Source organism: Diorhabda carinulata, chromosome 5, assembly GCF_026250575.1.
Source record: "Diorhabda carinulata isolate Delta chromosome 5, icDioCari1.1, whole genome shotgun sequence".
NCBI classification, from domain to species: domain Eukaryota; kingdom Metazoa; phylum Arthropoda; class Insecta; order Coleoptera; family Chrysomelidae; genus Diorhabda; species Diorhabda carinulata.
The window spans coordinates 29874639-30093629 of record NC_079464.1 but is presented as its reverse complement, the minus strand read 5'-3'; the positions used below and the strand labels follow the sequence as shown (position 1 = coordinate 30093629).

The 218991-nt window shown below is 33.0% G+C and overlaps 15 protein-coding genes across 28 annotated transcripts; 6 read left to right on the top strand and 9 right to left on the bottom strand.

Moving 5' to 3' along the window:
• Window positions 1-19125: 19125 nt before the first annotated feature.
• Window positions 19126-19984, bottom strand: LOC130894341 (guanine nucleotide exchange factor MSS4 homolog). 2 transcript variants are annotated; one of them, XM_057801087.1, is made up of 2 exons: window positions 19803-19984; window positions 19126-19747 (listed from the first exon to the last, which is right to left on the bottom strand). In XM_057801087.1, exons 1-2 carry the CDS (start codon window positions 19926-19928, stop codon window positions 19511-19513), a joined length of 363 nt encoding a protein of 120 aa, XP_057657070.1. In that variant the 5' UTR covers window positions 19929-19984; the 3' UTR covers window positions 19126-19510. The 2 variants fall into 2 exon arrangements, with proteins under 2 accessions (XP_057657070.1, XP_057657071.1); XM_057801088.1 differs by having other exon boundaries at window positions 19126-19741.
• A 124-nt stretch (window positions 19985-20108) lies between these two features.
• On the top strand, window positions 20109-22212 carry LOC130894334 (40S ribosomal protein S7). Of its 4 annotated transcripts, none has more exons than XM_057801079.1 (4): window positions 20109-20172; window positions 20476-20637; window positions 20699-21031; window positions 22106-22212. In XM_057801079.1, the coding sequence occupies exons 2-4, from the start codon at window positions 20476-20478 to the stop codon at window positions 22181-22183; spliced, it is 573 nt and encodes a 190-aa protein (XP_057657062.1). In that variant the 5' UTR covers window positions 20109-20172; the 3' UTR covers window positions 22184-22212. The 4 variants fall into 4 exon arrangements, with proteins under 4 accessions (XP_057657062.1, XP_057657060.1, XP_057657064.1 ...); XM_057801077.1 differs by having other exon boundaries at window positions 20152-20255; XM_057801081.1 differs by having other exon boundaries at window positions 20166-20400.
• A 331-nt stretch (window positions 22213-22543) lies between these two features.
• Window positions 22544-23384, top strand: LOC130894339 (cytochrome c oxidase subunit 5B, mitochondrial-like). Its single transcript, XM_057801086.1, has 2 exons — window positions 22544-22834; window positions 23050-23384. The coding sequence occupies exons 1-2, from the start codon at window positions 22753-22755 to the stop codon at window positions 23331-23333; spliced, it is 366 nt and encodes a 121-aa protein (XP_057657069.1). The 5' UTR covers window positions 22544-22752; the 3' UTR covers window positions 23334-23384.
• Window positions 23385-25002: 1618 nt separating this feature from the next.
• Window positions 25003-31984, bottom strand: LOC130894321 (peroxisomal membrane protein PEX13). The gene is made up of 4 exons (XM_057801053.1): window positions 31483-31984; window positions 29531-30103; window positions 25758-26083; window positions 25003-25417 (listed from the first exon to the last, which is right to left on the bottom strand). The coding sequence occupies exons 1-4, from the start codon at window positions 31664-31666 to the stop codon at window positions 25301-25303; spliced, it is 1200 nt and encodes a 399-aa protein (XP_057657036.1). The 5' UTR covers window positions 31667-31984; the 3' UTR covers window positions 25003-25300.
• Window positions 31985-32183: 199 nt separating this feature from the next.
• Window positions 32184-33120, bottom strand: LOC130894330 (ATP synthase mitochondrial F1 complex assembly factor 2). The gene has a single exon (XM_057801074.1). It carries the CDS (start codon window positions 33054-33056, stop codon window positions 32199-32201), a length of 858 nt encoding a protein of 285 aa, XP_057657057.1. The 5' UTR covers window positions 33057-33120; the 3' UTR covers window positions 32184-32198.
• A 2084-nt stretch (window positions 33121-35204) lies between these two features.
• Window positions 35205-90344, bottom strand: LOC130894324 (transcription factor kayak). Of its 6 annotated transcripts, none has more exons than XM_057801061.1 (5): window positions 89969-90344; window positions 43456-43621; window positions 40846-41150; window positions 39761-40237; window positions 35205-36006 (listed from the first exon to the last, which is right to left on the bottom strand). In XM_057801061.1, exons 1-5 carry the CDS (start codon window positions 90092-90094, stop codon window positions 35935-35937), a joined length of 1146 nt encoding a protein of 381 aa, XP_057657044.1. In that variant the 5' UTR covers window positions 90095-90344; the 3' UTR covers window positions 35205-35934. The 6 variants fall into 6 exon arrangements, with proteins under 6 accessions (XP_057657044.1, XP_057657047.1, XP_057657048.1 ...); XM_057801064.1 differs by having other exon boundaries at window positions 35205-37936; window positions 89969-90336; XM_057801065.1 differs by lacking the exon at window positions 89969-90344 and adding an exon at window positions 81032-81264 and having other exon boundaries at window positions 35205-37936.
• A 1684-nt stretch (window positions 90345-92028) lies between these two features.
• On the top strand, window positions 92029-101044 carry LOC130894314 (uncharacterized). Its single transcript, XM_057801042.1, has 9 exons — window positions 92029-92313; window positions 92367-92455; window positions 92706-92907; window positions 92966-93286; window positions 93342-93494; window positions 96691-97893; window positions 98133-98228; window positions 98923-99024; window positions 100433-101044. Exons 1-9 carry the CDS (start codon window positions 92290-92292, stop codon window positions 100457-100459), a joined length of 2217 nt encoding a protein of 738 aa, XP_057657025.1. The 5' UTR covers window positions 92029-92289; the 3' UTR covers window positions 100460-101044.
• A 1232-nt stretch (window positions 101045-102276) lies between these two features.
• Window positions 102277-113864, bottom strand: LOC130894315 (adipocyte plasma membrane-associated protein Hemomucin-like). Of its 3 annotated transcripts, none has more exons than XM_057801044.1 (7): window positions 113717-113864; window positions 108937-109060; window positions 108495-108817; window positions 107928-108096; window positions 104366-104559; window positions 104095-104309; window positions 102277-103907 (listed from the first exon to the last, which is right to left on the bottom strand). In XM_057801044.1, exons 1-7 carry the CDS (start codon window positions 113736-113738, stop codon window positions 103224-103226), a joined length of 1731 nt encoding a protein of 576 aa, XP_057657027.1. In that variant the 5' UTR covers window positions 113739-113864; the 3' UTR covers window positions 102277-103223. The 3 variants fall into 3 exon arrangements, with proteins under 3 accessions (XP_057657027.1, XP_057657026.1, XP_057657028.1); XM_057801043.1 differs by lacking the exon at window positions 113717-113864 and adding an exon at window positions 111044-111086; XM_057801045.1 differs by lacking the exon at window positions 113717-113864 and adding an exon at window positions 109449-109549.
• On the top strand, window positions 109516-118484 carry LOC130894310 (uncharacterized). Its single transcript, XM_057801036.1, has 4 exons — window positions 109516-109949; window positions 110381-110815; window positions 111995-112819; window positions 115894-118484. The coding sequence occupies exons 2-4, from the start codon at window positions 110382-110384 to the stop codon at window positions 118166-118168; spliced, it is 3534 nt and encodes a 1177-aa protein (XP_057657019.1). The 5' UTR covers window positions 109516-109949; window position 110381; the 3' UTR covers window positions 118169-118484.
• A 1149-nt stretch (window positions 118485-119633) lies between these two features.
• On the bottom strand, window positions 119634-124944 carry LOC130894318 (zinc finger protein OZF-like). 2 transcript variants are annotated; one of them, XM_057801050.1, is made up of 3 exons: window positions 124449-124944; window positions 122041-122363; window positions 119634-120946 (listed from the first exon to the last, which is right to left on the bottom strand). In XM_057801050.1, the coding sequence occupies exons 1-3, from the start codon at window positions 124790-124792 to the stop codon at window positions 120345-120347; spliced, it is 1269 nt and encodes a 422-aa protein (XP_057657033.1). In that variant the 5' UTR covers window positions 124793-124944; the 3' UTR covers window positions 119634-120344. The 2 variants fall into 2 exon arrangements, with proteins under 2 accessions (XP_057657033.1, XP_057657032.1); XM_057801049.1 differs by lacking the exons at window positions 119634-120946; window positions 122041-122363 and adding an exon at window positions 122461-123952.
• An 879-nt stretch (window positions 124945-125823) lies between these two features.
• Window positions 125824-127639, bottom strand: LOC130894319 (28S ribosomal protein S5, mitochondrial). The gene is made up of 4 exons (XM_057801051.1): window positions 127430-127639; window positions 127023-127376; window positions 126583-126813; window positions 125824-126520 (listed from the first exon to the last, which is right to left on the bottom strand). The coding sequence occupies exons 1-4, from the start codon at window positions 127584-127586 to the stop codon at window positions 125931-125933; spliced, it is 1332 nt and encodes a 443-aa protein (XP_057657034.1). The 5' UTR covers window positions 127587-127639; the 3' UTR covers window positions 125824-125930.
• An 18-nt stretch (window positions 127640-127657) lies between these two features.
• LOC130894335 (NADH dehydrogenase [ubiquinone] iron-sulfur protein 4, mitochondrial-like) lies at window positions 127658-128533 on the top strand. Its single transcript, XM_057801082.1, has 4 exons — window positions 127658-127813; window positions 127873-128005; window positions 128059-128234; window positions 128291-128533. Exons 1-4 carry the CDS (start codon window positions 127767-127769, stop codon window positions 128469-128471), a joined length of 537 nt encoding a protein of 178 aa, XP_057657065.1. The 5' UTR covers window positions 127658-127766; the 3' UTR covers window positions 128472-128533.
• Window positions 128534-129415: 882 nt separating this feature from the next.
• Window positions 129416-152767, bottom strand: LOC130894309 (baculoviral IAP repeat-containing protein 6). 2 transcript variants are annotated; one of them, XM_057801034.1, is made up of 35 exons: window positions 152473-152767; window positions 152227-152408; window positions 150621-150746; window positions 149954-150189; window positions 149265-149713; window positions 148590-149155; window positions 148070-148526; window positions 146106-147345; window positions 144617-145389; window positions 143761-144164; window positions 142656-143702; window positions 142309-142596; window positions 142029-142251; window positions 140943-141850; window positions 139657-139921; window positions 139363-139583; window positions 139024-139233; window positions 138750-138963; window positions 138423-138691; window positions 137383-137562; window positions 136825-137074; window positions 136418-136767; window positions 135427-136358; window positions 134975-135364; window positions 134499-134680; window positions 134183-134389; window positions 133911-134126; window positions 133545-133802; window positions 133169-133408; window positions 132175-132358; window positions 131881-132119; window positions 131386-131616; window positions 130661-130945; window positions 130365-130564; window positions 129416-130238 (listed from the first exon to the last, which is right to left on the bottom strand). In XM_057801034.1, the coding sequence occupies exons 1-35, from the start codon at window positions 152669-152671 to the stop codon at window positions 129981-129983; spliced, it is 12879 nt and encodes a 4292-aa protein (XP_057657017.1). In that variant the 5' UTR covers window positions 152672-152767; the 3' UTR covers window positions 129416-129980. The 2 variants fall into 2 exon arrangements, with proteins under 2 accessions (XP_057657017.1, XP_057657018.1); XM_057801035.1 differs by having other exon boundaries at window positions 143761-144125; window positions 152473-152760.
• An 806-nt stretch (window positions 152768-153573) lies between these two features.
• LOC130894325 (replication factor C subunit 3) lies at window positions 153574-154768 on the top strand. Its single transcript, XM_057801068.1, has one exon. It carries the CDS (start codon window positions 153662-153664, stop codon window positions 154727-154729), a length of 1068 nt encoding a protein of 355 aa, XP_057657051.1. The 5' UTR covers window positions 153574-153661; the 3' UTR covers window positions 154730-154768.
• A 500-nt stretch (window positions 154769-155268) lies between these two features.
• On the bottom strand, window positions 155269-218053 carry LOC130894312 (cGMP-specific 3',5'-cyclic phosphodiesterase). Its single transcript, XM_057801038.1, has 14 exons — window positions 217690-218053; window positions 207448-207643; window positions 201844-202152; window positions 191195-191443; window positions 185337-185480; window positions 173981-174165; window positions 171606-171793; window positions 170619-170977; window positions 167570-167694; window positions 166731-166929; window positions 159164-159317; window positions 158914-159059; window positions 158008-158242; window positions 155269-157733 (listed from the first exon to the last, which is right to left on the bottom strand). The coding sequence occupies exons 1-14, from the start codon at window positions 217779-217781 to the stop codon at window positions 157618-157620; spliced, it is 2697 nt and encodes an 898-aa protein (XP_057657021.1). The 5' UTR covers window positions 217782-218053; the 3' UTR covers window positions 155269-157617.
• Between the last annotated feature and the right edge of the window lie 938 nt (window positions 218054-218991).

Below are 218991 nucleotides of genomic sequence, written 5' to 3'. Positions count from 1 at the left end.
TCGAACGAAGAGTGTGTCCTCCACTTTTTTTTTGTAATTTATTGGACTGTATGATTGGGAAATAGATTTAGGATTGATAAACGTGCTTTTGGAGTCGTTTAGTTTGTTTACAGTGCTCCATTTTGCGAATGCCTCGCAACAAATTCGCGATTTTTATTATAAATCGAACGAAGAGTGTGTCCTCCACTTTTTTTTTGTAATTTATTGGACTGTATGATTGGGAAATAGATTTAGAATTGATAAACGTGCTTTTGGAGTCGTTTAGTTTGTTTACAGTGCTCCATTTTGCGAATGCCTCGCAACAAATTCGCGATTTTTATTATAAATCGAACGAAGAGTGTGTCCTCCACTTTTTTTTTGTAATTTATTGGACTGTATGATTGGGAAATAGATTTAGAATTGATAAACGTGCTTTTGGAGTCGTTTAGTTTGTTTACAGTGCTCCATTTTGCGAATGCCTCGCAACAAATTCGCGATTTTTATTATAAATCGAACGAAGAGTGTGTCCTCCACTTTTTTTTTGTAATTTATTGGACTGTATGATTGGGAAATAGATTTAGAATTGATAAACGTGCTTTTGGAGTCGTTTAGTTTGTTTACAGTGCTCCATTTTGCGAATGCCTCGCAACAAATTCGCGATTTTTATTATAAATCGAACGAAGAGTGTGTCCTCCACTTTTTTTTTGTAATTTATTGGACTGTATGATTGGGAAATAGATTTAGGATTGATAAACGTGCTTTTAGAGTCGTTTAGTTTGTTTACAGTGCTCCATTTTGCGAATGCCTCGCAACAAATTCGCGATTTTTATTATAAATCGAACGAAGAGTGTGTCCTCCACTTTTTTTTGTAATTTATTGGACTGTATGATTGGGAAATAGATTTAGGATTGATAAACGTGCTTTTGGAGTCGTTTAGTTTGTTTACAGTGCTCCATTTTGCGAATGCCTCGCAACAAATTCGCGATTTTTATTATAAATCGAACGAAGAGTGTGTCCTCCACTTTTTTTTTGTAATTTATTGGACTGTATGATTGGGAAATAGATTTAGGATTGATAAACGTGCTTTTAGAGTCGTTTAGTTTGTTTACAGTGCTCCATTTTGCGAATGCCTCGCAACAAATTCGCGATTTTTATTATAAATCGAACGAAGAGTGTGTCCTCCACTTTTTTTTGTAATTTATTGGACTGTATGATTGGGAAATAGATTTAGGATTGATAAACGTGCTTTTGGAGTCGTTTAGTTTGTTTACAGTGCTCCATTTTGCGAATGCCTCGCAACAAATTCGCGATTTTTATTATAAATCGAACGAAGAGTGTGTCCTCCACTTTTTTTTGTAATTTATTGGACTGTATGATTGGGAAATAGATTTAGGATTGATAAACGTGCTTTTGGAGTCGTTTAGTTTGTTTACAGTGCTCCATTTTGCGAATGCCTCGCAACAAATTCGCGATTTTTATTATAAATCGAACGAAGAGTGTGTCCTCCACTTTTTTTTGTAATTTATTGGACTGTATGATTGGGAAATAGATTTAGGATTGATAAACGTGCTTTTGGAGTCGTTTAGTTTGTTTACAGTGCTCCATTTTGCGAATGCCTCGCAACAAATTCGCGATTTTTATTATAAATCGAACGAAGAGTGTGTCCTCCACTTTTTTTTGTAATTTATTGGACTGTATGATTGGGAAATAGATTTAGGATTGATAAACGTGCTTTTGGAGTCGTTTAGTTTGTTTACAGTGCTCCATTTTGCGAATGCCTCGCAACAAATTCGCGATTTTTATTATAAATCGAACGAAGAGTGTGTCCTCCACTTTTTTTTGTAATTTATTGGACTGTATGATTGGGAAATAGATTTAGGATTGATAAACGTGCTTTTGGAGTCGTTTAGTTTGTTTACAGTGCTCCATTTTGCGAATGCCTCGCAACAAATTCGCGATTTTTATTATAAATCGAACGAAGAGTGTGTCCTCCACTTTTTTTTGTAATTTATTGGACTGTATGATTGGGAAATAGATTTAGGATTGATAAACGTGCTTTTGGAGTCGTTTAGTTTGTTTACAGTGCTCCATTTTGCGAATGCCTCGCAACAAATTCGCGATTTTTATTATAAATCGAACGAAGAGTGTGTCCTCCACTTTTTTTTGTAATTTATTGGACTGTATGATTGGGAAATAGATTTAGGATTGATAAACGTGCTTTTAGAGTCGTTTAGTTTGTTTACAGTGCTCCATTTTGCGAATGCCTCGCAACAAATTCGCGATTTTTATTATAAATCGAACGAAGAGTGTGTCCTCCACTTTTTTTTGTAATTTATTGGACTGTATGATTGGGAAATAGATTTAGGATTGATAAACGTGCTTTTGGAGTCGTTTAGTTTGTTTACAGTGCTCCATTTTGCGAATGCCTCGCAACAAATTCGCGATTTTTATTATAAATCGAACGAAGAGTGTGTCCTCCACTTTTTTTTGTAATTTATTGGACTGTATGATTGGGAAATAGATTTAGGATTGATAAACGTGCTTTTGGAGTCGTTTAGTTTGTTTACAGTGCTCCATTTTGCGAATGCCTCGCAACAAATTCGCGATTTTTATTATAAATCGAACGAAGAGTGTGTCCTCCACTTTTTTTTGTAATTTATTGGACTGTATGATTGGGAAATAGATTTAGGATTGATAAACGTGCTTTTGGAGTCGTTTAGTTTGTTTACAGTGCTCCATTTTGCGAATGCCTCGCAACAAATTCGCGATTTTTATTATAAATCGAACGAAGAGTGTGTCCTCCACTTTTTTTTGTAATTTATTGGACTGTATGATTGGGAAATAGATTTAGGATTGATAAACGTGCTTTTGGAGTCGTTTAGTTTGTTTACAGTGCTCCATTTTGCGAATGCCTCGCAACAAATTCGCGATTTTTATTATAAATCGAACGAAGAGTGTGTCCTCCACTTTTTTTTGTAATTTATTGGACTGTATGATTGGGAAATAGATTTAGGATTGATAAACGTGCTTTTAGAGTCGTTTAGTTTGTTTACAGTGCTCCATTTTGCGAATGCCTCGCAACAAATTCGCGATTTTTATTATAAATCGAACGAAGAGTGTGTCCTCCACTTTTTTTTGTAATTTATTGGACTGTATGATTGGGAAATAGATTTAGGATTGATAAACGTGCTTTTGGAGTCGTTTAGTTTGTTTACAGTGCTCCATTTTGCGAATGCCTCGCAACAAATTCGCGATTTTTATAATAAATCGAACGAAGAGTGTGTCCTCCACTTTTTTTTGTAATTTATTGGACTGTATGATTGGGAAATAGATTTAGGATTGATAAACGTGCTTTTGGAGTCGTTTAGTTTGTTTACAGTGCTCCATTTTGCGAATGCCTCGCAACAAATTCGCGATTTTTATTATAAATCGAACGAAGAGTGTGTCCTCCACTTTTTTTGTAATTTATTGGACTGTATGATTGGGAAATAGATTTAGAATTGATAAACGTGCTTTCCATTATCAGAAACCTTCACAACCATTCACTTATAAGTATGACAAACAGAAACTAAGCGTGTAAAATGACTGAATATATTCCTCAATTTGAGAAGTTTTCATGCAACCCTCGTATAAGGAGCTGTAACATATTTACTCGTTTCTAGAATCGATACGATAGAGAACTTTTTAAGCTGCTATGTGTAATATAAAAATGAGATTCTACTTAAAGTGTTCAATATATTTCATCGTCAGAATTAATTTTTTATATTAAAACATTTTTGTAAAAGTAATCAATATAATTGTGTAATATTTGTTTGAATTTTTTTATAACTTGGAAAAAAACCTTCTTTCAATGATTAATTAAATTTTATGATCTTTTATTCAATTTACAGCTGCATTAAAAATCTATTGCGTGATGATTATATCGATATTTTAGTTTTATTTAATGTTTATTACTAATATCTATTATTTTATCCGAAAATAAATGCAAATAAATTGACTAAAATAGTCAGATGAACATGCATCATATAGAGGTCAGTACAGTTGATATACCGAATTAAAATTTTTACGATAACCGTAACCAAATGACATGGTCGGACGTATTTTTTTTAGGAAAAATTTTAAGTAAATAAAATGGTATTTCACACTAAATGGCGACATTATATATAACGATAGCAATGAATAATATGTTTATGAAGTATTTAATCTTCTTATTATGATTATTATTGCACATAAATGTGTTTTTGTGCAGTATTAGACGCCATTTTATCATATTTTATGCAGATCTCTCCCCGTGTTTACATTATTATGTAATGCGATATGATTTTTCGTTAGCGCGATAGATGGCGCCACCATAAATGCATTCAAATGTTCGTATGACCTAAAATCCGGATCCAATCCCTTTTTAGCGATTCCGTATTTACGATGTTGAACGTTATTTTATTTTTCTTGCTTCGAGGATTTTTTTTTAAATAAAAATCCAAGGATTTTGACGTTGTGTATATTGATTGGCGGTTGGATTTTAATACCCAAACTCATTGTACGTAATTAATTAATTAATTATCATTTTAAAATCTATTAAACTTGTTATTAAAATTAATAACCCCATAACTACGCCGCTGATTGTGTAGATATCGATGTTTAAAACCTTGATGATAGTTCATCCATGAAAATTTATTTTTGCTCTTCGCCGAACGGAAAAAGTAAGAGGATCGTTGAAAAAAAATTGTTTGAAACAAGAGTGAAAAAAGACGATAAAAACTATTGAAAAAAAAACTAAACAATCTCGATTATTCATTGTGATGAATTGATTTACACCGACTAATAGTTGTTATATATTTTTTTGTCATATTAAAACCTTTATATTCCTCCGAAAGTTATTTTTGAATGATTTAACTGCGGAAAAAATTCTCCCAACCTCCAATAGGTCAATATATTATGAAACGTCGTTATCCGGTTTCTTCTAGTTTGGTACTGTGGACTCGACTAATATGTTACGAAGCTCCCTAACGTCTCAAGGCATTCATGTTCTGCTTTACGATTAATACTAATGTTCATAAGTTGAATATTGTTAATAAAATTATCAGATTCTTTTGTAATATTTTTAATAAACTTCCACCTAAACTATCATTTTTAACAATGTTGGCTGTTATTAAAAGTGTTACTTTTAATTGTAGTTGTACAAAGATCCGTTGTCAACTTATCATCATAACTGTCAATGTCACATTTTTCTATGGTTGATTTAGAGATAATCAAGAAACCTAAACCGATTAATGTAATGATGTTTAAGTTCACTTAAAAATTTGATTAATAACACTGGTAAATACAGCTTTTGTCACACAAACTTTGTGATGATTTTTATTTGTTTTGATGTATATTTTGTTTCAGTCACATCCAGTTTTTTGTGACGTCGAGTACGTGTTTTTATTACAAAATCATTATAAAAATAGAAACAGCATTTTTCACCATAGAGAAACGTCTTAGGTTATCTCTTAATTAATAAAGTTGAAAGTTTATATACGGGGTGTGTGGATTTTCTTGCACGTATGTGTACTGGTAGTAAAAAAATAATTGTTTTTACTGTATTCAAAAGTTATGCTCAAGAACTCATCACGCTATACGTTGCTACGTAAGTTTTGATAGGGAAAAAAACAAATATTTAGAATTTGATTCGACTTTATTGTTTCCCAAAATATTCATTTATTTAAAATGTCAAACTTTATGGTAGCCACGTCAGATTTGACATATCTCAAAAATTAAGTGACAACCCTCGTATTAGTTGATATAAACTGTAATAAACGATAAAAACATCGTTTTATCAGTAAAATCGTGAAGAAATGCCGAACAAATGAACTGAATGTAATAATAAAATAAAATTACACTTTCTACAACCGCGATGACTATTGTACGGTACTTGAAAAAAAGCTGTTGCCTAATTTTGTCAGATTCACACTCAAACCACGCATGTGGAAAACAAGATTATCGTTTAAAGATTGAAAGGAGAGAATGCCTTTATTATTCTTATTATATAATTAGATATACAGAACACGATGCATCAGAATTTAAGTTGTAAACATAACTACTCTATCATTTTATATTGTTTAATGAAAGACTTACAGCGAATATTATCGAATGATCGATAACATCGGTAATAAATTACTTTTAATGTGTGGAAATATTTACGAAACTTGATTTTAGTTCATAGTTAACAATAAATTTAGTGAATTTAGATTATTTTTTTTTAAATAATGGTGTATTATTGAACGAAAGGTGGAAATTAATTTGACACAGAACCATTACGTCAGGAGTAGAACACAAAGTTTATTTGGATGTGTCTACTCACCGATCTCAAGTTAACATAAGTAACCATTGATTAGTTTTACTTATTATTATCACATTATCTTCCTAAATTAACCTCATAGATGTAATGTAATGTAATTTTAATGAAATAATAAAAAAAATAAATAAAATAATCTAAAAAATTTGTAGTGTCTGTAGAACAAACGAATAAATATTACATTTATAGATGCGTATATACGAGGATACATAATAATATTTGTGTTAATATGAGTATGAAGAGTTCTATGAGCAAATTTGTAGTGTTGGATTATTTATGGCTTAATATAGTAATAGTATATATGCCAAATATTGATAGATTGACTTATTGGAATAAGAAATTTAACAGCTACTAATTAAAATAAGTGTCCCAATACTATAGTAGTACCTGAATAGTTCTATTTTATATTCAGTATTAGTTTATTGTTATAAAACAAGAGCTGCAAATTTTGGACGGATCATTAGTCACTCCGTTTCACGACATGTCAATCCATAACATTAATTTTTGTTTTGATTTGTTAATAAATATTGTTTTATGGAAATCACGATGAAAATTGCTTGGATAATTCAATTGATTTATTAGGTAGGTGGATTTGACCATTAAATAAGTAAATAAAAATATGTTTCCAAAGTAAAGTAATAAAAGTTTTTTGTAAAAATGTTTTAAACTTGATATTTCAATAGACAACGGAACGCGAAGTTCGGAATCTGATAAAAATCTCGTTCTAAGTTATAAACTGATAACTGATCGGAAACAATTATTCATGATATCCCTCTATCCACAAAACATACCTTAGATTAAATTCTGTGTCTCTATCACCGGATACAAATATCGACATTACAGTGTTGCCACAGTTATTTTTCATCCATATAAGCTTCTATTTTTATATATGAGTTAATAAATTATTCACCACGACAGCAATAAAATTGTTTTAGTTAACCCGCTATTGTTTACTTGATTATTATTAATATAGTCACTTTTTTATTACTTTACTGTGTTAAAATTAGAGGCGATTAAACAATTTACTCCATTAGTAATAATAGTATTTATCAGATGTTAAGTTAAACTTAAGGATACGATTACGATGAATGTAATTAGAAAATGTTAAAGTAATTTATCGACTAATTACCTTTTAATTTAATCATTGTATGTATTAATCCTTGAGGAGATGAATGAAATGTGTATATAGAATGTCCGTATTGAAATTATACTTCAATATTAGTGATTTCGTTTTCGGAAAAAAATTACATTGAAGAAATGTTAACTTGACAACAGCGCTGGCATTTATCTACCGAGCGAGCATCCTGTTGAGGTCTGAGAACAGGAATAAGTCACTGGGGGACAGATCCGGATAATATGGTGGATACGGAAGCAATTCAAAACCCAAATCATAAAATTTTACCGTGGATTTCATTGATTTAAGACGCGGTGCATTGTCCTGATGGAACAGCACTTTCTTCCCCTTCAAATGAGGCGATTTCATCCCTCAAACACTTCAATAACACAATATAACAGTTGTTGTCGGTCAGAATCATCAATTCACTGGCGTTTTTTGGGTCTCAGATTTACTTTACGGTTATCTGAAATTATTTTTTGAAATTTTAAGATATCTTCGTCTTTGACAACTTCTTCGGTGCGTCCACTGCGTGTTTCGTCCTCGGTGCTCTTAGTTTTGCTCCAATATAGTCACACTGAAACAATTTGATTAGAAAAATCTTGTTTTCAGAACGAAATCTTCTGATATTTATTAGTCACGAATTCATGACGATGTCGCCTGTAAAAGAAAAGTTACATCCGTTATCGATGATTGAATACGATGATGAAACTAAGTAAACAGAATATTTACAAGTTTAAAAATAAACTTTTGAATTTTCATGAAACGGAATAATGATCGTTTATATCCGCAGTCTTACCTTTCTTATTATATCAAATAATATCCGCAACTAGAATCTGTATAACTGTCACTCTACTCGTACGAGTAAAACTATGAAATCGTATTATTATTACGTCACTCGATAAGTCGTATGACTGCCACACAGATGGCGTTGCCATTGTCAAATCCGTATGACGTTTATCAAGTACCAACTTTCGAAAAATTGATGTGTAAAAGTCACAGTCGATCAAAAACAACGAATTGATGATTCCGAGCACTGTTTGACCATGTTTACACGTAATAAATCAGATTTTTTGCGTCAATATATGAAACAAGGATCCATCACTTCACTCCGGAATCAAAATGATCATCAACTGAGTGGATTGCAGCCGGGGAACCGCGTCCAAAGGTACAACAGTCAACTGGAAAAGTTTCGGCTTCAATATTTTGGGATGCGCGTAGAATATTGTTTATTGATTATCTTCAAAAGGTAGAGACAATTAATAACGAATACTACATAGAGTTTTTGGGTCATTTGAATGCAAAAATCACCAAGAAAATGCACCGAATCACAAGTCGATAGCAACGATGGTTAAATCGAACGACTTACACTTCTAATCGCTTCCTCAACCACCGTATAGTCCAGATCTGGCCCCCAGTGACTACTGGCTATTCTCGCCGATAAGAAATTTACCTCAAATGAAGAAGAAATTACTGAAACTGAAGCCTATTTTGAGGCAGAAGACAAATCCTTCTCCAAGCACGGAATCTTGATGTTAGAGAAGCATTGGATTGGTTGTATTGCTCTTGATTGATGAATAAAATAGATTTTTGGGAAAAAAATGAAGAGCTAATGATTAAACCAAGGAAAACCGAGCTCTTTTTACCAGGAGGCATGCAGAAAAGCCTTCGATTGTACATGGGGTCTTTCACATAAGATTCTCCACTAGATTTTTACCTCAATGGGTAAACCCCTTCTCGCAAAGCAAAAACAAGCGTGCGACTGGACTGGGTCCGTAAACTGTGATTAAATGGGGGTTGAAAAATGACTATTGGTTGATTTTTGGGCATCAAGGATGATCCAAAAAAGCTGCTGTTACATGGAAAAGCATGAAACTTCGGACTACGTCATATGGATTCACATAAGCGCGGTTCAAACATTTAGGCAACCTCCACAGTTTACCTAATAACAGCCTAATCGGTTTCTCAAAAGATGTCGGTCAAGTGGGACACGACGGGCCGTCAGATGTACGACTAATACGCTCTGTTACGTAATACCATAAGTTGACCACAATTCAGGCTTCTTACTACTGTTTGAGTACTTGTTTCTCCCGTCATGTTTATATTTTAGGTTAGGGTAAACAAGGGGTGATGGAAAGCGGGAATTTTGTTGTAAAAAAAACGCTATCAGCCTCTCATTAATTAGTTTACTTATTATGAGTACGCTAATTATATAACTGTTGTATTGGTAAGTGCTGACATCTTCAGGTTGAGTTCGGTGACACTTTTTCACTCAAAAGAAATCGACTGGCATTGACAGTGATGGCGTCCTCGAAAAAAAATGGACAAATGGTAACGCCAATCCAAAATCCGCGCGTCACTTTTCCGTTATACCCCGTATAATTAAATTTTTTAAAATTATTGACTCGGTTCGACATATTTCGTATTATGAAAGTGTGGAATCCCAAATATTGCATGTTCTCACTGTAGCATAATTTAAATAATATTTGAATGTGGTGGAGAACAAAAAGTTTTGTTAATCTATTCTTGCGTCCGTGTGCGGTAAAGAAGAATATTAATAATATTTCTGATTACGTAACTAAACTCAACAAAGACCATTAAAAGTTTAAGTGAAATTTCTTATTTGCTAACAGAACAATTAGTTTGTTTAAAAAATAACGAATATATGTGAAGATGGCGTTCTGTACGAAAGTGTTTTCGTTTCGGTCGTGACTAATTTTTAATCTAAATCACATGACAGATAAGAAAACACCAGACCGAATTCTAATGAGGTTATTTTATGGTTGTATGGTTATTTTTAGGTATCCGATTATATCACAACATTTTTCAAAAAAATTGGGAAGATTAGGAAGATTTCTGATCATCTTAACGTCCATATCTCCAATTCTCTCCTATTTCTTGATATTCTCTCCACTTTTTTTTATTATATATTCGTTTATATACCGAAAGTTGCGTTTTAAGTGTTCCATGTAGTGACAGTTGACAGTTCTCTATTGCAAAACACTTTCGGAACGCTCTGGAGTAGATAACATTAGCAGTTGACAGTTGACAGTTTCACTTCGCTAAATTCTGTTAGCTCTCTTTTTCTTTTTAGCCTCGTAGAAAGATTTTGGAGCCTCTTGTATCGATATTTTCAATTTCTTGTTATTCCTTTCACTTCTGTATTCGTTTACATACCGAAAGTTGCGTTTCAAGTGTTCCATGTAGTGACAGTTGACAGTTCCGTACTGCAAAACAGTTTCGGAACGCTCTGGAGTAACAACTTTAGCAGTTGACAGTTGACAGTTTCACTTCACTAAATTCTGTTAGTTCTCTTTTTCTTTTTAGCCTCGTAGAAAGATTTTGGAGCCTCTTGTATCCATATTTTCAATTTCTTGTTATTCCTTTCACTTCTGTATTCGTTTACATACCGAAAGTTGCGTTTTAAGTGTTCCATGTAGTGACAGTTGACAGTTCCGTACTGCAAAACACTTTCGGGACGCTCTGGAGTAGACAACTTTAGCAGTTGACAGTTTCACTTCACTAAATTCTGTTAGTTCTCTTTTTCTTTTTAGCCTCGTAGAAAGATTTTGGAGCCTCTTGTATCGATATTTTCAATTTCTTGTTATTCCTTTCACTTCTGTATTCGTTTACATACCGAAAGTTGCGTTTTAAGTGTTCCATGTAGTGACAGTTGACAGTTCCGTACTGCAAAACAATTTCGGAACGCTCTGGAGTAAACAACTTTAGCAGTTGACAGTTGACAGTTTCACTTCACTAAATTCTGTTAGTTCTCTTTTTCTTTTTAGCCTCGTAGAAAGATTTTGGAGCCTCTTGTATCCATATTTTCAATTTCTTGTTATTCCTTTCATTTCTGTATTCGTTTACATACCGAAAGTTGCGTTTTAAGTGTTCCATGTAGTGACAGTTGACAGTTCCGTACTGCAAAACACTTCCGGAACGCTCTGGAGTAAACAACTTTAGCAGTTCACAGTTGACAGTTTCACGTCGATGATTTTGCATGACCTTAAATGTTTAATTTTTTAAAATTATTTGTTTTGTCCGAAGTTTTATCTAAATTAAAGAATGATGATGAAAAAGGAAACATCAGCGATGAAGAGTTACTCGAATCCACGCCACCTTATGTTTATAATTCACTTTTTTTTCTTTTTTCATGTTCCAGAAAGATTTTGGATGTTGTAGTACCCATATCCTCAATTCTATTCTATTCCTTGACATCCTTTTCAATTTCTACTCAAACTTTCTTTTCTTTTGGTCGATTTTCTTCATTTGATTCATGATGAAGCAGCTCAAAGTGTCATCATACATCATTCATTTCATTTTTGAATGTTTTAGAAATATTTTGGACCCTCTTGTACCCCTATCTTCATGTTTCTTCTTTCTTTAAGTATTTTTTTCTTCATTCGTCCAATCTACTCTCGTTAGTTTTAATTTCGGCTCCATTTTGAACCCGACTGTCTTAATTTTATTTTTCTTATTATCATTTTCTGTTTTGTTAATCTTTGTATTGTTTTTTTATCCATCCTGTCTACGCTCTACAGCCTGGCCTATTTCGTGTGATTGTTGTCTATTCGATGGAGTGACATTTAAATTCATTAAAATTTTTTAAAGGTACCTCAATTAAATATGTAAGTTAATAAACCGAAATTTGAAAGTGCCAAGGTGAACTAATACAGATACATTTTAATAATAGCCCATGGTGATTTTATAATCTTTCTTTTACAAAATCAAAATCGACCTTCTGAATTATTCCAAATGGTTATTTTATAAATTGATTCACTAAAATAAGGGGATTATCTGTTTTATTGAATAAAGTATTTGTGTCATCATCGTAATCGTTATCATCAATCATAAATTCGTGTACAAATCAACTTATTAAAACTGTTGGCACATTAAGAAATATAAAAGGAATTTTTTTATAAAAATGTATGCAGTCACGATATAAATTAAGTTATCGAGAATTTTCGATCATTTACTTTTTGAAATATTCATAATTAAAAAGTAATTTACATGCAAAATAACTCTTGAAATACCTTTTATTAAAATTATATTAATAAAAAAAAATTATTTTAGATTCGTATAGTGAAACTTGGCAACGTTTTAACTTATTCAAACAAAATAAATAATAATCATTTATAGAAAAAACTCATAGAAGTTTACTATCTTTCCAAGTTTGGCAACACCGGACAAGAAGTTTAATAGCAAAATACACCGATATTCAATTGGTTTCTCCATACCACGTGATTCAATATGGCGTAAACTGTACATAAAAATACGAGATGTTTATATGTCGTTTTGAAGCATTTTCCAGTCAATCCGATTTAATTTTTATAATATTCACACGGGAAAATCGGGGTATAAACGAAAGGTATGCTTAAAAAATTCCTATATGCTAAATATCAGTTTCAATCTTGTAAACTTCTTGTTAAAATTGATTTCACAACATCAGCTGATTGCACATCATAACCTAGAAGAGATTTTAATTATATTTCCGGTTTAATTGTTATTGACAAAGATTTACCCCTAGGAATTTTACATTGAATTTCAATACTTATAAGGTATTTTTATGTTTAAAAAGCCCAAAAAATATAAAAATTTCCAACCTCAGTAACCTATCTTTAACCGATTATTGCATTTTCCAAGGGTAATGAACTAATTTTATTCTCAGCTGTTTAATGGTCTCTATAAGACAAATATTATAACGATCGCTATTTTTATTTCAAAATTTCGAAATTATTTAACCTCGTATTTGTGTTGACGAGGAAGAAGTTTTTCTATGACCTTCAACGTTAAATCAAAATCAACGTTGATTTATCGACAAAAAGAGCGAAAAATAAATTGCATCTCTAGTTTACTTTAGAATAAATTAAATATTCTTGTTTGTATTTGCCTAAACACTTTATTCAAATTTGAATTAATTGATAAAATTATGTATCGAAATGCGCGTCAGACAGTTTAATTGTAAGTGTTGGTATAGTGATAGTAAACATTGTATAAATTACATAATGTGCCTAAATGATTGATTTTGTCTGATGTAAGTGTTAATTGACAAAATTGTATGCACTTTAAATGAAAAAGTGAAGTTAGTAAAAAAATTTTATTTATACATCATAAACAAACGATGATTCGACAAATAAATACTACATACCCTATTCAACCCCCATAGATAACCTTTATAATATAAGAATTATAATAACACAGCAGGATAACGGCCATATTGAATTCAATCAGCTGTTTCCGTGACTTCGGGTAAAGTCATTGACATCATGGCTGCCAAAAATATATTGAAATAAAAATTGTAATGTTTATTTATTGTGAAATTCCCCAGAAGGAAATCCTGGCTACGAGAAAGCAAAGCATTTTTATGCAGTAACTTAATTATCAATTAAACAATTTCAATTTATTGCTATAGAGTTTTTTTGAATATGATTTTATTAAATTTGTGCATAATTTTCACCTTTAATAATATGGTATTAAAATAATTTGATTAAATTCATGATACGTATTGTTAACCAGACTGTTTAACCTAAATAAATATGATTAATTAATCCGAAAAAATTTCTATCATAATATAAACGAATTACAAAAAAATTTACCACAATGTAAATATCGCCTTGCAAACCGGACTTTATAAACCATTTCCGATATTATTTAGATTATCTAAATATGTATTTATACTGCAATATTTGAAACTAATGTATACTTTCTTATCGGATATCAAAGAAGATACTTAAATTTTGGAAATGTTCGGCATTGAAATGTAAATTTGTAAATAACTTAATCATAACCTCAATTTTACAATTTAACCGCAGTTTCTCTAATTCACAAACTGAACAATAGGCGATTACAGTTTATCAAAAGTATATCTGATGGTAAGTATAATGAATACGAGATCATATAATATAACAATGGTAACACCAATCGCTCGCATTTGAACTAAAAAGTGAATGGTATTGGATTCATTTTGCACGTAATTATTATTCTTATAAGATATGCACTGTAATACAGAGTCGGTTTAGAATAATTTACGAACAATATTTGCAATCGAGCGTAATTCATATATTTCCAAAAAAATATAAAATCATTTACAAGGTCAAGTCGAATGTTACGTCACCATATGTGCTTGGCAGAGAGCGCGCCATGCCTTATATTGTATTTCTTTAAATTTCAAAGCAATTTTGTTTATGCAAATTTGCAAATATATTATTTTACTTATATTATTAATAAGCAATCCTATGTGTCCATAATCGTTGGATACTGTGGAGATAATAGATAAGATAAAGTATATAGGATAATTGAATGAATAGTATAACATAACCTCAAATTTAAAATAAACAAGCATCGCTTTACTTGACATACAACATGCTTCGCCAATTTTAACCCAATCTTTGAATATTACATTAAAAGTAAATACCAAATACACCTATTACATTACTTAATACCCTCGTATTCCATAAATTTATTGATACACAAATGTGTGGTTTCGGAATATCCATTTCAAGTAGGGAACGGGAAAAAACATGTATTCATTCAATCAATACAGAGTACCAGTGTTCGAACGCCGTAGTCGTGACATAAGGTCAAATAATTATGGCCTTAGATGGCCATCTTTACTTTCTCTTAACAGAATCGAAGTCGCAAAAATACACAGTACTGATGTCATACGGATTTGTTTAAATTAAATTGATGCTCAAAAAGATTTACTCTAAATATGTGAATATTTTTTTCAATTTGAATGTATTTGACATTAGAGAAATCTATATTTTTTGCAATTTACATAATACACGAGAAGTTTTTGCAATTCCCTTTCTACTTCAAAGATCAAAACAATTATACTCGAAAAACTAGTCTATATCTAGAGCACATGCCTGGTCAAGGTCACGTTTCAAAGACGAGAGAATTCGATAAATTTAACTTCACGAAACGTACGTATTCGAAATATTTATCCATCTTGAAGTATTTGCTAGTAATTTTTGTTTTTCAATGCAGCTGGTTCGTTATAATGCTGATTTTGTCAAAGAATAAATTAATTTAACAATAGATTGACATTCGCATTCTACCCACAAGTACAAGAATTTCTAAATGATATAGTTCTATTGTTCTAAATCAATTTTTTACCATTTTTGGTACATTTTAGTGTCAAAGTAATGTCGTGTAAAATTGTGTTCTGTATTATAATAGAAAAACAAAATCATTGAAGAGCACGTCGTTAATGCTTACCATTTTCAGTAAATTTCTTTATTAAGACCACCTTGCGACTTGCCCTACAATTACAGTTTATTTTATTGCTAATAAAAATTACTTAAATCCAGCGGCGTTCCTACTACAAACAAAACATAACTGGTAATTCGAGTATATAATATTTGTGATAATTCATATAAATAAAAAGACATGACGCTTCTTCTTTTTATACCAAGTTTGGCCTCTTTCCATTATTCCACATAAAGTTTTATCTATCTGCAGCTGATCCAATTTCCATTTCGTTCTTCTTGCACGGGGATGATAGATTCTTCTTTTTATTAAAATTTCTTCTTTTTTGTGTGAAGATGTTGACATTATTGGATCTATACATTACTGGAGATTTGTAATCTTGTGATAGTTTTGAGAAAAAATTAGGTAAGAAAAGTATTTCAATGGAAGACTTAAGTCAATGCATTTCAAAATTTTTTCATGGGTAACGGCTTTTAAGTTCAATTCAATAACAACGTGCTGCATCCAAATCTTCTTCACTTCAGTTTGAACATAAACATAAACGTAAGATGTCAACTTAAAGCATAACCTTTTTTTATTTTTAATAACCCTAATGATAAAATTTATAATATTAGCTCTTTTTTCTCTATGTCCTGCTTTTTTTCGGGAATATGAAATGACCCTCGTACATCATGTGTCGTGACGCTACTGTATTTATCCTTGAAAACGAAACCCATAAGGAACTAATTAATATGCAAGATTAAATCCAGTGCAGGTCTTGCAGTGCACAAACTCTATAAAAAATTACATATTTTAGTACCTAACACATACCTTTCTAGTCACCTCATCCTCACTTTCCCTATAGGGTGCTAATTAATTTTTAATTTTGTGTAGATAACGACCGTTTGGTATTTAGCATTGGTCTGTAAGGTGAATAAGGTGATCTTACTAAATAAAGAGCCTATTTCAAAGAAGGTAACTTAAAGTAAATGTATATGAAGTATTTAATATTTAAATTTTATTGTTTTTTTTTACAAGTAATACATTTTTATAGAATTTCTTTACTATTTTATAAAAGAATACAATGAGAGTAATATTGGCGGGCATAAAAAGTGATTATCGCAGACATACCTACTAGCCCTGGTAGGTTAATTTGTTGCTCAATTTTAGCATTTGTTACTTTCAAATTGCATGATTTGTGCCCCCAATCGAGCACATGCGCGCATAATGCTTCCTTGCCTCTCAAAAACTATATTAATATGAAAATTGTGCTTTAAACACGAATTGTAAGATTGAGGTTATGTAGGCATATATTTCGATTTGAATTTGGTTTTTCAAAATGCAATCAAGACCAGACAGTTCCAAACAATATTCTTATGCAGAAACAAATTCATTATTACTCAGTGGAAAAGGTTATAAAAAAACTCAATCTGTAGTAACAAGTATAGTTACAAAAAAGTACTTCCTTAGTTTTCCTATTTCAAATTCATTAGAAGTTTTTTCTTTATCGTCTTTTTATAGTTTTTATTAAATTTTTTTTTACCTAGCCACTGGATAACTGGTAATTGAGATTTTTTTTTCTGGTGTTTTGACATCTTTCGTTAATTTTCGTATTTTTTTACTGTTCTGAAATTTTAATAAAAACGGGGTTATGTACAGGGTGGACAACTAAAAATGGCCCTCAGCCATATCTCAAAAACGGATTATATCACATCTTCAGGGAAAAAAAACTCAAAAGTAGCCCCAGGAAATATGTGGAAGTTATTTTTAGAATTTGAAAACGCGTATTCGAAAAACAAAGACATTTTGAAATTTACCCAATTGCATCGAATTCTTTAACAAATTCTGTGCAGTCTTCATTTCTCAAGGTTGAATCTATCTCCTCGGTAAGAGGTAGGGGAGAGTGTGAACTTGTTACGAAATAATGCTTGTTGTTTCATTTATTTTAGATAGCTTCTCAGATGTCCTGTAGTTTGCTTTATCGATTCTTGTTTGCAAAGTTCATGACGTCGAACTCATCGGTTTTGTACAACAAATTGGAAAAAAATTATTACCTTAAATGAAAATTTCGAATAATATGCATAAAATCCACTAGAACAAAAAATTGAATAATGATAGATGACTATACACTTAACCTAAATTAATACGATAATTGAGGTTAGGGTATATCATATTAGAAAATACAGGATACTTTGCCAGTTTAAGCAATAAAACTTTTTTGGGATCAAGCAGTCAATAACCTCAAAAAATAAATGGAATATCAGAAGGCAACAGATGTTAATTAGATAACAAAACATCAATAAATTTCTAACAATTCACACTATATATCATTAATAAAGTATATTTGTTTTCGAAGTAAAAGTGAAAGTTTTTTAATTTCATATTTTTTTTAATAATGTATTCATAGATTTATGTATGCTATGTACATGTGACACTCACTATACAGAGTTGTGATAAAAGTAATGCACAAAAGCTATAATATATAATACGAGGGCCGCTTAAATTTTGAGATATGGCAACACTAATGTTAATATAACGTAATGTTTTGTAGTTTCAATGTAGATCTACACAATTATCGTTATCGTCAGGAATTTAACAGCTAAGCAATATTTGAAGCATCTTCATATGGCAGTGCTTCCAGAGCTGAAGGCCAATTTTACTAACTAGTATTTGTTTTGAATGTTGAATTTTTCAAAAAAGTTGTACTTTTGGTTAACATTGTGAAGAAATACAAAGAAACAATCAAATCCAAAAAAAGTCTAATATGGTAACTTGTAAAGAGATGGAAAAAAATTGTAAGAAGTTGGCAAGGGAATTTAATAATGAAAATAACATAAACGACCACGTTTTCGATAGAACCACAAATTTAAAAAATAAGTGGGACAATTCAAAGATTCGCTCTACAGCAACAACTTTTCTGTTTTCTCGCTGCATCGACAAAGTTGATAATTTCTTCATCATCGTCGAGTTCATAAAATAGAAAGTACAAATCTTCAATCATTTACGAAAACCCTTTATAATATTGTAAAAATGAAAACAATTCGAAAAAGTTAGGTTCGGAATCCCCATTTTATGTTAAACTGGAGTTTAAACTACCCCAGATATTAGCTGATTTTGGTAATTTGTTAGCTAGCTCAATACTATACATGGTGCATTCCACTAGGAACTCACAACCACAGTCTTTCCTGTTCCACTTTGTTCCGAGCCTTATAATTGTAAACATTTATGTTAAAATTTGTAGCCCATTGAATTTTCTTGAATTTCTTATAATATTCCTTACTGTATCAAATAATGCAAACGCTCAAAAGAGTGTTTGAAATACTGTAAATGCTTAGTGGAATGCACCAAAAATTATAGAGTATAAAAATTTACAATGCACATGGTCAATACGTCATATTGACACATTTAATTGAATAGTCTAGTTGTCAAATAACCTGACAAAAGTATCCCTAGTATCTCTGGTTCTAAACTTATTTTGAATACTAAATAAATGAAACTACAAGAAATATTTTTCCTTTAATATGTTTAATAAATAATAATAAATGATATGAAATAATAAGTGGTTTTATGTATCTTCTATAGTTTTTTTCAATACTACAGTTCTTTTATAAAAATACACGTCAGGGAATAATTTTCAATATTAAAAATATTAATTATCACTTGATATATATAGTAAAGTGTGAAATAAGTAAAGGAATGTCAATATCTGAAATACAATCATTATACATACAATTGATTCATCAGACGTCCAAACTAATTATTGGTTGCTTCGTATAATACCACTTCAGCTCATACATCAATCAAGTATCTTCTCTGTATTTAAAATTTTATAATTTCTATTATACACAAAACATAAAACTATAATTAGGGATATTTTTGAATTTATATTGTATTCAACTATGCAACACTCTACTGAGAGCTACAAAACTCTTTTTGTTGGATAGATCGTGATATCCTATGGGTCCTGCTTCACAGTCTGCACAAGTAAGATATTTAATAATTCCTACAGTATTTGAAAAGCCAACATTTTGGAAAGTGAACATGTCATTTACTGACCAAAAAAGTGACACTGGTTCTGTTTCTGGATCTCTTTCGGTATTTTTAGATTGCTTCATTAATGGTAACTGAAACTGTAAACAATGATAAAACGATAATAATAAATTGCGATATGTGTGCTATTCTAACCTCAAAACTTGAAAAATTAGCGGATTGTGGTGTTAAAATAACTGAATTACAATATTTGCATCTGATGTTTCTAATATTTTTGCCATCAGAAATTTCTTTTTCAAAGTTTTCACTGCAATCCGGCATTATGTATTTATAAAATAATTTTAGATATTAACCTAGAATTTGACAAATCGACGTTTAGTAAGTACTCTTCTTTTTTTTATTTTTATATTGGACGCTTTACTTGTAAAATAGATGGTATTTGAATTTGATAAATAAAACAGAAGAAGTTCCATTTGTATTGTATAACCTATAAACCAAGTCCACTTGAGTAGAAGACAAATGTCGTATGTCTAACTTTTCTCCTTTTTAAAATTTTGTAGACAAGGTACACGTTTCTTTCCTATAATCGTAGTTATTTACGTTGTTTTTATATTAAGTAGAATATTAAAACCGTTTATTTGTATTAAGGTATTATCTTTCAAAATCGTAGTTTTCAAATATCAACTGTTTTTAAGTCGATGAGTAAAACTTTTCGAAGATATTTGAAGATTTCTAAAAAATGTCCGGATGTAAACACTAAAAGTTCCATAAAATTACATACGTGTGTATTGAAGTAATTTACATTTCGAGTATTCACAAAAAAATTTCCGACGTTCTAAGTAGTTGAAATATAATATTTTATTTTTAGATGGCTACGAAAATTATCAAATCCGGAGGGGCTGAGCCCGATGTATTTGAAACACAAGTCGCCCAAGCTCTGCTCGAGCTTGAAATGAATTCCGATTTAAAAGCCCAGCTAAGGGAATTGCATATTACAAAGGCAAGAGAGATAGATTTAAATAACAAAAAAGTAAGTATATATACCTTTAACAAATTCTCACATTTTATTCATTTGTTTAAATTTGTTTCAGAGTGTTATTATTTACGTCCCTATGCCTAAATTGAAACAATTCCAGAAGATACAAACTAGATTAGTGAGAGAATTAGAAAAAAAATTCAGTGGAAAACATGTTGTATTTGTTGGAGAACGTAAAATTCTACCCAAACCTACAAGGAAAACTCGCGCTGCTAATAAACAAAAGAGACCAAGATCTCGTACTCTCACTTCTGTATATGATGCTATACTAGAAGATCTTGTATTCCCTGCTGAAATTGTAGGTAAAAGAATCCGTGTTAAATTAGATGGGTCGCAACTGACTAAGGTTCATTTGGACAAGAACCAACAAACTACAATTGAGCATAAGGTAATTATTACTTATTTTAAATTTCATTATTACACATCAATAATCTAGATAATTTTTTTGGTTTTGTGGTTTCATAGCTACATTTTAAATAACTCAATTATATATTTTAAATTTATGGTTTCTTAAATGCTCTTCAGTGGCTTCTTCGCATTTTGGAAATTGTTTCTATTAATTTTCTTTTGTTCTTATCTTTTACTTTTTTATCATTCAAGTTTTTTGTTTACAATTTTTTTCTTTCTGTGCCTTGCCTGTCTTCAAATGTGGGGTATTTCTATGACAATTTGGTTTAATTGCTACTCTTAAATAGTTGTTACTCCTAGTCCTGTCTGATTTTTAATATATAATAGCAACCTTTCCAATCAATGTTCAGTGATGCTTTTGATATTTGGTACCTTCTATTATATTCCAGAAATATACAAATATTTTAATATCTTATTATATTTCAATATAATTATTTTCTGTGTCCAATGTTTTTGTTTTATTTCCTCCAGTTTGCACTACCAAAACATCCTTTGTAACCATCATAGGGGAAAATTGAATTTTTCTATCATATCTACATCCTTTGGGAGTAACTGACTGAAATATGAGCTATATTTTGCTTCATATGACTTTTTTGCAGTTGCTTTCGTTTTGTTTCCTTCAAGGGTTGCAAGAATGGAACCCTAAAGTGTATCTTATTCCATGTATTGAAAAGTTGTTTGTCTAGTTCTAGAACACAGTGAGTACTAAGTTGCCTCTGAATGATCTAGCCAAAAGGTGCCCCTTGGAGCTGGTAAGCTTTGATAATGCTATTAGCTTTAAAATGGTTAGTATGTACCATTATAGCATAACATTAGCAAAGAGAAATCTATTTTAAATTGATCTCCAATGCAAGTGAAGTTTTTTTAGTCAGTCAGACTGTTTGAGCAAGATCTTTTTTTAAATGTAACATTGTTTGTTTTTTAAAATCATATTTAGGATAAATTTCAAACTATTATTCTCCAGCTCTAGCTATAGGTTCAATATGCCCACAACAGAGCTAGTCGCTAATTATTACTAAAAATAAGATCATTGAATTTATATTTTTTGTTTCAGGTCGACACTTTTGCTTCAGTTTACAAGAAACTTACTGGCAGAGAAGTAACTTTCGAATTTCCAGAACCATATTTGTAAAATGTCAGTTTATTAAATAATTGAAAATTCTAATGACTTTTATTTCTATTAAATTGATTAATTTTCCAAAATGTTCAAACAATTGGGGACGAATATTTAAGGGGTTTTTTAACCTAAATAGTGTAGTTTTTTCAAATTATACTGATTGATCTTTTTACATTAAAAAGTACTATATTCGAAAAATCTGCGTATAGCTGATTATTTGACACATTCTTCTTTTTCAAAAAAACAGATCGAACGAACTACTGGAAGAAACCACAGATAATTAATATATATGGAAAAACATTTGAATCACAACTTTCTTTGGCTTCCTAGAAGATGCCAAAAAACAACAAAGCCTACTAGGATTTAATAAATAATCAAAATTCCTACGCTTATTTTCGTAAAATCTCAATTTTTTGATGTTCCATGACGCTAAACGTCTATATCGTTACATCTCTAGAAACTGCCTGGTTAAAATTATATATTGACAGATGGTAAAGTCGTCCTCTGTCGGTGATATTCCGAAAGTAGTATCGAAACGAAAAGCTCTTTTGGCATATTTTCTCATATATAAAAGTTAGCCGAAAATGGCTTCGTTGTGTACAAGAATTGTTACGTCTTCAGCCAGAAAGCATGTTCTTTCAAGTAGTTACAGATTCGCTTCTAAAGGCAAGTCAATATTTAATATTTTGGTTCATAAAATTCGATCTTGCCAGACCCTTCAAAGATTGACATTACGTAATTATTGAAAAAATACCAAGAAAACTGACTTTTTTTTTTTATAAATCATATTTATGTAATTGATTTAAGGATTGAACTATGTATCCAGTTTTGTTTTATTTAATTTCACACCCCAAGTAACATAACCTCTATTTTTTTAATAGTTACCATGGGAGATCCTCTTGAACATGCAACTGGGTTAGAAAAACGAGAATTATTAGCGAAAGTAGCGGGTAATGACAATCCTTTCGATATTAAAGTAATCAAAAGAGGCCCAGGTACCAAAGCTCAACCAAACGAAATTCCATCAGCTTTCGACGCCCGTTTAGTAGGCTGCGTTTGTGAAGAAGAATCCACAAGTATAAATTGGATGTGGCTGCACAAGGGCGAACCTAAAAGATGCGAATGTGGACATTGGTTTAATTTAGTACACAAAGCACCTGTATAAAATTTTCATTTGTCCTAGAGCATTGAGAGTAAACTAGTTCATTATAATAAATTTTATTTCATTCTTTATTGTATCTGTATTGTTTAATGTAAATAAGTTGGTGTTATTAAACCTAGGCTATTGTGTAGCCTCATGAAAATTAACATTTATTTTGACCTATTTAATTGAAAATCATTTCTTTTAGCATAATTTTAACAATGCCATCTTATTACGAGACTGAATGAGTACAAAAAGGGAAGTTATGGGAAACAACTGATAAAATTAAATAATTATAATATGATTATATAAATTATTGGTTCTTTAATTCTGTTGAATCTGATCAGAACATTTAACTTCGGACAATTTCTAATCAAGCTCTCAAAATAATTTTTTTTTTTAAATGAAAGTAGAAGTACTTATTAATGATAGCAGATTTATTTTAGCCTATCAGAATCGAAGGCAACAATTTGCAGTTGTCAATTTAGTATTGTCACTATTTACTTCTAGGAGGGCTGTAAGAATATTTGAAATGTTATTTGAATATTTAATTTTTTGAAAGAAATATATAAAATATAGTTGTGTTGTGTTATAGTTTATCATAAAAAACACAAAGTTAATTTGTAAAAATACAACTAAACTTCCAGAGGAATATTAAAATATTTGCTTTGGTGCAATTCTTTTATAAGATTGCGATCTTCTCAAGCAAATTGAATCAGATAATTGTAATTTTGTTACAATAATTTATTTACTAGTAGGGAATATGTTAATGGTTTCATGCAGTATGTGGTTCAATTCGTTTTCAGTCGCAACCAAAAGGTGTGTAACGATGCTTGGGTCTCTGCTTGGTACTCAATAGAAACAATACAATACCGAATAATACCTCGACACGAACAGGTTTCGTCTGGGTAAGAAAAAGTCAACTGGAACGTTAACACATGCAGATTTGTTTGGTTTATTACTATCACTACACTGTACCTCGATGGTACGTGGGTATTTTGGAAGCAGAACAATGAGAGGGAGAATCTTGTACAAAATATCTTTTAGGTATATTTTCTTGAATCAATTAATGATTTATTATTTTTTGCACTATATTTACTATCTATTACAAATATGTCATAAGCCAAAATTAATTCCATGTAAACTGCATGGAAGAAAAGGAAAAGTAGGGAAAATTCGTGAATTATTTATTGCAATTGGAAACAAGGAATTGTGGAAAAAGTAGAGAGGCCAAATAAGCTTTACAATTTTGGGACACGAGACAATCAAAATCAATTAGCCTATATAAATGCAATGGAAATGAGTTTCCTTAGGAAAATAGAAAAATCAAAATAAGAAATGAAACATATAGAGAAATACTAAACTTAAAACCAGTTAGAGATAAAATACACAATTGAGATGGTGAGACCCATATGTCGAAAAAGAATACCAAAATCGACGTTCGAATCCAAAATAGGAAAAAATTATAACGAAATACCAAGAAAAATAGGAAATTAAAATAAAGAATAATTTAGCTTAGGATTACATTGAAATGAAAACTGAATGGAGATCACTGAATAGTGTGATTTATTTTTTGACAAACCTCATCCTATCACTACACCAACACTCGCAATTACACTGTCTTCGACTGATCCAGAAATTTAGATAGATAATCAGTTACTGATGGTTAACTGGAAAAAATAGAAAAGCAAAATTGAAGCAACAAACTGTTTATTTTAAAAAATCTTCCCATTGAAAAATAGTAAAAAATTTACAATACATATTTATTTTTACATACAACATTGATCACAATGCATAAATAACTAGTTAAATAAATAACAGTTGCAGAATTAAATAACATCTAGACTGTTCTCTTCGACATAATAAATTTAAAATAAAAAACAGTATAACATAGCCTTTACCTTCCAAATAATAGCTCCTAAATCACCATTATGAAAAAGTGCTTAAATATGATCATAATTTTTGCAAATACACTAATTTAATCAGTTTTTCTAAGTTTTTTCATTTTCTTCTTTTTTCGTATCTTCCAATTTGATTTCTTGACTAGGTTGCTTTGTTTCACTATCATTTTTAATCATATAATCATCTAAATCCACGTTTTCGTATATCTGTAAATATGAAATTTATATCATTTTTTGTAGCTATAACCAAACATTTTTAATTTACAACAAATCTCAATTCCTACTCATACCTAAAAATTAAACATTGAATTTACTTTTTTTTCCTTTTCAGCCTATAATTAATAAACTATGTTACTATGCTTCACCAACTTTTGAAATAGTTAATCACTTTTTTATGACTTGTTGATTTCTCGAACACCTGTTACATCCCCTCATAGATCAAATAGACTTCTTTTATAACTTCTATTAGCTCTATAATATCTAATAATAAGACTAAACATTTCTTTCGCATTTAAATTACTTAAAATACATAAAAAGTCATATTTACCTGATTTTCTCCGAAACTAACCCTCTTCTGGTGAGTTTTTGGGAATACCTTAGGTACTGGCGGTTCAGCTGTCTTGTTGGTTTGTAATATCGGTCTACTTTTGCTTATAACAAGATAATTTAATGGCACTACTCCCGATTTGCCTTTACAAACCGCAAATGCCCAACCGGAATTTTTCAGGTTCATTTCTTCCTGGATATAAGTCGGTGCTAATAAAACTAGATCGTTAGTTTGAATAGTCAGTTCGTTTGGAGCTGTTCCTATGAAATCAAAAATAGCTTTTGCTCGAACACCTGGATGTTTCCAATTTGTAGGATCACCTTTATCTAAATAAAGAGAGTAATAAATGAATGAATTTATAAACATATTTGAAGTGGTTTTGAAATCTCATTTTATCTATTTATTTGGAGAAAATTATATCAAATCATATTTACTATATTATGCAATGCAAAAAGTCTGTTCCAGAGCAAAAATTATAATGGAAATACAGAAACAGATTAGAAAAACTTTCTGACTGTAGTATTATGTTTCAATTTTAATAAAAACTATTAATAGATTACGTGAATTTCGCTCTGAATTTTATCGAAGATACAATATACAGAATTTTTTTATTCGTAGGTGAGAAAATTTACGAAAAACGTATTGCTATAATAACAGCACTTGATACTCTCACATTTCAATCCACTTAACTGAAAACGTTCACTAGATTTGCAAAATCTGAACCGACTCACAATCGTTTAAATTTTACAATTAACTTTAGAAAATTAAACTAAATGAAACGTAACAATATTCTAGATTAGTCTTTTGGCGTCTACAATTTTGTTTATATTTTCGCTCTCGATACGTACAGGTTATATTAAGGCAAGGTTGCAACAAATCATTCAATAGCAATGGTAAACGAGTAACGCAAATGAATTTGACATACAGAGTTTAAGTACTTTCGCCGCAAATGAATTTGACATACAGAGTTTAAGTACTTTCGCGGACTAATCACATATACGTAGTTAATAGCTTTGTTCGGGGATCAATAGAATCGATTCCAAATCAATTGGTAACCAATTTAAATGAATGTAATGCGCATGCTTAATGACGAATCCACTGAGTATACTGATTTAACGTAAACGTGATGAATAACGGTATCGATGTGACTGAATATGAATCTTGAACGACAATTTTTATAATGATATTGGTGCTTAAACAGATTCGAAGTTTCAAAATTGGTAAATTAACATGCTGCATGGTTTTGATTTGATACAGAATCGATTCTAAATTGAACCGCGAATAAAGTTAATCTTTTCGATCATACAAACATCAAATTATGAAACATTCGAATAATATATTGTTTTAGCAGAAATCATCTCCCAAACCTAAGAAAGGATATAATAATCTGAATGAAATGTGCATTTTTTCTTCAAATGTGTATGAATCGTAAAAAATAAAACGAATATTTTATTACATATGTTTTCAAAATAAAATTTTGAAGTTTATTTCATAAATGTCAGTTGACAAGTGAATTGAAATATTAAAAATAACATATCGATTTAAGATCATTGGTATTTATTATCAACTTCGATTCATAAACTAAAATGGCTGATTCATTATAACTAGGAGGAACTTCAGAGAATAAAATTAAAGCGAAATATGTTATGACGAATAATATGGATCATAGAAGCTGCAGGTTATCACTTTATTTTTATACATTAATATATTTTTTTTACTGATTACTCTCATTAGAAATAAATTGGAAGGATTTATAAAAATCAAACTTTTGCATTTATAAATGTCCTTTTACTGATGTTTGAAGGGAAAATTTAATTTAAATATTAATTAGACGTAACTAATATACCTTCACAAATCGAAATTTTTCATAACTCAAATATTTTGAGAAATATTTAGGCATTGGGAATTTTTTTTTAGTTGAATATATTTTTAATTGGATTTTCTACCTTGTTTTAATTTATACTTGTTTATATCGTTTATATCGAAACAAACATCTGACAAAATTAGTTCTGTTCACCTTTGATCCCAAACATAATGATCGTTTAAATGAAAGGTTAAATAAAATATGATACAAGTAGTACTAGATTGACATTGGTCAATATCAAATTTTTGTACAACATAAGTTTTTTTTGGAGTGTATTTATTTGTTTTTTTTTAACTGTACCTAATGTAACAATTTTGTTTATTCTAATAGATACTCCATTGATTTAGAAATTTAACTTTCTATATTGATAATACTGAAAGGTCAAACTATTTAATAAATTCCTTGAAAGCTTTTGTAATTTATTTCGTAATTACATAGATAAATGTAACATAATGTTATTATTTCATAGTGTCAGTTATTAAATTAATATTTTAGAAAAAAAATCAGATTTTTGTAGAAAACTCGCCTAGGTTTTAGTAGACTTTCCTAGGTTTTTATTTCCGAATGTTTATATATTTATACAACTATTTATACATGAGCATTATTTAATTAAGTTTTTTTTTCTAAAACATTCTCATTTCTATAGTTTTTTTGTTTAAATCATTGCAATGGAAATGAAATAACTGATAGAAAAAGCATTGGAAAAGGAGGTAGATACGAGCAAAACCAATTATTTGGACAACCTACAGGGGCTGAGAGAGTCAAAGACTCTACAGGGAAACCTAAGCAAGAATTATTAATTAATCTAAAACTGAATATATGAAGGTGGAGATGAAATATAAATAACCAAAACAAACCAAGCACTGCCATACAAGAAAGTATAAAAAATGGCAATAGAGCTTGTTTTAGGAACCTGAAGCTCCTTAAAAACAAAATCCAGTCCATATTTATTGTGTCATTTTCTTAGGCTTGTATCAGATATCTTTCATTAATTCATTTTCAACAGCTAAACTACATGTTGTTTTAAAATCAACTCAAGAATGAACAATTACGTTTCAGATTTTTAAAATTATTTTGGTCTTATCAATTTCATATTATGAGCGACATCAATTTTCTTATCAGTGTAATGTTGAAAAAAAAATCAGATACATTCATAATAACAATAATATCATTCTATATTACAACGATTGAACTTTTTATTGATAATACCCATCATATCATTTGATTATTTTGAATTAATTTAGTTAAAATTCAATAATACACCTAGATAAGGGACACAATGGAATGGAGGGAAAAGAAACGCTAAATTAGGGGCAGACAAGCCCTTCATATGACCTGAACAGTATCAGATACAAAACAATAAGAAATAATTGCAAAAGAAGGTAGTTAGGGATAAAACCAATTATTGGGACAATCTAAAAGGGCTGAGGTAGCAAAAAGAAAGTAAAAACAACCTACGAATACTAATAGAAGTTCTGTAGGGGCACTGTAGCCTCAATGGACACTCCGAAACTCCATAGCACTACACCTGGGAGCGTATGAAATAGAATACGAAGATCATTAGCAACTACAGCCATACCAACACTGGGTTTCTCCAGTATCGTAGCAAGAAAAGGGGGCACAATTGATCCTTTGGGTTGTGGTGTACATGGTATCCCATAGCTCGAATCTACCTCAAAGGATTAAGTCAAATAAAAATTAGAAATACTACAGATTCATATATATATATATATATATATATATATATATATATATATATATATATATATATATATATATATATATATATATATATATATATATATATAAACAATTTTGACCAGTTTTGTTGTCGTTGGATAATCTTTTGTTATCATTAACACCAAATACATTTTAGTTATTTAGAATTAACACCAATTAAATGACTTACCTTCATACTTCGGTAGAAATTTACTGATGATATAAGGTGCAGACACCAACACACCCAAAAATGCGATGGTGGGCCAACTGGATCCGGCACCACCAGGTAATCCTCCTCCTATAGCAGCTCCGTTTTTAGCTTGAGACCACGCCATGGAAACATTGCTGTTCGCTTTTTTAAATCCCAACATTATCAAAAATTTTCTATATAACCAATTGAAAAACCTAAATATATTAACGGAATACCAAATGTTGCCGAACATAGTCCTCAATCTACCGAAATTTTCAGCGACACTCAATACGGCTCTAAAACTACTGGTCATCGCAAAAAATGTATTGTCCAACATCATAGCTAAGCTATTGAATGCTCTGACGATGCTTTCCACGCTAGCGAAAGTGTTTCTCGAACTCTCTTCTGCATATTGAATGAATCTTCGTTCATGATCGTTTAAAGCATTAATGGGATATCCTCCACTTAAAGAATTGTAACTGTCGTATGATCCGTAAGATCCGTATGAACCATAAGGAGAATTACGGTACGGTAAATAAGAATTATTGTAAGAACTGTAGCTGCTATACGGATCTGAAAATGAAAACTGGGATTCAAAATGTGTCGCCCAATGTTGTTTAATATATGTATGTACTTCATCATCAACACTCAATGATACGAGGTTCTATTAATTTTCTCTCAAAAAGTTAAAACCATTTGATATTTCAAACAAACACTCGATAATTCTTAACATTTTAATAGTCCCTCGAATTTCGAATTAACTGTGCATGGTTGTTCGCATATTTTTTTAACAGACTTTTAATGAAAACTAATAATTATGAAAGTATTCTATTAGAAATTTGAATTAATGTCTTCCAAAGCTCTAGACAAGCTTACAAATAAATTGTATATAATAGGCAGTTTTTTTACCTGTATCTATTTGTACAAAAATTTGGGATTAGGCTCTTTTCACCCTCCAGTTCATTTTCTATATTGTGCCGTTGAACGCTTCATGTTTTTAAAGGGTGAAAACTATCCCTAATCGTAATATATTATAAAATAACATTTCAAGCCTTATCATTCGTAAAATTTGGTTTGGATTAGTTGAAAAAGGATTATTTTATGTTGTTGGATACAATTTCATAATATTTCAACCCTTAAAAACCACCCTCAATAACAGCAATTTTTTTAATATAATTTAATTAATCTAAATAGAAAAAAAAGTACAATTCCATAGAAAAAAACACATACATTAACATACGAGGTCTGGTTATTAAATAACGAGAATTGTGTACCTGTTTAAATATTTACAAATGCGAGGGCACAGCGACTGGTTGTCACACATTTGTCGCCAGTTTATTTGAGAAAAAAAATTGTTTTTCACATATAAAACTGTCAACTTTTCTTCAATAGAGAAAATGTATTATCATTATTGAATTCTAGAATAAAAATATTTAAAAACCATACTAATAGTACACAGCATTTATTGGTTTCGGTACAGACTACTAATTTACAATTTTAACTTCATTTTTCACACTAAAGGTGTAGCTGCAGTCTTTAAGTTTTAAAACAAATGAAATGCAAAAATACTCAGCAAAATATGACATAATAGTATTGGAAAAGGTAAAATCTTTGTTCAAAGCTAAAATTTATATCATAGGTCAACGTTTTATTTTGTTTAATTCAGTTTTGTTGGAAGCAATTGTAAACAGTTTTTGTCATTGTACATTTGACTCGATTACATACATTATTCAGATCCCAATGAAACAAATTTACTATAAAATAAATACTTTGGTATAATGTTTGAAATGAAATGTACGAAATAGCCCCACTCCTACAACGAAACTAATTATTAAAAATAATGGTCCAAATTATTGTACAAGTTAATTACTCATGGCGCAACTACCGTAATTATATACAAATAATAAAATGAGTTACTGTTTCTCAATCAAATCAATAAATGAGATACTTACTAGAATATGGTAAACAGGAGTTAAATGAATTATAGGCTGTATTTCCTGGTAAAGAATGTGAAGGTCTTGGTGGCAATAAGGGCGCACTCCTGCTAGTAGACACAACTGGTAAATTGATAGAATTTCTTATATACTGAGAGGAATTTTGCAAATTATTATCCTCAAACGGTTTTGAAGCAGACATAGTTGAGAATATCTATTATTTTTATAAAGTTCAACTTTCACATCACTGAACAAAGGTAGGAGACTTTTTGAATTCAGAAATATACGTCAAATTCAAATTATTTGAAGAAAAATCACTTAATTTCAATAAATGCATAAATTAAAATTTCGTACATTGGAACAATACTCAAAGTCTATAACACTTGTACACCACTATGCTAGTAATTGGACTGACGTGTTATACATTACTTTATCAAAACAAGTAGACATTTTCGTAATTGCGTTCTTTTAGTTTGCTTCGTTCAGACACAGGCACCATATTGTATTAGACAAACCAACCTTAATAGAAACGTTCAACAGCTTATATTGTCACATATACTAAACAGCTAACTTACAAAATATAGAAGATTCACGTATTTCTCTCTAATTAAACATATAATTTTAGTAGCTTTAAAAGGAAACCGATTTTAATTGAAACAAGCGAATTTACAAATATGACTTTCAGATGGCCAATAAAAATTATTGAAATAAAAAAAGAAGAAGAAAAAACTACTTTACTGATTTTTTTGCTTAGATTGTACATTTGTACTTTGAGAATTAAAATAAACAAATAATATCACTGCTGAAAGTCTAGCTTGTAGATCTTGCTGGTTGAGATCGTGAGCCCATTCTACTCTGCCCCAAAGACCAGTTTGATATTCTTCTTCCAAGCGTGAAAGTAATACAGCTTTCTGAGGAATAATATACTTTTCAACACAGGCCAAAGTTAGTATCACTGACTTTAATGTATCTACTCCATACATTAATCCAAATAAACACTCGAAGTTGTAAGACAACAAATGTTTGGTTAGAAGATTCTTATCTTGATCACTTATTGCAGGGACGTCCATATGAATACACTTTTTCAAATTTAGTCCGTGCAGTTTATTAAACCAATCAATAATTGGATCCCATTCCTGAGTTTGTAATTTAAATAGTTCTTCTTCATTATCAGATTGATATAATATTGTATCGGTGTCTAAATAATTCACAATATAAGATATAACATCATACTTTGTTAGGTTATTCGGATTATCTAAAGCGCTGTTACACAGCATAGTCAAATGCATTGAACTCTGAATAATCTTATCTTTCTGAGCATTCCATTCTGCTGCAACAGCCAAAGCTAACGGCTCACTTTCTACTGTAAAAATATTCCCATTTGGAGTCTTCAGCCTTCTTTCGTCCAAACAAACTTCAAATTTATTCTCTGTTCGTAATATTCCAGTGTTTTTGTAGAATCTCTTTGGCGGAGAGGCATAATTTCTAATTTGTAATTTTCCTACATTTGAAGTCAATTGCGAAATACTTATGAACGATTTCAATTTTGGCAATTCTTTATATATTGTTTCTGCAATTTTAAATGTGAACATTTCATATATTTATATTAATGATTATAAAATAAAATAGCCAATTAAAGTTTGAGGTTATGTTATCGGTTAGGAACGGAAATTTCGTGACTGTTTATTATAAGTTATACAGTTAATATACTATGAATTAATCCCCAATACGGAAGCATAGTTTTTGTTCAAACAATAAAATAATGAATAAGGATTTACTCTATAAAAGTACGGTTATAATTAATATAGAGAATTTGGTCTTGTTTGTTTTGCAGCTACTTTCATAATTTCGAATGTTGACAATAGGTTTGTTCCAACCGCTCTTGAAACGGTTATTGGTAAGATGTGGTTCATCTATGATTGTAAGCGTTTAAATGATATTTTCTGCGCAATCTCCGGCTATGCAACATTACTTGCTATCAACCAAGTATTGAAAAGACACTCCCAAGAACAGTTTACAAACGATACCGAAATCGGTTGGAACCGAAACAAAATCGTTTGTACAATGGTAAATGCCCGGTCGGAACACGCAATCTCTATTGCGCAGAATCGTCACCGTACCTAGGACGCTTTTTTAATGGACTGGAACAATCTATATTCTATAATCTATGGGTGAAACGAACCTAATGTAAACAATCTCCAATATTGAAGTGTAAATAATTTTATTAGTGAATTTGTGACAAATAAAATGTCTAGAGAACACACCTAAACTGTAACGTTTTCTGTAATTAATCGATTATGTTTTGCGATGTAACAGGCAATGCTGTAAAACTGAAAAGAACATGACTTTTTATGAATATTTACAACATACAACTTGTTAAATATTGTTTGAATTTCTTGACTTACCTCAGTAAAAATATATTATCCCTTATATTAATTGAAGTTTATATGAAATTTTGTAAAAAATGCTAACAAATTGTCAAAATTTCAGTACCATTTGTCACCTTTATCATTTACCATAATTATGACATCACATTTACGCAGCAATATTCAACAATCCAAAAGAAATTATTAATTTATATTATACTATTTATTTTATAGTATAACCGAAGTCAGTTGAAGATATACTATTTAACCCTTCCTTGGTGAAACACTCAAATTTGAAGAGTTAAACTATTAGTTGTTGTGTCTTTTTCACAATTTAACAACAATGTGTAGTTTTAGTTCTACAAAAATGTATAAATATAAGTTTGAAAGTAAAAAATTTTGTTGAGATATGAAGGGAAGCTAATTTATGGGGCGCTCAATTCATTTTTATTAATGGTTAATCTGCATATGATCTGAAAGTAATTTGTATCACACTCCTCATTGCCCGGTATACCCTGGTAGGTTTCTAGAGTTTGTTAAGACTCAATAGCTTTCAGGACCTTCATGGCTGCTTGGATATCTTTTTAGAAATGTTTATATCCTAAGGTAGTAACCTTATCTGAAAAATGGCTAGTGATTTGGAGAGCTTGCATTTTGGTTCACAAATATCATTCAGCATCTCACGCCAAACAACTGGACTGTGTCTTCTGTGAGTGCCCAGCACTCACATGAGCGCGGTTTAAACAGCTAATTACATCAAAGCGCCTGATTGGCTTCTCAAAGGACATCAGTTTTTGGTAACATCAAGTGAGACACGAAGGCAATTGTTTCTTGGTATACTAGAGAGGTACATTTCGAGCCTGCGGAAGATCTTTATTGACCCATAACTTGTGGTTATCCATAACCATTTCAAATTGAAGTCAATGCTGTGCATTTGGTTTATTGATTTGTTACTGCTTTCTACATTTATCAATTCTAGAATTCGTGACCTGTCAGATATTCTGATTTTAATTTTTCTGTCTGGATTAGTCAGTGAGTAGATAGGGTAGAGATATTTTACTTACTTTGGAAAGTAGCAGTTAAGGTGTAAATTCTTTTTGTATATGAAACTAGTGTTTATTGGGGTTGATCAGGGTTTGTTTCTCATCAGCCTAGTTTTTAATTGTATTTAGTGACCGTTTGGATCCTAGAAGAAATTATGCGTCTTATTACCACTTTCAGAGCATCGATATCAACCTAGAACTGTGAATACAGCACCACACAGCAAGTTTAATGAGAATTATGTCCACAATGAATAACTGCATAGGTTGTAACTTAAATTTGGAAAACATCGAGATTAAATTTTGGGAAAGGTGAGTAAAATAAGAAAATCGGTTTAGAAAATAGTAAGTGTATTTCTTATAATTAGCATTACAGCAAATAAATACAAAACTTTGACAAAAACTACTTTTATAAAATTGACTGATTACAAAAAATGTAATCTTAAATATTGCTATTTATACTGAAAATATAGTATCAATATATTAAATTTTATATAATTTTATTTAGAAAATAAGTACGAGGCTATTTGAGAAGCGCTTTATTGCAAAAAAAGTATGTTTAGAAAAATTCTAATGGTAAACGAACAGGGCATCTCAAATAGCCTCATAGTTCACGATTAACGTTATTATAACAAGTTATAAAAAGTCCCCTTAACATCATATATAATAATAATAATAATAAATTCACTCGAATGTTAAGTAGGCTTTCTGCAACTCAACGTTAAAATTCCTATAATTAATAACACAAACTTGCTTTTATTTGAGAAGCACTCCTATATCAAAAAATATATATTATATATCCTTAAATTCATTTGAAAAATTTAAATGGAGGGAATATTTTTGCTAATTGAAAATATATATTATGAATCTTTTATATATATATTTATGTGTGTATATATATATATAAAAAAAAGGCATTTCATGGTTTCGTAGCAAAATATATATATTACATTCTCGAAACAAATACATCACTTTGTATTACTATCACAAAATATATATTATGTATAAAGTTATTGAAAATCACCAAGTTTTATAAATTTTCATCGCTAGGGATTTTTCAATTATTAAAAATCGAAGTTAAAGAAACAATTACGATCAGGAAGGATGATTTCTCTATTGGACGTTGAAAGTCCTATCTAAAACCAAAAAAGAAAAAATTAATTACTGCCATTTTTATCGGTAAATACCATTTTTAAAAATGGTAAATTATACTGAAAGTATCAAAAATACTACATCCGATAAATAATTACTTTCTTATAGTTAAAATTGGATCAAAATTAGTATAACTATAATAGACATTACAAATAAATCCCTTATTTAGTCAGTACTTATTATTTAATAGTTTGTTTATCACTGTGTTAGTCAAAAAAGCCCCTACTACTAATTTAGGTCTATAAGGTGGAAAAAGCATTTGATTCAAACTGATGTTAATTCATAAAACAAATCAAAGAAATTTTATACAGCTAGGTGACTGAAAGAGGATCCCAAAAAGGAAACTGGTATCGGATATCATAAAATTGGTAATAACAAGTAAAACGAATTGATGAGGAATACTACGGAACCTAATATAAGGTCGGTTTACATATATACAAAACTAAAAACAAATAGAAATTCAATTTATTTTCTTTAGTTTCCATCAACAGTTTTTTGGTAACATCTGAACAAATCAGTGTCAGCCATTTGAGAAAGTTGAATTGAGGATATATGTAATCAACTGGAATTGAATATCTATTCGAATAAATAAAATCAGATTCTAAGATTGTATCACTTCTATGATGAAAAAAGAAACTATTACTGGTGTGAGTGATTTTGAACCAATAAAGCAAATAACAGGAAGTTCCTTCACAATAAAAGGTATAATTTGCTTGAAATAAATCAAAAGTTCAAATTTGTAAAGTAAGATATAGTTTTATGGAAGAAACATGGAAACTGGATTTATTATTAGAGGGAGCAACGTTTTTCAATGATTTCTAATCACATAAATAATAAATGCTAAATCATTATCACATTAGAGCAGACAAAGTTAACCGGATCATGTTTTTTTACAAGAAAATTCCTAGAGGAAATTTTATTTTTATGGAAGGAGCAGTGGAACTACAGTTGCTAGATTAAATCAAATTCTAAAGTCTTTTGAGGTTAAAACTGGGGATAGTTTCATACCATTCCGATGGTATGAATTTGTATTTTCAAACAATTGATTTTCAAAGACAATACCATGGAGTAAAATTAGCTAAGATGACCATTTAGAGTGGAATTACCAAGCACAAGTTAAAAATAATAATGTTGGTGTTTATAATTAATCATTCCTCTTTTCAATAGTTGTTTTACGTAAACATGGAGGCAAAGGAGTTGAAAAATTTATTTAAATTTGTATTCGATTATTATTTAGTTTAGTTCAAAGTTGGATAGCGATGAATTTAATGTTTGGTGATTTTCATATAGTGATAGAAATGACAATTTTATAAAGAATGTGGGTTGGAGCGTAATAAAAGTATGGGTTTCTTTGAGCACTTAGTAATATTGGTCCATGTTTAGCACTTATATACAAAAAATTGAGGTTAAAACCTGTGAAACTCAACAAATATTATAAAATAACATTTCTTTTATACCAGAGGACAGGATGTGTAAACTAATTTATCAAATTTCATACATATATGCCTCGAGGAATGTCTATAAAAAAATTCTTTTCGTCTTATTTATATTTTCGTTGTATTTAGACATTATTTAAATTTCCCGCCCTCTTCTAATTTATACAAACAAAAACTTTGACCATTCGGTCTTTTTTTGTTTGTATCCGCGCGAATTTGTCCACAGAGAAAAACCTAACAAAAAAATTAACTGTTTAAAAATAAATTAATGTACAGACTTAAAAATTGTCACTAATCTTAGCAATAAATATTTTTTGGTTTAAGTTCGGATACGACTAAACATGGTAATTGGATCGGACGCTAAAAACATTTTTTTCCACAGGTCGTTCAAATTTTTGATTTACTTATTTATTTATTTTTGAATAAACCGTCCAACTTTGACTGTTTTCATCTAAGCTTTTCGTAAGTATTATGATTCCTAAAATAACAAATATTTTCGTAAATATACAACTCAAAATATTAATTTTAATCAAGAGAAAAACTAATTCGCGAAAAGGATAATCAACCATATTGCAGGAGGAGAACAATTTACTCTCAAATTATCCTTCTAACTATAACTAGGGATTGTTTCTATTTGTTTCCGATGAATATTTAGTTTTAAGACCAACTAACAAAACTAGAATCTCAAAATAAGTTATTGTGGACCCAAAAAAAGTAGTTACCAGTCTATAATTGTGTGAATAGGACATATTAACAGATTTTAAGGAAGATACATGCAAAAATAAAAGAACCTGGTCCTTTATAACCAAGAATACATATCATCCTTAAAACTTTCCATTTCATTTTGATACTAATAGAGTCTAAACTCAAAAGAACATTAGATGGTACAAAAATAAATTAAAAACCATCACAGTAACTAATGCAGGAATATTTTGCGCCCGTACCTTTTAATTAAATATCCATCAATCAGAAATGTGACATAGAGGATCATTGTGATACTAATAGAGCTCTAACTCAATCTAAATTATCATCAGATGGTACAAAAATGGTTCAAAAACAATCACAGTGACCAATTGCTGGGGTATTTGGTACCAGTACCTCCTAATTATATGTCCAACTATCACAAATATGACATAAAGGATCATCTCATAAGTTAGATAGTTACAAAGGCTTTGAACTCCTATGTAATAGAGGATAACAGGTTTGGTAACATGAGTAAATGAAGAGAACGAGCCTCTTAGAAGCACAAACGCCCTTTTCCAGCTGTAAAGTCTAAAAGAATTTGTACTCTAATACTAATAGAGCCTAAACTCAATCTAAAATACCATCAGATGGTACAAAAATGGTTCAAAAACAATCACAGTGACTAATTGCTGGGGTATTTTATACCAGTACCTCCCAATTATATGTCCAACTATCAGAAATGTGATATAGATAATCATTTTGTAAAGTTAAATAGTCATAAAGGCTTTGAGCCCCTATGTAATAGACTCAAAGTTGATAATAGAATGGTTTGGTGACATAGGTATGAGTAAACGAAGGGAACGGATCTCTAAAATGATCTATTTTGATAGTTGCAAAAAAAAGTGAGCTACATAATTTATTCTGGTTTCCCCTGTACGATTAAGTAGTTACTGAATATTCTGGAGTGTTTTAAAATGTACTGGAAAACATTATATTCCTTATATTGGCTATAAAGTGTGAAGAAGTTGACTAAAATTTAGAAAAAAGTAATAAAATTTGATTTCTGTTAAATCTAAACTGTTATATTGATAACTAATGTAAAACCCCCTGATGTGTTCCTATATTACAATCCCTAATTGCAATTAAAACGAGAATATTAAAAAAATAGCTCACTAATTAGCTTTCAAGCTATTTAACGGGTACTTATCACTTCTGAAATTTGTTCTCGGAGAGTAAATATCATAAAAATTTATTCGTTTTAGTAAGAATTTCATTAAACATCAAAGTTGTTACGTATAACACAAAATACACATCCAGCTATCCCCTTTCAACACGCAGGACAAATAAGCATAACGAGTAACAACTTTAATGTAATAAAGTTATAATAAACTGTGGTATGTTTATAAAATAACAAATTTAAAGGAAACTGTTGTACAATTGGAAGTTAAACGGTACTGGTTATGGTAAAGATCCTTTATCATGATAGTTTTTCTCAAAAAAAAAAAAAATAGAAAGACTGAACAAGACATTACACAACAAAAATGTCACACTCCGGCCCTCAGAGACTGACGAGCTTGGGTGGCCCGCAGTCGGGAGAAGCCATATCAGCCATACTAACCGGAATATTTCTCTGCTGCGTACTACAAGATGGCACTAAAGGTGTAGCTACTGAAACGGGTGTTAGTCCAGTACCCCCGCCCATTAGAGATTCAAAATTGAACAATAAACCAGAGGAAGGTGTGGATATCGGTCCACCGAGTATATCTGAAACTGTTTTAGGTGCTGTGGCTCCTACATTGAGGGTATTGGGTCTAGTAGGTTTCGATATTGGCACTGTTGAAAACATTATTTTTTTCGTAGGGCTAGGAAGTAAGAATATGTCGTTCATTGGTTCTATGTATTCAGTTTTAACGCGTTCGGGGGTGTAGTGATTGTTGTTGTATGGTTTGATGTCCGGGGGGCTCTGCGTATTCAAACGACACTGCGACGACACTTTGTGGGTATCGAGGAGAAATTCTAGGTGTTCTTTTATTTGTTGTAATTCTAGCATTTCGTCTTGGAGTTTTTGTTTTTTTTGTTCGAGATCTTCAGTTTCCTAAAAAAAAAACCATTACATTAGTGTTAATAAAAACCGTCTAAATTATCTCAAGATAATAAGTATACAAGGGCTAGTTGAAAGATTTTACTACTATACCAGGAATTCTGAAAAAACTCTCCAAATAAATAGCATTCAATGGTATTCGGATGATTCGAAAACCAGTATAAGGGCCGGAACTGGATTATTTAATAACAAATACTTATCGTTGCTTGGTGTAAGCATCTTATAGCAGAAGTAATCGAAAGACCAACAGAAATAATCCTAGAAAGAAGAATAATTGACACAAAAGTGGTTATGGGAACACAGAAAGAAATTAGCTGGAATAGGAAATAATAATAGAGACTCTTTAATCTGAATTCCTTGGTATACACACTCCAGAAAAGGTGCATGAAGTTCTTTTATGGTTCAGAGGCATTTCTAGCTCCAGGAAGGACTAAATAAGGTCAGGACTAGTGAAAACTGTAGATTCTGTTATGAAAAAGAAGAATCTCTTCAAGCCAACACCAACCAAAACTCTGCAACTGGAAGGTTGCATAAACAATTCTACATAAATTAGAAAAAACTTCTTCAGAAATTACAAAATGTAATATTCAAATTAAACTTACTGATATCAATGAATTTGTATGATCGACTCTTCTTTTCCTGCACCTAGCGGCTGCTGCTTTATTCCTTTCTCTTCGAATTCTTCTCCTTTCTTCTTCTTCGGGGCTACAGTTGAGATCTTTGGTGGGTTTTCTTCCTCCCATATTTCTACGGGATTGTCCGCTGCTAGTAGAGTTTTTCTGACACAATGGTGGAGTTAAACGAGTGTCACAATCCGAGCTAGATTGAGATAAGTTGCTGTGCCAAGTCGGCTGGGATTTCGATGAAAAGCTGTCGGCGTCTGAAGCTGAGATGTACTGGTTGTGCCCTAGAATGAAAAATATACATACAAATATAGTTTGGGTTTTAAATTTTGTTTTTTTTTTCAATATCTGTTGTGTACTTTGATCGCTTTGGAATTTATCAACATTAACTATTCAGTTTTAACTATTATTTTTGTTGCCTCTAAAGTTACAAAGCTTAGTCTTTCGTTTTTGGCACCACATCCTGCATTTGATTATCTTACACAGCTAAATCGCCCACTAAATAATTTCCACCAAAATGAAACAAAAGTATAATTAATAATTGAATAAATATTTTCAAAACTCCGGATGCGTCTTAATAGTATTAATTAAAAGTAAAACTGATCGGATATTAAAATGTAATAAAAAATAAATGAAGCTGTTAATGCTAAGTAATGATCAAATTAATGAATAAGTTTTTCAAAACAATATTGATGGTATCTTTATTGATGTTGTGCGGAAGTTATAGTACTGAAACACACCTAATGTGTTAAAAATATTATTGGTCTATAGATAAACATATACGCAATTTGGTTTTATCTTTAAGGTCATAAGATGTAAACACTAGCAATGCTACAATAAACTGTTGAAGATGTTTCTGAAATTATTTAATTTTATTTGTAATAACCAACAGGGAGAGAAATAGACTGATCATAACAATTTTATTAACAAATCGTGTTAAGATGTTCTGAAAAATAACTTGACATGATTTAGTCTTATAATCTTGGAAACATTACACACCTAGATATGATTACACTTCTCACCTGTTCTCGCTTTACCAGAGCAAACCATTTTTTAGATTCTTACTCTCTTATCTTTAAGGGCAAACGATAAAGTATACACAGAAAATAATAAATTACTTATAACTAAAGCTATTATATTATTTACACATAAAGGTCTGTAATAGGCACTTTTCACTTTCAATAATAAATCCTGGATTATTTGTCGAGGCGCTTATAACGTCCAGAAATTAATGTAAGCTTACACTCTGATTCATTTTAATGCTTAAAACAACAACAGTCACTAACATTTCTAAATTATTATAGTTCAGATACAAATCTGTGTTCTAAACATCTTTTTTGCTGTTTGTTTACATTTTGTTCAAGTTTCAAATATAACCGCGAGGGCGCTGGCATCTAAGCAGAAGTGTCCGACGATTCACTCAGTGATTCCAAGGTCAAATTAATATTTTTGTTTTTCATTTACAATCCTAGATAACATTGTCAACATAAATATAAATTAAGTTAGCAAAAGTCGCAAAAGTTAATTTTTATTGTAATAATTTCCCATAATTGTGACAAAAATGTTGACATATTAGACAGAATAAATAACGTCGTGCCCCATCTATAATCGGTAGTTTGTATCAGACAGTAGACAAAAATGTCACTAACTTTTATTGAATTATGCTACATTAGAGATTTAAATTGGAATTTCAATATAACTTTTCGGAAACTATAATCCGAGATCAGATAGATCACCCATTTCAAATTTAAGACATTTACGGGAAAAAAGGTATAAAAACCGAAAACTTCATTAACCTATCAATAAGCTGCTCATGGGAATTAATAGTAAACAGCCATAGACAAATGAATCAATCTGTCAGATGTAACAATGTAAAATTAGTAAATTGTCGAGGTTTACACTAGTCATCGTCAATTTAGACAGAACTAATAGTTGCACCATCTATGAACGACAGGTTGTGTTAGGAAAAGACAAATGTCATTAACGTTTATTAAATGTACATTTGAGATAAGAATTTTTATGAGTAACGTATCCTTTATTATATTATAACCTAAAAAATAATAGTAAATGTGTCTCCTTGGCGTATTTTTTATTCTATTGTAACAATGGTAGATTTTATTATAGGAGAATTTGAAAAAATATATCTCCGTATTAGGCTAATGTTCATTCAAGTTTAACGATACAATCGACCTTGATAAGGAATAACAATTTCTTTGTTTAAATCTTTATCCTCCGCAGTATTTTCCCATAGTTATTTTAAATGTTAGTTTCCTAACGTGCGTCAAACGATTACGGAACGAATTTTTATTTTTTTTTATGATCGCCATAGAAGCCGAGCTGTTACGAAATTTATTAGATGGAAATAGCAATAAAAAAAAAAGAAAAAAAAAACAGAAAGATTTTTATTTATAAATAGTTTATAGCTTCATAAGTTTAATACGTTTTTCTTTATGCCAAGACATATTTATGACACAAATAATTTAATAAGGTACTTTATTTTCATTCGTGTTATACGAGGGTTGTTTGAAAAGTTTTCGAACAAAAAAACAAGACATATAGACGTTTACATATGCTGAAAAAACCACTTACCAATAGAATGCACTAAAGGTGGTACGAATCCCGCTTCATTTTCGTGACTTTCTGGTTTTGATTGAAGTTCGATAAATGTTTGTTCTATGTTTCGTAACGTGGTCGGAGTCAATGTAGGCGTAGTTCGGGTCGGGACTCCGGAATTGAGACCTTCGAGAGATATAAACTGCAACAAAAATTAAATTGTCAACTATTTTCGATTGAGTTTAGCTTTTAAACAAAAAAATTTCATTCGAGATAAATTGGACACAGTTATCGCGAGTTTGTTCCCGAAGAGACTGATATACGAGGGTCGTCCAATACTTACAACCGTCCGCACACTCGATCGCCAGAAAAATACGTTTGCTCGGGGTCCGCAAAGAAGCGGCGATGGTCTCCTCATTCGAGACACAGAGAAGGCACCTCACGGTCTGCCATTTTGTGATAATATCAGTAGGAAACGGACTTAAATATTAACAGATAACAGATGCGATGGTACAAATTCGAAACTATGATCGAAGAAGGCATCTCCGAGTCTGTAGTTTCCATTCTTTTTCTGATTTAAACATCTCAACGCCATTCTGTAGATACGTTCTCTTCTGTCGCTATAACGCAGACACGCTCTGCTTTCGTTAAAGAAGAGAACGGAGCCCCATTGTTCGTCAATTCAATTAACGTGTTCCCTGGCTGAGCTGGGGTTAATTTGGGGCCGATAGCCGGCCGTTTGGTTCAAGGTTAGCAGCCCTAAATCTTCTTCTCATTGTCCAACCACTCCTCGTAATACTGGGGGCTCTTGGACTGCTCGGAAAGAAGAATAATCTACATAACCTCTAATATAGCGGTTGATAATTTATCAAATCAAGATTCAAAATATACCATTTATAATATTTGTAGAACGTGTTAATTTAGATTAATAATTTTGTTTTTGTCGCACACAAGTGCATAATCTATTTAAGTTTGAAGTAAAAATGATTTCGCGAACTTTTATTTCCTATTTAATGTTCTATTTATAACCGTGAATAATGTTGCCACTAACGTGTTTCTAATTTTGAAGTACATTCGAACTACGGCGACGTCGCCAGAAACACACTTTTTCTTATTTGTGTATCATCATCATTTTTTTTTTGTTTGTTTTCAGTACGAAGAAGTATAAGTATCGTCGTCAAATGAACCATTAAATATTTTAGCGCCTCGTTCGAAACTATTTTTAATTTATTACAAAATAATCGATATAAAATATTTATTTTGTTGAAGTTGGAAATAAAATTGATTTTACAAAAAGAAACGGCAACTTTATCAGTGGTTTGCACAGAGGAACCAACATATGGGTTTACAGATTTATGTTGACCTCGCTCTCAAGATATTTCACTTTATTTCCATTTTCCTCTGTTTTTTTCCTCATTTTTCCAGTCCTTCAACGTCTTTCTGGCTCTTGGTTCTAGACCTTCAACAATTTCTTTTCATTTCTTGCTGGTTTTTGCCTCATTTTGATAGTCTCTTAACAGCCTTTTTTTGAAACCTTCCTCGTGATCTATCTGGCCATCATTCCTTCTTTTTAACCTCCTCCAAAGACTTTCTGGCACTTGGTTCTACATCTTTCCATCTCTCTCTGTTTTTTGCCTCATTTTACCAGTTTTTCCGCTCCACTTTATGAAATATTTATTTTTCACCTTCTTCAAGGTCTATCTGAACATCGTCTTCGAGTTTTTTTGCCAATCCTTCAGTCCAATAAACATCGATCTTTAATATCTAATAAAACGAAGTCGCGTACATTTATCGTGTTTCATTTGGAAACACCCAACGAAATGCAAGCAAAGACAAAAAATCCAATTAAATACAGTTCACTCAAAGAACTAATCATACAAAAACTGCACCCGCTAAACAGTTTTAGATACAACACAATTTGGGTTAGGTTAGGTTGGACGTGTTGTGGATTGATCGGTGTTAGACCTCACCGCGGTGTCGAAGGCTTTGTTTATGTCAAAAAAAAAAGACATATACGCAATTTTGATTGTATACTAAAGTCTCATGAAAGGTTCTAACCTAACAAATTTGGGTACTATCATACGATTGTTGCTTTTTGTATTTATTTTGGGTTCCGATATAAAAACTCGCCGGCCAATTTACCTATTTGGTAAAGACGTGAGAGTGAGAAGATGGTACCACCTCCCCCAACACGAAAATTAGTTCCATACACTTTTCCCGGCAAGTTCGATACACTTTTTATAATAAAAATCTTCGAGGTCGTCTTCATCGTTAATATTTGACTACCGATCCGTTTTTTTTTATGTCTGGGAGCAGTAAATAATCCGAGGGGACTAAATCTGGTGCACGAGGTAGCAATTCAAACTTTGATTCATTAATTTTGGTCATTGCAACGACAGATTTTTGAAACGTTAGTCAATAAAAATTATCACAAGTCGCCACTGGTCGATAAAAATAGATAATAGAGTTAGTACAAAGCATATTATTTTCTATTTACCTGTTGATATAATAATTCCTGCGCCAAGAAATGCGCGATTTCTTTCTGATCCAAAAACGCCATTTCGGTTAAAATCGTCGAAAAAAAAATCACAGAAAAATAAATAAATAAATTGAACTAAAAAAACGCTTGTGCGTGTCAAGGTATTCGTTGAAAATCGATACTACCGATCGATAGCGATTTCGTTCGTTCGATTAAAAAAATAAAAAAAGTTACAAAAGTCGAGCGCGACTTATCCGAGGCTCGGCTTGTCGAAAAATGAAAATGGCCAAGTGGAAATTTTCATCTGTCGCCCACCGCGCTTTATTTAGATCCAGAGGTGGCGCGGATCGCGCAATTATTTTTAGCAATACTTACATAAAGTAAAAAACAAAAACTGTAATGGTGAATTAACCCGAGACGCGTCACAATCTAACGTTACTATTAATATAAACGATTGTTTGTATTACACATTAGACGGTGTCTTATATTATCGCATTCACCAAAATTTTTCTATTCGAATAATCCAAAGTGCGGTCAGAAGTTTTATGTTATTATTATATATTTTACAGGGAATACCCGACGTTACCAGCACTTCCGAAACTCATTAATCGATCTTAAAAATGTGCGACAGTCATTAAACAAGCTGTAATACAAAAAATTTACGAATGTAGCTCCACCTAACCATATAGCCCTGATCTGGTTCCGTTCGACTAGTTTATGTTTTCCAATTGAAGAGATAAAGTCAGAATCTAGTAACCAAACCTCAAGGCAGATCACCAATATGAGATCTGGAGTTTAACGCATCAAGAATAGCTCAAAACGAGGACAAATAATCGTAATAAAACTTTCTATTAAGCGAAAAAGAAGAAGAAAATTTATAATTTGTAATAAAGATTTGAAAGGGGACTTTCTAAAGGCTGACAAAGTTTTTGGTACGGTGTTATTATGTATGAAAGGTTATCGATATGTGCTTAATGCTGATCAAAAGCTCGATCGCACTCAAAACTGAACAATCAAACCTCCTCTGGATTAAATATCAAGTTAAAAGGACAAAAAATTAACTCGAGAGAGACTTTTGAGAACTGCGACTACGTTACTTGGCTTACTGTACACGAATGTAGCTCCACCTAACCGTATAGCCCTGATCTGGTTCCGTTCGACTAGTTTTTATTTTCCAATTGAAGAGATAAAGTCGGAATCTAGTAACCAAACCTCAAGGCAGATCACCAATATGAGATCTGGAGTTTAACGCATCAAGAATAGCTCAAAATGAGCCCAAATAATCGTAATAAAACATTCTATTAAGCGAAAAAGAAGAAGAAAATTTATAATTTGTAATAAAGATTTGAAAGGGGACTTTCTAAAGACTGACAAAGTTTTTGGTACGGTGTTATTATGTATGAAAGGTTATCGACGTGTGCTTAATGCTGATCAAAAGCTCGATCGCACTCAAAACTGAACAATCGAACCTCCTCTGGAGTAAATATCAAGTTAAAAGGACAAAAAATTAACTCGATAGAGACTTTTGAGGACTGCGACTACGTTACTTGGCTTACTGTACACGAATGTAGCTCCACCTAACCGTATAGCCCTGATCTGGTTCCGTTCGACTAGTTTTTGTTTTCCAATTGAAGAGATAAAGTCAGAATCTAGTAACCAAACCTCAAGGCAGATCACCAATATGAGATCTGGAGTTTAACGACTCAAGAATAGCTCAAAATGAGCCCAAATAATCGTAATAAAACATTCTATTAAGCGAAAAAGAAGAAGAAAATTTATAATTTGCAATAAAGATTTGAAAGGGGACTTTCTAAAGACTGACAAAGTTTTTGGTACGGTGTTATTATGTATGAAAGGTTATCGACGTGTGCTTAATGCTGATCAAAAGCTCGATCGCACTCAAAACTGAACAATCGAACCTCCTCTGGAGTAAATATCAAGTTAAAAGGACAAAAAATTAACTCGATAGAGACTTTTGAGGACTGCGACTACGTTACTTGGCTTACTGTACACGAATGTAGCTCCACCTAACCGTATAGCCCTGATCTGGTTCCGTTCGACTAGTTTTTGTTTTCCAATTGAAGAGATAAAGTCAGAATCTAGTAACCAAACCTCAAGGCAGATCACCAATATGAGATCTGGAGTTTAACGCATCAAGAATAGCTCAAAATGAGCCCAAATAATTGTAATAAAACTTTCTATTAAGCGAAAAAGAAGAAGAAAATTTATAATTTGTAATAAAGATTTGAAAGGGGACTTTCTAAAGGCTGACAAAGTTTTTGGTACGGTGTTATTATGTATGAAAGGTTATCGATGTGTGCTTAATGCTGATCAAAAGCTCGATCGCACTCAAAACTGAACAATCGAACCTCCTCTGGAGTAAATATCAAGTTAAAAGGACAAAAAATTAACTCGATAGAGACTTTTGAGGACTGCGACTACGTTACTTGGCTTACTGTACACGAATGTAGCTCCACCTAACCGTATAGCCCTGATCTGGTTCCGTTCGACTAGTTTTTATTTTCCAATTGAAGAGATAAAGTCGGAATCTAGTAACCAAACCTCAAGGCAGATCACCAATATGAGATCTGGAGTTTAACGCATCAAGAATAGCTCAAAATGAGCCCAAATAATCGTAATAAAACATTCTATTAAGCGAAAAAGAAGAAGAAAATTTATAATTTGTAATAAAGATTTGAAAGGGGACTTTCTAAAGACTGACAAAGTTTTTGGTACGGTGTTATTATGTATGAAAGGTTATCGACGTGTGCTTAATGCTGATCAAAAGCTCGATCGCACTCAAAACTGAACAATCGAACCTCCTCTGGAGTAAATATCAAGTTAAAAGGACAAAAAATTAACTCGATAGAGACTTTTGAGGACTGCGACTACGTTACTTGGCTTACTGTACACGAATGTAGCTCCACCTAACCGTATAGCCCTGATCTGGTTCCGTTCGACTAGTTTTTGTTTTCCAATTGAAGAGATAAAGTCAGAATCTAGTAACCAAACCTCAAGGCAGATCACCAATATGAGATCTGGAGTTTAACGACTCAAGAATAGCTCAAAATGAGCCCAAATAATCGTAATAAAACATTCTATTAAGCGAAAAAGAAGAAGAAAATTTATAATTTGCAATAAAGATTTGAAAGGGGACTTTCTAAAGACTGACAAAGTTTTTGGTACGGTGTTATTATGTATGAAAGGTTATCGACGTGTGCTTAATGCTGATCAAAAGCTCGATCGCACTCAAAACTGAACAATCGAACCTCCTCTGGAGTAAATATCAAGTTAAAAGGACAAAAAATTAACTCGATAGAGACTTTTGAGGACTGCGACTACGTTACTTGGCTTACTGTACACGAATGTAGCTCCACCTAACCGTATAGCCCTGATCTGGTTCCGTTCGACTAGTTTTTGTTTTCCAATTGAAGAGATAAAGTCAGAATCTAGTAACCAAACCTCAAGGCAGATCACCAATATGAGATCTGGAGTTTAACGCATCAAGAATAGCTCAAAATGAGCCCAAATAATTGTAATAAAACTTTCTATTAAGCGAAAAAGAAGAAGAAAATTTATAATTTGTAATAAAGATTTGAAAGGGGACTTTCTAAAGACTGACAAAGTTTTTGGTACGGTGTTATTATGTATGAAAGGTTATCGATGTGTGCTTAATGCTGATCAAAAGCTCGATCGCACTCAAAACTGAACAATCGAACCTCCTCTGGAGTAAATATCAAGTTAAAAGGACAAAAAATTAACTCGATAGAGACTTTTGAGGACTGCGACTACGTTACTTGGCTTACTGTACACGAATGTAGCTCCACCTAACCGTATAGCCCTGATCTGGTTCCGTTCGACTAGTTTTTGTTTTCCAATTGAAGAGATAAAGTCAGAATCTAGTAACCAAACCTCAAGGCAGATCACCAATATGAGATCTGGAGTTTAACGCATCAAGAATAGCTCAAAATGAGCCCAAATAATTGTAATAAAACTTTCTATTAAGCGAAAAAGAAGAAGAAAATTTATAATTTGTAATAAAGATTTGAAAGGGGACTTTCTAAAGACTGACAAAGTTTTTGGTACGGTGTTATTATGTATGAAAGGTTATCGATGTGTGCTTAATGCTGATCAAAAGCTCGATCGCACTCAAAACTGAACAATCGAACCTCCTCTGGAGTAAATATCAAGTTAAAAGGACAAAAAATTAACTCGATAGAGACTTTTGAGGACTGCGACTACGTTACTTGGCTTACTGTACACGAATGTAGCTCCACCTAACCGTATAGCCCTGATCTGGTTGCGTTCGACTAGTTTTTGTTTTCCAATTGAAGAGATAAAGTCAGAATCTAGTAACCAAACCTCAAGGCAGATCACCAATATGAGATCTGGAGTTTAACGCATCAAGAATAGCTCAAAACGAGCCCAAATAATCGTAATAAAACTTTCTATTAAGCGAAAAAGAAGAAGAAAATTTATAATTTGCAATAAAGATTTGAAAGGGGACTTTCTAAAGACTGACAAAGTTTTTGGTACGGTGTTATTATGTATGAAAGGTTATCGACGTGTGCTTAATGCTGATCAAAAGCTCGATCGCACTCAAAACTGAACAATCGAACCTCCTCTGGAGTAAATATCAAGTTAAAAGGACAAAAAATTAACTCGATAGAGACTTTTGAGGACTGCGACTACGTTACTTGGCTTACTGTACACGAATGTAGCTCCACCTAACCGTATAGCCCTGATCTGGTTCCGTTCGACTAGTTTTTGTTTTCCAATTGAAGAGATAAAGTCAGAATCTAGTAACCAAACCTCAAGGCAGATCACCAATATGAGATCTGGAGTTTAACGACTCAAGAATAGCTCAAAATGAGCCCAAATAATCGTAATAAAACATTCTATTAAGCGAAAAAGAAGAAGAAAATTTGAAATTTGTAATAAAGATTTGAAAGGGGACTTTCTAAAGACTGACAAAGTTTTTGGTACGGTGTTATTATGTATGAAAGGTTATCGATGTGTGCTTAATGCTGATCAAAAGCTCGATCGCACTCAAAACTGAACAATCAAAACGTTAAAAGGAGATTATGGGGGAAAATAAAACAGTTTTTCGTTTAGAAGTCACTCTCGATTTAAAATATAACAGATATTTCGTAAAACAATTTATTTTCATAAGAAACGGCAACATTGCGGATCGTAGCGAAGTTGATACACGTACGGAATGCTCGATAAGGTAATAAAGCAAGCATGTAATTGAATAATTTCAAGGTGTTGAGCGTTGAAAGATTAAAAAATATGTAATTTAATATGAAATTACTACGATTAGGTATATGGATATCAAAGCACTCGGAAGGGTTGGAATTTTGATAATGAAAGGGTATTAAGAGACAGATAACTTTTCGACATTACACATTGTATCAGGATTCTGGTGAACCCGTTCACCAACAAAACGGCCGCTAATTGGGAACAATACGACGGTAGCCGTACAACAAGAAACAAAATTGATTTCAACCCCGAAAATCTGTCGTTTTTGCTACCGTTATTTCAGTCGATACCATTCAACCCCTTCTAGAATCCAACCAGCTCTGCAGAGGAACTTTTTCCTATATCAGGGCCATTTTTCATATTGTATAAAATTCTTGTAATGTCAGGGTAGTTGTAAAGACTTCAGAAACAGAAAATAGTCACTGGTGGTCGAATCTGGTGGAGTTTTGGCATAATTCGGGACTAGAGAATAAACAATAAAAAGTTTTTGTCACGTCTGGTTTTACACAATTAGTTTTTTTTTGGTAAATCGTGATTTACCGAATCAATACAACCTAAATTGCCAGAGAAAAAGTGTTTTTACGAATTTTCCAAATTTTAGTATTCCTTCTGAAATATTTTTGCAAGAGATGCATCACCATTGATAGATTGACGGCTAGAACCTTGAGAACCGGGACTAATTTTTGATATGCCGAGATAGTTAACTCGGCTTAAGAGAAAAAAAATCTTTGACCCGGAGTTTTTTAAAGTCTTCAAGGTATAAATCCACATTGTTAACACCATAACAAACAGACGACTTTGAAATCGAAAATTTCGTACATTGAGTAAAATTTGTTACGGATTTTATGAAAAAAGTTAAAATTTGCGAAAAATTGGGCATAAGCCGCCTCTGGCCCTCAGATAACTATTTATTCCGCGGAACACACCACGTTGACATACGTAATCATCTGAAACGGGGCGTCGTACGACTGTATAGTGAAAAAAATTATAAAAATATGAACGTATCGTTGAATATTCGTTAAAATTTGTAAAAGTGACTTAAACCGGGTCTCCGATATGTTAAGATAGATGTGAAACAAGTTAAGTAGTGATCGGAGATGGCAGACGCTGGTACAATTCAGTCGATGAGTCATCTTCGGAACGCACGTCGGGTTCATATAAATCGGAAATACTTTACATACTCCGGCAAAAGGTGGATTTTATACAGGGTGTAGCGAGAGATACACAAGACATTATTGAACATTTATGTTTAATTTTCATTGCCAGGTAAATAGAATTATCGTTTTTTATAAATAATATGTATTTTATGAGGAGAAAAAAAATTGATTTTTATGATTCTTGGGGATTTTATTTAGGATATGGAAGTGAAATTCTGGTACAATTCGGGTGTTTTATGAAAAAATCAAACAATTTTTTGAAAATTCGATCATTTTTTAGGTCTTTCTGGAAAATTTTTTAGAAATTAATTCAGTTTCTTGCAAATTATCGATATTTTCATGAAATACCAACTATATCTCGCAAAATTTGGATCTTTTTAGAAGAAATCAGCAATTTTTCCAAAGTTCTCCATCTTCTTTCTAAGAAATGAGAGCAATTTTTCCAAAATTGCAGATCTTTTTTGGGAATGTAAGCAACGTCAGGCAAATTTGGAATCTTTCCAGGATCTCGCAAATTCAGGATCTGTTTAAAAAAAATCAGTAGTTTTTCCAAAATTCTTGATCTCTTTCCAAGGACATAAGAGCAATTTTTGGAAAAATATGAACCTTTCATCGATGAAATGCTCGGAGGCCAAATAAACTCAATGACTCATACTTGAAAATTCAAAAACTTCGGGCATACTAAGCAAATATGCAATTTCACGAAAGTTCTCGATCTTTCTATGAAATTCAAGTAAATTTACGAATGTTCTGGATCTTTCTACGAAATACAAGCAATTTCAATAATATTCTTGATCTTTCTATGAAATTCAAGCAAATTTACGAATGTTCTGGATTTTTCTATGAAATTCAAGCAAATTTACGAATGTTCTAGATCTTTATAAGAAATTCAAGCAATTTCAATAATATTCTTGATCTTTCTATGAAATTCAAGCAAATTTACGAATGTTCTGGATCTTTCTACGAAATTCAAGCAAATTTACGAATGTTCTAGATCTTTATAAGAAATACAAGCAATTTCAATAATATTCTTGATCTTTCTATGAAATTCAAGCAAATTTACGAATGTTCTGGATTTTTCTATGAAATTCAAGCAAATTTTCGAATGTTTTGGATCTTTCTATGAAATTCAAGCAAATTTACGAATGTTCTAGATCTTTATAAGAAATTCAAGCAATTTCAATAATATTCTTGATCTTTCCATGAAGTTCAAGTAAATTTATGAATGTTCTAGATCTTTATAAGAAATACAAGCAATTTCAATAATATTCTTGATCTTTCTATGAAATTCAAGCAAATTTACGAATGTTCTGGATTTTTCTATGAAATTCAAGCAAATTTTCGAATGTTTTGGATCTTTCTATGAAATTCAAGCAAATTTACGAATGTTCTAGATCTTTATAAGAAATTCAAGCAATTTCAATAATATTCTTGATCTTTCTATGAAATTCAAGCAAATTTACGAATGTTCTGGATCTTTATAAGAAATACAAGCAATTTCAATAATATTCTTGATCTTTCTATGAAATTCAAGCAAATTTACGAATGTTCTGGATTTTTCTATGAAATTCAAGCAAATTTTCGAATGTTTTGGATCTTTCTATGAAATTCAAGCAAATTTACGAATGTTCTAGATCTTTATAAGAAATTCAAGCAATTTCAATAATATTCTTGATCTTTCTATGAAATTCAAGCAAATTTACGAATGTTCTGGATCTTTATAAGAAATACAAGCAATTTCAATAATATTCTTGATCTTTCTATGAAATTCAAGCAAATTTACGAATGTTCTGGATTTTTCTATGAAATTCAAGCAAATTTTCGAATGTTTTGGATCTTTCTATGAAATTCAAGCAAATTTACGAATGTTCTAGATCTTTATAAGAAATTCAAGCAATTTCAATAATATTCTTGATCTTTCCATGAAGTTCAAGTAAATTTATGAATGTTCTAGATCTTTATAAGAAATACAAGCAATTTCAATAATATTCTTGATCTTTCTATGAAATTCAAGCAAATTTACGAATGTTCTGGACTTTTCTATGAAATTCAAGCAAATTTTCGAATGTTTTGGATCTTTCTATGAAATTCAAGCAAATTTACGAATGTTCTAGATCTTTATAAGAAATTCAAGCAATTTCAATAATATTCTTGATCTTTCCATGAAGTTCAAGTAAATTTATGAATGTTCTAGATCTTTATAAGAAATACAAGCAATTTCAATAATATTCTTGATCTTTCTATGAAATTCAAGCAAATTTACGAATGTTCTGGATTTTTCTATGAAATTCAAGCAAATTTTCGAATGTTTTGGATCTTTCTATGAAATTCAAGCAAATTTACGAATGTTCTAGATCTTTATAAGAAATTCAAGCAAATTTACGAATGTTCTGGATCTTTATAAGAAATACAAGCAATTTCAATAATATTCTTGATCTTTCTATGAAATTCAAGCAAATTTACGAATGTTCTGGATTTTTCTATGGAATTCAAGCAAATTTTCGAATGTTTTGGATCTTTCTATGAAATTCAAGCAAATTTACGAATGTTCTAGATCTTTATAAGAAATTCAAGCAATTTCAATAATATTCTTGATCTTTCCATGAAGTTCAAGTAAATTTATGAATGTTCTAGATCTTTATAAGAAATTCAAGCAAATTTACGAATGTTCTGGATTTTTCTATGAAATTCAAGCAAATTTTCGAATGTTTTGGATCTTTCTATGAAATTCAAGCAAATTTACGAATGTTCTAGATCTTTATAAGAAATTCAAGCAATTTCAATAATATTCTTGATCTTTCCATGAAGTTCAAGTAAATTTATGAATGTTCTAGATCTTTATAAGAAATTCAAGCAATTTCAATAATATTCTTGATCTTTCTATGAAATTCAAGTAAATTTACGAATGTTCTGGATCTTTCTACGAAATTCAAGCAAATTTACGAATGTTTTGGATCTTTCTATGAAATTCAAGCAAATTTACTAATGTTCTGGATCTTTCTATGAAATTCAAGCAAATTTACGAATGTTCTAGATCTTTATAAGAAATTCAAGCAATTTCAATAATATTCTTGACCTTTCTATGAAATTCAAGCAAATTTACGAATGTTCTGGATCTTTCTATGAAATTCGAGCAAAATTACGAATGTTCACATATCTTTCTATGGAATTCAAGCAAATTTACGAATGTTCCGGATCTTTCTATGAAATTCGAGCAAATTTACAAAGGTTCACATATCTTTCTATGGAATTCAAGCAATTTCACAAATATTCTTGATCTTTCTATGAAATTCAAGCAAATTTACGAATGTTCACATATCTTTCTATGAAATTCGAGCAAAATTACGAATGTTCACATATCTTTCTATGGAATTCAAGCAAATTTACGAATGTTCCGGATCTTTCTATGAAATTCGAGCAAATTTACGAATGTTCACATATCTTTCTATGAAATTCAAGCAAATTTACGAATGTTCACATATCTTTCTATGAAATTCAAGCAAATTTACGAATGTTCTTGATCTTTCTATGAAATTCAAGCAATTTCACACATTTTCACGTATCTTTCTACGATATTCAAGTAATTTCACGAATGGTCTGGATTTTTCTACGAAATTATAGAAATTTTTTCGGATGTTATGGATCTTTCTATGCGCAATTGCTCGAAAACTTAAAAACAAATCCCAGAAAATGGAAAAAATTCCTTGGATATCTGGTAAAAACACCAAAACATCTAAGAAATCTCGGCGGAACTTTTAAACATCGTTTCCCGAAACCCTTATATAGACATATTAACGTCTTTTATATGTAAACTATACAGTTCGGACCACAAAAACTTTGTTGATCACAATTCTTGTAATAACTTCGATCCCCGATGCCTCGTTTACACGCTTGACGACACTTAACAAACATACACGAGCTCCAAATATTTACGAACGCAAATTTGATCCACCAGGTCTTGATCACCAAATCAAGATTATTCATTCAAAAGTTTCCACATTTGATTTATTTAAATCGATTTCGTCGTTTGAAAAAAGCGATGGAAATAACTGGACTTAAAAACACTATTCTCGCTTTTCAATAGTTATCTTTATAAAGGGCAGGTATTAATGTTTCGAAATATTAGATAATGGTTTTAAAAGATTAACTTCCAACATCGCATAACGATTCAATCGAACACTCAAGCTTATCTTTATTTCAGGTATTTTCTACTAACGATAACATTTATTACGAAACTGAAAAGCTTTCATAAAGTGGAATATTAGTTCTCGCATTTTTTCAATTTTAAATGGAACTAAAAGGTGCGGAGGTTTCTATTGCTTAATACATTTTTTCTACGTCCGTAGAATACGAACTTTATCGGTACGTTGAATATTAAAATACACTCGTGACCAAAAAAAAAAAAAACGATTCAGTCGAAATCCCTGCAATCACTGTCATTACAATTATTTTCCCAGTCGAAAACAGTACCTGCTTGGCGGCTTTGGAAGAGGACGAGTTTACAGAAGACCTGGAGAAAGATTCGCGCTTTTAGAGGAGGATGGTTCGGAAGGGCATTTCCATGGAATGAAAAACCGAGTTTGTTTTCATTAAAACCGGCGACGGATCGTGGCGATTGACGGCGAACCGATACATATCATGCGTTTTTGGATTGAGCAGCGCGTACCCCGGATTCAAATCCTATCGAGCTTCGATTAGTCGTTGTAAAGCTAAGAATAATGGTTTGAGATGCTAAAATCACGAAAATGCCGTGCTGATCACGAACGTCTTGACACGGCGCGCTAAGGGCCCTTTCACACCAAACGAATCCGAATGAAGTGAAGGGACTCTTTTCCCGCCTTTAGACCGGACGAATCTGGTTCGATCAGGTTTGATTCGAGATCGCAACCTGTCAGATTCCTCGTCCGGTCAGTCTTGAATCAACAACCATACGAGATGGACGTGGAGTTATTAATTTTCATAGGGGCGTAGAATTAAACTTTCCAGGTAAGAATTATTCAGATTATTCGGATTCGTTTGGTGTGAAAGGGGCCTAAGAAGAAGATGAATTGAAAAGATTCACGCGGACTGTTTCCGTCAAGTCAAAGTTCACATATTCGCGTTGTATCATTTTTTTTATGTGTTATAAAAAATGATTAGGGAAAAAACGATTCAAATGTCTGTGCGGACACTAAACCGCCGATAAACTTTTGTAAACGACGCCACATCGTAGACCACAATTTCCGGCGTGTGATACGCAAATGTCGAAATTGTTTAAACATGTGGTATATGGAACGAGGTAGATCTTTTTAATTAGACCAATAAAATTAATAGTTGAACATCCTGAAATTTTTAAATCACTAACATAAATCAGATATACATTGATATGCATTACAAACCTTATAATAAGGACTTTTTCGTTTTTTTATTGAGAAAATGTGGAAAATAACTCGATAAACAAGTTTAAAACTATAGCTTAGCAACTATTTCACCCCAAAAATATATTATCTTAAGAAAAATACATTATTTTACGTTAGTATTGCGAGTTTTTAGAAATAAATTTGAATTTGACCGCGAAAAAGGCCGAGACTGTCATGGCGTCTTGAATGACGTCACGCCTCGCGAAACAGCCATGTTTGTTTATGACAGTCAATTGTGTTTTTTAATAAATAATGAATTCCTCGTGAAATACGAAGAAAATGCTTAAAAATGGCAACATGCAACAATCTACTATAATTTAAAAATAATAGGCCAGTCGACAAAGTTGGTATTTTGAGTTTTTATAAATAAATTTGAAATTGACCGCGAAAAAGGCCGAGACTGTCATGACGTCTTGAATGACGTCACGCCTCGCGAAACAGCCATGTTTGTTTATGACAGTCAATTGTATTTTTTAATAAATAATGAATTCCTCGTGAAATACGAAGAAAATGCTTAAAAATGGCAACGTGCAACAACCTACTATAATTTGAAAATAATAGGCCAGTCGACAAAGTTGGTATTTTGAGTTTTTAGAAATAAATTTGAAATTGACCGCGAAAAAGGTCGAGACTGTCATGGCGTCTTGAATGACGTCACGCCTCGCGAAACAGTCATGTTTGTTTATGACAGTCAATTGTGTTTTTTAATAAATAATGAATTCCTCGTGAAATACGAAGAAAATGCTTTAAAATGGCAACGTGCAACAACCTACTATAATTTGAAAATAATAGGCCAGTCGACGAAGTTAGTATTTTGAGTTTTTAGAAATAAATTTGAATTTGACCGCGAAAAAGGCCGAGACTGTCATGGCGTCTTGAGTGACGTCACACCTCGCGAAACAGCCATGTTTGTTTATGACAGTCAATTGTGTTTTTTAATAAATAATGAATTCCTCGTATTATGAAATCATTTTGATGTAAGTATCAAACAAAACTCGATGTATCTATTCATAAATTTATAGGAAAAGGAATGAATTTTGCAAAATCTACTATAAAATGTTATGACTTATGAATGAAGTTAAAGTTATTGAAACCTTGGTATTCGCTAACCTCAAAATCAGTCAAGAATTTTCACTGATTCCACGAACTTTATTAATTTAATAATAATTGGTGAAAACTGGTCAATTTATACGAAAATGACAGCTACAACATGGCGTTTCGCGAGGTGTGACGTCACGCTTTTCTGATTGACGTTTAATGTCACTTTAGCCAGTCAAACGCTTTCCTATGCGATCGGCGCTGATGACGTAATACAAATTTGGAAAGGATCTTCGCCTGCAGATGGAAAGGTCTAAATAATCTAAAATATTTCGTTTGTTTTCGACTGCTGTGGGCAGTGGCGTTCCTTAGTGGTGTATTCAATTATTTTGAATTGTTTTTCGAACATTTGCGTTTGATTTTCGTTGTCGTTTTCATTAAGGGAGATCCTTTTTTATTTTTTGTTCTTGAACTTTCCGCGACAGACCCAAAATAGCTGACAACTTAGAACCATCAAAAATCCAGCGGTACCTGTTGGATAACGGTTCCAAACAACGAGGATCGCCTCGTGAACGAACTTAATTTTAAAATAAACAAATTGTTCATCTATTAATTTGAGGGATGACTCATCGAAACTAATTACATAAATTTTTCGCGACACCTCATAACATATAAATATCTTCGGTCCGTTTTGAAACTATTTCGAATTGGAAATTCATTCATAACAACGAGTACTGACTCGGTGACTAACATTTCTCGGTAATATGTTACTTTACTATGCACTATTCGACGTTTCGACCTTGGTTGGCATTTGGATCGCCTCGACGAACAAGGCAAACGAAGAAACGACAAAAAAAAACACGCTGTCGATGATTCTTCATATGATTGTATACAGGTGGATTCTAGACGAGATTTTAAAACGAAATTTTATAAATCGAAAGTGAATTTGATAATATTATGATCGGAAAAAGGCCTTTGCACGCGAATTTCGTACAATATTTTTGCCACTAGCCAAATTTTTATCAAAATACACAAGTTTTATTGAAGGTGCACTTTGTGCGTTAATTAAATGTGTCAAATGTGTCAAAAATTACAAATGGCACGAGCGCGACTTAAACCTGGGACCTCCCGCATGTAAGCAAGGACCTTAATAATACGTTTTTTACTCACAAACGCTTAAAGCAGGTTTCTTTATGTATTAGTGCGTGTAGTGAAGTTTTACGCTTTCAAAAGTGTGTCTAAAGTACGTACTTTTTGAAAAAAAAAGTTTTTATGATGTCTAAAACAAGATAAATAGTTTTTTTAGAAATTTACAGATGGTTCACACTGCCACGGTACAAGATATGGATGATATATGGAAATAACCAGTAAATACGTACCAAACTGTGGGTGAAGAAAATAAATTCGCCACACTAGTAAAGGGGGTAAAAAATAAAATAAAAACCACGCCGAAATACGATTTTTAGTTCATATTTCGAGGATTTTAAAAAAGGGTTTTAAATAAAAAGTTGTGGGGCATAAAATTTTAGACCTAGACTATTTTCTTCCTAAAACGCACCCTTTCATCCTTAGAACGGTTCAGGGTACCAAAAAAATTGAAAATTCAATATAAAATATGAATTTGACGCAAAAATTTGATGAAAAAACTGTATTTAGAGCAAATTTTTTTAAAATAATCCGTTTTCAACCCTTGCTTTCTAAAAAGGACGAAAAAAATTTTTTTTCTGCGATTGTTTTTCAAAATTTTCATATTTTTTATTGAATTTTCGTTCTTTTAGAACTCTGAATCGTCCCACCGGAAAGGTCAGTAATTAATCTTTACTTAAGGGTTAAATTTTTTCAAGGTCATCGAAAAATTTTAGCACCTCATTCACGAAAATGACAACTTATTCAATTTTTTTTGAATTTCAAATTAAACTGACCAATTTTTTATATAAGCTAACCAATTATCAGCGAACGGGGCGCTAAATTTTCTCAATGACCTTGAAAAACTCAAACCCTCAATCAAAAATTGACCAACTGACCTTTTATGACCAATTTCTCACGGGGTGCTTGAGGTTGGGATATAATTTCATGCTCTACAACTTTTCCGGAAATATTTCGGGTAATTTTAATTTTTTTTAAACCCTCTTCCCGTGGGTTACGAACTTCTTCTCTTCATCCGTAGTTTTGTACGAATTTTTTCGATTATTATCAAAAATTTTCAGCCGTATCTGCCCAGTATTTTTGACTGGGACTCGTATTATATTTGCTATCGGCTTTTTCCAAACGTCATTCTCCATGCGAAGACGTTTTAGGCATAATTATACAGAAAATAAGGTCTAAACATAAAAAATTGGACCTACATCTTCTTCTTTTCCATTTAAATACCACACAGTGTCGAAAATAAGAACGAGAAAAAGAGAAATCGATACTGGAAGTGTATAGTTATTTAAATTTAATATTTTTAATAAAATAATGAGGTATTTTCATGGTCTAGTTAGTCGAATCACTTTTAATTTCGGTAACAAAAGTTAAGATTAATATTTTCGATAGACCCCCGGTATACTTGACCGTACGTTTTAAATTCGCTTACTACTAATAAGATATATTAACGAAAGGTCAATCACCGAAAGGTAATTGTACTTTTAACTGATTAAAACCGTACTAATTATTTACACAGAAAAGGTACCAGCCATTAAAATATACAAACAATGGTTATCGCGAAACAAAACGTCTCTCTCTCCCGTATTTCTCGGAAATCATCATTCAAATAATTCGTACAACGACAAGAACCGACAAGTACAAAACGCCATGTGGACCGACCTTTCCGCCGTCAAGGTCAATAAAAATTTCGGAGACATCGAACTGAAAATTATGCCCAGATACGAACCAATACATAAAACTAATTGATAGAAAGTAATTATAACATCACAAAAATTGTGAAATTAAAAAAACAAAAGAATTGTTTGTGTGAGTTCAAATTTAAATGCTGTTGTAGTTCAACTAGTTTTAAAGTAGAAGAAGAATCGTAAACAGATTATTATGAAATGTAAGTTTTTAATTATTATACATAATAACTATTCATTTGCGCATGATTGAGGCCCCATCTCGGGGGCATAAATAATACTCATCACGTCTGCCAATAGTCTATATTAATTATAAACAATATCCCATAATTATCGAAAAAAAAGTTTCATTTTTTCATAATAAATATTTCAAATTAATATCTCAGAAACATCTTGTATAGTATTTATTGCAGGTTTTAAGATATTTTATAATTATTGATTATAGAGATACTACTTATTGTATTTACATTCAGATTAGATTCTAATAATTCTACGTCTGTACGTTTACCGAAGTTTGCACATTGTACCAACTTTGTTTAAACTATAGAAAAAACGGAAATTCCAAACCATCTAGACAGGAAAAGGCGTGTTTAGAGTAAACACTGATAAACAAATGAAACCCAAACTACATATATATACATATAATTTTTCATAGCAACCCTCTTAAAAATAAATAAATAATACGTATTAATAATTGAAGTATGATTAACTAACCTTTGGAATTAAACTTATATCCACAACGCACGTGTCGAAGAACAACAAAACGCCTCTAAAAACAAAAGACGTACACACTGAGATAACTTCACGGTACACAGACAATAGAACACTGACATATCGACGGAATACTTGAAATTATTTTCCCGGTGTCAGTTTGTGATAATTCATGTGACGTTGACGTCACAAAGCGAAGTGTGCTATGGACGCGATGTTGTCGGGTGTACGTACAAATGCAATAAAAGAGATTTTGTTTAAACAATTGCAAAAACGCACCTGGGTTGCGTTATATTAAACAAAGGAGTTTGTTGTCGGTATTATTAAGGATAGGGACTAGATTATGAAAGCGAAAGTATTTATGGAATTATCTAGTTCTGTAGACATTGTCGAGAATATTAGAAAAATTTCGTATATTTATTAGGTTTTTTGGAAAATATCGAAATGAAATTTTGGAAAACAAAACGTTAGTAAAAATAATACTCACGTTTTATTTCATATAGCAAAATTTGCAAAAGCTTCGCATTATTTTCATATTTAAAACTTTAATAATTTCTTCTATTTTCTTTATCTTGTACCAACTTTGTTTAAACTATAGAAAAAATATATTTATAGTGATAATTTGAAATTTTTTTGCAAAATTATGAATTTCAACAGTTCCTTAAAATTGTTTTATAACTGAGTAAAATTTAGATTCAAATAAAGTATACCAAATTTGCTTCTAGTCGAATATTTTATTCAAATTAAATATCAAATATCCTCTAACAGTTATATTTCAATAAAATACTTTTTTGTTGGAACTATCGGCAACTCCGCTCTAATCGCTTCCCACCATATATACAAAGATGGCAAAACCACTTCTCATTATCCCATCCGATACACATCTTTTTTTACCCTTGGACCATTAATTTTCTTTTATTATTATAATTGATACATTCATCTGTTCAATAATATTATGTGTTTTTTACGTAATTAACTATTATAAACTCTGTAATTTGCCAAATAGTTTATATATTTGCTCCAATCATTTTAGCATTTATTTTACTTCTTTTTGTAATATTCTACATGTCTCAGCCACCGGGGCTATTCGGCTTTGTTTTTACATCTCCCCATTCAATATGTTATGATTCTTGATCTAAATTATATTCTTCTTATATTGTTGGCCTTTTACTTTCAAGCATTCAGCCATTTCTAAATATTTGTTATGGTGCTAATATACTTATTTTATTATTAGTTTTTTGCTTCAAAACATACAACCAATTATTTATTACTGTTGGCCTTTAGCCATCCAATGTTTAATAATTTTCGAATTTTACATATTCTATAATGAAAATTGACAATATGACAGATGTCAATTGAACTTAATTGTCGTGAAACTTACGTTATACCTATAAATTGATGCAATGTTTCGTAATGTTGGAAAATATTCACTATATTTATACGTATATTATTTCAAACTATATATATGATAATATCAATAACCTTCAATAATAACATTGTCGTCGTTGAGTCCCGCTTATAATTTGCAAAATTCTCTCTCAGCATTCGGAGTGGTGCTGGTTTTTCTTACGGTTGTTCCACAAAGAAAAAACATTGACCTACTTTTTGCGTACCAAAAGCGGTATGAAATAATACCAATAAAAAAACCTCGCGTTATACACGGTGATTAGATAACGAAACAGGAAATTTTAACGAAAAGGCATTGCGTAAATTGAGTTTTAAAAATAACGTTTCTTGTATCATTCAAATGTTGATTTATACAAAATACTCAAAAATTAACGTTATCTGCTCAGGCTATATCTCAAGTAATTAACAGATTTTTATATCCTATAAACACTTTAGGTAACAGCGTTGTTGTCAGATTTCTTAAAGGCTGATGCGACTTCAAATTAGAAATAGAAAATTAAGTATTTACAATTACTTGTAAATACTCTTTTGCAGCAATTTATTAAACTTTGTGTTTTACATTTTACAATTAACCTGAAAATTAGGTACCTACCCTACCTACTGTTTAAATCAGATAAAAGATAGTGACCACATCCGAAACGCTTCCGTTCCATCACCCTGTCTCTACAGACTATCGAAATAAAAGAAAGTTATACCCATAGGCGTACCCATTATTAATGTTTAGGGTATTACCAACAATTGTAGTAATAAAAATGTACAGGGTGGGCAATTGAGACCGGAAGTCGTCCATATCTCAAGGACAGATTATATTACGGCTTCCGAGAGTTTTTTAAGCCCACTACTCTTTGGAAAAAGTATACAAATGCATTACAAATGAAAATTTAGTAATTTTTGTAAAGCTAGGTTAGGTTAGGGATTGAAATAAAGGTAAACAATAATAATATTCGTCAATCAAATATTTTAATTGGCCTCAGATCTAAAACTTTTACATTGTGTCTATTTTTGGTTCAGATTTACGACATTCTCGTCGCCGTGTATATATTCTATGATTCTGTTCTCCTAATATTCTGAACGTACATTCCTATCGCGGAATAATGCACTGGCAGGTCTCCACTGAAACTATCCTGCGCATGCGTCAATTATAATGACTTTTGACATACACACACACAGATAGATCTTAATGAGATCAATGGAATAATAAGATAATGGCTACTTCCGGTAATTCCGGAAGTAAACGTTTCTCCATAAAATAGTCGAATCGAACAGCAGTTCTATCTATTCGTATTATGTATTAATTTTGTTTTTAAATTTTTTTTAAGCGAAATATTGGTAGATTCAAACCGACGCCTATGTCTATTTACAATATCAGCCATATTTATCAATCTCCAGAGCACACTGCGAGTCTCGTAGGTACCTACGTGCTGACGTAATTCGTATGACGCAGTGGTTATTCCAAAACATTTACGGTTTCGTTATTATTTGTCTTAGCCTTTTCACTTTTCACTCGTTATTGAAACGGAACTGAACAAGAAATTGTCGAATTTCTTCTCGGACAAACAATATTATTGCGCAACTATTCGGTATACATTGTCACAAATGTGGGTGTTTTGTATATACGAGGAGGTCAAAAGATAATTGGATTCAATAAAATTGATAAAAAAGAATATGAAGTTGCACGTAATGTTTGATTTAATACAGCAAGAATTAATCTCCGAACGACCTCAATAAATTACCAAAAAAACTCCCTTAACAAATAAATAAATACAGGATGTGGTACAGGCTTGATAATTATTTAAAATCTTTCTTAACCAAGTTTTTCAATATCATTGAAATGATAAGAATGGCTGAATATCCGGTATCTTTTTTTAAAATGAATCGATTAAAAAGTATACCGGGTGTCTCAAAAGGAAGTTGACTGAGTAGGTATTGAGAGTACCAGTAAGAACCCCAGTACTATAGATTTCTGTATTTTTGATAGTTTTTGGTAGTATAACGAAACGATGTAAGCGATGTTGCCGTTTTTTATAAATGATGCGACACTTTTTTAGCGGAATGTTTATTCGGAGCAAACTAGAGCTCAACTATGACTCAAAAAACAATCGAAAGAATTTTGATAAACAGATAGAAGAATTTGAAAAACGAAAATGTTTACAACACACGATTGTAAATAACAAATTTATCTTTAGCAAATAAAGTCGATGGAAATCACGACGGTATTATAAAAAATTAAACACGTTCGGTGTATTCTTTTTTAAAAATAACTTTCCACGCATTTTAAACGTGCAAATATAGATTGAAATACGCCCAACTTCCAAACTCGTCATAATACCATTGAAATTAAAAGTATTGTATGTTAATTACAGGTAATAATGAATGTTTGGCATAAGAAGGTTCAGTAGTGGAAGTACCAATTTGTTTATCGGCAATATTTAAAAAAAAAAAACAGATTAAAAGTTTCAATCAATGTATGCTGGAGTTAACTCATCGCCTAGGCTCTATCTTCCACATCGATTTTCGTTCTATCCTGTCCTGTAATATCTTTTTATTCGATTTTCCACTATTATTTTTATTTTCGTAAATTCGTGCTTCATACAACTTCCTTTCCAATTACTTATCACCCATTTTCATAACAGTTCCGAACCATTCAATTCGATTTTGTTTCCAATTGATTTTAACCTCAAATAATCCTTATTTTGTCACATATTGATTTATTCTTTATTTTCCTTAGTAGTCTCATTTATATCTGGATGTATCTCCTTTTTTTATATACGAGGGGGTACCCAAAAGTAACCGGAATAGCATAGCCACGGGTGGAGCTTTTGTAGTACTGATGTTTGCCGCTAGGGCCTGCCTAGCGTAACTCGTCGCCGATTCAGTGCCGCGCGGGCCGTTCTAGCGCAACTCGTCGCCGATTCAGTGCCGCGCGGGCCGTTCTAGCGCAACTCGTCGCCGATTCAGTGCCGCGCGGGCCGTTCTAGCGCAACTCGTCGCCGATTCAGTGCCGCGCGGGCCGTTCTAGCGCAACTCGTCGCCGATTCAGTGCCGCGTCGGCCGTTGATTTGCCACGTTCTGTTCGTCACTAGTGACCGTTTTTGCTAGTGCTGTTTCACTGCTGGTTCGTTTTTTGATGATGGCAAATTTAAGTGAACAACGTGCCGCTGTGAATTTTTGTTTTCTACTCAGTAGTGCAAAATGTGGGTTGGAAAAAAAGTCGGACTGTTTTGTTCTCTGGCATGTACAAATTGTCAAGGCCGGTCGTGCTGTCTAATGTTGAATCTCCAACAATGGAGGATGCGTTTGATTCGGACGAGGTTACATGCACCTCGAATGAAGATGAAGAACAAGAAGAATAAGAAGAAGAATTTGAAAGCTACGAATCTGATGGTTAAACTTCACTATTTTGTTTTAACTTTTTCCTTTGCCAGTCTTTGCTGATTTTCAATATTTTGCAATAGCTTCAATTTAATCGGGATCATAACTGACACGTGGAATAAGCCTATTGGGGAAACTACGTTGAAAAAAAGCGTACAGTACCTCGTAGGTGGCGTGGAAACGTATGCATATTATGACGATTCAACTTTTACAACTTTTTGAATCGTTATATCTCAGAAACGGAGGCTCGTAGAAAAAAAAGTATTGATACGTTTTTTGTAGATAATTTTATGATCTACAATTTTTAACTGAGGTATTTTTTTGAGAAAACTTACAGTTTTGCTGAAAATCGCGAAAAACTCATTTTTCCGACCTTTGACCTTGAATAAAAATTTTTTTCATACACGGAAATGATGGGGAACATTCGAATTTTATTTTAAATTGTATTTTAAACAATTTCACTGATTTTCAACTTGATGGGAATTTATGTAACTTTGAATGTCTCTAAATTGACCGGATTATAACTTTCACAACTTTTTGAATCGTTATATCTCAGAAACGGAGGCTCGTAGAAAAAAAAAGCATCGAAAAGTTTTTTGTAGATAATTTTATGATCTACAATTTTTAACTGAGGTATTTTTTTGAGAAAACTTACCGTTTTGCTGAAAATCGCGAAAAACTCATTTTTCCGACCTTTGACCTTGAATAAAAATTTTTTCCATACACGGAAATGATGGGGAACATTCGAATTTTATTTTAAATTGTATTTTAAACAATTTCACTGATTTTCAACTTGATGGGAATTTATGTAACTTTGAATGTCTCTAAATTGACCGGATTATAACTTTCACAACTTTTTGAATCGTTATATCTCAGAAACGGAGGCTCGTAGAAAAAAAAGTATTGATACGTTTTTTGTAGATAATTTTATGATCTACAATTTTTAACTGAGGTATTTTTTTGAGAAAACTTTCCGTTTTGCTGAAAATCGCGAAAAACTCATTTTTTCGACTTTTGACATTGAATAAAAATTTTTTCCATACACGAAAATGTTGGGGAACACTCAAATTTTATTTTAAATTGTATTTTAAGCAATTTTACTGATTTTCAGCTTGATGGAAATTTATTCAACTTTGAATGTCTAAATTGACCGGATTATAACTTTCACAACTTTTTGAATCGTTATATCTCAGAAACGGAGGCTCGTAGGAAAAAAAGTATTGATACGTTTTTTGTAGATAATTTAATGATCTACAATTTTTAACTGAGGTATTTCTTTGAGAAAACTTACCGTTTTGCTGAAAATCACGAAAAACCCATTTTTTCGACTTTTGACCTTGAATAAAAATTTTTTCCATATACGAAAATGTTGGGGAACACTCAAATTTTATTTTAAATTGTATTTTAAGCAATTTTACTGATTTTCAGCTTGATGGAAATTTATTCAACTTTGAATGTCTAAATTGACCGGATTATAACTTTCACAACTTTTTGAATCGTTATATCTCAGAAACGGAGGCTCGTAGGAAAAAAAGTATTTTTACGTTTTTTGTAGATAATTTAATGATCTACAATTTTTAACTGAGGTATTTCTTTGAGAAAACTTACCGTTTTGCTGAAAATCGCGAAAAACTCATTTTTCGACTTTTGACCTTGAATAAAAATTTTTTCCATATACGAAAATGTTGGGGAACACTCAAATTTTATTTTAAATTGTATTTTAAGCAATTTTACTGATTTTCAGCTTGATGAGAATTTATTTAACTTTGAATGACTAAATTGACCGGATTATAACTTTCACAACTTTTTGGATCGTTATATCTCAGAAACGGAGGCTCGTAGGAAAAAAAGTATTTTTACGTTTTTTGTAGATAATTTAATGATCTACAATTTTTAACTGAGGTATTTCTTTGAGAAAACTTACAGTTTTGCTGAAAATCGCGAAAAACTCATTTTTTCGACTTTCGACCTTGAATAAAATTTTTTGCAAAAACTGGAGGGACGGGGAACTTTCTGATTTTGTTTATAATCATATTTTGAACGATTTCACCGATTTTCAGCTTATTGTGTGCTCAAAACGAAACATTTTACCGGATTTCAATAAGTGAAAAAAACAATAATTAGTAATTTTTTCCAATTGGGCCAACCGAAATGGGTCGGGGCTCGTAATAAAATGACAAATACTTATTCGTTAGTTCGGATTTAAACCAACCAGGGCGAATAAACTGTAAACATTCATTCGACAATTAAAATGCGGCTAATAATTATTTGGTACTTTATTAGAACGCAAAGTACAAGATATCTAAAATATCGTCTTCCATCTTTCCGTAAGTGAATTAAATAGAGAGACGTCCTATATATATCCGAAGTTATAAACGAATTACTTCTTTAACGTGCATTGTCTATTCTATAAACCGCTGTCGCCACGTACGTTTGACCTTTTTGTTCAACGGTCGAATTTCTTAAAATAAACTCAGTAGAGAGTTTTTAAAAAGACAAAGGATGGATGTTAATGCCTAATTATCTTCATTTAGCCTCATTAATAACGAACATACACCCATTATAACTGGCGATTAAATGAAATAATACAAATTCTACTAGTACTTGTACTGGATGTTTATAATTTTTGTTCTAAAACACCCACACGTCTTTTTTTTTTTTTAGTCGTTATATTCTAAGGAGTTTTCCAATAAGAGGTGTTATTTTGATATTCAAAGATGCCATTTTTTGAGCCGAATGGCCGCCACGACTGCGCTTACACGACCAAATCCTTTTCATGAAATTTTCCGTAACCAAATTGCAAAGCGACTGCCCTATGTCCTCGATAACCTCACGAATTCCATCTTTGAGGTCTTGAATCGATGCTGGACTGTTGGCGTAGACCTTATCTTTCTTTGTTGGCCCCAAAGGAAAAAGATCTCGGTGGCCAATTGAGATAACACAGTCCGGAAATTTTTCCCGTAAAAGATCGATGTTTTCGTTGCTTGTGTGGCACGTAGCTCCGTCTTGTTGAAAGTAAACGTTGTCCAAATCAATACCATCCAATTCCGGCCATAAAAAATCATTAATCATCTCTCGATAGCGCCATCCATTCAGCGTAACTGTTGCTCCAGCCTCATTTTTGAAAAAGTAAGGTCCAATGACACCGCCAGACCATAAATCGCACCAAACAGTCACGCGTTGATGATGGAGAGGATTTTCAACAATAACTCTTGGATTTTCCGAGCCCCAGATTCGACAATTTTGTTTATTGACGTAACCACCAAGGTGGAAATGGGCCCAAGGACGATGATCGGCCGGCTTGAGTTCTTGTGTTAACTGAACTTTATAGGCCTTAAGACCCAAGTCTTTATGCAAAATACTGTGGAATGGCTAATTCCAAAGAACGACGAGGAATGGACAAACCTGGGTTTTCTTCAACACTTTGGGCTACAGCAGCAATATTCTCAGTTGTTTTTGAGCGACGTGCACGGGTTTTATTCTTCGCATCACTAACTTGTCCCAACAGCTCAAATTTTTCCACCAATTTCTGTATTGCGGTCCGAAAAAGTGCTTCACGTCGACCCAAAAATGTTTTAGTTTTACGAACCGTCTCCGCCAAACTTTCACCATTTTTATAGTGAATTTTAATAATTTCATTGGGTTGTTGAAGCGCGTATCGTTCCATTTTCATTAATGGCGTAGTTTCTACTTGTCAAATGTCAAAAAATGACAGCTTCAAAAGTGACATTTACCGAAATAGCGGGCTGTTCAAAATAACACCTCTTATTGGAAAAGATTTTTTTTTCACAATACCTCTTCTTCTTCCTACTTCATTTTAGGCAGATTTCCTGTATACACTTTATAGACCCATGGCTTGAGGTTTCTGCTGCTGGTGCTCTCTTCATTTTCTACGTGGACGCTCTCTTCTTCTTTTTGCTCATTCTTCACTTGTTAAGGTACTTTTCACTTGTTTACTTCCAATCTGGCTATTTGCATCGTATCCCTTCTCTTTCTCATGCATTTAGCCTGTTTTCCTCTTTCTTATTTATCACCCAGCATTCGCTACCATATAACAACATAGGTTGAGATGTCTTTGGACCTTAGTAAGTTTCCTACAGCTCCAAACGTGCTTCCAGGTATTCAAATCAAATCGGACCGGAACTTCTTGTTTTGATGTTTAATTGGCCATCACTTGTCATATCTTTTTGCTGTATTTCCAAATAGTAAAACCATTTTTTGTAGTTCCTATTGTAAGCATCACCATCTGCATATACCAAGACTTTTGCTTTCATAAATCATTCCTCTGGATAGTTTTTCACAACTCCTGAGAATCACCTCTAGTAGGAAACTGGTAATAACAGGTCTTTTTTTATTTAGTGTTATTTTCACCAATCGTGTTAATTTCTTAGGTATTCCTAGAGCTTGGTAAAGGCGTTTGTCTATTTGAGCCCGATAAATAATGGCTCCAAAGTATATTTAAGAATGACAGGGTAATAAAATGACGAAGCATTCGTTGTCCATAGGCGTAGCCACCATAAAAGTGCAATTTTTATAAAATTTTTCATTTTTCTGAAAGGTATGTTAACAAAATTGTGTCAAACTGCGCCCAAACTAGTTCGATCGGGTTTAGTTCGCAATGTTATGGTGAAGATCTTCAGGGAACAGAAAAGAAAACAGAATTTGACTTGTAACAGTTTCATTTTGCCGAAATTTATTCGATGTATGCCAAACCTTTATGGCTAAACTTTACATCGAACTACTACGAAGACTCAAACAAGTCAACCGGTGACAGAAATTGATGGGGTTTGGTATGTAGAATGGAATGGATGTGAGAATTCAAAATATGCCACCATCGATTGCGGAATTCTAATTGGTCCCAAAAGGTTTTAACCTAACATAACCTAAAAATTGTGTTTTTCTTTTTACATTTTAGATTCGAACCCTGAACCACAGGCTACGTAATAATAATAATATTTTTCGGCCTTTGTGAGATCAGAAAACTTTATAATAGTTCGAAAATCACAACTTCCATAGAGAGAGATTCGTTGGTTAAAGTTTGGTAGGATAAGGAGGATTTTTGTAAGGAAAATGGTTTTTTTGAGTAGGCTCCAGCTGTTTCAGCAATTTCATATTACGAATTTATAGTCCACACCCTTACCCCATCTCACATACCAAACTCCAATAAACCTTCCCGACACGTGTCCGATCTCACTCCTGGGTTTGGGTTCTTTGTTGAGAAATGATGACAAAACGTAAAGTTTATTGAACAGATTTTCCAAAAAGTACCTTTTGAATCGTTCGACAATACTTGTTTTGATTAACGAAACTCTTGCTAAATAATCGTCGGATTGTTGCTCAATACTCAACAATTCTTGAAATTACAAATTGGAGCACGTTTTCCTGTCACAATTTCACTTTTTCACTGTCATTTTGACATATCAAAAAGTGCCTATCGCCCGCCAACTTAACTAAATCGAAATTAACATGAACGTGGTTGCCAACTTTGACTCAACGGATCCGATCATGCAAATTTTTGAAAGAACCTCTTTAGATCCCGCACCGACCCGTTTTTTGGAACAAAATCGGACCGGAGGAGGTTCGGTGCGGTGTGTACAAGCCTTTATTGTTTCTTCGAGTCAAGAGATCTCTTAGAAAACAACGACGAATTCGCCGAAAGATATCCTAGTTGAATCCGCGTGGAAATTTCGACGTTAAAAGGGTATTGATTTATTTCGAAGAATATTATTTAAATGTAAGGACTATAATGCATTATTTTCCCGATATACCCGGTATAACTTCTGTTGAAGAAGCTAAATCGCGAAATAATACGTCACTTGTCAAAAACTATCTAAGAAATATCGGAAATTTCGACGTCAAAAGGGTATTGGTTTATTTCGAAGAATATTATTTAAATGGAAGGACTATAATGCATTATTTTCCCGATATACCCGGTATAACTTCTGTTGAAGAAGCTAAATCGCGAAATAATACGTCACTTGTCAAAAACTATCTAAGAAATATCGGAAATTTCGACGTCAAAAGGGTATTGGTTTATTTCGAAGAATATTATTTAAATGTAAGGACTATAATGCATTATTTTCCGGATATACCCGGTATAACTTGTGTTGACGAAGCTAAATCGCGAAATAATACGTCACTTGTCAAAAACTATCTAAGAAATATCGGAAATTTCGACGTCAAAAGGGTATTGGTTTATTTCGAAGAATATTATTTAAATGGAAGGACTATAATGCATTATTTTCCCGATATACCCGGTATAACTTCTGTTGAAGAAGCTAAATCGCGAAATAATACGTCACTTGTCAAAAACTATCTAAGAAATATCGGAAATTTCGACGTCAAAAGGGTATTGGTTTATTTCGAAGAATATTATTTAAATGGAAGGACTATAATGCATTATTTTCCCGATATACCCGGTATAACTTCTGTTGAAGAAGCTAAATCGCGAAATAATACGTCACTTGTCAAAAACTATCTAAGAAATATCGGAAATTTCGACGTCAAAAGGGTATTGGTTTATTTCGAAGAATATTATTTAAATGGAAGGACTATAATGCATTATTTTCCCGATATACCCGGTATAACTTCTGTTGAAGAAGCTAAATCGCGAAATAATACGTCACTTGTCAAAAACTATCTAAGAAATATCGGAAATTTCGACGTCAAAAGGGTTTTGATTTATTTCGAAGAATATTATTTAAATGTAAGGACTATAATGCATTATTTTCCCGATATACCCGGTATAACTTCTGTTGAAGAAGCTAAATCGCGAAATAATACGTCACTTGTCAAAAACTATCTAAGAAATATCGGAAATTTCGACGTCAAAAGGGTATTGGTTTATTTCGAAGAATATTATTTAAATGTAAGGACTATAATGCATTATTTTCCCGATATACCCGGTATAACTTGTGTTGACGAAGCTAAATCGCGAAATAATACGTCACTTGTCAAAAACTATCTAAGAAATATCGGAAATTTCGACGTCAAAAGGGTATTGGTTTATTTCGAAGAATATTATTTAAATGTAAGGACTATAATGCATTATTTTCCCGATATACCCGGTATAACTTCTGTTGAAGAAGCTAAATCGCGAAATAATACGTCACTTGTCAAAAACTATCTAAGAAATATCAGAAATTTCGACGTCAAAAGGGTATTGGTTTATTTCGAAGAATATTATTTAAATGTAAGGACTATAATGCATTATTTTCCCGATATACCCGGTATAACTTCTGTTGAAGAAGCTAAATCGCGAAATAATACGTCACTTGTCAAAAACTATCTAAGAAATATCAGAAATTTCGACGTCAAAAGGGTATTGGTTTATTTCGAAGAATATTATTTAAATGTAAGGACTATAATGCATTATTTTCCCGATATACCCGGTATAACTTCTGTTGAAGAAGCTAAATCGCGAAATAATACGTCACTTGTCAAAAACTATCTAAGAAATATCGGAAATTTCGACGTCAAAAGGGTATTGGTTTATTTCGAAGAATATTATTTAAATGTAAGGACTATAATGCATTATTTTCCCGATATACCCGGTATAACTTCTGTTGAAGAAGCTAAATCGCGAAATAATACGTCACTTGTCAAAAACTATCTAAGAAATATCGGAAATTTCGACGTCAAAAGGGTATTGGTTTATTTCGAAGAATATTATTTAAATGGAAGGACTATAATGCATTATTTTCCCGATATACCCGGTATAACTTCTGTTGAAGAAGCTAAATCGCGAAATAATACGTCACTTGTCAAAAACTATCTAAGAAATATCGGAAATTTCGACGTCAAAAGGGTATTGGTTTATTTCGAAGAATATTATTTAAATGTAAGGACTATAATGCATTATTTTCCCGATATACCCGGTATAACTTCTGTTGAAGAAACTAAATCGCGAAATAATACGTCACTTGTCAAAAACTATCTAAGAAATATCGGAAATTTCGACGTCAAAAGGGTATTGGTTTATTTCGAAGAATATTATTTAAATGTAAGGACTATAATGCATTATTTTCCCGATATACCCGGTATAACTTCTGTTGAAGAAGCTAAATCGCGAAATAATACGTCACTTGTCAAAAACTATCTAAGAAATATCGGAAATTTCGACGTCAAAAGGGTATTGGTTTATTTCGAAGAATATTATTTAAATGTAAGGACTATAATGCATTATTTTCCCGATATACCCGGTATAACTTCTGTTGAAGAAACTAAATCGCGAAATAATACGTCACTTGTCAAAAACTATCTAAGAAATATCGGAAATTTCGACGTCAAAAGGGTATTGGTTTATTTCGAAGAATATTATTTAAATGTAAGGACTATAATGCATTATTTTCCCGATATACCCGGTATAACTTCTGTTGAAGAAACTAAATCGCGAAATAATACGTCACTTGTCAAAAACTATCTAAGAAATATCGGAAATTTCGACGTCAAAAGGGTATTGGTTTATTTCGAAGAATATTATTTAAATGTAAGGACTATAATGCATTATTTTCCCGATATACCCGGTATAACTTCTGTTGAAGAAGCTAAATCGCGAAATAATACGTCACTTGTCAAAAACTATCTAAGAAATATCGGAAATTTCGACGTCAAAAGGGTATTGGTTTATTTCGAAGAATATTATTTAAATGTAAGGACTATAATGCATTATTTTCCCGATATACCCGGTATAACTTCTGTTGAAGAAGCTAAATCGCGAAATAATACGTCACTTGTCAAAAACTATCTAAGAAATATCAGAAATTTCGACGTCAAAAGGGTATTGGTTTATTTCGAAGAATATTATTTAAATGGAAGGACTATAATGCATTATTTTCCCGATATACCCGGTATAACTTCTGTTGAAGAAGCTAAATCGCGAAATAATACGTCACTTGTCAAAAACTATCTAAGAAATATCGGAAATTTCGACGTCAAAAGGGTATTGGTTTATTTCGAAGAATATTATTTAAATGTAAGGACTATAATGCATTATTTTCCCGATATACCCGGTATAACTTCTGTTGAAGAAGCTAAATCGCGAAATAATACGTCACTTGTCAAAAACTATCTAAGAAATATCGGAAATTTCGACGTCAAAAGGGTATTGGTTTATTTCGAAGAATATTATTTAAATGTAAGGACTATAATGCATTATTTTCCCGATATACCCGGTATAACTTCTGTTGAAGAAGCTAAATCGCGAAATAATACGTCACTTGTCAAAAACTATCTAAGAAATATCGGAAATTTCGACGTCAAAAGGGTATTGGTTTATTTCGAAGAATATTATTTAAATGGAAGGACTATAATGCATTATTTTCCCGATATACCCGGTATAACTTCTGTTGAAGAAGCTAAATCGCGAAATAATACGTCACTTGTCAAAAACTATCTAAGAAATATCGGAAATTTCGACGTCAAAAGGGTATTGGTTTATTTCGAAGAATATTATTTAAATGGAAGGACTATAATGCATTATTTTCCCGATATACCCGGTATAACTTCTGTTGAAGAAGCTAAATCGCGAAATAATACGTCACTTGTCAAAAACTATCTAAGAAATATCGGAAATTTCGACGTCAAAAGGGTATTGGTTTATTTCGAAGAATATTATTTAAATGTAAGGACTATAATGCATTATTTTCCCGATATACCCGGTATAACTTCTGTTGAAGAAGCTAAATCGCGAAATAATACGTCACTTGTCAAAAATTATCTAAGAAATATCGGAAATTTCGACGTCAAAAGGGTATTGGTTTATTTCGAAGAATATTATTTAAATGGAAGGACTATAATGCATTATTTTCCCGATATACCCGGTATAACTTCTGTTGAAGAAGCTAAATCGCGAAATAATACGTCACTTGTCAAAAACTATCTAAGAAATATCGGAAATTTCGACGTCAAAAGGGTATTGGTTTATTTCGAAGAATATTATTTAAATGTAAGGACTATAATGCATTATTTTCCGGATATACCCGGTATAACTTGTGTTGACGAAGCTAAATCGCGAAATAATTCGTCACTTGTCAAAAACTATCTAAGAAATATCACCCCGTATAACGACATATTGTAATTTAACACCCGTATCATTTTTAATGAAGTATTTAATAAACAATAATTTTTTTTTATTTATCACCGTTAATATTTAACACGTGTTAAGTTGTGTTAAGTCATATCGACCTACTGACTCACAATCCAGACTATCTGGATGTTTTGAAAACAGCACGTTTTTTTTTTATTTTTCGTACAAAACATGATCTATCATCGCCTTTGTCTCGGACACGTCTTCGATAAAAACCGTCACGACCTATATTGTGAATTGTTTATAAAACGCCACAAATAACTTAGTAATATATCAAGAATGTACGCCACATAATACTTCATTGTGTACTGGAATCGAACAATTCAATGGACTATGGTCACAATGAAAACATTAGAATCGGTAAATAAAGTGTCAAAACTTTGACAGATAGGTGGAAAAACACATAGATTTGAGGTTAGGTTAGGTTAGAAACTACGTCTAATGACAGAACCAATCGTACAACTCGTGCCATCGGAACGGGCGTTGGAAACGCCGACTAGATAGCGTCCGATTAAATATTGTTCAAATGAATTTTGATTATTTCACACAAAAGGAAATAACTGACGTAATCCAAGATACCAACAACTGGAAAGTACCGGAAGGTAACCTCAACTCTTCCATAATCCATAAGTTGTACCAACACTGGGTTCCAGGCAAGAGCTTCCAGACGGATGACCCCACCTAGTACAGACCTACACCTACCTACCTACAGATACAACTTGTATCACTTACATAATTTATAAGCACGTAGAGGAAGAGAAAGGTCGCAGAAGACATCACCAAATGTGTACAGAACAACTTGTTGTGGACTGTGGAACTTCGGGAAGCACAGAGAGATCACCGGAATATACAAATCGCTTTCGTTGATCACAAGAAAGCGTTTGATAGTGTTAGTGTACCTCATTAGTAGCTTGTGGAGATTTCGCAGATGTACAAAGTCTACCAGACTTTCGGCGAACAAACCTACATCTGAAAATCAGATCTGAATATATACCCATTCGTAGAGTTATAATAATTGTCCTTTTTCGCACGCTTTTAAACGTATGTATTAAATCACCAATAAGTCGACAGATGGCGCTGTCACTGTCAAATCCATATGACGTTTACGAAGTACCAACTTTCAAAAAACTATGTGTCGAATTTCTTGACATTTCGATTACTCAGAATAAAATGGCAGACGTTTAAATGGAGCTATTTTTGTTTTTTTTTGATTGTGTTGATTTATCATTGCTTATTGATAAAAAAAAATACTGTACAAACTCAGCAATGTTTACAAAAGTGTTAACAGGACTCTGCTCCATCGAATTGAACCAATTGTTAATGATTTGTTGAATTTAAAGGTGATTGTACAGATGGTGAACCTTCCGGTCGTCCAATCGAGGTGGTTACTCCAGAAAACATTAAAAAAGTCCACAAATTGGTTAGCAAATCAGTTTTTTTCGAACGATATGTGACAATGGATGAATCATGGATCCATCACTTCACTCCGGAATCAAAACGATCATCTGAGTGAACTGCAGCCGGTGAACCACCACGTCCAAAGCGTCCAAAGGCACAACAGTCACCTGGGAAGGTTATGGCTTCAGTATTTTGGAATATTGGTCATCGAATATCTCCAAAAAGGGAGATAACATCAATAGCGAATATTACATAGGGTTGTTGGATTGTGTAAATGCAAAAAAACAAAGACAAAGCACCGATTCACAAGTCGACGGCAACGATGGTTAAATCGAACGAATTGCTTCCTCATCCACTTTATAGTCCAGATCTGGCCCCCAGAACCCGATTAAATTGGTATGGGCACAGGTAAAGGGAGAAGTTACAGGAAATATTAAAAAGTTGTTTTTGAAGGTTGTAAATTGGGAAAGGCAGTAAATCTGAGTTATGGAAGAGAAAATTTGGATGTCATTGTAAATATTGGTTGCGAATCTTCTTTGAAAGGTTTGTTTCAACCGTCCTTGGTACGGTGACGATTCTGCGCAATAGAGATTACGTGTTCCGACCGGGCATTTACCGTTTCTCATGCTCAAAACTCTCTCATTCAAAAAAATAGTGAAGAATTTTATTATATTCGATAATTTGAATAATTTGGAAACAGATATTAATATAGATCGTAAAATAAAAAACGGAAACGGACAATTAAAGTCAGTTAACCTTATAAAAACAGTTCGAATTACTTTGATTATTAGATTCGCAGATGTTGCAACATTCAAAAACAATTTATTGAGGACAATGTAGGAAGTAGGTGATATGACCGTTGTCATAAAAATAGAAAAACTCGTGACGGGGATATTTCAGGTAAACGAAAAGGTAGTCCGAGTACGTAATACAACTCGTGACGGATTCATTAAGAGTTTTACCTGGATTTTATGATCTAATCCACTTTGTAAAGTGGGATACGATAATCTAAACCCAGAATAACTAAATTATAAAAAATAATTCAATAATTAAATAAAATTTTCGATATCAAAACGTCAGCGCTCAAACGTAAACTTCGAATCTAGCTTATCTAATATTGTCGTGAACATGGGTCCTTAGGCCGGCCCTGTCCAGCTAGAATGTAATTTAAGAATTTATATTAATTCGCGCGGCGCCTTTCATCTTTATTTTAATAAATGGCGGACGCGCCTTTAAGCAGACCGTTTATTTACGTTATTTCTTTTCGATAATTTCCAGGAAGGTCTATTTATTTGTTTCTTTCGTTTCTTTTTATTCTAGAACTCTGTAGAATTTTCTTTAGGTATATAAATGATTTATTCAAACACAGTTAGTTTAAATATGAATAAATAGTCGTAGTAGAAAGAATTATTGAAAGTAATTATTTAAATGATATTTATAAGTAAATTATTGTAAGTTAAGTGTATTGTATAGTGTAATGTAATCAAAAAAAACAGACACCTGAGGACGTGTGCAGATTGTTTTACGTAGAGGGCGTTATCTCTATCTACAGAACTACAACTGAGTCCTAGGAAATCCCTGGTGCCGAAGCAAGCATCTGACATGGTAATTTGGCAAATAAATCGATATCATTGTTCTGTTGTTGCGACGAAGTGTTTTTCAAAAAAAATTATAGTCGTAAATAAAATTTTACATGAATAAAAAGTTAATTTATAATTAAAATACCGCCATGAAATCCAACATTTTTTGTAAACATTGATATCAGCTTCATTTTAATACGTGAGTCATTGTTTAATAATTTTAAATTTTTATAGGTTTAGTTAGACCATTTTTTACACATGATTTTGCATATATACTTCCTCATACATGACCCACTTAATGGCAATGAATGTTGGCGCCAAAAAAATCATAATTTTCTTATAGATTCTGCTGAAGTACCAAATAAATTGTACCATAACATCATTTCTTAAAGTGCATAGGTCAAGTAGTGAACGAATAGTCCTGATTTCGATCCATTGGAATTATACAAATACCAATATAAGACGAAACAAATAAATCTTTTTCTTCGCGGGAAAAAATGTGATTGAAAGTGAAATAAAGTGATAATGGAATTTAACAAAAAGAATAAAAGACAAAAACTATGAATTTCCACGTATACAAATGGCATTTTTATAAATTAAAATTTTAATTATATACATAATGAATTTACAAATTATCTAAATTTGACAGAAGTGAAACATAACCTCAAAATTACGAGAATTAAATAACTAAAATATTTAATATAAATATGTACTAGATCTGAAATAAAAACAAAAAATATAACAAAAATATGGACCCATTACATAATCTGAACTCTGAAATTTGTTAAAACGAAAAATTTTCGAACTAAAATCAATTATTAATACACATTATTAAAAACTCCAGGTCATTATAGGTTAATAACAACATGACTATACATTTTTTAAAAAACTTACCATTTTAGATTTATCAGAAAACTCGTAATTATACAAAATATCACTTTCGTCTACACTATAGGTATGGTCCAAACCGAAATTCAAGAAAGGCACTAACTGCGACATAAGTGGGCCTTAACCTTAATACGAATAACCTTGAAAAATAAGTTTCTTTTTCACTACAAAAACGTTATCAGTCAAACACCGTGCCAATCGTAATCGACTCACGGTATTTACTTGAAACAAATGAAGTGAGGCTCGTTTAGCGAAACTGCTTTTATAAACTTGCAAGGCTACGAGAATTAGCGATCTCGTTTCCACTCGTTGGTATTTGTATACAAACGCTTGTCGTTTCTGTTTACTAGTAAGTTTAAATTGATGGATGACGTAAGAAATGTGGAAGGTGGGGAACGATCGAGAGAATGTTAACTTCTACGAAATCAGTAAAAATTAATTTTCGAGATGTTTTTTCTTTATATTTTAACGCTTCTCGGAATTTTAAAATTCGGAAGTAAAATTGTTACTTCAAAATTAGGTAAGACACGTGAACTGAATACTTAAATTTTTTGCAGAAATATGTACTGGTATGGAATGTTAATTTTGTCAGATATTTTAAAATTGAATGGAAATGAGAAGTTGCAATCTTTTTGTTGGGTTCGAAAATTTTTAATATTTATCACCTGATAACAAAATTACGAGAGTATTATCTGCGGATTATGATGGTACAGTATAAAAATTAAGTTTTGAATTTTTAGATTATAAGATTTTTTTCTCGGCGAGAATCATTTAATATGAAGGGAAAGGTTACTTTGTTCCTTAATTCATTACATTCTTATGAAATTGAGTAAAGAAAATTTTAATCCATTCCTGTTGTCAGATTTATCTAATTTTTCATCCTATATAACTTCAATACAGTTAATATATTAATCAGTATCAATGTAAATCCAATATGGTTTATGGTCGTGAAAAAATGGCGGATTACATATTTTCCTAAACCATTTTCAATGGAATAAATAAGACTTTGGAGACAAAAATGTGGATCAAATATGGCCGTTAAAAAGATGGCGAATTACATTTTTTTTAATCACAAAATTATCAATGTGGGTGTCGAATGGAAGGGCTTGGATAGCAAAATAAAGAATATTTCGAATGCAAAACAAATATGGTCGTCCAAAATGGCGGATTATAGAGTTTTTTCACCATTATATCGGATATCAAATGAAAGGGCTTAAATAGTAGAACGCAGTAAACTATGAAAAAAAGTAAATCAAATATGGCCGTCAATAAAATGGCGAACTACATTTTTTAAAATTCTCTCAATGTGGGCAGCAAAGTAGACGGACATTATGAAAAAAAAAATGTAAATCAAATATGGCCGTCAATAAAATGGCGGATTAGATTTTTTATTCAGAATATCCAAAATGTGGGTGTCAAATGAAAGGGCTTGAATAGTATAATAAAGAATACAACGAAAATAATGCAAATCAAAGATGGCCGTCAATAAAATGGAGAAATACATTTTTTTTAATCTCAAAATCCTCAATGTGCGTGAACAAATGAAAAGGCTCGATTACCAAAATAAAGAATATTTCGAAGGCAAATCAAATATGGCCGTCAATAAAATGGCGGATTAGATTTTTTATTCAGAAAATCCTAAATGTGGGTGTCAAATGAAAGGGCTTGACTTGTACAATAAAGAATACAACGAAAATAATGCAAATCAAATATGGCCGTCAATAAAATGGCGAAATACAATTTTTTTTAATCTCAAAATTCTCAATGTGCGTTAACAAATGAAAAGGCTCGATTACCAAAATAAAGAATATTTCGAATGCAAATCAAATATGGCCGTCAATAAAATGGCGGATTAGATTTTTTATTCAAAATATCGTAAATGTGGGTGTCAAATGGAAGGGCTTGACTAGTACAATAAAGAAGACAACGAAAATAATGCAAATCAAATATGACCGTCAATAAAATGGCGAAATACAATTTTTTTTAATCTCAAAATTCTCAATGTGCGTTAACAAATGAAAAGGCTCGATTACCAAAATAAAGAATATTTCGAATGCAAATCAAATATGACCGTCAATAAAATGGCGGATTAGATTTTTTATTCAAAATATCGTAAACGTGGGTGTCAAATGAAAGGGCTTGACTAGTACAATAAAGAAGACAACGAAAATAATGCAAATCAAATATGGCCGTCAATAAAATGGCGAAATACAATTTTTTTTAATATCAAAATTCTCAATGTGCGTTAACAAATGAAAAGGCTCGATTACCAAAATAAAGAATATTTCGAATGCAAATCAAATATGGCCGTCAATAAAATGGCGGATTAGATTTTTTATTCAAAATATCGTAAATGTGGGTGTCAAATGGAAGGGCTTGACTAGTACAATAAAGAAGACAACGAAAATAATGCAAATCAAATATGGCCGTCAATAAAATGGCGAAATACAATTTTTTTAATCTCAAAATTCTCAATGTGCGTTAACAAATGAAAAGGCTCGATTACCAAAATAAAGAATATTTCGAATGCAAATCAAATATGGCCGTCAATAAAATGGCGGATTAGATTTTTTATTCAAAATATCGTAAATGTGGGTGTCAAATGAAAGGGCTTGACTAGTACAATAAAGAAGACAACGAAAATAATGCAAATCAAATATGGCCGTCAATAAAATGGCGAAATACAATTTTTTTAATCTCAAAATTCTCAATGTGCGTTAACAAATGAAAAGGCTCGATTACCAAAATAAAGAATATTTCGAATGCAAATCAAATACGGCCGTCAATAAAATGGCGGATTAGATTTTTTATTCAAAATATCGTAAATGTGGGTGTCAAATGAAAGGGCTTGACTAGTACAATAAAGAAGACAACGAAAATAATGCAAATCAAATATGGCCGTCAATAAAATGGCGAAATACAATTTTTTTTAATCTCAAAATTCTCAATGTGCGTTAACAAATGAAAAGGCTCGATTACCAAAATAAAGAATATTTCGAATGCAAATCAAATATGGCTGTCAATAAAATGGCGGATTAGATTTTTTATTCCGAAAATCATAAATGTGGGTGTCAAATGGAAGGGCTTGGATAGTGGAATTAATAATACTATAAAAATGAAAGCAAAACAAATATGGCGGTATTGTTTACACTAGTATCTTAATATAGGTATCAAATTAAACGGATTTACAAGTATATCACAAAATACTATTTAAAGCTGATCTAATAAAAAATAAAATCAATTAAAAACTTCCAAATTGAATAATTTAATGTATAATAATGTGAGAGCTAAAAAATAACCTCAAAAATGGATATTTCGAACGAAAATTTAACCTAAAATATTTATTTCTAATCCCATTCGAAGCAGCTTTAAAAAATCTAACTAAAACTTCAACTATTTCACTAATAAAACGTAATAACAGTTCTCGTACACCCATATTTTTATATACTGATAATGCAGCTGACTAATTCCTGTTTTACTTTGTCATATTTAAATAAATATGAATGGAAATAGAGAAAGCGAAGTATTATTTCAACACTTTATCCTAAAAAATACACACTCATCGCCTAATTCGACGCCTATGGATATAATTTGTGGGTGAGTCGAAACTAAGGGCAAGGGCTACATATAGTTTGGAAGGGATATGTTTGGGGTAGTCTCCGAACCGTCGTAAATTGTCGGTCAGGGGTGCGAACTTTACTAGGGGGCGAAACCATCACGCGAATGTAATGCATGAAAATATTTTTATATATAAAATATAAAAATTGATTATTCTGAATTACGCAATGCATTTCCGTCATTATTTATTTTGTTCTTTCGTAGAAATTACCACTTATTAATATGTAGATGTTTGTATAAGGAACAATCGAAAAATCATTGAGAAATCTTTGGCGTTCGAACCAAAGTACTTGGCCTGACGTAGAGATGGCGGTAGTTGCTTCGAAAATATCACGTCGCACGGTGCGACGCTCTTATTCTATTTGTCAGCTCAGCAGCGAATGCTAATGCAGCGGAAGGTCTTGAGATTAGATCTACAATTCGACTAGTTTTAGTTTTTTGAGACGCTTCCTCGAAATGTACACGAGGCGGAGCACATATATCTTCAGATAGACCCGTCGTGTTCCGCCAAAGTCCTTTGAGAAACCGATCGGGCGCTTTGGCTTGAAACCTTTGATATCCTTAGGCAGGTTGTGGGGTTTGCCAAGGCGTTTAAACGCCTCCAAGCACCAGCGGCACTCCGGATCATCCGTCTCGCCCATTGTGTGCCTCGCACGGGGATTTTTCGTCTATTATTGGATAGACCCGTCGTGCTCCACCAAAGTCCTTTGAGAAACCGATCGGGCGCTTTGGCTTGAAACCCTTGATATCCTTAGGCAGGTTGTGGGGTTTGCCAAGGCGTTTAAACGCCTCCAAGCACCAGCGGCACTCCGGATCATCCGTCTCGCCCATTGTGTGCCTCGCACGGGGATTTTTCGTCTATTATTGGATAGACCCGTCGTGCTCCACCAAAGTCCTTTGAGAAACCGATCGGGCGCTTTGGCTTGAAACCTTTGATATCCTTAGGCAGGTTGTGGGGTTTGCCAAGGCGTTTAAACGCCTCCAAGCACCAGCGGCACTCCGGATCATCCGTCTCGCCCATTGTGTGCCTCGCACGGGGATTTTTCGTCTATTATTGGATAGACCCGTCGTGCTCCACCAAAGTCCTTTGAGAAACCGATCGGGCGCTTTGGCTTGAAACCCTTGATATCCTTAGGCAGGTTGTGGGGTTTGCCAAGGCGTTTAAACGCCTCCAAGCACCAGCGGCACTCCGGATCATCCGTCTCGCCCATTGTGTGCCTCGCACGGGGATTTTTCGTCTATTATTGGATAGACCCGTCGTGCTCCACCAAAGTCCTTTGAGAAACCGATCGGGCGCTTTGGCTTGAAACCTTTGATATCCTTAGGCAGGTTGTGGGGTTTGCCAAGGCGTTTAAACGCCTCCAAGCACCAGCGGCACTCCGGATCATCCGTCTCGCCCATTGTGTGCCTCGCACGGGGATTTTTCGTCTATTATTGGATAGACCCGTCGTGCTCCACCAAAGTCCTTTGAGAAACCGATCGGGCGCTTTGGCTTGAAACCTTTGATATCCTTAGGCAGGTTGTGGGGTTTGCCAAGGCGTTTAAACGCCTCCAAGCACCAGCGGCACTCCGGATCATCCGTCTCGCCCTTGGTGTGCCTCGCACGGGGATTTTTCGTCTATTATTGGATAGACCCGTCGTGCTCCACCAAAGTCCTTTGAGAAACCGATCGGGCGCTTTGGCTTGAAACCTTTGATATCCTTAGGCAGGTTGTGGGGTTTGCCAAGGCGTTTAAACGCCTCCAAGCACCAGCGGCACTCCGGATCATCCGTCTCGCCCTTGGTTGGGGATTTTTCGTCTATTATTGATTCTGAGGTATGGAGTGACCTTTTAGGTTAAAGATCTGGCGTGATTTTTGGTTTTTTTTGTCCTGTTTTTTATAATAAACTTTTTAGAAATATTAGTTTCAATAGAAAACTACAGATGTTGCGACAAACTTAGTGTACCGTATTTTTTTTTATTAGTGCACGCCTACGCGTTATTTTTTTCAATTTACTAAAGGTCATCGGTCAAAATGGTATTTGAACTCTAAAATAGAAGGTACTTAACGAATAATTTTAATCTTTACGATTATGTGGCTTTTAACTCGGACATTAGAAGTGAATTTGGGACGTCACTTCAGCGTACAACATCGATTAATATCAGTTCAAACTTTTTTCAAAGTTTTTGTAGCTAGATTAACTGAAATGTCAAAAATAGTTTTATATAAGTTGGAATTGAGATTAACGGGTTGTGGCACTCAATTTTTTACACAAAATTTTATACAACAATTCTATATACGAAGATTACATTGTTGCCACCGTTCAAATCACACTTAGTGTTGATTAGAAGACATTTTTAACCTCCTCTAATTTTCTTTATAAAACCTCTACAATTTCTGAATGATTTCCAATGAAATTTTTGCCAAAATTCATCAAATCACACATTTTAAAAAATAAAAACCCCACGAAAATGTATCCACGACACGCCTATGGTTTGTTATATTGATTTTTTTTCCCGAAGACATATTGGCGCCCCTCGACATTCGCAAAACCCCGTATTCATCAATAGAAAGTGGAAAACACGTCGTCGGAGACGTCTAAAAGGACTTCGGGGCGCCTCGAAAACGTCTAGGCGTCCCGACGCCGGTAAGCTCTGACCCTCCTAATATTTCGTTTCAAAGGTGCTTCTGCCATTTTGTATATGTACCTTTGAAACTAATAAACGCATTCTCACGCAGTTTAAACCAATCTATAGAGTGATTCAAAAAGATTTTCCACATATTATAAGTCGAGGTTCAACACACGTTTGAAAACTACGCGTTTCTCTTGTGAAAAATATTTTTGAGAATCTGGAAAGTTCGTCGACGTTTTTGGAAGAATTATCAGGAATACAACGCTCACTTTTCCAAAAAAAAATGTACCTAACGGCGGGAATACTTCGAGGAGTTCCGTAAAATTTTCGTACCAAGTAGTATTGAACATAGAAAGAGTTTATTAAAAAAAATATATCGAAATGCATTACTCAGGAATTCATTTCTTGAAATTAGCGTCCAACCTCATAGAAAAAAGTCAATAAGTGTTAAATCGGGACTGCGTGGCGGTCAACTCACGGCATAACTCTTGGATATCAATTCGCCAGGAACAAGTCTCTGGCCAGCATCCTGAGGCGTCATTTCTTACACCTTGACTGAATTTTTTAAGGATGCAACACCAAATATTTGTGTAAAATGCGAAATAACGATGATTTGTGCGCGTTTAAAGCAACAGTCAGGCTCGTCGCGAGCAGACCGAGCAGTACTGTTTTCGACCGTTCTAGAAGATCTCGGACGCCAGGATTTCGGTTTATCCGGTGTTGATTTGGTCTCTTCAAACTTCTCGAACCAATTTTCAATCAATCGAGCGCCTGGCGCATCATCAAGAATTTTCTACGCGCCACAGACGCTCATTCAGAAGGTATCTTTGTAGATCCCCAAATACAAGAGCTTATGAAAGCTCTAATATCGAAATTAAGCTTTAAAATAAGTAATTCGTGGAAAGGAACATTGAATCTGGTCGAATTGTCTACAGATCACGATCGAATTCCTACAAATCGGCGTGATATTGATTTATATATCGCGTTTCTTAAAAAATATTTTTCCCAGTAATCCATTTGGATCGAGAGTTATAATTCATCAGGTATTTCCAAAATAAGAATAAAATAAATAATTTTTATTTGCTAATCGTTATCTATATGATCATATGTCGTTATCAGTTTCTCGAAATTGTACAAATATCATCATCACCTTGTTATCCGACGCCGAAAATAGAACGTCAACATAATATTTAATTGCCAGGATCTTTTAATAAAAAATTGGATGTCTTATAAGTAACGTCAGTTTTCGTACGTGGAATATGGATGCTGCTGTAGCTCGGCGGACGAAACTCGATCGGCGCTGGTGACGTCAGCAACGTAAGAAATGAAGGCAGATTAAAAATATTCCACAAAATTCATATCAGCACTATAATGAGTGCTAGAAACGTGCAATAAATTGCGGCATGCCCAATCATTCGATAATTTAGACCCGACAAAGTTTTCAGACCCATTTAAACTAGTTGGGAGTAGTCTTTAGGCCGATATTCTTTGAAAAACCGATCAGGCGTTTTAGCTTGAACCCTTTCGATGTCATTAAGCAACTGAGAGGCTTCACCAAGTGTTTAAACCGCGTCGTGTGAGTGCAGAGCACTCACAGATGACGTGGTCTGCGGATTCAGCCTCCTCCAAGCACCGACGGCACTCCGGATCATCCGTGATGCCCATGGCGTCTCTATCCAACGATAGCAACACCAAGCACGGGTTCTGAGCCCAGCGGAGTAAATCTGTAACTCCTTCCGGAGCCGTCTATGTACCGGATAGCGAGTTTGGAGTCATTCACTTAATTCTGGTATGTAAGTATCCACATTAGCCCTTAGGGCGTTTGGTAACGGTCACAGAAGAAGTCTGTCCAGTACACTCGTGTTTTGGGACCAGTTATAACCGGTTGAAACATTATCATGTCTCCCCAAATAGAAAAGCGGCAAGACAAAAAACAGTTGTATGCATAATGCGGACCCGGATTTCATTGTCAAATGTCAAATTTGTTACTGGGGATGAAAATTGGGTCTATAGCTGTCGAACATTGAGACCATCGTCATTTTTTTCTTCGATTGTGAGACCACAAATTTGTTAAAAGCCGCCTTACTCTCCAAATTTAACACCACGCGACTTTCAGTTCTTCAGAAAATAAAATTGTACCAAAAAACATTTTAACACAATTCCTGATATTGAGAAGTCCATTATTAACCAAAAGTAGTATTCTTCAAAGGATATTAATTCATAATGTACATTTTTGATTTAATAAAATATTTCATCATACTTTTTAATCACACCTCGTAAAAATAATTTCATTTTCACCCCGTATGTGACTTTTATAGCGTATTCCATAAATTATTTTCATTCCTTTAGATAGTTATCGTATTGGTAGGTCACTTGTTATTTATACCAATTCAGTTTAATGAACAATTTTTTTCAGTGTATAATGAAATTTGTAAATTTTAATTTACGTGACATCTCGAACGTATCGTATGCGATATTGTTTTAAAGGAAAATTATTATAAAAGGATCTAACTATGTAATGATTAAAAACTTGATTGAATCAAAAATTTCCATAAAAAAAATAATTCATAATAAAGATAAATACGAACTATTATTTATATTATACCGAATTACATAAAACAAATAAAAACAAACTATATACGAACATAACCTACAAAACGCTTTGACGATAACAAATAATAAATTATATAAATATATTTAAGATAAACTTACATTGGATTGGGTTAAGATAACTCCATTTCCCATATTGGTCAAAAACTCTGCAGTGGAAACAGAATTTTGGCTATCATTTGAGAAATCCGAATGATTTGACATGCCATCGCTGAGATCAGACTTCATTTTGTTTTATTTATTAATCAAGTTAACCTTGATCGACTAAACTTTAGAAAACAGCTGTATTATTTCGTTATTACATAAAAAAACTATACACTTTCAGTTTTATCAAAGAGGCTCGTATTATTTACGTTATGAAAATATCGGAGAAGTAGAAAATAACCCGACCTTAACGAGAAAAACACGTCGAATGAGTCACTAACGTAGGGAAACCCTTTCTCAGAACAGAACCACCGACTGGTCGAGTATGATGTCACCGACAGAAATACTAAGCGCTGTGTTGCCGCGATTTGAAGTGTCGACGCGTAAATATCTTAAAAACATAACATGTTAACGCAATGTGTCTTTTATTACTCTTCTAATTAATGAGCATTTTTTATTTTTTCGGTTTTCACATCAATTTACTCATAGTGTTAAACATTAACATTGATATACATTTTATTGTTATCACAATATAGCTGTCCGGTATGTGAATTTTAAATTCGATTGTAATATTCAAAAAAAATAAAATATATAATATTGGATCTAAATTTATAAAATAATAGCTTACTTATAAAATCTAATACAATCATTATGGTTTTTTGTTTACGTGTATTTAGATTATAGATTAAGTGTAAATATGACAACCTTGTTATAATGGCCACTGGCCACACAAATTGAACCCAATGAGATACCTAGTGATGACGAAAGAATCCGAACATTGTCGACACAGTTTTTCTTGGAAAAAAAGTGTGAGTCATCGTCATCAGTATTCTTTTCATCACAATAAATTCAAATGTGTAGGTTGATAAAATCAGGACAGTATCTAGGTTCAATATGTTTTTATTATATGTATAATTATAAAAACATGAGTATAAAAATGGATCGTTTCTTAAAAAGAAGTCGGTATTGTTACAATTTTATTTATTTTTAATGTTTTATATTAAAATTAAGGGTAACACTTCATGTTTTTTAAATAAAAAAAGTTCTAGAAGTTTCTACAAAAAGCTTGTTTGGTAAGGGTAACACTTTATATTTTTTAAATAAAAAATGTTCTAGAAGTTTTTACAAAAAGCTTGTTTAAAAAGAATATCTAAATTTGAATTTCAACACAATCGCATTATAGAACAATCTTAAGAGTTACTAATTTTTTTTTTCTAAAATATTTTATGATATTATTTTATAATTCTTTTCGTATTATATCATTAATACAAAGGTTTATATCGCAATGGCTATTTTTAATTGTTATATTGGAAACAACGTCCTAAATACAATACTGCCCTTCAAAAGGTATAATATGCTCCTATGCCTGAAAGGACATTGCACTTGAATGACTCTAACCTCTACTGTGTAAGATGAACGATTTCAATGAATTAGGCAACCTGTTTCTTTGAAAAAATCTTTTTAGGGTCGACCTTCTTTACTTTTGTGAAGAAATGTAATATATACCTGTGAAATTTTACCTATTGTGATGAAAACAGATTTTATCTATCAAAATATTAAATAATTGAATATTAGTAAATAAAATAACGTATGCAAAATAAAAATGTAATAAATAAATTTATGATCTCAGCTTTGTTCGCTGTAGATAATTTGAACACATTCCGAATGTATTCTGAACGTGTCAAATGCACATGCTTTGTTCAGAATATATATTAATTAACTGGACGAAGATTTATTTTTGTAAGTATAAATTGAATTACCACATTTTTTTAAATTGCAAGTATGTAGAAAAACACATAGGTTTGAAGTTAGTTCGTGGTAAATATCACAAAAATTCGAAGTAGGATGAATGCACATGGATACGTTTGGAATTAGAAATTTGTACTCCACGAACACATGATTTTTAATCCTTAACATGTTTTATTAGCACCGCTAACGCACAATTTCTAACTGCCATGAAACAAGTTCGGGATATCTTCCGCGAACAAAGCAACTATTTCGTACTCATATCTTACGTTATATGCAACCTCATATACACCCCACGTATTTATGTTGCCTACGTTTGAAGACAATTTTTAACATCGAGTCTTACCGCATTCCTAAAAAATAAGCATTACCTCATCACCGACAATTTTAACCCCTCCTTTTTCTTAAATCCTGACCTCCAATATAAATTTATTCATTTCATATATTGAACGAATAATTCCTAGCCAAAAATAACAGAGTGTGTGTGTGTGTGTATTATTTATAAAAGATCTAATTTAGTGTCCCAATCATAAATGGAGAATCCCATAGTAAAACCAGTAAGTAGGTCAAAATGTTTCGTTGTTATCGTATTATAACAAAATAATTTTAGGATGTCCCATATAAGGGTAAGATTCCAGGGGGACTGGTACCTGGACGAATGTGCAGGATTCAAGGAGTAAGTCATCCAGATTCAGATAGGTAGGTAAAATTACAAGATTTTATTATATTTATAAACAATGATCGTTCAAAGTAGTTGTTTAGTTTCTTCAATTAATTTTTAATTACTATGACCTTTATATTATACTTGTAACTATAATTAACTAAGAAAACAAGTTTATTTACTTATGAATATATAGTCATCAGATTTATTTTTATCCTTTACAAGTAGATATTTTAAATTTTTGGGAATATGTAGTACTGAAAATAATTTGAATCATTTTTTTTCTAGATTTAACATTAACTTCCAAGTAGGTCCGAAGCCTAGTGATGATACGGCTCTCCATATTTCTGTACGTCATAAACAAGGTTACATTGCTAGAAATTCTTATATAAATGAAGAATGGGGTGAAGAACAAGGAGAAGGCGAACTACGAATCGGAGAAGCAGAATCTTGGGAAATCATTGTACTAGTTGACGAAAGTGACTACAAGGTTGTATATTTTTTTTTTCTCTAATTTTATTAGATAACTTTTGCATATAAAATTGTAGATTGCTGTAAACGGACAACATTTCTGTGAATTCCCTCATAGAATCTCATATTCTAAAGTAACTGATCTTCTAATAGATGGAGAAGTTAGTATTACTCTTATTTCTTGGGAAGGTATCATGGGATTGGGAGCTGGTGATAATGTTAAAAAAGTATCTCAAACTGACAACCAACAATGGAGCCCTCAAGGTGGTAATGGGGCTCCGCAGGGCGCATATTATCCTCCTCAAGGAGGTTATGCACCTGGACCAGGATATGGACCACCACCACAAGGTTATGGTCCAACACCACCACAAGGTTATGGTCCGCCACCACCACCAGGTGTAAGTTTTTGTTTTTACTTATATATAATTTGTTGAAAAATATTTTTTATTTCAGGGTGAACCTCAATCTTCTTTTGATAGTTTTTTGGATGGAGCTCAAACTCTACTGTCAGGGGCTATTAAAAGCGGAGCTGCTGGAATGCTAGTAGGGAAATTATTGGGAGGTGGTGGAAATGATCCTCAGAGAGGTTATGCTCACAATAACGCAGTAAGTATTCTTTATAGTTAATAAAATTTATTTGTTGAATAATTAAAGTCAATATTGTTATGATTTTAAGTGTCTTTTGATTATTAGTTTGAAAAAACAAGTGAAAATTGACGTTTTGATCTATTTACCTATTTCTGATACTATTTTTTGTTTTGAATTCAATTAAAATTTTTCAGTTTCTAATTATTTATTTTACTTATTGTTTAAAGTTTTGGAGAAAAGATTTAATTTAATTTGTAATGAGAAATTAAGAATATAATAAAACTTAGTTCAACATCCCAGGTTAAGAATTCTTCTTTTGTTTCTTCATATCCAAGTTTCATCTCCTGTTATCCCTCAATATTTAACAATTTCATTCTTTTCTTTTCAAATTGTTTTATAAATAAATATTTGCTAAATAAATGTTAAGCTTGATTTCTGCAGTCAAAATTAAAACTAAATTAAAATTAACTTTAAACTAAACTTTCTTGGTGATAATTTTTTGGTTTATGCAGTAAATTAAAGATAATTATAAATTATGTATGGGTCCTTTCAGTCATACAAATGTGGAAAGCTCCTGATACCAGAATTCAATTGTCTAAAGGACATTGCTGAATTCCAAACTTTGCTTTCTCCTATTTTTTTGATATCAGCGGAAATCGGCACATATCGTGATTAATGAAAAAACGACGATGTTGTAAACAACCAATACCACCAAAACAGACTGACCTGACGCATTCTGCGCTCATAACCTCACAAAATTAATGAATTAAACTAAAAAGTTGAAAATTGGCGAACTAATTTTAATTTAGTTTTATTTTACTGCATGAACTACAAGTCATTTCAGTGTCTTTCTACTAGTAATTTAATTGTCCAGTTCAATGGTAATTTAAATGTTGGCTGCATAAACCAAGCTTTATAATTTCATTAAAATTTTTCACTTAAAGAGCACTATTTATTTCAATAACCAACCAATTTTTTCTTGTTATCGATTCACTTGTCTTTTGTTTTCTTGTATTACTATTTATAACTTTCACGTTTGTTGTTATTATTATTAAAGCTATCAAAACCTTAACCAAAAAATAATTTTTCCTTCTCATAATAGATCATTCTAAAACACGTGAGTGACAGGATACTTCAAAAGTAGTGATCTCCTAGCCTATCACAACGTGTTGGGCGGGACCTAATTGGCGCCAAGTTTAAATTGTTAGTCGCCTAATTTGAATCTAATTTGTTTATTTTGGATATTATTAAACTGTAGAAAGAGAAATTCCTTTGAAACGTGAAAACTAATCGCTGAAAATTCCGGAAGCTTTCTTAATGACCAATTAGATATCAACTACTCTTCTTTACTGAACCTATTTTGTGAGCGATTTTTTTTGTTTGAATTACTTGATAACTTAACTAATGGAATGAGAAACAGAGGGAACCCAACATTTTTCTTTAAAAACGAATGTTTTCGAACAGGAATTCAGATGCAGTTTCTTATAACATAAATAGTGCCTTGTGATAGGCTGGGAGTTCGTTACTTTTAATGTATCCTGATTAAGTTAGGTTAGTTAAGTTATTCAAATAAAAAAATCCAGTAAAGAAGAGTAATGATATCTAATTGGTCGTTCATAAAGTTTCCGAAATTTTTGGCGATTATTTTCTACGTCTAAAAGTTCAAAATCTGTATGAAAGGAAAAGAAATAAAATAGATTTTCTCTTTCCACAGTTTAATAATATCCAAAAGCAAGTTAGCATAATGTGTGATAAATAAATACACAAATTCGATTTAAACTTGGCGCCAATTAGGTCCCGCCCAACGCGTTGTGATAGGCTGAAAGGTTGTTACTTTTAATTTATCTTGACTTTGACAAGTCGGCCATTTTGCATCAGATTCTAAACTCAAAAATAAGGGTAGTTTATCATAATCATAATTCTATATTTGGATTAAACAGTTTTTGTAAAAACTTAACTAAAACGAGCTCCTTGGAAAAACTTTTTAAAGAAAATATTACCAATAGTTTCTTATATAAGTATTATATACACTCATCGTGGTAAACCCTGTATATTTTTTATATCATTGTAAAGAACAAATTGACTTTAATTAAATATATATTTAAGAAAGAAATAAATTAATGTGGCCGATTTATTCTAGACTTATCGCTTTGTTTTGTTTGCAATGTAAATGTCAATATAAATTTCCATTTCTAATTAACACTGGAATTTTTCGGTTAACAATGTTTTCTTTAATAACTAACTGCCTAGTTCGCCTTATGTCGACAACAGTGCATTTTGTTTGTGAAAGTTTTATTTTTGCTTTTTCGCTGTTAGTATTTTACTTGTTTTGCTATAAAATACGGACTTTAGACAATTTTTAACAGTGTTTGAAATCAAAACTCATTTTGAAGTTCCCTCTATAAGCAAATAAGCATATTTTATAGCAGCAGTTAGCTTTCATCTTGGTGTCATAACATCATTTTCCTATTTTAAATTATTATATTCATTTACCTCGTACTTATTAACTACATAATATAATTTTTTTGAAATTCAAATTTATGGTCTTTAAAATCATTAGTTGAAACGCAAATGCTAAATATTCAATTAACTCTTCCAAAAATATTAGTTTTTCATTGAATCATTTTATAGGTTAAGTTTAAATTACAAGATTTAGTTACATTAAATATATAAATCAGTGATGGACTCAATTAATAAAATGAAAGCATTATTTAATACATACTATTTTGACCATGTTACCAAATTAAAGAACATTTCAGTTTTAAATTATATCCAGCATGTTAAGATCTTATAAACATTGATGACGTCATACAACGAGTGTAAGGTACGTTCAAACGTTGCCAGATTTCGAAAGTAGTAAGAAGGTTCAGGATATTTTTTCGTCGAAATTATAGATTTAATTTTTCTATGCAATAAGTATACATGTACATGTTTGAGACCTGTGTGTATAAAAATTGTTCTGTCATAATAAAATGACATATTCTTTTCGATAAGTTATGTTAATACGACTTTGAAAATGTCTAAACGTCTTGAAATTATGGTGAAGGGCAAAAATGTAACTGAACATACTAAGTCTAACCTTGATGCTATTTTTTTTATTTGACGATTCTTTTAAATATATTAAAATTGCACTTGAACTTGAAAAAAAACGGGCACTTAGTTATACAGTAGCCATTTCTAGTGCATTTATCGCAAAATTTTGTAATCTCCTTAGAAATACGGAATTTACCCCGATCTACCCCAAGACACAAACCTAAACATCAATCAAGCCCCGTCTAAAGGACCCCTTGAGCAGTTGCTTTCAGGCCTTATAGCTGGTGGAGGTGCTGGTCAACAACCAGGTACCGGTAATCCAACTAGTACCGGAGCTCCTGGTCAACAAGGTCAAGTCGATTATGCTGCTCTGCTTACTAACCTACTCAGTGGTAATCAAGAATCTAAAGTATCACAAGCTCAAGGTGCTCCACAAGGACCGGGTAATCAACAGAGTGGACCTGATATAGGTAGTTTTCTGTCTGGTTTGTTATCTAGTCACAATCAACCACCTGCAGGTCCTCAGCAACAACCCGTAGGTGGTATTAACCAACAACATGGCTCTCAAACACAACAGCAAGGTGCTGGAGATATTGGTTCACTTCTATCAGGTTTACTTTCTGGCCATAATCAACAAACAGGAAGTCAAAGTCAACCAGGTTCACAAACTCACGGTGTTGATTTCGGAGGTTTGTTGACGAATCTTCTATCTGGTAACGCTACTAGACCCATACAAGAAACTGGCACTCATCATTCCACTCCTCCGTCTAATACAAGAGGAACGCAATCTCAAGGAACAGATTTTGGTTCTTTACTTTCAAACCTATTATCCAGCGGTTCACAACAACCACAACCAGGTTATAATCAGGGTACTGGTGGACATCAAGGTCCTGGTCCACAACAACAATCTTCAGGAATAGATCTTAACTCACTATTATCAAGTTTATTATCGTCTACTGGTGGTGTTCACCCTCCTTATGGTGGAATGTCGCCTTATGGTAAAGGAAACCCAGTATATGGTGGTCCAGCTAGTGGTCAACCTTACCCAAATCCTCCCATGGGTAATCAACCTTATACCGGACCTCCAGCTGGTAATCAGCCTCACTCAGGTCCCGCTGCTGGTAACCATCCTCAACCTTACAGTAGTCCTACTGGAAGCTCACAGGCTTACAGTGATACCCCTACCAGTGGTAGTGGAACTTATCAATCAAGTGTTGGTCAAACTGGAGGAATAGGAATTCAAAGACATAACTCAGCTCCAAAACCTGCTGATACTCATTTTGAAGATGTTAGCGATCAATTAGAGCAGGAAATGGCTCGGCAAGGTGGACACGTACAGTATAGTGCTCAACAGTCCCAAAAAGGTCAAGAAAATGATGGACAAGTAAGTATAATGTTGGATGCAAGGATACATATGCATTTGGTTACTTTTATTTTCTTATCATTATAATAATTAACAATTGCATGAGAAAATTAACCAATGTGATTGAGAAAACAGTCAAACTGAACCCTGCAGATGTTAGTAACAAAACTATTTTGGTAGAATTCTCAATTAGTATAAAATTTGAAATGTTATACCATTTTTGTTGTTAATATTTAATTTTACCGTACCTTCTTTTTCAGCAATATGGGTATTATCCTCATCCACCGGAACAGCAGAGAGGTCCTGTTGAAAATTTACTCTCAGGACTGTTGTCTGGAGGTCAACAACCCCATCAAGTAAATATTTAGACCTCATAGTGCTTCCGATAGGGAATATATTTATAAACACCCCAAATTTAATATAATTTAGTATTCTAGCGTTTTTATCATGTGTTTGGGGATGTAATTGATTCACACCTTATTCCTCAATAGCTATTGAGGTGTGATCACATATGTCTTAATTGTAATAGTACTGGAAATGTGCATTTACCCCATTTCTGTGACATGACTCAAACATTGTGCCACCATTTTTAATAACACATGACCAACTTACTTCATGTCTTAGCTGAATTCAGTTGAAATGATTTTTTATTAGCTAAATAGTGTTTTATGAAATAAATTCAAATTATTTTATCTTTTTTTAGTAATAAAAATGAAACACGTTTTATCGATTTAACCTCTTTGTTTTCATCTTCTTTTTTATATATACATGATCACTGTTACAGCTACTTATCCAAATAAACCAGAATAAAAATAAAGCTTAATATAAGTGAGAAATTTAGTACTTCGAAATAAGTAATTTAAAAAGAAATGTTTATTAACCAGCACAAAGATAATTTTTTTTTTCAAAATTGAGACATAAATAAATCGAAAATCCGATATCAGCCATCATTCCATGAAATTATTTTCGACATATACAAGGTTGTGTAGTAAGTTTCCCTATCGGTTGTGCTACAAGATGAAATCTACTAAACTACACTTCTTGTTCCAGCAACCACATATACCACAATTTGGAGGAGGTGAATCTGTTGGAGGGTTAGGAAGTATGGGAGGACTGTTACAAAATTTCGCCGGACAATTATTTAATCCAAGGGTAAGGTCATAATTTAGGATTACATTTTCTCCAAAGAAACTCTAATCGAATCGATGTATTGCTTTTATTTATATTTTTGTTATATATTTTTTCATTGACTACAATTGTGGTAGCCATTGTGAAGAGACTTTTCTGTAACCTACAGTTACGGGACTCGAACGGTTTGGTTGTCTTGTTTATATATTTCAAATTCAATGTCATAGAAAACAAAAATTCAAGTTTTTTGAAATTCTCTTATCATATCATTTGATTGCAATGAACACTAGTTCGCGTGTGCCAATTTGTGCCTTGCTTTATGGCGGGCAGTTGTCACTAAGAGTTATATGGTTAGAAGTTGATAATATATAAATATCTAATTACCAGTATAAAGTAAAAAAAAACGTAAGTAGACCTCTTAAAAGAACTGATTTTGACAATAAATAGGCTTTTAATTCAAAAGATTTTAAAAATAATGTACACTACAGAAAAAAACCCACATAACCTCAACATCGGACTAAACTGTCAATTATAATATCTCTTTTTAAGATATTTACGTTAAATCTAAAGAAATTGTTACGTATGTCTTGCAGTTATTTTGGTGTGAATGACGAATGGTAGTATTACGTTCCTTTATTTTCATCATGTTAAGTTAAGTAAAGTTTTTTTAGTGTCCTTATTAAAATTTTATAACCGAAACAATGAAATATCTCAAAATAGAATAATAAAAATGTGAAATGTAAAATCGGCATTATTTGTGACATATTTGACAGTTACTCACGCGCAGTGATGCAACCGGTTGAATTTTTTACCCCAAACATATTTTAAAATCTCCAATAAAGGAAGCATTTAACTCTATTAAAATCCGCTTTATGGTTCTTCTTTTTTTCTAAATTGATGGCTAGTTGCCTATATGACTCATGTGTTTTTAGAAATACAAAAGAATATCGGTTTCAATATCCCGATGTTTGCTGTATAGTTTAATTTTTTCATTTTTGATTTGTTTACGGTGTCCAAATCCAAATTAGTTTTCGCTATACGGACGACTTTCTGTTTTACAAGAAATCGTGTCAGTTTGGATGCTCTTTTATTTGGATTGTTGTTACAATAGTTAACTGATTCCTTTTATCAAAAAATAGTTTGGTATGAGGTATAGATTTATAGGGCGCATTTTAAATAAGTAAGTAGTATATTATGAGTATATCTTAAGATTCAATGTTTTTACTATTTTTATACCTATATCAATTGAAAAAAAATTAACTATCACCACTTTTAAAACAATTTCAGGTTAGAATTACCATCTATGTGTCTAATGCGACATTGTTTTGATAACTCGACTTTAATAAAATGGCTATTATTTCGATATTTACTTAATATACAGTATGTTGCATTTAAATAAAGTGACCAATATAAGAAAACTTTTTTGTTTCAGGACGGAAATCATCGTCAAAACTATTGAAGTTATATAAATAGGGAAATTAAAGCTTGAAAGCGCACTTTTTTCTTTGAGAATAACTTTTTTTTATTGCAAATCAAGAGTATTTGTGTTTCAAGATCTAGTTTTGTAAGTTATACACATTATCAAATACGTATTTTTTTCAGACAGTATTTTTAAAGATTGTTTTAAAAAAAACAAAAAATCTCTATTAAAAGAAACTCGTTAGTCAATACAACTATTCCTTCCTAATTGAAATTATATACAAGGTGTGTTATTAACAACATACTTATAATTTATGATATTTTTAATGTACAGGGTGTCCAAAAATTCCAGTTAAACGTAAACTACAGATAGTGGATGCAATTTTAGTTCCATTTCACCTAATCTACCTCCAAAAAGTTCATCTTAAGGTAACTAACATCCTTTAAGGATTGTGTTAACTAGATTTATTGAACAGTTTCCTTATTTTTAATATAATGATATTATAAAGTTACATGACTGTTAACAAGTACTAGCTGAAACTGGTTCTGATTTGTAATGAAGTTATAGGAATAAACAGGGTGATATATTCCTCCCCTAACTCTGATGGTAGAAAAGAAGAAGAAATCCCTGTTTCTGATTGTGACTTATTTTGCAATAGCTTCGAACCCTTTTTAGTACATTTCGTTTTTGAAAAACCATCCATAATTCATTCTATAGAACTAAACCGAATGCTCTGATCAAGTTGAAGATTAGAATTTCATTTGATTCCTTTTCCGTAGAGTGTAAATATCAAAACCACACCATATTTCTCCAAAATGACTCTTAAATTTAATTTTTATATAAATTGCCATTATTATATGACAGCTATCAGTCGTTTGGTATATTTTTCTTTGTTCTGGTAGTTCTTAGTACTTCCATGAAGATTATTTCTCATATATTTGATAACTTTGTGTGGGATGCTATCAACTTCATTTTTTCTGTGACCCCCATCGAAGAAATTATTTTGTAAAATTTATCACTCTACATACCAAGTTTGTGGTAGTTTTTTTTTATATCTTTAGAAACTTTACTAACTTCTCCAAAGGACAATCTCCCTTTTTAAGTAACTTATAAGTATATATAGATTAGGTTGGATGGACATACAAACAAATTTAGTAATTTCGAGTTGTTATCAAGTTCCTGGACATCCTGTATATATTTTATTTGTTTATAAGATCGAATTATTTTTTTTAAATCACTGGTAGCTTGTTGAACTATTTAAAAAATTGTTAAATATTTATATAGTTTATTATATCTTCTCGAATTGAAGGTCGATGTAATTCGAAATTGTAGAAGCCTTGCTTGTGAAATTCGAAATAAACCACTAACATTTTTTTTTGTTTTATTTTCCAAAAATTGATAGATTGTTTTTACAGTAACTCTGCATTTATACCTAGAAGATATTTTGTACTCTTTATCTTATTGTTCTGCTTCCTAAATACATAGATTCCTCCCAAAGGAGGCTATTTTTTTTAGGTTTTTGTGTCCCACTTCCCTAGGGGTTACTACTACTCCTTCAAGGTACTAAAATCCTTGTAGCGAAATGGTCAGGATACTCTACTGGTACTACGGCCCTTAAAGAGCCTCGGATAATGCTTCCAGTCTCTTCGCAATGACTTTAGCCAGTATCTTAGTAGCAGGGCAGGTCAGTGCAGTCTTCCATTCATTCTGCATCTACTCCTGCTGCCACACTGCCCATTGTCTTAGACCTGGAGTGTTCCTCCAATAAGGCTCCATTTGATCCTTCAGACATTCTTCCACTTCGTTGTTTATGTGGAGTATGTTTGTGAACGTATAAGTTAAAAGAAAATCATAAATTATTATGAAAAGTTTGTCTATTATTAATTTACAACCTGTCTAAAAAAGTACAAAATTTTTTCTACCAAATAATTGCACACATATTATCATGTTGTTACATTTAACAGTAAATAAATTAACAAATATAATAAAACATTTTTTTTATATGGAATGGTACTGCATAAATGCATTTCAAGAATGTGATTTGTGCTTGACTTATCGGAAGCCTGAAGAATGTTGAGATTCATCGAGTTCCTTCCAAAAGGAAGGAAAAGATACTTATATATATTTTTTGTAAATAATTGCATCTTACACAGTATCTCGTACATCAACAAACCTCCAAATCTAAATTCTACAAAATACCCAATAACTAAAAAATATATTAAAAAGTAAATAAATTAGATCTGCTATTAAGATGGAGAATCGGATAATATTGTTACGAACTAATCTCCACCCTGGAGCCGGTCCTGCTTGGATATACTAGAATCTATTTATTTATTTGTTTCTTTCTAGAACTTTCGAGAATTATTCTGTGATAAATATATAAAGAGCAGTTTACTTCAGTTTATAATAAATAGTCATAATGAACAGACTGAAATAGAAAGTAATCGAGGAATTTAAATAAATTATTTAAGTGATAAGTGAATTATTTTAAGTTAGTGTAGTGTATAGTGTAATTAACCCCACGGATAACAATCGTATAAATTATCATTATCCAATTCCCCCCTTTTCATATATCACAAATCATGTAAATCACAATTTATATGGAATTACGAAGTTGCTTGAGGATTCTCGTATTTAAAATTCGAATATCAATAGCCTAAATAATATAACAAATATTTTTAAGAACCGCTCATTACTCTAAAATTAATTATTCTGATTATACACAACTAAACACAATTTTTAGCAGGTTGAGCAGTGTTTAATTGTGATAAAATAAATTTTGCTTTAAAAGCTAAATTCCAGTTTATTGCCCAGGCGATTCCTGTTTTGCTGGCTTAGATTTAGCCGTTGATGTCTGAACAGGTTTTGGTGTTGGAGCCGGACTGGGCTTTTCAGCTGAAGCTTGAGTAGGTTTAGTTGGTACACGGGTAGGCACCTGAGCAGATTTGACTGATGGAGCCGAAGTAGATTTCTGTGTTGGAGCCTGTGTAGGTTTAGGTGTCGAACCCGTGGTTGGTTTCGCTGTTGGAACTTGTGTAGGTTTCGCAGTAGGAGCTTGTGTAGGTTTCGCTGCAGGAACCTGTGTAGGTTTCGCTGCAGGAACCTGTGTAGGTTTTTGTGTTGAAGATTGTGTAGGTTTCGCTGTTGAAGCTTGTGTAGGTTTTTGTATTGGAGGTTGTGTAGGTTTCGCTGTTGGAGCTTGTGTAGGTTTAGGTGTGGTTGCTTGTTGTGGAACTTCCTTTGTATCAGTTTTATGTTTAGCCTGTTGTTCTTCGAAACCCAAGGATTTTAAAGGTAATACTCCTATGTAATTGTTCAAGGGGCTACCGAAATATATTTTGTCTTTAAAAATATGAGCTTCTGAAAAAATGCTCACGTTCTTGGAAGAGGTATGATAAGATTCTAAGATTTCTCCAGTATTTGAAATGCGGACTAAGCTGGTACGGGGAAAGGAAAGTGCTCCTTTGATCATACCATAAGACCCAATCTAAAAAATAAATTAAGTTTGTTGATAAATAAATATTGAAATTGAATTTTACAACATTTTCTGATTTTGACAATTATTTCAAGTATAAAACCCAAATATTTTATAATTGAATATTTCCTGTGAGAAAAAATTATATACATATATATTATATTCATAAATATTATAATTATAGAACTTTTATATTTACATGATATATAGCCTTCTGTGCAATTTCCGATGGAAAGTATCTATTCAAAGTTATCATCATATATTCAATTATACCCAATGTTCTAACTATAAATCTCCTGAGACGAGGAAAAGGATACAAAATGTAGTTTATCGAAGGATGTTCAGCATCGTAAGACTCAATCAAAGACAAAAGCAGTCCACCTTTCCCATCACTTTTCAAGTTATCGACAAAACCTAATAAAACGATGCATTAAATTTTGTAAAATTAATTTATATATAAATGAATTTACCTGGTAAACCTTCAATGAATATGTCATGGGTGCCTTTCTTAGGACCCTTCAAATAGTATCTTTTCAATCTATTTCCGAACGATTCACCAACAACTACGATTTCTTCATCGTTGAGTAAAAGTACACCGTTTGCAAACATTAGTTGGTCAATGAGGACTTTGTTTTTCTTAGTTTTAGCATCATAATGGATTAACCTGAAAATTTATATTTTAATAAGAAAAAATGAAAAAAAAAATAATGTAACAAATAAACTCATTAATGTAAAGTTTTTTTATAGAAATACTTTTATTTATATATTTGCAGTAGAAAATTGAAAAATCAACATTTTTGCGTGTTTTTTTATATAAACCTTCGTTTTTATGACAGCAAATTGTTTTTTTTTTGTATGAATATGTATGGAAAATTATCAAACGCATAAAATAATTATCCTAAATATAGTTATAGTTACACATTTATTCTCATTATTTGTTCCAAGAGGACTAAAATTGGTATTTTGTTTTTCTGTGTCCAAATTTGATAAGTTATTTTAAAACTAGTCGAACTTATAATAGAATCCCATCTCCATTTATCCGAAATTGATTACTCAATACAGATGATTCATAAAATTGATTCGATTTACCTACGTTTACACAGGCTATTTGTCTGTAGTAGACTTATTATAGATAACTGTTGAATTCTTGTGCAATAGTTATTTTCAAACTCTTCAGGAATTTCTATCTCTATACGACGAAAATTTCTCATTGTTTCTTGATAATTTGTCAAATTGACAGTTTTTCCGTGAATGCGACAATGTCTATGTTTACACAGGCTACTATTGTGATGGGTTTAGAATTATTACAGAAAACTTAAATTCTGGTAGGAATTATAGTTATATTTAAAGATTGAATGAATTTCCATCTCTATATGACGAAAATTCCTCATTGTTTCTTGATAATTTGTCAAATTGACTGTTTTTCTGTGGATGCGATTATGTCCACCTTTACATAGGTTACAATTGTGACGTGACTAGAGTTGTGATGGAAACTGTTGAATTCTGCCAAGAACTTCAAATAGATTTCCATCTCAACATATACAACAAAAATATATCATTGAAATTTTTTCAAATTTACGGATTTCTTTGGCTATTATTGAATCTTGATTAGAACTCAGTTAAAATTTGATAAAAAAACAGTTATTTAATAACTTATAAAAATGCTAATAAAATCCCATCTCTAAAGATTCAAAATGACGTTTCTCCTACGTTTACACAGGCTATTCGTTTATTAAAAAGTCAAAATTTGGTTATTTTCAAATTTATTGATGATTTAGGCCTAATAATTTTTTAATTATAGCTGACAAAACATTACTTTAAAAAAAACCTGTTTCATCAGACTTATATTTTAATAAATATCATTCCTGTCAAAATGTAGCAACCAATGATATTTAATTTTGATTTGTAGCTGTCAATATTGTGAAAAATTTCACGTGGACATTTGACTTTTGAAGAAAATTGACATTTGTTGTCAAACTTTATCACGTACTTGTCATATATGTAATACATATAGGTACTTGTACGCATATAATTCTGTGGTTCTATAAAAAAAGAAGAAAAATTGTTATCACTGATTTGTCTGTCAATAGTTTGTTTTCAACTGTCAGTAACAATTTAATTCTGATTGTAGGTTAATCATTGGAATTGAATAGAATTATAGAAAAAGAAAATGAACACTTATATTAGTGTACGGCTTCAAATGCCCATGTAATGTATTAATTCACATATAACTGTTGATAACTTTTTTACAAGTAATTTATTGGAGTTTTTACATTTTTCTACTGAATTGAAAAATATATACAATATTTATTTTTCACATTTAAAATAATAACCTCTCAAAATTTTCGATTATAATGCACATTTAACTTTTTTTATTTTCGTAATTTCATATCTTTTTTTACTACAAATATTTTTTTGTTATTTAAAATGAAAAAATTTTAATTCTGCAATCAGTTAGGAGAGGTGTATAAATATTATATCTATAGGATTATTAAAAAAAAGTTTATTTCAAGAGGCGTTAATAAAATTTAATTTAAAAAAATTGATGAACAATTTTTTTCGATTTTTTTTTCAAAATGTATATTTTTTGTAGACACAAAAATATATGTACTTCCTTTGATGCTTTTCAAAGAGTTATAAACGATTATATTGAAAGAGGTGCATTTATGATAACATTTAAAATCTTCCATTGAGATACTTCCCATATTTTTTTTCATAAATCCACAAACAAAAATTTTCGAAAAAATAATTGAATTTGGTACATTTTTATAAATTTTCAATGCTATTCACAATTAGACTAAAGTTTCGCTTGATTTTTTACTTTGTACACACATTTCATTCTAATTAAAAAAAAATAAACTAATAAAAACAAAATCAAATTGAAAATCGCAAATATACAAACAGAATGAGTTGAGTAAAGTGTTTTAAAACTATTATTTATAGGGGTCAAGGTTAATAACCATCATGACAGTTATACAGGCAATTCAATTGATTTTAAAATAAAATTTTCAGAATCCTAACGAAAGTATATTGTAATCAATTTACAAATCCATATAATTTACATAGAATACAAAACTGACTTCATTAAATAAAAGATTTAGGAAAAAACTACAGAGATATTGTATTTTTAAGTACCTTTTATATAATTTTAATTTAACCCGAAGTTTATGACAAATTCACAAATCAATAATTATCAACAATGGTTAAAGAGAAATCTATAGATTGTAACAAGACAAAATGAAAGTTCCAAAATGTATTATTTCTTGTTTTTTGATATAAACAAGTTTTTATTTCAATTACTGTAGCCCTAAAATATTTTTCCGCATGTCTCTGGATAATTTTATAACACAAGATCTCATCGGTAAGTTTGTGAAACACATGGACGTGTCACAAATGTACAGGAACCATCAATAATTGTGTTTCATGAGCAAAGAAAATGTTAAATATATAAAATATATTAAATAAATCATAGTCAAACCAATAAATGATAAAAGCAAAGAAATACCCCAAAGCTAACTAAAGTGAATTAAAAAAAAATAAATTTCTTAGGCCATTCGATATGTTTATGCTTCTAAATGTTCTTGATTTTAGGTCTATACTATACATAACAACAAACTATAAAGTAATAAGCATTTGAAAAAATACTTTTCAGATGATCAATTCAAAAACCGATAAAGTTAATACAATAGTAACTATTTACGAGACATTATTCAGGATTTTTAAGTTTTTCGGCGCCAATAAAAGAGATTTTATCATTTTTCAACTCTATTTGACCAGGGGTGCAATATGTATATGAAAAAAGATGAAAAAAGTTAGATTTTCCATTTGAAAAGCCATATTAAAGATGTATATGTACCTTATCGAACTTGTATAATCTTTAACTGGCTTGAATGTATCTAGAATATCAGTATTTCAGATTGAAAACAACAGAACAAGTTTGTGGGAACTAATATTAGTTTTTATTATATAAAAACAAGTTAAATGTTCAATTTATTTGTTAATTTTCACGATACGGATTTTAATAAAACTTACCTTCCAGAAGGGTCAGACAAAAAATCATATACAATGTCATTTAATTCAAACTGAGTAGAAGAATCTGTCCAATATATATCTCCATTGCTGGCCAATGCAACGGAATTGAACAATTTTGGTTTTTTACCTTCAATTTCAACATTTGGAGAAACCAGTATCTCTTTGTTACCTACAATCATATACAAAATATTGCATAAATAACTTTAAAGACCACGATTTCTTTATATAGTTATATTTGTTATATTTCAATGATCTACACAACAAATGATAACATATTTGAGAGTTACAACTTAGAACTTCCCTTTTTTGTGACTTTATTATCATAAAATATACTCAGACCTAAACAAATTTTGAGTTTCTGAATCTCGTATCTATATATTTAAAGTGAAATAATTGCTCAAAACATCTTATAATATCCATAAATATTTCAAAAATGATCTAAAAGGTTATCTTATTGATAAAAGAAATGTTTTATAGTTTTATATACTTGATCTTTTGATATTCTCATAAATTAGTCAGTCAGTTATTTTAAGAAATGGTAATAAATTGAAAGCTTTAAAAAATTACCTGTTTTTACATTTATTCTCAAAATTCCATAATAAGCATCTGCTACAATCATATTTCCATTTTTGTCAAATACCATTCCCAAAGGTCTCCCACAAATATGTTCTTCGTAGTGTCCTTTACAAGGTTTACCTGTTTTTGTTACCAATTCAATTCTATCTCCAACTAATTTTACAATATTTCCACCGTTTAAACCAGTGTATAATTCACCATTATAATCAGCAAAACCTTCAGGACCTGAGAGATCACCCTGATGCCATATTTTCATATCTTTTAGTTTTTCATTAAGGGCTAAGGGACCCGTTAGGTCTCTGAATTTTGCTAGCCTGAAAAAATATTCAATGGACATTTTTTCAGTTAGAATGTAAAAAAATATAGTGATAATGAACCTCGAATCATCGCTCTTCTATATTTAAACCACATTACAAAATTAATGATTACTTACTTAATAGGCTTTTTTATTTCAGCAAATGGTGGTAAATTTGGTATAAATACAATTATTGTCCCTAAGATACTAATGTAAAGTAAACTTTTCAGGAAAAACTTTATTATTCCTAAGAAACCCATGTCTGAAATAAAATTATAATCCAGTTATAAAAATTTAAAATTACATTAGTGATAAATTTTGTATTCGATCAATGAAAATATTATTATATTAAAATTTCATGAAAATATATGGATAAAAAAAATAAAAAGATAATTGGTATGTTTCACACTTCTCGAGTTTACTTTTGTATTTATTAGACACATTGGAATTCAAACAATTAGTAATATTTAAACGTAGATACCGGTTAATATGTATTTTAATTCGTATATTGCTTCCACGTTTTACTCAAATTATTTTATAATTTAGAAAATATAATAAAACACTATACTTAATTTAATGTATATATTTTTAATACATGTTTCCGACAAATTTTTTTCACATAAATATAATTAAAACTTTTCATTACTTACTTATAATTTAATTCGATATTCTAAACAACTTAACATTACTTGCACTTACTGATATATAAACTATTATCTTGATGACCTTTGCTACACGGTAATAGGTAAAGTTGCAAGATTGACAATTCATTTTGACGTTTATTTGTTATTGAATATGACAATGAATGTCAATCAATGACTTGGTGCTTTTAACAGTATAAATTATAATAAAAGTAAATGTAAATAAATCTAATAATATTAATTTATTTAATGATATTCCTTGTTCGTTTGATTATTTACTAAAAATTTCGAGAAAATTTCTGTTTCTTCTTTTTTACATTGACTATTTTTTAAAATTATAGCTCATTACCGTGTATTACGAGGCCAACAATGTTTCTTGTGGCAAGTAGTGTAATTGTAAATTTTTTTTAATCAATCGGTTTTGAGAAAACCAGTTTAAATTTTGTATTCGATCCTTGTGTATGATCTCTAGTCTAGAATTTTTTATCCATAGGTAAAAAGTAATCTAAGGTAAGTTAAAATATTTTACTTTCATAAGTTGCATATAATAAACAAAAACGCCTACATTTTGAAAAACGTCTGTCGGTGAGATCATTTTTATTAAAGGAATACCTACAAATATATGAAATAATATTAAAAAAAGTTCAAAAGTAACTGATATTTGGACATGTATTATCATTGAATGCTTATAATTTTATATAAAACTGATTATTAAAAATTTGTTAATAATTTTTTATTACTTTTATAAAAACTTTTTTTACTATTTACAATATGATTATTATTAGCTCCTCTTATCATTTTCTTAATCCTTACCTATCCTAAACCTTATCCTTAATTTACTGCATAAACCAAAAAATTACCACCAAGAAAGTTTAGTTAAATGTTAATTTTAATTTTGGCTGCATAAACCTAGCTTAATACTCAATTTTTGTTTCAACTAGAATGGGTGACCAACCAATTTTTGCAATACATTTCTATAATATAGAAGGTGATACAGTAAATGAGAGGAAGAAGAATTTCTTCAAATTATTGTCCAATACACAATTTCCTAATGAACAACAACTAGAAAGCGAATTGACAAATCTCAAACCAGTTACTTACCAACAAAATCTATTTTATATTGACACACTGATACATTTTAAAAGAACTAAAGAACTATTAGAAATCCTCAAACAAGGAAACGAAGTATATATAAGTAAGATTTTGAAACAAGGATGGTTAGTTGGATCGGCTTTTGACAATATGGATATTATAAAGTTCGTATATGAATTTTTACCTTGTTTATCATTCTCTATGAGGAAAAAGTTACTAAACAAGATTTCAAAATGTTGGCCAGAGGAAAAGATGGATGTTTTGTTTGATGCTGTTAATAAAAAGTAAGTTTTATTTAGAATATATTGAAACTAAACTTAAAACATGAATTATAAATGCCTTCAACACTTTCTCAAGAATAATGCAATTTTTATACTTAACTATGTATTATACTCTAATTTCTGAGTTCATTGTGTTAGTTTTGATATGTTAATAGTAGAATGTGTATAGATACTGAACACCAACACTACATAACTATTATAACATTGAAAGACCAAAGATAAACAGTTTACCTTTGGTAGTTGGGTGGAAATTGTACATGTCTCCTAAACAGGAGGTTTCTGATCTGTATAATGTGTTTCAAGTCTTCACATTTCTTTTATTTTGCCCCATGTCTCTTCTTTTCGTTTTTTCTGTCATTATTGTAATTATTTCCTATCCTTGATGATCTTTATTCCATTCAATCTTTTGGATTATTGTTAGCATGTAAAATATCCTTTATTGGAATGGATTACTCCCCTTGTTCTAGAGCTCTGGTATCTTCTCCAATTTGGTTTCTCTGGATATTTCTTTGTCTGCCTTTTGAACATAGAGGTATTCATTTCTGTAGGCTTCCTTCTCATGATGTTTCCAGTCTTTGTGTTTTAATTATCATTTCTTTTTTTTTTCTAATTTTCTTTTTTCATCTCCCGTAATATTTGGTCCCAGTAAAATATTTTTCTCTCGATTATCTTCAGATCTTTCTTTTTATTTATCAAATAGAGGAGGTCAATTTCTTGATGGCAGCTTTGTATATTTTCATTTTGCTATTCTTAGCCAAGCTATAGCAAGTTAGTAGTTTCTTCTAACAGAAAAAGGATCTATTAAACTTTCTAGTACTTCTTTACTCAAAAGGAAACATTTTTGAAACTATTTTTACCTATTATGGTATATTTTGTGTTTTCTAAGGTCTGATTACTTGTGCTGGGATATTTCTGTTCTGTATTTCTTTACTAAGTTTACTTTTGATTGAATTACCAAGAGTTTGATTAGTTGAAGTTAATAAATGGGTTTTTTGATACGTTTTTTTAATTTTAATTGATTTAATAGGTGATTAGATTCTATCAAAACTCTTGTGGGTACTTTTCTAACCAATTTGGATTAATCGAAGTTGAATTTTTATAATTATAATACCTAATTGTTATTGATGTAGTGTATTACTCGTTATAAATATTATTAACTGTTCTATAATTCCACTTTTCTAGATATGGCTATGCAGTATCTACTGCTATTCTACACAAATGTTCTGTATCCAAAATAAAGTCTGAATTAGAAGAAAACGAAATTCTATTTCGTCCAAATCAAGTATTGAACATATACAAGAAAAGTGAAGAGCTTTTTGAATTCTATTTGATGCATTTTAATAAAATTACTCATACAATATACGAAGAAGACAAAGTTATTCATAAAGTTGCTTGCAAGAATCCAGAACTGCTCCTTTCACTAGAGAAAAAAGGTCAAATAAAACTTTTTAAAATCGGTAGAAGAACAACCAAAAATATGGTAACAATAGCAAAAGACGATATACCTAAAGATAGTGAAAGATATTTGAAATTTTTGAATAAATCCGTCTTAATAAAAAAACTCGGCAACAATTTTCTACCCATATACAAACAATTGTTTCCCAGAAATTTTTTACAACTCAATGCATATTGTTCCAGCGTCAGATTATTACAGTATTACCCAAAAAATGCCAGATGGAATTTATTCCAAAAAACCTGCAATGAAATCTTCCCCAACAAATCCTTGTATGATATTGTATTAAAATTTCGTTCATTACAAACTCTAAATCCCCCAAAAGAAATTACTTTAAAATGGGCTGAGGCTCATTATGATCAACAGGAACGAAACTTCACAGAATTTTTGAAATATTACGAACCTTCCAAAGCGGTTCCCCTCATCAAAGACAAAATAAATGTTTCATCTAATATCACTGAGAGGAAATCTTTACTTTGTTTACTCATTTCTGTATGCAAGGAAAATAATGATTTAAACACTCTGGAAGAAGTTTTGAAGTACATTTGTTTTAGGTAAGCGAATATTTAATTTTTTCTTATTAAACAAGTTTAGTAATTGTATTTCAAATAATTTAAGATGGATAATAAAATCGAAATAACAGGTTACAAAATTGAGATTTAGTGAAATCATTTATTCGAGTGCACAAAAATCTTCAGAATTGTCTCAAAATAATTTCAATGGAATTTGGTTTCAGTTGGTATTTTTCAAGAAATGTACAACTGAGTGATTAATAATATCTCCTAAATTACTTTTAATAAATCGTTTGATCAGTATTCGGAATTGAAAATGAATGTAGTTGCAAAATGAATCAGTAATTTACAATATGTTGCAAAATATATGGATGTATTGTATAGGGTGTCATCTAGATTGTAACCGAAAAGTTCTATTATGGTTCTTTTTTAAGCTTTGGCATTAGGTGGTGCTCATTTTTGATAGGTGATGTATTAATCCGTCTTCTTTCAGAACGTTTAAGTTGTGAGATGGCTCTAGCTGTCAACAAACTTTTATTTGCTTTCAAGTGTGGTGATTTGAAGTTCTAAAGACTCTCGCATTTTAAGAGGCTTCCTCATGTACATAGCAGAATCTGCAGGTTGCATCTTCCACTAAACCTACGTCTTTACATGTCTATTGAAGCGGTTATGTCTCGAAAAGCGTCCTGTTGATATTCACACATGCAATCGAAATTTTTAGGTTATAGATGACTGATTATTTATCTACTTCATCTTCTAGTATGTTCTCTATTATCTTGTAGTCAGTTCCGTAGAAGGATTCAGGTCCTACAAGGGGTTTAGTTGCATCTACTTTAGCAATTCCTGGAACTCATTGGAGGTATTGAAATAGATAGGGGAAGACCTAACCTAACCAACTGAATAAAATATTGAAGCAATTATTGTATCGTTATTTCTTACATTTGTTTCGTTTTTCCATCATTTTGAAAATATTAAAAATGTGCGATTTTCACTAACATTGAATGATATTAAACAGGTTAACCAATTTTCGACAAAAACTTCAATAATAACAATTTTTTATCAAATTAAACTAGAAATGTCATTTGTATTAATAGATTTAAAGTAAGAATGCCAATTATTAGTTACAATAACCATAGACAATGAAGAATGACAGTTTTTTACCAAATTAAGCTCAAATAAACTAATTTTTGACCAAATCAAAGTTAAAATAGACAATTTTTTACCAGATTAAACTAGAAATCTCAATTTTGTCGGATTTACATAAGAATGCATTATGGTTGCATTAACCATAGACAAAACAATTTTGATAGAAGTAAAGACTGACAATTTTTGACTAAATTAAGCTTGAATAAGTTAATATTTGACAAAATCAAAGTTAGAATAAACAATTTGTTACCAGATTAAACTAGAAATGCCAATTTTATTAATAGATGTAACATAGGAACACCAATTTTTTCATATATTAACCAAGTCAATTTTTGATAAATATAAAGAATAAAAATTTTCAGTTAAATTAACCATAGCTAAGCTAATTTTTAATGAAATAAGTGAAGAATGACAATTTTTGACCAAATTAAGCTCAAATAACCTCATTTTTGACCAAACAAAAGTTAAAATGGACGATATTTTACCTAATTGAACTAGAAATGCCAATTTTATCAGTAGATTAACATAGGAATGATACTTTTCTGTTACATTAACCACAACCAAGCCAACTTTTGATGAAATAAATGAAGAATGACAAAGTTTGACCAAATTAAGCTTAAATAAGCCAATTTTTGACCAATTTAACTTGGAAGTGCCAATTTTATTAATAGATTTAACATAAGAATGCCAATTTTTAGTTAAATGAACCATAGACAAACCAATTTTTGATTAAATAAAAGAAGAATAATAATTTTTGACCAAATTAAGCTCAAATAAGCTAATTTTTGACCAATTTAACTTGGAAGTGCCGATTTTATTAATATATTTAACATAAGAATGCCAATTTTTAGTTGAATGAACCATAGACAAACCAATTTTTGATTAAATAAATGAAGAATAATAATTTTTGACCAAATTAAGCTCAAATAAGCTAATTTTTGACCAATTTAACTTGGAAGTGCCAATTTTATTAATAGATTTAACATAAGAATGCCAATTTTTAGTTGAATGAACCATAGACAAACCAATTTTTGATGAAATAAATGAATTATAATAATTTTTGACCAAATTAAGTTTAAATAAGCTCATTTTTGACCAATTTAACTTGGAAGTGCCAATTTTATTAATAGATTTAACATAAGAATGCCAATTTTTAGTTGAATGAACCATAGACAAACCAATTTTTGATTAAATAAAAGAAGAATAATAATTTTTGACCAAATTAAGCTCAAATAAGCTAATTTTTGACCAATTTAACTTGGAAGTGCCAATTTTATTAAGAGATTTAACATAGGAATGCCAATTTTTAGTTAAATGAACCAAAGGCAAGCCAATTTTTGATAGAAATGAAAATTGATGAAAAAATTATACTCAAATAAATAAATTATTGTCCAAAGGAAAGTTAGAAAATTCCAATTTTTGACCAGGTCAATCTTTTACCAAATTTATTTCAGAAAAGCGATTTTTAAAACAAATTAAACTCAGAAAATCCAATTTTTGACAGTGTGTTCTGAACACAGCAGACCTGAAAAAAAAATAGTGGAGAGGATTAAATTTGTTTCCCTATAACTTTCAAATGAACCAAAACAGCAATACGTTGATAATTCATTGAGGCTGCTTAATCACATAAATTATTTTGTTTGCCCCTCTTAGGGGCTCTACTGATACATCGGTACAGTAATAGAGTATCAGAAAATGAAAAAAAATCATGGGGGATGATCAATTGTATAGATTATTTTGTTTTCCCTCACAGGGGTGTTACTGTTGCACCTCTAAATGAAAAGATCATCAAACATGAGAAAATATATGGTGGAAAAGTGTTAAAATAATTGTTTAAGTTCCTATAAGTTTCAAATTAATTAAACTAGCAACATATGAGGCTCATTGTTATATATGTGGATTAAATTGATACAGAGAAATATTAATAATTTCACCGTCTACAATTTTTAATGTTTCGTTTGTTTTTTTAGGCACCGTAACGAAGACAGTTTCATTAGATGCGATTTGTTATCCAAGCTCTCGAATGATTTCGATCTAGGCGACTTCAACGAAAACCATTGGAAATATATAGATGAACAAATCAAAATTTTGAAAATCACAAAGGATTTCCACTTATATAATTTCAGAAATTTAGTAGAAAAACATTTAGAATTTTTATTTAAAAACGGTAAAAATTACAAAATTGTACTGAGCGAATTCATGAACGACATAGTGGATCAAAAAGATTTCAAATTAATGGATCTCGACGATTTATCTTTGGTTAAACGGATTTACATCGAAATGGCAAAACTCATTCCGGAAGTATTTAAGGACTCGCCGACATATCGATCAATACAAACAAAATTTCTAATCATGTTTATAAAATTCAGCATAAAGAAACCGGATTATTGTCTAAACCTAAAAGATTTCCCGGAATTAATATTCCTTACACAATCCAGTTTCGCTAAAAACGAAAATTTCGATATAGACGATAAAGATATAATAGAAAAAGTAATCGATTATAACCTAAAATTCCCTTCAACGGCCATCCCTCACGGTGCCAATAACATCATAACTATAATACAACAAGTGGTAAAAGAAGAAGAATCTCTATCGCGATTCGAATATACTCTAACATCGGTTTTAACCAAAAAAGAACGAGGCGTTTTCGGAAACGAAATATTCAACACTTATTTTGATAAACTCGTCGAAACGTACCCGATACGTGGTATAATTAAATGGTACATGAGAAACGAACCGAGAACTCTATCGCCCTATATCTCACAAATCATTAAAACCGATTTGGACACATCGGAATTATTAGATTATAAATTAATCAAACAATATTCCCATTTAGGGTTCGATAGAAAAGTAATTGAAATATTTATGGAAAAAATAACCGATGATGGAAGGGATTTATTCGATCCGCTGTGCGTTTTATTACCGACAGAAGATTATGTGAATTTGATTAACGAAAGGTATTTACCCAAAAAAGATAAAATCGACGTTAACGATAAAGAAATGAAAGAACTATTTAATATACAGTGTAAAATACTTAAAACAATGACGAAGGTGACTGAACCTTATAAATTATTACCCACAGTAATGAAATATTGCAAGGGGGATTTTCTGCAACCCGCCCTTCGTGCGCTGTACAGCGTTTTTTATAGATCACCCGAAAAAATGTTGTATTCCTACGCTCAACTGTTATCCAAACAGGCGGTATCCGCTAGAAAACACGCCATATTTCTAAGTTGCGCCGTATTGGATAAAGAACACACTTTAAATATGCTGGAAAATACAATTGAAAATAACGTTTCCAGTCGCAAACACCAATTTTCCGCTACGTTGAAATACTTCTTAAAAAACCCTTCCGAAGATTTACTCGATAGAGTTATAAACAGTTTTGATAACATCGATAAAAACGATAGGGAAACGTTGGATATGTTGAAGGACTTTGTTGTACCCACAAAGTTTCGATCTAAATACATCGAATCCTGTTGGGAGTACTTTAAAGGATTAGAAGCTAAGGGGGTGAAGAATAAGGATTATTTGGAAAGTTTGTTGAAGAAAATGCACGATGAGGAACTACTCGAATCTCTATCGAGTAAATTTTTAATTGATAGTATTAAACGAGAGTTTCCCGTTGTTGAAAATCGTTTGTCGAATCTAGATTCGTTTGTAATGAGGGTGTTAAGATATAGAGTTTCGGAGAGAAATGAATATTTCGGTATAGTGTTTGATTTGTTATCAAAATTACCGAAAAAAATCACGAATAATTTTTTCCCGGCGTTTTTCAAAGAAGCCGACGAAACCGTCGATGACTCTTTCCTTCAAATTTTCCTTTCCTATTGGGAAAAAACTTTTAATATAATCGACTCGTTCGACAATACCGTATGTTTGAAATTAATTATATCCAAGCGTCAAGGTTTGGAAGCTTGGGTTAGTTTTATCGTTAATTACTTGGAACAACTTATCGATCAGTTCGGTTATTTCGCTTACAATCACTTTAAACAACAATTCAATTTGGTTTTGTCGTCATCGATGAACGAAATTGAAAAATATGCGGTTTATTTGAAAATTCTCCAATGTAAACTCACCGCCACTAATTGCGTATTAGTTTTGGAATTTATTCGTCACATTGACGAGGTCGAAGAAGAAGAATTGTGGAAAAGTTATAAAGAAATCAGAAGTATTTTGGAAAAAGTTGACATACCCATTGTTCGTGTCAATTACAGCAATTTTATTTCCGATCAAGTCGTATAGAGGGAAGAGTTTATCTTCTTCGGCAGCTATTTCTCTACCCTGAGATCTCCCTTATCTATTTTTTTATATAATTGAGTTAATTTTAGTTTACGGCTACCAAAAGCAGGTATAATCCTTTTGAGGCCAACTAAGTATCGTTGATTTATTTTTGTTTCAAATTAAAAATGTTTGTCTGGACATTGAGAATGATTTAGTATACAATAATATCATAATAATTAATAACTCTGTACTGTAACTCATTTTTATATTTTTTACATGAACTTGTAGTTTATTTCTTGCGGAACAATTTTTTCTATTGATAAATTGTAGAATGCAATTTTGTTTTATTTTGAAATGCTTATGATTTGGGTCAAAATTGAATTGATCTTATTACCCTATATTCAAATTTAAACACTTAAACTTAAATTCCCAGGATTTCCAATCATTATTTCCTCAAGTCCTTCAACTATACGAGGTCATTCTTCATACACTTCACTTTTCAGGAATCCCCACAATAAAAAATCACTTAGTCTGAGGTCGGATCATCATCATCAAATATCATTGGCAATAATCCTGTTCACACGGGCTGTGGCTCCGTTTTATTGAAGAAAGGTTTGGACGAATGATCTTAACATTTCCGAATCGGCGTTTACAGTAATTTTCGAAATAAAGTGGGCCTACGATTCCCCATGAAAACATGGCACCTAACCCCCTAACCTAACCATGTAGAAATTATGTGTAATGTAACTGAAAACTTGCTTCCGGGAAAGTCGAGAAAAATATACAAGGGGAATGTTCTTGCACATTTCTCGGGTAATTTTTGTACGTTTTTCGGGAAAGACAAACCGATGTCACTGAAAATCATCAACGTTATAGTCCCATTATTAAATGTAGCAAATTATACATTTAAATGTAAGTATATTTCAATGTAGTCGTAGATAAAATATTGTATGATATTTAAACATAGTGGAAATGCACTAAGCCAGCACCGAGTGCAAACTTTGAACACAAACTGTAGAGTTGAGGTTATGTAATTTCGATTTACATTTTTGTTTAAGACTATAAAAAGGCCCAAGAAAGTGAGGTTAGGTTAGTAAAAGTTGCTTCTATAACATTTGCATTCACCTATGTTTGCTCTAATTGGTTCTTGTGTGCCATAAGCGTCTAGTTCATGGGTTTCAGTTGGGCAGCAAATCATATGAACTCTCTGTTTACAACGTTGCCATCCCGTCTCTATGTTGTAATGTCTTTGGCAATTGTATAATCAAAGTGTTGATAAAATGAGACATTTTTCATTCTAAATTTGATATTACACAAGTTGTTTGTAATTAACTTGATGATACATTGGGCATATTTTCTAAAATTATTGATATTACTTTTTCAAGTATCTTTCAGCAACCCGAGTATTTTTTTTTGTCGAATCCGGAATATTATTATATCAAATCTGACAAAAAATTGATATTTGTAGATAGTGGAAAATAAACCCTAAAGAGAGAAACTTATTTATTGTAATATAAATGTATAAATGTACACTTTATTCGAATACAATATTAAATAGTTTGAATAAAATGTTTTTTTTTACATATGAGACAATGGGTATATACGGTATTTCTAGCTACAGATACACAATATTGTAAACATAGACAAACAAAACTAGATCGCGTATTTTATGAAATTCGTATTCCAATATTAGAACGAGATACAAAGAAAGTGTAATCTCTATCAAAGTGTTTCTTCTCGTATCTTACTCATTCATCGCGTAGTGGGACAAAAATAGCTCTACCCTAGACCAGATGTTTATTTTTTCTTTGTACACCTTTATGAATTGCACAGTCTAGTATCACCATATCTATGGTTGTTACAAAGTTAGATAGGTTATTCTTCTTTTTTCTTTAACTTGACCTTTGTCAGCACGACTACTCAGTCATCTCACATCCTGGAACCAAAAATTATAAACTTTTTTATAACGAAGCTAGATGTGTTATTCTTCTTTCTTTGGTAACTTGGCCTTTGTCGATACGGCTACTTAGACATCATATATTCTGTAAGTAAAAGTTATATACTTGATTATAACGAAGTTAGATTTGTTATTCTTCTTTTTTCGTTAACTTGGCCTTTGTCGATACGACTACTTAGGCATCACATATTTTGGAACTAAAGTTATAAAGTTGATTTCTGGAGTAAATCCCTGGTATGTTTACTTCGAAGAGGTTGAATTTTGACCAATATTATGAATCTTCATATGTCTTTTCAAATCTTGTCGTAACCTAAACGGTCTTTTACATATCGCACAACTAAACTGTCTTTCTCCCGTATGTATGAACGTGTGTTTTTTAAGTTCTCCATTTCTTCTAAACTTTTTATCGCAAATATTACACGAATATGGAAAAATATCTCGATGAAATAGTTTGTGGACGTAAAGAGAAGAAGATTGTCTGAAAGATTTCCCGCACGTGTCGCACATGTACGGCCTATTATTCGTATGTGTATTTAAATGCTCGTCTCTTGTAGTTTTACTGGTAAAAGTTTGATCACAATATTCACAAGAATATTTTATTCCGTAATGTAATTGATCTAGATGACGTTTTAAGTGAGCGCTTCTATGGTATTTCTTGCCGCAAATGTGGCAACAGTGTAATTTGTTATTTACGTGAATGTTATAATGGGTTATGAATACAGAGGATGTGCTAAACTTATTTTGGCAAATATTACATTGGTAATATGTTTCGTCTGGTTCTGTTATTTTACATTTATTTGCCATTTCTAAGTTCTTACATCTCACCGAAGGTTCTATAGAAGCTGAAAAAAAAAATAGAAAATATATATATTTTGAGTAACGTGATTTGAAACGTCGGCCATATTGTCGTGGCGAACAAAGATTTTATTTTATTTTTGTATAGAGAATTGATTGTTTCCAGTGCTTTTTTATTGAAATGGATATGTATGACAAAAAAATGAAAATAAAACACCACTTCTAATAATCATTTTAATGTTAATATCGCAATATTTGTCCTCCAAGACAATATGGCGGCTGGTTGTGACGTCACGCTGAAATGACATATACTGACATACACATAATAGGTGCGTTCACGGCGTCTGAAATACTCTTTTGAGCGTTCCACATACGACTACGTTATGACTAATATAAATGACTACCATTGTTAAGAGGTGGGTTAAAATGAACGTTAGTCATGAGTTAGAGAGAATTGGCGGAAATTTCAAAACTCAAGTAACGCAGATTGCAACGATGAGAATCTACCTCATTATTTGATGCCATATGGGATATTATGAAATATAAAAAAAATTCAATAACTTATAACCTAACCTCTTAAAGCTTTCGCTACTAAGTGGAACGGGAAAGACCGTGGTCATGAACGTAATTGTCGTGAGTTCTTAGTCGAATGCACATAATCAAATATTTTTGAATATTTTGACAATTGGCACATTATTGGAAAATCGTCAGAATTTTTTGAATATTTTTTCTTAATATCAATGTTACTTAGCTATGGGTAATTCTTATGGAAACTTGAAACTCCTGCCCTAGCAGCCCAGCTCCCAATGTGCGAGCAGTATTCCAAAGATGGACCGAGAGAATGATTTGTACATTTGCAAAAGAAGTGTGGACGTAAAGTTTTTTTATATAGTTAAATTCGAAAGACCTCAAGTTGTTATAAACCAAAATGAACTGTTTACTTTTGAGTCAGTCAGGTTTAGTTCACAATTGAGTCTGCTGTGTGTCACTAATCGGTTCTTGACGAGTTAGTAACTTCAGTCCCTTTTTGAGTTGAGTTGCATTAGACCTAAGTATCGTGAATAGCAAACCATTTTACTAAGATTCATTTTTCTTGTTAAATTTCAGTTGTACTAAATTTACTTTTATTAAAGATTCTTACTTTGAGGGTGCTTCCTTTTAATATGTCTCTGCATATCAAACTTTCTTGTAAAAGATTTATTGCACTCTGTACATGCAAAAATATCAATTTTTTTCCGATCAACTGGTGCTGGACGCTTCATTTTATGAACTTCCAACATATGGTTTTTTAATTTTGATTTAGTATTGAAACTTAATGTACACAATATACAGCTTTTTGAAGATAAATCCACCGCGTCTTTATAATCCAAGTTTCGTATTGGAGAATTTAATTTTTCGCATATATCTTCTTCGGACTCTGAATTATCAGATTCTTTAATATCATTATTTTGTTCTAACGTAGTTCTGGAAAGAATATGCAATTTATCAAAGTATAACTGTTTTCTAAACCAATTCTATACAAATCAAAAAAATAGTTTTAATGTCATGTTAAAACGTGCCATAAATTTCCAAATTAATTTATTGCATTCATTTAACAAGTTTGTAACAAAATATTGTAGAAACAATTGAAATTAACTGTATTGTATGAATTTATTAAAACAATAATGATTAAAAGCTATGGATAATAACCTTTGACCAACTGAACATTTTTTAAAATTGAAAAATCGTACTTTTTCTTTGAACCTTCCTCTACAAATTAGTATACTTCGATATTAGTGCAGTTGCAATTATGACCTCAGACTAAAGAGACTGTTATTCTTCCTTATTTCATCAAGTTTTCTTCAGCACTACCATGAAAAGATAACATAATTCAACGCTTTTATAGTTGTTTTTCTATCTGAATTAAATGTCACATTTTTGATAAATTCTTCAATCACAAGAATAATGAAGTAAAATTAATATTCTGTCATTCAAATTAACATTATATTACAATTATATAAATATTTTAACTAGCATTGTGATTTAACTTATTATGATTTTTTAAATATCGTTTTTGCCTAAATTTTAGTCCACATAATTCACAAGAAAAAGGTTTATCATCAGAATGTATCAATTTATGTCTTTTCAATTCATATTTTATCCTAAATCTTCTACCACAAACGTCACAAGTATATGGTTTTTCTCCAGTATGTTTAGTAATGTGAACCAACATCGGTGGTCTTGTTCTGAATGCCTGATGGCAATAAGAACACTTAAATGGAAATACATTTTGATGTGAGCGATTGTGGACATACAAGGAAGCTTTTTGTTTAAAAGCTTTGCCACAAGTATCACAAACATACGGTCGTTCATTAGTATGTATTCGTCTGTGCTCATCAGCGTTTCTTTTATTAGCAAATTTTCTTCCGCAAATATCACAAGGAAAGTTCTTGATACCCTCGTGGGTTTCTTTGAGGTGGCGTACTAAACCTTGAGATACTCTGAAACATTTACCACACAGATGGCAAGCATGAGGGCGTTCTCCTGTATGTATCCTGATATGCCAGATATATGTATAAGGAGAATATAAACATCTCCCGCACTCTTTGCAATTATAATACACTCTACCGTCTACTACTATTTTAGCCTCATTAATCAACTCTTGATCCAATTTAATATTTTTCTTTTTCTCTTTTTTAACATTCGTTTTACTTCCAGTATCTTCTGATGGAAGAGTTCGTTGATTAGGATGATTCTGTAAAATATGGTTTTGCATATCTTCTTCAGATATAAATAAGATTTGGCAAGTTTGACAACCATAGCACACATCTTCAACTTCTCTTTTGAGCGTAGAATCATCTTCTATTTCAATTTTTTCTGAAGATAAGTCCTCACTATCATCCAATTCTTCCTTGTTGGATGGCTCGTACATAGTTTGAAGTGGAAGTTGAATGGCCATATATTCACCCATATTCTCATCATAATCAGATATTTCTGTCTTTTCTATCAAAGCTGATTCACTGTTGTACTTTTCATTCAGTACTTGTAGATTTGAACCTCCCTTATTTTCTTTCCTATGAAAAAAAGCATGTTAGCAAAGAGTGGGGAGATAGCATAGTAACTATTTATTTGGTTGTACTTTTCCAATTAAGTTTCACTATTTGTTAAAATATATTCTAAATATATAGATTGTTGAAAAATGTCAATGGATAAAATTGCTATATTTCGAAGAAGAAAAATGGATAAAACTATTATTTTGATCACATTAAGGCAAATTTTTGTTTGTGCCACTTTAATATGTTCATATTCAATCAAAGAAACATTTTTCATTTGAAAGTTTTTTCAAACAGGATAACATTAAATCTGGCAATGTTTAGATTTTTTAGAGCCACATAGCATCATTACATTCTAACTGTATCATTCATTAAAAATATGTGCCCATAATATATTCCTATAATCATAACTAATACTACACAGAAGCAATATTTTATCCATGAATGTTGAAATTTAATTCTACATCAGTTGGAAATGATAATAAATAGACAACACAAATAGAAAAAGTGTACATACTTGGTTTGTTGCAAGTCATTTTCTTTTTGTTTTTCTGTGACAAATTGATAGCTTCTCAATCTTCGGTCAGCTTCTATACTGGTTAAAAATAGTTCATGCCATGCTAATACTGTAGAAGCACATTGCCAACAACATTGAAGTGGTAATTCGTCTGTTTTGTTTACTTTAACGGGAAGATATGAATTCATTTTATAACTTAAATTATTAACTTCCCCATCATCAGAATAAATTCCAATCAATTTATCTTGTTGATTTGCACAAATTCTACAAATTTCTGTTATACTGACAATCTCGGTTATTTCAACCGTTGGTACTTGTACTAGAACATTCTGTTTGCCTTCCATTTCCAAAATTGTTTCTGAATAAATGGTAAAAATATACTCTCCTTCAAATTCAAATTGATGTAAAAATTTTATAGTGTGAATTTGGTCTTGAAATGTTCACTAAGTACACAACAAACAATAAAATGGCCGTTTGACATATGTATATTTTTTACATCAGTTTATGTCTATCAATCAGTAGGTGTATCTTTACATCTTGTAGCAAAGAAGAATCCAAATTTTGGATTTGAAGAAAAGAAGACGAATATGTAGGAATAACCACAGATCACTAGTTTACAGATAATTCACAGAAATGCTGTTGTTCCGAGTACATTAGCACTAACAACGGAGTAAACCTTAACTACCAATTTGACATGAGTTACAATAATCTTTCTGAATATTATTAATTGTACGTAATTTCCTGGTAATAAATTTTAAAATTCATCTTTTTTGCTTAAAATAGGTCTCAAAACTTATAGTTACATATATTTAAAGTAAACATGTATAATATTAATATATAACAATAAATAGTATTTATTGGAAGGCACTCTCAAATCTTCACTAAATGATTTGTCACTAGCACAGATTCCCCTTCAAGGAGCCGTTGGTGAGGAGGCCCAGAGGTCATAATATTCGTGCGCCCATGTAGTCCCTCTTCAGCTGGTTAGGAATGATATCCTAATTTGTCAAAAGGTTCAAACTAATACGCCTGATTAGCTTTTCACTGGAAACCGGTCTTTAGTAATGTTAAGTGGGGCAAGCAGGCCTATGTACTTAATACTCGGTCGTCCACTATTCTGCTATGAACACAAAAATTATGAATCAACAACCAGAACGATTAGATTTAAAATGCATGAGGTTTGTATATGTCCTGCGATCTGAAAAGGTCTATTGTGACCTTCTATGCCATAGCTCTTCGTGCAGGCCCAGAACATTAATTATTATTTTTTAAATTGCTTTGAGTGGATTTTGTATTTACAATGTTAGTCAAATGAACTACCTTAGTTAATTGATATATAAGGAGTTGTGGACTCATCAATGCACTATCAACATCAAATGATTTACTTTTGTGTAATTTCTCACAAGATTATTCATTTGGGGGAAATAACAACAAGTTTTAAACAAGGCAATATAAAAACTGATAAAACTATTTATTTAATTTTCATTGTTCATTTTCTTCATCTACGTTTTCTTTCTTTTCACTTCTATATTGTTTACATTCTGGATATTTATCTGCCAAATGACTTCTAATTTCACCATATTCTGCTCTCAAATTTCTTCTGACTTCATTCTGGTTCCTGATCTTTTCTTGTTTTTTCAAATATAATTCATAAGATTTATAAGTTGCATAAAATGGTGGGTACTTTTTCTTTTTCAATACAACCCTTCCATCAAAACAATATTGTTTATAATCTAAAATTTCATCCTTAGGAATTTCTTCTAATTTCCTACATTCCTTTGGAGAAGCAATAATATTAGGAAAATAATTATTTTCTTTGCAAAATTCGACGAGATGTAGTTTTTTCTCTTCAGCAATTTCTTCGGGAGTTTTCTGTTTGATCAGTCCCAAAAAGAAAGCTTTCATGATTTTTCCTACATTTGTTGATCCCTCGACTTTAGCATGGAGATTTTTAATACCAACAACTTCACATATTGTTTTAATAGCTCTATGACATATTAAACCATGTCCTTCGGGTTTCTGCCAAACATAAATCTTTGTAGTACCAAACTGGGTAAAAAAGTCATGACAAACTGAAATTTGGAAAAATGCTTTTGTTTACAATTTATCCATAGATGAAATAAGATAAAATTACCTGTATGATTTCGATATAACTTTATATGCATTAGTTTTTGAGCAGCTCTATTTTTTGCTTTCCTTAGAGCAGTTTTAGCTTCAGCTCCTTTTGTTAAAGCAAAACCAGCAAGACCTTTACCATTTCCAGTTACTACTAGAGCAGATTGTCGTCTCTTTCTACCAAAATTCCCTTTCATATTAAATACAGTTTTCAATTCTAATACTTTTGTATCAAAACCTTCAAACGTTTCTAAAACAATAATTGAAATTCATAAAATTAGTTTATTTTTTCCTAAATTGTCTTGATTAGGTCTCTTCTGATTAAAATTTATTTACATGTTTTAAGATCCAATTTTTAATCAGAAGAGTTCTAAAATAAAGACAATTTAGTAGAAAAACATTTAAACCAGTCTAAGAAACAAACTAAAAGAATTTAAACCTGAAAATGTGGTATTATACCTTCTTCTATGGGATCCGGAGGTCCAATACTTCTTCCAGGTAGTTTAGCACCAGACCAACCTCGTTCTAAAGGACTTAATTTGGGTCTTTTAGATGTACCCATAGAGTCTCTTATTTGAATCAGTTTCTTTTCTCTCTCAGGATCCTCTGGTAATTGATGTTGTTCTACCAGCTCCTTTCCTCTAATTATAGGAGCAGAAAGACCGGGCCAAACTATATTTGCTTTCCCTACCCCTATTATTTGACCACGATTCAAGTCTTTTATTTTAGATTTAGATACATTTTTACCTCGACCTCTCTTTTTACCAGCATTACTTACAGAGGTAATCCCCTTCCATAGATCCTGTGCAGGCACTACAAGGTATATAAATTAATATCTTTCTAATGGGAAACACATTTATGCTTACACTTATTGAAAAAATTTGTATTTCTTGTTGAAGTTTGTGTTAGAATATGAACATCATTTTCATTGTTAGGGTTAATTATTACGGCAGCTACTCTACATCTAAAAGCTAACGTTAATTTTTGAAATGTTCTAGTTACATTTGCTAATTGTCCTGCCATAATTTAAAAAATTAAAAAGACAGATAACCAATTCTAACCTAGCTAACCATTCTTCTTTTTTACGTGTCTCTCACAATTTCCTGGTTCAAAATCCTCTAAGATAAGGCTACATGCGATAAAAAGTTATAAAGGAATGATATTATAATTGACAGATCATATAGGTGTTAAATAATAACTAAAATGTCTTCTGCCTTATTAAAAGTTCGAAATATATCTAAATGCAACTGGTTAGCTATTCTATGAATTACGTAACTAATTTGAATAATATAGTTTCATTCATTTCTAGGGGTGCAATATCTCTATCGACGTCTGCAGTGAAGCAAGTAGAAGCCAACTTGAAAAATGATATCGCTCTTTTAAATCCAGAAGAAATCGAACATAAGAAAAAATTACAAGGCACTATTACTGTAGAGGGAACTGTTAGTAAACAACACTGCTGTTTTAATGTATAATTACCATTTTATTCTTTTAGACTAATATTTCTGTGATAACAGGTGTTCCCGAAGAACATGTCAAAACTCGAAGAGTTAGAATCTTTGAACCAGCTAAAAACTGTATGCAAAGTGGTACAAACAATATTGGCCACTGGCAAATAGATTTTGATAATAGAGAAAGATGGGAAAATCCTTTAATGGGATGGGCATCAACGTGAGTTTAATAAATACAATAAATTTCAAAAAAATTATGTTTACATTACTTTGCAGTGGAGATCCTCTATCTAATATGGAAGTTGATTTTTCTTCTAAAGAGGAAGCAATAGAATATTGTGAAAAAAATGGTTGGCAATGGTTTATTCAAAAAAGTAGTTTAGAGAAAAAATTCAAACCTAAAAGTTATGGAATTAACTTTGCTTGGAATAAGCGTACCAGAGTATCAACTAAGTGAATTCTGTAATTAAAACTGTTGTATCATCCAGAATGTATCAATAAAATAGTTATTTATTATTATTTTGATTGAAAATTATATAGCAGGCTACCAAGAGAGATGAGATCTTTGTATAATTCTTTTAATGATAGTCATTGGATTTTCCATACAATTAAGGTGATTTTAGAGGCTAAACTTTGAATATAGATACGATTATTTGGATAACTATGTTTAAAACAAGTTTTCCAGTCTGAAATGCAACAACAAAACAGTTCATTAACTCGTAAACTGTAGCTTTTGGGAACATAAGTATTGTAAAAATTCAGTAAATTGAATTTGTTACTTCCTATAATGAAATTTATTTTATAAATAGAGGCGTGGGAAATGTAAATATATACATTACTGCAGTTCTAATAAAACTAGGGGGTCAACAGTTTCCTACTTATAAGTGAAATCATGCCAGATTGAACTGATTTATGAAACAAAAGTCATAGTCTATATCTAAGAAATAAGAAGTTAAAGAAACTCCCAATTTTAAAACCCTACCTTATAAAGTTAGTTTTCATTTTTATAATCCAACAGAAGAAAATGAGTTTCCTGTTCGTCAGTCTGGAGACTTTTTTTCCGTTATCACGGATTTTGATCAATCTTATATAGAATTTTGTGTGAAATATTATGTTCAACAAGAAATATACCTATTTGAATGGCGTGACAAGGGGTAAAATTTATCCATTATCACGGAAACCTTTTTTTTTAATTCACGCGTTTTAATGTTACATTTATAATTATCTTGGTATGCGTGCTTACAAATTGCCGAAAGTATAACTTTTATTTTTAATTAAAAATTTTAGAATCCGTGATCACGCAGCTTTCAGGATTGGTGGCCCCTCGCCTATAAGATTGAGATTTTAGTAGACACGGGGTTATTCAATTCTTTGTTGGGACAGGCTTTATGAAAAAATAAGTTTTAAAACGGCATCATTTTATTATTTAGTCATCACATTTATTTATAAACAATTTAAAATTAAGGAATAATTTATTTTTTTTTGTTAATCTACCACAAATAATGACACATGTTACGACACGGTAACCCCGCCGGAACGACATATTTTTGGCGTTTGGCGAATCATAATACTTGCAAAAAGTATATAAAATATTGCTCTATGAAATCAAGTCGAATTTAATGTACAATATAAAGGAGACAAAAAGTAAATGCATGAATTTGCACCGATTTATTATTCTTTGGGTATTTCAACTACTGAAACAGCAACAATAAATAGAAACAAAATATATATTATTAAAAAAAGTGTTTATACAATATTCAAATGGCTAATATGCGTTAATGAATTCTTAAAATTTAGATCAACTATAATTACAAAAAAAATATATTCAATCAATTTCCAAAAATCAAATCATATAAAAATAAAATCTTCACCAACCGATAACATTCTAACTACTTCATGGTAGCCTGAAACACCCACAGAAAAAACGATCAATTATATGAGTTCTACCAGTTTTTTTTTATTTCAATCATTCGCACATATCATTCACCATTTTCATCATGTCTTTTTCCATGTTATCAACTTGATGCACATCTATAGTGACTTCCATGTTGTTTGTAGGTGTCGAAGGTAGGTCATCTTCGTCCTCTTCTAAATCCGGAGGCGGTCTTAATTTTACCAAAGCTTCCCTTAATTGTTGATAGACTTTTTTAAAACTTTCTAACGTACTTGCGGGCGATTTTTTATTCGTCCGCGATTTTTTTTCTTTTGTTACTTCTTGTTCCACCTATCGAAAAGATTAAAGGAATATTTGGATTTAAAAATTGAAAGGAGCACTTAAGATGTAGAAATAAAATAAGGCAATAAACATTTTGTTGGGTAAATGGACAAAAAAAAGTTCTGTTGCTCATACCTCGCTTATCCATTTTTCTACTTGTGCTATAATTTCGAAACGCTTTATATAAAAGTGCGCTTGGATGATTTCTTTGAAACAAGGACAGGGATTGAGAATTTGCTCTAACATCGCCCATCGAACAGTTGCTTGACATATATTAAGATTATAATCTCTAGAGCTAACTGTTCCAGCTGGAGTACCCCTGGCTCTTTCATAACCTGAAAGGAGGAAATTTAATTATAAATTTCTCCTGCAAGAACTTCATTTGTTTTATTATCAGTTTATTTATTTAGAAGCATATAGGTAGTACTAACCTGGTTCATTAAAGTACGGTTCTGGAACAAGAATAAGACTTTGTATAGAAACTAAAACCTGTAAGAAACTGGATGTTTGAGCATTCCATTTTTCCTCTGGTCTGCCGTGCCACGTATTCAGTACAGATAAACATACTTTACCATCATTGTATAGATTGGGATTAAATCTGACAGTATGATGACCTGTCGTTTCCAAATTTATCATCATTGGAGACAGGGGATAATCAGGAGGAAAGAATACATCTAATTCGAAACAGCCATTCGCGTATGGAGTGTCTGCAGGACCTTAAAAATGAAAAACAAATTGTAACAATTTCCTCCTTCTCATCAAAAAAATCTGTTCTCGTTGGTTTCTATTAGACCTAATATTATGAGGTGCTCCATTAGAAGGTTAATGAGCTAGGAATTTCCATCCAATAAGTTCCTGATAAAAAAGACTTAACAGGTGAAATTTAAACTTATATCTGATCGAAGAGGGCTAGTTATTGTTAAAATAGGAGCAAATAGGTAAATTCCAAGTGAAAGAAAAACCGGGAAACTTAAAAAATGTAATGGCCCCACATTTTAGATAGAAGTGACGTGTATATTTCATATAAAATCTAAATAAATACTGACATAATATAACAGTTGTTTGTTTGGAAATAGGTTCTTCTTCTTCTTCATTTAATTAACACTATTTTAGTTTTTGTTGTAATTGATTATGAAACCAAAAGAATGAAATTTACCTGTAATTAACACTTTCATGACATCTAGTCGGGAATTATCATATCTAACAAAAACAGAACTACTATAACTTAAAGGTAAACTAGTTGATAATGTCACAGCCTCTTGCGCTATCCTCTTCACTCTAGTAGGATGCGATTGCTCACTAGTTGTCTTAGCATTGTTTTCGAAATGATGGGATACCACAAATTTTATTCCTCCTTCCGGTAATTCCGTAATCATTTCATAGGAGGCTAAAAAAATTAAAAGTAAAATTGTTAATTTCAATCCACCAGTAGTTAAACAGTAGGATACATTATAATAAATTTAAATGATTCATTGGATCCACTTCCATACTTTGCCTAACGTCAAAAATATACTCAAATTTTAGTTTCACTCAATTTTTTCTTTCTTGATCATACAGCCACTTTTGAAATAACCACTACATTTTATATAGTTTTGTTAGTTGTTACTGATATTCTGTTGGTGAAAAAACAATTTATATTGGAAAAACTTACAAAATTGCAAATTTTTCATAATCCTCAAATACTGTTCATCCATTGATGCCACAACTTTTTTATCTATTGAATTTTCGTTGTCGTACGCAAAATCCGATTCCGCTAAACCGCTAGTTACCCTCGAGACCAAATTGGCGGTGTTCTGTATATCCGGCATCAACGTCGCCAAACCTTCTCCTTGATCCAGTTCTTCCAATTGTTCTCCCAATTTATTTTTTGATTTGCTTTTTGTATTCAATCTAAAAATATATTTTTCATTTAAATATGTCACTAGTAAGCTTTGAATTGAAATACCTAAGTTTAGAAGCGTACGTATCTACACAACTCTTCATGTTTTTCAATAAAGAGCTAATCGATGGTTCACTGTTTTTGTTCTTTTGTGGTAATAATAAACTAACTAACTGAGAACTAACGGCAATGGCTCTGAGTAGTAGGAGAACTGCTCTGTACAATGGAATGTGTCGGGCCATATCTAAAACTGTAAAAGAAAACAATACACCACCACTAAGTCCTGGTTTTTTTAGTAGAATCATTTATCACTTGTAACTTTCACTAATTTCTATTGCCACCTGTACTATTTGTAAATACTGCTATTTTTTTTGAATCTAAAGTTAAAATACATAACACCCAAAATTGATAGTTCACAATTGTGTTTAAACAAAAAATGTCTTATTAATAATATAAATTGATTGAGTTGCGCTTTCAATTACTTCTTACTAGGATATTTACACGTTTTGAAGGACAAAACAGCAGGTTGATACATTTGAAGTATCACAGGATGTCTTGTAAGTAGTTCAAATGTACTGTGGGATCCACAATCAAGTTTAAATGATAAATCATTATCAATGTTCTTTATTAGACTTACAATTCAGTTCAGTATGCAATAGATATTTCTGTTTTAATGAAAAATTATTTAGTAATACCAATAAAACAAATTATATGAGATTTTGAATACTTTCTAAAAGAACATAATATGCACATTCCGAGCAACCAACTTGCAAGTAACAAAATTTTTAGGTTAAGAAGAATCACTAGATATTTTGTAAGTAGTTCAAATGTATTGTGATATCAAACATTGTATTCCAATGAAAAATATTTCACTAACAACAATGAAATATGTCTTTGAAAACTTCCCAAAAGAACATTTCTACGTTTTAAAAGACAAAACTGAAAGTTATATACATTTCCAGGCTCAGTAGTTCATCTGTACTTTAACAACAACTATGTCCAAATGAAGTATATTTCAGTAATCATAAGATCGAAATATAATGTTGAATTTATATCATACCTGAATCGTTTCTGAGGTAAGAACTAATAGCCGGTAATAGCGCACTTTGAGTTAACAGTTCGTAGAAAGCGCGAGGTAATACATTTTCAGTTAATTCATCATCTGCATCGTCATTTGGATTTATATAACTTGCTAACACTTGCAGAAGGACCGTTACGTGTTCTTCTTCGCTTTTTTGTTTTAAAAGTGCTTGTTCAACGTTCCAACTTTGTTGAGTGGATCCTGTACCAAATCCAGTACCTGAAAGATATTAATCAATAGAAAACTTTTAATGTAGTGACAAGTATACACAGGTTATTTCAAATATTTATGTTATATTTATAAAATCGCTTCAAAATCAATAACAAATACAATTTCAATTACTAAAATGGTTCACCTTTGGCCCAATACAATTGTGACTTGTCCTCTTTCAGTTTTACATTCAGATTATCCTTATCATTACCATTATTAGATTGATGAGAGAATATTCCAATACATGCTAAAAGTAGATGAACTACTCCTATATTGATACTTATCCTTCTCAACAGTCGACCATCGTCGGTACTCAAAGGAGTACTGTCATACAACTTCTTTAAAACTTCAAATGGTAATGTTGGTAAAGAATCCGAGATGGGAGAATTAAATATATCGCCACCTGAAAAAAATTGATATTAAATAGTTCAAAAACTAGTTCATTCATTAATATAATTAATAAATTTTGCTTTTATATGATTTATAAATATTGATAGATATTCGAACTTACCTTCTCCGTCATCAGTAACACCTAAAGTTAACCTAAGTAGATACAAAGCTTTTTTCATATCTTTTAGCAAAACTTCAGCATACCCAGGTAGCCTCAAAAATAAGCCGAATGCAGTTAATGAATGAGGTGGTACATGAGATATAATAACAGATGACTTTGAAGGTGAATTGGTCCCAATGGCATCTTCCAAAATGTCTTCATATACATCATCGGATTCTAAAAATTACAAAGATATTAAGTTCGCCCTGTATTATTTCCAGTTAGTTACCTACCATCAACTTTAATCCATTCGGAATCTGATGAGTCTGGTGGAGATTTTTCTAAAATGGCTGATCTGATTGCTTCCGGATAAACTGTGGGTAGGTGTTGAGCCAATAACGCAAGACCACCCATCGAACTGAAAACTTGTAAGGCACTGCATATAGGTGGTTGTTGGAACACTGATGAATTCGCTTCGTTATTACATTTTTCATCATTGTCTAAAAAATAAGAGTAAATTATATAGTGTGTTACAAAAGTCTGTAAATAAATTTGTTAAATTGATATATTTTTAACAAGAGTGAAAGTATTTGGAATAGTTTTACTAACTTTTACACTGGTAGATTTTAAGATGTATGTAAGGCCAATCGGTGGTATTCCCTTTGGACTCAATCAGTCTTAAAAGTTGTCCCAGATTTACAGTGAGAGGCAGTGGTTGATCGGAATATGTTTCACACTTAATGATTCGACCTTCAATGACGTCTGTAGCATTAGTCGAATTGGAAGTGTACCTGTAATTGGAGGAAATTATATTAATTATAATCTATTTATGTTAACTATACAATACAAAAATGAGCATCTGGTCGTCAGAAATTGAAAGAGAAGAAGAATATGTGCTCAAGATGTGAGATCCATTTTCATAAATAACGGTATTCTAAATAATTATTGATTAAAATAGATCTTATTCAAGAAATTATACATTAATAGAAGAAAAAAATGTTGGGATAATTAGTGTAGATTTTTTTGGAAGATTTACATAATGGATTTAAATATATTATATAAGAGATTATTAAATAATGTTTCACCTTTTCTTTTTGGACTGAGGTGTTGCCGTAGATTGATTCTTTGCATCTTTGGCACGTTTATCTTTGGCGGTAACTCCTGCAGCCATGCTCATCTCCTGTTCTTCAGCAGCGAACCACGATTTGAAAATATCCCTCTTTGTGGTATAATTATTCTTCTTATTGAGAGACAATTCTGATTTATAAGAAATTTTGAAGAATATATGTTGTTCAAGGATCTCCAATAGTGTAGTGTTAGTGCTCAGACACAACATGGCACGATTGTATGTTTGCTTAAAAGCCGGATGAGCGGGAATGTAGCTTTGGATGAGTTTAGAACTTTTATACAGAGTTTCGTCTGCTTCTATATTGACAGGAATTTTCTCGTTTTCTAGTAGCAATTGTAATATTAATCTAAAAATGTTACATATTTTAGTTTAATCACAAAATTTAGATTTAACATTAGGCTCACTTACCTACGCATAAATCCGGATATGCCATTGGGCTGCATATATATGACATCACATAGTACTTTAGATAATCTAGCTTGGTTCGTAGAATGACATAAACAACATTTAGACAAAAATTTAACGCAGACTTCTTCTAAATGAACACGCGCTTCAGTTTGTAGGCTAGATATTTTGGAATTGGGTGATTTACACAACCACTTTAATAAATGTAACCAAAATGAAGAGCCATCTTCGGAGCCCAACCAATCTCTCATCATTTTTTCATCGCTTATGTCAGTGAAGAACTGTAATATGCTGGAAACGTTTTCTAATTTAGCCATAGGTATCGCCGATTCGTTTTCGCTGTGGCAAAATTCCAATATTGCGCTGTTCAGAAGCTTCGGTAATCCGGAATCGAGTAATTGTTGGATAGATGTGGGAGATCTGCTGACTAGGGCTATGGTTTCTAATTGTTCTGAAGTGAGGTTCAAGTTTGATAGGTCTCCTATAATTAAATGACCGTACCATTCTGTAGTTGTTTCAAAAACTCTTTTATTGTCGTCTGTTAAGCCTTCTGAATCTTTTCTATCGTCGCTAATGGACGCTTGATGACCAGTCGATAGATTTGGTACCAACACACCGATTTTTTCTAATAAAATTGGGAATAGATCGGGCATTATATAACATAACGAACATAACAAAGAATCCAACGAATATTTGAGACTGATGCTCGATTTTGATTGCGTTTTCAATGTATATATCGCGTTAAACAAATCTAAGGATATAAGCGATGTTAGATCGTACTGGACTTGAGTCTGCTTGGCCGTCCATAGAATCGAAGCTATACTGGAGAAATAAGCTGCGTTACAATTGTTGGTATTTTGGATTAGAATCGCTTCGTTTATAGTAGTTTCTAACCATTCCAAAATTATTTTTATTCTGTAAGGAGTATCATCATCCTAAAATATTAAATAGCAGTTAAAAAGTTTAGCAACTAAATCCTATAAATTACTCTTACTTGGTGTTCGCATATTTGGTATAATAGCTCGCACGCCGATTGGTATCCGGAAATATTGATTAATCTGTCTTGCCAACTAGCATCTGCTACCATCAGAGGTTCTATGTCTGATCTACTGTCCAATAATACCTTTATGGTTTGGTAACTATTTTCTGAACTATGAAGAACCAATTCTCTTAATACTTTTTCTAAACATGGAAGATAAACGGGTAATATATGTGATGGTACTAAAAGTAGCCCACAACAAGTTGTAAGTAGATTAGGTACTGCTGAAGCACTTTCTATAATTTGACGTTTCACTTCTGTACTCGAACCCAACGTGAAACAATGATGCAATAATCTGAGCCATCCTAAAACAATTTTTCATTCTACATGTATCACTAATCATTCTACTAAATGATACTAACCTAAACTATGTTTGCAATGTGATTCATCTTCCGCATCAGATCCTTGCATTAAACTACCTCCAAAAGCATAGTTACCAAGTAAACGAATATATATGAGACCTATACTGTTTGCATCATGGGGTTTGTACAATCTAATCAAGACGCAATTCACTACTTTTGGCACAGGTAGATGTAAGCGTATAAAAGTTAAACCACTTGTTGGCAGAGGTAAGCAAACTGGTGAAAGTCTAGATGGACCATTAGCTGATACCTACAAAAAAATTATTTTTATTATTTATTATTTTCATATACTTCGTCCAGAGAATCTAACGAATTTAATAGTAGTAATTTCACGGAGCTGAATATTACTTTTGTGAATGGAACTACTGCACTAATAAGAATGTACCAGCAACAAGGTTCAAGAAAATACCAAATTGTATTCATAAATTACATTAAGACTTCCTAGATACCCTCCATCAATTTAGGTTAATGTTAATAAAAAATAAAACTGCATTAACCAAATATGTAATAACAGAAAAATATACATATAATTATAATAAATCAAATGATTATATTTACCTCTAAAGCCACATACGATGGTGAAGTAGCCAAATTGGCAGAATGGGGTTGCAGCTGCACCTCCCTTAATAAAACAGCGTTAGGTAATTGCAACATCAATTCAGTATGATTTTCTTCAGGATAAAAATGATATGACCATAATGGAGCTCTTGCACGTCTATGGGTGCAGCCCGCTGAACCCTGCAAACAAATTTATATTGTTTATGTGAACGTGTAAAGCCACAATAAAAAATAAGTTCATCAGATATTTGTACGTACATTTGAAACATATACATATAAAATTAGGGTGATTAAAAAAATATTTTTCAACTCTTACCGTCTTAAATGTTTCTATTTCATATAAAAAAAGTCCTCACCAAAGATTAGCCCTGGAGTTTAACTCTAAGGGCCGTTTTTTTATTATAGTTTCCCATTTGATAAACATGAGAAAATTTCCTTTTATACCTAAATTTTCTACAAAAGGATTTCTTTTATAACAAATAGAAACATTTCAGACGATAAGAGCTGAAAAAAAATTTTTTTAAGGATAAGATAAGATAAATGGAAAGATATTTTTATCTCTTTAGAAAATATTTAAACGGCTTGATGTAGTATTTTGCAAAATTTTGGATTAATTATCATTTCCCTTGTAGTTGCATGTCCACCATTATTGTTATTAATGATAAACTTGTTTATTATTAAATTTCATTTTTTTAATCCATTTAGTGTAAAGTTTTTAACTAACTTTTGATAACGGAAAAGATATTTTACTGGATGGAAAGAAACTGTAACTGATTCACAAATTACACCAATTTCAATAGCAATTTATAGAAAACCAAAACTAATTTTTTCAACCTTAGACAATATGGAATATTGTGGAGAATTTTAAAAATAGTTCGGTAGACCTATGTGCTAAGTGAGATGTAAAAAGAAAATCATAGTTTAGAGGAATATATAGTGTCTACCATCAATGGTAACGTAACAGTTTCATTTAATAATAACCTTGACACTCACATACTGAATTTAATTGGTACTTAAAGCACTGAAAATTGATTACTAACTTGTATCAAAACATCTGCAGATTGAGCTGTGCTTGATTCGCAAGATATTGTACAATATGGTGCAAAGTTTACTAAAGCCATTTTATTTTCTATCGACGTTTGCATAACTTTTTTGGATGAAGAAGCTGAAGATATAATACTCCGAACGTCTGGAGTGTTATTAATGCTACTAAAATGTTGCATTACAGTTGATATAGTACCAACTTTTGATAAAGTACTAGGTGAAGTTGTACTATTAACAATGCTGTTACCTAATATTGTAATTCCACCTGAAACATGAAGAAATCTTTTTTAATAATTCTTCTCTTTTTCTAATGGGATACTTACCTGCATCAAAGAATTTTTCAATTGCTTCTTCTGTATCTAAAACTTGCAATATGAACCACAACAAAGGTTCGCTAAGCTGCGGCGCTTGCGATAAAAAAATTAATAACGGTCTTAATAACAAATCTTTATTCGAAGCTTTCCGAGCCAATAACGCCAATAAATGAAATATTGCGTCCCCTACTGTATTCGGTTCGCTTAAAGTGGAAAAAGCTACCTAAAAAATAAAAAAAAACAAAGATGAAGATAGGGGGTTCCTTAACTACGTGTATTTTACCTTTTGTGAAACATTAGCAAGCATACAAAGTGAAGATGACTTACATGCCGCCAGACAGCGACATAATCTTATAACGGTTGGATGATGTTGAAGGACTATGTCTGCGAAGCACGGAATTTGCTGTTGGATGCGAGAATTTTCTTGATTTATTTGCTCAGCTTTGGATTCATCTGTTTGCGATGTTGCTGCTGATTCTGTATCCATCGCTTCCTGCAATACATTAAGGCAATTAATAAAAATATAATAATTTTCTTAAAATATTCAGCTTCTGCTGCTAAATTCTAGTTAGTTTTATCGAAATAGAGCCGCTATACTTTTATTCATGTTTATATTACTCACCTGTTGATTCGGCAATGGCGTTTGCACTAGTTTGCCTAATAATTTTAATAATAATATCAACAAATCTTCGTAGGATACTGGTCTATCTTGTTTATTAGAATCCGAACCTAAGACACTGGCGAATATATCGCTAAAAGTGCTTGTCATAACAGCCTGTTTTTCACCTATACTTATACACTTGACTCGTTCACTATTTATCACATAACTATGAACTAAAGCGGCTAAAACAAACAAAAAAATTATTGATATGTAAAATAGTAGATATAATTATAAAAAAAAATGGTTACAACTCACCTGTGCTTTCCAAAGTGCTCATTGCTATACTCAAATCAGAGTTAGCGAAATCTAAATACAACATAGTTTGTAATAATTTACACTGAGCATCTAATGGACCCAATCTACAAGCCACTGAACCCGAAGGTCTAGTTAATTGGTATGTAACCTTCAGTAACGTAGATTTCAAAAGATTTCCTAATTTACTTGTTGGACTGACAACGTCGCATCTTATTTGTAATCTTACTAAAAAATCATGTAGGGCTTTACACAGTAGAGGACCGGCCTGTAACAATATTTAAAGTAATTAATATAATTAGAATAAAAGCAATAAAGAACTTCTAAAGAATTGGAAGATGCATCGTAATGAATCTGGAAAAAAATTAACATTCTAATAATTACGCTACTATTGAAGAATTTAGATCCCGTGATATCTGCTAAGAGGGCATGAAATGAACAAGAAAAATCGATCTAGGTTCTTGGTGACAGGAATTAAAAGCCTAATATACTGCTAGAAAAAGAATACAAACGCTGAAACGTTGCCTATAAGACTGGGGAAATAAAAAGAGACTAGATAATATCCAAAAATTAAATCAAAGCTGTGATACCTGTAGATCCGAAAAGTTTTTGGATCTTATCGAAAACAATCTACACTGACTTTCTTACAGGGCTAGATCACCTCAGAAAGTACTTAATGATCGTGTAGCTTTTATCGGAAGGAAGAAGCAATTCCAGTTCATCAATTTCTAGAATATTTAGTCTTTGTAAGTCTATGCAAAAAATGTCAAGTAAAAACCTACTTGAAGTCACTATAGATACTGAAGTTCATTACAACTCTGGACCTGAAAGATGAACTGTAGATGTTGTTTTTTCTCATAGGCAATAAATAAATCTTTCACTTTGATAGCTATCACTGTCCACTAATTAAAAATGACATTATAGCTTGTATTAACAAAAGAAGTAAAGCTTAAAAGTACATATATATGGTTAGGAAACACTATCAGAAATAGTAAAAATTGAGAAAAAAAAACAAGTAAAAGATTCCAGTTTACAATGTAGTTAAGTTTTTTTTTATTTATCTATATTATATTTATATACAAACCGAAAAAAACAGACTTTTGGGACAAAAGAACACATATCAGTCTCACATAACATATTGATTGGTAACTAGTTACTATGTCCTTGTTTTGTTTTAAATTGACATCATTGTAGCTTTGTAACAAGTTTCGTTTCTCTGTTCTTTAAAATATTTTTGCATCATTATCAAATTACACTTTACAATTTTTGAAAAATTAGATTTTACTCACCAGTATTTTTCCATTGAAAACGGGTCCGGTACCAGACAAGAGATTTAAGAAGAACTGCACAAAATTCACATGCGTGACGATAGTATGCGCCATGCCAGACAAATCAAACCATTTTTTCCCATTATTAGTATTACAAACCAAAGTTAACGTTTGTAAAGCACTGCACCATGTTGTTAATGATAAGCCAGGTGTCCAGGCCATCGCACTAATCAAATAATTGATGGAACTACAGTTCAACACGATTTGAGGAATAGCCCCAGGTGCAAATTGTTCATATTTATTCGAAGAATTTAAAGTTAACCACAATTGGAGGATGTGCTCTATTTTGGAGGGATCATGATTGTGGATATTTTCAAATAATGATGCAAAACAAAATGTCAACAGTTTTTGATTGTTTAGAGAAGATTCTGGTTGTAAATTTTCTAAAGCAGTAGGCCAATGATTCAGTTCATTATAACTCTCTTTTTGAGATGTCTCCAACGAAACGTTCTGTATCAACAAATGTGTGTTCCTTATTAATAATTTTTTCAAAGTTATTTCCGAGTTGGATTGAACACCCAACTCTAACCTCATATCCATTGCACAGGACAATCCGGAATTGGAAGCAGTTATTTGTTTAGAAACTTTCGAAGTTGTTTTAATTTTTTGCGAATCTCCTAATAATTCATCAAAATCAGAATCTTCTGATTCGAAAACAGAAGGCAGAGGTGGAAAATTGGCATTATTCAACATGGGTATCGGTGTACTACTTTTCTTTGGCAATAATGCTTCTACGACTGCTTCAACGTCCAAATGTTCTTTGTAACTGTTTAAAAGAGAGTTGGATTTAGATTGTATGTTGGATGTTTCTGCGACTAATGTATCAACGTTGAAATTGTCTTCTGAATTATCTACTTCTGTTGCTGCATCTGGAATTACACAAAATAATATTTTTATTACTTGTCATGTGGTTATTTGTAAAGGGTGTACAGAGTGAGTGTAAGTTTGTTTGACCTTCAGAATTGTATTTATTTAAAAAAAGAATACTACCGAAAAGGAATGTATGTCTAGAGCAATTAAGTTAATATAACTATACTATGTGATTACCATTCTGTATCCAACTAGGTGATGAAACTGTTTCAGTTTCCATTTCAATATCTTCTATTTTGACCGAACTGAGTTCCATAACATCTTGTAGGAAACAAGCTAATGCAAATGGCGCCCAAGGTATTTTGCTAGATATGCAGAAATGAATGAGATCAAGCAACTGATTTTCTTTAAGAAGCTGACCCAATTGTAGTTTTGCAAGTATAACTAATTTTGATATAACCTAAAATTAGAATTATTAATTTAGTTTCACCCGAATATTTTCGAATTGTTAACTTACCTTGAAACATAATAAGAGCATATCTGCACTACTAGAATGATCCATTGACAAAATCAATTGTAATAGACCTTTTGCTACGACTAAACAGTGATTACTGTTGATATTTTGTGGCATTTTAAGTAGAGGATGCTGTTTCTCGACTGGTTGTTCTTTCTTTTCCTTGGCCAATCTTACTTCGTCTTGTATTTTCTTTATACACTTCAATCTTGTCAATTTATCATGGACAGACATACTTTTCATTTTTTGTTGATAGGAGTTATCAGAGTTTACTACAATACTAGAATAACTCTGGAACAAGAAAAAGTAATTTATAATGTTTTCAATCTAATGTGTATGGTGGTACCTACAGGTAAGGTATTGCTGGATACTTGTACCATCCTCTTACAAGTTTTCTTTCTGTTATTCCCTTTTGAATTATCGACGTTCTTAGTTCCAACCATTTCGCCCAAAACCCAATTCCACCTATTTATAGAGGACGAAGATGTCTTACATAGAGATAATTGTAATGAAAGATACATGAGTTCCCATGATATTAACGGCAAATCTACAGTGGCAGCTAATAACGGTCTTCTGTTTGTTATTAAAGGTGTCAACGTGTCGTGAAGTATCCTTAAAGCAGCATCGATACAAGAGCTTTTTTCCGAAGATTTTCTACTTAGATATGAAAGCAGAATGAATAATCTGTCTTGGGGGAATCTTTGGATGCAGGAGGTTGCGAAATTTTCAGCTAGAGTATCAGCTAAAAAGTCGCCCCAGAATAATGATTTTCCGCAATGTTTTTCTAAAAACATCGCTCCCAATAGTTGTAACCTAGAATGTTGGGTCATGCAAAGACCTTTAAAGAATTGTTGACATTCTTCTTTCGACATTTCTGTTGTTGCATCAATTGAAAGGAGTACTTCCAATAAACTCTCAGCTATTGATGCTAGTTTATCCGTGGAAATTTCGGAAGATTTATTATTTTTTACATTAGAAATACCCTCAATTCTAGTCATAACGTTTTTTATTATATTCAATTGATACTGATATTTAATACTTTCTTGATAAGCCCCTACAATTTTGGTATGTTCCGCGTTATTACTATTCGTATTTCTATCTTTTAATATATTCATATATGTTGCTAAATGGGCCGCGTTTTTCATATCTGCTACTATAAAAGGTTGCAGAAGTTCTTTTAACTTCGAACAAGCTAAGCTGTATCTACAATTAATATCTTCAAATAATTTTGACAGTATTCCAAGTTGTTTATCTAAATCTGGCGTCGAAGTTGTATTTGAACTTTGAGGAATTTCTGGTGAAGTTTCATCAGACATGACGGTTATATGACCATAAAAGTAACCTAAAGGTATACGGCATCTCACAGTTGACATCCCATATCGACCAACAACGGTTATCTATAAAATAAATTAGTTTTTTATAATGACTAAAAGTTAACTATATTTTTATACAAACCTTCATATATCTACATAAAGGAGGGGGTTGTAAGTCCGTTAGTAGCAAATTTCTTGTACCAATGTCCATAGCAACAACTAATCTAGTTTCATCAACATCTTCCCCTTTTAGCCAAATGTCAATTGTTAACGTTACCAAATCAGCACAGAATGGTATAAAAACATCCGTCAATAGGACTGGTTTTCCAAAATCCAAAGTTATATGTCGCCTTGCTCCAGATTGCATCCTCTCGACTACAATTACTTGTTTTGGAGGAATAGTTAAAAGTTCTTGCCACGGTAAACCATTTCCTGGTAATCTGGCCGGCTCGTTGCTTTCTGGTATATGCATCGATTTATTTGGCATCTCTAGCGGTTTTTCTTGAACTGACATTTTTGGATTTATAAATACTATGTCGCTAATGCCTGTGAGGTTAAACAAAATAACTAGCGTGTATCAAAATATTGAGACACGTCAGTTAAGAATTAGCTTTTTGAAATATGATAAGTTACTATAATTGTCTTCGATTTATCAACAATGTACTATATTCTGTGTTATATTATTGTAATACAGGGTGACATTTAGTATAGGAAATATCCCTTTTCCAAGAATTTTATCTGTCCAGTTATTTTGATCTTAATTGTGTCACCTTCTATATATAGAAAAAACATTTCATATTTCAATTGTAGCAGTAATTAAATTTTAATTGCAGTGAGCCATCACATTTTCTCAACACTAAGAAAATTAAATGGGTCCCTAACTATTTCTATAGATATAACTTTTGGTGTATTAAAAAGTTTCTGATTGAGAACCATACAAATTTTAGAGCACATTTTCTAGATAATTAGGTCGTTACAACATTTTCGTATAAACTCACCTTTATGCTCTAAATATCCCGAATCTTGCAACATCTCAATCACCCATTTGTTATAACCTGGTTTCTCTTTAACTTCATCCTTGATCACTTTGATTTTATCCATTACTTTTTCTACACTTTCTTCTCCCAAAGGGTCACTGGATACAGATGAGAAAGCAATAGGAACGTTATTTAAAAAAGCAGAATTAATATTGGAATCGGCCCTTTCGACTCTAGTACCTTCACTGGACCATATGCAAGTAAAATGTAGAGGTTGAGTTTCTATAAGACCTCTAATAATTCGCAATGAAGCGACGTTTTTATATTTGAGTTTTGTTGTAGATGTAGATAGAATGTCCTTAGGACTAATGCTGTCCTTATTAAAAGAATAATTAGATGTACTTATAACACTCGGTGTTTGTTCTTGTTGTGTTGGATTTGAAGGTAACATGTAAGTAGATGAACGATCTCCTTTGATATAAGGAGGTGGTTCCACATCAAATAGTTCTGGTTCCATTGGAGTGCCATACAAACCATATCTACCTCTTAAGACTAAATGATATGGGTTTGATCTTTTGAGTAGTTCATTAGCCACATTGCTAAGAAGTGCTGTGCATTTGGTGGCTATCATAGACTCTTTATTTTTTGCAGTTACTTTCAGTAAGAGGGAAAACATCCATTGTAAACCGCTGGCCGATTTTATTTCAGTTATAGAGTCTAGAATTGAAGTCAGTGCTTTAAGCACCGATGAATTAAAGTGATCTCCACAACTGGGGCTGATATTTTCTGAACCACTAAAAAATAAAAAAAAGTTCTATTATCATAGTGAAAAAGTTTTTTTAAGATCGATAATATTACATGTATTGAATTAACTTTTAATTAATAAGACACCTGTATGATGGGTAGAGGTCACCACTAATTACTTGTTTATAAAGGCAGTTAAATTTTGAGCTCATTACCTCCCGATTGTTTGTTTTAATTAATAGTAATTATTGCTGAAAATTATTACCATTATTGGATTAAGTGAAGGAAGAAATCACATATTCTCCTGATCTGTTTCCGGTGACTGCTGGCTATTTTCAGACCAGAAAAAAGATTCTCCAAGAAGAGAAGTATCATCACTGAAAGACTTGACTACTTTGATGTAAAAGAAAAATTGTGATAGAAAGTTTGGAAAAGCATTGAACTGATTGTATGACTCTCAAAGAAAAATATTTTGATGACTAAAACAAAATTATTCGAAAACCGGGTCCTTAGTGCCATCTAGTGATAGTTGGACAGTTGCTCATTCCTCCGATAGGTTAAAAATTTTTGCACGACAAAGGAGATGTTGATGTACAACTATAATTTTTTTACGATAATAAACAGCTTAGTTTATTTAGAATGTGGTAACAAACGTCCCAGTATGGAAGCTATGGTTGGCGCCAGAAGTGTGGCAGATAAGGGTTAAAAAGAATGAAATTACCAGTGTGTTGACTAATTTATTCATGTTTATGATTGAAATGCTTACCTGCAGCATGTGATGATTAACCGAACGGCCTTGTGAGCCACACTCCTGCCTCCCAGTAACAAACACTGGTATAACAACACCTCTAAACGTTCCTCAATCATACCCAGAAACTCCAGTTGTTGATTAGGCGCTTCTCCGTTATTACTGCGATTTCTACTCAATCTTATCGAAGCGATCCAATCTAACGTATCCAATACTAAACCGATCTCGTCGTTATTTATACTAGTAACGGCTGTAAGCAGTAACGACTCGACAAAAATACCGGATTCCAGCATCAAGCTCCTCTGTGCTCGTTCTTTAGAATTCTCGGGATGTTTCACCGTGTGTAAAGTTAAACTTAGTTCGTGTATGACGTCGCAACCCATGTAAATGTCGGTTTTTAGAGGAGGCAAACCGAATTTGTCTGTATTAATAGTTGAAAATCGATCTGTGTTCTTTTTAGCTTTACTTTTACCGTCGTCTTTAGCGTTGACAGCTCTTATGTGAAGAAGTAGATTCCTCACTTTGGTTTTGTATAATTTCGGACTCGTTAGAGTAACAATGCCACTTTGTTCTGTTAGATCTAAGTGGGAAGCTAGATCTATAGGACCTGCGAGGATATCGGCGTTATGGGCTCTTAGATATTCTTGGGATGTTACTGGATTATCTACCCATTGCAACATGTCTATTGTTACAGTTTCATCTACGGCAAATTTTACGTCTCTTTTGTGTCCGATGCCGTTTTTATTTTGTCGCAACAACGTAATTTCGACATTCGGTAAAGTGCTGCTTGGTTGAAGAGTAAAATGAACATCGACGTGTCCTAATACGGTCGCTCCTGGTAGTGTAATTTCAAATATATGCTCATCCCATGTCGTAGTATCCGTTAATAATCTCCAAGTTTTCGAACTTTGTTCACCATCACATTGAGGTTGTCTACGTTGCCTTAACGATTGCTGAAATTCACTCCAACAAGGAGGTACTACTACACAATAACCTGTTTTTAGGGGTTCAAAGTCACAATAAAACTTTAAAGTTTTTAGATCATTTAAGGGAATGGTATCGGGAGGTTTTTGGAAACATTTCATTATTTCTGTACTATCCAAGTTATCCAGAGATTGTGACAGAGCGTTCGCACTATCTACATTCATGCCAAACGGATCGTCATCTTCGTGATCGTCGCTTGATTCATTTTCTGCATTATTAAGAACGTAAAAATGAAGGGAACCATTCTTTGTTGAAGCGCAGAGTCTATCAAGGCCTGTAAAAATAAATTTGTAATTGAAACATGATATCTAAAGAATAATTAACGCTCAATATATTGATGAAAGGTTCAAGAAGCGAGGCATACTTGGATCCAAAGGATCATACAACTGAAAAAAGGCTAGAAAAAGATATGGTTGGGAAGAATTGAGATGCAACTGATTCAAGTACAAATACTGTAGCAAGAATATTGAAACCATTCAAACAAATAATTATTCACTCAATGGGAGAAAAGGATTTAGTGATGTATGGGTGTTTCAAGGTGTTAATGTAATGAGTGAACATCGAATAACTAATTTTAATATCAAGTTAGTTACACATTGTGTATATGAGCGTTAGGTGGAAGAGGTAGGTAGAATTGTGGTAGTTGGACAGTATGGAGAGATCTCCTTAGCCATAAGGTTTTTGCCAGCTTAGATTATTAGTTTAAGGTTAAGTTGATAATCAGTTGATCAAAGACCGAACGAGAAAAGATTGCCTAGTAGAAAAAAAATAGATGGAAAGATCAGATTGTAGGAGATATGCAGAATCTAGGAGTACGTGACTGGAACACCCACAAAAATACAGAGTCAAAAGAGGTCAATTTGAGCGGCTACAATTCTCAATTCTCACTAGAATATTTTTATATTGTAATGTCAAACAATCAACTTCTATATAAGATAATGTTTCTTAGTGTATTGGGTCCATGTCTAGGTGGAAAAATTATAACTGAAAACACTTACTGTTACAAAATGCAGCAGATACGAAACCATCATCTTCGATTTTAGCATAACATATAATATTCAAATCAGATAGACTAACAATTCTGACAACGCCATCTTCACACACCATTATGGCATTTCCTTCTGCTTCGCAACATTTGTCAGGAACAATTCCAAATTTATCGATAACTGGTAATAAATTTATTTCTAGTGGTTTTTCGTTAGCAGCTAATTGTTTTAAAAGTACATGCTCTTCTTTCAATTTGACCATCTTTTCACTAAAATCCAGCTGATATATGACAAGGAAACTTTCAGATGTTTTAGAGCCTTTTAGGCATATTAATAAGTGGTTTTGATCATGTGTAGGTATTATGTCTGATATTTCTAGATCTTGACAGGATTTACAAAATTCTGGTATACTAACGCACTGTACTGCTCGGGAATAATTGAGTTTCTTTGAAGATTTGCTATTCTTAACCTAGGAATAATAGAAATAAGAATTTAAAGACACATTTTTATTGCAAAGTTTATATTTTTTTACCTCTGCTATGTGATCTGATATACTAGCTTCACTTTCTGCACAACTCATTGGACCATTGAAAAGATGTTTTGCTTTGGAAGGAGGAAGACTGGAATCTGAAATAGGGACTTTACTGAAATCATCGAAAACAAGCACTTTGGGTCCTGTATGATTTTTCTTCAATGTTAACGACGGGGGTAAAAAAACTTCATCGCTTTCTCCTGGTAAGAAACTTTTGTAATAACTAGACATTGTGGGATCTAAGTTGTCCAAAAAGTCAGAAAAACTGTCCTTTTTTTCAAAATCTTCTAATGGTACATAGATTGTCTCTTTTACTGTATTATTACATTGGAGTATTTCTTGGTCTTCTAATTCTTTATTATAAGTAAAATCGTACACAACTAAATATAATCTAGTGTTTGATGAATAATCTGTTGTTGGTTGGGAAATAATACGAGTATCATTATTAGACTGACTGGTGAGTGTTAAACCACATATTATACTTGGTCTAGCTGGTTTGGAATCGTTAGATTTATTATCACCTACTATACAAACTGCGCCGATTTTCTTTTCAACTGGATGTTTTTCTACAAATAAAAATTGGATCAAAAGCAAAATGGAAAATATCAAAATATAGTTTGAAAATAAATTGAACTGATACATGTAAAAAACTTTAAAATGCTATTTTATACTTACTTATATCAGTTCCAAGCCATCCCCCACTTTGTCCAAAATCCTGTGTGTATTTATCTAATATAAAAGAATCAAACTGAGTGACATAAAAACAATAATCTCTTCTAACTTTCCCAGTAACGTCAAATACTGATACTAATCCATCATTATTTGCTGCTGGTATATAATTTACAACTGAACTATGACCTAGAACTCTTATGCATTGTCCTCCGTATGTGGCATCCACAGCGGCACAAGTAGCATATGTGACAGATAAAGGAACATTTTGTGTATATTCACCTACTACGAACGGGCAGTTTGGGGAATGACGTTCGTGTTCGCTACAAGGTTCATCAGTTCGTTCCCACGACACCAGACAAACTGAACACGTGAAACACATGGCGCGATCATCACCTGATGTATTAGGTTGATGATAGAAACCTGCTTGTGCCATTTGGTCCGGCAAAGCCCATCTAAACATAAAGATTATTAATAATAATTTGTAAATATTGAGCCCAAAGAATTGAAATGAAATGTTTTGCTAAACATTACATTTTTGTGGAATATCATAGGAAAATATCCAACAAAAATTGTAACAGACTGTTTGAAATGTTAATTGGTAAGAATGGTATGTCTTAGATTAATATTTTTGAGATAAATATCTACAGAACCTAGTGTATTATACCTAAATTGATATTGATAGCAAAACTCACCTATAATCCATGTGAGGCCACTGGCTATAAGTTTCCCTTCTCCTCCATTCGCTTGCCATTGATTTTCTATCTGAAGCATTTACTTTTTCTCCTAGTAGATCCGAGAGTCTTTCTTGAACAGCCGAAGCCACTCCCAATTCGGGAATATGCTGTTTTTTGGTTAATAAATTTGATACTATAGTTGATGTTGCATATCTTAAATCTTCTAAAGGTACTGTCAAACAAACTGTGTTCCACTAGAAGGAAATTAAACGTTAAGGAAAAAAGTAAAACAATAATTTTCAAAGGTGACTAAATATCGGAGATACTATATGTAGCTGACATTTAACAGATAGTGAATATGAAAATAAATGTACCCAAAACCAAGTCGATGATAATAAGCTGAAAGAGAAGACATATAAGATAAAATTAGAAGAATCAAATATAGAGCAGGTCAAAAGGTTTATAATATATAAAAATGTAGCCACACCCATATTGGCATACAGATCAGAGACATGGACACTCACAAACAAAATAGCAAAATACAGATATAAAAGAAAATAAATCAAGTTACAACAAAATAAGGAATAACACTGTAAGAGAAAATCTAAGCCTCAAAACAATTCAAAACAAAATCAAAGAATAATACAGAATGAATTACAAACTATAATGAAAATAGAGCACTTACTTTTTGCGCTTTAATACCCTTTTTATGATGCTTTTGTGCATCTGAAGTTAATTGTGTGAGCTCATTTATAATTTCATCCACACCATGAATATTGCTAGAGATAAGGCTCTCTTTTAAAATAATTGCCTAAAAATATTTAGTTATCAAGAAAATTTCAAAATGTAAATTTGAATACTGAATAAAACTTTATATTCTCAAGCAATCTTTGGTAGCTAATGAAAGACATAGTAAAAATTCACTATTGTTATGCAATGAATAAAAATAAATATTATCATCAGTAGTCTTATCCAGCATTGGATTAAAAAGTACTGGGGCTAAAATCGACCAGGGCCCACTTAATTAAATTAAAATCAGCCTGAACTTTTTTAAATGTGATATATTAGTTTTAAATATAAATAATAAGTAAAAATAAATTCACAATTCGCTATAGGTGTCATCACAAGCAATCAAATGTTTTGATCATATCTGATTAAAAGATCCAATTAAGCATTTTTAATTCTATTCATGAATTATTTGTATTATTAATCAATTCAAGTTGAAGTTCAATAAGAGGAATGAGATGCTGTAATTCACAGACTAATTCAAGTTGTAGATCATTCAAATATATTTTGTACTAGAGATTTTAATTCGGCATTTTCTATATGAATTAATTTGTATAGGAATCTAAACAGTCTAGTAATGTAGTCATAGACTTTGCTCCTTTTCCTCAGCTGTTTCTACTCTAAATGTATCAGAACCAGATAAATTGCTTCTTCTTCTATCACTGTATCTCTGACAGACTTAGGTTCTTAGCCTTATTTTTAAATGAAAATTTATTGTGCAAACTCAGAACAAATTACAATCATTCACTATATATTTGATTTTAAATACCAAACATTTAATTTAAATGTCCAAACAAATTACGGAAAAAATGCAAATTTTGCTACAGATCCAATATTGCTTTTAAAATAAATGATCAAGTTAGTAATTTTCCACTGTCCCTACCTGCTCGGGGTCTATGGCTTCAGCCCTTACTAGACCCTTTCTAATTCTGACACTGATCTAATAGCTCATGTTAATAAATTAACAATAATATATTACATATTTGTAAAAATATGGGAACTGAATATATAATTGTGAAATATTTTGTAAGATATATGATATTCACAAATAGAAATTGTGGAATAATACTAAAACAGGTGTCAATGGAAAAACTCAGCTCTTTTGTAATTATATACTATATATCATAAAATATGACTTTCAAATAATGCAAGTTAATAATTTTGGTTGGTCATAAAAATGATTCGCCTTATTGTACTGAAATAGTTCAAAATTTATTTTTTGGACACATCGGGAAATATATGCCCTTCTGATATCAGAATCACAATAATGATTTATAAGAAATGCTTCTATTAATCATATCAATAGAAACTTGTTGATAATATTATATCACATATCAATATCTACTTATTAATTTCATCAACTACCAAATATGAATTGCACATTTGCATTCAATGGCATTTACTTAATGATATCTCTAATTTATTTATACATAATGTGTACAAATTTAAATGTATAGTTTTGGCATTAACTTTTATTTACATATCTGTTGCACAATTTTGTTTACCTCTGATAGTGGCAGCTCAATTTGAACTTCCTCTTTACTGTCATTTATATTTTTTTGGAGAATACTGTCAAGTAATAAAACACCATTATAGTCTGATCTCACACCCAAAGCTTGCCCATCTGTAAATAAGACTCTGTCCAAAGATGGAATGTATTTACACTTCACATCCGATAGATTTTGCGCTGCAAAAAATACACAACGTATTATCGTCGGCTTAGCAATAAAAATTAAGAGTTTTTATAATACCTGAGAGAGAACTGGAGTGTAGGATTACACCAGAATTAACGTCGAGAACTCTTACTACTCCGGTGTGGGTACAAATTAAGATGACATTAAGATATGGATGGTATATTATTTCTTTTACATCTGTATCTATATTTAAATAACCATCTTCGTTTAGAATCCACTGTTCCTCAGCCATTTTGCTAAAAACATCTTGCGCCATGAAAATATGACAACTGTGTCAACTGCCACTGTCTATAAAAATGTGATTATCGGGAATTTTTTTATTTGCTTTAATATTATGGTGCAACTGCTCTTTGACGTATTATAATTGTTTATAATTCAAATATTCGTGTTTTTCTAGTGGATAATTATTTTGATAATTATTTACAGTTTCAATAAATTTTATATAACGAAGTGTCTAGTCGTCCGCTAAACGGTTGAATAACATAAATTAGTCATCCGATTATTGAATAAATACCGGAAGTGTCTAGTCGTCCGCTAAACGGATGAATAACACAAATTAGTTGTCCGGTTGTCGGGTAAATAACATGCGTGTTACCGCTGCTTTTCTTGAATTAAAAGAAAATGTACCAGAATCTCAAAGAACTATAAAATAATATAATACACAATTTTTCTAATAACTAGAAAAAATTTATTTCTTTAGAATTAAAATTTTATCTTTTAGTTCAAAGATTAAAAATATATGGAGCAACCACACGATAGAAAAAATATTTATGTTTATTTAAAATTTAAGTTTGGATATTTTATTCAAGCAGATATCTACCATTTCATTATGGACTTATGAAAGGATTTTATTAATTTAATTGCTCATAAGTAAAATTACTTAGGTTAGGTTACCTTTCTTATAAGTCAAGTTTACATTAATTTACAATAGTTCTCATTTTATGAGTATTGGACCTATCGCAAAAGGGCCACGTTAAAAAACTTTTATCGAAAATTCCATTTTATTTTCCAGTGTTTTTCTGAACACATCGTTCATGTATCGGACGATTGTTATTTTATTCATCCGTTGAGCGGACGACTAGCCATAACCTTTGAAAAACTTTAAGTCTTATCTTAACAGATGTTTATTATTTGAGTTGATAGAAAATAGAAGAAAATGACAGATGTTGACGTATGACACTGGCGCCAAAATTGGTTCCTGTTTGTTGTTGAGTATTCAATAAATTATATTAAGAAAAAAGACAAAATGAGTATGTTATGGGCAGACAAATATCGACCAAAAGATCTTTCAAGTCTAGATTATCATAAAGAACAAAGTGTCAATTTAAAAAATTTGACCAAGGATGGAGATTTTCCACACTTACTGGTGTATGGTCCACTGGGAGCCGGCAAAAAGACTCGAATAATGTGTTTATTGAAAGAACTTTACGGCCCAGGGATAGAAAGATTAAAAATGGAAATGATGAGTTTCACCACACCTTCAAACAAAAAATTAGAGATTATGACTCTAAATAGTAATTATCACATAGAAGTTAATCCTAGCGATGTTGGTATATACGATAGGGTTGTGATTATGGATATAATCAAGAATGTAGCACAAAGCCAACAGTTAAACGTGAATGCTCAAAGAGAATTCAAAGTGATAGTTTTAACCGATGTAGATGATCTTACAAAAGATGCTCAGCATGCGCTTAGAAGAACTATGGAAAAATACATTGCAAATTGTCGAATAATCTTGTGTGCTACTTCTATATCTAGAGTTATACCAGCTATTAGATCCCGTTGTTTATGTATAAGGGTTCCTGCACCTACAGAAGAAACTATAATACATATATTACAAAACACTTGCAAAAAAGAGGACTTGAATTTACCTACTGAGTTAGCAAAAAGAATTGCATTAGTTTCAAATAGAAATTTAAGGCGAGCTCTTCTTATATGTGAAGCATGTAAAGTGGAGCAGTATCCATTTACGCCTGATCAAAAAGTTACAGAGCCCGATTGGCAAGTTTTTATCAAGAAAACTGCTACGAAAATACTGCAAGTTCAAAATATTGATACACTAGCAAAAGTCCGAGAAAATCTATATGAATTACTTAGTAATGCTATACCATCAGATATAATATTCAAAACCTTACTTGAAGAACTGTTGAAAAAATGTGATTTTTCTATCAAAGCTAGAGTTGTAGAAGAAGCAGCTATCCATGAACATAGAATGGTACAAGGAAATAAGGCTATTTTTCATTTGGAATCATTTGTTGCTAAATTTATGTACATTTATCAAAATATGATGCAGGAAATGATTGGTGATTTTTAGTTGTATTTTATATTTTCAATAAAATTTCATTTTCTTAAACTTTTTACTTCTTAAGACCTTTTTATATATTATTTTTTGGGATGATTTGTGTTGATTTTAGTTATATTTTCATAGGCAATCGGTAAAAAACCTCCTGTTATTTTAAACTCGAAAGAGACCTAAAATCTAGACAAATCATTACAAAGAAAAAATAAAATTTCGTTTTCATACATTTTCATATTATATTCTTACAAGACTTGATACGTCATTCTTCTTTCCTCCAATGTGGCCTCTATCTATATGATTATGCAGTTATGGAATAGTATGAAATCCTCAAATGATCTAGAACTGGTTTATGTAAAATTTTTGATATTTGTTAATAAATTATGTGAAACCACTGGTGTATAAAAATATTGAATGCTATATTGAACACACTGTTAGTATTACCACTACTTAAACACTCACTATCACACGTTTTTTTTTCTTATCATTTGGGCATAACCTAATGGACAATATCTGAAATCTTTTATTACTAATAATTTGTAATAAAACTACTATAATTAAGTCGAACTTGTTTATTTAAAAGTTTACAAAAACTTGGCGATAAAATCGACTGTGTAATAATATATATTTAATAACTAACATAATATACAAATGCATCGAATTCAATATAACAAAAATGAATATAAACAGATACAATCAACCATAAAGATATTTAAGTTAATAGAAAAATCTAACAAGTAAATTATTTAAATAAGAGTTATAGTTTTCAAGAGAATAGTCATTTGGTAAGTTAAGCATTCCACAAATTGAGTATATAAAAATAATTGACGTTAGGGTTTGTAGTTGAAAGTGCAGATGGCATTGTCAACAACTTTTTAGTAGAATCCCTGTATTGGAAAGTCTGGACACGAGCGGTCGTTCACGCGATTGGTTGGCCTCCAGCTAAGAAATTAATGGCGGCTCCAATAAGAGAAACGCGCGAAACAGTGGTCTGTTCAAATGATCGAACAATGTTGTTGACCATTGGAACATATATTCAAATTGTTTTATAAAGGAAATAAAATTTGTAGACACGAATAATGTTATTACAAAAAGACATGCCGAATAAAAATGTTTAGTATTTGATCGATATATTGTTGTTATATTATGAATTTATGTGTGAATGTGTTTATATTCGCGACATCATGTGACAGAAGAAACCGACGTCACCGTAAGCGCGGGTGCCATTAATTTCTTGGAAGGAGAGAATAGAAAAGGACACAGAGTTTTCTCTGTTACACATGGGCGTTCTAGCTCGTGTCCAGACTTTCCATAACAGAGACTTTGCTTTTTAGTTCTGTTGTAACAACAGTATGAAGGGCGAAGAGGAGGGGTATCATATATGGGAGAGATGTTGGTCCAACTGTATATAATAAATAACAGTTCAAAAACCTTCTAGAATGACGTATATCAGCACAGCTAATACGTCAAAGTTTATAGATTTGATGCCAGGTGGAAATAAGGGCTATTGCGTCCAGCAAATCACAGAACAGCGTTGTTCTATGGTAAATGCCTACTAACAACAAGAGTTTTCGTTCCATCCACGTACAGTCTAAAGAAGGTGGTTGGTTTGGAGAATGTAATAAATACAACCTAAAAGAAATTTATCCTGATGCTGATATGGCGCCACCTTCGTTTAACACATTTCGTCCGACGTTTTTCATATACAAAGATTGTTCTTCTTCTCTCTACCCTCCACGAATAACTGTAACTGAAAAAAATTGTATCCCAGTTTTCTTCTGTTCAGGTTTGAGACCGAACGAATAAATGCAGGCCAATTAAGCCAACAACTGCAATCCTATATTTCGTAGTGTATTTTAGTAAAAAATTTCCATTCCACATTCGAAAGTTTGTAAAATTTTTCTTTTAGGTTAAATTCTTCTGGTCGAGTAATAAAATTCGCCTACTATAATTAAGGAAATATCTATTTACATCTTGGTTTACAAATCCTAAGTTACAAAATGTTTTGAGTAGTTACTAAAACATCACTTGTGTTCTTAAAAAATACAAAGTGATACTTTATTTTGAAAATTGCTTCGAATAAAATATTTTTTCTGGACCCGTGTCATTTTTAACAAATAAATCAAAAAGGCGTACTACAAATAAGCTATTGTACTTTTGCTGTTGCATTATTAGACATTGATAGTTTCAAAATATTGAACAAACACTGTTATGTAGATTGAAAATTAATCAGCTGATCACTCAATGAAAAAAAAAGAAGAATTATACATAGCTGTGTATTTCTTTTACAGAGACACCACGTACTAGTTGTCTAGAAATTAATATGCTCCTTTTAAAAAAGAAGATGAATTGGTTATTATTTCGAATTCAAACAGAAAGTGTAGTATAAACCAAATAGGCATTTTGGATGTTAATTTTACAGCTCAATTTAGTATGTCCAGGAAAATTTTAATTTATAGCGAATCACGATGTATTTATTGAGATTGTGAGTATGAAGGAGTGAAAAAGTTCTATTCAGATATCTATCTTAATAACTAATTTCAAAAACCGAATTGTTAAATAAAATATTGATATGTGGCCCCCTTTTACTTATAAGAACCTACGCTACTATCGTGTAAGTAATATCTACTAAAATAAAAAGTTTATAGAGAATAATATACTAATTAAGATTATAAACAAAATAAATAAATAATTAAATGATGAATGTCAATAAAGATAACAAAATAGGAATAGTACAATGGAATGAAGCAAATAATTCGTTTGTGTCTTATAAATAATAAGGAAAATATCATTTATTTTTAAACTAGTTTCTACTACCTGAATAGAACTGACTATGAGCATTTTATTTTTGATCTAAGTTTCTTAATAGAGTCCTACACGTATGCAATATCTTTTTCGGCTTTTTGTCACAATATGCAACAAAATTTGTGCTTCTGTCTCTTTTTGATTTCTATTGGAGGAGAAGACATCACTGTGTGGAGGGTTTGAACTGTTAGTTCAATATCTTTAGTTTCTTCTGGATCTGAAATAAAAAAAATTTGTTCCTCATAATTTTATCACATCCTATTCTACAGAGTTAAAGAAATGCAATATTTGTGAAGTAACTATCAAAATACACTCATTTCGTTAGAATTTGGGTACTATGTGAAGAAGGTAATTTTCTGTTAAATTACAAAATTTAGTACTGATTTTACTTTTTTTTCTTCTTCGAATAATGTTAATTTGAAGTTTCAAGATGTGTTCCATTAATATATCAATCTAAAACTGTGTAATTTGCTATAAAATGATTGTATTACCTGTGAAAGCTTCAACAGGTTTATCTATGGTATCGTGATCTATCCATGTAAGACCCATTTCAACTTTTTCAGCTAAATCTTGCCAATGTTGCCTATTCTCAAGTGTCCCTTGATAAAGTGGTTTCATCCAAGGGAACGTTTCAGATAATACCCTATACAAAGGCAGACAAATTACATCTATGAAACCAACTTGCATTTGGGGTAGTTCATCTTTCCTTTCCCTATCCATTTGTGCCTGGAAATGTATATAAAAGACTCTAATTTTAGAAATGTGCATTAACAGCATGGGGGTTTTATGTTTTTTTTTTGGAAAAAAGGGGTTTGTGCATAATTTCAATCTATAGAGCAGGTTAATTTACATGAATAGGGGCTTGTTCACGAGGAATTGAAGGTATGACAACTTACCAAAAAACTATTTAAAACTATAAATGCTAGGATTAAATGATGATGAATTTTGAAGAATTATAGAACATTTTGTTTCCTTCAATGAGAAGATAAGTCTTCTAAACAGAATCAGTTTTTTACTAGAGGTAAAGATGAAGGATATTTTCCAAATGTTTTTGGAGAAGATGATGAAGCAAATATGTTTTTTATCTAGGGAAAACACTATGTACATAACCATCATTATTTTGATACTGTGGTATGAGGTGAAGGAATAGACAATCCCAGAACCTACGAAGAAAGAGAAGAAATGTAGATCTACCGGTAGATAGTGATAGTTTTGGGTCTCTAATAATTTTTTTTTTGGAAAAATAAGTGAAAATAAGGAAGGAAACCTAAAAAAGTATTAACCACTACACTTCAGTCTCTAATATGTAATTTGATTATCGAGATGCCTGCCAGTTAGTTGTATGTATGCTATCTATGCTATGATAACTGAAACGCCTTGTTGAGGTGATTACTTACAATGGGTTGCTCCTTCAGTTGTAATTTTTCCAAATCACCTTGATCGAAAAACTCGTCGGCTACTAGTTTCGCTACCCTATGTTGGACATCCCATGGTTTTGCAATAGCGCTAACATCACAAGCTGTCATCATCATACCGGAAAGTACTTGATAAAAAAATCAAATTTAGTTTTCCCATAGTTACAAATACCAATTATTAAAATAAGTTTTTTGAAAAATTAAACCGTATACAATAAACAATGATTCTTACACTCTTTTTTGTCGTCGCTCTGCCAGTCAAATTCCCCATTTTCAATTAATTCCAAGAATTTGTTTTTTTTCTTAAAATACATCGCCAAATCGGTTGATAAAATTGCAGTTTCGACGATTCTCATAACCTTGCGATAATCCTCAGGTGATAGTGCCTAGAAAACAAACATTGAAACAGATACAATTCAGATGATAATATGAATCCGGACAATTCATATTGTTACGAACTCGTTAATTGACATAGACCGTGAAGTCGGTTCTGTTACATTATGTTAATAGAATCTAAAGTTTCGCGGGGAAGCGCCGGAATAGTAAAAAGTGAAAAATGTGTTTAAATCATAGTTTAGTCTACTTAGAGTTATATGAATAAATAAATTATATACACGTTAAAAAATGTGTAAAGGCAGGATCAACATGTGTTGGCTGAAGGTGAGAGGCCTCCAGTTCAAACATGGTTTGTTATAATTTTAATGTCGCGTATCTAACGGTACGTGATTGTTAACCGGATCGAATTACACGTTTTTGATTTATTAACGATCTTCTGGTTCAAAACAATTTAAATAAATAAGAAAAACGTTACAATATCTCGGTAATGTTTTGGTTTTTGTGGGTAATCTGGTTATTACTGAGAATGTAGAGTCAAAGTCCATTGAACTAATCCCTTCGGGATGAGTAGACCATTAGATAAGATGTTTTTTTTTATTATGATCAAGGATAATGGTTGTTTAGAATCTAGAAAGAGCCCGCCCTGATGCGTGGGTAGTGGGCGATCGAGGGCAACAACAGATTTATCACGCTGTCGCGAAAAAGGTTACAAATCGCGCGAAAAAATGCTAATCGACAACAACTAATTGGAGTCAAAATAGGAATCTAACACTCTTCCATGTCTATCTGGATGTTGCTCCAACTTGTGGAATGCATTCTCGTTGGACCGCAATATGGGAAACTGTTTTATTTACAACTAAGTCTCGGTTTGGTATATACCGACGAGAATATTAAAAAAAGTCCACAAAATAATTTCGGATAATCATTAAGATGAGCCGATTGAGATAGCCGAGATTCTAAAGATATCAAAGGATCGCAACAAATTGATGATTTGGAGCTATTCATTAGTATTAACTCTGAATTTCTGCATCGACATGTGACGCAATGGATAAAACGTGGCTTTATCATTTTACACCGGAGTCCAACCGACAGTCAGCACGTGATGAACCGACTTTAAAGCGTGGAAAGATCGAAATGGCGGCTGATAAGATTATGGCATCAGTATTTTGGATTGCGCATTGTGTAATAATCATCAAATATGTTTAAAATAAACAACGACAATTACGTAGTTATCGGAGCGTTAAAAGAACGACATCGCTAAAAAACGCCCTCATTTGAAGAAAAAGAAGAAGATTAAAGAGCCGTTTTATCGAGACAATGCACAAATCGATGAAAAGTATGATCGGGCTTGGAATTGGTTCCGCCTTCAGATCTAGTCCCCAGCGTTTGTTTCCTGTTCTTGGATCTTGTAGAGTTATCGGAGCGTTAAAAGAACGACATCGCTAAAAAACGCCCTCATTTGAAGAAAAAGAAGAAGATTAAAGAGCCGTTTTATCGAGACAATGCACAAATCGATGAAAAGTATGATCGGGCTTGGAATTGGTTCCGCCTTCAGATCTAGTCCCCAGCGTTTGTTTCCTGTTCTTGGATCTTGTAGAGTTATCGGAGCGTTAAAAGAACGACATCGCTAAAAAACGCCCTCATTTGAAGAAGAAGAAGATTAAAGAGCCGTTTTATCCAGACAATGCACAAATCGATGAAAAGTATGATTGGTCTTCGAATTGGTTCCGCCTTCAGATCTAGTTCCCAGCGTTTGTTTCCTGTTCTTGGATCTTGTAGAGTTATCGGAGCGTTAAAAGAACGACATCGCTAAAAAACGCCCTTATTTGAAGAAGAAGAAGAAGATTAAAGAGCCGTTTTATCGAGACAATGCACAAATCGATGAAAAGTATGATCGGGCTTCGAATTGGTTCCGCCTTCAGATCTAGTCCCTAGCGTCTGTTTCGTGTTTTTGGATCTTGTAGAGTTATTGGAGCGTTAAAAGAACGACATCGCTAAACAACGCCCTCATTCGAAGAAAAAGAAGAAGATTAAAGAGCCGTTTTATCGAGACAATGCATACATCGATGAAAAGTATGATTGGTCTTCAAATTGGTTCCGCCTTCAGATCTAGTCCCCAGCGTCTGTTTCGTGTTTTTGGATCTTGTAGAGTTATCGGAGCGTTAAAAGAACGACATCGCTAAAAAACGCCCTCATTTGAAGAAGAAGAAGATTAAAGAGCCGTTTTATCGAGACAATGCACAAATCGATGAAAAGTATGATCGGGCTTCGAATTGGTTCCGCCTTCAGATCTAGTCCCCAGCGTCTGTTTCGTGTTTTTGGATCTTGTAGAGTTATCGGAGCGTTAAAAGAACGACATCGCTAAACAACGCCCTCATTCGAAGAAAAAGAAGAAGATTAAAGAGCCGTTTTATCGAGACAATGCATACATCGATGAAAAGTATGATTGGTCTTCAAATTGGTTCCGCCTTCAGATCTAGTCCCCAGCGTCTGTTTCGTGTTTTTGGATCTTGTAGAGTTATCGGAGCGTTAAAAGAACGACATCGCTAAAAAACGCCCTCATTTGAAGAAGAAGAAGATTAAAGAGCCGTTTTATCCAGACAATGCACAAATCGATGAAAAGTATGATTGGTCTTCGAATTGGTTCCGCCTTCAGATCTAGTTCCCAGCGTTTGTTTCCTGTTCTTGGATCTTGTAGAGTTATCGGAGCGTTAAAAGAACGACATCGCTAAAAAACGCCCTCATTCGAAGAAAAAGAAGAAGATTAAAGAGCCGTTTTATCGAGACAATGCACAAATCGATGAAAAGTATGATCGGGCTTCAATTTGGTTCCGCCTTCAGATCTAGTCCCCAGCGTCTGTTTCGTGTTTTTGGATCTTGTAGAGTTATCGGAGCGTTAAAAGAACGACATCGCTAAAAAACGCCCTCATTCGAAGAAAAAGAAGAAGATTAAAGAGCCGTTTTATCCAGACAATGCACAAATCGATGAAAAGTATGATCGGGCTTCGAATTGGTTCCGCCTTCAGATCTAGTCCCCAGCGTCTGTTTCGTGTTTTTGGATCTTGTAGAGTTATCGGAGCGTTAAAAGAACGACATCGCTAAAAAACGCCCTCATTCGAAGAAAAAGAAGAAGATTAAAGAGCCGTTTTATCGAGACAATGCACAAATCGATGAAAAGTATGATCGGGCTTCGAATTGGTTCCGCCTTCAGATCTAGTCCCTAGCGTCTGTTTCGTGTTTTTGGATCTTGTAGAGTTATCGGAGCGTTAAAAGAACGACATCGCTAAAAAACGCCCTTATTTGAAGAAGAAGAAGAAGATTAAAGAGCCGTTTTATCGAGACAATGCACAAATCGATGAAAAGTATGATCGGGCTTCGAATTGGTTCCGCCTTCAGATCTAGTCCCTAGCGTCTGTTTCGTGTTTTTGGATCTTGTAGAGTTATTGGAGCGTTAAAAGAACGACATCGCTAAACAACGCCCTCATTCGAAGAAAAAGAAGAAGATTAAAGAGCCGTTTTATCGAGACAATGCATACATCGATGAAAAGTATGATTGGTCTTCAAATTGGTTCCGCCTTCAGATCTAGTCCCCAGCGTCTGTTCCGTGTTTTTGGATCTTGTAGAGTTATCGGAGCGTTAAAAGAACGACATCGCTAAAAAACGCCCTCATTTGAAGAAGAAGAAGATTAAAGAGCCGTTTTATCCAGACAATGCACAAATCGATGAAAAGTATGATTGGTCTTCGAATTGGTTCCGCCTTCAGATCTAGTTCCCAGCGTTTGTTTCCTGTTCTTGGATCTTGTAGAGTTATCGGAGCGTTAAAAGAACGACATCGCTAAAAAACGCCCTCATTCGAAGAAAAAGAAGAAGATTAAAGAGCCGTTTTATCGAGACAATGCACAAATCGATGAAAAGTATGATCGGGCTTCAATTTGGTTCCGCCTTCAGATCTAGTCCCCAGCGTCTGTTTCGTGTTTTTGGATCTTGTAGAGTTATTGGAGCGTTAAAAGAACGACATCGCTAAACAACGCCCTCATTCGAAGAAAAAGAAGAAGATTAAAGAGCCGTTTTATCGAGACAATGCATACATCGATGAAAAGTATGATTGGTCTTCAAATTGGTTCCGCCTTCAGATCTAGTCCCCAGCGTCTGTTTCGTGTTTTTGGATCTTGTAGAGTTATCGGAGCGTTAAAAGAACGACATCGCTAAAAAACGCCCTCATTTGAAGAAGAAGAAGATTAAAGAGCCGTTTTATCGAGACAATGCACAAATCGATGAAAAGTATGATCGGGCTTCGAATTGGTTCCGCCTTCAGATCTAGTCCCTAGCGTCTGTTTCGTGTTTTTGGATCTTGTAGAGTTATTGGAGCGTTAAAAGAACGACATCGCTAAACAACGCCCTCATTCGAAGAAAAAGAAGAAGATTAAAGAGCCGTTTTATCGAGACAATGCATACATCGATGAAAAGTATGATTGGTCTTCAAATTGGTTCCGCCTTCAGATCTAGTCCCCAGCGTCTGTTTCGTGTTTTTGGATCTTGTAGAGTTATCGGAGCGTTAAAAGAACGACATCGCTAAAAAACGCCCTCATTTGAAGAAGAAGAAGATTAAAGAGCCGTTTTATCGAGACAATGCACAAATCGATGAAAAGTATGATCGGGCTTCGAATTGGTTCCGCCTTCAGATCTAGTCCCTAGCGTCTGTTTCGTGTTTTTGGATCTTGTAGAGTTATTGGAGCGTTAAAAGAACGACATCGCTAAACAACGCCCTCATTCGAAGAAAAAGAAGAAGATTAAAGAGCCGTTTTATCGAGACAATGCATACATCGATGAAAAGTATGATTGGTCTTCAAATTGGTTCCGCCTTCAGATCTAGTCCCCAGCGTCTGTTTCGTGTTTTTGGATCTTGTAGAGTTATCGGAGCGTTAAAAGAACGACATCGCTAAAAAACGCCCTCATTTGAAGAAGAAGAAGATTAAAGAGCCGTTTTATCGAGACAATGCACAAATCGATGAAAAGTATGATCGGGCTTCGAATTGGTTCCGCCTTCAGATCTAGTCCCTAGCGTCTGTTTCGTGTTTTTGGATCTTGTAGAGTTATTGGAGCGTTAAAAGAACGACATCGCTAAACAACGCCCTCATTCGAAGAAAAAGAAGAAGATTAAAGAGCCGTTTTATCGAGACAATGCATACATCGATGAAAAGTATGATTGGTCTTCAAATTGGTTCCGCCTTCAGATCTAGTCCCCAGCGTCTGTTTCGTGTTTTTGGATCTTGTAGAGTTATCGGAGCGTTAAAAGAACGACATCGCTAAAAAACGCCCTCATTTGAAGAAGAAGAAGATTAAAGAGCCGTTTTATCCAGACAATGCACAAATCGATGAAAAGTATGATTGGTCTTCGAATTGGTTCCGCCTTCAGATCTAGTTCCCAGCGTTTGTTTCCTGTTCTTGGATCTTGTAGAGTTATCGGAGCGTTAAAAGAACGACATCGCTAAAAAACGCCCTCATTCGAAGAAAAAGAAGAAGATTAAAGAGCCGTTTTATCGAGACAATGCACAAATCGATGAAAAGTATGATCGGGCTTCAATTTGGTTCCGCCTTCAGATCTAGTCCCCAGCGTCTGTTTCGTGTTTTTGGATCTTGTAGAGTTATCGGAGCGTTAAAAGAACGACATCGCTAAAAAACGCCCTCATTCGAAGAAAAAGAAGAAGATTAAAGAGCCGTTTTATCCAGACAATGCACAAATCGATGAAAAGTATGATTGGGCTTCGAATTGGTTCCGCCTTCAGATCTAGTTCCCAGCGTTTGTTTCCTGTTCTTGGATCTTGTAGAGTTATCGGAGCGTTAAAAGAACGACATCGCTAAAAAACGCCCTTATTTGAAGAAGAAGAAGAAGATTAAAGAGCCGTTTTATCGAGACAATGCACAAATCGATGAAAAGTATGATCGGGCTTCGAATTGGTTCCGCCTTCAGATCTAGTCCCTAGCGTCTGTTTCGTGTTTTTGGATCTTGTAGAGTTATTGGAGCGTTAAAAGAACGACATCGCTAAACAACGCCCTCATTCGAAGAAAAAGAAGAAGATTAAAGAGCCGTTTTATCGAGACAATGCATACATCGATGAAAAGTATGATTGGTCTTCAAATTGGTTCCGCCTTCAGATCTAGTCCCCAGCGTCTGTTTCGTGTTTTTGGATCTTGTAGAGTTATCGGAGCGTTAAAAGAACGACATCGCTAAAAAACGCCCTCATTTGAAGAAGAAGAAGATTAAAGAGCCGTTTTATCGAGACAATGCACAAATCGATGAAAAGTATGATCGGGCTTCGAATTGGTTCCGCCTTCAGATCTAGTCCCCAGCGTCTGTTTCGTGTTTTTGGATCTTGTAGAGTTATCGGAGCGTTAAAAGAACGACATCGCTAAACAACGCCCTCATTCGAAGAAAAAGAAGAAGATTAAAGAGCCGTTTTATCGAGACAATGCATACATCGATGAAAAGTATGATTGGTCTTCAAATTGGTTCCGCCTTCAGATCTAGTCCCCAGCGTCTGTTTCGTGTTTTTGGATCTTGTAGAGTTATCGGAGCGTTAAAAGAACGACATCGCTAAAAAACGCCCTCATTTGAAGAAGAAGAAGATTAAAGAGCCGTTTTATCCAGACAATGCACAAATCGATGAAAAGTATGATTGGTCTTCGAATTGGTTCCGCCTTCAGATCTAGTTCCCAGCGTTTGTTTCCTGTTCTTGGATCTTGTAGAGTTATCGGAGCGTTAAAAGAACGACATCGCTAAAAAACGCCCTCATTCGAAGAAAAAGAAGAAGATTAAAGAGCCGTTTTATCGAGACAATGCACAAATCGATGAAAAGTATGATCGGGCTTCAATTTGGTTCCGCCTTCAGATCTAGTCCCCAGCGTCTGTTTCGTGTTTTTGGATCTTGTAGAGTTATCGGAGCGTTAAAAGAACGACATCGCTAAAAAACGCCCTCATTCGAAGAAAAAGAAGAAGATTAAAGAGCCGTTTTATCCAGACAATGCACAAATCGATGAAAAGTATGATTGGGCTTCGAATTGGTTCCGCCTTGAGATCTAGTCCCCAGCGTCTGTTTCCTGTTCTTGGATCCCAAAAGGATACACCTCGGAGAGGAATTTTGCACCGTCGAACAAATTATCGACGAAATTTAAGTTAGAGAAGCGTTGGAACGATTGTATAGGAGATTAAATTGATAAATAAAATCGATTTTTTGGCAAAAAAATGTGTTTTTCTTGGTTGGTTACACACGTTTCAACCCACCTGTTACATTTAAGGTATTTATTGAAATATTCGCGAATCTAAAAAACGAAATGAATGTAAATAAAAAATAAATAAATTCAAATTCAATGCTTGCGCTTTTAGAATTATCAACACGGATTTGTTATCTGTCTAAACATCCATTTTAGATCCTAATTAAATTGCTCATAGCTAACCCACCTACTTGGAAAATATTATTGCTGTCTGTATTGAGGATCATTACGCACTGGTCGAAATGATGATGTTCCATGGTACTCGTCGAATATAAAACTGCTAACGGCGAATCGGTTTTCATTTGGAAAGCGTTGTTAGTACCTCGATGGTCTAAATCGTGACATAGACAAGCTACTATCAACCCCAATATCTCTAAATCGCTCATAAACCTAAAACAATGCCATCGAATGATTTCCACCGATTGAAATATACTTGGCGAGTTTTCGATACTCAAATAAACTTCTATATCGGTGCTGCGTGATTTTTTATCAAATGATAATGTTTAATATTTGTTATCGTAATATGTTTTATGTCGAAGCGTGTCCCAATAAAAGTGCCAAGATTCGACATGCTCCAACTCTCGAACTCTGTTCTCGAACCGCTTCTGGTTTAGTCCGTAGAGTTGATTAAAACTGCTAATAAAGAGAAGAAGAACCACCAAGGTTCGCCAAGACGTTGAAGTTTTGAGTGGCGGGAACGATAAATAAGGAGATTAACTGGTTTTGATTTCAATGGCGACTAGAGGAAGATAAAAAGCGGTAAACCGCTGCCTAACCTAGCAGCTAATTGGGATTTGTTCCAATAAATCGATAGTTTCGAAAGGGTTGTAGGATGTGGTTCTAACTATATATGAAGATCAATACTAGTATTGATCGCAACGACTCAAATTCGATTTGCGCGCTCTTATTAGGACACCTTTCACTTTGGGAAAATCACTAGTTTGGTAAACGTTTTAAATGATTTTCACTTTGTACGAGTGATTGTGCAATTCGTTTATAAATGTTATAATAGTTTTAGTCTTTGTAGTACCTTTCCATTTTTCCAGTTTTAAACATGGCAAACATAGTCTGAGCAACGTTGAGCGCATGCCTCCAATTATGATATTTTACCGGTCTGTAATTCTTCTTCACACTCAATATCCATCTACATAAAACCTGGAACATTTTAAGGAATAAGCGCACAAAATTGTTCGTTTCTAAATCGATTTTAGGACTTTTCTATTTTGAAATTAGTTTTTCTTTAATAATTTTTGACAGACAGATAAAAATTTGACGCTTCGACTTCGATTTGACACTGACAATTTGCGTGTTTATATTGATCAATTCATCATGAGTATTAAAATAAGAATAAAATAAAAAAAGGGGTTTTAACAAATAAAAAAATAATAATTTTTCCTTAAAGAAACCAGTGTTTTGCTTTTTTAAACTGCTGAGTAGAGAAAAGTTGTTGATAATTGATCAAATTGACAGCTGACACGACCTATCAAAGTTGGCAATCTCATTCATGTTAATTTTAATTCGGTTAAGTTGGCAGGCGATAGGCACTTTTTGATATGCTCAAGTGACAGTAAAAAGCGAAATAAACCGGTGACAGGAAAACGTGCAACAATCCGACGATTGTTTAGCAAGAGTTTCGTTAATCAAAACGAGTATTGTCGAACGATTCGAAAGGTACTTTTTGGAAAATCTGTTCAATAAACATTTTCTCAAAATTTCTCAACAAAGAACCCAAGTCCAATGAAAATAACAAGAAAAGTACAACATGGTCCTCTACACGGATGCCCCAAACACCCAATCACTTTTTGTATTGTTCACACTGATGAACAGCATACAAATTCATGCATATAGTCCAGGCGCTGGATGGAATTGAGTATGCAAAATGTGAGGATCGGCAACTATTCTCAAATCACATGTTGCCAGCAGCTTCTCCCTGCTCGGCACGTTGCTGAGTTTTATTAGTGTTATTTATTCAAATAAAAGCGCGGACAATGTCACTGCAAGTGATAAATGTAAAGAAGCGAAAGATAAATGAATTGTCGTGTTTGTTTTGTGATAAAACAGGTGATTTAGTGAAGAATCCAAAACCACAAACGTTTATTAGTATTAAAAAAGCAGCGGATCGCAGAAAAGATGATATTAGTAAGAAAATTGAAAGTGATACAGACTTTACTGCACCAGAATGCCTACTGCATCCAGAAGCAGATGTTTCAGGTAGCCAAGAAGTGAATTAAAACATGATACGAAACAGAAATGTTAATCTGCGGTAAACAAACAAAAAATAAGAACAAAACTATTTTTTCATGTTCTGAAATTTCAGCAGCTGATTTATTTGCAATGGAATTTACTTCTGGAACAAGCTTGCACGTCTAGGCTGTTTTAGGTTTATGGTTCGACGGTTCCTATAAGAGGAAATTCATTTCAGGATGTCATTCGGCTGCTCGATCCCTTGGAGAAAATATTTGTGGTATTTTGGCAGCATTACACGTTCCGAGTGGTTGCGATTCGTCTAGCAGTTTTGGCTCGAAAAAAAAATGCTTCAGCACAAACATATGTATGGATAAATGCCGATCAAACTCAACTACAGCCAATTGATTACACTTTCTTAGGCTATGAAAGGAAGGATGGTAATTTGTACCCACGACAAATGACCAAGGAATTATTGATTCATAAATGTGCATCCAATTGTAAAACAATGGCTCGCTCTTGTAAAAAATTACATATTTATTGTATTTCTTTACGCAAACGCATAAATAACGATTGTCGGAATAAAAAAGATTGATAATTATCATTTTTTCATTTATCTAGTGGGTTCGTTAATGCAGTTTTAGTTTTTTTACCGTTTTGATGATCCTTAAGTCTATTTTCTGAATATCGCGATGTCTGCCCTACATTTTGATATTTATAATGTGATCTATTGATCAATATAAATACGCAAATTTCGAATGTAGAATCTTTATAAAGACTGTGAATAGTCGAAACTCCAACATTTTATCTGTTATTCAAAAATTATATAAAAAAAAAATGACCAAGCAACCACTGCCGGAATTTTTGATTCAACCGTGCACTAAATGTGCATCCAATTGTAAAACAATGGCTCGCTCTTGTAAAAAATTACATATTTATTGTATTTCTTTACGCAAACGCATAAATAACGATTGTCGGAATAAAAAAGATTGATAATTATCATTTTTTCATTTATCTAGTGGGTTCGTTAATGCAGTTTTAGTTTTTTTACCGTTTTGATGATCCTTAAGTCTATGTTCTAAATATCGCGATGTCTGCCCTACATTTTGATATTTATGTGATCTATTGATCAATATAAATACGCAAATTTCGAATGTAGCATCTTTATAAAGACTGTGAATAGTCGAAACTCCAACATTTTATCTGTTATTCAAAAATTATATAAAAAAAAATGACCAAGCAACCACTGCCGGAATTTTTGATTCAACCGTGCACTAAATGTGCATCCAATTGTAAAACAATGGCTCGCTCTTGTAAAAAATTACATATTTATTGTATTTCTTTACGCAAACGCATAAATAACGATTGTCGGAATAAAAAAGATTGATAATTATCATATTTTCATTTATCTAGTGGGTTCGTTAATGCAGTTTTAGTTTTTTTACCGTTTTGATGATCCTTAAGTCTATTTTCTGAATATCGAGATGTCTGCCCTACATTTTGATATTTATGTGATCTATTGATCAATATAAATACGCAAATTTCGAATGTAGAATCTTTATAAAGACTGTGAATAGTCGAAACTCCAAAATTTTATCTGTCATTCAAAAATTATATAAAAAACGTTAATTTTGAAACAGAAGAGACCTAAAATCAAGACGATTTAGAAACATAAACAGTTATAAGACATAAGAAATCTAAAATTATTCATAGAAATATAAAAGTTTTTAGCCACAAATTTTAAATCGACTTAGTGGCTTCAAATTTAAAAAATTTTTTTTACTATTAATTAAAAAACCATCATCATATGTCATTTATAATGGGTTTCGACGTTTTTTCTTCTTAGCGATCTCCACAAGTGTTGTTTTAAAGAAAAAAAAAACTTTTTCACTTACATCATAGGGAATATGAAATTGTTGTACCAAATTACATTCCATAAACATCCTCAAAGTCGCCTTGCAAGTATCATCATCCGACAAATCGAAATCGATAAAAGTAAAACTGTACAGGTTAAAACAATCCGCCGAAGGAATTTCTTCTTTGACCAATTTTTCCGTGGATTCGTCATTGGCGGTAGCGTGATATGAAAGACATTCCAATGCTACTTTCTGCTTCGCCATCAATTTACAAGCGTTTTCGTACATTTGAGTATTGTGGATACCCAATCCGCAGAAAATCGCGAATGCCTCGAATAACGAAACGTCGCATTCTGTAAACGGAGCGTTGTTTTCCTTGTTTATCAATTGAGCCACACCTAAAACAACCAATAGATCGAACGTAATCATAAAAAATTATCAATAACAGTTCAAAAACCTTCCAGAATAGCACTGGTGCGGACAAAGGACACCGTACGAGGCGGAATCATTGAAATTAACATTAAGGCCCGTTTCACACATATTTGGTTCCGTGGAAACGGTTCCGTGACGAGTCACCAATACATATATAGCAGCTTATCTGAAATTTTACGCGTTGCCGCGATCGTGCCGTGTCTGTAGGTATTGCGGACGAAACTGTTCGAAATTCCGAACAGTTACAATGAATAGAGAAGCAAATTGCGACTACACGGGCGCTACTGACAGCGAACTGCGATGACAGCGTGCGAAAATCACGAACGTGCTAAACGTCGACGTGTAAAATGGGCCTAAAGGAATGGACGAAATGCCCACAATGTTACGTCTTTGTAAACCAAACTTTCATCGCACTTTGTGTCCATTTTAAACAGATGACACGCAAAGGTATTTCCGAAGTTTAAATTTGTATAAGTTGGCAAGCAAAAATTAAGTTAAATCCTCAGGAAAAACATAAAATAAAAGAGTTGAAGAAGAAAACAAAGAGAAAATATACGTGACTATATATATATATATATATACTAGCTTACTAACCTATTAGATTCCTTTTCCCGTTCATTATGGGCATACAAAGTATCGTACTGGCTGTTTCGGCGTCTCCTTCACTGTGTTTTTCTTTTAGCCACGATTTAACGTCGCCGATGTTGAGAATTTGACCCGTAGAAACAGCGTAACCGGCTATTTGAGCCAGAGTAGAGCTTGCCAAATCAAACGATGATGGTCTGAAATAATATAATCAATTATCGAATATTTTCCTACTCCCTTGCAAGCTAACCTCGAAAAAAAAACAGTCGACGTTCTTAAAGGATTAATGTAAAAACGATTTGGAACGATTCTATGTAGATCTTGGCACCATATAATGAATAGAATGCGTTCGCAGTAGTTTCGTGTCCATTTTAAACAAATCGGTCCAAGTTGTTTCGCTTGGGACTACTCCAGAAAACATTTAAGTGGAAATACAACACGGGCATTTTCAAAACAATCTTTACTATCATCCGACATCGAAATGGAAAGGAGAGCCCGCGCCAAAATAACAAAGGTCGCTAGAAGCACCAAAAAAGTGACGGCTGCAATATTTTGGGACTGCGTAGGTACCAATTTGAAGGCGTAAACTGTCTTACTAAGACAGTTGCGTCAAAAAAGACGCGGGAATATCAGCCGAGGTGTGCTATTGCTTCATGGAAATGCTTCCCTGTCCACGAATACGGCTTGACAAACATGGAACACCTACCATACAGACCCGATCTGTCCTCGTCTTACTATATTTTGTCCGCAAGTTAGAGGTAAAAGAAGTTTTAGTTAGATATTTTGAAAAGTATTTATAATCCTCGGAAATCCTCCATCCTACCGTCCTCTTATTAATAATAACGAGAATATTTTTTATCAACTCGGATCGATGATTATTATTAACGAACTGCTTGTTTTTAATATCTGAGAGACATTATTTTAGGCTTTTCCCTTTCGGACGTTAAGTGGGTATTTGGGAGCCACTAAAACTAGAATCGTTTTCCCATTGATGTAACGAGCATCTCAATTTTACCGTGTAATTACTTTTCCACCGCAATATACGATTATTACTTACACGAGGAAACGGAATATAATGAATATTTTGTTGCTCGATACGTATAAAATGAACCTCGACCTTTATACATTTGTGATTTTTATCATGCGGTAGGAAATTTTGACTTTGTATAGAGACCAAAGACGTATTATGGAGCCCAAAATATGACGATACCAAGTTGTATTCCTGATAAGTTATGAGGGCGCAAAATTTCGAAAAGAATCAATTTGGTACAGTGTATGAGACGGTTGAGGTTAACCAAAAAAGTTAAAGAAATTAAAACTCATACTAAAGTCAATGGTACAGACTTCTAGTGAATTCGGAAAGGAAAACTACAAGGACTGAGGAGCAGAAAATAATGTGCGATACTCAATTTCATATTAAGGAATGGTGGACAAACACTACTTACGAAATAAACGCCTCAGTTCCTTAAGGTACTGTCCTGGGAGCGCTGCTTTACCTCATCTGCACGTCAGATCTACCAACTAACAATGATGTATTGGCGGTTACATCTTAACAAGACAGAAAAATGGCTGAACAAATGGCGCATTAAAGCGAACGAATCGAAATCGGTCCAGATAACCTCCACCAACCGCAAAGGCAAAGTCACTAAACAATCAAGCCCTACCACAACGTAATGGTGTCAAATATCTTGGCATGCATCTGTACAAGCGATTAACCTGGAGGAAACACACATCCACCAAACGCAAACAATTGGATTTGAATCTAAGGGTTTCATACAGACCGATAGGTAGTAACCCATATAATCCTACGGAGTCCCATTGTGGGGAAAAGTCGAAAAAGTTACAAAAAAGTCAAGAGTTGGCTATGAATTAGAGAATTTACAATTCCGTTTTTCTAGTAATTAAATTTTTGTAATCGACGGTAATATCAATAAACGTCTGCAGCGTGGATCTGAAAGACATTCAAAGACCAAGTTTTCATGACATAAATCGTAGTTAAATAAACATTCCGTTAACTAGAGGTCAACCATTCGGGAACCGAAGAAAAAAACTATGGACGGAAATGGAAATCTAATCTTCAGTTTAGTAGAATCAAAACTACAGTTAGAAAAGATTTGCAGTGGAACAATTGCACTGGCCAAAGCTCACGATAAATGGTTTTCATTTATAAAACGGCCAAGGGCAAAGCGAAGGGATCATAGACACTTTGTCTATGATCTCTTAATAGTTGGAAAGTTTATACCCAAGAAATAATTTATGTCGTTAAGTTTTGGTCTCCTGAAAAGGTCAAACAAACGAACGGATAATATATAAAAAGATTGCTATTTCTTTTGAAGCTCATTCCATTCCTGTCGATGTAAAGTAAATGGTCTACTATTAATTACCTCGAAACGAGCGTTTGTGTTCCGCAATCTCTTAGTTCAAACACGGTTGTAAATACGCTCGGTTTCCGTAATCCGTTTTCTCGCATGTCTTCCGCTGTCAGGGTGCCGCTTTCGACTCGATTCAGTGGAGGAGCGTAACGTTCTACGGACTTCCCAGGACGCTCTAGAATACGCTCTAAGTGACTCTGTAACAATCAATTCATTCATTATACACTGTATTCATAAACAAACGTATATCTATTTCGATTTGTGTTAAATTTACAGAAGAATTATCGAATAAAGTATTTTCAACTAATTTGCGTTGTTTCTACGAAATAATTTTTCTGTACGCCCGCGTTTCGTGCTTCAAACTTCATCTACTTTAAAGGTAGTTAAATAATAAACATTGATGACATTTGACAGTAGTGTTATTAGTCCCAGAGCTGGCTACAAAAAACAGGGTCGCGTGCCATTTCAGCTTGTAAACTGACTCTTCATCGCCTATGTTTTCTTTTTCATAGTCATTCATTAATTTAGACAAAACTACGGATAAAACAAATAATTTCAGAAAATGAAAAATTTAAGGTTATGCAAAATCATCGAAGTGAAACTGACAACTGTCAACGTTGAAGTGGCTACTCAAGAACGTCCCGAAAGTGTTTTGCAGTAAGGAACTGTCAACTGTCACTACACGGAACACTCGAAACGCAACTTTCGATATGTAAATGAATACAGAATACTGAAAATGAAATACATAATGACTTTAGAGGCTATGTTTTTCGATGAGACCACTTTTTGTATTGATGGAAACCTGAATCGACATAATTCCAGACATTAGTAATAAAATTAACGTAGAAACAGATATAAACGTGGCGCTGGTGTAGTTCTTTGAAAATTAAACTGCTTTTTTGCCATTTCAGCTTGTAAACCGATTCTTCATCGCCTATGTTTTCTTTTTCATAGTCATTCATTAATTTAGACAAAACTACGGATAAAACAAATAATTTCAGAAAATAAAAAATTTAAGGTTATGCAAAATCATCGAAGTGAAACTGTTAACTGTCAACTGCTAAAGTTGTCTACTCCAGAGCGTCCCGAAAGTGTTTTGCGGTAAGGAACTGTCAACTGTCACTACACGGAACACTCGAAACGCAACTTTCGATATGTAAATGAATACAGAATACTGAAAATGAAATACAGAATGATTTTAGAGGCTATGTTTTTCGATGATACCACTTTTTGTATTGATAGAAACCTAAATCGACATAATTCCAGACATTAGTAATAATATTGACGTAGAAACAGATATAAACGTGGCGCTGGTGTAGTTCTTTGAAAATTAAACTGCTTTTTTGCCATTTCAGCTTGTAAACCGATTCTTCATCGCTGATGTTTTCTTTTTCATAGTCATTCATTAATTTAGACAAAACTTCGGATAAAACAAATAATTTCAGAAAATAAAAAATTTAAGGTTATGCAAAATCATCGAAGTGAAACTGTTAACTGTCAACTGCTAAAGTTGTCTACTCCAGAGCGTCCCGAAAGTGTTTTGCGGTAAGGAACTGTCAACTGTCACTACACGGAACACTCGAAACGCAACTTTCGATATGTAAATGAATACAGAATACTGAAAATGAAATACAGAATGATTTTAGAGGCTATGTTTTTCGATGATACCACTTTTTGTATTGATAGAAACCTAAATCGACATAATTCCAGACATTAGTAATAATATTGACGTAGAAACAGATATAAACGTGGCGCTGGTGTAGTTCTTTGAAAATTAAACTGCTTTTTTGCCATTTCAGCTTGTAAACCGATTCTTCATCGCTGATGTTTTCTTTTTCATAGTCATTCATTAATTTAGACAAAACTTCGGATAAAACAAATAATTTCAGAAAATAAAAAATTTAAGGTTATGCAAAATCATCGAAGTGAAACTGTTAACTGTCAACTGCTAAAGTTGTCTACTCCAGAGCGTCCCGAAAGTGTTTTGCGGTAAGGAACTGTCAACTGTCACTACACGGAACACTCGAAACGCAACTTTCGATATGTAAATGAATACAGAATACTGAAAATGAAATACAGAATGATTTTAGAGGCTATGTTTTTCGATGAGACCACTTTTTGTATTGATGGAAACCTGAATCGACATAATTCCAGACATTAGTAATAATATTGACGTAGAAACAGATATAAACATGGCGCTGGTGTAGTTCTTTGAAAATTAAACTGCTTTTTTGCCATTTCAGCTTGTAAACCGATTCTTCATCGCTGATGTTTTCTTTTTCATAGTCATTCATTAATTTAGACAAAACTACGGATAAAACAAATAATTTCAGAAAATAAAAAATTTAAGGTTATGCAAAATCATCGAAGTGAAACTGTTAACTGTCAACTGCTAAAGTTGTCTACTCCAGAGCGTCCCGAAAGTGTTTTGCGGTAAGGAACTGTCAACTGTCACTACACGGAACACTCGAAACGCAACTTTCGATATGTAAATGAATACAGAATACTGAAAATGAAATACATAATGACTTTAGAGGCTATGTTTTTCGATGAGACCACTTTTTGTATTGATGGAAACCTGAATCGACATAATTCCAGACATTAGTAATAATATTGACGTAGAAACAGATATAAACGTGGCGCTGGTGTAATTCTTTGAAAATTAAACTGCTTTTTGTTTTCTATCAACGAAATTGGAACCAAATACCAAAAACATCACTAAAATAGTGATTGCTACGTTCCGGTCTTGAATTGTGCTAGTTGGGGTAAATTGGAAATCTCCCCGTTGAAGCTGGACCTTTCACTTTCAACTTCACTACCTACTAAATCTCGAAGCTATATGTAGTAAAATTGATTCAAAACATTTTTGCTCGTAGTAACAGACATTCTGTTGGGAAAAACCTGGTCATAACTTATTTGACCACATCGTATTATTTGGAGTATTGAATTTAATTCAACGTACCGACTCTCCCCGTATATTCAACATTCAAATTCAAATAAAAACGGTTGTTTTTCATAAAATATTTGTTTTAAGCAAAATTATCATTTACAGAAACTAGAAAACAACAATGAATTCAAAAAACGAATTCAAAATTTGCTATCTTTTCTCCTAAACAAAAAACAACCTTTCTTTTTACGTGTAGTGTTACTACTTTCGTCGCGCGTTTGTGGTTTGATGGTTCTGCAACAAACCGGACATATTTGATGTAAAGACAACACAGTCGATGTTTGTTCCTTCGATCCGTTATGTAACGAACGGATCGAAGATGCCGAAGTATCAAAATTATCATTTCTGCTGAGAATTTCACATTCTGGATACACGGATAGATTTGCGTCCAATTCTTTTGATTTTAATCGAGGATTAACCGTAATTGGTTCTTCATATGGTTTTCTGAGATCGCAATCACAGAAATAATCAGGATTCTCGTCACTATCGTATTGGTAATTGGTGTTTCTGTAAGTAGAGGCGATAGATGATGATAGACGGGTTCTAGCTGTACATTTAACAGATCTTGTGAAAAGGTTGCACTTTTTGGACGTTTCGCACATACGATAATCGGTTGCGGGAGAAAAGGAACAGGAGCAAGTTTTGACTGGACAAAATTTCGCTTTTGGACATATATTAACCTCTTTATCTCGATCTTGAGAATCGAATTTCTGTAATTTCACCGGTTCTTCTAATGGACACGCACGTTTTGAAAAATATCGAGACATTACGGAAAATAATTTATGTAGATGAAAACTGACAATTTTGAAACGTTGGAATGACAAGTGCGTGGATAATTCAAGTAGCTGTCACTTGAAAACAAATATGGCCGACGGACGACGCACACATTTAATCTGCCTTTCTCATTTGAGTCAAAAAATCTTTACAAATGCCTACATTTTACTCGGTAGTAAAGTGTGGAAATAGATCTGAAAGGAATGCCGACTATTAAATCGTTCAAACATAAATAGCAACTTAACCAGCTGTCTAAATAACGTAGAAAACGGTGGCTAGATAATATAAAAAAAGAAGATTTGACAGACAAAGGAAATTTACCAGATTAAGCCCCGTTACCGGGAAAAATGATAGATGACGCCTTCTTCTTTTCAAGGACTACAATATCGAGACATTACGGAACTACTCGAAATAATTTATGTTGATGAAAACTGACAATTTTGAAACGTTGAATGACAAGTGCGTGGATAATTCAAGTAGCTGTCACTTGAAAACAAATATGGCCGACGGACGACGCACACATTTAATCTGCCTTTCTCATTTGAGTCAAAAAATCTTTACAAATGCCTACATTTTACTCGGTAGTAAAGTGTGGAAATAGATCTGAAAGGAATGCCGACTATTAAATCGTTCAAACATAAATAGCAACTTAACCAGCTGTCTAAATAACGTAGAAAACGGTGGCTAGATAATATAAAAAAAGAAGATTTGACAGACAAAGGAAATTTACCAGATTAAGCCCCGTTACCGGGAAAAATGATAGATGACGCCTCCTTCTTTTCATAGATCTATATCTCAGGTTCTAATATAGCTACAGAGTTCGTTCTTTTCTATTATAATGATTTCTGATACTTATTTAATGGATTCCATTCGAGCGAAGCCGCGGGTAAAAGCTAGTATTGATTTAAGACAGATTTTAATGAATCTGCAGCTGTACTATTTCCAATGTACGTTAATTGAAATGAAAGAAAAACAAATTTAACCTTCAATTTTTATAAAAATAATTTCTTTTAATGGAATTTCCAGAAATACGGAATTTTATCTTATGTAACATAATAAGAAAGCGAAAAAAACTTATTAAAAAGCAAATTTCTTATTATGAAAATTGTTATTACCGAGTTTATGAATATATATTTAATCCTACGACGTAGGCAGATGTCGTCCTACATGATTACTCCGCTTCATAAATATTTGAATAAGGTTATTTTATCCAGATATAGAACAGTAGATAAAGTCTGGAAATTTCAATACACTTAATGGCAGAAACGCAAACAATTTTGCTTTAAATAAGATATCAATATCTTTTAAATTGGAATATTATAAAAAATCCATCGAGGTACATATGTACCGAGTGAGTGATTAAGAACGGCCGTCGACCATATCCCTGGAACGGATTATATTGCATTAAAAACACGAAATTTTCTAAAATTTATCCGATTAATTGGCTCAACAAATTCTACGCATTTTTATTTCGTAAGGTTTTAGTCTATCTCTTCAAAATGGTCGGTGCTGTAGCTTTTCCTGCAACCTAGTGAACCGATTCCCCAGTCAAAAAAAGAATATCGTCCACATATGCACCATTCCTCGAATCTACTTCTCAAATTGGTAAAAACTAGCTGGCACATCGCCCGGGGAATGACTAGTTGCTATTTCTTCTCGGATGCTGGTCTTCGACTGATTAAACGTGGCTGGGTTATTAGAGTAGACTCTAACTTTCAGGTAACTCCACATAATGAAATCCGGTGGCGTTAAATCCGACCTTCTAGGCGTCTATGTAATGTCCCCACGGCTAGATATCAGTTTACGGCCGCCAAAGAGGCATTAGGAGTATGACATGTCGCGCCATCTTGTTGAAACCACGTCCTACGATTATAGACTTCAAATTGTTGCAGTTGCGGTAAGAAAAAAACCCTTTTGTATCGTTCAAAATTGTTCGGCTGATCGTTTGCGAGTCGACAGATCAGGATTACGTTGAACTGAAGCTCTAACTTGTTGAATTGTGTCTTCTGTTCTCGTTGATCTTGGATGTCCCGTAGAAACGATCCATCGTGACAAACGTTCAAACGCCAGAGAGTTTGTAAAATCGTAAACCTTTCTGGCCCACCCTGTATAATGATAAAATTGTGTTCCATTCTCTCTGGCATTATGTAAACAAACTCTAAAATAGTATATTGCGTGAATGGGGGTGAAAAAAGGCTGATATAGACTAGGGCGAAGTTGCTTTCCATCGCCCGATGTCTGAATCGGATCATATCCGTACAAAAAATGGGAGTTTTATCTATGGAGCCAACCAAAATTAGACAATTTCTGATTAATAGCGAAAAAAATCATCCACAGAGAAAATTTATAGCTACGAGGGCGGTTTGTTGATGAAAACTTATTCATTATTGATATACAATCATCCCTCGTAATATTTCTTGAAATTGAAAAAACTTTTTATTATCCACCCGTATATTTGTCACGCTTAGTTTTTTAGACCGAAATATATTCTCGAAGTAACCAAAAAATTGTCATCCTATAATTATTAATGATTCAATTTTTTTTTTTTAAAATTCGAACGACCATAATTTATTTGAGTAATATTTTTCCATCGGTTTACTTATTTGGTTCATAAATCTGATTCAGTCGCATTTCATTATCAACGCCGTTGAATAAAATACTCATTTAAAGCTCATCGACTCAAAAAACGAAATTTATTACTAAAGTTTTTTTGGGGTATTGGCCACTTCTTGATATAACCTTTTATGTGATAAAACTGAAAAATAGAACAGTTAATATCATTCGCTGTCAGTCGGTAGTCCGAAAAGTTCAAAACTTTGTAAAAGATGCGATAAAACTTTGTTTAACTCAAGTATTACATCACTCAATAAGTCGTGTGACTGAAACAAAGATGGCGCTGTCATTGTCAAATCCATTTGACGTTTACGCAGTACCAACTTTCGAAAAACTATATATAAAATGTCATGACATTTCGATTAGTCATAAAAAAGCTAATTTCGTGTGTTAATTAGTATTAACCGAACTCTGCTCCATCGAAAAGAATAATTTGTTATTGGTTTGTTGGATTTAAACCTGTTCGTACAGACACGGAAGATGGCGAATGTGCTAGTCGTTTAATTGAGGTGGTTACTCCAAAAAACATCAGGAAAGTCTACAAATTGATTATATATAATCGTATATTGAAATTGCTTGAGACAGCTGATGCCGTAAAGATATCAGAATGCAGTGTGTTCACAATTATACATGAATATTCGACCATGATAAAGCTTATTTCAAAGTGGGTGCCGCGTTAAGTCACATTCGATAAGAAACAATAACTTGTTGATGATTCAGAGGAGTGTTTGGCCATGTTTACACTTAATAAATCGAAATTTTCGTGTCGATATTTGACAATGGATGAAACATGGATCCATCACTTCACTCCGGAATCAAAACGATCATTACCTGAGTGGATAGCAGCCGGTGAACCGCGTCCGAAGCGTCCAAAGTCACCTGGAAAGGTTATGGCTTCAGTATTTTGGAATATCTTTCATCCACTATCTCCAATAGGAAGAAACAATCAATAGCCAATACTACATAGAGTTATTGGATCGTTTGATTGCAAAAATCAAGGAAAAACGTCGAAGAAACAACCAGTGTTCCACCAAGACAATACAACGAAAGATAAGTCGATGGCAACGATTGTTAAATTGAACGAATTGCTTCCTCATCCACCGTATAGTCCAGATTTGTCCCCCAGTGACTACTGGCTATTCGCTGATCTCAAAAAAATGCTCGATGGTAAGAAATTCAGCTCAAACGAAGAAGCAATTGATGAAATTGAAGCCTATTTTGAGGCAAAAGACGAATCCTTCTACAAGGACGACATCGAGAAGTTAGAGAAGACTTGTTGAGTGATAGGTGATGTTGAAATTTCTGAGAATTATTGGTTATATTATAGCTTTATCGTCTTCAAAGATCAAACTGCTCACCGTAGGTCTCTAAAGACGATAATTTGTTACCTGTCCCTCTGTACACTTCCGTACATTTTGACTGCGTAAATCAGAGCTCCTACCTGTCATTAACAGTGACAGAAAATTACAAGACAATTAATTTGAGTTCTGTTGAAGTAACATTGCCTCCTCAGCCGCGTTTTTGCCAAATTGGAAGATGGGTGGTCTATCGGAAAGTTGACAACTAGGTCTTAATGCCAGTATCGTAACCAGAATAAAGAACCGATGGGTAAAAGACGGGACCTTGCGCCAAAAGGTTGGATCTGGTGGAAGGAAAATTTCAAATGAACCACAAGATGTTACATTGATTAATTTTTTAAGAGAACATTCCTTTGAACAGGCTGCTAGTGCTGCACATGCAGCACTTAATGCTTGTACTGTAACCAGAATAAAGAAGCGATGGGTAAAAGACGGGACCTTGCGCCAAAAGGTTGGATCTGGAGGAAGGAAAAATTCAAACGAAGCACAAGATGTTACATTGATTAATTTTTTAAGAGAACATTCCTTTGAACAGGCTGCTAGTGCTGCACATGCAGCACTTAATGCTTGTACTGTAACCAGAATAAAGAAGCGATGGGTAAAAGACGGGACCTTGCACCAAAAGGTTGGATCTGGAGGAAGGAAAAATTCAAATGAAGCACAAGATGTTACATTGATTGATTTTTTAAGAGAACATTCCTTTGAACAGGCTGCTAGTGCTGCACATGCAGCACTTAATGCTTGTACTGTAACCAGAATAAAGAAGCGATGGGTAAAAGACGGGACCTTGCACCAAAAGGTTGGATCTGGTGGAAGGAAAAATTCAAATGAAGCACAAGATGTTACATTGATTAATTTTTTAAGAGAACATTCCTTTGAACAGGCTGCTAGTGCTGCATATGCAGCACTTAATGCTTGTACTGTAACCAGAATAAAGAAGCGATGGGTAAAAGACGGGACCTTGCGCCAAAAGGTTGGATCTGGTGGAAGGAAAATTTCAAATGAACCACAAGATGTTACATTGATTAATTTTTTAAGAGAACATTCCTTTGAACAGGCTGCTAGTGCTGCACATGCAGCACTTAATGCTTGTACTGTAACCAGAATAAAGAAGCGATGGGTAAAAGACGGGACCTTGCGCCAAAAGGTTGGATCTGGTGGAAGGAAAATTTCAAATGAACCACAAGATGTTACATTGATTAATTTTTTAAGAGAACATTCCTTTGAACAGGCTGCTAGTGCTGCATATGCAGCACTTAATGCTTGTACTGTAACCAGAATAAAGAAGCGATGGGTAAAAGACGGGACCTTGCGCCAAAAGGTTGGATCTGGAGGAAGGAAAAATTCAAATGAAGCACAAGATGTTACATTGATTGATTTTTTAAGAGAACATTCCTTTGAACAGGCTGCTAGTGCTGCACATGCAGCACTTAATGCTTGTACTGTAACCAGAATAAAGAAGCGATGGGTAAAAGACGGGACCTTGCGCCAAAAGGTTGGATCTGGAGGAAGGAAAAATTCAAATGAAGCACAAGATGTTACATTGATTGATTTTCTAAGAGAACACTCCTTTGCATAGGCTGCTAGTGCTGCACATGCAGCACTTAATGCTTGTACTGTAACCAGAATAAAGAAGCGATGGGTAAAAGACGGGACCTTGCGCCAAAAGGTTGGATCTGGAGGAAGGAAAATTTCAAACGAAGCACAAGATGTTACATTGATTAATTTTTTAAGAGAACATTCCTTTGAACAGGCTGCTAGTGCTGCACATGCAGCACTTAATGCTTGTACTGTAACCAGAATAAAGAAGCGATGGGTAAAAGACGGGACCTTGCGCCAAAAGGTTGGATCTGGAGGAAGGAAAATTTCAAACGAAGCACAAGATGTTACATTGATTAATTTTTTAAGAGAACATTCCTTTGAACAGGCTGCTAGTGCTGCACATGCAGCACTTAATGCTTGTACTGTAACCAGAATAAAGAAGCGATGGGTAAAAGACGGGACCTTGCGCCAAAAGGTTGGATCTGGAGGAAGGAAAAATTCAAATGAAGCACAAGATGTTACATTGATTAATTTTTTAAGAGAACATTCCTTTGAACAGGCTGCTAGTGCTGCACATGCAGCACTTAATGCTTGTACTGTAACCAGAATAAAGAAGCGATGGGTAAAAGACGGGACCTTGCGCCAAAAGGTTGGATCTGGAGGAAGGAAAATTTCAAACGAAGCACAAGATGTTACATTGATTAATTTTTTAAGAGAACATTCCTTTGAACAGGCTGCTAGTGCTGCACATGCAGCACTTAATGCTTGTACTGTAACCAGAATAAAGAAGCGATGGGTAAAAGACGGGACCTTGCGCCAAAAGGTTGGATCTGGAGGAAGGAAAAATTCAAATGAAGCACAAGATGTTACATTGATTGATTTTTTAAGAGAACATTCCTTTGAACAGGCTGCTAGTGCTGCACATGCAGCACTTAATGCTTGTACTGTAACCAGAATAAAGAAGCGATGGGTAAAAGACGGGACCTTGCGCCAAAAGGTTGGATCTGGAGGAAGGAAAAATTCAAATGAAGCACAAGATGTTACATTGATTGATTTTCTAAGAGAACACTCCTTTGCATAGGCTGCTAGTGCTGCACATGCAGCACTTAATGCTTGTACTGTAACCAGAATAAAGAAGCGATGGGTAAAAGACGGGACCTTGCGCCAAAAGGTTGGATCTGGAGGAAGGAAAATTTCAAACGAAGCACAAGATGTTACATTGATTAATTTTTTAAGAGAACATTCCTTTGAACAGGCTGCTAGTGCTGCACATGCAGCACTTAATGCTTGTACTGTAACCAGAATAAAGAAGCGATGGGTAAAAGACGGGACCTTGCGCCAAAAGGTTGGATCTGGAGGAAGGAAAATTTCAAACGAAGCACAAGATGTTACATTGATTAATTTTTTAAGAGAACATTCCTTTGAACAGGCTGCTAGTGCTGCACATGCAGCACTTAATGCTTGTACTGTAACCAGAATAAAGAAGCGATGGGTAAAAGACGGGACCTTGCGCCAAAAGGTTGGATCTGGAGGAAGGAAAAATTCAAATGAAGCACAAGATGTTACATTGATTGATTTTTTAAGAGAACGTTCCTTTGAATAGGCTGACAAACTTTCCTGGCTCTCGTCCAACGAATGAAGACGAATTAGAGCTTCGGATTTGAAAAACTGTTCAAGTGCTAGGAAAGCATCGCTTTGGAATGAGTGCAAGCAGTCCAGAGTTGTGTTTGCACTTAATTATGTGACTTTTGGGAACTAATTTGCTTTATATATGAAAAAACATCAAGTCGTGCAATGACGATAACCAACAAATTCAAGATTTGAAGAGGAATGTGTGAAGAAGTGATAAGTCCAGCAAATTTTCAGTAAATATTAAGTTGCTATCGGTAAATCAAACTTATGATGGGAAATATTTTATTTAGATTAAAGCTTCTTCCAACTAAATTACCCATAATTTGATCTTCACCAGTTTTATTAATATTCATGATTTCAAAATAGAGGTACCAAAAATTGCATCGAGTATTCTTCGAATTACTCGCTCTATATCATTCTCTGTATATTAGAGTATGCACTGATACCTCAATGTACAAATCATATTATATATTACAACATAAATTAGCAAAAAGAAACTTACTGCTTCGCAGCAATCCAAGTCGAGTAAATAAACAGCGCAGCGTTCACACTTGAGCAAATCCTGCGCTTCCCTCATTATTTTAGTTACCAGACATTCCAGATTACTCTGCTCCTCGAAAATGCTCCGTGCCAAATTCAGTAGAATCTGGAAATGAAAAAAAAAAAAAGATTTATGAATATGACGGTATGTTTGAGCTTCGGATTTTATTTACTATTCAACAAGGGTCGGGATGAATTTATGTTTCAACGTTCCGCGGTAATCAACGGGTTCGAAGGTTCAGTAAAGCCTCATATTTCTACTGAGCAAATAACGCGATTCAATTTTATCCGAAAAAATCGGAGGTTGAAATTGATTTTAAAACTTTTATGGAATTCGTGAAACATTCATAAAGCCGCGTTGATCTAATTAATCCACGACTTTTCGATTGAATATTTTCAGTTATAATATCAATTCGAAATTGATCGATTATTTACGATTACTCGAGGGAATTTGATACAGTTATATACAGGGTGTCTCACAAATAATAACAAAAACTCTGCGCTAAAGCCAGGCGGTAGACTCGTAATATTTTATAATGCGCTAAAAACTAATTGCTTCGCTTTTGTTGCTTACCAATCATTAATAAGGATTAATCAGCTTTTAAAAACACCTGTTTTCGACTTAATATTACCTGAGTTTGTACACAAACAATCTCAAATTAGTCTAAACTTGTGATCTCTGTCTTAAAATGGGAAAAATGCGCGAAATTAGCAGTAAAGTGCGTTCTGCCATCGTTATTTTACATAATGAAGACAAATCCGTAGGAAAGATTGCTTCACAATACCATTGAGTTGAACCTTTATCATTGACTTCGGAGTTGTATGGTCCGCAATCTGCAATGAATGCAGCGGGCCCTTGACCATCGAGATTAGATTTTATATTTATAAAAATTATGTGGACCGGTGCAAAACGTTTGACGTTTGACGTTTGACGTTTGACGTTTGACGTTTGACGTTTGAAGAAAAGTTGATGCCAAACTGTATAATCTCAACAATCAAGTATGGCTGTGCGATTAATTGGAAACGGACCCATTTTCCAATACGACAATGATCCCAAGCATAGTTTAAAATTATGATATCTGGAAGAGAAAGAGGCATAAGGGGTGTTAATAAAAATGGTTTGGTCTCCTCAGAGCCCGGATCTCGATCCCATTAAGCTTTTGTTTGATGGAATAATTTGATAGGAACGTTCGTAATTGTGGTGCATCCTTGATTTGATGTGTCGCGAGGATGACGTGAAATAAAGTTTGATTGATGCATATATACCAAATGTCTCCTTAAAATTCTAAAGCCGAACAGTGGTTCACACAAAAAAATTCTACGATTTCATTGGTTAGCGAATTTCGAATATAAAAATTTTGACGTCTTGCGAGTTGAATAAGCTACAAAATTATTCATATACACCTTTTTGCATTATTCAAAAGGCGGATTAACAAAAATGATATCTATATATACGAAGAGTTTCGGGAATATATTTAAATATATATATTTTTCGTCGGAATGGAAAACTGCTGTAAATGTCAAATGAAATTACGTTGAGGCTGATGGAATCGGACGTTTTCGCTTAGCGTTTAATGAAAGTTAGAAGTTAGGTTGACGTTTATTTTATATTTGGAAGAAGAGTTTTGAGGTGTGTCATTCGAACAAAGTTTGTTTTTAAAATGAAAAAAAAAAGACATGAAATTCGTGAATGGGACTTTTATTGCATTCTTAGCGAGAGCGTTGGCGGTTTAATAAGAACGAATCTACGAAATAAACGACAATTTGGATGTCTTTGAAGCCACTTTATATTGTTCTTTAATCAGATTGTTCATTCGAGCCACGGAATCTTAATAGTTCTTGATGATTTTAGACTGAATCTTATTAAAAATCTGCACGGCGAACCTTCTTGCTTTGGAAAAGGGGCAATATACACGAGGAAACCATAGGTATCCAGAATGGGGATTAAAAGATTGACAAAATTCTTGGTAACAAAATCAAAGAAGACAGTGGACGAAGCAATTAATACCACGCCTGTAGCTTTGGGTATAAAGGCACCATAGCGAAATTGGGTTTTACTCATCATTCCAGATCCAGACGAAACCAATGAAATGGGTCCTGAAATTACCAAAGAAGAAGTTACACTTCAAAAGAACAGAAGAGTTGATGGTCATGACAATGTGTACGCGGAAACCTTTAAACTCACAGCTGCGGGGGACGGGGTTGGTATAAATCTCATTACCACATTAATCAACCGAATGTACAGAGTCGGAAAAATACCCTCAGACTGGCTAAGATCCAATTTTTGTCATTCTGCCAAAGAAGGACAATGCATTACAATGCGACAAATACCGCATGATTGGTTTGATGTCCCACGCCTCGAAGAAGGTCTTTAGAGAACGGAAGAGTTGATGGTCAGACTAATGCTGACTCAGAGATGTAGAGACATGAAGGATGTGTATTGTCTACTGTTCAACTTTTACTCTGAGCCAGTATTCGACGAAGCTCTCGAGAATACAACTGCAGGGCTTTATATGCATACGCCCAGACTATTGGTGTTCTCAAAAATACAAAGAAACGCCACCCCCAGTCTCCATGGAGAGATCATCGAAGAAGTTGCATCTCTAAAATACCTGAGACAGCTCGTCAACCAGCAATTCGAAACGTAAACTCGAAATCAGATCAAGAATTGAGCAAGAGCAAGCGCGGAAAACTCTGAACAACACGAGGACACTTCTGGCAAACCGCAACCTCAGCCTGGAACTCCGGACCAGGAAGGTTGGACTATGGATGCGGCCACAGAGAAGAAAATTGATGTACGTCTACATGTGAATGCTGAGGATTTCTTAGACGGAACATAAGACAAACATAGAGATCATACAGCAAATGGGTAAATTCTCACGACAATCAAGGAGAGAAAGTTGCAGTACCTAGGGATTCTCCGCCTGATAATAGAAGGGAAGATCGCGCAGATGGTTCGGACAGACGTCTACAGAGAATGTCATACGGCATCGTAAGAAGGAGAAGTGTAACTTTGGATATAAAGGCACCATGGAGAAATTAGGTTTTATTTACCATTTGGTCCCAACTTGTTGTTTTATTCTTGTTGAAAATCTGCACGGTGGATCTTCTTGCTTTGGAAAAAGGGCAATATATCTGAGAAAAGCGTATCGACAAAATTCTTGGGAATAAAATCGAAGAAAACGGTGGACGAAGCAATTGATACCACGCTTGTATCTTTGGATAGAAAGCTATTAAGGCGAATTTGGGTTTTATTTAACACAATTTCTATTCGGACATGTATTTTGCGCGCTACTTGCGTACTATAGGGAAAAGGGTTTCATTGGATTGTCCCTATTGCGTTGGAGTGCAGGATGATGCTCTGCAGGCAGTTTTCTATTGTGAAGGATGAGCGGTGATCAGGTAGAGACGTATCGGCGAACTGTCCGCAGCTACTATCGCGGTTAAGGAATTCTGCGCACCAAAAAAAAATCTGAGCTAGCGATTTAAGCGAGAAAAAAGGAAGAAGTGAGAGACGGAGGTTTTAGTTGTTTGGAAAAGTGATGAGCTTCCAAAATCAACTCTTTGTACGTATAAATGGCAAAAGATTTCTGTACAGTGCATGTGGACCTAGGGCAACGTTAGCAACCTTGTTTATGTTGAATGTTATTTTAGTTTTCCATACAACATCTGTTCCTTGGTATCCCTTTCTTTTTTATTATTGTTTTCTTTTCGTATTCGATCTTTATATCGTTTCTTAAAAATTTGCCTTTCAATTTTTCTATTATTTCGACTTCTGTAGCTCTCTTCTGTTCCTTTTCCGCTGATTCCTCTTGATATCCTTCTTTCTTAACTGTTTAACATGTCTTCAATTGCATATGATTCTCATTTCTTATGCTTTCAAATTCAATTCAATCGTATTCAGTTGGCTGTTCTGGCTGACAGTTTTCTCCATTATTCTCCAATATTTGAAATCGATACAAAGGAAAATTATTATTTCTCTTCATAAATTTTGTCTTCAATTGTTATATATTTATACTATTTTTACTAATCTTCGAGAACTAGATACAGTTGGTAATGGATCGTCTAATTCATCAAATTCTCCATTTGCATTGATGCTACTTGAGTTGGATTTATAAACTTTTATGCTCGCCCTCTAGCTGACGCTTCCGTTCGCGTTTAAACGCCTATCCAACGCGAAGTCGAACGTAACGCCAACGGAAGCGTCAGCGTGATCGCGTACTTAGATTTCGATCACATCCGTCTAAGAATGTCGTTCCAATCTTGAATTTCATCTTTTTCCTATATTCTGCATCTCTTCTACCCCGTATATATCTGGTTATTTCGACTTCCTCTGGTTTCTTGTTGTTATTTTGGGCAGTTATTATATTTTCTGCTTGTTCTTCGGCTCGAACCGAACCTATTCCAATAAGAGGTGCCATTTTTTGAGAGGAAGGTATGCCGTTAATAATGGAACACAACATCAGCCAAATGGCCGCCACGACTGCGTTTACAGGACCATATACTTTTCATGAAATTTTCCGTAACCAAATTGCAAAGCGACTGCCCTATGTCCTCGATAGCCTCACGAATTCCATCTTTGAGGTCTTGAATCGATGCTGGACAGTTGGCGTAGACTTTATCTTTCTTTGTTGGCCCCAAAGGAAAAAGTCGCAAGGTGTTAAATCACAAGATCTCGGTGGCCAATTGAGATAACACGGTCCAGAAATTTTTCCCGTAAAAGATCGAGATGGTTTCGTTGCTTGTGTGGCACGTAGCGTCGTCTTGTTGAAAGTAAACGTTGTCCAAATCAATACCATCCAATTCCGGCCATAAAAAATCATTAATCATCTCTCGATAGCACAATCCATTCACCGTAACTGTGGCTCCAGCCTCATTTTCGAAAAAGTAAGGTCCAATGACACCGCCAGACCATAAATCGCACCAAACTGTCACGCATTGAGGATAGAGAGGATTTTCAACAATAACTCTCGGGTTTTCCGAGCCCCAGATTCGACAATTTTGTTTATTGACGTAACCACCAAGGTGGAAATGGGCCTCATCAGTTAAGGACCCAATCAGCAAAGACACGACGTTGTTGATGGTCGGCCGGCTTGAGTTCTTGTGTTAACTGAACTTTATAGGCCTTAAGACCCAAGTCTTTATGCAAAATACGGTGTAATGGCGTTTGTGGAATGGCTAATTCCAAAGAACGACGAGGAACGGACAAACCTGGGTTTTCTTCAACACTTTGGGCTACAGCAGCAATATTCTCAGTTGTTTTTGAGCGACGTGCACGGGTTTTATTCTTCGCATCACTAACTTGTCCCGACAGCTCAAATTTTTCCACCAATTTCTGTATTGCGGTCCGAGAAGGTGCTTCACATCGACCCAAAAATGTTTTAGTTTTACGAACCGTCTCCGCCAAACTTTCGCCATTTTTATAGTGAATTTTAATAATTTCAATGCGTTGTTGAACGCATTTTCATTAATGGCGTAGTTTCTACTTGTCAAATGTCAAAAAATGACAGCTTCAAAAGTGACATTTACCGAAATAGCGGGCTGTTCAAAATAACACCTCTTATTGGAAAACCCTATACTTTGTTGGTCTTAAAAAGAAGATTAATGTTTTGTCCAAGTTTAATTTTGAAATTTCGCCGATCAGATCATCTTTTAGCTAGGTTAGAATTTCTTTTTTGAATTACTTAATTCTTTATAGGTAAAATTAGCTGTTACTACAACATCTGTACCACAAAATAGATTTATCTCTTATCCCCAATCCCAAATTCCAATTTCGACTCTGATGGAAACTCTATAGAGATTTGTAATAGATAAACTCACCTGATTCCTCTTATATTCTAACACTGATACTTCGAATAACTGTGCGTTCTGGATCCCAATACCGCAGAAAGTTAAGTATCGTTGAAAAACTTCGACGTCTTGAGCAGTGAAATCTTGCGAATCGTTGGTTTTGTTAATAATTTGGGCGACGCCAATCACGTCACCTTCATAATTACATATAGGCATGCAAAGGATCAAATTGGTCCTGTATCCCGTCCGTAGATCAATTTCATTGTTAAATCGTGGGTCCTGGAACAATATGACATAAAATACAATCTTACACCTTGCTTAAACTGGTTCGATAAAGTGAGATTTCTTTATAATTATTGGCCAGAAACCTACTTTGAACCAACTAGAAACCATTCAAAGCGCAGCACTACGGATATCAACGGAAGCATTTCGTACTATCCCGATAGAAAGACTACAATGCGAAATTGGGAACCCCCTCCGACCTTACAACTTCATATGCACAAACCAGCAGAATCCAGTTCGGTTCAGCATACTGAGAAAACTCTCAATCGTCAAACACCAAAACAGAAACATCATTATGGATAGGAGGAAAACGCCTCAATCTCCGTTCCAATAAAATCAAAGCCGACACTTCACTGGCCAAATTTAACGAATAAGGAGCCCCCAATACACTAAATAGGAAAGAATTTGCTCCTAAATTTGATAAGTTTCCAGAATTTGTTGTCCATGAAATAAGGAGCTGTTCGACGAGATTTGCAAGACTGGCGAGTAGCTTTTGGCTCCATTTTCCCCATTTTCCGCCCCGGTGAGGGAGCTCTGGTCCATCGAAAACAACCATTTGTTATTGGTTTGTTGGATTTAAACCTGTTCGTACGGACACCGATGATGGTGAACGTTCTGGTCGTTCCATTGAGGTTGCTACTCTAGAAAACATCAGGAAAGTCTACAAATCGGTTATATCTAATCGTAAATTGAAATTGCTTGAGACAGCTGATGCCGTGAAGATATCAGAAGGCAGAGTGTTCACAATTATGCATGAATATTCGACCATGATAAAGCCTTAACTTCGGAATCAGAACGATCATCATCTGAGCGGACTGCAGTCGGTGAAGTTGTCGGATCGTTTGATTGCAAAAACCAACAAAAACCGTCCTCATATATTGAAGACAAAAACCACTGTTTCACCAAGACACTGTACCGATTTGCAGTCGATGGTAACGATGGTTAAATTGAACGAATTGCTTCCTCATCCATCGTATAGTCCAGATCTGGCTCCCAGTGACTAGTGGCTATTCGCTGATCCCAAAATGGTAAGAAATTCAGCTCAAATGAAGAAGCTATCGCTGAAATTGAAGCCTATTTTGAGGCAGAAGACAAATCCTTCTACAAGGACGACATCGAGAAGTTAGAGAAGATGTGTCTCAAAAAATGTGTTTTTCTGAGTTAGACTTAATGAGTGATGTGTTATGGAGGGTCCACACGATACAGACTTCCATAAAATTCTATAGAATTTTGTCTGTGCAAACTAGACTGTACAGACAAATGTCGGTGCGATCCAAAAGTCGAAGTATCCAAATTTAAATTGTATTTTCGAAGTCAGAAGTAATGAAAAGTCTGTATAAACATTCTATCCAAATGTTTGGGTAAAATTTTTTACTCCGACTTCATAGTTTGTACAGATATCTGTACGAACGAAAGTCTGTATCGTGTGGACCCACCATTATGTGTTAATGTTTTTGAATACTATTTTGTACATAATTCAATGTTGATATAAAAAATATTCAAGTCGGGTAGCAAAATACAATGCAAATTATTGATTAGATTATGAATACATATCCCTACAGTAAACTTATGAAAATTTTGTAAAAGTCACGCGATAAAAAGTTTGCATGATATCGCTTCCGTTTTCGTTGTCTATTTTTATCGCAGAAAATCTATCATCGCAAAATATAAAACGATATAAAGTATATCTTTTCTAGTTTATGACTGCAATGTAATAACCGTCGAATAAATAAATTTTTTGCTACACTAATAAACAGTGTACAGCGTGATTTGATTTTTTTAATTTTTGTAATAACGCTGTTGAACTGTTACAATTTACGCAATTTTATTTGTGGAGGTCAATAGAAGCTTAACCTCAAGTTTATGGGGCGGTCACCCTTGTCCCCCGGCCGCCATCTTGGAAAAAGAGGTGCCAACACTTTTATCGCGATATCTTGGAAACTATGCGTCTTACAAAAAATTTGTTCCGACGTAATTTGTTGCAAATTGTTTTGCCTACAAATATGTTTATATAACTTTTTGCCCTAAATTTAAAATTAAAGAAGTTATAAACAAAAAAGCGAGAAACTTTTTATAAAAATTTTCTTTTTTGCTCTACAACTTTTTTTATATATTTTACAAAAAAATTACCTCCGACCAATCTTGTAGATTATCTTATGAGGAAAATTTTTCTCTGTAATTTTTTTAATTTCATTCATTTAAAACGATGTTACAGCGCTCCAAAGTTTCCGAGATATCGCGAAAAAAGTGTTGGCACCTCTTTTTCCAAGATGGCGGCCGGGGGACAAGTTGTCGACCCCACAAAGTTGAGGTTAAGCTTCTTTTGACCCCCATACATGTCCCAAAAATAAAATTGCGTCCTCTAAAAACATTTCAATGGACTATTAGGACATTCCGGAAATTATAACTAAGGTTCAGGTAGATAATTCATCAGCTGATTTCGGATTCTAGCTGGTGAAAAGACCCGGAGACTGTATTTTTAAATTAATTTGGCCGTAGTTGTCTGAGATATCAGTTCATTTCGGAAAAAAGGTAACCCAAAATAGTTAGTGGATTCCGGGTGTAAATTTAATAGAGAATATTATAAATTATGTCATTAAATTAATTTGAAATCAGATTTACAATGCATCGAAAGGTTTCTTAATTAATTATATAAGTTCAGGATTCAAATATCGTTAAAGAAAATTGGATTAGAGTAAAGTTTTTATATTAAAACAAATTTAAAATATACTTTATATAAAGTAAACCTCAAAGTCACCGCTTTTACTTATTGTGTTTACAATTTACGAAATTGTAAATTGACGTCCAAATTAATGAGAGGGCGGTGCGTCGATGCAACTGGATGCCACGTGTCATTCATTACCACACGTCACTTGCAGCGGCTTACGTTAAGGTACAATTTCATGTTGACGCTTGACGCCTACTTAGAACTTCAAATGAGGTCACGTGGTACAATTTTTACTTAAATTAATGCAGCGTCAAAACTAAACATTGTTTAGCGTTTTGAATCGTATATAAATGCAAAACGTTCGTTAATATTTAATGGAGTTTGCAGTAAACAGTTACCAAATATTGACGTTTTGACGGATTGACGTTTTTGCTTAATATGGGGACGGTTTCACTGCAGCGGCCATCTTGAAAAACACGTTTTATCAAATATCTCACGAACCGCGCATCATACGACAAAAATTGTATAAATCATTATTGTAGATAATAATATTTGCCATCTTTTTTATTTGAAACTTTTTTTTTTATAATGCATAGGTTTTTAATTACAGCGCTCCAAACTTTTTCTCCCATAGAATTCAGGAGAAAGGAAGGAGTCTACGCGCGAAGCTGCGACCCGAATGGGAAGAGGACCTGTCAAAATGACAGGAATGTTCTTTTTCGTATCCACCCGCGGATTTATCTGGGGTGGATGCCTAGAGGGACGGGACTACAGAATGTCAGTTTTATACTTAAATTAATGCAGCCCCAAAACTAAACATTTTTTAGCGTTTTGAATCGTATATAAATGCAAAACGTTCGTTAATATTTAATGGAAATTGCACTAAACAGTTACCAAATATTGACGTTTTGACGGATTGACGTGTTTGCTTAATATGGGGACGGCTTCACTGCAGCGGCCATCTTGAAAAACACGTTTTATCGAATATCTCGCGAACCGCGCATCGTACGACAAAAATTGTACAGATCATTATTGTAGATAATAATATTTTCCGTCTTTTTTATTTGAAACTTTTTTTTGTATAACGCATAGGTTTTTAATTACAGCGCTCCAAACTTTTTCTCCCATAGAACTCAGGAGAAAGGAAGGAGTCTACGCGCGAAGCTGCGACCCGAATGGGAAGAGGACCTGTCAAAATGACAGGAATGTTCTTTTTCGCATCCACCCGCGGATTTATCTGGGGGTGGATGCTTATAGGGACGGGACTACAGAATGTCAGTTTTTTACTTAAATTAATGCAGCCCCAAAACTAAACATTTTTTAGCGTTTTGAATCGTATATAAATGCAAAACGTTCGTTAATATTTGATGGAAATTGCACTAAACAGTTACGAAATATTGACGTTTTGACGGATTGACGTGTTTGCTTAATATGGGGACGGCTTCACTGCAGCGGCCATCTTGAAAAACACGTTTTATCGAATATCTCGCGAACCGCGCATCGTACGACAAAAATTGTACAGATCATTATTGTAGATAATAATATTTTCCGTCTTTTTTATTTGAAACTTTTTTTTGTATAACGCATAGGTTTTTAATTACAGCGCTTCAAACTTTTTCTCCCATAGAACTAAGGAGAAAGGAAGGAGTCTACGCGCGAAGCTGCGACCCGAATGGGAAGAGGACCTGTCAAAATGACAGGAATGTTCTTTTTCGCATCCATCCGCGGATTTATCTGGGGGTGGATGCTTAGAAGGACGGAACTACAGAATGTCAGTTTTTTACTTAAATTAATGCAGCCCCAAAACTAAACATTTTTTAGCGTTTCAAATCGTATATAAATGCAAAACGTTCGTTAATATTTAATGGAGTTTGCAGTAAACAGTTACGAAATATTGACGTTTTGACGGATTGACGTGTTTGCTTAATATGGGGACGGCTTCACTGCAGCGGCCATCTTGAAAAACACGTTTTATCGAATATCTCGCGAACCGCGCATCGTACGACAAAAATTGTACAGATCATTATTGTAGATAATAATATTTTCCGTCTTTTTTATTTGAAACTTTTTTTTGTATAATGCATAGGTTTTTAATTACAGCGCTCCAAACTTTTTCTCCCATAGAACTCAGGAGAAAGGAAGGAGTCTACGCGCGAAGCTGCGACCCGAATGGGAAGAGGACCTGTCAGAATGACAGGAATGTTCTTTTTCGCATCCACCCGCGGATTTATCTGGGGGTGGATGCTTATAGGGACGGGACTACAGAATGTCAGTTTTTTACTTAAATTAATGCAGCCCCAAAACTAAACATTTTTTAGCGTTTTGAATCGTATATAAATGCAAAACGTTCGTTAATATTTAATGGAAATTGCACTAAACAGTTACCAAATATTGACGTTTTGACGGATTGACGTGTTTGCTTAATATGGGGACGGCTTCATTGCAGCGGCCATCTTGAAAAACACGTTTTATCGAATATCTCGCGAACCGCGCATCGTACGACAAAAATTGTACAGATCATTATTGTAGATAATAATATTTTCCGTCTTTTTTATTTGAAACTTTTTTTTGTATAATGCATAGGTTTTTAATTACAGCGCTCCAAACTTTTTCTCCCATAGAACTCTACGCGTACGTGTGTGTGTGTGTGTGTGTGTGTGTGTATGTCGGCTAGGCACTACAGATTGTCAGTGTTAAACACCTAGAAGTGTACAGGACGGACCCAAAGTTAAGCTGATGCTGCAAAATTTACAAAATGATCGGGATTTGTTTCGGAATCTAGCCGTCATATTTATGAGAAGAACATTTTGAAAAATATCACCGTTTGCACATTACAGACAATATAAATACTGTATAATGTTATTACCAAGCCAATTCTGAAGAAGATGAACTTTCAAAATTACGCGTCCTGTGAAGTTAACCGCTGTGTATACCAGAACCATCGTATGTATACAACAATGATTTTATTAGGGCTTTAACATTTTATGGGCGACAAAATCGGCTTTAAGATATACAAACTAGACCGTCTCCAGTATAATTACAAGGTTGAGCTAAATATAAACGCATAATTAACTAAAAACCCTAATGAACCCTTAAATTATTCTAATTAATTATATTCTCCGGGTTTTCAAGGATGAAGGGTTTGCTTTCTACTGTAAACGATTAAATAGGAATATTACATTGGATTAATAAGTAATCCTCGAAATACTAAACAACACTGATTATATTTACATGTATATATATGTACAGGGTGTCCAGAGAAAAATCAGGAACGTATCGTATGAGCCAAAATAATGTCTGACCCCTAAACAGTACAATGCTACTGGCACCAGGGCCTAAAATTTAACAAAACAACTAAAATATAACAAAAAATTAAAATCAAAGTAACTTTTTAGGTCACAGCACATTCTTTTCACAACATCTTGTTCTGTTGCAGACTTCTGTATAAAGGCGAGTCTTGGACTTTGTTTGTTCTTACAAATTTGTTCACTAGTTCTTTCTTCTTTCTTGTACAGTAAAAGTTCTTTATTCGCGGGGTATATGTTGCAAAAATATGCCGCAAATACAGAAACCTTGAATACGGAATCGCAATTTGTATGGGATTATGGGGGATACGTTCCTAGGTGAAAATATAAATAAATAAATACATAGACGGATCAATGTTCATAAATAATCCATTCTTAAACCTTCACTAAGATTTTTCAAATTGAATGTCATGTTTCCAGTGCTTGTTGAAGCCTCTTCTTCAATGGGCTGCGAATTTAACTTTTCCTCCAATTCGGTTTAAGTCAAAACTTCATCTTGCGATTCAAGCAATTCCTGAATGTCACTTGATTGTATTCGAACCCATTTTCCTCCTATTCCATTCCATAGTTTGAATTTGCACAGATTTTTCATCATTTTCCGCAGTCAGAGTAAGCCACAGTTTTTTCCAGACTTCAATGGTTGTGACTTCAGTTATTCCAATGATTCTTTTATGTTTACGATGCATTTTGCGATGTCAAATTTCTTCCAGCATTCCATAACATTCATATCTGGATTACATTCCATATTATCCAATATGATTCTGATGTAACAGAGTTTAAAGGCCTGTATTACTCCTTGGTACATAGGTTGAAGCAAAACCGTCGTGTTGGGAGGTAAAAATGACACTTTTATATTTGGATGCATAGTTTCAAGTTCGCGAGGATGACCTGGTGCATTGTCCAAAAGTAACTCTATCCTTTGCTGCCTTAAATCCAGGAGCAGACTTTTCCCTTTTAGAAATGAATGTTTTGTTTGGCATTCTCTTCCAAAACAGTGCAGTTCCGTCCGCATTAAATACTTGCTCAGGTTTGTATCCTCCATCAGCTACTAGGTTCGCAGATTCTTCTGGATATCTTTTACCATGGAACGGAACAGCAACATTTGAAGTTTTTTAATTGCACTAGAGTTGTTTGTGTTTTTGGGCGACAATTTTTTAGTTGATATATCAGCTTAACTTGTTCGAATTGTTTTAGTTTCTCAAAATTTGAAATGTTCGAGTTTCCATACAAGTTTATAGTGGGGGTGCTACATGGTAGCGAGTAGATTATTTTTATAAACATAATTCTTAATATTCTAACGATATTTTCGGCGTACCTGTATATCCTACTTCCTCCTTTAACGGATCGATGCAGATATCTCGTATCGAGTTTTAAATAAGGAGACGTACTTGATTAAAACGTATTCCCGGTATTCCCTCGAGGCAGCTACTAGCAATTTTCGTGAAAAAGTTGGTTGGATTAATAGTTATCCCTAAGGACATTTCCCTTCAACGTTTTAATGAGGACGCGACGTCGTCGCTAAAGGAATTTATGAATAATTTACGATAAAATCGAGGTGATAAGACAAAAACCTTATTAATGTTTAAGTACAACGAGAAGTTTAGTGTTGTTCTCTAGTTCTTGTTCGTATTTCCAACTGAAATTCAGAATTGATTAATTCGGAATTAACGAATAAGACACAAATTTGTACAGGACAGTTTACCCTCAGTCTCTGAAGACGTTAACTTGGTTATCGAAACGCGCGCCAGAGTAATTGTGAGTGTTGGTGTAGTGTTGGTGTAGTGATATGGTTTGAAGCTATCATTGCGTGTCAAAAATCGTCTTCTGACAATGGTTAACCCCAAATATCGGTCTCATATGGGGGTTATAATGCCTGCCTATCAGACATCATTATCAGTTTCCATATAATTTATTTTTATTTACGTATTTGAGCAAGAAATGACACAATATATTTTTTGAGTCGCAGTGTATATGATACCACAATATCCACGTACATACATACATAGGTGACACTTAAATTCCTTACTGGGGTTACCGAGAATACGTAAACTGGTAAAATTCACTACATTTGTCTTTAAAATTGCTCTGGTATGTCAATTTTCACAGTCCTTTAAGTAATAAGAGATTAAGTATAACAAAGTTTTTTTTTTCGTATTATGTTCAAGTTTCAAACTTCTACTTCTTTGTTTCTATTCGATTTTAAAGTTGAGTCGGTCGTTTTTATACTTTTAATTCGGTTTTCCAACAACGAAATCGGTGTCAGTGTCAGTGCCTTCGCTTCGTTCTTTATTGTAAAAACTGGGAGTTGTAATTCTCTATAATCACCATGTTTTAACTTGATAATCTCCAAATACTCCATTAACTAATATTTACAATGATAATTTATAGAGTTTACGTTATTTAATCTCTTCTTCTTTAATAACAACTTCGAACTAGTAAATCAATCATTCTGTGAAGACAATGGACCGAGTAAACGGAAATCTATTCGAAGCGCCTTGGTTCTCAAAAACTCAAACCACTCAAAAACGAAAAAACCACGCATTAAACGTCAAAAACGACACACAATACGTCAAAAACCACGCATTAAACGTCAAAAACTACGAATTAAACGTCAAAAACGACACACAATACGTCAAAAACCACGCATTAAACGTCAAAAACTACGAATTAAACGTCAAAAACGACACACAATACGTCAAAAACCATGCATTAAACGTCAAAAACTACGAATTAAACGTCAAAAACGACACACAATACGTCAAAAACCACGCATTAAACGTCAAAAACTACGAATTAAACGTCAAAAACGACACACAATACGTCAAAAACCACGCATTAAACGTCAAAAACTACGAATTAAACGTCAAAAACGACACACAATACGTCAAAAACCACGCATTAAACGTCAAAAACTACGAATTAAACGTCAAAAACGACACACAATACGTCAAAAACCACGCATTAAACGTCAAAAACTACGAATTAAACGTCAAAAACGACACACAATACGTCAAAAACCATGCATTAAACGTCAAAAACTACGAATTAAACGTCAAAAACGACACACAATACGTCAAAAACCACGCATTAAACGTCAAAAACGACACACAATACGTCAAAAACCCCGCATTAAACGTCAAAAACTACGAATTAAACGTCAAAAACGACACACAATACGTCAAAAACCACGCATTAAACGTCAAAAACTACGAATTAAACGTCAAAAACGACACACAATACGTCAAAAACCACGCATTAAACGTCAAAAACTACGAATTAAACGTCAAAAACGACACACAATACGTCAAAAACCACGCATTAAACGTCAAAAACTACGAATTAAACGTCAAAAACGACACACAATACGTCAAAAACCACGCATTAAACGTCAAAAACTACGAATTAAACGTCAAAAACGACACACAATACGTCAAAAACCACGCATTAAACGTCAAAAACGACACACAATACGTCAAAAACCCCGCATTAAACGTCAAAAACTACGAATTAAACGTCAAAAACGACACACAATACGTCAAAAACCACGCATTAAACGTCGAAAACTACGAATTAAACGTCAAAAACGACACACAATACGTCAAAAACCACGCATTAAACGTCAAAAACTACTAATTAAACGTCAAAAACGACACACAATACGTCAAAAACCACGCATTAAACGTCAAAAACGACACACAATACGTCAAAAACCACGCATTAAACGTCAAAAACTACGAATTAAACGTCAAAAACTACTAATTAAACGTCAAAAACGACACGCAATACGTCAAAAACCACGCATTAAACGTCAAAAACTACGAATTAAACGTCAAAAACGACACACAATACGTCAAAAACCACGCATTAAACGTCAAAAACGACACACAATACGTCAAAAATGACGCACTCAAACCACGGTTAAAACGTCTAAGCTTCTGTGGTTGGATTAAGTTAACAAAGACTTATCGTAACGTAGTCGTTAACGCGAGAAGATAGATCAAAAAATCTTATACCGTCAATAACATTAGAAAAATGGAATGAGTACTTGTCTAAATTATTTACAGAAACAAGGCCAAGTAAAAGACGTTTGTCGGGCACGGAAAAATCGAAAATCTCCAGTTCCGAGTCTAATAGCACCAGAGTTAATTAAAAATGGCGCTGAAAAACTTTTTTCTCATCTGCAAATGCTTTTCCAGAAGTTTATTCGCTACCCGAAGAGTGGAAAACATTTTACATGACTACCGTATATAAAAAAAGGGGCCAGAGAAAACTACTACAGGGGACTCGCTGGCAAACCTAACCTAACCTAACCTAACCAGATGGATAACAAACAACTTGAAATACTTTGCTACGCGGATGATGTCGTACTATTTTTGTAAACTAGAGTTTTAGATTGATAATCTACAAAAAAAGAAATATCTTACTTTGTAGGCGTCCCTGATATTTATAAGAGTTTTCGTCTGTGCTACGGTTCCCGCAATCCCAACACCGAACGGTATCTTCAGCTCTTCATATCTGGAAAGTCTAATGGCTTCATCAAAGGAGGAATCATGTCGGACGTCGAACAGTTTAGCAACAAGATATTTTTCTTCTCCAGAAGATCGAGCCAAAAATAGGGAACCCCTATCGGCGTGCGTAAGCATACTTACATTCTTCAAAATTTTATAACACAACACATCTATGTCGAGTTCATTTGCTACGTCTCGGATGAGTTCCATAAAAAGTTCCGATTCCTAGAAAAAAAAAAAAAAAGATTGATGGAAGATGGAAGAAAACATGACTACGATTGTTTTATTTGCAAAAAATTCATTTTCCTTTATGGTTTTTGCTTTGAAATTTCGTTTTTCCGAAAGAAAAAAACAAATAGGGTACAAAAAGGTCTCAGTTCACGCCTGGTACCCTGTTTAAACCAAACGTCCTTACAGGCAGGTACATTTAACTCGTCTATTTACGTTTTATAATTTAATATCAAGTTAATAATGATTCGATTGCCTTTTAACGAATACTTTCATAATCTGCAATTGATATTGGAAGAATTGTACCAAATCTGACATTACGTTGTTGGCAATCCCACTACAAAAACCCCCATAATCTAGTTGGCAAAGACTTCGTTCCAATTCAAATATATGTTAAATTTTACGTAAGTTGATGTTTTTTGATTAAGTTATATAAATTTTAAAACCCTCGTGACAATAACTTTTCTTTGTTTTATTAATCATAATTGAAAAATTGCGTGTAGCGAAAACCAATTAATGCACTATCAACATGATTTTGGAACGTTTACTCAAGCAAAATATACTAATATAGGTTATGCATGACTCCCAAGCTATTAAACTGTTTGAAATTTCTCAAGAATTCATTTACATTTCGTAGAATATACATACGAGGGCTCGGTTAGGATTGTTTCTAAAAGTAAATTATATATAGGTACTTAGTACCCCAATCTTTTAATCGTCGCAGAGCTACGGGAGAACAACGATAACCACTATGATGATGATGATGATGATGATGATAATGATGATGATAATTCTGGTGGACACCTCTTTCGTAGGGTCGAACCTGGTGGACACCTCCTTCGTAGAGTTGGACCTGGTGGACATCTCCTTCGTAGTGTCGGACCTGGTGGACATCTCCTTCATAGGGTCGGACCTGGTGGACACCTTCTTCATAGGGTCGAACCTGGTGGACATCTCCATCATAGGGTCGGACCTGGTGGACACCTTCTTCATAGGGTCGGATCTGGTGGACACCTTCTTCATAGGGTCGGACCTGGTGGACATCTCCTTCATAGGGTCGGACCTGGTGGACACCTCCTTCATGTGCTCGGACCTGGTGGACATCTCCTTCATAGTGCCGGACGTGGTGGACACCTTCTTCATACGGTCGGACCTGGTGGAACCCTCCTTTGACTGGGAGAGTTTCGCTGAATAAATCGAAGAGCTTGGTGATATTGAGGTCCTATCACATCCAGCATTATTGGTCTCAAAGAGCTTGCTGAACGTTGTATTGAAATCATAAAAACGATTTCTTATAATTCGAATATGAAGGCTTGTAAATCGTCATTATTTACGAGACATTCTCACTCTATAATATTAAATACCAGAACGTGAAAGAATAACAAAAAAATGAGAAACTTTAATATCATCGACGCGACCCCTTGAAATCAAAGTAACCTTTACTAAATTGCCAATGACTCTAATAGCGAAACGAGCAACCTAATCCCCGTAAGGAAACTCCTCGTCTTTCAAGAAATACCTCTTACTAGTTGGCGCTGGACACTTCCCAATTCTATTTTTTCCAGTTCTTCATTCCCCGAGGCGGGATTCGTTATCGACAAAAGAGATTGGTTTAAATGAATTTTTCTCGAGGGACGACTACTACAGATATCAGGTTATTTTTTAAAATGTATACAACTCTGAGATGTTGAACTCGTTTTTGTAAACGAATATTTTCGAGATTTAGCGCGTGTATTCAATTTTATAAAAAGAATTATCGATACGTGAATATAAAATACTTTCTTTCTATCGGTGATCTGGCCGGGACTGTGTGTTTATATGCCCTAAACTGCAACTTTTGTGAGATTCGTTCCATCAAAGTAGAGCGTAAGGCGAAACCGCGTTGCTAAACGGGGCTTAAAGCAGGGTCCACACCATGCCGGGGTAGACCGTGCGGGCTGACCCGCGGGGACGTGCCGAGCGGCCTCGAACGGCTTCAGTTATAATTAAACCGAAAATCCAAAATCTTCTTTGACGTCTTTTTGGGGGCTGATTTAAAGCTAGTCATAGTCGGTAATCATTTTGAAAACACTAATACTTTAAGAAAACTTTAAAAAAACTTCTAAAATGTACTCTTCAACGTAGTCACCAGTCTTGGGGTTGAAACTATAATGTAGGTAGAAATAAACCGGTCGGCTTCGTTTTCAGTGTAGACGTCGTGCCGGGCCGAACGTACCCGTCCGGGTCAATCCGCCCGGCCTACCGCGGCATAGTGTGGACCCTGCTTAACGGATTATTCAGTCTATTTTCTATTTACCATTTTCTGTCTTTTTGTCAAGAAGGCATTTAATGTCGTTTGCATTTTCCTTTTGCATTCTATCAGAAGTTGTTCATAAGAATATAAAGCATCTTTCAAACCCTGTCTCGGTTTCGAACTTCTGTCAAAATTTGGATCAATTTCAACAAATTGGTCCAGAATTTCAGTTATAGTGGTAAAACTCTTTTTTACAAACGCCTTCGAAAGATATTTTCTCTCTTCTTCGAAATCACTATTATCTATATTTGATAATGACCTAGTGATAACCTTGAGGTCATCACTAGAAAGACTAGCTGCTGTTTCTTTAACTATTTCTTCGACAGTTTTCACATTTACTTCATTTAAAACGGTTTGTTTTGCTAGTTCCACTATTCCAATAGTTTTGGTCTTATTTAAATCCCCTTCCGTACTCCTTTCAAATATCTTTCTGTTTATCCTATTCCAAGAAAGGTTCATTTATTCTACACACCTTTCATGATATTGTAGTTTTTCCACAATTCTCTTATTAATTGCTTTTCTTCTCCTTCTGTTTTTCCAAAATTCTGGTCTTGGTCCATTGGTTGGATTTGGGCAGAAAGCCACCTCGAAATTTGTTGGGTGGCTTTGTAACAGACAGGCAGATGTTCAGTGAACTAATCCTGGAAAATTTTCATAGTTATTAGAGTACCAAATAAGAAATAAAATTGATTTAGATATGCCGTTCATCACTCTTGGGTTTTTGGAGTGATAAACTAATAGTGGTTTTTATTTGAAATCGAAATGTTGAGCGATTTTTCGCAGCTTTAAATCCTGGTGCAAACCCAAATCCCAAACACAACTATACTGTGTCGAACATCCTCTTAAATTTTGTGAAAAGTCTTATTTCCTCTTGGTTTAATGAACATACGAAAAAACTAAGGAAGGAATGAGTAGGTAAAAGATATCTGAGTAAAAAGGAACGAAAGAAATCTCGGCACAGATAGGCAAATACTGAATTTGTTTTGAAAATATATAGACATTGTGGATGTTGACTGTTGAGTATGTGTCTTTTATTTATGATAAAATGCCCTCCACTTTTTGTTTTGACCTCTTTTTCCCCACAAAATCTTTTCTTTCTGTTCGCCCAAAAGATGGAGCTGAACTGTACACAAAACTTGCTCCACAAAAGTTATTAAAAGATTCAATAAAACAGCACTAAGTAATAAACGCAAATCTGGACGTACAACAAATAAAAAGATAACCGTTGGTAAAGTTCTATTATATTCAAAATTCAAAAGAAAATTGGCTCATATCTCAAAAATCTAATTTCCGAATAGATTGAAATTCAAATGAGATTCCTAACAGCATATTTGAGCCAAATGGAGATTGTGAAAATGATATAAAAATCACCTAACGTAAATAAAACTTTTATTTATTTTTCAAACCTAATAATCTGGAAATTCAAAACGCGATTTGTCTTTTCCTCCTTTTCCTCCAGTGGAAATAATTTAAGGTACAACAAAAATTAAATATTTCTCCCGAAAGTTTTTTGGCAAGCTATAGACGTACGAGGGCGGCTCAAATATAATTGAATCAAACGCTGTAGATGGCGGGCGCGTCTCTAGTTTTAAAGGTCGTGGTTTGATTCTGTGGCCTAGTTTTCGCTCGCGTGCTGTAACCACGAGGTAACGTAAAGTGCCGACAGCTGTTACGCAAAGTATCGTCTCTCATTTTTTGGTTGGAAGACACAAAAACCACGTAAATTCTTCGGCGTTAACGAAATCGATTCGGTAGTACGTCCCTGAATAGATTTGAAGTGTTTAAATGGGCCAAAGCGTTCAAAGATAGCCGCGAAACCGTCGTACGATCGTCGACTGCGAACCAGCATTACACCAGACTTATTTCGAAGAGACGTAGGATGAATGTTTCTAAAAATATCTGCTGAACTCGGCATTAGTATTGGGTAGAGTCTCTCATCCACGAACATCACTGATATAGCGATGGGTACGCAAACTGTTGAACTTTGAGCAAAAATGGAAGTTTGAGGATGGAAGTTTGTCGCCATTTGCTGACACTCTGGAAAGGAAGATGGCGTCTAAATAGAGGAGAAAGAAGGTGCAAGAGGTACCAGTTAAAGCGAAGACAACCAGGTCCACGGATAAGATTATGTACTGTATTCTGGGACCTAGAGGGAGTGCTACACGTTGTGCAGTCTATTCCACATCGTTCTAACGTTGATTGCGGCATTTTAAAAGTTATAGGAAAGGTATAGAGTAATAAAATGGGGAATTCCGTCCAGTTCGGCTCAATTTCGGTGTCGGCCATAGTTGTAGGTCTTGAAATATCGTGTAGGGATTACTTAGGTAAAATTATACCTTCAAATTATTCCCTTCTCCTCGCCACATACCTTTCCATAGATCGAAACAGCGCTGGAAGTCTTCTTTGGTGACGGCCCTTAGGAGCAGCTCTACCGTTTTTTGCTTTATCGCTTCTATCGACTCAAATCGGGTCCCCTTTCAAGCAGAAAAAGTCGCACGGTACCAAATCTGATGAGTACGGCGGGTGTTCGAGCACTGGAGTACTTTACTGGCCAAATACTGCTTCGCAGATAGCGCGTTATGGGCGAGTGCGTTGTTCTGGTGTAAAATCCACGAGTTGTTCTTCCACGTTTTTACGAACTTGCCAAAACTGACAAATAGTAAGTCTAGTTGACAGTCTGATCCTCTGGAACCCATTCAGTCGTCACGATACCGTTAATGGCGAAAAAAACGATCAAAATTGGCTCTAATTTTGATTTCCCCGCACTAAAGCGCTCACACCACTCAAAAACACGCGCACGAGATAGATAATTGTCCCCATAGGACTCTGGCAACAATTTATAGCAATCGGCTAGAGTTTTTTCATGAAACTTTCCTAACAAAATGAAAAAAAACGCAATTTTTTGTTGACTTACAACTACAAAACTGATATGTAAAGTTATGTTGATTTGTCGAACGTTTCGAATGCCCCTCGTATTAACAGCTCCATCTAATACTCACCTCCAAAGATTCATAATTATATTCAGGACGGATATTTTGTAGTTGTTGATTATTGTTCGCCGGAGACGCCGCTAACCAAAGTTGGAATATATCAGATGAAATATTCGAATTTTTGGTTAAGTCGTGCTCCGTTTCTGGCAACAGAGCTTTCTGTACACGTTGCTTTAAATCTTGAGAAGCATGATCCCTCAACCACCTGAAATATATAATGACGTTTAGAAAAAAACTGAAAGCTAGACACCGAACATTCATTATAAATTCACAAGGTGGGATAAAGGAACCCCCTGTATACAATTTGGAACGTACATAGTGCTGGTTTAATCGAAAACCTTTGAGATACAAACTACGTACTACAAAAAAAAATTATACTGCTGAAATCATTGATAATGTGCAATCTTTCAATGTTTAGAATACGTATGTTACCCAAAATTAGTGAAGCCCCAAATAATTTGTGTATTTATTTTTTGTTAATTTGAGTACTTGAATTACATATTTCAATTCAGTTCTTTTTCATAATCTAGATATATATGTCGCAGGTGTATTATCAAAGCCGTGACATCACAATCATGATATTCAACAATCCAACGATTTGTCAAAATCAGCTGATGCCCATTTAAATATGGCCGCAGTGGGGTAAACAAACGATTCTACTCTAAGTGACTATATGGAGTTGGATTTTAGATCTGATTATTCCCAGTTTTATTGCGAAACGGTACTTAAGGGCGAAATTTCCTTTCCGTAAACGTGGCTTAGTTGTCTTATTTTGACTATGCAGTGTTTTGTTTAATGTAGTCAAGCGGTAAATATAGTCTGGAACTCAAGTATATTGGAAAATGACCAGGAATCTGACAAAAGCTATGAAAATGGTTAATTCCACCGTATTTATGGAGTACTTTGAATCCATGAAACAAAAAGCAATACAAAACAACCCTCGCCACCGAAAAAATCTAAGAAAAGCTATACCGGGGTACAATCGAAAAAATCAATTGTTTACCCCACGGCCGCCAGTTTGACGTAGATCAGCTGTTTTCTTAGATTACTTATATGGAGTGTAGAGGTGAGGAGAACCATCTCAGTTTATCAAAAAGTGTTCGTTGAAAGGGAGCCAAATTGAGATAAAGGTAATTTGCTGTTTACAGAAAGACATTTTTGCAATTTTTCTTTTTTCTATCTTTATCGGATATATCGGAAATTCGGCAACGTTTTTATCTTCTTTCCTAAACCAATATTGAGGTCTTGTATATTGTAGTCAACCACATTTTTCCTTATTTCTCGGATAAATCGGAAGTTTCGACAAGAATCAATGTTGAAGTCTTAATTATCATATAGAATAGAATAGAATTGATAATGATGCTGCCATGATTGAAACTAAATCATGGATCACCACAACATGGAAAATAAATAAAAATATGGTGGGTAGAATTTTGTAAATCGTTCACGAAACTGAAGAGAAAACTTTTTTCCGACATCAAAGAGAGAATTAACTTTCAAAGAACTCTTAATTAAATTGTTATTGTAAGAAAATGGAAACCTTATTCGTGGAAAGATAAATTAGAGTATTTGAATAGAGCTGAAATTGCGCACATAATTTTAATACAATAATCTTGTACCCTCTTCATTTCTTCTTCAGTAACGAAGTTCTTTCTCAAAGAAAAAATTGAATCATAATAAAAGACAAAAAGGGTTTCAGCTTAGGTTTAATCAATTTAAAATGACACAGTGTCCGTTCTGTCTGGTTAATAATGTGGGTAAATTTATTCCCTTGCGTTCTGAGTATTTTGCTGCCCGCGAATAGTTTCAAATTAATCTTCAACTGCAGTTCGTAGATCAGAAGGGATGCGTGGTTCTCTTGCAAAACTTTGGAGAAGTTTGGCTATTCTCCATCCTGCGGATGTTCTCGATTGTTGATCGTTGTCCATTCGCACACGTAAAACTTGGAGCATTTCCAGATAACTAACGAACTAACGCCACCGTTTCCGTATTTTCGTTAGTTGTTGTAGGTACCAGATAACGGCGCGTCGACAACAGAGCCCGTTTTTAAGAATATCTGATTCAGAAATTGTTATTGAAATTCGGTGAACATAGTTTCGTAATCTTACGAGTTCTTACGCAGGTACGACCTTACAAAAAAACCAATTCTTGAACTATCGTGAAATTGTATCGGTTATTCATTCTGAATACGCGTCTACTGGACGAGCACGTGTTACCATGACACAGAGACAACTGTCTGGAGCACGAATATGCCTCGTTTTAATCTTTTTCGACAACGATGCCAGATTTATGAGCGTTGTCGGACTTATACCGATTTTTCGAAAACGTTGCCGAACTCTGTATTGTAATGTTAGTTTTTGAAGTAATAGTTGTTTATGAATCTTCCACAATTCATTTCAATCGTTTTTGACTTGCTACCTGCATATCGACAATAATTATCTCTGAAAATTGTCAATAACAGAGTAAACAGTAACAGGGCCGTACTATAAGATATTTATTTGAATTTTTTGGAATTGTACATTGGAAATATGGTAAAACCGATTGTAGTTAGGTTGTATTGATCACAATGATATTTATGAATGTCTATTCCATGTTTATTTCAGTATCACTGTCGTCCACATACGTTTTAATAACCAAAGGGATAATAGAAAAATTTAATTTAGGTAGGAATTTTGTTTTAATTGTATAATACATGGATTTTTTCTATTTTATTATTAACTAAAGAATATATTAACAAATTTGCTACATTTCACGTATTTAACATGTAAGAAAAATTTTATTATGCATGATATCAAAAGTTCTGTATCATTTCGCCGACTTGGCAGCTCTGTACTTCTTCGATAAGATCGTTGAGAAAATATGTTGCTGTTTTCTCGAAAATAATATCAGAATTCACCAAATTAAGCTTAGAAAATATGATTTATGAACAAATGGAAGTAGAAAAGCAAATTTAGAACGATTTTAGTCCAAATAAAGCTCTGGAAAATCATTTTTCGGTTAAATTATTCTTAGAAAAGCCGTTACCACCACCAAATCTCCCTTAAAACAATTTTTTTCGCACACTTAAACTCTGAAAAACAAATTTTGACTAAATTAAGCTCTGGAAAATCATTTTTCGGTTAAATTATTCTTAGAAAAGCCGCTACCACCGCCAAATCTCCCTTAAAACAATTTTTTTCGCACACTTAAACTCTGAAAAACAAATTTTGACTAAATTAAGCTCTGGAAAATCATTTTTCGGTTAAATTATTCTTAGAAAAGCCGCTACCACCGCCAAATCTCCCTTAAAACAATTTTTTTCGCACACTTAAACTCTGAAAAACAAATTTTGACTAAATTAAGCTCTGGAAAATCATTTTTCGGTTAAATTATTCTTAGAAAAGCCGCTACCACCGCCAAATCTCCCTTAAAACAATTTTTTTCCACACTTAAACTCTGAAAAACAAATTTTGACTAAATTAAGCTCTGGAAAATCATTTTTCGGTTAAATTATTCTTAGAAAAGCCGCTACCACCGCCAAATCTCCCTTAAAACAATTTTTTTCCACACTTAAACTCTGAAAAACAAATTTTGACTAAATTAAGCTCTGGAAAATCATTTTTCGGTTAAATTATTCTTAGAAAAGCCGCTACCACCGCCAAATCTCCCTTAAAACAATTTTTTTCGCACACTTAAACTCTGAAAAACAAATTTTGACTAAATTAAGCTCTGGAAAATCATTTTTCGGTTAAATTATTCTTAGAAAAGCCGCTACCACCGCCAAATCTCCCTTAAAACAATTTTTTTCGCACACTTAAACTCTGAAAAACAAATTTTGACTAAATTAAGCTCTGGAAAATCATTTTTCGGTTAAATTATTCTTAGAAAAGCCGCTACCACCGCCAAATCTCCCTTAAAACAATTTTTTTCGCACACTTAAACTCTGAAAAACAAATTTTGACTAAATTAAGCTCTGGAAAATCATTTTTCGGTTAAATTATTCTTAGAAAAGCCGCTACCACCACCAAATCTCCCTTAAAACAATTTTTTTCCCACACTTAAACTCTGAAAAACAAATTTTGACTAAATTAAGCTCTGGAAAATCATTTTTCGGTTAAATTATTCTTAGAAAAGCCGCTACCACCGCCAAATCTCCCTTAAAACAATTTTTTTCGCACACTTAAACTCTGAAAAACAAATTTTGACTAAATTAAGCTCTGGAAAATCATTTTTCGGTTAAATTATTCTTAGAAAAGCCGCTACCACCGCCAAATCTCCCTTAAAACAATTTTTTTCCCACACTTAAACTCTGAAAAACAAATTTTGACTAAATTAAGCTCTGGAAAATCATTTTTCGGTTAAATTATTCTTAGAAAAGCCGCTACCACCGCCAAATCTCCCTTAAAACAATTTTTTTCCCACACTTAAACTCTGAAAAACAAATTTTGACTAAATTAAGCTCTGGAAAATCATTTTTCGGTTAAATTATTCTTAGAAAAGCCGCTACCACCGCCAAATCTCCCTTAAAACAATTTTTTTCCCACACTTAAACTCTGAAAAACAAATTTTGACTAAATTAAGCTCTGGAAAATCATTTTTCGGTTAAATTATTCTTAGAAAAGCCGCTACCACCGCCAAATCTCCCTTAAAACAATTTTTTTCGCACACTTAAACTCTGAAAAACAAATTTTGACTAAATTAAGCTCTGGAAAATCATTTTTCGGTTAAATTATTCTTAGAAAAGCCGCTACCACCGCCAAATCTCCCTTAAAACAATTTTTTTCGCACACTTAAACTCTGAAAAACAAATTTTGACTAAATTAAGCTCTGGAAAATCATTTTTCGGTTAAATTATTCTTAGAAAAGCCGCTACCACCGCCAAATCTCCCTTAAAACAATTTTTTTCCCACACTTAAACTCTGAAAAACAAATTTTGACTAAATTAAGCTCTGGAAAATCATTTTTCGGTTAAATTATTCTTAGAAAAGCCGCTACCATCGCCAAATCTCCCTTAAAACAATTTTTTTCCACACTTAAACTCTGAAAAACAAATTTTGACTAAATTAAGCTCTGGAAAATCATTTTTCGGTTAAATTATTCTTAGAAAAGCCGCTACCACCGCCAAATCTCCCTTAAAACAATTTTTTTCGCACACTTAAACTCTGAAAAACAAATTTTGACTAAATTAAGGTCTGGAAAATCATTTTTCGGTTAAATTATTCTTAGAAAAGCCGCTACCACCGCCAAATCTCCCTTAAAACAATTTTTTTCGCACACTTAAACTCTGAAAAACAAATTTTGACTAAATTAAGCTCTGGAAAATCATTTTTCGGTTAAATTATTCTTAGAAAAGCCGCTACCACCGCCAAATCTCCCTTAAAACAATTTTTTTCGCACACTTAAACTCTGAAAAACAAATTTTGACTAAATTAAGCTCTGGAAAATCATTTTTCGGTTAAATTATTCTTAGAAAAGCCGCTACCACCGCCAAATCTCCCTTAAAACAATTTTTTTCCACACTTAAACTCTGAAAAACAAATTTTGACTAAATTAAGCTCTGGAAAATCATTTTTCGGTTAAATTATTCTTAGAAAAGCCGCTACCACCGCCAAATCTCCCTTAAAACAATTTTTTTCGCACACTTAAACTCTGAAAAACAAATTTTGACTAAATTAAGCTCTGGAAAATCATTTTTCGGTTAAATTATTCTTAGAAAAGCCGCTACCACCGCCAAATCTCCCTTAAAACAATTTTTTTCGCACACTTAAACTCTGAAAAACAAATTTTGACTAAATTAAGCTCTGGAAAATCATTTTTCGGTTAAATTATTCTTAGAAAAGCCGCTACCACCGCCAAATCTCCCTTAAAACAATTTTTTTCGCACACTTAAACTCTGAAAAACAAATTTTGACTAAATTAAGCTCTGGAAAATCATTTTTCGGTTAAATTATTCTTAGAAAAGCCGCTACCACCGCCAAATCTCCCTTAAAACAATTTTTTTCCACACTTAAACTCTGAAAAACAAATTTTGACTAAATTAAGCTCTGGAAAATCATTTTTCGGTTAAATTATTCTTAGAAAAGCCGCTACCACCGCCAAATCTCCCTTAAAACAATTTTTTTCCACACTTAAACTCTGAAAAACAAATTTTGACTAAATTAAGCTCTGGAAAATCATTTTTCGGTTAAATTATTCTTAGAAAAGCCGCTACCACCGCCAAATCTCCCTTAAAACAATTTTTTTCGCACACTTAAACTCTGAAAAACAAATTTTGACTAAATTAAGCTCTGGAAAATCATTTTTCGGTTAAATTATTCTTAGAAAAGCCGCTACCACCGCCAAATCTCCCTTAAAACAATTTTTTTCACACACTTAAACTCTGAAAAACAAATTTTGACTAAATTAAGCTCTGGAAAATCATTTTTCGGTTAAATTATTCTTAGAAAAGCCGCTACCACCGCCAAATCTCCCTTAAAACAATTTTTTTCCACACTTAAACTCTGAAAAACAAATTTTGACTAAATTAAGCTCTGGAAAATCATTTTTCGGTTAAATTATTCTTAGAAAAGCCGCTACCACCGCCAAATCTCCCTTAAAACAATTTTTTTCCACACTTAAACTCTGAAAAACAAATTTTGACTAAATTAAGCTCTGGAAAATCATTTTTCGGTTAAATTATTCTTAGAAAAGCCGCTACCACCGCCAAATCTCCCTTAAAACAATTTTTTTCCACACTTAAACTCTGAAAAACAAATTTTGACTAAATTAAGCTCTGGAAAATCATTTTTCGGTTAAATTATTCTTAGAAAAGCCGCTACCACCGCCAAATCTCCCTTAAAACAATTTTTTTCCACACTTAAACTCTGAAAAACAAATTTTGACTAAATTAAGCTCTGGAAAATCATTTTTCGGTTAAATTATTCTTAGAAAAGCCGCTACCACCGCCAAATCTCCCTTAAAACAATTTTTTTCCACACTTAAACTCTGAAAAACAAATTTTGACTAAATTAAGCTCTGGAAAATCATTTTTCGGTTAAATTATTCTTAGAAAAGCCGCTACCACCGCCAAATCTCCCTTAAAACAATTTTTTTCGCACACTTAAACTCTGAAAAACAAATTTTGACTAAATTAAGCTCTGGAAATTCAATTTTGTTTGGTTTGAAAATTTTGTTACATTAGTAAAAACATTTTCATTGTATTTCAACAATTATAATAATTATTGATAATCCCTGTTGCCAGTTCAAAATCCATATGTCATATTATATACTTTTCTTGACATTTCCAACAATAAATTTAATGAGACAACTTCAGCAGCTTCTCTAACTTCTGGTGGTGTTAACAAAAAGCTACTGTCATTTCCTATATCCTTATTAGTTGGTTTTTGACATAATTCGACATAAAATATCTAAAACATTCAGAAATCTAAGCATACAATATAATAGGTTTGTTCGCGGTAGATGTCCTGAACGAGTTCTGTCATCAGATTCATGCGCAGTTTGAAATTTTGCGTTCGCGGTACTACAAGAAACTAACCTCTAAACTAGGTCTATTTCTACGTACTTCCAATTAAAGAGAAAACGTGATAATTCAATTTATACTTACATATTATGTACATTTCATTTTCCTAGCTAGTTTTCGATTGTGTATCAGAACATATTCTGAACAAAACAGGCGCATTTGATACGTTCAGAAGATATATAGATTACATACCGCGAACAAAGCTAATGTTGACAGGTTTGACACATATACGACAAACGCATTTAATATCTCTGACAGCTTTTTGTTAATGCTCCGTGCGTTAAAACTGCAGGTCCCGGGCTCGAATCTAGTCCAGTAAAAAATACTTTTTCGATTTTGTTTATGTGTACGGAACTAAATTGAAAGTATTTAGTAGTATTTTACATGATAAAATTATGAAAACAGATTCTTTTGATATTATACTGAGTTTTTGATTATATTAGAACATCTTCCGGTCGTTTATGAGTTTCTTACTTAAAACTAGATTCTGCATTTTATATTAACATAAACAATGTTGGAAAGTCCTTCAAAAACGAAATAAATTCACATGTTTCGAATAAATATTGATTTAGAGCATCAATAATATTTCATCAAAAAACAAAGCCAAGATTCAACCGAAAATATAAATATTTTTTTTCATGATAGAAATAGATAAATAATTTCTAGTCTATAAGCTACTTATTTTATAAACGATATACGTGGAGCATTCAAAATGCTCTAATGATTTTATAATAAATAAATATTTCTAAATCACCCTGTATTCGGAATTATTTATTGAAAGCTTCGCTTCTGTCATAAAAAATTGACAAATTAGACAAATCGAAGAATATTTAATCGATTCCAGGAAATTGTAACTGTTGCCTTAAGATCCAGAATCATTTATGAGACTTACGGATCGTAGAAATCTTCGTAATAACGGTAGAATCCTGAGAAAACTTTTTAATGCTAGAGATGTATCTGTCGTAGACGTTTTCGAAAACCGAGGCTGCGAGATGACTGTTTCTCTAGTTGCCTAGTATCCCAGGCGTTTTCGAAAACGTTTTTGAAACACTGAGCGACGTGCAGAACAATTCTATTTTTCGCGAAACTTTTACGCTTATTTTGATGATTTACTCTGTTGTGGTACACAACAACGCAGGATAACTGCTCCTCGGTATTACGTAGTCTATTCACACGTGGCATCGCGAAACGTTCAGTCGCATACCAACATAACCTAACTTAACCTAACCTAACCTAACCTAACCTAACCTGACGATTTGAATTTGAAAATTGTATTCGTACAATATTTTTATCAAAAATCAATATCCCAAATCATCAAAATAAGCGTAAAAATAGAATTTTCAAATACGCCTACGATATATCGATCTCAAAAATAACAAGAATTTATAATTAAGTATCCAGGTGACTTTTAAAAAAAAAACCCTTTTTGAAGGTACAATCAGTGTACAATGAACAGTAACTGAACGTTTAATTTCGAATTTATGTGATTGTTAGTGTTGCAAAATGCCAGACACTTATTCAAATTTAGAATATGCAAATATGGTGTTTGTTTATGGTGTCTGTAACGGAAATGCTACAGCTGCTGCTGAAGAATATCGTCAACGTTTTCCACACCGAAGATATCCTGATAAAAACGTATTTTTCACAGTTTTTAACAAATTGTGCGAGACTGGTAAGCTTCCCAGTGCTAACGTATCATCTGAACGCGCTACTCGACAAGGTTTGGTAGAAGTAAAAAATATTCCGCATCTAGAAGAAGAAGCACCAACAACCAGAGGATTACGCTAACCGTATGGAGTTTTGTCGGTGGATAAATAATAATCATCGTGTTTTCTGTAAACGTGTTGACAGTTGACAGTTATTTAATCGGCCCTTACAATCGGAATTACAAGTGGATGTTCCTGTAAAGATTAGAATGCAGATGTACTATCAGCACGATGGAGCTCCTACACGTGTCGCTCGTCAGGTAAAGCGACATTTGGACGAACGTCGGATTGGTCGTGGAGGTCCCATTAATTGGCCTGCACTCAGTTCATTTTAATTGCTCCACATCGAGCTAAAGTGGTTCTAGAAGATATATCTATTGCTTCCTCCATACCGCCTGATCTGAATCCCACAGAGGGCATAGTCTTCTTCTACAACTTTGAACAGAAGTCGTGATACGTGCAAAAAGGGGTCACACAGAATATTATCTGGTATACTTTCATTTTGAAATCGAATTTAATCAATAACCTCAACTTTTTATTTAAAAGAACTTGTCCTGACTGATTCAACATCGAGAGTCGAAAATACTAAAGCCCCAAAGCATGAAATGTTGACGGTAAATTCCTTCCAATAAAGAAGAAGAAGAGTTAAATATAAAATAGAAATTTGTATATAGAAATCAGTTAATTTTAAAGTTCTTTTTTGAAAATTTAAGTCTTAAAGGGGTAAACAGGGGGATGAAAATAGGCAATAGCTAATTATAATATAAAAACTCGTACAATGAGGTCGGTTGTTAACATTTAAAACTAGTTTGAAATTTAAAAAAATATAAAACAATGAGGTTATGTTGATATTAAATAATAGAAAAATATTTCGCCGTTAATAACAAATAATAATTATTATTAATTATAATTAAGCAAACGAAATAAGTGTCAAATTTGACATTCAAGTTATTTACATAAAATTTTGTCAAAAATATTGAATGAACAAATCGTATAAAATTAAAAAATATTTCAAACAACCTGACAAACCTAAAACAAAAGAAATACCTTTCGAACGCTTCCGGATTGGACTCCAGCCACTTCCCAATGTCCTCCAAGTCTTTCAGGACCATTGGAGGCAGTGGAGGAGAAGGCGTCATGGTCCTGGATGGGCATCGCTTTTCTCCGGCGCGACCGTACACGAGGAAGCGCTCTTCACTCCTCGAAGGTGATGTTCGTGTATCTCACCGTCGATTTACACAGGTACACTGATGTAAATGATTCGACGCCGAAAGCACATGCTTGACCGGGAACCGTCACGACGACGACGACATCGGGCGTCGTTATATTGATTTTGCGCCGCGAGAGCCTAGTGAACAGAGACGGTGCGAGCGATCTTTGTCATTATTGCTCAAACACGTTAAATCGTAATGAGGAATAGCTCGGTGGTATAATACATACGAGGTATACAATGAAAGTAATGAGATTTCCGAGTAACCCCACCCAAAACAATTGTTTATTACCTCAAAGTAGGAAAAAATGTATTTCAACGCAAGGTACATCCTGAGTGACTACCTTTTGGTTGTATAAAAAAAATATGTACGGAAAAAGTAAAGAAAAACCACTCGTAACTTTTAATGAAACTAATAATTATCAACTACAGCTATAATAATAATAATAATTGTTATTATTATGGTGCTAAAAATTGATAATATATTATATTTTTATCCTGGTAGCCGTAGATAAAATATAGTATTGTATTCGCGAGTAATGGCTATAACTGGTTCATCGAATACCATACTGTTATTCGACTTTTTTGCAAACTAAATATAAATCGAAATATTAGCTAGTTCTATGATCACGCTATATTGTCAATTCAATTGATGTTTTGTGCTGCTAATTGCTATATAATGACGTCTATGTTCCGTTGGTTCAGTTCGTCTTCTGACTCATCCATGTTCTTGAAACCCTTATTACATGTAAGTGAGGTTAGCTTAATGTCAAGATATGGATTCAAAGAAACAGATTCCTACATCGAAATTTGATTATCACCGAAAAAATTTGAGATATTTGAGGTTATCTATTCGGATACATACGTTTTTAAACGGTTACGGTTCATTTTTTTTTGTAAACCTAACATTAATTGAAATATTATCTTAGTTACTTAGTTTCAATGTTTTTTTATGATTCCGGACAAAGTTTTTACTGAATTGTATATAAAAATGAAAAATAACAGTTTATCAATACTTAAAACAGCTTCCAATTCGACCTAAGCCGACCAAAAAGACCAACGAACGTCAGCCATGTTAAGTTTTAAGTTCATTTTAGTTTGATTATGTAGAAACAGATTCCTTTTCATCGTATTTATGA

Coding starts and splice junctions, on each gene's coding strand:
- LOC130894341 (XM_057801087.1), bottom strand. CDS start 19,928: ATGCCGGATTGCAGTGAAAACTTTGAAAAAGAAATTTCTGATGGCAAA. Junction 19,748..19,802: donor CTAATTTTTCAAGTTTTGAG/GTTAGAATAGCA, acceptor CATTGTTTACAG/TTTCAGTTACCATTAATGAA.
- LOC130894334 (XM_057801079.1), top strand. CDS start 20,476: ATGGCTACGAAAATTATCAAATCCGGAGGGGCTGAGCCCGATGTATTT. Junction 20,638..20,698: donor TAGATTTAAATAACAAAAAA/GTAAGTATATAT, acceptor AATTTGTTTCAG/AGTGTTATTATTTACGTCCC. Junction 21,032..22,105: donor AAACTACAATTGAGCATAAG/GTAATTATTACT, acceptor TTTTTGTTTCAG/GTCGACACTTTTGCTTCAGT.
- LOC130894339 (XM_057801086.1), top strand. CDS start 22,753: ATGGCTTCGTTGTGTACAAGAATTGTTACGTCTTCAGCCAGAAAGCAT. Junction 22,835..23,049: donor TTACAGATTCGCTTCTAAAG/GCAAGTCAATAT, acceptor TTTTTTTAATAG/TTACCATGGGAGATCCTCTT.
- LOC130894321 (XM_057801053.1), bottom strand. CDS start 31,666: ATGTCTGCTTCAAAACCGTTTGAGGATAATAATTTGCAAAATTCCTCT. Junction 30,104..31,482: donor CTCCTGTTTACCATATTCTA/GTAAGTATCTCA, acceptor TTTCATTTTCAG/ATCCGTATAGCAGCTACAGT. Junction 25,418..25,757: donor TTAGTTTCGGAGAAAATCAG/GTAAATATGACT, acceptor TCATATTTACAG/ATATACGAAAACGTGGATTT.
- LOC130894330 (XM_057801074.1), bottom strand. CDS start 33,056: ATGTTCACATTTAAAATTGCAGAAACAATATATAAAGAATTGCCAAAA.
- LOC130894324 (XM_057801061.1), bottom strand. CDS start 90,094: ATGAAGTCTGATCTCAGCGATGGCATGTCAAATCATTCGGATTTCTCA. Junction 43,622..89,968: donor TTATCTTAACCCAATCCAAT/GTAAGTTTATCT, acceptor TTTTTGTTGCAG/TTTATATCTCTCGAAGGTCT. Junction 36,007..39,760: donor CGCAGCAGAGAAATATTCCG/GTTAGTATGGCT, acceptor TTTTGGTTTTAG/ATAGGACTTTCAACGTCCAA.
- LOC130894314 (XM_057801042.1), top strand. CDS start 92,290: ATGGAGAATCCCATAGTAAAACCA. Junction 92,456..92,705: donor AGTCATCCAGATTCAGATAG/GTAGGTAAAATT, acceptor TTTTTTTTCTAG/ATTTAACATTAACTTCCAAG. Junction 92,908..92,965: donor TTGACGAAAGTGACTACAAG/GTTGTATATTTT, acceptor ATAAAATTGTAG/ATTGCTGTAAACGGACAACA.
- LOC130894310 (XM_057801036.1), top strand. CDS start 110,382: ATGGGTGACCAACCAATTTTTGCAATACATTTCTATAATATAGAAGGT. Junction 110,816..111,994: donor TTTGATGCTGTTAATAAAAA/GTAAGTTTTATT, acceptor CCACTTTTCTAG/ATATGGCTATGCAGTATCTA. Junction 112,820..115,893: donor TTGAAGTACATTTGTTTTAG/GTAAGCGAATAT, acceptor TTGTTTTTTTAG/GCACCGTAACGAAGACAGTT.
- LOC130894315 (XM_057801043.1), bottom strand. CDS start 111,071: ATGTACAATTTCCACCCAACTACCAAAG. Junction 109,061..111,043: donor TTTCCACCCAACTACCAAAG/GTAAACTGTTTA, acceptor ATTTTATTTCAG/ACATGGGTTTCTTAGGAATA. Junction 103,908..104,094: donor CACAGAAGGCTATATATCAT/GTAAATATAAAA, acceptor TTTATTTTTTAG/ATTGGGTCTTATGGTATGAT.
- LOC130894318 (XM_057801049.1), bottom strand. CDS start 124,792: ATGGAAGGCAAACAGAATGTTCTAGTACAAGTACCAACGGTTGAAATA. Junction 123,953..124,448: donor AATGACTTGCAACAAACCAA/GTATGTACACTT, acceptor TTTTTTTCATAG/GAAAGAAAATAAGGGAGGTT.
- LOC130894319 (XM_057801051.1), bottom strand. CDS start 127,586: ATGGCAGGACAATTAGCAAATGTAACTAGAACATTTCAAAAATTAACG. Junction 126,814..127,022: donor TCCGGATCCCATAGAAGAAG/GTATAATACCAC, acceptor TTATTGTTTTAG/AAACGTTTGAAGGTTTTGAT. Junction 126,521..126,582: donor GTTATATCGAAATCATACAG/GTAATTTTATCT, acceptor TCCAAATTTCAG/TTTGTCATGACTTTTTTACC.
- LOC130894335 (XM_057801082.1), top strand. CDS start 127,767: ATGTCTTCTGCCTTATTAAAAGTTCGAAATATATCTAAATGCAACTG. Junction 127,814..127,872: donor AATATATCTAAATGCAACTG/GTTAGCTATTCT, acceptor ATTCATTTCTAG/GGGTGCAATATCTCTATCGA. Junction 128,235..128,290: donor TTAATGGGATGGGCATCAAC/GTGAGTTTAATA, acceptor ATTACTTTGCAG/TGGAGATCCTCTATCTAATA.
- LOC130894309 (XM_057801034.1), bottom strand. CDS start 152,671: ATGGCGCAAGATGTTTTTAGCAAAATGGCTGAGGAACAGTGGATTCTA. Junction 152,409..152,472: donor ACACTCCAGTTCTCTCTCAG/GTATTATAAAAA, acceptor TATTTTTTGCAG/CGCAAAATCTATCGGATGTG. Junction 137,563..138,422: donor CTGCAGATGTTTTGATACAA/GTTAGTAATCAA, acceptor ATTTGTTTGCAG/GGTTCAGCGGGCTGCACCCA.
- LOC130894325 (XM_057801068.1), top strand. CDS start 153,662: ATGAGTATGTTATGGGCAGACAAATATCGACCAAAAGATCTTTCAAGT.
- LOC130894312 (XM_057801038.1), bottom strand. CDS start 217,781: ATGACGCCTTCTCCTCCACTGCCTCCAATGGTCCTGAAAGACTTGGAG. Junction 174,166..185,336: donor ACTTGGATTGCTGCGAAGCA/GTAAGTTTCTTT, acceptor TGATTGTTACAG/AGTCACTTAGAGCGTATTCT. Junction 157,734..158,007: donor ACCTGTTGAAGCTTTCACAG/GTAATACAATCA, acceptor TTTTTATTTCAG/ATCCAGAAGAAACTAAAGAT.